This window comes from Pristiophorus japonicus, chromosome 6 (genome assembly GCF_044704955.1).
Source record: "Pristiophorus japonicus isolate sPriJap1 chromosome 6, sPriJap1.hap1, whole genome shotgun sequence".
NCBI lineage: Eukaryota > Metazoa > Chordata > Chondrichthyes > Pristiophoridae > Pristiophorus > Pristiophorus japonicus.
Genome location: NC_091982.1, coordinates 36,317,838 through 36,558,947, shown reverse-complemented (window position 1 = coordinate 36,558,947; position 241,110 = coordinate 36,317,838). Strand labels below are relative to the sequence as shown.

At 43.7% G+C, this 241,110-nt stretch overlaps 2 protein-coding genes across 4 annotated transcripts in view; one reads left to right on the top strand and one right to left on the bottom strand.

The window, feature by feature from the left end:
• Positions 1-2,372: 2,372 nt before the first annotated feature.
• LOC139265618 (transmembrane protein 164) lies at positions 2,373-165,394 on the top strand. Its single transcript, XM_070882773.1, has 6 exons — positions 2,373-3,002; positions 43,969-44,018; positions 64,473-64,539; positions 89,385-89,463; positions 134,265-134,365; positions 160,865-165,394. Exons 1-6 carry the CDS (start codon positions 2,580-2,582, stop codon positions 161,069-161,071), a joined length of 927 nt encoding a protein of 308 aa, XP_070738874.1. The 5' UTR covers positions 2,373-2,579; the 3' UTR covers positions 161,072-165,394.
• A 19,984-nt stretch (positions 165,395-185,378) lies between these two features.
• Positions 185,379-241,110, bottom strand: part of LOC139265615 (nuclear protein AMMECR1-like) — a 118,889-nt gene continuing 63,157 nt past the window's right edge. Inside the window, exons 2-5 of one of the 3 annotated variants that reach the window (XM_070882760.1) lie at positions 234,837-234,951; positions 231,010-231,100; positions 230,665-230,761; positions 185,379-190,269 (exon numbers count right to left, since the gene is read on the bottom strand). In XM_070882760.1, the coding sequence (XP_070738861.1) occupies positions 190,155-190,269; positions 230,665-230,761; positions 231,010-231,100; positions 234,837-234,951 (418 nt within the window). In that variant the 3' untranslated portion in view covers positions 185,379-190,154. Of the gene's footprint in view, positions 190,270-230,660; positions 230,762-231,009; positions 231,101-234,836; positions 234,952-241,110 lie in introns of all 3 variants that reach the window. The other 2 variants (XM_070882762.1, XM_070882761.1) reach the window with 2 other exon arrangements.

Here is a 241,110-nt window from a genome sequence, read left to right as displayed (position 1 = left end):
TTTCCAGTTTCTCCTCCTTTTTCACAGCTGCCCTGATGATGCCACTTTCAAAACCAGAACTTCTGAAAGGTCCTCCTCTGTCCTCAGCTGAAGAGCTCACTCTGCCATGGTAGACAGGACCATCGACTGGGTCAGTCTCATTTCCTGTGCATCCCTCTGCCCCACAACCATGTCCTCATCAAATCCAGATTTACCAGGTCTGCCACTTCTAACACGATCCTACTAACAAACACATCTTTCTCTTCCCTCCCCTCCCTGCTTTCCGACGGAATCATTCTCTCTGTGACATCCTTGTCCACTTCTCCAATTCCACTACCTGCTGTCCTTCCTTGGCTTTTCTGTCCAAACACAAGAGATGCAATACTTGCCCATTCATCTCCTCAAAAATCTAGGACTGACACTCCAGTGTAGTGCTGTGGGAGTGCTGAATTGTCAGAGATGCCTCCTTTTGGATGAGAAGTTAAACCGAGGTCCCTTCTGCTTTCTCAGATGGATGTAGAAATTCCATGGCACTATTTCAAATAAGAGCAGGGAAGTTCTCCTGGTGTCGTGGCCAATATTTATTCCTCAATTAACACAACAAAAACAGATTATCTGGTCATCATCACATTGCTGTTTGTGGGAGCATGGCTGTGTGCAATTGGCTGCCACATTTCCTACATACAACAGTGACGACACTCCAAAAGTACTTCATTGGCTGTAAAGTGCTTTGAGATGTCCTGACATTATGAAAGGTGCTATATAAATGCAAGTCTTTCCTTTTTCTCTATCAGGACACCAAGATGGTGGGCAGTAGCAGTAGTAACACTCTCATCTCTGAGCCAGAAGGTTGTGGGTTGAAGCCCACCCCTGAGACTTGAGCACACAATCTAAGCTGACACTCCAGTGCAGTACTGAGGGAGTGCTGCACTGTCAGAAGTGCCATCTTTTGAATGAGACATTAAACCGAGGCCCAGTCGGCGCTCTCAGCTTGATGTAAAAGATCCCATGGCACGATTCGAAGAAGAGCAGGGGAGTTCTCCCTGGTGCCCTGGCTAATATTTATCCCTCAACCAACCAACAGATGATCTGGTCATATATTTCATGGCTGTTTGTGAGAGCTTTCTGTTTAGCATTTCCTAAAGTCACCAGTAACCACATTTCACAAGTACTTCATTTCATTGTAAAGCACTTTGGTACGTCCTGAGGTGGCGAAAGGCACTATATAAATGCAAGTTCTTTCTGTCTTTCTTCAATTTCTTTTGTATTTTTCTTTCTACTTAAATATCACTTCAGCTATTTACCCTTTTCATGCTTTCTTTTTGGGCACTTTGCAAGAAATTCAACTTCCTCCTTTGAATGTGTGTGTGTCTCTCTCTCCCCCTTCCCCTTCCTTTGTTCCTTCGCCTTCCTTTGTTCCTTCCGTTTAAATGGAGTTCCATCTGTATCTTATTCCCATTCTGACCAAGGATCTTCACCTGAAACGTTTACTTGTCTGTTCTCTCCACAGATACTGACTGACCTGTTGAATGTTTCCAGTATTTTCTGGGGTTTTTAGCTGTGTATTTCCAGGATTTTCTGCAGGTCATCAATGTATGTTGTCCATCTAACCTGAAGCTGTCTCATTGTGGCTTGTGGCAAATCGAACCTCTCACTTCGCAAACAAAAAAGCAGGTAATTTTTTTAAAGCCCTCAATGAAAATACAGCAAATCTTAATCCAGACCCTCTACTCCTTGTGAACACATTTCTACACAATATGCAGACTTAACAATCTATTTCTTCCTAGTGTTAACCAATCGAACCTACCCCCTCCTCTCAGATACATATCACATCATGATTGATGATTCTCCCTCATCATAAATGGAACAAAATAAAATAAATATTCCCCCTAAATGGAATATTTTCTATTTTAACGGTCCGTCCCTAAAATAAAAAACATAAAAAATAATTTTTTTTTGTGGGAGGAGTGTCATCGTTTAGTAAGTGGAAACACATCCAGCTTCTGGTAAAGTGACTGGTTCAGTTACATCTGAGTCTGAAAGGAAATGAGCACATTTTATCGAAACGAATGCATGAAAGACTACCCTGATACTCTCCACTCTCTCACTCTCCCCTCTCTGTATTTATTGTGTTAAAAAAACCACAAAACGTTACTTTACAAAGGCAGCCCCCAGTTTAAAAAAAAATACAATTTCCTTTCCCCCTTGTATTGTTCAGGCCAGGCGCCCAGTGAGCCGAACAAATGAATTCCTTTTTCGAAGGAAGAAAAGAGGCATTGCCTCTTTGACTGTGACTGGTCGAGGGAAATCTGTCAGTGTCCAAAAGGGGGTGGGTTTCGAGTCAGTTTCAGCCAATCCCATTTTAGCCGCTTCTCTTTTTCTGTGCAGGCAGATTGCTTTGCCAACTTTGTGACAAAGCGGCCAGTTAGACAGCGGTTCGCCTGGGATGCTTTGTTGCATAAGCAAGCAAGCGGAGCATTCGGGGAGAAGGCAGAGCGCTTGAAATTGCGCATCGCGTGCGAGCGCAGAAAAACCACCAGTGGCCGCTCTCCTGTTCCGCTCTGTGGACCTCAGAGCAGAAAGGCCCTCCTGCAAAGTTCATGTTCCGACTAGAAACGAATGTTTTAGTCCCTGCCCCGTCTTGTGCTTGCCCTGACCAAGACGAGAAGCGGAGCATGTACCGGTACGATGTGTGCATGTTGCTGGATTGGGCGTACGGAGGGGTGGACCCCAAATTCGCCGGTAACGGGGGACCCGAGTGCGCCGCTTTCCTGCCTCTCCGCCAGCGATGGGTGGAAAGCATCATCCTGGTCGCGATCTCCTTGCTGGAGATGGCCGTGGCGTACCGCAAGATTCGGCGGCAAGAGCTGGGCAAAGTGTTCCAGGATAAGCAGGACAGCGTGGGCAAGAACCTGCTCTTGGTCGCCTTGTGCCTCACCTTTGGCGTTGAAGTTGGCTTCAAATTTGCAACCAAGACCTTAATTTACCTGCTAAACCCGTGTCACGTTGTCACCATGATCCAGGTCAGTTGTCTCCTTCGCCTGTGGTGAGCGGTGTGTGTATATGTGGATTAAATGAAAGTTAACGTTTGAGCCCTGCGCTACAGAGCGGCCCATTCAAACCAACTCAAATTTGCCAAATGAGGTAGAAACAAACAACCAGAATATGAGCTGCATTTAAAGCTACAGTCCTGGACAAGCTTTTTAAAAAAAATAGTAACCAGATCTTATTGAAGCCGCTCTGGAACGGGTTTCTAAATGCTGTAGATTATTGACCAATATATGACGAGTTGTGGCTGAACTCCATTGGCATGGGATGAAAGTGTCAATGTCCGTTGATACAAAATATCATCATCATAGGCAGTCCCTCGAAATCGAGGAAGACTTGCTCCCACTCTCAAAGTGAGTTCTCGGGTGATTGAACAGTCCAATACAGGAATTACAGTCTCTGTCACAGGTGGGACAGGCAGTCGTTGAAGGAAAGGGTGGGTGGGACAGGTTTGCCACACGCTCCTTCTGCCTGCGCTTGATTTCTGTATGCTCTCACCGATGAGACTCGAGGTGCTCGGCGCCCTCTCGGATGCACTTCCTCACTGAGGGCAGTCTTTGGCCAGGGACTCCCAGGTGTCGGTGGGGATGTTGCATTTTATCAAGGAGGCTTTGAGGGTATCCTTGAAACGTTTCCTCCGCCCACCTTGGACTCCCTTGCCGTGTTGGAGTTCTGAATAGAATGCTTGCTTTGGGAGTTTTGTGTTGAGCATGTGAATAATGTGGCCCGCCCAGCAGATACAAAATAGACATGCATTTATATAGCGTCTTTCACAACCTCCGGATGTCCCAAAGCGCTTTACAGCCAATGAACACAGTAGGCCATTCAGCCCCTGGAGTCTGTTCTGCCATTCAGTTAAGTCATAGAATCATTAGAAAAATTACAACACAGAAAAAGGCCATTTTGGCCCATCGTGTCGATGCCAGTTGAAAAAGAGCTACCCAGCCTAATCCCACCTTCCAGCACGAGGTCCGTAGACCTGTAGGTCACTGCTCTTTTATTATTCATAATAACTTTTATTTATGTTGCGTCTTTAATGTAGTAAAACACCCCAAGGCACTTCACAGCAGTGTTACAAGACAAAACAGATAAATTTGACACCGAGCCGCAAAAGGAGAAATTAAGGCAGATGACCAAAAGCTTGGTTAAAGACATAGGTTTTAAGGAGCGTTTTAAAGGAGGTAGCGAGGCGGAGAAGTTTAGGGAGGGAGGGAGTTCCAGAGCTTGGGGCCCAAACAGCTGAAGGCACAGCCACCGATGATTGAGCAGTTATAATGAGGGATGTTCAAGAGGCCAGAATTTGAGGAGCACAGACATCTTGTGTGGTTGCAAGACTGAAAAAGATTAGAGAGATAGGGAGGGGCAAAGCCATGGAGTGAGTTGTAAACAAGGATGAGAATTTTGAAATCGATGCATTGTTTAATTGGGTCTCAATGTAGGTCAGAAAGCACAGGGGTGATGGGTGAGCGGGACTTGGTGCGAGTTAGGACATGGGCTCTTGAGCTTTGGATGACCTCAAGTTTGCGTAGTGTAGAATGTGGGAGGCCAGCCAGGAGTGTGTTGGAGTAGTCAAGTCTAGAGGTAACAGAGAGGCTGGATGAGGGGTTCAGCAGCAGAACAGCTGGGGTGGAGGCGAGCAATGTTACAGTGGAAAAAGGCGGCTTTAGTTATGCTGCAGATATGTGGCTGGAAACTCATTTCAAGGTCAAATATGATGCCTATGTCGCAAACAGTCTTGTTCACCCTCAGACAGTTGCCAGGGAGAGGGATGGAATCAGTGGTTAAGGAACACAGTTTGTGGCGGGGACAAAAGATAATGGCTTCGGTCTTCGCAATATTTAATTGGAGAAAATTGCTGCTCATCCTGTACTAGACATCTGACAAACAATCTGACAATTTAGATACCAAGCAGTGGTCGAGAGAGGTAGAACTGAGTGTTGTCTGCGTACATGTGGAAACTGACTCTGTGTTTTCAGATGATATCGCCAAGGGGCAGCATATAGATGAGAAATAAGAGGGGACAAGGACAGATCATTGAGGGACACCAGAGGTAACGATGCGGGAGTGGGAAGAGAAGCCATTGCAGGAGATTTTGTGGCTACGATTAGATAGATAAGAATGGAACCAGGCAAATGCAGTCCCATCCAGCTGGACGATGGTTGAGAGGCGTTGGAGGAGGATGGAGTGGTCAACCGTGTTGAGTTTACCTTTGTCAGACACTCAAAGGATGTCATTTGTGACTTTGATGAGAGCCGTTTCAGGGGCAAAAACCAGATTGTAGGGATTCCAACATTGAATTCATGGAAAGACGGTCACGGATTTGGGAAGCAACATTATGTTCAAGTACTTTGGACAGGAAAGGGAGGTTGGAGATGGGGCGATAGCTAGTAAGCAAAGTGTGGTCGAGGGTTGCTTTTTTGAGGAGAGGGGTGATGACAGCAGATTTGAAGGAGAAGGGAACAGTACCTGAGGAGAGAGAACTGTTAACAATGTTGGTTAACATGGGAGCTAAAGAAAAAGTTGAGCGGTCAGCAGTTTAGTGGGAATAGGGTCAAGGGAGCAGGAAGTTGGTCTCGTGCACGAGATGAGCGTGGAGAGGTCAAGAGGGGCGATCAAGGAGATACTCAAGAAAGATGTGAGTTTAGGGTTAGGGCAGGTGGAAGCCTCGGATGAAGTTTGGCCCGGTGGGCTAGGGGAAAGAAGGGAACTCGCAGAGGCAACTGATCAGTGTGCCCATTCAAGCACTTTTTAAATGTGATGAAGGTTTCTGCCTCTACCACTTTTTTTTTTTTAGGCAGTGAGTTCCAGACTCCCACCACCCTCTGGGTGAACACATTTATCATCATCTTGCCTCTAATCCTTCCACCAACTACTTTAAATCTTGGCTCCCTGGTTAAGGACCCTGCTGCTAAGGGAAATAGGTCCTCCTATCCACTGTAGGTCCCTCATAATTTTATACACCTGAATTAAATCTCCCTTCAGCCTCCTCGGTTCCAAAGAAAACAACCTCAGCCTATCCAATCTTTCCTCATAGCTAAAGTTTTCTAGTCCTGGCAACATCCTTGTAAATCTCCTCTGCACCCTTTTTTAGTGCAGTCACATCCTTCCTGTAATGTGGTGACCAGAACTGCACACAGTACTCAAGCTGTGGCCTAATTAGTGTTGTGAACACTTCCAGCATAACTTCCCTGCTCTTGTATTCTATGCCTCACCTAATAAAGGAAAGCAATCCATATGCTTTTTTAACTACCTTATTGACCTGTCCTGCTACCTTTTAAGCATCTGTGGACATATACTCCAAGGTCCCTCTGTTCCTCTACATCTCTCGGTATCCTCCCATTTATTGTGTATTCCCTTGCCTTGGCTAATCTGATTCTGAACTCCATCTAACCTTCATGCTTCCATAACCCTTAATATCCTTACTTAACAAAATCTATCAATCTCAGCTTTTGAATTTTCAATTGACCTAATCTCAAAAGCTTTTTGCGACGAGAGTTCCAGATTTCCACTATTCTTAGTGTGAAGAAGTGTTTTCTGAAATCACGCCACAACAGCCTGCCTCTAATTTTAAGGTTATGCCTCCTTGTTCAGGGCACTCCCACCGGAGGAAATAGCTTCTCTCTCTCTCAACGCCTTTGATTATCTTAAACACCTCCAATCAGATCATGCCATAATCTTCTATATTCCAGTGAATACAAGCCTAGTCTATGCAACCTGACCTCTCAATTTAACCCTTTTCACCCTGGTATCGTTCTGGTGAATCTGCACACCAACCTTTCCAAGACTAATATAATCCTTCCTGAGGTGAGGTGCCAGAACTGAATGCAGTATCCAGATGGGGTCTAACCAGAGCTCTGTACAGCTGTAAGATCATTTCCACCCTTTGTATTCCAGCCCCATTTGAGATAAAGGCCAACATTCCATTAACCTTTTCAATTATTTTTTGCACCTATCCACTATCTTTCAGTGATTTCTGTATTTGGATTCCTAAATCTCTGCTCATCCACAGTTCCCAGCTTCTCATTATTATTTTTATTGTGGGAAATGTGGCAGCCAATTTGCACAAAGCAAGGTACAGGTACCACAAACTTGATGATGACCAGATAATCTCTTTTTTTTTTTAAATGATTTTGGTTGAGGGATAGATATTGGCCAGGACTCCCCTGGTTGTCTTCAAAATAGTGCCATGAGATCTTTTACGTTCACCTGAGAGAGAAGACAGGGCCTCGGTTTAATGTCTCATCTAAAAGACGTCATCTCCAACAGTGCGGCACTCCCTCGGTATCTGGATATAGAAATTAACTTGGCCTATTCTGGAATATCTTCGGTATTCACTGAAGGTTTGTCCTGTCCACATAAAGCAGGACAAATCCAATCTGGCCAATTACCGCCCCATTAGTCTGCTCTCAATCATCAGCAAAGTGATGGAAAGCATTGTCAACGGTGCTATCAAGCGCACTTACTCACCAATAAATTGCTCACTGATATAAAAACAGAAAATGCTGGCAATCTCAGCAAGTCAGGCAGCATCTGTGGAGAGAAACCGAGTTAACGTTTTAGGTTGATGACCCTTGGGTCAGTTCTGACTCTTACCAGGCATAAGAGTTTCATGGGCATTCGCTGGGCAAATAGCCCAACCCTGTGCCGGCGGATGTCCGTCTCCCGGAGATGCGGAGGGTCGGTGAAGAAAATTCGCAAGTTCTGACATCACAAGTTTTGGTTTTCGTGCTGCGGAAACCCGGAACTTGTGGGGCACTTGCGGCCGTGTACACATCACATTCGTGGTCATACGCCCTGGAAAATCTGGGCCGATGTTTCAGGTCGATGATTGATTGTTCTGATAAAAGGTCAATTGCCTGAAAATGTTAATCCAATGTCTCTTTCCACAGATGCTGCCTGACCTGTTGAGCGTTTTCAGCATTTCCTGTTTTTAATTACGGTTTCCAGCAGCTGCATTATTATTATTTTTTATTTTTGTTTTATGGAAATAATTGAGTCTGGAGATGACAAGGGTATGGTTAAGGGTTTAATTGGCAGGAAGGGTGTTGGCAGGTCGTGTTGCAAAGGTGGCAATAAATAGTCTTGCTAGTGGCTAGAATGTGGCATTTTAAGCTTAGGCCATAGTCAAACAAGATATTGAGGTTGTACACTTGGCCCTAGCCTGAGCAAGCATCCAGGTACTGGAAACATTGATGTTTTTCACATTGTACCATACTGTGTGGTTATTGTGTGTCTCTTGTATATGCATGTTGTGAACTAGGTATAGCTATTACAGCAACATGACCATACTGAAAGCAAGCCAACTTGTAAAGTTAGAGGAATCAGTATTTCTATCTTGTACTAATTTTATCTTTGACCATCTTCCCCTATTCCTATCTTTTTGTAGGCAAGGACTCTTATTGTGGTAAATAAATAACATTGATATCTTGAGTATTGGGCTATTCACCCCAGAATTCAGCATAGCCATGCTGAATCCTGTCTTTACTTAATATTCACACTTTCCAACAGAGGGCCTATATAGCAATCGGGAATGGAAACCCAAACCATTTTTGCCCCCTTTTTTTCCTTCTAATTTGGGAACATTGGAGCCAACTGCAGAGTCTACCGAGAGAGTCGAGGGTTATGGGGAGTGGCAGGGAAGTGGAGTTGAGGCCAAGATCAGATCAGTCATGATTTTATTGAATGGTGGAGTAGGCTTGAGGGGCCAAATGGCCTACTCCTGCTCCTATTTCCTATGTTTTACATTGGTGTGTCAGCTCAGATAAGCTAACTCGGCACTGACCACTGATCATAGCTCACATCAAAGGACAGAGAGAGAAAACGGAACTATAGGCCAGTTAGCCTGACATCAGCAGTAGAGAAAATGCTAGAATCTATTATTAAGGATGTGGTAACAGGGCAGTTGGAAAATCAAAATTGTGATTAGTCAGAGTCAACACAGTTTTATGAAAGATAAATAATGTTTGACAAAACTATTAGTTTTTTTTGAGGGTGCAACTAACAGGGTAAATAAGGGGGAACCAGTGGATGTAGTATTTTTGTACTTTCAGAACAAATTCGATAAGGTGTTACACAAGATTAGGACTCATGGGATTGGGGGTAATATGATAGCATTGATTGAGGCTTGGTTAACAGACAGAAAACAGAGAGTAGGAATAAACTGGTTATTTTCAGGCTGGCAGAGTGTAACTAGTGGAGTGCCACAAGGATCAATGCTTGGGCCTCAGCTATTTACCATCTATATCAATGACTTAGATGAGGGGACCGAGTGCAATGTATCCAAGTTTGCTGATGATACAAAGCTAGGTGGGAAAGCAAGCTGTGAGGTGGATGCAAAGAGACTGAAAAGGGATATAGACCAGGTAAGTGATGGAGTATGATGTGGGGAAATGTGAGGTTATTCACTTTGGTTGGAAGAATGGAAAAGCAGAATATATTTTTTTTTAAAGTTGAGAGGCTAGCAAATGTTAGAGAGATTTGCTGTTCTTGAGCATAAATCACAAAGTTAACGTGCAAGTACAGCAAGCAATTAGGAAGGCAAATAGCATGTTGTCCTTTATTGCAAGTCGGTTGGAGTAAAAAAAGTAAGGATGCCTTGTTGCAATTATATAGGGCTTTGGTAAGTCAACACTTGGAGTACAGTGTACAGTTTTGGTCTCCTTACCTAATGAAAGATATAATTGCCTTGGAGGCGGTGCAACAAAGGTTCACTAGATTGATTCCTGGGATGAGCGGGCTGTCCTATGGAGAGATTGAGTAGAATGGGCCTATATTCTCTGGCGTTTGAAAGAATGAGAGGTGATATCATTGCAATGTATAAAATTCTTAGAGGACTTGACTTGGCTGGAGAGTCTCGTATTAGGGGTCACAGTCTCGGGATAAGGGGTCGGCCATTTAGGACTATGAGGAGAAATTTCTTCACTCGGAGGGTTGTGAATCTTTGAAATTCTCTACCCCAGAGGGCTGTGGATGCTCAGTCTCTGCGTATATTCACGGCTGAGATAGATAGAATTGTGGGCACTATGGGAATTGAGGGATATGAAGATCAGACGGAAAAATGGAGTTGATGTAGACGTTTAGGCATGATCTATTGAATGGCGGAGCAGGCTTGAGGGGCCGCATAGCCGACTCCTGCTCCTATTAAGTTTTTGTGTTCCTATCTTTTTCCTGGTCTGTATGCTACAACATCACATCACACAGTGCAGCTATGACTGTGTATCAGGTTTACAGTGTGTGCTGTGCCAATCATCTTAGATGATTACCAAAGGCAGAGTTTGGAGAAGTAATGAAGTGTTGATCCATATAAATGAGAATAGTTCCATTATGTGCACTTGTGTTCATCAGGGTCTATGCAAAGATATTAACTTGAGTTCTCCTTCCCATGCTGCCTCCCCCTGACAAAAGCCTTTTTTTTTTGGTAACATGGTATAAAGGTCATTATTGTATAATATAACTATGGCAAGGTCCCAGAAGATTTATTTTACTTAGTCCCCACTCCCACTGCCTATGGACAGGCAATGGCCCCCACTTTAAAAAAAAAAGTATGGAACTTTGGTTGGTTCTTTTTTTATAAAAAAAACTGTTGGTAATATTTTACTTTAAATCATAAATAAAGAAGCCGACACAAAATTCTACATTAAATCTTTTGAAGCTTTTTTTCATTTGAAGAAATTAAATGTGCATCTCCTCAACAAAATTTAGAGATTCAAGATCCAACTAACTATGACAGATTAAGCTGCGATCCCCAGACTACAATATAGTGATGTGGCCAGGTAAAACGAGGAACTCCATTGCAGTTAATGATGAACAATGTGAGTGATACGTAGGAAGAAGGAGAAACTGGATATCAGGGGTGTCTGGTGCGAGTGCTTTTCAATTAACTGGGCATATCCAGTTCACAACATGCAGACATACATCCACTATATAGTACCAGATATGAAAGAAGTATCAATATTATGTACATTTAATTTCTCCCCCATGCAGTTATGAACAATGTAGCCAATGGGGAATGTGAGACCTGCCTCATCGCACAACCTTGGTGTTTGTTCTGCCTGCTCTGGTATTTGTCCATGTATTTCACTGTAAATGACATAACTTAGAACATATATTATTAAAGACATAATTTATTTATGGTGTCTGCTGTGTTTTTTTTTATTTCCAATACATCGTAATTATTAAAGTGAGTTTTTCTTTCTGTTAAATATTAATGAGTACAGTAGCATAGTGGTTATGTTACTGGACTAGTAATCCAGAGGCTTGCACTAATCAGTTTCCTCTGTTCCAAGGAAAACAACCCCAGCCTATCCAATCTTTCCTCATAGCTTATGTTTTCCAGTCCCGGTAACATCCTCGTAAATCTCCTCTGTAGCCTTTCTAGTGCAATCACATCCTTCCTGTAATGTGGTGACCAGAACTGCACGCCGTACTCTAGCTGTGGCCTAACTAGTGTTGTATACAATCCTAGCATAACTTCCCTACTCTTGTATTCTATTCCTCAGCTAATAAAGGAAAACATTCCTTATGACTTTTTAACTACCGTATCGACCTGTCTTGCTACCTTTTTAAGGATCTGTGGACATATACTCCAAGGTCCTTCTGTTTCTCCACACCTCTCAGTATCCTCCCATTTATTGTGTATTCCCTTGCCTTGTTGCCCCTCCCCAAATGCATTACCTCACAATTCTCTGGATTGAATTCCATTTGCCACTCTTCTGACCAATTCGGCAAAATCTTCCTGTAGTCTAGAGCTTTCCTCCTCACTGTCAACCACATGGCCAATTTTTGTATCATATGGGACGGAGTGCTGAGACCTCACTGAAAACAGCCTTCCAGTCACAAAAACTCCCCTCAGCCATTACCCTTTGCTTCCTGGGGAAATTAGGGATGGGCAATAAATGCCAGCCTTGCCAGCAATGCCCAGAACCTGAGACTGAATAAAAAGAAAATAAGCGATTTCCATCATCCCCATGTGTATTTTTCATCTCCAATGTTGCTCTGATTTAAATAAAAAAATCTCTCTTCTCCTGAAGGCTGGGCTTAATTCCACAATTGCAGGCAGCCTTCCTCAAGTGACCGTTTTGCTTATTGGTTGGCAAGCTGTTTTACCATGTGAGTGGTTGCCGTCGAGCCCAATTCTGTCCTTGCCCAACAACCACATATGCACAGTTCCAGAAGAGGTGGGAAACTTATCTGATATTTCTTTCTCCTACCCAATGTGGGAGTGCTGAAGCTGATGGCACTGTCCACAGCCATCCTGGATGAAATCAGCTAATTTAGTACAGATCAGGGATTAAATGTGCAAAGTTAAAGCACATGGGATTGGGGGTAGTGTGCTGACGTGGATTGAGAACTGGTTGGCAGACAGGAAGCAAAGAGTAGGAGTAAATGGGGACTTTTCAGAATGGCAGGCAGTGACTAGTGGGGTACCGCTAGGTTCTGTGCTGGGGCCTCAGCTGTTTACATTGTACATTAATGATTTAGACGAGGGGATTAAATGTAGTATCTCCAAATTTGCGGATGACACTAAGTTGGGTGGCAGTGTGAGCTGCGAGGAGGATGCTATGAGGCTGCAGAGTGACTTGGATAGGTTAGGTGAGTGGGCAAATGCATGGCAGATGAAGTATAATGTGGATAAATGTGAGGTTATCCACTTTGGTGGTAAAAACAGAGAGACAGACTATTATCTGAATGGTGACAGATTAGGAAAAGGGGAGGTGCAACGAGACCTGGGTGTCATGGTACATCAGTCATTGAAGGTTGGCATGCAGGTACAGCAGGCGGTTAAGAAAGCAAATGGCATGTTGGCCTTCATAGCGAGGGGATTTGAGTACAGGGGCAGGGAGGTGTTGCTACAGTTGTACAGGGCCTTGATGAGGCCACACCTGGAGTATTGTGTACAGTTTTGGTCTCCTAACTTGAGGGACATTCTTGCTTTTGAGGGAGTGCAGCGAAGATTCACCAGACTGATTCCCGGGATGGTGGGACTGACCTATCAAGAAAGACTGGATCAACTGGGCTTGTATTCACTGGAGTTCAGAAGAATGAGAGGGGACCTCATAGAAACGTTTAAAATTCTGATGGGTTTAGACAGGTTAGATGCAGGAAGAATGTTCCCAATGTTGGGGAAGTCCAGAACCAGGGGTCACAGTCTAAGGATAAGGGGTAAGCCATTTAGGACTGAGATGAGGAGAAACTTCTTCACCCAGAGAGTGGTGAACCTGTGGAATTCTCTACCACAGAAAGTAGTTGAGGCCAATTCACTAAATATATTCAAAAGGGAGTTAGATGAGGTCCTTACTACTAGGGGGATCAAGGGGTATGGCGAGAAAGCAGGAAGGGGGTACTGAAGTTGCATGTTCAGCCATGAACTCATTGAATGGCGGTGCAGGCTAGAAGGGCTGAATGGCCTACTCCTGCACATATTTTCTATGTTTCTATGTAAATCTCAACCTTCCTAGTCATTATATCCTAAGCTGTTCCATGGTCTCAGTTTTTTAGCACCAATATCAGAAAATTTGGCCAATTTCTTTCCTCTGCCAAATCACTGTCACATTTATGCTGTGAACCAGCCTCTCTATAAAATCGTAAGTGGGCTTGAAATTAATTTTGGTATACTGGATGTTGATATGACTTTGGACATTCGTATATGTAAAATACTCCCTGCCTAATTTTGAGAGAAAACAGATTAGGGAACGGTTATGTTAATAGACTAGTAATCCAGAGGTCTGGACTAGTGATCCGGAGGCGTGAGTTCAAATCCCACAATGGCAGCTGGGGAATTTAAATTCAGTTAATTAAATAAAATCTGGAATAAAAAGCTAGTATCAGTAATGGTAATATGAAACTACCTGTCTGGTTCACTAATGTTCTTTTTAGGGAAGGAAATCTGCTGTCCTTACCTGGTTGACGATTAACTGCCCTCTGAAAGGGTCTAGCAAACCACTCCGTTGTACCAAACAGCTACACAGAACAATGGTTCAAGAAGGACGCCCACCATTAACTTCTCCAGGGCAGTTGGGGATGGGCAATATGGCGTCCCATGAACGAATAAATAAAAAAAGATCCTTCATCAGAATAATTCTGGTTCATTTCCTGTAATCACCCATTAAATGCAAGCTTTCAGCTTCTTCCTTGCTATACAATGACTGAGGAGTTTTGATGCTTCCTGCATGTAATGCCACTATCTAATTCATCTTATCTACTAACTTTTTGCTCTCTCTTGATCAGAGAGACTGTGTTCCCTTTGAGAGGGAGGGTGCCTTGGTGCTTGTTGGAGAGGGTTCCTGAAATAAGGGTTAATGTATCAAACCAAGTCTTTCTCGTTCCATGCGCGCACAAATTGGGAGACATTTTGAACACAGCATATCGTGAGTGTTCCCGTGGGCCTCTCAATCAGTAGCAATAACAATTAAGGCTACTTGGACAATGTGGGTTTAGGAAGAATATTTCGAGATACAGCTGCAAGTGGTGTTTGTAGTTTGTCTGCATCATCTGTTGCTCCTTTGCGTCTATGAGTGTGTGTGTCCATATGGAGGAAGTGGCCTATTGTGTCAGTCACCAGAAATGTGTAAATTACCCATTAAAGCGCATTGTCTCACATCTTAAATTATATTGTTGCTTCTAATTCAGTCTTGCAGAACAGGGATGTATGAGATTAAATCTTTTAAAAATCTAATTGTACAAGCCACATTAACGTAAAATACAGCAATGTGAAATTATCTTCTGGTGACACATAGCTGGTTTAATAAGTGGATATGCTCATTTCAGTAATGTCTGATTCAGGTCCAAAATGAGGATTTGTCAGGACTATGGAGCAAGAAAATTAGGTTGAAATGATCCGAGAGTCGACTGTTGAAGCTCTGATCGTACTTTGGAATGGAGGCAGTATGAGTACCAGAGAAGCGTGGTTTAAAAATTAATGAAAGCTACTTTCATTTATTTCCAAGCATTTGATGTGATAATGCAAATCAGGTCAAAATGCACCAGTGGGTATGATCAAAATGACTGTTTGTTTCTGTTCCTTCCAAAAACAATTACAAAAAAAAAAAATGAATACACTGGTCTTTTTACATTATCAGGCATAACATAAAAATATAAATTACATATTTTATAATGTGATTGAACGAATCTATAAAATTGTTTCTTATATCTTTGGTATATTCGTTAATGTTTTTACTCAAAAGATCTCAGCAGCTCTCCAAAGTGTGTGGAGAATGCAAAATCTTGCAGTGTGTCTTTCCTCAGTCTATAAGTTTTTTTTTCAAAACAAGTTGGAACATGAGTTTTAGAACCTTCCTTCTGCTAACATTTCACAGAAAATAAAGAACTTGCATTTAAATTGCCTGCCCTGGTGCAGGCACACATTGTGATAGAGATAATGTGGGAGGGGTCATTTCCAGCCTATCTGCTCCAAATTTCTCAATGTGCTTATCAGAGTTTTGGAACCCTCCAGAGTTTTGGAAGCAGGCAGTAAATTAATTTTTCTTACTCATCTGTCCTGCCCCATCCCTGCATGATATTTAGGTCTCCAGGCCTTCTGACTGCTGCTGGAGAGCAGGACCTGAGGCCAGTGGCCTTGTAAAGTCTTGCATCACTTCCATCACACTTCAAATTGTCACACTTTATTAGTGATGCAAAGCTATATTTTGGTTTAATGTTTTTTTAAAAAGAAAGCCCATCATTGGCCTGCCACTTGACGTTTACAAGCAGGTGCACTTGCCCTGTTTTGGCAATCATTGACATTTCTTTTTGATTTGTTTATTTAGAACAGTAGCCCACCAAGTTAGCAGCAAAACAATCATGCTATTGGCTCCAGATTACACATAAGCAGAACTATAGATGAGTACTAGTTTTTTTTAAATACAGTAAGATTTCCCCCTTTGAAACAGCACATCTGGAGGAACTTCCCCTTTTACCTCCAGCCAAGCCTCTGATTAATGTTGTAATCATTTAAGCACAAACAGCAGCAGATAATGGATTCGATGGAAGTTGAAAGTACTGGGCATGGGGAGCTGGGTTGTACACAATACTGGGATCATCTTAAATAAGAGATGTGTGTTTTATTGGTGCACTTTCAGGTCCTGGTGTTTTCCAATAAAATGCAACTTTGCATTTGACTGATGGTCCATCAATTTGAGACAGCTGTGTAGGTGGACTTTAAGTAAGAAAGATTGGCTACGAATTAAAACAAAAAAAAGAACTCTCTCTATGCTAGCTAACAAACAGGGATACCTCTGGCTGGTACTTTTCTAGCGTATAATATGATGCAACTCCGGTGTCTTAAACAGAGTGGTTTATTTGGGAATTTGGAGAAGAGGGGGAAGGACCTAATTGGAGGAGGTATCAGCGGTGGCGGAATCTTTGATGATTTCCCCCCAAAAATAAGGTGATTGGTTGGTGAGTATTACGAGTTTTTTCTCTTTTTTTTTAAAACTAGGTGCAGGAAATTATAAAGTACTGTATTAAACTTGGAGCTTAACTAGTTAAACTAATTAATATAACCAAATAATCATTGAATAATGACTTTAACTAATTAAATAAATAAAATAAGGCTAGACTAAGATATGGTAGAAAGCAAGTTGTGTGTTTGGACTGCAGTATGTGGGAGTTTGTGGACAGTGAGACTGTCCCGAGCAAACGTGTCTGCAGGAGATGTCTCCGGCTCAGCGTCATTGAGCTGGAGTGTGAGTTGGATGCACTCGAACATATAAAGGAGGGGGAGGAATTTCTGGACAGTTTTTATCAGAATACAGTCACACCCCAGAGGAAAGCACAGGTTCAGAAAAGGGAAGGTGTGACTGTTAGGGTGCCAGGTAGAGGGGATTTAGGAGAGGTTAAGAAAGTGGTCCCGTAGACACTGGTCCTGTCCAATAGGTGCGATGTACTCGCTACCTGTGAGGACAAACAGAAAGATTGCAGGGAGGACAGCCACAATGCAGACCAAGGCACCATGGCTCAGAAGGCTGTCCAAGAGGGTGGGGGAAAGAGCAGAATAGAAATATGGTAGTGACCGGGAACTCTATAATTAGGGGGTTAGATAGCGTCCTCTGCACGGTGGCTGGAGAAGAACTTGTAAAAGGAGAGGGTAAATCCAACTGTCGTATCCATGTTGGAACAAACTACATAGGTAGGAACAGAGAGGAGGTCTTGCTGAAAGAGTATCTAGAGTTGAGCTCTAAATTTAAAAATCAGGACTTTGCGGGTCATTATCACTGGATTATTGCCTGAGCCATGTGCAAATTGGCAACGATCAGGAAAATTAATACATAGCTAAAGGGCTAGTATGAGAAAGAGGGGTTCCTTTTCATGGGACATTGGCACCAGTTCTGGGACAGGAAGGAGCTGTACCGATGGGACGGGCTCCACCTGAACTGGGATGGGACCCATGTCCTAGCGGAAAGGGTAAATAGGGAAGTGGCAAAGGCTTTAAACTAGTTTTAGATGGGGGGAAGGATCTACAAGAAACGTAACCAGCTTCAATATAAACAAAACAGGAAAAGAGAGCATAGGAAAAAAATAACGTGAGAGAGGACGTTGATGGCAAGGGGATAAATAGTTATAGAACAGGAGTCTAAAATGATGATTAAACATAGTGAGAGAAAATCCTATTAAAAATTAGTTCAACTGTCTGTGCAGCAATACAGTGTCCGTAATAAAACAAGGGAGCTGGAGGCAATCATGCATTGCGAGGAGCCAGACATAGTAGGGATTACTGAAAGGTAGTTACAGAAAAATCAGGACTAGGAATGAAACATTGCAGGGTATAACATATTTAGAAAAGATAGAGAGGGGAAAAGGGGAGGTGGAGTAGCTGTACTTATTAGGGATAACCTAATGGCAGTGGAAACATGTGATGCAGCTATCAGCAAGACAAAAATACAATGCATATGGATAGAGATTAAAGGATCAATCACACCAATAGGTGTAGTCTACAGACCACCTAATAGTGGAAGGGAGGTAGAGGAAGAACTATGCAGACAAATTAGGGAAATGAGTAATAAACATAGAATAAGAATCATGAGGGATTAATTGGACAGAGTGGTAAGGAAATGGAGTTCATACAATGTTTACAGGACTCCTTACTAATCCAATATGTAAAAAGCCCAACAAGGGAGGATTTGCTATTGGCGCTAGAAATGGGGAATGAACCAGAGCAGATAAGAGAAGTAAAAGTAGGGCAACATCTAGGCAATAGTGACCATAATATATGCTTTAAGATGATAATTGAGAAGGACACGAGTATGACAAACCAGGTTAATAAATTGGAGAAAATCTAATTTTGAGAGGCTGAGAATAGAACTTAGGAAAATAAAATGAGCACCAATATTGGAAAAAATTATGTAGAACAGCATTGGGAAACATTTAAAACGGTGTTCAACAGTGCAGGAACAACATATTCCGCTAAAAGGAAAGAACAAATTAAACACCAATGAGACTCCTAGGGGCTAGTTTTTCGTTTTTTGTCGCAAACGATAGTTTTACGCCAAAATTACCGTTTTCGCTGAGCTACCATTTTTAGGCCTAACTTTCGGCATTTATGTCTCGGTAAAGTTGGCGTTGCACGAGGATTCGCGGTGCAAACCGTGAGTTTTGGCAACTTTAATCCGGGGCCGGTAGCGCTGCGAGAGAGTCCCTGGGGGGGAGGGGAGGGGATACCCTTACCTACTAAATCGATGAAAAATAAATAATTTAAAAATTTAAACTTTAACTTACCTTTTTGCAGGTCTGCATACTTACCGCTACTGGCAGGGCTGCACCAATAGGTTTGACCCTGTCGGTATTCTGGGCATGGCCTAAGGGTTGGTAAGTGCCGAAAGTGCGACGCAAACGCAATCTGCATCATTTCACGTTGGCGCTCCTCTCCCCGGCGGTACATGGAAGCGCCACGGCAAAGAGGTGCCCGAAGATCCTGCCGACTGGGTTTTTGCCGCAGAAGGTCAAATCGCGGCAAAAACCCAGTTACAAAGTCGTCGAAAATCTAGCCCCGTGGATGAATAAAGCCAAAAGGGAACAATTGAGGGTAAGGAAAGAAGTATACATTAAGTACATAGACAGCAGGGGAATGCATAAGAGAGAATATGAAGAGATCAGGAGAGAAATCAAAAAAGCAATTGGGAAGGCAAAGAGGAACTATGAAATGTAATTATCAAGGAACATAAAACAAAATACAGGTTGACCCTCCCTCATTCGAAAACCTTGGGACTTGGCCTGTTCCGAACGAGGGATATTTCCCGATAAGGGGAGATCATGTGTTTTCAGTGTGTGTCGTTCCAGCCAATCGGCGCATACAGTCAGTCAGTGGGGTGCCGTGGGGCCCCGAAGGTGTCTGCTCCGAAGTTGGGTAAATTAATTTTACGTTGATGTTTTTTGAGAATTTTGGATACATTTATTGTGGGTCTGTAAGTGTAAATGGGCAAGTTTATTTTCTCATTTTTTGAGGATTTTTACCGGCCGTGTTGTGCTCATGCGCCACCCGGTGGCCGGGAATGGTTCCGAACAAGGGGTGGTTCCGGATAAGGGAGTTCTGGATAAGGGAGGTTCAACCTGTCGTAAAATATTTTACAGGCATATCAATAAAAAAAGGAAGGTGGGGATGGGAATAGGGCCATTAAGGAATAATCCCACAGGTAATGACAGAGATAACAGAAATATTAAATAATTTATTTTGCTTCAGTATTTACCAGGGAGATAGAATAGATGGACATGACATTGGATGGCAAGATTAGTAATGAGATAAGTACATTTAAAATAAAAAGAGGGGATTATATTAAATAAACTGAGGATAAAACCCCTTTATCCAGACGGATTGCATCCACGCATTTTAAAACGATCTAGGGAAGAGATAGCAGAGGCATTACCACACATTTAATAATTCATTAGAAAAAGGTGTAGTGCCAGAGAACTGGCAGATAATGAACATAATACTTATATTTTTAAGAAGGGGGACAGAACATGTCCAGGGAATTATAGACCAGTCAACTTAACTTCAGTGGCAGGAAAAATAATGGAATCCCTACTAAAGGAGAAAATAGAACATCTAGAAACCAAAAATATAATAATAGTCAGCATGGATTTTAAAAAGGAAAGTCTTGCTTGACTAACCTCATTGAACTTTTTGAAGAGGTAATATATAGAGTAGACAATGGTAATGCAGTAAATATAATTTATCTAGATTTTCAAAAGGCCTTCGATAAGGTACCCCATAATAGACTGATGAACAAGGTCAGAGAATGTGGAGTCGGGACAAGCAGCAGAATGAATAGCTAGCCGGCTTCAAGACAGAAAGCAGAGAGTCTGGGTAAAGGGTAGCTATTCACAGCGGCAGAAGATGTTCCACAAGGATCAGTGCTGGGACCACTGTTGTCCACAATTTATATTAACGATTTAGACATTGGAATCAAAAATACAATTTCTAAATTTGTGGACGACACCAAATTGGGGGCGATAGTCAATACTGAGGAGGACTGCAACAATTACAGGAGGACATTAATAAACTTGCAGAATGGGCATATAATTGGCAAATGAAGTTCAACACCGATAAATGTGAGGTATTACATTTGGTAGGGAGATCACTTATTACTTGGGAGGGTACGAGTCTAGGTACGGTAGAGGAACAAAGGGATCTCCTGAGTATAAATGCACAAATCACTAAAAGTTGCGATGCAGGGTTAACAAGGCCGTAAAAAAGCAAACCAAACACTAGGGTTTATTTCTAGAGGTACAGAATTGAAAAGTAGGGAAGTTATGCTGAACCTGTGTCGAACCTTGGTTAGACCACACTTGGGTTATGGTGACGTCCAATCCAGTCGCCCTCCAAGACATCACTCTCCTGCACCAGCTCGCGCTGTTCCCTGGAGTGGCATGCTGCCACGCTGTCCAGGGGCTGCTCGACTTTTATGGCCCCGATCTGCTGCTCGGTGCTCCTGCTGTACCTGCCTTACGCAGGTCGGTGATCGGAGCCTGGGCAGGTACAGCAGGAGCAATGAGGTCTGGGCGAAGGAGTAGCGAGAGATTGCAGAGCGACATGGGACCCAGAAGAGGCGAGGGCCTTGGGGCAGCACGGGCCAGCCCACACTGCGATATGTGTGCGCACTAGGTCCGTGCAGCAGAGCTAGTCTCCAGTCGTCTTGGTTAATCCCTACCAATGTACCAAGACCTTGCTCTGTCAAGCCCGTGGTTAGCGTGCAACGGCCACCACACATTCAAAAATCCATGCACAGGTATCTTCCACCCTTCAACATATAGTTCGGGACCTGGAATATCGGGTCCTTCATTGAAACACCTGTGAACTCAACCCTTTTTGGTGCGGAAGATTTTGGGTCATCCTCTATACAAGGGACTACCTAAGAAGAAGGGACCACAATTGGAATACTGCGTACAGTCTGGTCGCCATTTTATAAAAAGGATATAAAAGCACTGGAGAGAGTGCAGAGAAGATTCACAGGATGCTACCAGAAATGCAAGGGTATACATCTCAGGAAAGGATGAACAAGCTGGGTCTCTTTTCTCTTGAAAAAAGGAAGGCTGAGGGGTGACCTGATGGAGGTCTTGAAAATTATGAAAGCTTTCGATAGAGTGGATACTGAGAATGTTTCCACGTGTGGGGAAGAGCATAACTAGAGGCCATCAATATAAGATAGTCACCAAGAAATCCAATAGGGAATTCAGGAGGAACTTCTTTACCCAATGAGTGGTGAGAATGTGAAACTCGCTACCACAGGGAGTGGTCGAAGCGAATAGTATAGATGCATTTCAGAGGAGGCTCGACAAGCATATGAGGGAGAAGAAAATAGAGGGTTATGCTGATAGATTTGGATGAGGAAAGACAGGGGGAGGTTCGAGTGGAGCATAAACTGTCATGTATGTACATTCTGTTTGTAGCCACCAGATGGTGTCATTGTTGGAAGCCACTGAGCAGCACACACATGGTGCTGTTCAGGTATAAAAGGCCAGCCATTTTGAGAGTCAAGCACTTTGGGCCTAAATAAAGCCGAGCTAAGGTTGTACCTTGCTTTGTTAAACAGTACTCATTTTGAACCTTTATTGCATCATTAACAAACGCAGGCATGGACTGGTTGGGCCGAATGGCCTGTTTCTGTGTCGTATATCCTATGTAACCAACAGTAATTACTGATATATTTCCTCCTTTTTATGACGTGAGACAATTAAAAAAAAAAAAAATTTAAAAAATTAAAAATAAATGAAGTAGAATTAGTATGTTGGTCAGCCAGTACCAGAACATAGAAACATAGAAAATAGGTGCAGGAGTAGGCCATTCGGTCCTTCTAGCCTGCACCGCCATTCAATGAGTTCATGGCTGAACATGCAACTTCAGTACCCCATTCCTACTTTCTCACCATACCCCTTGATTCCCCTAGTAGTAAGGACTTCATCTAACTCCTTTTTGAATATATTTAGTGAATTGGCCTCAACAACTTTCTGTGGTAGAGAATTCCACAGGTTCACCACTCTGGGTGAAGAAACTCCTCCTCATCTCGGTCCTAAATGGCTTACCCCTTATCCTTAGACTGTGTCCCCTGGTTCTGGACTTTCCCAACATTGGGAACATTCTTCCTGCATCTAACCTGTCTAACCCCGTCAGAATTTTAAACGTTTCTATGAGGTCCCCTCTCATTCTTCTGAACTCCAGTGAATACAAGCCCAGTTGATCCAGTCTTTCTTGATAGGTCAGTCCCGCCATCCCGGGAATCAGTCTGGTGAACCTTCGCTGCACTCCCTCAATAGCAAGAATGTCCTTCCTCAGGTTAGGATACCAAAACTGTACACAATACTCCAGGTGTGGCCTCACCAAGGCCCTGTACAACTGTAGCAACACCTCCCTGCCCCTGTACTCAAATCCCCTCGCTATGAAGGCCAACATGCCATTTGCTTTCTTAACCGCCTGCTGTACCTGCATGCCAACCTTCAATGACTGATGTACCATGACACCCAGGTCTCGTTGCACCTCCCCTTTTCCTAATCTGTCACCATTCAGATAATAGTCTGTCTCTCTGTTTTTACCACCAAAGTGGATAACCTCACATTTATCCACATTATACTTCATCTGCCATGCATTTGCCCACTCACCTAACCTATCCAAGTCACTCTGCAGCCTCATAGCATCCTCCTCGCAGCTCACACTGCCACCCAACTTAGTGTCATCCGCAAATTTGGAGATACTACATTTAATCCCCTCGTCTAAATCATTAATATACAGTGTAAACAGCTGGGGCCCCAGCACAGAACCTTGCGGTACCCCACTAGTCACTGCCTGCCATTCTGAAAAGTCCCCATTTACTCCTACTCTTTGCTTCCTGTCTGACAACCAGTTCTCAGTCCATGTCAGCACACTACCCCCAATCCCATGTGCTTTAACTTTGCACATTAATCTCTTGTGTGGGACCTTGTCGAAAGCCTTCTGAAAGCCAAAATATACCACATCAACTGGTTCTCCCTTGTCCACTCTACTGGAAACATCCTCAAAAAATTCCAGAAGATTTGTCAAGCATGATTTCCCTTTCACAAATCCATGCTGACTTGGACCTATCATATCACCTCTTTCCAAATGCACTGCTATGACATCCTTAATAATTGATTCCATCATTTTACCCACTACTGATGTCAGGCTGACCGGTCTATAATTCCCTGTTATCTCTCTCCCTCCTTTTTTTAAAAAGTGGCGTTACATTGGCTACCCTCCACTCCATAGGAACTGATCCAGAGTCAATGGAATGTTGGAAAATGACTGTCAATGCATCCACTATTTCCAAGGCCACCTCCTTAAGTACTCTGGGATGCAGTCCATCAGGCCCTGGGGATTTATCGGCCTTCAATCCCATCAATTTCCCCAACACAATTTCCCGACTAATAAGGATTTCCCTCAGTTCCTCCTCCTTACTAGACCCTCCGACCCCTTTTATATCCGGAAGGTTGTTTGTGTCCTCCTCAGTGAATACCGAACCAAAGTACTTGTTCAATTGGTCCGCCATTTCTTTGTTCCCCGTTATGACTTCCCCTGATTCTGACTGCAGGGGACCTACGTTTGTCTTTACTAACCTTTTTCTCTTTACATATCTATAGAAACTTTTGCAATCCGTCTTAATGTTCCCTGCAAGCTTCTTCTCGTACTCCATTTTCCCTGCCCTAATCAAACCCTTTGTCCTCCTCTGCTGAGTTCTAAATTTCTCCCAGTCCCCGGGTTCGCTACTATTTCTGGTCAATTTGTATGCCACTTCCTTGGCTTTAATACTATCCCTGATTTCCCTTGATAGCCACGGTTGAGCCACCTTCCCTTTTTTATTTTTACACCAGACAGGAATGTACAATTGTTGTAGTTCATCCATGCGGTCTCTAAATGTCTGCCATTGCCCATCCACAGTCAACCCCTTCAATATCATTCGCCAATCTATCCTAGCCAATTCACGCCTCATACCTTCAAAGTTACCCTTCTTTAAGTTCTGGACCATGGTCTCTGAATTAACTGTTTCATTCTCCATCCTAATGCAGAATTCCACCATATTATGGTCACTCTTCCCCAAGGGGTCTCGCACAACGAGATTGCTAATTAATCCTCTCTCATTACACAACACCCAGTCTAAGATGGCCTCCCCCCTAGTTGGTTCCTCGACATATTGGTCTAAAAAACCATCCCTTATGCACTCCAGGAAATCCTCCTCCACCGTATTGCTTCCAGTTTGGTTAACCCAATCTATGTGCATATTAAAGTCACCCATTATAACAGCTGCACCTTTATTGCACACACCCCTAATTTCATGTTTGATGCCCTCCCCAACATCACTACTACTGTTTGGAGGTCTGTACACAACTCCCACTAACGTTTTTTGCCCTTTGGTATTCTGCAGCTCTACCCATATAGATTCCACATCATCCAAGCTAATGTCCTTCCGAACTATTGCCTTAATTTCCTTCTTAACCAGCAATGCTACCCCACCTCCTTTTCCGTTTTATTCTATCTTTCCTGAATGTTGAATACCCCTGGATGTTGAGTTCCCAGCCCTGATCATCCTGGAGTCACGTCTCCATAATCCCAATCACATCATATTTGTTAACATCTATTTGCACAGTTAATTCATCCCCCTTATTGCGGATACTCCTTGCATTAAGACACAAAGCCTTCAGGCTTGTTTTTTTAACACCCTTTGTCCTTTTAGAATTTTGCTGTACAGTGGCCCTTTTTGTTCTTTGCCTTGGGTTTCTGTGCCCTCCACTTTTCCTCATCTCCTTTCTGTCTTTTGCTTTTGCCTCCTTTTTGTCTCCCTCTGTCTCCCTGCATTGGTTCCCATCCCCCTGCCATATTAGTTTAAATCCTCCCCAACAGCACTAGCAAACACTCCCCCTAGGACATTGGTTCCGGTCCTGCCCAGGTGCAGACCGTCTGGTTTGTACTGGTCCCACCTCCCCCAGAACCGGTTCCAATGCCCCAGGAATTTGAATCCCTCCCTGCTGCACCAGTGCTCAAGCCACGTATTCATCTGCGCTATCCTGCGATTCCTACTCTGACTATCATGTGGCACTGGTAGCAATCCTGAGATTACTACCTTTTGAGGTCCTAATTTTTAATTTAGCTCCTAGCTCCTTAAATTCGTTTCGTAGGACCTCATCCCTTTTTTTTACCTATGTCGTTGGTACCAATGTGCATCACGACAACTGGCTGATCTCCCTCCCTTTTTAGAATGTCCTGCACCCGCTCCGAGACATCCTTGACCCTTGCACCAGGGAGGCAACATACCATCCTGGAGTCTCGGTTGCGGCCGCAGAAACGCCTATCTATTCCCTTTACAATTGAATCCCCTATCACTATCGCTCTCCCACTCTTTTGTGTTGAGGTGATTAAAATGCAGTTCATCCATGTTGTGTTTATTCCTCGATTGTGGTTGCAAATTTGGGTCTGCTAAAGATGTCGTCTTAAGTTCAGTGGCATTAAGTGCTTTAATAAACAGTCTGAGTGTATAACTTTTACAAGAGTTTACTCGAGTTATCTATATTTACTAGAATGATGGCATAACCTGAGTGTGGTGTTAGCACTCACATGTGACTTGAACCAGATATTTGTGTCTTTTGCATGTCTATTTTTTCAATCTCTCCGAAAACGCATCAAACAAACACTTGAAGCAGGGAACATAAAAACTGACTGAAAAAGCTTCTATAGATATGTGAAGAGAAAAAGATTAGTGAAGACAAATGTAGGTCCCTTACAGTCAGAAACAGGTGAATTTATAATGGGGAACAAAGAAATGGCAGACCAATTGAACAAATATTTTGGTTCTGTCTTCATGAAGGAAGACACCTATAACCTTCCGGAAATACTAGGGGACCGAGGGTCTAGCGAGAAGGAGGAACTGAAGGAAATTGTGTTAGGGAAATTGATGGGATTGAAGGCCGATAAGTCCCTAGGGCCTGATACTCTGCATCTCAGAGTACTTAAGGAAGTGGCCCTAGAAATAGTGGATGCATTGGTGATCATTTTCCAACAGTCTATCGAATCTGAATCAGTTCTTATGGACTGGAGGGTAGCCAATGTACCACCACTTTTTAAAAAAAGGAGGGAGAGAGAAAACGGGGAATTATAGACTGGTTAGCCTGACATCAGTAGAAAATGTTAGAATCAATTATTAAAGATGAAATAGCACGCATTTGGAAAGCAGTGACAGGATCGATCCAAGACAGCATGGATTTATGAAGGGGAAATCATGCTTGACAAATCTAGAATTTTTTGAGGACGTAACTAGTACTGGACAAGGGAGAACCAGTGGATGTGATGTATTTGGACTTTCAAAAAGCTTTTGACAAGGTCCCACACAAGAGGTTAGTGTACAAAATTAAAGCACATGGTATTGGGGGTAATGTATTGACGTGGATAGAGAACTGGTTGGCAGACAGGAAGCAGAGAGTAGGGATAAACGGATCCTTCTCAGAATAGCAGGCAGTGATGGGGTGCCGCAGGGCTCAGTGCTGGGACCCCAGCTATTTACATTATACATCAATGATTTAGATGAAGTTAGATGTTGTCCTTACTACTAGGGGGATCAAGGGGTATGGCGAGAAAGCAGGAATGGGGTACTGAAGTTGCATGTTCAGCCATGAACTCATTGAATGGCGGTGCAGGCTCGAAGGACCGAATGGCCTACTCCTGCATCTATTTTCTATGTTTCTATGAAGGAATTGAGTGTAATATCCAAGTTTGCAGATGACACTAAGCTGGGTGGTGGTGTGAGCTGTGAGGAGGATGCTAGGAGGCTGCAGAGTGACTTGGACAGGTTAGGTGAGTAGGCAAATGCATGGCAGATGCAGTATAATGCGGATAAATGTGAGGTTATCCACTTTGGTAGCAAAAACATGAAGGCAGAATATTATCTGAATGGTGGCAGATTAGGAAAAGGGGAGGTGCAACGAGACCTGGGTGTCATGGTACATCAGTCATTGAAAGTTGGCATGGAGGTACAACAGGTGGTGAAGAAGGCAAATGGAATGTTGGCCTTCATAGCTAGGGGATTTGAGTATAGGAGCAGGGAGGTCTTAATGTAGTTGTACAGGGCCTTGGTGAGGCCTCACCTGGAATATTGTGTTTGGTTTTGGTCTCCTAATCTGAGGAAGGACGTTCTTGCTATTGAGGGAGTGCAGCGAAGGTTCACCAGACTGATTCCCAGGATGACGGGACTGACATGTGGAGAGATTGGATCGACTGGGCCTGTATTCACTGGAATTTAGAAAAATGAGAGAGGATCTCATAGAAACATATAAAATTCTAACGGGATTGGACAGGTTAGATGCAGGAAGAATGTTTCCGATGTTGGGGAAGTCCAGAACCAGGGATCACAGTCTAAGGATAAGGGGTAAGCCATTTAGGACCGAGATGAAGAGAAACCTCTTCACTCAGAGTTGTTAACCTCTGGAATTCTCTACCGCAGAGAGTTGTTGATGTCAATTCGATGGATATATTCAAGAGGGAGTTAGATGTGGCCCTTACGGCTAAAGGGATCAAGAGGTATGGAGTGAAAGCAGGAAAAGGGTACTGAGGTGAATGATCAGCCATGATCTTATTGAATGGTGGTGCAGGCTTGAAGGGCCGAATGGCCTACTCCACCTATTTCCTCTGTTTTCTATGTTTGATGAGATTTGGCTTGATAGAAATTGTTAAGCTGCTTTATTCCACAGTGAGGCAAACATTAAGAGCAATAATTGTGATCAGATTCATTTAGTTCAGTCAGTACAATCTGACTTAATGTAATAGACAAATAATGAACATGCTATGCATCCCCATGTCAGTGGGTCATCATACTTGACTTAAACAAACACATTTGTAACTCCTCTTGCATTGTATCCTTCTTGTAGCCTTTTGCTGGGCCTCACTTGTTTGCAGATTTCTGTTTCAAAAACCTCTCTGCCTGCATTTATCTCTATTTTATGTCTTGCTGCTCACATCACAGCCAGAAAAGGAAGGCCTGCCAGACATCCTGCTAAGTAGCTAGGACCAGTGAATCCTGAACACAGTGGGCGAGATGTTTTTCAACTCCTGAGACAAGCTACCAAATTGCTTTTTACTTACAGTTTATAAGGTAAAACATCAAATTGAGCTCATTAGCTTCTTAATTATCTATTGCTTCAAACTCCTTTTTTAACTTGTATCAATAAACCAATATTTATCCCTCAATCAGCATCACCTAAAACAGATTATTTGGTCATTATCACATTGCTGTTTGTGGGAGCTTGCTGTGCTCAAATTGGCTGTTGTGTTTCCTACATTACAACAGTGACTACACTTCAAAAAGTACTTCATTGTAAAGCGCTTTGGGATGTTTGGTGGTCGTGAAAGGTGCTATATATATGAAAATCCTTTCTTTCCCCAACATTTGAAGTAACACACTTTTTTTTTGATATCCTATCTGCAAAAAATGGTCCAAAAAAAATGCCAAAATGTGACCTTTCCCTGGACTTCGATTGGTTCTGCTCCCTCTGGATAGCAATGAATTTCAGGTGATGGTAATGTTATATATATATATAGACTGATCAGTTGGGGCTTTTTTTTTCCTATTTTAAGGAGCAGAGTCGTGGTGAGGCGGGGCTCTGACCTGCTCCTGACTACGCTCTAACACTGACCCCTTACCTGATAACATGGTTGGCTACTGGCAGGATTCCTGCCACCAAGACTGAGCCTCTATTGGTCCTAAGGCAAATGGTGAAAGTGATGCAGTAGGAAATGGAGTTAATGGGAAAGATCCGCCTAGACTGTAGGGCTTAAGACCATGGGTAAGTTGTTAGGGGACACATTCAAGGCAGAAGATCTTGTATTAATATTGCAGGGCCTCTTAAATGATAATCTACAGATAATGTAAAATCATTTTTGTGCTTAAAAAAAATCAAAATGATATGATTTGAATTAAAGTGGGATTTAAAAATTCAATTATCAGATAATCTGAAATAAGCAACTTTAAATTAAAAGGACTGGACTTTATGTACATATGCTCAATGTAATAAAAGGATTTCAATTTTGTGGTTTAAAAATAATTGAATTTTAACTCCATTGCCAAATGATAAACTACTCAAAGTAAATTAGAATTTGTCAGGAATTACTTTGCATCGTTTAGTAAATCTTAAATCAGTAAAATTGTAATTCAATGGATGCACAGTGTGTGCTTGAATCTAAAGCTTTATGATTTTACACAGCCATTTTTTTTTTGTTGAAAGCTTCATGTTTTATTTTGGGCAGGCTGGCGCCAGAAATCTTTTGCAAGCAGAATGTTTTCAAAGTCAATTATACTGTCATAGGTCAATAGCTTTTTTACAAGAAAAATAAGATTACAAGTGGCAGGAGAACAATGCTGTCATCAACCTACCTACTGAAAAATCTCCCTTTCCTTTTTAAGGTCATCGCATGCGTTATTGCTAACCAACTCTGTGCCCACCACTCTTGTGTGTTTGAATTTCTCCAGCCTGGTTTCCACTCCAACCATAGAACTGAAACCGTCTGCTCAAAGTCGGTCATTGCATCCTACGTGACTGTGACCATGGTGCATTATTCCTGATGGATCTCTTCATAGCCTTTATTGTGGTTAGACATTCCATTGTCTCTCTTCCATCTACAAGACTAACCAGTGATTTATAGCAGTTTACCATAACCTCCTTGCTTTTGTACTTTATGCCTCTATTTATATAAATATATGGGAAATTTTTAAAGGGACCAAATTTGGTCAAACCAAAGTTCCGGCCGTTTTTCGGTGGTCCCCGGGTGGTGCGTGATTTTTTTTTTTACCGCCCAGTATCGCTGGGGCCGAGTGGGTGGGAGATTCATCCCGCTTTACTTAGCAGGAGCAGAATACAGCAGGCGGAGGAGGCCTTCCGACTCGGGAATCATTGGCTCCCGAGTTGTGCGCACACGGCTGTCAAGCTCCGCCCCCCCCCTCGAGAAGCACCGACGAGAGGCCAGACACTGCCGACCTGAGCTCGCGGTAGGGTGGGGTGGGACGGGGGCGGGTAGAGAGGAGAGGGATCGCTATGGTGCGGGTGCGGGGGGGGGAAAAGAGGAGAGACTGGGGGCTGTGAGACTGGGGTGCGAGTGAGACAAATAAAATTATTATAGTTCATTAATAAAGGAGTAAATAAGGCTTCATTAGACATTTATAAAATAAGATCACTAGTGAACACACAATTTCCAGACTCTGGCTATATTGCGATTCAAATTGCAGTATTGGCTAACACTAGAAAATACTACAATCCATTTAAAAATACATCAAACTGTGGAGAACTATAAAGATCTGTGCAATATCAAACATGCCACACTTCTGTAAAACAATTATACCTGTCAGCTCAGTGTCCATACTGCCCACTTACAGCATCTTCTCCAGGACGGTATGCAGTTCTGGCGGTGTGTCATGAAACTGGTACTTTTGGGCGGTTCTACGTGGGCGGGCAGTGTGCATACCACCCGCCGTTATGTCACTCATGAATCTTCCGCCAGACGGTATGTCGGAGGTATGTACCTATTTTTTTGACAAAACTTGTATTTTTCGGCGGTATGTCAATGAATTTCGAGGCCCTAGTGTGACTGTCTGCGTACTTGTGTACCACTGGGCAGGCCACATTTTCCGCTTGTCAGACACGAGACTCCCAAAGCAAGCGCTCTACTCAGAACTCATGGCAAATGAGCCAAGGGTGAACAGAGAAAACGTTACAAGGACACCCTCAAAGCCTCTCTGGTAAAGTGCAACATCCCCACTGACACCTGGGAGTCCCTGGCTAAAGACCATCCTGAGTGGAGGAAGTGCATCCGAGAGGGCGCTCAGCGCCTCGAGTCTCATCGCCGAGTGCATGCAGAAAACAAGCGCAGGCAGCGTCAGGAACGTGCGGCAAACCTGTCCCACCCTCCCTTACCCGCAACGACTGTCTGTCCCACCTGTGGCAGGGACTGTGGCTCTCGTATTGAACTGTTCAGCCACCTAAGGACTCATTCTAAGAGTGGAAGCAAGTCTTCCTTGATTTCGAGGGACTGCCTATGATGATGATGATGACATGTATTTCAGTACAAGATTAGATAGCGATAATTCTGTACCACTGAGTTATTGTTGCTGTACGAATGGGTCGCAGCAACAAGCAGAGGTATGATGTCTGTAAATCACAGGATTGGCATGCCCTTGGGCATTTCAGAATAGCCGGTTACAGATTGAGTTGGTAAAGACCTTTGCAGCAGCTTATGTGTGTGTGTGTGTGTCCTTTCCAATTGAAGGAATGGCATGTCGCGTGAGGAGGTGCACAGTGAGAAGAGGGAGATATACTGGGAGAAAGAGTTGGCAGGAGGGTGCATCCCGTCAGGAAGGATTTGGGGTTTGATCGGAAGTCGCACCCAGTGAGGGCGAAGGGGTGGCAGGCACGTGTGTCCAGTGGGAAAGGGGTTCTCTGTTTAACAGCAGATTGTTCCGACTTGGGGATTTGGCACATTGCTATTTCCACTGGCGTGGAGTGAGGGGGGTGGCGGGGGGAGGTGTGGGGCGTGGGAAGTGGCAGTTGCCAAGCAGTTGTGCCCGATGGAAGAAGGAGTTGGGGATTTGGCAGGAGGGTACACTTGGCAGGGAATTTGACAGGTGGTTCACCCCATCGGAGAGAAGGTCAGGGGTTTGGCAGGAGTGCACGCTGAGTGGAATTTGTGAAACAAACCACTTGACGTCAATTAATTAAAAAAAGGGAAAAAAAGCTGCAAATACTTAATGCCAGAACTAAGCTGGAAGTCTGATAGAAAAACTCGATTAACATTTTGAGCAAAGGCCCTTTTGTCTAAACTGTAGGTCTCGACCCAAAACAGCAGCCTGTGTTTTCAGATGCTGATGGAATTTCTGTGTGTTTCCAATATCTTCGGTTTTTACTCCGTACTCGCATTCAAGGCCTTGTGCCTTACTCTGCCTTCCCATTCTTGCTAGCTACAATCTCTAAAAGAGTCAAGATATACCTAAAAGTACAAGTTTGACTTAAAAAAATATATATTTCATTCTCTTTAATCATCCATGTTGCAGTTGGCAAAATGTTTTTAGTGGGATATTTAATGTTGAGGTGGTTGCCTGTCAGTGCAATGGTCAACCCTTTAAGGTGCACTTTGGGTTGTGGGGGAAACCAATGCAAATATAATAGTTAAGTTTTAACTACCATTTTTGGAAGTCCTATACCAATTGGTCGCTGACTGTTGAGTTGAGAGGTGACTGAATTTATGCACCCAGGGCTATCCGGTTCTGACATTTCAACAGCTCGATATCCACATTATCCATTTAGCAGTTAAATTGGTCTGTTCTTAGTGGGGCTTTCAAGGACTCGCAACTACAATCTGTCACCAAGACAGCTAACAGTTGGAATGTGCCACCTAATAAGAGTGAAATTTGATGAACTGCAGTCTGTCACAGAGCTTAACTCTGGGTTGAATTTCAGGCTACTTTAGTGCAGCATTAGCTCCATGTTGTCCTCGATTAGAATTTATGAAGCCTGCCCCCATCTCACTCCTTAGCAGTAGCCAAGTGTAAGAGTTTTTTTTGTAAACGTGTACAGTTTAAGATCTGGGGTGGCATATCTTGAAACACCAGCTTGAGCTGCAGCAGTTGATTTAATTCCTCTCCCAAGGGATGAGGCCGGAAATTTGCGACACTCCATTCACTGAGCACTTTCCTGATGAGTCCGGCTGCAGCTTGTACCTGACGCTGTTGCGTTCTGTGACATTATCCTGCTGAAAGTGGGAATTCCTGGTCTTGTGATAAATCAGGATATCTTCCTGCAGCTCAAGCTGACCCAAGAACAAAAGCAGCAATGTCACACAGGAGATGCAGCCAGCATCTGCAATGAGGGCAGTGAAGGGGATAAAGTGCTTCGGTGAATTGGAGGGAAGGATGACCGGGAGGATTGCGGGTCTTGCTAGACTGGGAAACCGCCTCCTATGAAGTGGGAGCGGGAAGATGGTTTGGGGAAAGGAGAGGGATATTACTTCTGCGTAGCACGTGGGCAGTTGGACAGTTAAAATGAAACTTTGAATTGGGAGAGGGAATTAGAGGACAGGCTAGTGGAAGGTTTAGAGTGGATTTGAGGGGGGGGCTTCTTTACGCAGAGGGTTGTGGGGATCTGGAACTCGCTGCCTGGAAGAGTTGTGATTACAGAAACCCTCACCACTTTTAAGAGATGGTTGGATGGGCACTTGAAGTGACGTAACCTGCAGGGTTACGGACTCAGAGCTGGTAATTGGGATTAGATTGGATGACCTTTTGTTGGTCGGCGCAGATATAATGGTAAGCACTGCAGGGAATCGAATACAGCCAGGGTGATCTCCTGGACTAGTTTCGATCACCTGGATGGGTTGGAGAGGAATTTTCCCAGATTTTTTTCTCCCAAAATTGACCTAGGTTTTTTTATCTGGTTTTTGCCTCTCCCAGGACATCACATGGCTCCGGTTGGGGTGGAGCGTAGAATGTTTCAGTATAAGGGATGTCGCAGTTGTGTGAGGCGGACTGGTTGGGCTGGGTGATCTTTGCCTTTCTGTCATTGTTCATAGTTATATGTAACCTTTAGGGCTGCTGACCAAGGGTCGTGCGGCTCTTTGTCAGCCGGCGTGGACATGATGGGCCGAAATGGCCTCCTCCTGCGCTGTAAATTTCTATGTTTCTCTATATATGGTCATGAGGTTTCCAGCCAGTGAATACTGTAAAAAGAATGCATGGGCAGATCCTAGGAAGCTATGTAAGACTAGAATTCCCTAATGAGATGATAGATATCTATTTAATTAGCTTGTGTTTTGACAAGAGCATCCAGTGTTTTTGTTTGATTAGAGTTTCCACTCATTATGATATCTGGTACCAAGGCTGCCATACATGCTCAGCTATGACAGAGTATACACCTGAGAGCAGTTACATCTGTATGCACAAGAAGCACTCTTTCTATAATTAGTAAGTGGTGCCTTCGAGTTGCTCTCCTGAAGTTTGAATTTGTTTTTAACTCCCAAGAAATGATAGCACTTGTATCTTGTCCTAAATCCCAGCGTTGCACTTAATAGCTCCTGTGCATAGTGACTGGTGAATTGATTCTGCAATCTTAAATTTAAATATGCGAAACTAATGATACAATGTAACCAGCACTGGAAGAAAACAAATCAATTTAGATTCTATTTATTTGGTGATTTGCCAAATCCTTCCTCCTCTTCGGCAGCTATTGCCTATAGCTGGGGTAGGGGTTGCCGCCCAGTATATCACTTCAGGTACAAGTCTAGTGAGTGAAGTTTGCCTTTTCCAGTTTGGTATGATTGACAGTGAAAGTGGGGCATGGGGAGGTCTGATTTCCTCCTCCCCCCCCTGCCCTACCCACTGTTATTCCCAGTGTTATAGGGCCAACCTTATCTGGATATCCTGACGTTATCTGATCGAGAGCTCACCTGTTTGAGGTTGAGCAATGGGGTGCCACAATACTGCCTGAAGTAGCTAAAGGGGTCAGGAGTCGTCGTCCTCCTCATCATCAGAAGACGTTTTTTTGGTAAAGCAGGATTGTGGGTCTTTTGCCAGATGCCTACCAAGGCATAGAATGCCCAGGTTTTTAGAGACTGCAATGGAAATGCTGTTGGCACATATAAGGAAGAAGAGAATGGGCATCGTTGTAGTGGCGTTCAGCTAGTGTCCCAGGAAAGCACATGTTTGTCATCAGCTATGGCAGCAGAGTGTAGCATTGCTCTTCCAGAATCCACCCAAATACTTCTCTTTCTGGATGAGAGCGCAGGCATGATGGAAAGCCTCACAATGAAGGTATTGTGACACCTGTCCAGAAAATGAACATTTACTTGCATGGTGCAGAGAGGCCGGCAGGTGACAAACTGGACATTGAGCAACTGGAATCCTTTCTGTTGTAGGTGATGGGATTGATCAATAAGGGGCAGAAATAACATTTTTTTGGACTTCACTCAAAAAGAACGTCATGGAAAGACAGATTCCATTGTAGTCTTTGAACATTGCACAGGGACTGCTGAGGAACAGATGGAACAATAGTTTGATAAAGTGATATGTTTAACTCCTATCAAAAAAAAGTACAGAAATATGAAATTGAAAACACAATGGCTCTGATATTTGCGGGAGAGTGTGGGGGGACCTGAAAAGAGTTGAATTGGGAGAGAGAGAGAGAGAGTCTGGGATTGGGGGGAGAGGGGCCATGATCCGGAGGGAGGAGAGATGTTTCGATTGGCGGGAGGGTGGAGAAAGATCTCGTGATCGGGAGGGGTGAGTGCGGCCATGATGGGGGTAGAGAGCTCACGGGGGCGGGGGTACGCCTAGAGGCTGTCCAACTCGTGAGGCGGGGGGCGTGGAGACCAAAGGCACCCTCGAGGGCCCTGGGGAGATCTGCTGTTGCTCTTGTCCCACACGGAGTGCTGAGAAAAGCACTTGCCTTGTGGAGACAGTGGTTCCTGCCTCGCTTTCACTGGGAACCCCGTGCGGCAACAGTCAGTTTTAAATTGAGCCCTCAATTGCACTGTAGGAGTCCATGTTAAAGAGCTTCATTAAATGTCTCGCGCCTCTCCACTCTGGCACCTTGATATCCGTCGGCGTAAAAAAGGTGGCGGGTGTTTAACTCTAACCCTCCACCCATTCCCGCCTGTCGAGGCCAATGAGTCAGACTGCAATAGAAACTTCTTCATGGGTGCACCCTGAAACATTCCTTTTACTGCATCAATTCTAATAAAGCTGAAAATCTATTCATTAAACCTGTGATGCAGAATATTTCACCTCGAATTCACGTCTGATTTGTGAACAGATCAGTGCGATGGAAAGTGCGTCAGTTTTTGCTGCTTTTCAAGCGATTTGCTCACCAATTGCAAGTACTCCTATTGTGGGCAAAGCATGGACTGGCTCAACTCCCAAGAACATTAGCCGACAAGTTTGAGTTGTGAGCTGTCCTTGTACGAGCAGGATTGTAACTATCAGGATTTGAAGTGAGACGGTTATTCCTCCTTTTGCCAGTGTGCTGAGCACGTCCCTGTTCTGGATGACTGACTTCTTTTGTGTCCGTTTGAACACAGGCCAGACCTGAGCTTTAAGCCAAATAGTGTGATGTATCCAATCCTTTCATAGATTATTTTAGTTTATTTCTCAAACCTAATTTGCAAAATATCTGAGACAGTAGGGCATTGTATCTGATTAACCCTTATCATACATGTCATTTTTTTATTTTATTTGCAAGAAATATTTTGAAGTCTCCTCTTTCCCTCCCACTCTGTGCCAGGCACTACAAAGGCACAGCATGTCCAAAGTGCCTGTCGAGGCCTCAATCTGCCTAGTTTTTTTGTGCTGGCCTATGGGACATGGGTATAGTGGGTATAATACTGAAACCAGGAGTGCAGAGTAAAGACTAGATCGAGGCCTGCAGCAGTGGTCAGCGCCTTCCAGCCAATGCTGGAGAGCAGCCACAGAAAGACCTTGAAGCTGAATATTGTTCTGGCGCTGTGATAATTGAAATTGAAACTGATGTTTTGAAAAGATGGACCCTGTTGGCTCTGAGTAGGTTAAAATTGCAGATGTTGCAATCATGGCGGCTTTCGGACAGGTAAGCACCAGGGTGATTTTTAACTGCCCACCCTCCAGATTTTGGCTGAGCGAGTAGGTTACAATTACCCTCTGTGTGCGAGCCCACATCTTGCTACTCCAGAGCAAAGCATGTCACTAACGGACAAAAGTACATTGCTTTTTGTGACTCTCTAATGTGAATGAACACCTCAAAATCCAACCATCCATGATGGTATTGGTGAGCCCATCTAGCCATTTCTATCAATATTTTCAGTTTTGTTATGTAATGAACTTGTTTCCCATCAGTAATTTAAGCTAGCAATCTGTTTTGGGTGCCGGCCACTGGCCCGGTCTAACGCATCCCTGGTAGTCCAGTGGCGGCCTGCAGAGTGCGCAGAGGCCCTCCCCTTTAATGGGAGGGGCATTGTAGAGCATCAGCATTTACTTAGCGCCGGCCTCCTCCGCCCGGCACTGGACCCAGCGCCTCACTACCGCCTTGGGAGTGCCCCTCAAAGGAAGCAATGCGCTGGAGACGACACGCTGCTTCCTTTTTGAGGGGCGTACAGCCCAATTTCTGCATTGGGGTTGGGACTTCAGGGCCAAGCGCAGGAGGTCCTGCCCACGAAGGTTACCGTTCCCAATCGGGGCGAAGGGCAATTTCCAGCCCAAGGTGTTTTAAATCTTAACACATCCAGGGAATTTAAGGGCCAGTTATTTCAGATTACAACTTGTACCATGACACTGAACCAAACCTTAATGTTCTATTAAAGATGAGAAAAGTAGATGTATTACTGCATTCTTGCAACAGAAGCAAACCCTAGAAAAAGCAATATTAAGTGAAGCTTTAAGCACATAATTTCTCCTTTTCTATTTTCGCCATTTTAAATTTATTAATTCTGAAACCTGAAACAATATTGTTCACAATTAGCCTGTTATTACTTGGGTAGCTTTTCCAACCAATTCAGGAACAGTTAGTTAAATTTACCTGTTTAATTTACCAGATCAATCTTTTGAGTGCAATTCTGATTGTTGGATGATGTACTTTATTTTGGTGCTGTCTGCTTGTGTGGGCTGCGAGCAAGTTGTCTTTGCAGCATTGTAAGGGTACAGCTCATGACTTTTTAGGCAAAATATGTTTCATTTCTCTGCAGAATCTTTTATCTGCCATCTGGAAACTCCCACTGCAGTGGGGGTGAATGACTGTTGGGAATCATGTGCACGAACAGCTGGCTCAGTGGGTAGCACTCTTGCCTGAGTCAGAAGGTAGTGGGTTCAAGTCCCACTCCTTGAGCACAAAAATCTAGGCTGACACTACAGTGCAGTATTGAGGGAGTTTGCACTGCTGTCTTTTGGATGAGACATTCAACCGAGGCCCCCTCTGCTCTCTCAAGTGGACATAAAAGATCCCATGACAGTATTTCGAAGAAGAGAAGGCAAGTTATCCCCGGTGTCCTGGCTGATATTTATGCTTCAATCAACATCATTAAATAAACAGATTACCTAATCATGATCACATTGCTGTTTGTGAGAACTTGCTGTGCGGAAATTAGCTGATGTGTTTCATACATTACAACAGTGACTACACTTCAAAAAGCGCTTTGATTCATCCTGAGGCCATGAAAGGCAATACATAAATCCAAGTCTTTCTTTCTTTCAATTATTTAGGTTTCTAGCTTCTAAATTTAGTGCTAATGCATTTATTCATGTTACAATAGTTAATCAGTGCTGTAACTTGCTAATCTCCTTTTTCCCTTCTTCCTTCAGGACTGACTATTTTGAATTATATTTATAGTTGTTGTATTAGTGAGTCACAGACCAAAACATTTGGTACTACAATAAATGCAAAATTATGCTTACTATTTTTCAGAGTATTCACTGAGGTAGTTCTGGTGACTCAATAGAGTAGAAATAATAGGCCTATGCCTCACAGCTGAACAAATTATGTAAAACACAATCATTGACACTCATTTATTTTGTTTTAACCCCCCTCACTTCCACCACTGATCTATTTTAAGTTGTTTGTTCCATAACATTTTAATGCAGGTAAAAGTATGAGTGTTGCCAAGTAGATTTCCAGAACTAGATACATAGATACATAGAAAATAGGTGCAGGAGCAGGCCATTCAGCCCTTCTAGCCTGCACCGCCATTCAATGAGTTCATGGCTGAACATGAAACTTCAGTACCCCCTTCCTGCTTTCTCGCCATAACCCTTGATCCCCCGAGTAGTAAGGACTTCATCTAACTCCCTTTTGAATATATTTAGTGAATTGGCCTCAACTACTTTCTGTGGTAGAGAATTCCACAGGTTCACCACTCTCTGGGTGAAGAAGTTTCTCCTCATCTCGGTCCTAAATGGCTTACCCCTTATCCTCAGACTGTGACCCCTGGTTCTGGACTTCCCCAACATTGGGAACATTCTTTCTGCATCTAACCTGTCTAAACCCGTCAGAATTTTAAACGTTTCTATGAGGTCCCCTCTCATTCTTCTGAACTCCAGTGAATACAATCCCAATTGATCCAATCTTTCTTGATAGGTCAGTCCCGCCATCCCGGGAATCAGTCTGGTGAACCTTCGCTGCACTCCCTCAATAGCAAGAATGTCCTTCCTCAAGTTAGGAGACCAAAACTGTACACAATACTCCAGGTGTGGCCTCACCAAGGCCCTGTACAACTGTAGCAACACCTCCCTGCCCCTGTATTCAAATCCCCTCGCTATGAAGGCCAACATGCCATTTGCTTTCTTAACCGCCTGCTGTACCTGCATGCCAACCTTCAATGACTGATGTACCATGACACCCAGGTCTCGTTGCACCTTCCCTTTTCCTAATCTGTCACCATTCAGATAATAGTCTGTCTCTCTGTTTTTACCACCAAAGTGGATAACCTCACATTTATCCACATTATACTTCATCTGCCATGCATTTGCCCACTCACCTAACCTATCCAAGTCACTCTGCAGCCTAATAGCATCCTCCTCGCAGCTCACACTGCCACCCAACTTAGTATCATCCGCAAATTTGGAGATACTGCATTTAATCCCCTCGTCTAAATCATTAATGTACAATGTAAACAGCTGGGGCCCCAGCACAGAACCTTGCGGCACTCCACTAGTCACTGCCTGCCATTCTGAAAAGTACCCGTTTACTCCTACTCTTTGCTTCCTGTCTGACAACCAGTTCTCAATCCACGTCAGCACACTACCCCCAATCCCATGTGCTTTAACTTTGCACATTAATCTCTTGTGTGGGACCTTGTCGAAAGCCTTCTGAAAGTCCAAATATACCACATCAACTGGTTCTCCCTTGTCCACTTTACTGGAAACATCCTCAAAAAATTCCAGAAGATTTGTCAAGCATGATTTCCCTTTCACAAATCCATGCTGACTTGGACCTATCATGTCACCATTTTCCAGATGCACTGCTATGACATCCTTAATAATTGATTCCATCACTTTACCCACAACTGTAAAATTTAGTTCCAAAGCTTTGTAGCATTTGGTATTAAACAATAATTCACTGTACCTCATCTAATTTCCTCTATTGGGGCGTGTTTTAAAAGCTTTAACAATTATCAGATGCCAAGGACCTAAACATCATGTTTTAAAACATTTCTGCTCTCAAAAGATGGATCTGAGAGCTAGACTACCTGAAGGAAGGTCATGAGTTTGAGTTCTGACTGATCAGTCAAACCTCCATCACCACTATCAAAGGTTACAAACCTTTTCTGCAGGAGATTACTGGAGTAATGATGTGGGTTTCTAATGCTGTAGATTTTCAAGGAGCAAAAATGCAGATAATTCCATGAGATCTAAGATGTACCCTTAGTTTCACAAAAAGCATTATTCAATCTATTTTTGAACAGTTTGCCAGCTGAAGACATGTCTTTTATTTTCATTCCAATACCTTGGTTGAGCAAGTTCTGTCCACTTTGTACTAAACACTGGATAGATTATTGTCTGTTCATTGATGTGGTGTTCGAGCTTTGTGATGTCTCACCAGTCTTGCTGTACGTCTGCCTAGCATTGCTATTTGGAGGAAGCAGGAAGAAGTTCCTTTCCCTGTTTGCTGTCTTTTCCTACGTTACAGCAGTAACTACACTTCAAAAGTACTTCATTGGCTGTAAAGCACTTTCAGATGTGGTGCGGTTTTGAAAAGCGCTATAGAAATACAAGCTGCTTTCTTTTTTCCCCCTTTTTTGTCTCTGTCTCTCTCTCTCTCTCTCTCTCTCTCTTTCTCTCTCTCTGGAATGTGTGCGTTTGTATATAGATGAGGACAAGATCGGATTTGACTGTGATATCCCCAACAGCTCAATATCCTGCCCGCACTATTCAAGTTCATATAGAATAAATGGAGCTGCTGGTGATATTGGATCCATACCTTCTCCTTCAGGAGATCAGGAAGGATGAGGGGAGGAGGAATTGGAATGAAAAACCTGTCTAGAAAGTTGATTAAACTGTTATAAAAGCAAATAGCATGGAAGTGTATAGGTATTTAATAGCTGTCTGCATGTGTGTATATATATGTATGTTTGTTTGTATATATGTTCCAATTCCAGAACCAGCTGAATAGTCCATATTACAATGACTGTAGGTGTACTATTGTTCACATTTTATATCTATAGCAGTATTCCAACTCACAAAGTACTGTTTCTTTTAGGAAAACCCTGCTGACAGTATTACAATCCTAATTTAGTTTTATAATTTTAACCAACTACTCCCTCTCTGTCACTTGGATGTGGAGCTGTGTGAGATGATTAAAGGCCGTTAAACAATGGGAAGACTGAAGCCATTGTCTTCAGCCCCCTACCACACACTCCGTACCCTTGCCATCAGCTCCACCCCCTCTGTTGCCTTTGCTACAGCCTGACCCAGATTGTTCACAATCTCAGCACCCTGTTTGACGCTAGGTTAAGGCTCCTGAACGATCACGATCAGCAAAGAGAACTGTTTTATATCAGAAAATCACAGACATCAACGAGATTTGATTGCAGCCGTTAAAGTAATGAAAGGATTAGACTTCATTCAAGTGGAAAGGCTAGTCAAGCTGGATAGGGTAGGAAGACGAGGAGGCACAAGTAGAAGTTACAAGCTTTAATTAGAAAATCTTAAGTAGAATGTTTAGAAAGGGGGTGTGGGGGAGAAGAGGTAAGATTTCTTAAAAGGATGTGATCCCATTTCAGTGCGTCGGTTCTGTTTTTAGACTGTTGTATCTTTATTCTGACAAATGAGGGCTTTGCCAGAATCTCTGAAGTGTGCAAGACTCTTGCCTAATCTGTCATTGCCGGTCTTCAAGAATGTCAATAGTTGGAAATGCTTTTACAGAACATTTACAAGATTAGCTCAGTTTACTGTGTATTAAGATCTTATCGCAGTAATGTAAAAAAAATAGATTCCTTATCTTATCTATGCTTCAAAGTGGAGCATAGGCTGGACGTGTGCAGAGACTGTTATGTAGGCAAACATGCAGCCAAGGTGTGTCTAATGCACCACACGGTAGAATGAGATGAATAACCAATTAATCTGATTCTTGGTGATACTGATGAGGGAGGAATGTTGGCCTGGAAACTAGGAGAACTCTCTACTCTTGAATCTTCAATGTTCAATTGACCTGCTGGAACAGATCAAAGGCACCTCCAAATATGCAGCGCTCTAAAGAGAGGGATCTTATCCCAATCATAAAATGTGCTTCAGCAATGTGAAAAGCATGTCTGTGTTTTGATTTTTATACAATGATGATATTTTACATCCAATCTCAGTCCTTGGGTAATTTGCCTCTCCGTTTAACAATTGGGTAGAGAACCGGTAGATGTAGTTAACAGCAGTAAATGGTGGCTGGCTAAAAGGTTGGCCCAGGACTCGAGGCTATAGCAGTCCTCTACTGCCTGAGTTACTGAGTTTTGGTCTTGTTTGTGTTGCTACACTGTTGATAACCAGTTTTATCACTGACCACTTCACAGTTCTTCAGCTGCCTACATTTTTAATAGATACATTCTATCATACAGTGCACGCAGCTTTCTATGTCAATAATGCGTGTCTCACAACTGCAATGAAAAGTAGAATATGAGTAATATTTTAAAATGTTCTCTTTTGGGGATATTTTAGAAACTTTCCAACTTTCTTTCAACAGTTTATTCCTTGCCTGGTATGCAGCTGAGCGGGCAAATAGACGGCCTGTCTGCAGGCCGTCACATAAGCCACAAGGATGCCTAGGGGATGGGGGCCTAATTGAAAAGTAAAAGCAACTCTACGATGTCGTCAGCGCCGTAATGCTATTTTATCCACAATACGAGGGGAGGCCCGAGTGGGCGCAAACCCACCAGAGACACCTGGCCTGGGGGTGGTGTGTGGGGGGCAACAGAGCAGTCAGAAGAGGATGAGGTAAATTTGATTGATCTTCAGGATTCCCATTCCTGCCCACCGGCCTTGACATACCTCCCACTGGCTTCGACCTGGAGATGAATGTTGAACACTGCAAAGATATGAGGGAGAAGGGAATAGAGGGTTCTGCTGATAGATTTAGATGAGGAAAGATGGGAGGAGGCGCGAATGGAGCATAAACGTCGGCATGGACTAAACATAAGAACAATAGAAATAAGAGCAGGAGTAGGCCATTTGGCCCCTTGAGCCTGCTCCTCCATTCAATAAGATCATGATTAGTTGGGCCGAATGGCCTATTTCTGTAACTGTAACTGCCGAGCCTCACTGTAATCAGCCGGATCCATACTCTGTTCTCTTCCGGGTGTGCCACCTACTTCGGGCTTCCTTCCCACTGCTCCTGCCCCGCGTTAGAATCAACTCCCCACAATCTATTCCAGTCAGGCCTTCTGTCCATGTGCATTCAAAAATGTATTGTTATAAAATGTATAGTAGTTTTTTTTAAAGGATTAAAAGAACGCTAATTATTTTAAACTTTTAATTACAGATCTTTCTCCTTGCATGTCCTCCCTGCAGAATTGCCCTGATCGTTTTCAGGTAAGAAGTGCAGTATGTATTTATTTTTACCTTTTTTAATCCTTCTGTAGTTCAGGGAGACTGACACATTTGTGCCAGCTCCCCTGTTTACATTGATAATATCGGTCTCTGTTACCCTGGCAGCAGAACTATAGGCCTGCGCTTAGCATGTTTTGAAATTCATCTCTTTATGGAAGAATTACTTTTGGAATTTAAACTAGTGAAATCACCGTTGTTAATCCCCCGTTTCTAGTACCCCAGTGTTGTGGAATTGTTTGTGCTTGGCATATGCTTGCACCTGACATCGGGGATGGGGCAAAATGAGATAAATGTAATAAGAATTCTTATCTCTGAATGCATGAGAGTGTTGGTTCTTTCATTGCACACTTGGAAAAATGCATTTGTGTATTTTGTGCTGAGAAATGGAATGCATTCCCATTCCAGGCACTCGGTGTCAGCATCGAGCATGTCCAGGCCATATATCTCTTTACCTTGCAGGCCAGGGCAAGTTCGTAGTGTCATTTGTTTCTGTATAAAGTTTTCTGCAAAATCCAAACATGTCATTTTAACAAAGCACTTCTAAACTAATCTAACTAACAAATGTCTTTGTTCATCGGCTGAACAAAACCCAAACAACTGGTTTGAGCCAAGGGAGCAGAATTTAATTTCCTCTGCCTAAGAAATTAAAAATGGCATACTTAAGCTGAATGAAGGTAATTTGCTTACACAGCCTCGAGCATCTTAGTCCCTGCTGCTGGCACAAGCCCCATGATTAATTGGATTAGGTACAAGATGAATGTGCTTGATTGACGCTGTAATTAAATAGACAGAAACATTCTAATTACTTTCAAGTCGACGTGTCTCTGTCCCTGAAGATAGTTGCTTGCATTTCTTTAAGATAAAATGTCAGAGTGCTTTTAATACTTGTGACCAAGTTCATTTTTAATGCAGCTTTTCTAAACCTTTTTTCTAACATTAAATAGAACAGCAGAAATCCATGGTGGGGGTGAGAGACATGGTCCTAAAGTGTATGATTTCCCACGAATAAACATTCTGTTCGATGAGAGAAATACGTGATATTCTAAATTGACAAAATACTAGTGTATATTCCTGCCCTGTATGATATTTTGAGACCAAATAGGTTGCTGAAATTTGACATGTACTGCATACTGTAATCTTTTATTCTATCAATTATATTAATCAAAATTAAAATGGCCTTTAATTTAAAAACAAAATGGGATCAGCCATTATATTGGGGCATTCCAGCCTTAAACAATTACATTCCAGTTCAGCAACAAACATTCTGGATTACAATCAAACCAACTAAGAGGCATTTGTATTTAGATTAAAATTTATTTCCACTGCATTTGTATTAAGATGCTTGACTAAACCACAGATCTCTTGACTTCCTTTACACTTTGTGGTAACTGGATGGATTTTCTTTCAACTTTAAAAATACTGTTATTTATCCTTTTTTAAACTGCTGCCAGATTCAGGGAATCCCTGTCTTGCTGAACTGACTGACTTTGTTTGTATTCAGCTCATGCACTGTAACGCTAATGATAAACGTTAATATTACTACATCAGAAATAGCTTTTTTATTGTAATTCCATAAACAACTAATAATATAAAGATCGAACACACAATCTTGTACAACAAAGTGAACTGTCTTGGCCTGTCATCCCTTCTTCTATTCTCTCTCTTTTTACTTTAACTTAAGTTTACTCTTTAACTAACTAGTACAAGTATTCTGTATTTTAAATCTCTCTCTTTTTTCTGCCTCTCATCTCTTACTGTGTATTTTTGAAGGGAAGAAAAAAATGATAGTAATTGCATCACTGCAGTTATTTGTTTGCTGTTACAGGTAGTCGAAAATTTGCCTCCAATCTCTGTTTAAGGGCTTTTGTTTTGTTTATTATCTTGAAAAATTATCTGGAGATAGGACACATGAGCAAATTGCCTAAATTTGCAGACGATGCAACGATAATGAAAGTGGTAGACACCATAAGCTGAACAGGACAAGCTTGATAAGGATTTGAATATTCTTGTGAATTGGACAGAAAGGTGGCAGATGAAATTCAATGTAGAGAAATGCAAAACGCTTCACGGGAGACAAAAAAAAATCCAGGAAAGGGACCATTACATGAATGGAAAGAAAATAATGTGAATGGAAAATGAACAAGGTCTGAGGGTCCTGATGGACAATAAACTGATGCTGTTGCAACAATGTTCGGCGGCGGTGAGTAAAGCAAATTGGACATCGGGATGACTTGAAAGGTCAAGATACTGAGCTAAACTAGTGAGGTAATCCTGACACTTTATAAATCATTGGTGCACTTAGCATTTAGAACAGCTCTGGCCACCACAGTACCAAAAAATATATAGTAGTTATTGAAAGGATACAGAAGAGTGCAAACAAAAATGATTATGGGAATGGAGGGATTGGATTATGATTACGTAAATTGGGCATGTTCTCACTAGAATTGAGGCCAAGATCAGATTAGCCATGATCTTATTGAATGGCGGAGCAGGCTCACGGGGCCAAATGGCCCACTCCTGCTCCTATTTGTTATGTTCTTATATTCTTAGAAAAGAGAAGGTTAAGCGGTGAAGGCCCTGAATTTGCGGTCGGATGCTTGCTACGGAGAAATGCCTCCAATCTGCAAATAAAATGCCTGCCTACTTGGTGGTCTGGAAGGTAGAGATTCGCGATCCTCTGCCTCTCCGCGTACCCGCGGGAGGAGGCCTACGTATCTCAGGGACATGCATTCGCAAGCGCCCCTGGGATCAAGTGGGCTGGCCCAACGAATGACAGAAGGGGATTCCGTATGTGCAGAAACCCCGTAAGCAGAAATGGGAATACCCTAAAAAAAATACATTTACACATCAAAAACAATTTTTTTTTGCATATTTAAGATTAATTATAATGCTATTTAATTAAATACTTAAAACAAAAATTTATTATTTGAAACAAATTTAAATGTTTGAAATGTTTTTTAAAATCCTTATTGCATAGGGTTTTTAATGTTTAAATGATTGAAAATAATATATTTTTATGTTCATTTAAACTCTTGTGCTGGTGAAGGCAGGCCTTACGCACATAGCCCAACTCTCCGCCTGTGGATGTCCTTTTTGTGGGAATGCAAATGATTTGTCAAGAAGATTCTTGACAGATCGCAAGTTCTAGGTATTGGTACATGCGCTTTGCGCGTTAAAAACCCAGAACTTGTGTGCCCATCAATTATGGGCCAATAGGATTGCTGTTTTTAGGATTCTAAAGGGACTGGATAATGTAGACCATGACCAGTTATTTCACCTTGTGAAGAACAGTAGAATCAGAGGAATCGGCCTGCGATTGAAAATTCAAAACTAATCTGTGGGAACAATATTTCAGTGAGTGAGTGGTCCATCTCTGGAACAGGCCCCCTGGAAGTCATTCATATTGATTCATTTAAATTCAAATGAGCTAGATTTCTTTCAGAAAATAACATTTTGGGATTTAGCTAATGAGTAATTTGAAACATGACGTATGGTAAGTGCAGCATGAATGGGAGGAACAAGTGACTTTGGACCTATGGTTCCCAAAGCTCTCCACCACTGGGGTTTCCCTTGTGTCAGTTCTGGGTTTGTTGAAGACTAATTGATGTAGAGATTGATTGCCAACAGCTCCATTACCTTTGTATCATGTGACTACCAGGATAGTAGAAGGTGAATTAGATGGACCTTGGTCTTTCTTTGTCCAGCAAATCTTATGTTCCTGATACTGTTTCTCTTCAACATGCTAGTGATTCGTTCATTCATACTGAGATTAGTTCCATAGATGCTGGGTCCCTTCATCCCTTACCCAATTGGGCATTTTTCATTGTATCATCTAGACAGTGAGCGGTGGAACATGATTCATCCAAAGGAGACATCACAGCTCCATCCTGTCTGCACTTGACGCCCAACTGATCATTCTTAATCATGTTGTCGAGACAGCGAGTTGTGGAAGCCGATTTATCGGTGGGCGACAGTTCCGCTCCATCCTGTCCGCACCCATTGACCAATTCCCAGTTGGAATTATTGGACAGCAATCCGGAGTGAGAGCCTTGGCTGACTTTTTTATTTTCCCCCTCCCTAGCCCAATGTTGCTGAGGTCGACGGTAGCATCTGACCTTGCCCAGCTGTGAACAGGGATCAAATCTGGTCACCTTGTCTGCATGCCTCACCACCAGGGATGGCTGGACTGACATATGAGGAGAGACTGGATCAACTGGGCCTTTATTCACTGGAGTTTAGAAGGATGAGAGAGGATCTCATAGAAACGTATAAGATTCTGACGGGACGGGACAGGTTAGATGCGGAAAGAATGTTCCCGATGTTGGGGAAGTCCAGAACCAGGGGACACAGTCTTAGGATAAGGGGTAGGCCATTTAGGACTGAGATGAAGAGAAACTTCTTCAGAGAGTTGTTAACCTGTGGAACTCCCGACCGCAGAGAGTCATTGATGCCAGTTCATTGGATATATTCAAGAGGGAGTTAGATGTGGCCCTTACGGCTAAAGGGATCAAGGGGTATGGAGAGAAAGCGGGAAAGGGGTACTGAGGTGAATGATCAGCCATGATCTTATTGAATAGTGGTGCAGGCTCGAAGGGCCGAATGGCCTACTCCTGCACCTATTTTCTATGTTTCTATGTTTCTATACCAGGAGGTGCAATAACCCATTGAGTCATTGAGACAGCTAGCAATTTAAATTTTAAACTTGCACGATTTAATATAAAAGCTACTGTGCTATTCTGATATGATATAATAATTGGAAAATCTCAAGAACAACTGAATACTGGAGATGTCTGAAACGGAAAATACCATCATTTGAAAATCAAAAGTAAAAGGAGGAACTTGCATTTTCTTAACACTTTTTTTTTCTATTGAGTTCCCAACAAGGTCAATTTTGCATTTTGATGAAGCCATTGCACGTATAGGTGTGCATTCACATACATTGTAAAGCCATTATACAATTAAAGGCACATTGATATAGAACTTTGAGATTATTGTACATTTAGGTGTACTATCACACACACTTTGAGTGTAGCTTCCCTTGCAGAACTTGTATTTATATAAGACATCCCAAAGCACTTTACTCCAGAAGAGTTACTTTTTGATGTGTGGTTACTGGTCCCACACAACAACAAATAAGACAAATTGACCAGTGAAATTAGTTTTGGTGATTGTGTTGGCTGATGGAGTTGGCCAGGACACTGGAGGAACGGTGCATGTGATTGTGATTGTTTGTTTATATTTAGCTGAACAGGCTGATAGGACCCCGGTTTAATATCTCATCGGAAAAGACAGCTTTTCCAACAATGCAGCACTCCTTCTCCTGAAAAAGTCAACCTAGATTATGGGCCCCAAAATCCTTGGTCCCGCTGCACTGGTGTAAATGTGGTAGAGTGGAACTGCTGCTGACATCCGTTCCTAATCCCACTGATGTATCTGGGGTCAGGGTGGGGGGGGTCACGTTCTTTAAGTATTTTTGGTAGGAGCCTGAGCCAGCGCCTCTGTGGGTCTATCTTTATCATCTGCTACTGGAAACAGGGGGATGGAGTGTTGATGGCTGCTGGAGAGCCCTCCCAAAGTTCCTGAGAGTTGCGAAACCAGCTATCTTTGTAAGATGGCTTAAGTTAACAAATTGTAAAACTCGCTTCTAGGATCGGCCAAGACATGCTATGGAGACTCCATTGGCCCCACTTCTGATATGAATAATACTGATGCTGTATTTTTCCCCCCAGTGCCCATATTGCTGGTTGGCAAGGAAGTGGGTACCACAGGAATTTGGGTGAGGGAGGGCATCTTATTGACAGTAGACATCATGGGCCATGTTTGGGGCAGATGGTACTTGGTTCCACCTCAGGCCCCATTGGAAATTGACTATGGATGATCTTCTGGCTGGAGAGCGAGCGTTTTAAGGACCTGCCCAATTTTCCCCACTCCATTGCACTTCAGGCCTCAAGGAAAATAAGGGCCAGTGTGCTCAAGCCCCCTGAAGTGGGGCTTGAAACACCGACCTGTTGACTTTGAGATGAGTGCTACCAACTGAGTGAAGTGTGACATCTTGTAACAATTGAAGAATGATCACAGCAAAGTTCTTGGCTTGGTTCGGGGATTGGGTTAAGTAGTGCATGATTAGTTGTAGTCTGCTTTCAGGTCTTTTTTTGCTTTGTGTATTTACTTCATCTGATTGCGGATGGTACTGGGGCTTAAAGGGTTATATTACGAGGATGTTGCGTAAGCTAGGCTTGTATTTCCTTGAAGATTGAGGGGTGATCAAATCGAGGTTTATAAAATGTTAAAAGGACTCGATAGGGTAGATGCAGAGAAACTATTTCCGTTAGTGGGGGAATCCAGAGCAAGAGACATGGGGTTAAAAATTTGAGTGCTTTACGCCATCCGTTACCGTCAGTATTTAGTGAAAAGTTGCCGGCATTTTCCAAGGCCCGCAACACTGCTGGTAAAAGCGATGGCTCTGCAAATTTAAATTAGGGAGAGGTGATTTGCACGCTGACTTAACGTCACCTCGGCGAACTTGGACTTTATAGAACATAGAATATAGAAAATAGGTGCAGGAGTAGGCCATTCGGCCCTTCGAGCCTGCACCGCCATTCCATAAGATCATGGCTGATCATTCCCTCAGTACCACTTTCCTGCTTTCTCTCCATACCCCTTGATCCCCTTAGCCGTAAGGGCCATATCTAACTCCCTCTTGAATATATCCAATGAACTGGCATCAACAATTCTCTGCGGCAGGGAATTCCACAGGTTAACAACTCTTGAGTGAAGAAGTTTCTCCTCATCTCAGTCCTAAATGACCTACCCCTTATCTCTGGACTTCCCCAACATCGGGAACGTTCTTCCTGCATCTAACTTGTCCAGTCCCGTCAGAATCTTGTATGTTTCTATGAGATCCCCTCTCATCCTTCTAAACTCCATTGTATAAATTCCCAGTTGATCCAGTCTCTCATGTCAGTCCAGCCATCCCGGGAATCAGTCTGGTGCAGATTCAATAGTAACTTTCAAAAGGGAATTGGATGTATAATTGAAATGGAAAAAATTGCAAGGCGATGGGGGGAAAGGGCAGGGTCGTGGGACTAATTTGGACAGCTCTTTCAAAGAGCCGGCACATGATGGGCTGAATGGCCTCCTTCTGTGCTGTAAAATTTGTGCTGAGTCCTAAGCTCACCATGAAAACCTAGCGTTCAGCAGACTCCGAGGCACTGTTCGCACCTCTTAAAGAGAAACGCACATCTTTCAGGTAAGTTTGCATTTAAGAATTTGGACTGGATGTTTTTGATTTTATTGAAGCAGCGGCTTGTTGCAATGCATGGTAAAAGATTATTAAGTGTGCAGCAAGTGCTGCTGGATGCTTTCAAGGCCTAGGATGGTAAAGGAAGGCTTCTGAGAACATAGAAAATGCTACAAATACTCATCAGGTCACTCAACATCTGTGGAGAGAGAAACCGAATTCACGTGTCTGGTCTAGGTGCTGCCTGACCTGCTGAGTATTTCCAGCATCTTGTGCTTTTACTTCAGTTTACAGCATCTGCTCGCAGAGGGAAGAGGAAGGTGCAGAAGAGGAAGACTCTCTCCTCTCCTTCTGCATTTCTTGGGTGTGTGAAATGGGGAAGGCACAAGGGTGGAGTTGTGGTGAGGTGAGGGTGGGAAAGCACGAGCTGTATGCCAGAAGGAGGATAATGTATGAGGAATGCCAACAGCTTGTATCCTTTCAGCCCCGTCACTAGCCAAGGGCTCAGTCATGCCCCTGCCAAGAATGGCCAGCACCGTCTCCTGCAGGGGGTGGGGAGGTGAAGCTAGGAATTGGAGGTGTGCCTTGTGATTGGTACAGATTGTTGGTAGGTGAGTGATTTTGTGGGCGGGGGGGGGGGGGGGGGGGCGACACTGCTGGCAGTGATGGCCTCGGTGATCCGGTCCCACATCAGTTTTTCTGGAGGGCCCACTGGCCCCTGTGGGTAGAGGACCTCTCTTCCAGTGTTGAGCCCTCTGCACAAAGCTGGAGTGCTGCGAGCAAGACCCTGGGAGCCCTTTCCCTGGCTTGCTAAGCTATTTGTGTTCGTGTTGACACACTTTTCCCATTTTTTGAGATGCAGAAGGGAATTTGACTTTAAGAGCTGAGGGCTCCCAGTTGGGAATTTTTTTCAAATATCAATTTTTTTTTTAAAAGGCAGTAGCGCTGTAAGAGCTGAAATTTGCATTATTTTACTTCATTTTTATTTTTAATCAGTTCAGAAGACATTGCAATTTTGAGCAAATGACAACGCATTGCCCTTTTTAATATCCCACAATGCCTAGCAAAATCATAGCCTCATTTTCTAAGGCTGTTGGAAGTTTCAACGCCGCTTCTGGACGCCATATTCGGGACTCAGGCCGGGACTAACACCACAAGGAGGGTGTTACACAGTCAGTTTAGCGCTGGGCGAATAATCTTTAGTCCCCAGTGCGAATTTTTATTTCCTACCGGAGCAACCATTTTCGCTGGCCGTTAACTTCAGGCCGAGGCGATACCGGCAACCTCTGTGTCGCTGTCGAATTTCTAGGCCATTACCTTTAAAATTACAGCTAGTCCATTTAGGAGGGAAACCAGGAAGTGCTTTTTCATACAAAGGGTAGTAGAAATCTGGAATTCTCCTCCAAAAGGTTACAGATGCTGGGAAAGTTGGAGTTTTAAGACTGTGCTCGCTTATTTTTTGCTAGGCAAGGGTATCGAGGTATCTGGCTCAAAGGTGGGTAAATGGAGTTGAGGTAGCGATCAACCATGGAGGCTCGAGGGAATGAATGGCCTACCTCTGTTCCTATGTTTCCAGATGTGAGCAAAAGACTGGATGCGAAATTTGAGCCCAGTGATGCTACTGAATATCAGGCGTGGCCTCTAACGGTCAGCTGAACTGATACTGCTGATTGCGCTGTGGCCCAGGGCACATTTCTAGGCTTGTTACAGCAATCCATTCCAGAATGGTCTTGTGTGTCAGAATGAATCGGATAGCTAAAGCTAATCGCAGTCACTCGCTCACTTGGTGAAGACCTCGTCCTGTTTTGATATTGTGCTACTGTACACTTCAAACACTTCATGTGCAAAGAGTTGGCTCATGGACTGAAATATTTATTAAACCAAATTCAAGGGGCTAATGGGAGCAGACATTAAGTTGTGATCTACATAACAAAAGCCATTAATGGCCTTGATTTGTTTACAAATGGGATAGCTGGTTCAATTTTTATAATGCTGTGAAGACAAATCAATTGAATTTTTGCCTGACTAGATCAGTAGATACAGATAGCTAAATAAATCGGTGTGGGGTGGGTGGGTGTGGGGGAGGTGGTGTGTGTGTGTGTGTGTGTGTGTGTGTGTGTGGGGGTGGGGTGGGGTGGGTGGGGTGGGTGGGGGTGGGGGTGGGGTGGGTGGGGGGGGGGGGGTGTGGGGTGGGGGGGGGTGGGGGGGGGTGGGGGTGGTGTGTGGGGTGTGGTGGGGTGGGGGGGGGTGGGGGTGGGGGGTGGGGGTGGGGTGTGGGGTGTGTGGGGGTGGGGGGGGGGGTGGGGTGTGGGGTGTGTGGGGGGGGGGGGTGGGGTGTGGGGGGGGGGTGGGGTGTGTGTGGGGGGGGGGGGGGTGGGGTGTGTGGGTGGGGTGTGGGGTGTGGGGGGGGGGGGGGGTGGGGTGTGGGGGGGGGTGGGGTGTGTGTGGGGGGGGGTGGGGTGTGTGTGGGGGGGGGGGGGGGTGGGGTGTGTGGGGGGGGGGGGGTGGGGTGTGTGGGGGGGGGGGGGTGGGGTGTGGGGGGGGGGGGGGGTGTGGGGGGGGGTGGGGTGTGGGGGGGGGTGGGGGGGGGGGTGGGGTGTGGTGTGTGTGGGGGGGGGGGGTGGGGTGTGGTGTGTGTGGGGGGGGGGGGGTGTGTGTGGGGGGTGTGTGTGTGTGGGGGGGGGTGTGTGTGTGGGGGGGGTGTGTGTGTGGGGGGGGGGGTGTGTGTGTGTGGGGGGGGGTGTGTGTGGGGGGGGGGGGGTGTGTGGGGGGGGGGGGGGTGTGTGGGGGGGGGGGTGGGGTGTGGGGGGTGGGGGGGGGGTGGGGTGTGGTGTGTGTGGGGGGGGGGGGGGGTGGGGGGTGGGGTGTGGTGTGTGTGGGGGGGGGGTGTGTGTGGTGGGGGGGGGGGTGTGTGTGTGTGGGGGAGGGGTGTGTGTGTGTGTGGGGGGGGGTGTGTGTGTGTGGGCGGGGGGGGTTGGGGTGTGTGTGTGTGTGTGGGGGGGGGGGGTTGGGTGGGGGGGTGCGTGTGTGGGGGGTGCGTGTGTGGGGGGGGGGTGTGTGCGTGTGGGTGGGGGGGGTGGTGTGTGTGTGCATGGGGGGGGGTGGTGTGTGTGTGCATGGGGGGGGGTGGTGTGTGTGTGCATGGGGGGGTGGTGTGTGTGTGGTGGGGGGGTGGTGTGGGTGTGTGTGTGGTGGGGGGGGTGGTGTGGGTGTGTGTGTGGTGGGGGGGGTGGTGTGGGTGTGTGTGTGGTGGGGGGTGGTGTGGGTGTGTGTGTGGTGGGGGGGTGGTGTGTGTGTGTGGTGGGGGGGGTGGTGTGGGTGTGTGTGTGGTGGGGGGGGGGGGGTGGTGTGGGTGTGTGTGTGGTGGGGGGGGGGGGTGGTGTGTGTGTGTGTGTGTGTGTGGGGGGGGGTGGTGTGTGTGTGGGGGGGGAGTGGTGGTGGGGGTGTGGGGTGGGGTGTGTGGGGGGGGAGTGGTGGTGGGGGTGTGGGGTGGGGTGTGTGGGGGGGGAGTGGTGGTGGGGGTGTGGGGTGGGGTGTGTGGGGGGGGAGTGGTGGTGGGGGTGTGGGGTGGGGTATGTGGGGTGGGGTACCCTCGGGAGAAAGGAATAATTGACTTGGGGAGTTCTGTTAGAGATGAACGTTTTGCCCTGCAGTACTGACTAATAATGCTTTTGTCTTTCTGCATATATTCATTGATGTGCATGTTCTATCTATCCTGGACTGCTGAACAACATTGTCTGATTTGTTTAATGAAGGAATTAGAGGCCCAAGTCTAGTATTGCTAAGTTAGTGAGCATTAGATTCTGGGGAGAATGCCAGATGTCTAATCCACAGGCAGCTGCCAACGCCCCACTCCCCACCACTCCCAAGCTCTCACGGGGACTACACATTGCCCAAACCCAGTGCCCAGCATGCACCCCGATTCACAGCCTCCATTGAACATAAAGAAAAGGAGGCTTTCATTGTTATACCACCAATCATGTCTTTCAAAGCGTTTAGCATATAACAAATTACTTGTTATGCAGCAACTGTAGGCAAATGGTTGAGAAACATGATGGGTGTTATAACAATGAAAGCCTCCTTTTCTTTATGTTGGGGGTGGTGGGGGATGGGCTGTTGGGACCTGCGAGCAAGATCTTACTAATCTGTTTTTGGTGATGTTGGTTAAGGAATGTTTTGGGCTGACCACTGGAAGAACTCCCACCCTTTTTTTTTCCCCCAAAAAAGTGCAGTGGAATATATAATGTCCATCTGAGCCAATGCACCAGGCAGATGGGAGTATCAGTTTAACATCTCACCTGAAAGATGGCATCTTCAACAATGGACCATGGCCTTACGACTGCACTGGTGTGTCCACCCAGATTTTGTTCAAAGCCTGAAGTGTAGCTTGAATCTACAACTTTTTAATTCAGATGTTGCAGTGCTGGCAAGTGAGGCACGCTGATACATGAACGGAAGTGTACTGGTTATGTTCATGGACAAGTAAACTAGAGGATGTGAGTTTGAATCCCATCATGGCAGTTTGACAATTTGAATTCGGTTTCTAAAAAAATCGGGAAATAAAAAAAAACTGGAATGAGTAAAAGTAACCATGAGTTGTAAAAAGTCAACAGATTCACTAATATCCTTTGTGACTTCACTTCCACATCAATGTGGATGACTTTTAAGTGTTATGTCAGAATGTTCAGGGCAACTAGGGGTGGGCAACAAATGTTGGTCTTGCCAGTGATGCCCACATCCTGAGAATCAATTAATTAAAAAAAAAATTAAACATAAACATAGAAAATAGGTGCAGGAGTAGGCCATTCGGCCCTTCAAGTCTGCACCACCATTCAATGAGATCATGGCTAATCACTCCCTCAGTACCCCTTTCCTGCTTTCTCTCCATACCCCCTTGATCCCTTTAGCCATAAGGGCCACATCTAACTCCCTCTTGAATATATCCAATAAACTGGCATCAACAACTCTCTGCGGTAGGGAATTCCACAGATTAACAACTCTGAGTGAAGAAGTTTCTCCTCCTCTCAGTCCTAAATGGCTTATCCTTCGACTGTGTCTCCTGGTTCTGGACTTCCCCAACGTCGGGAACATTCTTCCTGCATCTAACCTGCCCAGTCCCATCAGAATTTTATATGTTTCTATGAGATCCCCTCTCATCCTTCTAAACTCCAGTGAATACAGGCCCAGTCGATCCAGTCTCTCCTCATATGTCAGTCCTGCCATCCCGGGAATCAATCTGGTGAACCTTCGCTGCACTCCCTCAATAGCAAGAACGTCCTTCCTCAGATTAGGCCAAAAGTGAACACAATATTCAACATGTGGCCTCACCAATGCCCTGTACAACTGCAGTAAGATCTCCCTGCTCCTATACTCAAATCCCCTAGCTATGAAGGCCAACATACCATTTGCTGCCTTCACTGCCTGCTGTACCTGCATGTCAACTTTCAATGACTGACGTACCATGACACCCAGGTCTCGTTGCACCTCCCCGTTTCCTAATCTGCCACCATTCAGATAATCTGCCCCCATAGTGGATAACCTCACATTTATCCACATTATACTGCATCTGCCATGCATTTGCCCACTCACCTAGCCTGTCCAAATCACCCTTGGGCCTCTTGGCATCCTCCTCACAGCTCATACTGCCACCCAGCTTAGTGTCATCTACAAACTTGGAGATATTACACTCAATTCCTTAATCTAAATCATTAATGTATATGGTAAATAGCTGGGGTCCCAGCACTGAACCCTGCACCCGTCAAGGAGTGATCTTGGCTTTGACCATTTAAAATACCACCCTGAATTTCAATATCCGTATCTACAAGTACTGTACGACCTATAATATAACATGAACTCTGTATTGTACCTTGGTCTGAGAAAGTTTTGTAGAACTCTGTTAAGTTTCCTACAGTGTAACAGCAACCCTTATGGTAACTGTCAATGGCCTCTTCAGACAAAAGCATGCAAAAGCATGCAAAACCATTCCTGGCTGTGAGCAACCTCGCAGGCTCTCTTTTACCAGTTTTCCCAAAAAATACAGTTCATGTATAGATGTCAAATGCTACTTCTACAACATAGTTTCTTTACCAATCCATGTTTGCAAGATCAATCCTGTGATTGTAGCAGTGGGATTAAAGTAGGCGAAAGCAAAACTCCCAAGTGTAGAAACTCTTTGATTTTTGGGGGTGGCAGAGGTGAGGAGCCGGGGGGGTGGGGGGAGGGTATTGAATAATCCCTTAAAATGATTTTCTTTTAATATTGTAAAGCTGCTCTTGCACATCCTTGATTTTTAATTCTTTCACCATTGACGGCCATGCCTTCAGTTGCCTAGGCCCTATGCTCCGGAATTCCCTTCCTAAACCCCTCTGCCTCACTACCTTTCCTTCTTTAAGATGCTCCTTAAAACCTACCTCTTTCTGCCATAATATGGCCTTATGTGGCTCCGTGTCAAATTTTGTTTAACGCTCTTGTGAATCGACTTTGGGAGTTTTACCACATTAAAGGTGCTATATAAATGCAAGTTGTTGTTGTAAATTCTAATGACCTGTAGGGTAGCTTTTCTTTTTCTTCTATCAACCAGGTGACCACACTTTCTCTCCGGAGTCACTGGGATGTGATCAGGACTAGGAACTGATGTTTCCTCCCCATAGCCAATAACATTGAGACCAATTTTAGCTCCAATACTGTTGCCCCAGCTGAGATGCGCTTAGCCTGATGTGCGTGGCTCTGGACTATACCGTGCTGTGATTTACCCGCTAAACCACAAGAAGAGCTGCTGTTGCAGGTCTAACCAGAGATTGCTGTTGCAACTATTTCAATTCAGGTTTGTGAATTGAATTCCTTTGACAGAAGCCTTGTTTTCTCCAACCCCAATTGCCACTGCTGCCGTCCTCTGATGGGGCTGTCTGTTTTTCATGGAGGACTTTCTTTTTTGCCAAGTCTATGAAGTTCCACCATTAGAGAGACCTGATGTATTTCATGGAGTAGTTTTACAGTCCGTTTCCATGTCTTCTCAGAGTGTCAGATACTCTGAAAAATGCTCTGATGGACTGACCGACCTTCCTGAAGGTACTAACTTGTCTCCCTGAATCTACCTTTTAGAAATACCAGCAGATACAGTGGGAGGGAGGAATATATATTTGTGTGTGTGCTTTTCTCCTTTTTATATCTTGTACTCGAGGATTTAAAAAAAAAACACTTGTGGTACGGACCTTGAATTTGCCTCCGTGTTTCTAAAGAGTACAGATGTTTTGTATTAAATATCTTGAGTCTAGACTGTTATGTCAATGATAAGTGAGACGGAAATCCCTCTGCAAAAGTAGGCATGGGCAGGAAAACTATGGGGAAAGAGCAGGGGAGTGGTATTCATTAGATAGCTCCACCAAAGAGCTGGCACAGGCACAATGGGCCAAATGGCTGTCTTCTGTGCTGTATGATTGTAAGAAAGGGAGACATTTTTCTTGGGTGGTAATTCAGAACAGGTGATGGAGAATTAGCAGTCCATTATGCACTCCACCCGATTTAGAGTAATGGAAAAGAACATTGGGTGGTGTGTACAACAGGCCTCTGGTTCTCTATCGCCTGTTTGTGTTACTGCCCAAACAGGCTTCACCCCAATAGTGATTCTGTCTGCAGCCTGTTTCTCAACTGTGCTGTTACCCTTGTGCTACTGTACAATGTGATTTACAAGTGTAACTGGTCTATTACTGTATCTGTATCGCTGGGCTGCTGACCATATACCAGACTACTGTGGAACTCTTATTAGGTGTGCTTTGGTTGATAATGACTTCCCTTTATTGCTATGAATATTTATTGAGCAAAGTGAACCCTAAACCTTTATGTTGAGAAACTGTAAAACAGGCAATTTTCCAAACCATTAACCTGCAGCCTCTGCTCCTGTGGGGTGAACAATGTCTCTCTTTTTTTTTTTAAGTTCACCTTGACCTTTTATGCAGAATTGAAGTGCAGTCATGATGAATGATGCAACCTTGTGCCTAGGTAGTATTTTGCCTCTTTGGAAGGAAACCACTGATTTGAATTGGGGGATTGCATGCAAGGCCCCACCAGTTGCAAGGTGTCTCACTAAATTTGCCTCATAGAGCTTTGAGTCTAGCCCAGACTCTGATAGGATGAACATCTCCTTTGCCTCAATGTTCAATGGCCAATGAATTTGATTCAGGCTGGACCCAATTCTCAATTAATGCTAACCCTAATTCTAGAATGCATTGCCTGAAATGGTGATGGAAACTGATTCAATAATAAAGTTCAAAAGGGAATTGGATCAATACTTGAAGGATTAAAATGGGAAAGAGGACTAATTGGATAGCTCTTTCAAAGGGCCGCCACAGGCACGAGGGGCCGAATGGCCTGCTATGCTGTATCATTCTGTGATTCTGGTCCACAGCACAAGATTGGTTGTAATTTGGCACTAATTGGGAATAAATTTGCAATCTCTAATCAAAAAGGCCATTTTAAGATGACTGGTGGTAGAATATGCTCCTCTGAGAATAAGTCTGTCAATTGTTACGAAACAATAGCTTTATTCTGAATCACACCAATGCAGTATGTCGGGGATTTCCAAACTGACCTATGGGCCTTTCCTAAGCAAGACATGATCACGACCTGTTCAACAATTTTTGTCCTTCCCTCAGATTTTTCTTTCATCGTTGCTGACCTGATCTGATTGGATGTCATTTACTGTTCATTTACATTGCTGAGTCTGGGCTGCAGTAGGACCTGTGTGTTTGTCTCATTTGTGTGCATTTCACCCAGAAGATCGTACAATAGCAAGGTGGCATTTGGAGCTCTAGGCCTCGTGAGGAAGTAGCGGGGTTTCATCTCTGTTCCACGTCACTGGGGCGGAGTAATTGAACTCAGTTGCCTAATTAACTTTCTATAGTCATCTCCGTTAAAAAAATCAATGATTGGGCGGAAGGCTTTCCTGGCTCATAATTAGCCGATCTGTGTAACTATATTCAGAGAGGTTGTGTAATTTAGTAGCTGTTTATTTTCTTCTAGATCTGACTTGTGTAACAGTGAGTCCACAGGGTTAACTTTCAATGTTGCAGGCATATTTAGTCAAACGTGACCTTCCACTAGCAATACTTTGCCCGTGTATTGACGACAAAGCAACCCTAAATAGAAAAGCCACGCACAACTAAGAAGCAATTCACACAGCCAGTGTTGTGTCTGATATGCCAGAGAGTATTTTTATACTCTCCTCTTTTAGCAAGTGGGCAGAAATCAAGATTCTTGCCGGTGGGTCAGTGAAAGCACACTCTTAAACATTTTTAAGAGCCCCTGTTCTGTCTGACCTAGAGCCGCAACATTAAGTCTTGTTTTTTAACAATTTAGAATAATTTTGCAGTTATTGTGCTCTGATGCTGCTGAAAAAGCTTCAGTTGAGCCCTTCCGCAAATAGTGACACATTTATGATGCAGTAATTTCCACAGGTATCTGGAAGTTGGTTAGAGACTTATTAAATGGGCCATAATTTGCTGTGGCAGTGTCCGCCGTTAGTTAGACTTGCCCTTGTATGTTTAATCGCGATGATATGTTGCGCTGAAAGTGCGAGCTGATAACGTCCCAGCGAGGGCATCTGGGACCCGAATGAACAGGGAAAGCAACAGCATATCTCCTTAACCAATCAGATTGAAGGGTTGTGAAATAAACAGCGCAAGGACTGAGAAGGAAATGTAAATTAGAGTGGGTGAATTCACTGCCAAATCAGAGAGAAATAGTGAGGGAAAGAAAGATTAGATTGAGAGAATGATGCAAGGAAAAATTTAACAACTAAAACTTGAAGGAATGAGACTCCACACTTGTTATAGTTACGTTTCAGTGACAGAAGTTCATTGGCAGTAATTAACACTTAGCACATTAATACAAGAATTAACACATTAATAAGAGTCCCTGACAACTAATCCAGACTTAATTAAATATGCATGGACCTAAAAAGACAGGCTCATTGCATCACTCAGACCAGCTCTAATCTTCTGTGACGAGTTTAGTTCGTATCTACCATGCAAATTCAGCAACTTCACACCATTCCGTGCATTTCACTGGTGAGTCAGATGACGAGATGCTGTTTTCGCAAATCTAATGGTGGTGTGGCACATCTCGAACAGCAAATTTGGATGCCTGAAGTTGACATAGCATTTGCGCATAAATAACGGTGAGCTCCTTTAGCCTCATGTTATTTTGACAGAAAATTATGGCTCATTGATTCTCTTTTTTTCCCCCCACCCTCCCCTCAAGTGCCTTTATGTTGAATGATTGATTGAATTATTTAGACAGATCAATACGTGGGTGGAAGTGCGTCTCTGACATGATGCAACAAATTAGCTGACCGTGTTCTTGCTTGGTCTACCATTCTCTCTCTCGTTTTCGTGCATGTGCATTTTCAATCAACTTAAACTTTTATTTTTCACTTCAGTGCCAAATCTGGAACGAGCAATAAATAATCTGTAGTCAATCGGAGTGCTGTGTGTTTTAAGGTTTAATTACAGACTTCAAAATACACTTCATTTCCTTGGGCAGCTGAATAGTTTGCAACCAGAACAAACCTGTTGGTAGGAATCTTGCTTTGAAAAGCATGCACAGTGCTGCAGGTATTACTGGAGGAGAGACTTGCAGTGTGAAGTGAAACATTTTGGTAGAAAGAATGAGGAGAGGAAATATAAATTAAAGGGTACAATCCTAAAGCGAGTGCATGAACAGAGAGATCGAGGGTTATATGTGCACAAATCGTTGAAGGTGGCAGGGCAGGTTGAGAAAGCAGTTAAAAAAGCATACGGAATCCTAGGCTTCTTAAATAGAGGCAGAGAGTACAAAAGCGTGAACTTATATAAAACACTGGTTTGGCCTCAACTGAAGTATTGTGTCCAATTCTGGTCACTGCACTTTAGGATGTGAAGGCCTTCGAGAGGGTGCAGAAAAGATTTGAGAATGATTCCAAGGATGAAGGGACTTCAGTTACATTGATAGACTGTAGAATCTGGGGTGGTTCTCCTCGGTGCAGAGAAGATTGAGATGAGATTTATTAGAGATGTTCAAATTCATGAGGAGTCGAGACAGAGTAGATAGAGAGAAACTGTTCCCATTGGCAGAAGGGTCGAGAACCAGAGGACACAGATTCAAGGTGATTAGCAAAAGAACCAAAGGTGACATGAGGATAAACTTTTTTACACAGCGAGTGGTTAGGATCTGGAATGCATTGCCTGAAAGGGTAGTGGAGGCAGACTCAATCACTGCTTTCAAGAGGGAGTTGGATAAGTATCTGAAAGAAAAACATTTGCAGGGCTACGGGAAAAGGTTGGGGGAGTGGGACTAGCTGAAGTGCTCTTGCAGAGAGCTGGCACGGACTTGATGGGTCATTGAAAGTAGGTGTGCAGGTACAGCAGGTGTTGACGAAGGCAAATGGCATGTTGGTCTTCATAGCGAGAGGATTTGAGTATAGGAGCAGGGAGGTCTTACTGCAGTTGTACAGGGCCTTGGTGAGGCCTCACCTTGAATATTGTGTACCGTTTTAGTCTCCTAATCTGAGGAAGGACATTCTTGCTATTGAGGGAGTGCAGCGAAGGTTCACCAGACTGATTCCAGGGATGGCAGGACTGACATATGAAGAAAGACTGGATCGACTAGGCTTATATTCACTGGAATTTAGAAGAATGAGAGGGGATCTCATAGAAACATATAAAATTCTGATGGGATTGGACAGGTTAGATGCAGGGAGAATGTTCCCGATGTTGGGGAAGTCCAGAACCAGAGGACACAGTCTAAGGAAAAGGGGCAAGCCATTTAGGACTGAGATGAGGAGAAATTTCTTCACTCAGAGAATTGTGAACCTCTGGAATTCTCTACCACAGAAAGTTGTTGAGGCCAGTTTGTTGGATATATTCAAAAGGGAGTTAGATGTGGCCCTTACAGCTAAAGGGATCAAGGGTTATAGAGAGAAAGCAGGAATGGGTTACTGAAGTGCATGATCAGCCATGATCATATTGAATGGTGGTGCAGGCTCGAAGGGCCGAATGGCCTACTCCTGCACCTTGTTCTATGAATGGCCACCTTCCATGTTGTAACCTTTCTATGATTCTATGACACTGGGCATCAATAAACAAGAGGGTCTAGGTGTTACAATAGATTAGTTCAAAATCTTTTCACCTCCGCGACTTGGACTTTACATCCAGCCTGATTGTCTTTCCTTCACTGTCCACCTGTAAGTTGTCCAAGAGAATTTATTTTGAATAGTTTTATCCCAGTATCTAATGAGTGCTGGTTCACAGCCCATAAAGCAGCCGCAATTGACAATCTTGCATGAAGCAACATGTGTGTATGGCAGAGAAATATCCCAAGGTTCTTCGCGGAGGCATAACCAGAAATAAATGTACACTGAGCCAAAGAATGAGATATTGGGCGGGATGACCAAAACTGTGGCCTTAAGGAGGTCATAAAGGAGGCAAGGGAGGTGGAGAAACGGAGCAGCGAAGCCTCGAGTGTGGGGCCAGTCTCCACCCACTTGATGAATTTTGCTCGAGGTCCTAAATTAGGCATTAGAACCCCGATTTGTATTATCAAGGCGCCTAATGCCTGTTTCAGGTGGGCACCCTGAACAGTTAAAAGTAGCTGGCTTCTAACTTTGCCATTTGCAAGGTAGATTGGATTGCGATCGCTCATGCCCGATCAGTCATTTTTTTTTTGTCCACAAAGCGGGCATATCCAGGTCCATTTTCTCCCCCTCTGTATATTGATCTAAATAAGATTGCAATTATATATGGTTTTTCTCCCTTCCTTCCCAAACCAAAACGAAACTTATGTTTGCAAAGGTATTTTTTATAAAAACAAAGCTCCTTTTAAACTCCTCCAATTCTGATGCAGCATTGTCAGAATCAGCACAACAACTGAAGTCCAAACATTCTGTTTGCTTGTGAACTCCAACATTTTTATAAGGAACAGAATTCTAACAGGAAGGAGGTGGGTTAGTGGCATCTAGCCAAGACTAACGCTTACTGAATAACAACTACAGTACTGAAGGAAATTTAAATATCACAGTAGCAAACCTTGTATGCAGCAAACCCTGCACGTAGCAGTACTAAACCCATTCACACCGTTCGTATTTAGCTGAATAATTATTGTAACTAGATTCTGTTGCTTGGCAAAAAACAAATAACTTTCCTTTTCTGTTGAACTGTTGGCAGGCTTCAGATGCACATGTTGAATGGAGCATTACTGGCATTGCTATTTCCTGTGGTTAATACCAGGCTGGTGAGTATGCCACTTTATGTCTGTTGCACTCATAACTGGATGAACCTTTTGGTCCTCGTTCCCGCGTCACTTTGGTAAAATTACAGTTCTGTCATTCCTTTTAGTTTCTGCTTTTTGTGTTTGGAATTTTTTTCTCGAAACATAAATTCAAACCATCACGATGAACTGTGATTTTTCTTTTAAATCTTGCTTGACATTTTCTCTTTGCAAATTGACAGCATATTTGATCCCTTGACTTCGACCGATTTATTTTTGGTCAGGCTGATAAAGAACTCTCTTGCTGGTTCTTGTGATGTGTCCCAAATGTCTAGTCGTTCCTTATGGCAGGTACTCTGGCAGTCAGGCCACTGCTCCTGTCTATATCATGGGCATTTTTCCACAGGTATGCATGTATCAATGCTTGCATTTTATATGGTGCCATATCATGTTGAGATGTCTCCAGTCATTTCAAACAATGATTGCTGTTGTAGTGTAGTGACTGTTATGTAGGCAAATCAACAGCCATTCTCCACCAGTGTCTGATTAACACCAATGAATTGAATGTTTACTCGGTCTGTTTTTTTAATGGTTTTAATTGAAATAGGAATATTAGATGTGACACTGGGGAATTTCCTGCTCTCCTTCCAAAAATATAATCTTTAGTCTTCCTCTCTACTATCAGAAGAGGTAGATGGGGCCTTGGTTATTATCTTTTATTTAAGGGAAGGCAGCTCCAGCAGTGCACTGATGTGTCAGTTTAGATTGTGAGCCCAAATCTTTTGGTATAGGAACAGGAATAGGCCATTTAGCCTCTCGAGGCTGTGATCGAGCCCCATACCTTTGCCCATATCCCTTAATATCTTTGGTTAACAAAAATCGATCGATCTCTGATTTAAAATTAACAATTGACCTAGCATCAACTGCCATTCAATAAGATCATGGCTGATCTGATCATGAACTCGGCTCCATTATACCTGCCCGCTTCCCATAACCTTTTGCTGCTTTATCGCTCAAAAATCTGTCTATCTCCGCCTTAAATATATTCAAAGACCCAGCCTCTACAGCTCTCTGGGGCAGAGAATTCCATAGATTTACAACCCTCAGAGAATAAATTTCTCCTCATCTCAGTTTTAAATGGGCAGCTCCTTTATTCTAAGACTATGTCCCTTCATTTTAGTTTCCCCTATGAGTGGAAATATTCTCTCTGCATCCACCTTGTCGAGCCCCTTCATTATCTTTATCTGTTTCAATAAGATCACCTCTCATTTTTCTGAACTCCAATGTGTAAAGGCCCAAATTACTCAACCTATCCTCATAAGTCAACCCTCTAACTCCAGAATCAACCTAGTGAACATTCTCTGAACAGCCTCCAATGCAAGTATATCCTTCCTTTAAATACAGAGACCAAAACTGTATGCAGTACTCCAAGTGTGGCCTCACCAATGCCCTGTACAATTGTAGCAGGACTTCTTTGCTTTTATACTCGATCCCCCTTGCAATGAAGGCCAACACTCCATTTGCCTTCCTGATTACTTGCTGTAACTGCATACTAACTTTTTGTGTTTCATGCACAAGGACCCCCAGGTCTCTCTGTACTGCAGTACTTTTCAATTTTTCTCCATTTAAATTATAATTTGCTTTTCTATTATTTCTGCCAAAGTGGATAACTTCACATTTTCCTACATTATACTCCATCTGCCAAATTTTTGCTCATTCTCTTAGCCTGTCTATATCCCTTTGCAGATTTTTTGTGTCCTCCTCACAATTTGCTTTCCCACCCATCTTTGTATCATCAGCAAACTTGGCTACATTACACTTGGTCCCTTCATCCAAGTCATTAATATAGATTGTAAATAGTTGAGGACCCAGCATCAAACCCTACGGCACCCCAATAGTCACTGTTTGCTAACTGGAAAATGATCCATTTATCCCGACTCTCTGTTGTCTGTTAGCCAATCCTCTATCCATGCTAATATATTACCCCCAATCCCGTGAGCTTTTATCTTGTGTGGTAACTTTTTATGTGGCATTTTAGCGAATGCCTTCTGGAAATCCAAATACACCACATCCACTGGTTCCCCCTTATCCACCCTGCCTGTTACATCCTCAAAGAACTGCAGCAAATTTGTCAAACATGATTTCTCTTTCATAAAACCATGTTGACTCTGCTTGATTGAATTATGCTTTTCCAAATGTTCCGCTATTGCTTTCTTAATAATGGACTCCAACATTTTCCCAATGACAGCTGTTAGGCTAACTGGTTTATAATTTCCTGCTTTTTGTCTGCCTCCTTTTTTAAATAGGGATGTTACATTTATGGTTTTACAATCTGCTGGGACCGCCCCAGAATCCAGGGAATTTTGGTAGATTACAACCAATGCATCCACTATCTCTGCAGCCATTTCTCTTAAGGCCCTAGGATGTAAAGTACCAGGTTCAGGGGACTTGTGCGCCTTTAGTCCCATTATTTTACCGAGTACTACTTCTTCAGTGATGGTGATTGTATTAAGTTCCTCCCTCCCTATAGCCTCTTGATGATCCACTATTGGGATGTTTTTAGTGTCTTCTACCGATACAAAATATTTGTTCAACGTCTCTGCCATTTCCCTGTTCTCCATTATTAATTCCCCAGTCTCATCCTCCAGGGGACTGACATTTACTTTAGCCACTCTTTTCCTTTTTATGTACCTGTTGAAACTCTTACTATCTGTTTTTTATTTCGTGCTAGTTTATTTTCATAATTTATCTTCCCCCTCTCAATCATTTTTTTAGTCGTTCCCTGCTGGCTTTTAAGTTTCCCAATCCTCTGGCCTCCCACTAGTTTTAGTCACATTGTATGCCTTTGTTTTCAATTTGATACCCTCCCTTATTTCCTAAGTTAGCCACAGATGGTTATCCCTTCTCTTAGTCTATCCTTCTCATTGGGATATATTTTTGTTGCGAGTTATGAAATATCTCCTTAAATGTCTGCCACTGCTCATCAACTGTCCCAATCTTTAGTCTATTTTCCCAGTCCATTTTAGCCAACTCTGCCCTCCTACCTTTTGTAGTCTTCTTTATTTAAGCTTTGGACCCTGGTTTGAGAACCAACTTTCTCACCCTCCAACTGAATTTGAAATTCAACCATGTTATGGTCACTCATTCCTTGAGGATCTTTTACTAAGAGATCATTTATTAATCCTGCCTCATTACACAGTACTAGATCTAAGATAGCCTAAGATAGTTTTTTGGAAGGGAATTTCAAACTTTTGCCACCCTTTGTGTGTAGAAGTGTTTCCTAACTTGATACCTGAAAGGTCTGACTCTCATTTTTAGACTAAGGGCTCAAATTTCTCCAGGAGTTACACCGTTTTTTTTTTGGAGCAACTAGATTTTTTTGCAGAAAATCGCAATTCTCCCCATTTAAATTGCTCCAGTATAAGTGAGTGAGTTAGGTTTTTTTTTAGTTCAGTATTTCTTTTCAAACGGGGGCGTTACCAGCCACTTAAGCCTGTTTTGGCCATTTACGCAAGTTTAGCCTGCTAAAACTTACTCCAAACTAAGTTAGGCCAGAGTAAGTGGCCATTTATGTACGTTCTGAAAAACCCTGCGGTGAGATCAGCGCAGGTAGCCTCCAATTGACAGTGTTATGATAGGAATGCTAGATTTAAAAAAAAAATCCCAAGCAGTGCGACTGGACAGGGTGTAGGTGCTATCAGCTACGTATATTTTTACTAAAGATAGCTAGATATTAAAGATTCTTTTCTACCCACTCCCTCCCCACCAGATCAAAACTCTTCCTCCTCTCCCCCCTCCCCCCCCCATCAAAACTCTTCCCATCCCTTCCCCCACAAAAAAAACCTCTTCACCTTCCTTCCGCCCCCCCATCAAACCTCTTCTCCTCCATCCCCAAAAAAACCTCTTTCCCTCCATCCCCCCAAAAAACCTCTTTCCTCCCCTCCCCAACCCCAAAACTCTTCCCCCTCCTGCCCACCCACCTCAAAACTCTTCCCCCTCCTCCTCCGCCCCCCCGCCCACAACCTGTTTCTTGTAGCCCTCAGTGTGGGAAGGCAACAGCAGGCCACTGGGCCCGGGATAGGGGCGGCGAACATCACGTCGTCCCTTCGGCCAGGGATAGGGTCGCCTGGAGCCAGGACGCGCTGGGAGGGTCAGGAGTTACTGCACACATGCACAGCTGCCGGCACTCTTTTCGGTGCAGGGCTGTAGCTCCGCCCACCACGCATTCTGATGCGCTGCGCCACAGGCCTGGAACCAACGGGGAGAATACGGAGGTAAGAAATCGGCGCCGTTTCTGTACTACAAAGTCCGCGCGCCTCATGGAAGTGCGCCATTCTAGCAGAGGAGGCAAACTTGGGCCCTATATCCCCAACCAGCGGAAATAGTTTCTATCTACCCTATCAGTTCTCCTTAATAACTTGAAAGCTTCACTCAAAATACCCCTTAACCGTCTAAATTCTAGCGACTACAACCCTGGTTTGTGTAATCACTCCTTGTAAGTTAACTCTTAGAGTCCAGGTATCATTCTGGTAAATCTACGCTGCACTCTTTCCAAGGCCAATATATCCTTCCTAAGTTGTGGTGCCCAGAACTGCTCACGGTGCTCCAGTATAGCTGTCATCCATCATCATAGGCAGTTGCTCGAAATCGAAGAAGACTTGCTTCCACTCCAAAAATGAGTTCTCAGGTGACTGTACAGTCCAATACGGGAATTACAGTCTCTGTTGCAGGTGGGACAGACAGTCGTTGAAGGAAAGGGGGAAAGGGTGTGTGGGGAGTCTGGTTTGCTGCACGCTCCTTCCACCGCTCGCGCTTGTTTTCTGCGTGCTCTCGGCGACGAACCTCGAGGTGCTCAACGTCCTCCCAGATGCTCTTCCTCCATTTAGGGCGGTCTTTGGCCAGAGACTCCCAGGTGTTGGGGGTGTTGCACGTTATCAAGGAGGCCTTGAGGGTGTCCTTGGAACTTATTTTGTATAGCTGTAACCTAACTTCAACCCCCTTGTACTCCAAATATAAAGGCCAGCATTCCATTAACTTTTTTGAAGATTTTTGTACCTGTCCATGACATTTTAGTGATCTGTGCAGATGGACCCCCAACTCTCTTTGGACTTTGGGCTCGAGCCTGCAACTTTCTGATTCAGAGATGAGAGTGCTATCAAATGAGCCAAGCTGGCAAAACTTTTAAATACCAGACCCTACAATTAAATATGTTGTAGCTGGATGGATCTTATTTCAATGTCATGTCACACACAGCAGGATCTACGTGGTCTGTTTATACATTGAGGAAGTTATTTTAGTGTTGTTCATTTTGAAGTTGCTGCCACCCTGTTGACACTGAATTCAGCAAGTTAAAATCAGCACCAGTAAGTGTAGTGTCCCTCTTTGAATTACAAGTATTGTGAATAGTGTCCATTTATAGCTGAATGGAGTCTTCTCCGAAACATTTAAACACAGCGATGGTTGAGTGAAGACTCCAGTTGCTGTCATTGTTTTCTCATTCAGTGGGAATAATTTCATCTTGTTCACAATGAAAGCTTGTGACACTTGATGACTAGTGGAATGAGCACAGAACAACGCACTATGGTGGCTTTTGAATGTTCATTTAAGAAGGTTTCTCTAATGCTGCAGATCTTATTAATACTCTTTTGAGGACCATGAGATGAAATCATCCTACATAAGAGTGTGGCACGCCTATGTGTGTTCTCTCCTACACGGATTACATATTGCTAAAGATGTTAAAGCACATTTGTTGCTGGAGAAATTTGGGACGCAAAAGAATTTTTGATATCTATCTACACGCTTACTTAATGTCCTTTTTATTCTGTAATAACCATTTATTTCTTGTTGGTAACTCTGCTCATTTGGTAAATTGATTATTTTAAGAAAGAAACACTTGCATTTATATAGCGCCTTTCATGACCACCCGATGTCCCAAAGCGTTTCACAGTCAATTAAGTACCTTTTGAAGTGCAGTCACTGTTGTAATGAAGGAAGCACTGTTGATGGAGAATATAGAGTGTTCATTAGCTGCTTCAGGTAAGTATCTATCTAATGCTTTAAATTAAAAAAAATTTCAACTCATAAGCTGGAAAGACTGAGCCACCTTTAAAATCCACTGAGTAATTATTAATTGCTTAAATTCTGGCTTCCTCAGCTGGTTGGGGATAGCACAATGCTTTGAGGCAGCTCCTATCTCGACATGCTGAGCTCCCTCTCTCAGTCCCCCTGTCTGAGGCAGTTGGCCCGGGAAGATGAGGTGCTTATCCTTGCATGGCAGGTGAGGGAATTTGGAGGATAACTAATCCCAGTGCTGCTGTCTTGCATCTCCTGTCAGCCAGTTGTGACTGACACCAACTTTGGGAACAGAGGAGAAAACATTGTTTGGCACAGGTGGACTTGAGGCACCTGCAGAAAATCTGGGACAATGAAGGGGACAAAAGAATGCCAAGTGTGGAATATGAGGCACTTTGTGCAGGAGTTGAGGTTACTCGAGGCATTGCTGTTTCCTCACCATCTGCTCCTATTGAGTGATGTGGAATAAATGGTTGCGTTATCGGCAAGGTTGCAAGATTTGCATTAATCAGAAATGTTTTGATACCACACAAGCAAGAATGGGTAACCAACATGATTTAAAAAAAAAAACAAAAAGCCACAGTAAATAGCTTATCTAACACTTGGTTGATTTAAAACTTAAAATTGCAGTCATCCTTTTCCTGTTCCTTAGCCTTATCATGCAGCCTCCATCAATTTGCTTTCAGCAAGTAAACTGCACTCTGAGTGATCTGTTAGCATCTCTCACTTTGACCATGAAAGAAGCCTGCTCTGATCTGGTAGTTTGCTTGTCTTCAGAGGCAACTCAAAAGAGAACTATATGAAGCAATGATCACTAAAGCTGTTGAGTGGAATCAATTTTCTCTCCCACCACCAATTAGCCTGGGACAAAAATGAGCCACCTAAAAAAATTAATACCTTAAAACTGGTAGGAAAATTTTCCCAACAGATAGAGAACAATATTTTTTTTCTTGCGTGGTCCCTTTAACTGGCTGCATGGCCCATTCAAATTTTCGTACATGCGCAGTTTCTTCCATATAAAAGCCGGTGTGCAGCCTGCGCCGGACTGCTGCATGGCCTCTCAGCTTTGCAGCAACGTTGGTAGTGAACCCTGCCAATCGAGGCTTAATTCACACCTGGTAGGCGAAGTTGCCAAAGGAACTTGGCGTATAAAATGATGAGGGGCCCAGATAGTGGATAGGAAGGACCTATTTCCCTTAGCAGAGGGGTCAACCAGGGGGTATAGATTTAAAGTAATTGGTAGGGGATTTAAGGAGACTTTTTTTTCACCCGGAAGGTGGTGGGGGTGTGGAACTTACTGCCTGAAAGGGTGGTAGAGGCAGAAAGCCTCACCATAATTAAAAAGTACTTGGATGTGCACTTGATGTGCCATAACCTACAAGGCTACGGACCAAAAGCTGGAAAGTGGGATTATGCTGGATAGCTCTTTATTGGCCGGCGCGGACACGATGGGCTGAAATGGCCTCCTTCCGTGCTATAAATTTCTATGATTCTATGAAATGGTTTGAGCAGCAAATCTGCTTTTCTGAATTTCCCCACCCGTAATGATGATCCAAAATAATGGACCAACAAAAAAAGACATGTTTCACCAGCAGGAATGTTTCTTTAATAGGCTAACCTGGCCCCTGGATTTGTTGCAGAGCCTTTTAAAAGTGCAATACTGTTCAGTGTAAAAACAAAGATAAAGCTATGTATAGTAATTCTATGATTATACTAACTATGCCATAAGGCAGAGAGAGACGATGGAAACAACCAAAGAAACTTGACACATTTAACATTAAATGCCTGCCTGGTGGTGTTCGCATTCATTCGTATCACCAATGCGGAAATAAGGCTGGTCTCTGGACACATGTCCAAATGACGACTGCGCTGCTCAGGAAATCAGATCCAAGAGGCTTCAGAGCTGTTGTCAATCACGTCTCAAGAGATGGAAAACATAGTTGAAGCACATCGTAGGAATAGACTGTAGAACCTAACCATATTTCTATGCACGTATCTAGAGACACAAGGGGACATAAAATCTGCTGTCATTAGAAACATAGAAACATAGAAAATAGGTGCAGGAGTAGGCCATTCAGCCCTTCTAGCCTACACCGCCATTCAATGAGTTCATTGCTGAACATGAAACTTCAGTACCCTCTTCCTGCTTTCTCGCCATACCCCTTGATCCCCCGAGTAGTAAGGACTTCATCTAACTCCCTTTTGAATATATTTAGTGAATTGGCCTCAACTACTTTCTGTGGTAGAGAATTCCACAGGTTCACCACTCTCTGGGTGAAGAAGTCTCTCCTCATCTCGGTCCTAAATGGCTTACCCCTTATCCTTAGACTGTGACCCCTGGTTCTGGACTTCCCAACATTGGGAACATTCTTCCTGCATCTAACCTGTCTAAACCCGGCAGGATTTTAAACGTTTCTATGAGGTCCCCTCTCATTCTTCTGAACTCCAGTGAATACAAGCCCAGTTGATCCAGTCTTTCTTGATAGGTCAGTCCTACCATCCCGGGAATCAGTCTGGTGAATCGTCGCTGCACTCTCTCAATAGCAAGAATGTCCTTCCTCAAGTTAGGAGACCAAAATTGTACACAATACTCCAGGTGTGGCCTCACCAAGGCCCTGTACAACTGTAGCAACACCTCCCTGCCCCTGTACTCAAATCCCCTCGCTATGAAGGCCAACATGCCATTTGCTTTCTTAACCGCCTGCTGTACCTGCATGCCAACCTTCAATGACTGATGTACCATGACACCCAGGTCTCGTTGCACCTTCTCTTTTCCTAATCTGTCACCATTCAGATAATAGTCTGTCTCTCTGTTTTTACCACCAAAGTGGATAACCTCACATTTATCCACATTATACTTCATCTGCCATGCATTTGCCCACTCACCTAACCTATCCAAGTCACTCTGCAGCCTCATAGCATCCTCCTCGCAGCTCACACTGCCACCCAACTTAGTGTCATCCGCAAATTTGGAGATACTACATTTAATCCCCTCGTCTAAATCATTAATGTACAATGTAAACAGCTGGGACCCCAGCACAGAACCTTGCCGTACCCCACTAGTCACTGCCTGCCATTCTGAAAAGTCCCCATTTACTCCTACTCTTTGCTTCCTGTCTGACAACCAGTTCTCAATCCACGTCAGCACACTACCCCCAATCCCATGTGCTTTAACTTTGCACATTAATATCTTGTGTGGGACCTTGTCGAAAGCCTTCTGAAAGTCCAAATATACCACATCAACTGGTTCTCCTTTGTCCACTTTACTGGAAACATCCTCAAAAAATTCCAGAAGATTTGTCAAACATGATTTCCTCTTCACAAATCCATGCTGACTTGGACCTATCATGTCACCATTTTCCAAATGCGCTGCTATGACATCCTTAATAATTGATTCCATCATTTTACCCACTACTGAGGTCAGGCTGACCGGTCTATAATTCCCTGTTTTCTCTCTCCCTCCTTTTTTAAAAAGTGGGGTTACATTGACTACCCTCCACTCGATAGGAACTGATCCAGGGTCAATGGAATGTTGGAAAATGACTGTCAATGCATCCGCTATTTCCAAGGCCACCTCCTTAAGTATTCTGGGATGCAGTCCATCAGGCCCTGGGGATTTATCGGCCTTCAATCCCATCAATTTCCCCAACACAATTTCCCGACTAATAAGGATTTCCCTCAGTTCCTCCTCCTTACGAGACCCTCTGACCCCTTTTATATCCGGAAGGTTGTTTGTGTCCTCCTTAGTGAATACTGAACCAAAGTACTTGTTCAATTGGTCTGCCATTTCTTTGTTCCCCGTTATGACTTCCCCTGATTCTGACTGCAGGGGACCTACGTTTGTCTTTACTAACCTTTTTCTCTTTACGTACCTATAGAAACTTTTGCAATCCGCCTTAATGTTCCCTGCAAGCTTCTTCTCGTACTCCATTTTCCCTGCCCTAATCAAACCCTTTGTCCTCCTCTGCTGAGTTCTAAATTTCTCCCAGTCCCCAGGTTCGCTGCTATTTCTGGCCAATTTGTATGCCACTTCCTTGGCTTTAGGCTTTAATACTATCCCTGATTTCCCTAGACAGCCACGGTTGAGCCACCTTCCCTTTTTTATTTTTACGCCAGACAGGAATGTACAATTGTTGTAATTCATCCATGCAGTCTCTAAATGTCTGCCATTGCCCATCCACAGTCAACCCCTTAAGTATCATTCGCCAATCTATCCTAGCCAATTCACGCCTCATACCTTCAAAGTTATCCTTCTTTAAGTTCTGGACCATGGTCTCTGAATTAACTGTTTCATTCTCCATCCTAATGCAGAATTCCACCATATTATGGTCACTCTTCCCCAAGGGGCCTCGCACAATGAGATTGCTAATTAGTCCTCTCTCATTACACAACACCCAGTCTAAGATGGCCTCCCCCCTAGTTGGTTCCTCGACATATTGGTCTAGAAAACCATCCCTTATGCACTCCAGGAAATCCTCCTCCACTGTATTGCTTCCAGTTTGGCTAGCCCAATCTATGTGCATATTAAAGTCACCCATTATAACTGCTGCACCTTTATTGCATGCACCCCAAATTTCCTGTTTGATGCCCTCCCCAACATCACTACTACTGTTTGGAGGTCTGTACACAACTCCCACTAACGTTTTTTGCCCTTTGGTGTTCTGCAGCTCTACCCATATAGATTCCACATCATCCAAGCTGATGTCTTTCCTAACGATTGCATTAATCTCCTCTTTAACCAGAAATGCTACCCCACCTCCTTTTCCTTTTATTCTATCCTTCCTGAATGTTGAATAAGCCTGGATGTTGAGTTCCCAGCCCTGATCATCCTGGAGCCACGTCTCCGTAATCCCAATCACATCATATTTGTTAACATCTATTTGCACAGTTAATTCATCCACCTTATTGCGGATACTCCTTGCATTAAGACACAAAGCCTTCAGGCTTGTCTTTTTAACACCCTTTGTCCTTTTAGAATTCTGCCACACAGTGGCCCTTCCTGTTCCCCGCCCTGGGCCTCTCCGCCCCCCACCCCCCTCCCATCTCCCCTCCGTCTCCTGCCTCTGCCTCCCTTTTGTCTCCCTCTGTCTCCCTGCATTGGTTCCCATCCCCCTGCCATATTAGTTTAACTCCTCCCCAACAGCACTAGCAAACACTCCCCCTAGGACATTGGTTCCGGTCCTGCCCAGGTGCAGACCGTCCGGTTTGTACTGGTCCCACCTCCCCCAGAACCGGTTCCAATGCCCCAGGAATTTGAATCCCTCCCTGCTGCACCACTGCTCAAGCCACGTATTCATCTGCGCTATCCTGCAATTCCTACTCTGACTAGCACGTGGCACTGGTAGCAATCCCGAGATTACTACTTTTGAGGTCCTACTTTTTAATTTAGCTCCTAGCTCCTTAAATTCGTTTCGTAGAACCTCATCCCTTTTTTTTTTTACCTATGTCGTTGGTACCAATGTGCACCACGACAACTGGCTGTTCTCCCTCCCATTTCAGAATGTCCTGCACCCGCTCCGAGACATCCTTGACCCTTGCACCAGGGAGGCAACATACCATCCTGGAGTCGCGGTTGCGGCCGCAGAAACGCCTATCTATTCCCATCACAATTGAATCCCCTATCACTATCGAGCTGCCACTCTTTTTCTTGCCCTCCTATGCAGCGGCGCCAGCAATGGTGCCATGAACTTGTCTGCTGCTGCCCTCCCCCGATGAGTCATCCCCCCCAACAGTACTCAAAACGGTGTATCTGTTTTGCAGGGGGATGACCACAGGGGACCCCTGCACTACCTTCCTTGCACTGCTCTTCCTGCTGGTCTTCCATTCCCTATCTGGCTGTGGACCCTTCTCCTGCGGTAAGACCAACTCACTACACGTGATACTCACGTCATTCTCAGCATCGTGGATGCTCCAGAGTGAATCCACCCTCGGCTCCAATTCCGTAACGCGGACCGTCAGGAGCTCGAGGTGGACACACTTCTCACACACTTAGTCGTCGGGGACACCCGAAGTGTCCCTGAGTTCCCACATGGCACAGGAGGAGCATATCACGTGACCGATCTCTCCTGCCATGCCTTAACCCTTAGATACCCTTAAATTGGTAATAACAATGTTACAGTTCACTTAGTGATATAAAAAACAAAAATAAAGCTACTCACCAATCACTTACCCCATTGGCTGTGACGTCACCTTTTGATTCCTTTCTACTTCTATTTTGCTTTCTCTCCCGCTGTAGCTGCACAAGTACGCCCTTATAGGCCGCTCCGACACCACGCTGCTCCCACCTCTCGCCAACTGCTGCTGGTACTCGAGCTCCCGCTGGGCCTTTATAGGCTGCTCCCACCTCTCGCCAACTGCCGCCATTCTGATGATCTCCCTCATAACTTTGTCGGGAATCAGCCGGAAGCTAGGCAGGACCTGTTTATGCCAGGTCCCAACTCACTGCAGGAATTTCTGGAATGACCTTGTTGGGGAAGCATAAGCGATTGACATGATGGCACATACTGTGTGCTTGCACATTTATAATTTAAATAGAAGATACTGAATAACCCACCATCATGTGTGATTCTGGGTCGCATGACACTACATTGATCAAGCCAATTACTGTGGAGGTGGGGACCCAATTTTCTTTTCAGAGTTTTATAGCAGCCTCTTTTTGAAGCCCTGTACACTTTCCATTTCAACAGCCTTACCTGGTAACTTATTTAATTCATCTCTTACCTTCTGGGTGGGAAATAAAATTCCATCTGGCTTCAGTTAGTTCAAACTTCCCAATTGCATCTCTCGCTATTTGAACCCCTCACCATTGTAAACATTTTGCTTCCATCTGTTTCTCAATCCACCTACAGGCTCTTGAATTTAAATTGGGTAATTAGTTAGAATACCTTTTTTTCCCCAAATGAGCATGTTTTCAATGGCAATAACTCTTGAGGCCTGATGGTGAGAGAGATTGTTTGCAGTCAAGAATTTAATCGAGAGCAGAATGGCAGTTATTTGACATGCTCATAAATCCACTTTTCACTCGCCCCTTTTAGTCAAATGTCACTTTGTTTGGCTCTCTGTACCTTTTGGAGTCAGCCACTTGTCACTGCTATTCATGTTTGCTTCTACCATAACCTGGGTGTTGTAGTAAATATTGGCTGAGCCAGTAAGATTAAAAATCATTTATTTACAGTTGGTACAAACTGCCTGTTGAATCGTACAGGCATTAACATACCCAGGGGCTATTACTGGTTTGTGCTGAGTTTGCTTTTCTGGGGTGGTGGTGGTGGTGTGGGGGGGTTGGTGGGTTGGGGGAGGGTTGGGGGGTGGTGGTGGGTTGGGGGAGGGTTGGGGGGTGGTGGTGGGTTGGGGGAGGGTTGGGGGGTGGTGGTGGGTTGGGGAGTGGGTGGGGGGGTTGTGGGGGGGAGTGGGTGGGGGGGGAGTGGGTGGGGGGGGTGGGGGGGTGGTGTGGTGCGGGGGGGGTGGGGTGGGGGGGGTGTGGTGCGGGTGGGGTGGGGGGGGTGTGGTGCGGGGGGGTGGGGTGGGGGGGTGTGGTGGGGTGGGGGGGGTGTGGTGCGGGGGGGGTGGGGGGGGTGTGGTGCGGGGGGGGTGGGGGGGGTGTGGTGCGGGGGGGGTGTGGTGGTGTGGGGGGGTGTGGTGTGTGGTGCGGGGGGGGTGGGGTGGTGCGGGGGGGGTGTGGTGGTGGTGGGGGTTTGGGGTGAGGGGGGTGTGGTGGTGGTGGGGGTTTGGGGTGAGGGGGGTGGGGTGTGGTGGGGGGGTTGGTGGGGTTGGGGGGGGTGGTGGGGTTGGGGGGGGGGTGGTGGTGGGGGTTGGCGGGGGTGTGGTTGTGGTGGGGGGGTGTGGTTTGGGGGGGGTGGTGGTGGGAGTTTGGGGGGGGGTGGTGGTGGGAGTTTGGGGGGGGGTGGTGGTGGGAGTTTGGGGGGGGTGGTGGTGGGAGTTGGGGGGGTGGTGGTGGTTGGGGGGGTGGTGGTTGGGGGGGGTGGTGGGGGTTTGGGGGGGTGGTGGTGGGGGTTGGGGGGGTGGTGGGGTTGGTGTGTGGGGGGTGGGTGTGGGCTGGGGGGGGTGGGGTTGGTGTGTGGGGTTGTGGGGGGGGGGGGTGACGGGGGCAATAGGAGGTGTGCCATAATTGGCTCCTGCTCCTGATCACTATTTGCTGAACCCTGTCAAATAGCGCATCTGGCCCTGTTTGAGGCCACGCCTCCCTCCTCATGGTTAAACAGCCTGCTTGACAAGTCATTTTTGAGGGAATTGCATGGATGATGGGCACTGAATAAGGTAGTGGAGGGTGTGTGGTGTTTACACAGCTATAATCCTTGTGCCCCCTCAGCACAGGTTAGCGTCTTCACAAAAAGAGGGTTTTAAAAATAATACAAAGACAATACCCTGGAATTGAAGACACTTGGGAGCAGAAATTGTACCTCATTGTGTCCGTTTTACCTGGCCAACATCTCGTGCCCAAAGTATGCCTGAAAGATGTCCAATATCAGGACATTTATCAGGGGTTTCTGGCAGCTGCCTAAAATGGGCTAATGCCTGTTTTAAACCCCCTCTGGAAAATTGGATGATCAATGGAGCAGGACCCCCCCCCCCCCCCAATGTTGCTGGTCCGTGCCTTCATCCCGGGATTTGCCTTCAGGCCCCTGCCGGCAAGGCAAGTGGGCCAACATCATCTTAAAATAGGTGAGCTGCCTGTGGAGGTGCGACAGGCAACCGGCAGCTCGTCCAAATCAAATTAACGAGGCCTCGGGCCTACCAGTCTATGAGAGACATCTATTCAGGCCCAAAAATGGGCCTAAAGGATTTTCCACCCCTGTAATTTCCCAGCTCAGTGAAAGTACAGTTACGTGGGAGTGGGGATGCAGGGATAGGCTAGCAGCTGCCAAAGCACAGTCTGTGCTGTGGTTATTAGTCATAAAGCCTTTCCATCCTGCATCACAGTCTATGCTCTGTGTCTTCTGATCTTGTAAACTGTGCTATAGCTCACTGCTGTTCCACTGGAATTCACCGGTTTCAACCATTCCCAACCACCCACTCCTGCTACTGCCATAGGTCTGTGCCCTGATGGTATTTACTTAAAGCAATCTACTGAAATTTATATTTGTTTTGCCTCATGTGGGACCACCATAACAATTTTGTACACAAATCCCTCTACAACTTGCATTTCTATAGCACCATTAATGTAATTAAATGCCGCAAAGTGCTCCACAGCGATTATCAAACAAAATTTGACCCAGAGCCACATGAGATATTGGGACAAGATAACAAAAGTTTGGTCATAGAGGTAGGTTTTAAGGCGCATCTTAAAGGAGTGGAGGTTTAGGATGGGAAATCCAGAGCTTGTGGCCGAGGCAGCTGTAGGCACGACCACCAATGGTGGAGCGATTAAAATCGGGGATGACCAAAAGGCCAGAATTGGAGGAGCACAGAGATCTTGGAGGGATGTAGGGCTGATGGAGGGATTTGAGAACAAGGATGAGAATTTTAAAATTGAGGCGTGAAGGACCAGGAGCCAATATAGTTCAATGAGCATATGGATTAACAGGCCTTGGTGTGAGTTTTGGATGAGGTCAAGTTTATGGAAGGTGGAAGATGGGAGGCTGGCTACGAGACCATTGGAATAGTCACGTCTAGATGTAACAAAGACAAGGATGAGGGTTTCAGCAGCAGATGAGCTGAGGCAGGGCAGAGACGGGCGATGGATGTAGTTTGGTGATGGAGTGGATATGTGGTCGGAAGCTCATCTGGCGGTTAAATATGACACCAAGGTTACGAACGATCTGGTTCAGCCTTAGACTGTGAGGGGGCTGAAGTCAATGGCTCGGGAATGGAGTTTGTGGCGAGGACTGAATACAATGGGTTCGGTCTTCCCAATATTTAGTTGGAAGAGATTTCTGCTCATTCAGTACTGGATATCGGACAAGCAGTCTGCCAATTTAGAAACAGTGGAGGGGTTGAGAGAAGAGGTGGTGAGCTAGAGCTGGATGTCATCAGCATACATGTGAAACCTGACGCTGTGTTTGTGGATGATGTTGCCGAGGGGCAGTATGTAGATGAGAAATAGGAGGTGAACAAGGATAGATCCTTAGGAGACTCCAGAGGTAACAGTGTGGGAGAGGGAAGAGAAGCCATTGCAGGTAATTCTGTTAGCTGATGATGTTCCCTCTCCTCGGGAACTGCCCCCCTTCACTTCAAATCTGCCGTCATCACCCCTCGCCTCATAAAATCCCACCCTTGACCCCTCTGTCCCTGCAAACTAATTTCAGAGGAGATTTCTCACCCATATGTGAATTTGGGAATAGAGGAGAGGATATCCAAATTTGAAGATGACTCTAAGCCAGGAGGTATAGTGAATTCTTGGGAAGAGAGCAGAAAATTGCAAAAAGTTCAGATACATTTGAGGGAGTGGAGGAGCAATAGCAGAGAAAGTTTAATTTAACAAAGCATGTGCAGTACATTTTCAATGTAAAATGGCAGGTGGGATGTGGTGGGTGCTCGGAGAGTGAACTAGAGAATACACTGGGAGAGCAGACACGGGTGCTGGTGGCAGAGGAGGTACCTGATATCCAGAGGGCCAACCCACAATTCAGCTGATGAACTAGGGATTGAATCTCATGGGCCCTGTTTTGGATGTTTTGTCAGCATCCAGCCTTAATGCATGTTTTGCAGGCTGTTCCAAACAGATGATGGCTTGGATGGAGGAGGCCATTAGCCACATGTTCCATGCTGGGCAGCTTTGCAGCACTGCAAGCCAACAGGCTGCTCCTAGGGATGCTTAGACTGCTGCCATAGAGGCTTGGCTTGCTAGAATGGAGTCTCTCAGCTTAAACAGGCTCGGCAATTTGTTTGGAGAGGACCTTGTGGCAGGGCTTCACTGAACTGATTGGGTCTGCTATCACGTTGATTAGTGGTCACACTGACGGAGTGCCCAACACAGCTGAAGAGGTCATGGATAATCGTGCTGTTCAGATCACCCTGCCAACTGCCTCCCATTCTTGCCCAACTTCCGTCAACCATGCAGGTTCAGGCTGCCCACAGCATAGCGCAAGTTTCACATCCCTCTGCCGTGGGTCACCTCAACCCTAGGTCATATTGACACACAGCCCTAGGTCATATTGACACACAGCAGTCATGCTGCTCAAACACTCCTGCCATTGAGTTGGCACATGGACAAAGTATGAGATCAAAGTTGAGAGGTCATATTGTACACAATATCAGCAAGGTGAGGCACTACTGCAGAAACAAGGCACACACAGTGTTTGAAGATTAAAAATATGACTGCTGTTCATTCAGAGTATTCTTGGCAAGGTTTCTGAGTAGCTTTCATTAGATGGCATGGCAGACACTGGAAGGGGAAGGTAAACAGGCAGCGGGAATGGAGAAGTAAGGTGGTTCATACAGTAGACATACTTGCAAGTTATAATAGGGTCGCCTGTAGAAAAGCTGCACACATTTCACTTCTAGTGCCTCTTTTGTTCTGCTCCAGCTACTCTTCCTTATCTCCTTTCAGCACTGGGATTCTCTCTCCTCCATGATGATGCCTATTTTCAGGGCACAGTTGTGCAGCAAACCTCAGCAATGCTGGAATCTCTCGCAGGGCTGCATTAGAGGGCGCCCTTGGATTGAAACTCATGGCACCAAGGCAACTGGCAAAAGGCTGTGGAAACGGGGTTAAAACAAAAAGACCGAAGCTTCAGCAATTGTCTGACCATTTTAATTTCACTATTGGCCTCTCCACTTGTAATTCGGTGCCCAAGTACCCGAATGGCCAGTTCAGGCTTGTTGAGTGTTAAGTGAAAGGGTATGTGGGAAAATCCAGTGTATGCATTAGTTTACATACAAATTCCTACAAACTGGTTTGTTCTCCATGCACATGTTAAAACAGGATCTGAGATTTAGCATTCTGAATTGCAACCTAATTTTCCAATTGTCAACAACCACTTTATTCCTGGAGCGTTCCTGATCAGAGTCTGGATTCAAATTTCCATTGAATAAACGTGTTACTTTTCACCAGTACAATGCTTCTCCAATGTAGTTCTTTCAGTTTGATGCATAACATCCCGTTGATTTAGCAATGAACTGTCCTATCTTTTGCAACAGATGAAAAATAACTTTGATGTTGTCAGTCGTTTTCATCTTGTGTAACAACACTGGCCATAAAGAGGAAGGAATGGTCTTTAATCATACTGTGGAAAAGAACCTCAAAAACTAACTCTGTTTCCTGTTCAAGAAAGTTACAACATTTATTTTTGACAACAAATCTTTTGCACACTGTGTTCTTGGTACTCTTGTACTCTTAAAACCATAGGGCCTGAAATTGATGGCCTTACCGCCCACTGCCACCGACATTCCTTTTTGAAGTTGCGCCCAGTGCCAATTTCCATTTGGCCTGGAGCGGGCGGGAGGGGAGAACCGCCGGGAAGCGCCCGCTGACGTCAGCGGACGGCCGAGTGGCGCAAGTGACCTCCTGCCCGCCGAGATGATGTATTGATGTGGGCGGGAGTCGGCGCCAGAATGGGGAAGGACAGCTGGCTGGAGGCTGTTCTGTCCCCGACAGTGAGTATGAAGAGCTGAAAAAAGTTAGTAAACATTTTAAAATGTTTTCTTTACAGTGACTTACTGATGGGGTCCCCTGAAGGTGTTCCAATGGCTTTTTTTTGATGATTTTCCTTTTCAGGTCTTCGACCCTCTATGGGCCCGACTGCATCCTCAGCGGCTCTTGGGTAGAAATTGCCTTTGTTGCCTGCCGAGGTTGAGAGCTCCTGCCTGATGCCGCCCAGATAGGCGGCATAAGTCCCTCTTGGGGGACCTTTTTGACGGAAACCTCGCCCAAAGTACTGTCTAGTACCTCGCTGGTCCTTTGGGTGGGCAGGGGCATTCACCAATTTCAGCCCCAAAGTGTTTGTTTACAAATGATTTAAAATGTCACAATGCTTCTGCTCTGTTGTGGCCTGGGGCCATGTTTTAAAGCCCCATTATTGTGAAATTGCCAATCGCCTCCTCTCTTCTGACTGCTATCAGTCCTTTGTCTCTTCTTCCTCTTATCAATTTTCTCCTCTCCAAGCAGCATTAACCTCTTCTTGGGGTAGGGTTCCATTGAGGTGCCTTTGTCCAAGAGGCTGTTCTTTATGTGCAAGTCTAGACTGTCTGTATCGACAGGCTGTTCAACCATGCTTACCTTGCAGCTCAGCCTGATCCTACTTTTGCCTGATGTCCACACTCATGCACTTCCAGCAGGCAACACTGGCTAGCCTGGAGCAGTGAGGACCATGGGCAATTTTGCACTCTCTAGCTCAGGGTTGTTCTGTCCAATTGAAGTGTCCTTGCTGAGATCAGTTAACTGGGTACAGACTAGGATTGAATGTGAGATGTTCCTGCCTTTTTTTAAGCAGTTGAACAAACACTGAAGCCCAAACATTCGTTTTAAAATTGTTACCTTCATTTTTTTTTAAAAAGCCTTTTCATACGAATAGGGCATAATTCCATTCCTCTTGTTTTTCCATCTCTTCTTCTTTCCTGAAAATGATGGCTAATGTTGAAGTATGGTTTCATTAGTGTTAAAAGATCTCTGGTAACTCGCACAACAACCAACTGGAGGAGCTTTGATATTGGAGCAAAATGGTGCATCTGAGAGCCAGACCGTGGCTTCTCCAGGAAGGTGGTGACATCGAGATAATCAGCCTTCATATGGCAGAAGTTTTTATTACTTTCCAATATGCAATGGATTACTTAATAACTAGTCATTCTCGCTCCAGCATATAATCTAGGCTGACTCTCCAATGCACTATTGAGGGAGTGCTACATTGTCAGAGGTGCTGTCGCAGGACAGAGAGTGGAGAGCACCAGTTCCAATTGGAATTGGGAGAGACTTCTTCACTCGGGGAGTTGTTGGCCTGTGGGGTTCCCTGTCGCGGAGAGTTGTTGATGCCAGTTCATTGGATGTGTTCGGGAGGTAGTTGGATGTGGTCCTTACATCTGGGGGGGTATGGAGGGGGCGTGTGGTGAGGGGGGGGGAGGTGCTGGGGTGGGTGATCAGCCATGATCTTGTTGAATGGCGGTGCAGGCTCGAAGGGCCGAATGGCCTACTACTGCACCTATTTTCTATGTTTCTATGTCATTTGGATAAACTGAGACGCCATTGATCTGCTCAAGTTAGCATAGAGCCTTTCACGAACTCGGCGTCCCCAAGTGCTTTACAGCCAATGAAGTACTTTTGAAGTGTAGTCACTGTCAGGGCTGTAATGTAGGAAACGCGGCAGTCAATTTACGCACAGCAAGGTCCCAGAAACAGCAATTGATGCAAGACTATCCTATGGCACTATTTGAAGAAGAGCAGCAAGTTGTTTTGACCAGCATTCTTCTCTCAACCAACCCTGGGAAAAACGATTATCCAGTTCATCATTCATTTGCCACTTTTAGAATCTTGCTGTGCAGGTTGTCTGCTGTTTGTCTATTCAACAGTGTATGCTTCAGAAGTAAATTCAGTGGCTGTACAATGCTTTGGGATGTCTTGTTCTTTCTTTCCTACCCTTTCTTTCTCTAATCCCTGGTTTGCGTTAATTAAACTAAATGTCCATGAAAGGCAAGAGAGGAAACAATGGAAACGGCCGCTCATTGAATTCCAGAGTGTCTTCACCAGCGTCACTATAAAAAGGAGCAGGTGTTCTGTGGCAATGTAGTGTAGCATTGGTTCTGGCTTTTTGTGAGCAAATACTGGGCTTGTATAGGTATTTATTTTGGCTGTTTAAACCTGTGCTGCTATCTCACCGAAAACATTAATGCTATCGATTTCAATTTCCTGTTCATCTGTTCAAATTAAAGGTTACAGTTTAAACATATGTGGAACTATAATCGGGACCTCGTGAGTGGAGAGAATCCAATTAGCATCCCAGTTCTAGTCTGTGGTGCTCCATTATGCCAGTGTGTAAAGTGACTGTTTTTATGTTCTAAATATGACCGCAGAATAAATTTTCAAGCAAATTTAATCTGCTGTAAAGCATTTTTGAATGAATTACCAACCAAATACAATTTAAGTCTGGAGCGGAGTTGGCCTTTGCTGTGCTGCTGTCTGCGGCACTCTGTTAACATGCTGTTGCGATTACTCTGAAGATGCTTCAGTAGCGTGGTTGTCCCCTTAGAATAAGATGAGTGTCCTGACAAGGGGACCTACTTTGGCTTCTGGTTAAGCAACGCCTCGATTTGAAAATTCTCATCTTTGTTTTCAAATCGCTCCATAGCCTCGCCCCTCCCTACCTCTGTAATCTCCTCCAGCCCCACAACCCCCTCCCCCGAGATGTCTGCACTCCTCTAATTTTGCTCCCTTTAGCTTCCCTGATTATAATCACTCAACCATTGGTGTCGTGCCTTCAGCTGCCTAGGCCCCAAGCTCTGGAATTCCCTGCTTAAACCTCCCTGCGCCTCTCTCTCTCTTTCCTCCTTCAAGATGCTCCTTAAAACCTACCACTTTGACCAAGCCTGCGCTAATTTCTCCTTATGTTGCTCGGTGTTAAATTTTTATCTCAATACTTTTGTGAAGCGCCTTGAGACATTTCACTACGTTAAAGGCACTATATAAATACACTTTGTTGTTCCTTTGGACGTGCACACTGTGTGCTGAACTAGTAAAGCTCGGCCCCAGTGTAAATGGCAAGGATGTGATTGCTTTTGTATCTGTTACTGGACTCTAATCTGAAAGGCAGCACCTCAGACAGTGCAGCACTCCATCAGTACTGTGCTGAAGTATCAGTCTAGATTATGGGCTCAAGTCTCTGGAGTGGGACTTGAACTCATGGCCTTCTGATTCGGCGGTGGGGGTGCTACCCACTGAGCTATGGCAAATGAATAAACATCAGAGAAGCAGCGATACAGTAGATCAATATAATAGTGCTGTGACAGAGAGGGACTGGAAATGAGAGAAAGACCACTTCTCAAGTGAGAAGCTGCTTCTTGTATCATACCCAGGAGTTTAAGAAATACTAGATTTATAACACTTTCTCCCATTCCTAACCAGACATTCTCCCTCTTTAAAGCTGTTAATCAACACAGTATTAACTGTTTGATTTGGGAGTTCATTTCACAGATCCACAATCCAGAGAGACAATGCTTTTTCTAATCTCTAGCGTTATTTAGGATTACATCACCACGCTCACAGTGAAACACCAATAAGATCATTGAGACTAGTTTTGTGGGGCACCTGTCAGTGATATCTGAACACTTAATTTGGGTTCTGATCCCAATCGTGACTGGTAAATTTAAAACTTTCTATCAAAGCACACGTAAACCTGACGGCCAAATCCCTGGATAATAATCCTGACAGCAGTACACACTGGAAATTAAACCTGACCGCAAATTATTTGGACAATGATCCTGACAGCATTAAGCGACGCAACATCAGCATTGAAAGATTCAGAAGCAGTTGATTTTTGGAATGCTCATTGTCCACTCTCTGGGCGACAGAAAGCCAGGATGGTGAAACGAGGATGGGGTAAAAGAAGGCCGAGAATATAGCAGGTCTGCTAATACTGTATGCAGATCAGTACAAGCTCTGCTTTTAACATGTAAAATGTATAAGCATGTCAATCTCTGGTTTGATTCTATAAGATCTCATTTTACTAGTCTGTTCTTAATTTGAAGTTTGATAATTCGAATTTCTGGACTGATTTTGCACTTTAAGATTGCCATTTTAATTACATCAATTCATGTGATTGCGTAAGTTTTTTTTGTACAAAGTAAACTTTTGAATGATCAGATGCAGACTGCACTTAATGTTCAGTGAGTGAATCTATATTTGAATAAATTGGAACTCCACGGGATTTGGTATTTAGTGTCTTGCTGCCAGTACACTTTAGGGAACATTATACTTTAATGTGTCAGTATGCTTCTCATGTGATGCCTTTAATTCATCATCACACATTACTCTGGCCACGATCACCCTGTCACCCGGTTTGGATTTCACTCCAGTGTCAGTTGCTCCAAATGCTCTCTGTGGATACAGTTGTACAGCTGGGTGTTTGTCACGATTTTAGTGGACATATGGATATTTAACATGCCCACTAGTGCACTGTATTGAAATCATTATGATACTGAGTTAACACAAAAGCAGATGGTTTAAACATTGACATGTCAGCCAGTGGCTCGCACCCTCGCCTCTGAGTCAGAAGGTTGTGGGTTCAAGTCCCACTCCAGAGATTTGAGCACAAAATCTAGGCTGACACTCCAGTGCGGTGCTGAGGGAGCCCCGCACTGTCAAAAGTGTCGTCTTTCGGATGAGACATTAAACCGAGGCCCCGTCTGCTCTCTCAGGTGGACATAAGATCCCATGGCACTATTTCAAAGAAGAGCAGGGGAGTTATCCCCGGTATCCTGGCCAATATTTGTCCCTCAATCAACATAACAAAAAATTATCTGGTCATTATCACATTGCTGTTTGTGGGACCATGCTGAGCACAAATTGGCTACATTATACACTTTATGTATAAAAAAAGTACTTCATTGGCTGTAACATGCTTTGGGACGTCCAGTGGTCATGAAAGGCACTATATAAATGCAAGCCTTTACTTTCTTTCAGACATATTTCTCAGTTCCACCTTTCAGTGTAGAGTTTCTCCTATACAAATGAGTGTGTGGAGAGCTACAGAATAAGCTACAGGATGTGTAGTTTGATTTAAAAGGCCTTTGTGGTTTTAGGAACAGGAGTAGGCCATGTTCTGCCATTCAGTGAGATCTTGGTTGATTTTGAAAGCTGGAGCCCATATTATGGAGTAAATAGTGTTGGACTCCAGATTGACCTCCATAGAGTACAGTCTACCAACTCTCCTGTCATCAGTGGGAGACTTGTGCATAAAGTTCACCTCCTGCCTCCCATTGTCGTCTTGTACATGTATATGACGTGGACTGGAAACTCCTGGCATTTCTCTTCCTTTACTGAAAGAAAACAAGAGACTGTTTCGGAGGCAGGACTATTCCATAGCTGTAATAAAAGGTCTTTCTAAAAAAAATGTTTTAATAGAGGATTTTGACAATTAATGTGGCTTCTAAAGATAATCCTGCTTCCATTCCTGCAAGAGGAGGCAAATTCCATTGCTGGGTGGACTTCAAAAAGAAAAAGAGGAGATACAGCAGATCAACCTGAGTGCAAATGCAGTAATGTAGCCCAGATTGCTGCTGTTACCCTATTTATGTTTTAGGTGCAAGGATTGAGGATTTAAGCCACGTTGATGGCTGTCATAGTGTAATTGCTTCACCTTGGAATGATATGGCACAGAAACTCCTCTTAACGATGGTACCTTAAGCCTTTGGAGTCACGAGCGTCTGAGGTTTTGATGGAAGTCGCAGTTTATTTTTCAGTCTCAAACCATTGGTTTCTAGAATAGATCAAAAGTATCTTTGTCTATCGACATTTCAACTGTGAAATGTTGTGGAGTAAAATTAAGAAATATGTTCATCTATGAACCTTTTTATACATTTGTTGTGCTAATTTTATGGGTTCACTGATGGAAACCCTTAAATATTACCCCCACCCCTCCCTGACACCACAATGCCAATTTAATCCTCTACAAAAGCTCTAAGACTAACCCCGATAAAGTGATTGGGAGGGGCCCAACCATTTGGGTTACAGTGACCTGATAAGGGCTTGATATCTTGTCTGTATTGGACCATTTCAAAATGGCTGGCCTTACTAAACAGTGTTTTAACAAAGCCACTTCAGTCAGATGTAAAAGTTGATAACTGAGAGAGGGTGTAAGTGATTGGGGAGTTGCATGTTTGTTTGACGAGTCTTTCTATATTTTTCTGCCCAGCTCCCCTTCGAGATGGAGGTCTACTATATCCAGCACATCGCGCTGTATATTGTTCCAATCTACCTGCTGCAGAAAGGGGGTAAGCTACTGCAATATTTTATGGATTTTTAAATGTTCTGGATTGCAAAAGTTGTTCTGGCTTTAAATATTTGATTAATTATATAGTGTACTATGTTTGCACCGTCTGTGGTTTGCTGAGTAAAGCACAGGCTGGTGTGGAAATGCAACACATAGACCAGAAAAATCCCATGTTCGATCCCTGGTTTGTGCTAAGTTAGTTGATCGTAAACAATGTAGCATTGATATAATCAGCTTCAGTGTTCCAACGCTAGGGAGAGAAAATCGGTAAGGAATTCTGATCACTATCCAATAACTCCTGCTGGCAAGGTGTACATGGATGTCTGGTGGGGAGAGAAGCGGGTTCATCTGTGATGATCCTTATAGCTGAATAGCTGGTTGATAGTCGAGATGTACACGTGAAGAATGAACTCTTGGGCAAGGTACTGGAGGGCTGTTGGTATACTCCAGCAAAAGTTGGTACCTTCAGAAGAGGAAGGAGTCATTCTTGGGGTATTCCTTTTATAATTCCTTTTTTTAAATTAGGTACCGCATTGTGTTAAAATCTGGCCTTCCACCTGTGGGGAAAATGGGTTCAAATACAGGCCAGGCTGATTAAATAGAAGCCTGCTCTGTCTGTTAGCATTACGTTAGTCATCTACCACCACAGGATAGTGGTTGTTAGGAATGGGAAAATGTCATACTGGAGCAGTGGAGTTGGTCCTCTGAGGCATATTATTGGAGTGACGACTGCATCCAACATGAGTTAGCATCCTCAGGATCGAAGGGGAGAAAGTTTGATGGGAAGTGATTGGGGGAGGGGGTGGTAATGAAAGGACACAACTAAATATTTCTCAGAACCTTGGCACTGTGTATTTTAAGTTCCATCACGCAGGACTGCCATGCAGTAATCTATTTTTAAATCCATCTAACTGCTAGTGAGCTGGAGCCATCTACTGGTAATTTGGCAGATGCTGACATGAACGTGCTGTTTTTTAATTATTTTCCAGACTGAAGCTGTTCTTTGTAGAAGTTGTTTTCCTGCAGATGTTTGGCTATTTTAGATTTGAATATTTTAAATTCTACCCAATTTCCTCATTTGGACAATTATCTTTGTAGACATACCAGGCTTGAAGAAGTTTACAGGGGGCATTCTTTAGAAATAACTTTTAATAACCGAGACCCCAAAAACAAATTGGCAGTTTGATTTATTCATCCAAAGCTGTTTTTTTTTTTACCAAGGGTCATTTTAGCAAAAGCAGAGAAATGCTATTTATGTGCAGATCGAACTATTTGATATCTTGATAAATAATGGGTTTTTAAAAAAGTATAGTGTCGTAAAAGTCGAATAAAGTTTGATTTGGCTGCTTCAAAGATAACTTCTTTAACAAGTCATATGTCTCCTTATTTGCAAATTACCGTCTGCACTGTGGCTGATTGCAATTCACCTCAAAGATCGGCACTCGACGGACTAATAACAATACTGGAACAAAAGCAAGGTACTGGGAGTCTGAAATAAAAACAGACCATGCTGGAAATACTGAGCAGGCCACATTACTGGTTGATTTGTAAATAAAATAGTGGCTTTCAAGAAATATGTCGGAAAGTAAATGGTGCTGAACTCTACCCGGGTGATGTAATTGCTGGCAAGTGCTGTTGATGTCTGCATGCTGGACTAACTCTCATGCCTAGCTCTGCCAGCCACGACACTGCATCAGTTTTATAGTTAAAATGTTTGTCCAACTCCACTGTGCTGAATGAGCTCACTTATACCGGGGTACAAGTGACTAGGCGCCAGCTACCCTCTGCTGCCTCGAGGCCATTCCTCATATGTGAGCCCTGACATGAACTGTTGGGAAACTATCCAGTTATAATGAAGCCAGGCTCTGCAGCCAGACCTGAGTTCCACACATTTTCCAGTAGCAGTCTCTGGATAGCTATCAGGAATGGAATCCATGCCTGCTTGCCCACTGCCCTCTCACACTGATTGAGGTGAGTCTTCGGTCTCCAACTGCTGGCCAGGTTGAGAGCAGCTCCTCGGCCAGTCATTTATGAAGAATATTTTCCCTCCGTCCTTTTCTAAACCCATTTAATGGGATCTGTGCTTCGTAGTCTAACATGGCCGTTTTTTTAAGCAAAATGATCTTTTAAAGGCTACTTGTCTCGTTATCTACAAATGGCAGGATGTGTAGTGACATGACTCTCTCTCGTGCGACAGTTTGAACTGGTGCTCTCTGCTCTCCCGTCCCGTGACAGTTGGAGCTGGTGCTCTCCAGTCTCCCGTCCTGCGACAGTTGGAGCTGGTGCTCTCCACTCTCTGTCCTGTGACAGTTTGAACTGGTGCTCTCTGCTCTCCCGTCCTGTGACAGTTTGAACTGGTGCTCTCTGCTCTCCCGTCCTGCGACAGTTGGAGCTGGTGCTCTCCACTCTCCCGTCCTGTGACAGTTGGAACTGGTGCTCTCTGCTCTCCCGTCCCGTGACAGTTTGAACTGGTGCTCTCCACTCTCTGTCCTGTGACAGCTGGAACTGGTGCTCTCCACTCTCTCTCCTGTGACAGTTGGAGCTGGTGCTCTCCACTCTCTGTCCTGTGACAGCTGGAACTGGTGCTCTCCACTCTCCCATCCTGTGACAGTTGGAGCTGGTGCTCTCCACTCTCCCATCCTGTGACAGTTTGAACTGGTGCTCTCTGCTCTCCCGTCCTGCGACAGTTGGAGCTGGTGCTCTCCACTCTCCCGTCCTGTGACAGTTGGAACTGGTGCTCTCCACTCTCTGTCCTGTGACAGCTGGAACTGGTGCTCTCCACTCTCCCGTCCTGTGACAGTTGGAACTGGTGCTCTCCACTCTCTGTCCTGTGACAGCTGGAGCTGGTGCTCTCCACTCTCCCGTCCTGTGACAGTTGGAACTGGTGCTCTCCACTCTCTGTCCTGTGACAGCTGGAACTGGTGCTCTCCACTCTCCCATCCTGTGACAGTTGGAGCTGGTGCTCTCCACTCTCCCATCCTGTGACAGTTTGAACTGGTGCTCTCTGCTCTCCCGTCCTGTGACAGTTGGAGCTGGTGCTCTCCACTCTCTGTCCTGTGACAGTTTGAACTGGTGCTCTCTGCTCTCCCGTCCTGCGACAGTTGGAGCTGGTGCTCTCTGCTCTCCCGTCCTGTGACAGTTGGAACTGGTGCTCTCCACTCTCCCGTCCTGTGACAGTTGGAGCTGGTGCTCTCCACTCTCCCATCCTGTGACAGTTGGAACTGGTGCTCTCTGCTCTCCCGTCCTGTGACAGTTTGAACTGGTGCTCTCTGCTCTCCCGTCCTGTGACAGTTTGAACTGGTGCTCTCTGCTCTCCCGTCCTGCGACAGTTTGAACTGGTGCCCTCCACTCTCTCGTCCTGCGACAGTTGGAGCTGGTGCTCTCCACTCTCCCGTTCTGTGACAGTTGGAACTGGTGCTCTCCACTCTCCCGTTGGTGTAGGAGGGAGCGCTTCAGTTTCCTGAACAATTGGAACCGCTTCTGGGGAAGGTGGGACCTGTACAAGTCGGACAGGTTACACCTCAACAGAGATGGGACCAATGTTCTCGCGGGTGGTTTTGATAGTACGGTTGGGAGGGCTTTAAACTAGCTTGGCAGGGGGATGGGAACCCAGGAGAGGGCTCTGAGCTAGTTAGAGTGGGTGAGAGCTCAGATGAACAGAACCCCAAGAAAGAATGCAAAAGTCAGGAGGCAACAGATCAGAGTAGCACTGGGGTAAGTGTAAACCACAAGGTGATAGGAAGGGACAATATGTATGAATATAAAGGGGCTGCAGGAGAGGTCAAAACTAAAAATCATGGTTTAAAAACTTATATTAAAACACTCTGCCTAAACGCACGCAGCATTCGAAATAAAGTAAATGAGTTGACGGCACCAATCATTACAAATGGGTATGATTTGGTGGCCATTACAGAAAAGTGGTTGCCGGGTGGCCAAGACTGGGAATTAAACATACAGGGGTATCTGATAATTTGGAAAGTTAGACAAGAAGGGAAAGGAGATGGGGTAGCTCTGTTAATAAAGGATGACATCAGGGCAGTTGTGAGAGACAATATTGGCTCTAATGAACAAAATGTTGAATCATTGTGGGTGGAGATTAGAGATAGTAAGGGGAAAAAGTCACTGGTGGGCGTAGTTTTTCGGCCCCCAAATAATAACTTCAAGGTGGGGCGGGCAATAATCAAGGGAATAATGGAGGCATGTGAAAAAGGAACGGCAGTAATCATGGGGATTTTAACCTACATATCGATTGGTCAAATCAAATCGCACGGGGAAGCATTGAGGAGGAATTCATAGAATACATATGGGATTGTTTCTTAGAACAGTGTGTTACAGAACCTACAAGGGAGCAAACTATCTTAGATCTGGTCCTGTGTAATGAGACAGGAATAATAAACGATCGAGTAAAAGATTCTCTCGGAATGAGTGATCACAGTATGGTTGAATTTGTAATACAGATTGAGGGTGAGGAAGTAGTGTCTCAAACGAGCATACTATGCTTAAACAAAGGGGACTACAATGGGATGAGGGCAGAGTTGGCTAAAGTAGACTGGGAACACAGTCTAAACGGTGGCACAATTGAGGAACAGTGGAGGACTTTTAAGGAGCTCTTTCATAGTGCTCAACAAAAATATATTCCAGTGGAAAAAGAAGGGCGGTAAGAGAAGGGATAACCAGCCGTGGATAACCAAGGAAATAAAGGAGAGTATCAAATTAAAAACCAATGCGTATAAGGTGGCCAAGGTGATTGGGAAAATTTTAAACGACAGCAAAGAATGACTAAGAAAGCAATAAAGAAGGGGAAGATAGATTACGAAAGTAAACTTGCGCAAAACATAAAAACAGATGGTAAAAGCTTTTACCGATTATATAAAACGGAAAAGAATGACAAAAGTAAATGTTGGTCCCTGAGAAGATGAGAAAGGGGATTTAATAATGGGAAATGTGGAAATGAGAGCTTAAACAATTATTTTGCTTCGGTCTTCACAGTAGAAGACACAAAAACCATGCCAAAAATTGCTGGTCACGGGAATGTGGGAAGGGAGGACCTTGAGACAATCACTATCACTAGGGGGGTAGTGCTGGACAGGCTAATGGGACTCAAGGTAGACAAGTCCCCTGGTCCTGATGAAATGCATCCCAGGGTATTAAAAGAGATGGCGGAAGTTATAGCAGATGCATTCGTTATAATCTACCAAAATTCTCTGGACTCTGGGGAGGTGCCATCGGATTGGAAAGCAGCTAATGTAACACCTCTGTTTTTAAAAAAAAAAGGGGGCAGACAAAAGGCAGGTAACTATAGGCCGGTTAGTTTAACATCTGTAGTGGGGAAAATGCTTGAAGCTATCATTAAAGAAGAAATAGCGGGACATCTAGATAGGAATAGTGCAAGCAAGCAGACGCAACATAGATTCATGAAGGGGAAATCATGTTTAACTAATTTACTGGAATTCTTTGAGGATATAACGAGCATGGTGGATAGAGGTGTACCGATGGATGTGGTGTATTTAGATTTCCAAAAGGCATTCGATAAGGTGCCACACAAAAGGTTACTGCAGAAGATAAAGGTACGCGGAGTCAGAGGAAATGTATTAGCATGGATTGAGAATTGGCTGGCTAACAGAAAGCAGAGAGTCGGGATAAATGGGTCCCTTTCGGGTTGGAAATCGGTGGTTAGTGTTGTGCCACAGGGATCGGTGCGGGGACCACAACTGTTTACAATATACATTGATGACCTGGAAGAGGGGACAGAGTGTAGTATAACAAAATTTGCAGATGACACAAAGATTAGTGGCAAAGCAGGTTGTGTAGAGGACACAGAGAGGCTGCAAAGAGATTTAGATAGGTTAAGTGAATGGGCTCAGGTTTGGCAGATGGAATACAATGTGAGGTCATCCACCTTGGGGGGAAAAAAAAAACAGTAAAAGGGACTATTATTTGAATGGGGAGAAATTACGACATGCTGCAGTGCAGAGGGACCTGGGGGTACTTGTGCATGAATCCCAAAAAGTTAGTTTGCAGGTGCAGCAGGTAATCAGGAAGGCAAATGGAATGTTGGCCTTCATTGCGAGAGGGATGGAGTACAAAAGCAGGGAGGTCCTGCTGCAACTGTACAGGGTGTTGGTGAGGCCGCACCTGGAGTACTGCGTGCAGTTTTGGTCACCTTACTTAAGGAAGGATATACTAGCTTTGGAGGGGGTACAGAGACGATTCACTAGGCTGATTCCGGAGATGAGGGGGTTACCTTGTGATGATAGATTGAGTAGACTGGGTCTTTACTCGTTGGAGTTCAGAAGGATGAGGGGTGATCTTATTGAAACATTTAAAATAATGAAGGGGATAGACAGGATAGAGGCAGGGAAGTTGTTTCCACTGGTCGGGGAGACTAGAACTAGGGGGCACAGCCTCAAAATACGGGGGAGCCAATTTAAAATCGAGTTGAGAAGGAATTTCTTCTCCCAGAGGGTTGTGAATTTGTGGAATTCTCTGCCCAAGGAAGCAGTTGAGGCTAGCTCATTGAATATATTCAAATCACAGATAGATAGATTTTTAACCAATAAGGGAATTGAGGGTTATGGGGGGCGGGCGGGTAAGTGGAGCCGAGTCCACGGCCAGATCAGCCGTGATCTTGTTGGGTGGCGGAGCAGGCTCGAGGGGCTAGATGGCCTACTCCTGTTCCTAATTCTTATGTTCTTATTAATGTTGGGGAGGTCCAGAGCCAGGGGTCGCAGTCTAAGGATGAGGGTGGGCCATTTGGGACCGGGATGGGGAGAGACTTCTTCACCCAGAGAGTGGTGGGCCTGTGGAATTCTCTGCCACGGAGAGTTGTTGAGACCAGTTCACTCGGTGTATTCAAGAAGGAGTTAGATGTACCCTTACTATTAGGGGGATCAAGGGGTATGGCGAGAAAGCAGGAATGGGGTACTGAAGTTCTATGTTCAGCCATGAACTCATTGAATGGCGGTGCAGGCTCGAAGGGCCTAATGGCCTACTCCTGCACCTATTTTCTATGTTTCTATGATTAGAACATGTGCTTCCCCCATAATGGTATTCTTTTAAAGCAGGAAATTAAAGTAATTGCTGGATAAAACTGAGAGTCATAAATACACACTTTAAAAAAAAAAAATAATTGACTCTGGGCCAGTTGACAGGGACATTGCAGACTTGTTTTAGTGATGTGAGTGTGGTCAGGGAACCAGGGCGAATACTGCAGCAAAATACTGCGGATGCTGGAAATCTGAAATAAAAGCAGAAAATGCTGGGAATACAGCAGCAGGAAATGCTCAAGTACGGCATCAGGGCCAATCCTTCCTGTCTTCTGTGTTTTGTGCTTGTTCATCTCTCGGTTAAATGTTGACTGTGGGCACATTTGCTCGTGTTGAATTGGGCCTAGTTAAGCTGCTTGCACTTGGAAGCCTTCCAAATGCTGTACGCCGCCTTCAATCAAGCATTGATCTGGTGTCGATGTTTTAAAGAAAGGGACACACCGGCACCGGTTTCAGAAGATACACTGGTGGTGATATGGATTGTTTCCAACACTCCGTCTGAGATGAGTGGTCTTGGAGATGACCTTTGGGCTTTTCCACTCTACTTCACCCTGCGACCCCAGATAACTCGCCATCAGCATAAAACTACAGTGCTGTGGTTTTTGATTTTCGAATTGTCCCACTCTTCCCTTGGAACGAATAGTGCAAGGATTCGCAGTCCGATTGACAGGCTGATAGGCTGCAACATGAACACCAGCACAAGAAATAGGAGCAGGAGTAGGCCATTTGGCCCTTCGTGCCTGCTCCGCCATTCAATAAGATCATGGCTGATATTCTACCTCAATTCCACCTTCCCGCACTATCCCCATCTCTCTTGATTCCCTTTGTATTCAAAAATCTGTCGATCTGTCTTTCAATGTACTCAACGACTGAGCATTCACAGCTCTCGGTAGAGAATTCCAAAGATTTGCAATCCTTTGAGTGAGAAAATTTCTCCTCATCTCTGTCCTAAATGGCTGACCCCTTATCCTGGTTCTGGTTCTAGACACTCCAGCCAGGGGAAACAGCCTCTCAGCATCTACCCTGTCAAGCCCTCTAAGAATTTTACATGTTTCAATGAGATCATCTCTCATTCTTCTAAATTCCAGGAAATATAGGCCTAGTCTACTCAATCTCTCCTCATAGGACAATCCCTGCAACCCCCCCCCCCCCCCCCCCCCCCATCCCATGAATCAGTCCAGTGAACCTTTGTTGCACTTGAACATTCCGTCCAGGGCCGTAACCATTTTTATACCAACCGACAGAGTGGATAGTCCCACCTGATACGGTGGGAGGATTTTCTGGTCTCCCACAACAGATACTATAGAATGATACAGCACACAAGGAGGCCATTCAGCCCATTGCACCTGTGCTGGCTCTTTGAAAGAGCTATCCAATTAGTCCCACAACCCACTCTTTCCCCACTCAGTGCTGTGGTAAAAAGGAAATGCCAATAAAACAATAGATTATAAGCAGACAGATGGTGTATAATATAAGGTTGTACTCCTAGTTAATCTCCAAGTTCCTTTGATTTTGTTCAAACTCACAGGAACATTTGTGTGGGAAGCAGTACTTGATGTGTGTACAGATGACCATGGATGGGTATGTTTAAGACAGACTCATCATCGGCACCCAAACTTTACAAATTAAATTAAATTATTATTCATTTTAACATCAACTTGTTTTTCTTTTCTTGGCCTGTTATTATTTTTGGATGGGGGGAAATATCTTTGGAAAGTGCTGATGACCTAATCGTAAGAAGTACTGAGACTAGTATTGTGAGGAAATGGATTTGACAATATTTAATTAAGTTAGGATGTCACAGCGATCATTATCCTACCTGTGTGTTAATTCAGCTGCTTCACACTGCTGTGTTCAGTAAATCTTCCAGTTTTCCCCAGTGATAAGATCAAAAAACAACATTTAAAGAGTATTGAAGCAAAAGACAGAAGAAAGTAAAAGTTGTGAAGTCAATCATAATCCTTTAATATTTTTTTTAAGAGTTACTTATAAATTGAATCCTCATTAAACTCCAGTGACCTGCTTTAATTGAGGTGATTGATTTATATTGTAAGCTAGTTTTTGTAGTAAGTCTGGTCAGGGAGTCAGGACTAATGCTTCACTATCTTATAACTTCCCCGTTTTGTTTTATTGTGTGTGTGTGTGAGCTGATGTTAAAGGGCCGGATGGGGCTTGGTGAAGTCCCGAGAGCAGCACTTGGCTGCTGTCATGAGTTTGTAGAGGTGCCAACTTGTGCTGCCACCTGTTGGTGTGCTGATCAGACTCTGTTACTGTAAATTTAACCTACACTCTCCTCCCAAGACTGGATGACAAAGGCATAACTCACTGCATTTTTATTTGAAAATCAAATGTTAAATATTTCTCTGTTTTATTAAGAGAAATGTTTACCTCTTCTGAATGTGGTAAACTTAGAAGAAGCAGCAACTTGTATTTCTCCGAGAGAAATTTAATTACATGTATTAGTAATTGTTGTGTGACTTCCTGCCAAAATTTCAAGGGTCACAGTTTGCCTTTATGAACAGATTTCCTCTCCTGCTTAATTTTCTCCCCTTCACTCCTAAAGACAGTGACTCATGCTGGAATATGGTTTCAAGTGTGAAAATGGCTGTCTCCCAAGTGGACATTCTTCATCTCTGAGCCTAGACAGTGAGAGTTGGTAGGCTATTTGACTATTGAGGAATCACAGCCAAGCTTGACTTGACATATGTGGTAAGGGTAAAAAGTACAAAAGTGTGGACATTATGATGAACCGGTATAAAACACTGGTTCGGCCCCAACTGGAGTATTGTGTCCAATTTTGGGCACTGCAGTCTAGGAAGGATGTGAAGGTCACATAGAAGGTGCAGAAAAGATTTATGAGAATGATTCCAGGAATGAGGGACTTCAGTTACGTGGATAGACTGGAGAAGCTGGGGTTGTTCTCCTGGGGGCAGAGAAGATTGAGATGAGATTGAATAGAGGTGTTCAAAATCATGGGGGATCTGGACAGGGTAGACAGAGGGAAACTGTTCCCATTGACACACTGGTCGAGAACCAGAGGAAACAGATTGAAGGTGATTGGCAAAAGAACCAAAGGTGTTGCAAGAAAAAGCTTTTTTATGCAGCGAGTGGTTAGGATCTGGAATGCACTGCCTGAAAGGGTGATGGAGGCAGACTCAATGTTATCATTCAAAAGGGAGTTGAATATGTATCTGAAGGGAAAAAAATTGCAGGGCTACGAGGAAATGGCACGGGGGTGGGACTAGCAAAGAGTTGGCATGGGCTCGACAGGCCGAATGGCCTCCTTCTGTGCTGTAACCATTCTATGATCAGGATTGACAGTGAAGCCTCATATCCGTTCCAGCAGTGGGCTACAGGATAGTAATCAGGAAAAGGTACCCTGGTTGAAGTTTCTTTTCCCACTCTTCCCATCACACTGATGCGGATGTCAGTGGTAGCACTCCAACAGTTACGGTAGCCAAGATGAGCAAACTCTGCACTAACCTTCCCAGTCTGTATGGCTCAACACCATCACAATTATTGCATTTACAGCCTTCGGGGGAAGCTCCAGATAAATAGCTTGAATTTAATTTAAGAACCCCCCCACGCACATTTCAGATCAGTCCTCTTCACCTTGACTCCTTTCATTTCTTTTAAAATAAACAAGACAGAGGTGTTCACAGAGCTGCACTGAGCTACAATCTTATAAAAACAGTCCACATTACTGCTGGCTGGCTACAGTTCTCTTCAAACTTTAAATACATTCCACTGAAAATAACATTTTTAAAGCATCAAGGATTTCCTTTATCCAATAATTGTAAACCTTTTCTAATTTAACCCAAGTTATTAATAGAACAGTCTGAGGCAGTTGTTTCTTTCATCTTCCCCAGTTCTGGTTGTAGAACATTGGACAGCAGCAGTATATTTTAGATTTGGAAGTTATAGAGTGGGTAATCAGGTTTGATCATTTGGGGAGGGGGAAGAGAGGTTGCCCAGGGAGGCAGTAAACCAGGATTGAACAGTCCACATGTGAGGGTGCATTAATATTTTGGAGTTTTTCTCTCTTGTTTGAGGGATCAGGGAGTTTAAGGCAGGACTTTGTTTCAGGAGATTAAATGGGTGGTGCAGAGTCTACGACAAGGTAGATTGTCTGATTTGTGGGAGGGACAGGCCGAGTAGGCTGAAAGGCCTGGTCTCATTTTGTGCTTTCTTGTGTTGTTGCATTTAACAAAGTTCTTTAGATGAACCTGTGTTCAATTTGTTTTGTTAACTAGCTCTGCATAGCTATTGTACTTTGGTGAAATACCATCTTAAGACGATTTGACAATATACACATGAATGGGAAGAAAAGTAATGGTGCAGAAATTGCAGTCGGAGGCTTCTGACCTGAAAAAAAATCTACGAACTGACCTGGTGGTCCAGGGGATTTGGGAGACTTGCGCTCCTGAATCTCTGCGCGAAGGTCTGCGTAGAGCCCCACGTATCCCAGGGATTTAGCGATTCAAAAGCTTCCCTGGGAACATGTGGGCCGGCTCAACCAATCAAAGTATGGATATTCAAAGTCATACTTGTGGTGAGTTCCATATATACAGAATCACCAGAGGTATGAATGGGACTATCCCAAAAAATACACGAACACTTAAAAATAAATTTACAAAGAACATTGCATATTTAAAATTAATCAAAATGGAATTTAATTAATTATTTAAAACAAAAATTTGATTTTTTGAAATAAGTTAACATTTTAAAAGCTCTTTTTTAAAAAAAAAAATTACCTTATTTCACAAGTTTTTAAGTATTTAAATGATTGAAAAACATTTATTTTTCTGTCCTTTTAAAAGTCTTGCGCTGATGAAGCAGGCCTTGCACCTGTTTTTATCAGACGTAAGAATTTCATGGGTCTTCGCTGGGCAGATAACCCAACTCTCCGCCCACGGAGGCCCATTTCTGTTAGTTTAGTCCGATCTGTCATGAAGATTCTTGACAGATCACAAGTTCCGGGTTTAGGCACATGCTCAGTGCATGCCTTAACCCGGAAATTGGGGGACCCCTCCGTGCACATGCACACCTTGTACATGCCACAAATTCAGTCCCAATGTCAGTCTCAATTCCTTCTTGAAGTTAAATCCCCAGAGTTCCTCCACTGAGGACAGGTGACTATGCCAGTTGGGACTGGGATTTAAACCTGTGACTCAGAGACCAGGGCTGCAACTTCTCTGGGATTTTTCTTTCCTTCACCACCCCTTCCTGCTGCCCCCCTGCCCTTCCCAAAGGCACCTTCTCGCGTGTAATTCCATGGGTGGTGCTTGGGGGATGGAGGGGGGCAGTTAAAATGAAGATAGTTGCTCACCCCCTATGTTCCTACTGCCTTCCTGCCATGTCCTGATCTTGACCTGTTTTGAATAGGCGAGTGGGACATTTGGAGGAAGGCAGTGGGGATCCTTTTAAATATTCGCGTTCGATGATGTCCTCTGTCCTCACAGGAGATTCTGGGTTCAACTCATGCTCTTTTATCAGATCAGCCATGATGTTACTGCATGGCGGAGCAGGCCCAAGGGGCCAAATGGCCTACTCCTGCTTCTATTTCTTATGTTCTTATGATGAAGTGATTGGGATCAGGGGCCAATGATGATTTTCACCAGGAGACCTAGCTAATTTATTTTCCCCATTCCACCTCTGTTCCCAGCTGAGATCGGCAAACTCACCACAAACCAGTGATTGAAGCTGGGGCTTTCGACTTCAGAATGTAGTTCCTTTATTGTCCTTTTATTTTAGTTAAGTTTGAATTTAGAAAATACTGCAGCAGCCAACAGGTGATCAAAGGCCATCATAAGGCCTGTAAACCGAGCACATTAGGGTCTTTACAGGAAGTGTGCTACAGACTTATTAGGGTAGGCTTTTCAAATATGAGTGCATTTTACACCTGAATGATTAGGAATGGTGTTAAAGTGCTTTACAGCCAATGAAGTAGTTTTGGAGTGTAGTCACTGTTGTAATGTAGGAAATGCAGCAGCCAATTTGCGCACAGCAAGCTCCCACAAACAGCAATGTGATAATGACCAATAATCTGTTTTTGTTATGTTGATTGAGGGATAAATATTGGCCAGGACACCGGGGATAACTCCCCTGCTCCTCTTTGAAATAGTACCATGGGATCTTTTACATCCACGTGAGAGAGCAGACAGGGCCTTGGTTTAACGTCTCATCCAAAAGACGGCACCTCCGACAGTGCAGCACTCCCTCAGCACTGCACTGGAGTGTCAGCCTAGATTTATGTGCTCAAGCTGCTAGAGTGGGATTTGAACCCACAACCTTCTGACTCAGAGGCGAGAGTGCTACCCACTGAGCTTATGCAGTTTTCTGTGGTCAGTTCATTATCACCATTATGCAATGCTTCACAAGCAGATTTGGGCATGCGTAAGGATCACACTCGTGGGACAGAGCAGAAAATTGTGTGTAAATTAAATTTAAAAGATTGGGGACAATAAAAAGAAAATGTGCGAATAGGGGAGCCAAAATCTTTGCAGGTCTTGGAACGGCTCTAAAGACATTTTAACAAATTTTCAGGGTTTGCCAAGGCCGAAAGGGAATATAAGAAGTGACGACGAAAAATGAAGTGAAAGGCACACTTGAGTTTGCAGACAAGTTCCCTGGGTGGGGGACCTCAATGTCCATCACCAAGAGTGGCTCGATAGGACGAGTACTGACCAAGCTGGCCGAGTCCTGAAGGACACAGCTGCCAGACTGGGCCTGCGGCAGGTGGTGAGAGAACCAACACGAGGGAAAAACCTACTTGACCTCGTCCTTGTCAATCTACCTGTCGCAGATGACAGCATTGGTAGCAGTGATCATTGCACAGTCATTGTGGAGACAAGTCACACTGAGGATACCCTCCATCGTGTTGTATGGCACTACCACCATGCTAAATGGGATAGATTTAGAACAGATCTAGTAGCTCAAAACTGGGCATCCATGAGATGCTGTGGACCATTAGCAGCAGCAGAATTGTATTCCACCACCATCTGTAACCTCATGACCCAGCATATTCCTCATTCTACCATTACCATCAACCCAGGGGAGCAACCCTGGTTCAATGAAGAGTGTAGAAGAGCATGCCAGGAGCAGCACCAGGCATACATAAAAATAAGGTACCAACCTGGGGAAGCTGCAACACAGGAATACATGCATGCTAAGCAGCGGAAGCAGCATGCTATAAAAAAAAGCTATGCAATCCCACAATCAGTAGGTCAGATCAAAGCTCTGCAGTCCTGCCACATTCAGTTCTGAATGGTGGAGGACAATTAAACAACTAACAGGATGAGGAGGCGCCATGAATATCCCATCCTCAATGATAGCGGTGGCCAGCACGTGAGTGCAAAAGACAAGGCTGAGTCGCAACCATCTTCAGCCAGAAGTGCCGAGTGGATGATCCATCTTGGATGCCTCCTGAGGCCCGCACCATCACCGAAGCCAGTCTTCAGCCAATTCGATTCACTCCACATGATATCAAGAAACAGCTGAGTGCACTGGATGCAGCAAAGGCTATGGGCCTTGACAACATCCTGGCTGTCGTGCTGAAGACTTGTGGTCCAGATCTAGCCGTGCCTCTAGCCAAGCTGTTCCAGTACAGCTACAACACTGGTATCTACCCAACAATGTAGAAAACTGCCTGGGTATGTCCTGTCCACAAAAAGCAGGACAAATCCAATCTGGCCAATTACTGCCTCATCAATCTAATCTCAGTCATCAGCAATGTGATGGAAGGTGTCATTGACAGTGCTATCAAATGGCACATACTCACCAATACATAATTCGAAGATCTCCTCAATCGAGACTCTGCCTTTGACACGAGTGTCCTCGACTCCATCCTGCAGCATGCTACCTGCCACCATTTCAGCAAAACCGCAGCCCTGCATATGAGGTAGAAAAGGCCATCCGTCTGCCCAAGAGGCACTAAAGTATGGCGGAGAAGCACTATTGGCACGAATGCATGACCTCATCTCTCTTATCTGGAAGGAGGAGAACATGCCGGGAGATCTGAGATGCCGTAATCGTGACCATCTTCAAAAAGGGGGACAAGTCCGACTGCGGCAACTACAGAGGAAACTCCCTGCTGTCGGCCACTGGGAAAGTCATCGCTAGAATCCTCCTCAACCATCTTCTCCCTGTGGCTTAAGAGCTCCTTCCGGAGTCACAATGCGGATTCCATCCACTAAGGAGTACAACGGACATGATTTTCACTGTGCGACAACTACAAGAGAAATGCAGGGAACAGTACCAATCCTGGTACATGGCCTTCTTTGACCTCACAAAGGCCTTTGACACTGTTAACCGCGAGGGACTATGCAGCGCCCTCCTCTGTTTCAGCTGCCCTCAAAAGTTTGTCACTATCATTTGCCTGCTCCATGACGACATGCAAGCCGTGATCCTGACCAACGGATCCACCAGAGACCCAATCCACGTCCGGACTGGGCTCAAGCAGGGCTGCGTCATTGCACCAACGCTCTTCTCGATCTTGCTGCAATGCTCCATCTCACTCTTGACAAACTCGCCGCTCGAGTGGAACTAAACTACAGAACCAGTAGGCACCTATGCAACCTTCGTCATCCCATCCTCTCATCGGACGACACTTGCGTCTGCGCACATTGAGGCCGAACTCCAAGCCATCGTCATCATCTTCACTGAGGCGTACGAAAGCATGGGCCTTATACTAAACATCCATAAGACAAAGGTCCTCCATCAACTTGACCCTGCCACCAGCCCAGCCTCCTGCAAATCCACTGGGAGGATAGACACCCCAATGTCAGTGTTCTCGCTTGGGTTGCATAGGTTTAAAAAAAGGAGGGAGAGAGAAAACCAGTAATTATAGACCGGTTAGCCTGATGTCAGTAGTGGGAAAAATGTTGGAATCAATCATTAAGGATGAAATAGCAGCGCATTTGGAAAGCAGTGACAGGATCGGACCAAGTCAGCATGGATTTATGAAAGGGAAATCATGCTTGACAAATCTTCTGGAATTTTTTGAGGATGTGACCAGCAGAGTGCACAAGGGAGAACCAGTGGATGTGGTGCATTTGGACTTTCAAAAGGCTTTTGACAAGGTCCCGCACAAGAGATTGGTGTGCAAAATCAAAGCGCATGGTATTGGGGGTAATGTACTGATATTGATAGAGAACTGGTTGGCAGACAGGAAGCAGAGAGTCTGGATAAACGGGTCCTTTTCAGAATGGCAGGCAGTGACTAGTGGAGTGCCGCAGGGCTCAGTGCTGGTACCCCAGCTCTTTACAATATACATTAACGATTCAGATGAAGGAATTGAGTGTAATATCTCCAAGTTTGCGGATGACACTAAACTGGGTGGCATTGTGAGCTGTGAGGAGGATGCTAAGAGGCTGCAGGGTGACTTGGACAGGTTAGGTGAGTGGGCAAATGCATGGCAGATGCAGTATAATGTGAATAAATGTGAGGTTATCCATTTTGGGGGCAAAAACGCAAAGGCAGAATATTATCTGGATGGCGGCAGATTAGGAAAAGGGGAGGTGCAACGAGACCTGGATGGCATGGTTCATCAGTCACTGAAAGTGGGCATGCAGGTACAGCAGGTGGTGAAGAAGGCAAATGGTATGTTGGCCTTCATAGCTAGGGGATTTGAGTATAGGAGCAGGGAGGTCTTACTGCAGTTGTACAGGGCCTTAGTGAGGCCTCACCTGGAATATTGTGTTCAGTTTTGGTCTCCTAATCTTGAGGAAGGATGTTCTTGCTATTGAGGGAGTGCAGCGAAGGTTTACCAGACTGATTCCTGGGATGGCAGGACTGACATATGAGGAGAGACTGGACCCACTGGGCCTTTATTCACTGGAGTTGAGAAGGATGAGAGGGGATCTCATAGAAACGTATAAGATTCTGATGGGACTGGACAGGTTAGATGCGGGAAGAATGTTCCCGATGTTGGGGAAGTCCAGAACCAGGAGACATAGTCTTAGGATAAGGGATAGGCCATTTAGAACTGAGATGAGGAGAAACTTCTTCACTGAGTTGTTAACCTATGGAATTCCCTGCCGCAGAGAGTTGTTGATGCCAGTTCATTGGATATATTCAAGAGGGAGTTAGATATGGCCCTTACGGCTAAGGGGATCAAGGGGTATGGAGAGAAAGCAGGAAAGGGGTACTGAGGGAATGATCAGCTATGATCTTATTGAATGGCGGTGAAGGGTTGAATGGCCTACTCCTGCACCTATTTTCTATATTTCTATGTGACCCCTGGTTCTGGAACTCCCCAGCAACGGGAACATTCTTCCTGTGCCAAACCTGCCCAATCCCGTCAGAATTTTATGTGTTTCTATGAGATCTCCTCTCATTCTTCTAAACTCCAGTGGATACAAGCCCAGTTGATCCAGTCTCTCCTCGTGTGTCAGTCCTGCCATCCCGGGAATCAGTCTGGTGAACCTTTGCTGTACTCCAATAGCAAGAACGGCCTTCCTCAGATTAGGAGACCAAAACTGAACACAATATTCCAGGTGTGACCTCACCAAGGCTCTATACAATTGCAGTAAGACCTCCCTGCTCCTATACTCAAATCCTCTATCTATGAAGGCCAACATGCCAGTTGTCTTTTTCACCGTCTGCTATACCTGCATGCCAAACTTCAATGACTGATGTACTATGACACCCAGGTCTCATTGCACCACCTCTTTTCCTAATCTGTCACCATTCACATAATCTGTCTTCCTGTTTTTGCCACCAAACCTCACATTTATCCACATTATACTGCATCTGCCATGCATTTGCTCACTCACCTAACCTGTCCAAGTCACCCTGCAGCCTCTTGGCATCCTCCTCACAGCGCACACCGCCACCCAGCTTAGTGGCATCTGCAAACTTGGAGATATCACATTCAATTCCTTCATCTAAATCTTGATGTATATTGTAAAGAGCTGGGGTCCCAGCACTGAACCCTGCGGCACCCCACTGGTCACTGCCTGCCATTCTGAAAAGGACCCGTTTATTCCGACTCTCTGCTTCCTGTCTGCCAACCAGTTCTCTATCCACGTCAGTACATTACCCCCAATACATGTGCTTTAATTTTGCACACTAATCTCTTGTGTGGGACCTTGTCAAAAGCCTTTTGAAAGTCCAAATACATCACATCCACTGGTTCTCCCTTGTCTACTCTACTAGTTACATCCTCAAAAAATTCCAGAAGATTTGTCAAGCATGATTTCCCTTTTATAAATCCATGCTGACTAGGACCGATCCTGTCACTGCTTTCCAAATGCGCTGCTATTTCATCTTTTAATAATTGATTCCAACATTTTCCCCATCACCGATGTCAGGCCAACCGGTCTATAATTCCCTGTTTTCTCTCTCCCTCCTTTTTTAAAAAGTGGTGTTACATTAGCTACCTTCCAGTCCATAGGAACTGATCCAGAATCTATAGAATGTTGGAAAATGATCACCAATGCATCCACTATTTCTAGGGCCACTTCCTTAAGTACTCTGGGATGCAGCCTATCAGGCTCTGGGGATTTATCAGCCTTCAATCCCATCAATTTCCCTAACACAATTTCCTGACGAAGAAGGATTTCCTTCAGTTCCTTCTTTTTGCTAGACCCTCGAACCCCTCGTATTTCCAGAAGGTTATTTGTGTCTTCCTTAGTGAAGACAGATCCAAAGTATTTGTTCAATTGGTCTGCCATTTCTTTGTTCCCCATTATAAATTCACCTGATTCTGACTGCAAAGGACCTGTGTTGGTCTTCACTAATCTTTTCCTCTTCACATATGTATAGAAGCTTTTGCAGTCAGTTTTTATGGTCCCTGCAAGCTTCCTCTCATCCTCTCTTTTTCCCCTCTTAATTAAACCCTTTGTCCTCCTCTCTGCTGAATTCTAAGTTTCTCCCAGTCTTCAGGTTTGCTGCTTTTTCTGCCAATTTATATGCCTCTTCCTTGTATTTAACACTATCTCTAATTTCCCTTGTTAGCCACAGTTGAGCTACCTTCCCCGTTTTTATTTTTACTCCAGATAGGGATGTACAATTGTTAAAGTTCATCCATGTAATCTATAAATGTCTGCCATTGCCTATCCACTGTCAACCCTTTAAGTATCATTTGCCAGTCTATCCTAGCTAATTCATGTCTCATACCATCGAAGTTACCTTTCCTTACGTTCAGGACCTTAGTCTTTGAATTAACACCGTCACTCTCCATCTTAATAAAGAATTCTACCATATTATGGTCGCTCTTCCCCAGGGGGCCTCGCACAACAAGATTGCTAATCTGTCCCCTCTCATTACACAACATCCAGTCTAGGATGGCCAGCTCTCTAGTTGGTTCCTTGACATATTGGTCTGGAAAGCCATCCCTAATACACTCCAGGAAATCCTCCTCCACTGCATTGCTACCAGCTTGGTTAGCCTAATCAATATGTAGATTAAAGTCTCCCATGATAACTGCTGTACCTTTTTATTGCACGCATCCCTAATTTCCTGTTTGATGCCATCCCCAACCTCACTACTACTGTTTGGTGGTCTGTACACAACTCCCACTAGCGTTTTCTGCCCTTTGGTATTCTGCAGCTCTACCCATACAGATTCCACATCATCCGAGCCAATGTCCTTTCTTACTATTGCGTTAATTTCCTCTTTAACCAGCAATGCTACCCCACCTCCTTTCCCTTTCTGTCTATCCTTCCTGAATATTGAATACCCCTGGATGTTGAGTTCCCAGTCTTGGTCACCCTGGAGCCATGTCTCCGTAATCCCAATCGTATCATAATCGTTGATAGCTGCCTGCGCAGTTAATTCATCCACCTTATTATGAATACTCCTCACATTGAGGCACAGAGCCTTCAGGCTTGTCTTTTTAGCACACTTTGTCCCTTTAGAATTTTGCTGTAATGTGGCCCTTTTTGATTTTTGCCTTGGGTTTCTCTGCCCTCCACTTTTACTATTCTCCTTTCTATCTTTTGCTTCTGCCCCCATTTTATTTCCCACATCGTCCGCATGCCCGACATGAGACTCCCCTAAGCAAGCCCTCTACTCGGAACTCCTACACGGCAAGCGAGCCCCAGGTGGGCAGAGGAAACGTTTCAAGGACACCCTCAAAGCCTCCTTGATAAAGTGCAACATCCCCACCGGCAGCTGGGAATCCCTGGCCCAAGACTGCCCCAAGTGGAGGAAGAGCATCCGGGAGGGCGCTGAGCACTTCGAGTCTCGAAGCCGAGAGCATGCAGAAAACAAGCGCAGTCAGCGGCAGGAGCGTGCAGCAAACCTGTCCCACCTACCCTTTCCTTCAATGACTGTCTGTCCCACCTGTGACAGAGACTGTAATTCCTGTATTGGACTGTACAGTTACCTGAGAACTCACTTTTAGAATGGAAGCAATTCTTCCTCGATTTCGAGATTTTGCCTTTGATAATGACTCACCAATAACCTGCTCACCGATGCTCAGTTTGGGTTTCGCCAGGACCATTTGGCTCCAGATCTCATCACAGCCTTGGTCGAAACATGGATCGAAGAGCTAAATTCCAAAGGTGAGGTGAGAGTGTTCGCTCTTGACATCATGGCAGCATTTGACAGAGTGTGGTACTTGATGAAGTAGCCCTCGTAAAATTGAAGTCAATGGGTCATCAATGGCCTTCCCTCCATCATAAGTTCAGAAGTGGGGATGTTCTCTGATGATTGTATGGTGTTCAGTTCCATTTGCAATTTCTCTGAAAATGAAGCAGTCAGTGCCAGCATGCAGCAATACCTGGACAACATCCAGGCTTGGGCTGATGAGTGGTAAGTAACATTTGCGATAAAAGGCAAAAATCAAGAGTGCCAGGCATTGACGAAATCCAACAAGCAAGAGTCTAACCGTCACTCCTTGATATTCAATGGTATTATCGCTGAATCCCCCACCATCAACAGCTTGGGGTCTGTGTGTGGGGGGTGGGGGTAAAAGAGGGGCACTCACCATTCACTAGAAACCTACCTGGACCAGCCACATAAATACTGTGACTACAAGAGCAGGTCAGAGACTAGGTATTCTGCGGTGAGTGTCTCACCTCCTGACTCCCCAAAGCCTTTCCACCATCTACAAGGCACTAGTCAGGAGTGTGATGGAATACCCTCCACTTTTCTGGATGAGTGCAGCTCCAACAACATTCAAGAAGCTTGACACTGCCCAGGACAAAGCAGTTCACTTGATTGGCACCCCATCCACCACCTTAAACATTCACTCCCTCTGCCACTGGCTGCAATGTGTACCATCTACAAGATGTACTGCAGCAACTCGCTAAGGCTTCTTTGACAGCATTTCCCAAACCTGTATCGCCTAGAAGGACAAGGACAGCAGGTGCATAGGAACACCATCACCTCCAAGTCACACACCACCCTGACTTGGAAATATATCGGCGTTCCTTCATTGGCACTGGTTCAAAATCCTGGAACTCCCTTCCCAACAGCACTGAGAGTGTACCTTCAGCACACAGACTGCAGCGGTTCAAGAAGGTGGCTCACGATCACCTTCTCAAGGGCAATTGGGGATGGGCAATAAATGTTGGCCTTGCCAGTGCTGCCCATGAATGAAAACAAAGTGACTATGAATTCCAGCATCTGACCCCTGTTTGATTGCCGCTGAGCTGAAAATGATATTGCACAAAGTGTCTGTGAAGGGGTTGGCTCTGTTGCTGCTCCAAGCCCACAGGTCACTATTGTAGGATGTCTGAAAAGTGGTGAGGGCAGGTTGGAAGCTGTCGCTGACCAGTACTGTCACTCACTGCGATGGACCTATACTTGCATGTTGGCTACAAGTGGTGTCCTAGCAGTAGATGACGTAGCTCTGTATCACGCTCTCTGCTGACTGTGTAGGTAATACCCCAAGCTTGTTTCCTGGCAGCTGCAATAATACTTGCAGCATGGTTAGTGGTGTGTGCAGCCAGTCAGAGGGAGAAATTTAGAACTCAGCAGAGGAGGACAAAGGGTTTGATTAGGGCAGGGAAAATGGAGTATGAGAAGAAGCTTGCAGGGAACATTAAGACGGATTGCAAAAGTTTCTATAGATATGTAAAGAGAAAAAGGTTAGTAAAGACAAACGTAGGTCCCCTGCAGTCAGAATCAGGGGAAGTCATAACGGGGAACAAAGAAATGGCAGACCAATTGAACAAGTACTTTGGTTCGGTATTCACGAAGGAGGACACGAACAACCTTCCGGTTATAAAAGGGGTCGGGGGGTCTAGTAAGGAGGAGGAACTGAGGGAAATCCTTATTAGCCGGGAAATTGTGTTGGGGAAATTGATGGGATTGAAGGCCGATAAATCCCCAGGGCCTGATGGACTGCATCCCAGAGTACTTAAGGAGGTGGCCTCGGAAATAGTGGATGCGTTGACAGTCATTTTCCAACATTCCATTGACTCTGGATCAGTTCCTATGGAGTGGAGGGTAGCCAATGTAACCCCACTTTTTAAAAAAGGAGGGAGAGAGAAAACAGGGAATTATAGACCGGTCAGCCTGACATCGGTAGTGGGTAAAATGATGGAATCAATTATTAAGGATGTCATAGCAGTGCATTTGGAAAGAGGTGACATGATAGGTCCAAGTCAGCATGGATTTGTGAAAGGGAAATCATGCTTGACAAATCTTCTGGAATTTTTTGAGGATGTTTCCAGTAGAGTGGATAAGGGAGAACCAGTTGATGTGGTATATTTGGACTTTCAGAAGGCGTTCGACAAGGTCCCACACAAGAGATTGATGTGCAAAGTTAGAGCACATGGGATTGGGGGTAGTGTACTGACATGGATTGAGAACTGGTCAGACAGGAAGCAAAGAGTAGGAGTAAATGGGTACTTTTCAGAATGGCAGGCAGTGACTAGTGGGGTACCGCAAGGTTCTGTGCTGGGGCCCCAGCTGTTTACACTGTACATTAATGATTTAGATGAGGGGATTAAATGTAGTATCTCCAAATTTGCGGATGACACTAAGTTGGGTGGCAGTGTGAGCTGTGAGGAGGATGCTGTGAGGCTGCAGAGCGACTTGGATAGGTTAGGTGAGTGGGCAAATCCATGGCAGATGAAGTACAATGTGGATAAATGTGAGGTTATCCACTTTGGTGGTAAAAACAGAGAGACAGACTATTATCTGAATGGTGACAGATTAGGAAAAGGGGAGGTGCAAAGAGACCTGGGTATCATGGTACATCAGTCATTGAAGGTTGGCATGCAGGTGCAGCAGGCGGTTAAGAAAGCAAATGGCATGTTGGCCTTCATAGCAAGGGGATTTGAGTACAGGGGCAGGGAGGTGTTGCTACAGTTGTACAGGGCATTGGTGAGGCCACACCTGGAGTATTGTGTACAGTTTTGGTCTCCTAACCTGAGGAAGGACATTCTTGCTATTGAGGGAGTGCAGCGAAGGTTCACCAGACTGATTCCCGGGATGGCGGGACTGACCTATCAAGAAAGACTGGATCAACTGGGCTTGTATTCACTGGAGTTCAGAAGAATGAGAGGGGACTTCATAGAAACGTTTAAAATTCTGACGGGGTTAGACAGGTTAGATGCAGGAAGAATGTTCCCAATGTTGGGGAAGTCCAGAACCAGAGGTCACAGTCTAAGGATAAGGGGTAAGCCATTTAGGACCGAGATGCGGAGGAACTTCTTCACCCAGAGAGTGGTGAACCTGTGGAATTCTCTACCACAGAAAGTTGTTGAGGCCAATTCACTAAATATATTCAAAAAGGAGTTAGATGAGGTCCTTATTACTAGGGGGATCAAGGGGTATGGCGAGAAAGCAGGAATGGGGTACTGAAGTTGAATGTTCAGCCATGAACTCATTGAATGGCGGTGCAGGCTAGAAGGGCCGAATGGCCTACTCCTGCACCTATTTTCTATGTTTCTATGTTTCTATGCTGGCTATTGAAGCATGATCGGGATGCTTCTGAGGGAGTATCTGTTGCTACGGATTAATGAAGCATTCAGGTATTTTATGTATACTGCCCGATCTGTTCTCCGACATCTTTTGGGACGAGGAGTGTCCACTTGCACTAATTCTCTGCGGAAGCAGTTGTGTGCACTTCTGTGTGTGGGTGTGACTGTAAGGATAGCGGTGGGTGGACACACAACACCTCTGGTGCAATCTGACCATTCTGACATCCCTCCATTGGTTCTGTTTCAGGTGGCATTTCCACTGCCAGTGTTCCTCCTTCCCAGGAATTTACCTATGATAAAGTGGACAGAGATTCAGTGTGACTGCTCTCTGCCCCATGTTCCAATTGGATTTGCCAATTTGTGGCCATAAAATCAGGTGACCTTCATAGGAAAAGCTATCCCGTTTTCTAGTTTGCAAACTCTTGTGGCGCTTGTTATGTATCTGGACTTGTATACTCTGTACGCCACCAGAGGGCTTATTCCCCGGAGTCCCAAGAGATCTCAATCCCTTGAGAGCATAGGTACTTAAGAGTGCTTCACAGGTTGGAGCTGCAATAAAAGACTAAGGTCACATTTTACTTTGAGCTCAGTGTTCAGTCTGACTCTTTCTCCATACACTACAACTGGCGACGAGATACAGATAGCGAAACCAAAGATGCAGAGAACAGTGGGCATCCTGGAGAAATTCTCGGAGGGAGATGATTGGGAAACTTTTGTGGAACGACTCGACCAATACTTCGTGGCCAATGAGCTAGATGGGGAAGAGTGCACTGCCAAACGTAGAGCGATCCTCCTCACTGTCTGTGGGGCACCAACGTATGGCCTCATGAAGAATCTGCTCACTCCAGCGAAACCCACGGAGAAATCGTACGATGATTTGTGCACACTGGTCCAAGAGCATTTGAACCTGAAGGAAAGCGTTCTGATGGCGAGGTACCGGTTCTATACCTACAAAAGACTGAAGGCCAGGAAGTGGCGAGTTATGTCGCCAAGTTAAGACGCCTTGCAGGACATTGCGAATTTGAAGGACATTTGGAGCACATGCTCAGAGACATTTTCGTACTTGGCATTGGCCACGAAACAATACTTCACAAACTTTTGACTGTAGAGACCCCAATCTTAAGTAAGACCATAGCGATAGCCCAGGTGTTCATTGCCACCAGTGACAATACTAAGCAAATCTCTCAGCACACGAGTGCTGCTACAAGTACTGTGAACAAAGTGATGTTGTTTTTGATTCTTAACGGACAGGACAGGTCACACATACCTGCAACTACACATCTGCAGATGTCTGAGTCCACCTTCAAGGGTGATGAATGCAAGGCCATTAACACCTTGATGTTGGCGCTGTGGAGGTGATCATCGTTTCCATTCATGCCGATTCAAAGGATACATTTGCAAGGGCTGTGGAACAATGGGACACCTCCAACAAGCGTGCAGGCAAGCTGCTAAACCTGCAAACCACCATGTTGCAGAGGAGGACAGATCCACGGAGGATCACGACGAAACAGAACCTCTGATAAAGGAGGCAGAGATACATGGGGTGCACACACTCACCATGAATTGTCCCCCGATAATGCTGAAGGTTGAACTAAATGGACTCCCGGTATCAATGGAGCTGGATACGGGTGCGAGCCAGTCCATCATGGGCAAAAAGACTTTCGAAAGGTTGTGGTGCAACAAGGCCTCAAGGCCAGTCTTAACTCCAATTCGCACGAAACTAAGAACTTACACGAAAGAACTGATTCCTGTAATCGGCAGTGCTATCGTAAAGGTCTCCACTTTGGGTGGTACCAGGCGATGGTCCCACGCTGCTTGGCAGGAGCTGGCTGGGAAAAATGCGTTGGAACTGGGACGATATCCGAGCGCTATCGCCTGTTGACAATGCTTTGTGTGCGCAGGTCTTAAACAAATTTCCTTCGCTGTTCAAACCAGGCATCAGGCAATTCCAAGGGGCAAAAGTGCAGATCCACCTAATTCCGGGGGCACAAACCATCCATCACAAGTTGAGAGCAGTATCGTACATGATGAGATGGTAGAAATCGAGCTCGACCGGCTACAAAGAGAGGGCATCAGCTCACCGATCAAGTTCAGCGAGTGGGCCAGTCCTATTGTCCCAGTCCTCAAGGGAGAGGACACCGTCAGAATCTATGGCGATTACGAAGTAACTATCAATCGTTTTTCCCTGCAGGACCAATACCCACTTCCAACAGCCGACGACCTCTTTGCAACGCTGGCGGGAGGAAAGACGTTCACGAAGCTGGATCTGACCTCAGCCTACATGAAGCAGGAACTGGAGGAATCATAGAAGGCCCTCACCTGCATCAACACGCACAAAGGTCTTTACGTTTATAACACATGCCCATTTGGAATCCGATCAGCGCTGGCGATAGTTCAGAGAAACATGGAAAGTTTACTGAAGTCGGTCCCGCACACTGGTCTTCCAGGACGACATCTTGGTCACAGGTTGGAACATAGTCGAGCATCTGCAGAACCTGAAGGAGGTTCTTATTCGGCTCAACCACATGGGGCTCAGGTTAAAACGCTTGAAGTGCATTTTCCTGGCGCCTGAAGTGGAGGTCTTGGGAAGGAGAATTGCGGTGGACGGCATCAGGCCCACAAACGCGAAGACAGAGGCAATCGAGAACGCACCGAGACCACAGAACGTGACGGAGCTGCGGTCGTTCCTGGGACACTCGAACTACTTTGATAACTTCTTACTGAGTCTCAGCACCCTGCTAGAACCACTCCATGTCTTACTACGAAAAGGGGGCGAATGGGTTTGGGGCAAAAGCCAAGAAAATGCCTTTGTAAAAGTGAGAAAATTGTTATGCTCAAACAAATTGCTTCAGTTGTATGATCCATGTAAGCGTTTGGTACTAGCATGTGATGCATCGTCATATGGCGTTGGGTGTGTATTACAACAAGCCAATGATTTCGGGAAACTGCAACCGGTTGCTTATGCATCCAGGAGTCTGTCTAAGGCAAGAGAGCCTACAGCATGATTGAAAAAGAAGCGTTAGCGTGTGTCTATGGGGTAAAGAAAATGCATCAATATCTGTTTGGGCTAAAAATTGAATTGGAGATGGACCGTAAGCCACTTATATCCCTGTTTTCCGAGAGAAAAGGGATAAATAGTAATGCATCGACCTGCATCCAGAGATGGGTGTTCATGTTGTCCGCCTACAACTACGCCATCAGCCCCAGGCTAGGCACAGAAAACTGCGCCGATGCTCTCACCGGGGGTGGAAATGGCACAGCCCGCAGATCTAGCCATGGTTATGGAAGCATTTGAGAATGAGCAATCACCGGTCACTGCCCGGCAGATCAAAACCTGGACAAGCCAGGACCCCTTCTTATCTCTAGTCAAAAGCTGCATGCTTCACGGGAGCTGGTCCAGTGTCCCAGTGGAAATGCAGGAAAAGATAAAGCCATTCCAGCCGCGCAAAGATAAAATGTCTATACAGGCAGACTGCCTTCTGTGGACCAATCGAGTAGTGGTCCCCAAGAAGGGCAGAGACACCTTCATCAATGACCTCCACAGTACCCACCCAGGCATCGTAATGATGAAAGCGGTAGCCAGATCCCATGTGTGGTGGCTTGGCATCGATGCGGACTTAGAGTCCTGCGTTCACAGATGCAATACATGCTCGCAGTTAAGCAATGTACCCAGGGAGGCGCCGCTAAATTTATGGTCTTGGCCCTCCAAACCGTGGTCTAGGGTACACGTCGACTATGCAGGCCCGTTCTTAGGTAAAATGTACCTTGTGGTTGTAGACGCATACTCCAAGTGGATTGAATGTGAGATAATGTCGGCTAGCACGTCCGCTGCCACCACTGAAAGCCTGCGGGCCATGTTTGCCACACATGGCTTACCCGATGTCCTGGTGAGCGACAACGGGCCATGTTTTACCAGTGCTGAGTTCAAAGAATTTATGAGCCGTAAAGGGATCAAACATGTCAAATCTGCCCCGTTTAAACCAGCGTGCAATGGTCAGGCAGAGAGAGCAGTGTAAATCATCAAGCAAGGCTTAAAGAGGGTAACTGAAGGCTCACTGCAGACTTGCCTATCCAGAGTCCTGTTTAGCTACCGCACGAGACCCCACTCACTCACTGTGATCCCACCTGCTGAACTGCTCATGAAAAGAGTACTTAAGACAAGGCTCTCGTTCGTTCACCCTGATCTGCATGAACAGGTAGAGAGCAGGCAGCTTCAACAAAGTGCATACCATGATAGCGCCAATGTGTCACGCGAGATTGAAGTCAATGATCCTGTATTTGTTTTAAATAATGGGCAAGGTCCCAAGTGGCTTCCCGGCTCTGTCATGGCCAAAGAGGGGAGCAGGATATTTTGGGTCAAACTTTCAAATGGACTCATTCACCAGAAACACTTGGACCAAATCAAACTCGGATTCATGGACTACCCTGAACAACCCACCTTTGGACCCTATCTTTTTTGATCCCCCAACACACACACCAGTGGCAACCGACACCACGGTTGACCACGAAGTAGAACCCATCATCCACAGCAGCCCTGCAGGGCCCAACACCAGGCAGCCCAGCAAAGCCAGCTGCAGAGCAGGCCTGCGAGGGCCCAACAAATGATTCAACAACACCAGCCTTCACACCGAGACGATCAACCAGGGCAAGAAGGGCCCCAGATCGACTCACATTGTAAATAATTAATTATACTATTGAATTTAGGAGGGAACGTTATGTATCTGGACTTGTGTATATACTCTGTACAGCCACCAGAGGGCTCATTCCCCGGATTCCTAAGGGATCTCATAATCCCTTGGCAGCACAGGTATTTAAGAGTGCTTCAAAGGTTGGAGAGGCACTCTGGAGACCTGCAATAAAAGACTAAGGTCACACATTACTTTGAGCTCCGTGTTCAGTCTGACTCTTTCTCCATACACTATAGCGCTGACCCAAAAAAAACAATTCTTAAGCACCAAAATGACCTTGTTGCGAGAAATATACAGGTCATTTAAAAGATTCATTTACCAGGATTGAGTACAGTGAATAATACAGATTGTGAATTCTGTTTGTTCTCTTAAAACAAATTTTACACAAAATGCATCCATTTTTCCACATAAGCGGTTACTACAGGAGAAATACATTTGTTAAAGCTAGATCTGCTAGCTCCATTAAGGTCATTTCTCATGATTCCGAGCACTGAACCTGGCTTCGAGAAGAAATAAATTTAAAGATTGTATTGAATCTTAAAATACTGAAAAAAGATCAGCCAGATTTCTTGAACAGTTTATTGCAGATGTTGTCACCCGCTGAGGTTGCAAGATACTTTATTTTTACAAAGAACAGCTCCCCTGCTGAATCCTGGCCCCAACATTATACCACCGTAACCACGACAGGGGTACACCAGAACAACCAGCAACTAGGCCATGACTCCCATAATCTAGGTCCCTGTCTTGTGCCAAAGTTTGCTGAATGGTCTGTTGGAATCGGAGCCTCCTTCCATCCCAAGCATGACCATTGCAATAGGGGGACGGGGGCTCTTAAAGTCCTGGAGTTCCTGCGTAATGGACCTTCATTGGGACTTGGCACATGGTCGTCAACACCAATAACAACAACTTGCATTTATATCGTGCCTTTAGCGTAGTAAAACATCCCAAGGCGCTTCAGAGGAGAGTTATCAAACAAAATTTGACATCGAGCCATATAAGGAGATATTAGAACAGGTTGAAGAAACAGGTTTTAAGGAGCATCCTCAAGGAGGAAAGAGAGGTGGCGAGGTTTAGCGGGAGAAATACAGAGCTTAAGGCCTCGGCAGGCCCGCCAATGGGGGAGCGATTCAAATCCGGGATGTGCAGGAGGCCAGGATTGGAGGAGCGCAGATATCCGAGGGTTGCAGGGCTGGAGGAGGTTACAAAGATGGGGCGGGGTAAGGACATAGAGGGATTTGAAAACAAAGATGAGAATTTTAAAATTTAGGCATTGCTTACTGGGAGCCAATGTAGTTCATCGAGTGCCGGGATGATGGGTGAGCAGTAATTGGTGCGAGTTAGGATACGGGCAGCAGAATTTTGGATGAGCTTAGTTTATGGAGGGTGGAAGATGGGAGGCTGGCCAGGAATGCATAGTTAAGTCTGGAAGTAACAAAGGCATGGATGAGGGTTTCAGCAGCTGAGTTGGGCCATGTTATGGAGGTGGAAATAGGCGGTCTTAGTGATGCCGCAGATATGTGGTCAGAAGTTCATTTCTGGGACAAATACGATACCAAGGTTTTGAGCAGTCTGGTTCAGAACCAAACAGTTGCCAAGGTGAGGGATGGAATTGGTGGCTAGGGAATGGAGTTTGTGGCGGGGACCAAAGACAATAGCTTCGGTCTTGCCAATATTTAGTTGGAGGAAATGTCTGCTCATCCTGTACTGAATGTCGGACAAGCAATCTGACAATTTAGAGATAGTGGAGGGGTCGAGAGAGGTGGCGTGAGGTAAAGCTGGGTGTCGTCAGCGTACATGTTTTCTGATGCAGTGTCTACAGATGATGTCACCAAGGGGCACTTGTAGATGAGAAATTGGAGGGGGGGTGGCGTGGTCAAGGATAGATACTTGGGGGACCAGAGATAACAGTGTGAGAGCGAGAGGAGAAGCCATTGCAAGTGATTCTCTGGCTATGACTGGATAGATGAGAATGGAAGCAGGCGAGTGCAGTCCCACCCAGCTGAGTGACTGAACAGGCAGCGGAGAACAGGCAGATCTTGCTGTTGGGAGAAAGTGGGGCCCATGTGATGGTTCAGGTTAGACAGAGGCCTGGACCCCTGAAAATGTCGTCCTCATGCCAATTGAGCTGCTGGGGCGACATTATGTTGTCTCTGAGGAAGCCTCCTTGGTCCAGACATGCCCCTATGCTGGATTCTCCGGCTTGTTTTATATGGGGGTACCCTAGATGAACTATTTGTGATGTGGGTGCCCATCATTCACCGGGTAATTGAGGAAACTTCCCCCTGACCCCAGAAAGTTCATTGGGACCGGTCGTGAAGGCGCCCAGCGGGTCATGATCCTAGTGTAAGTACTTGGGATCACTGGCCAGTGGAATTTTGAGATCCTTGACTTTTGGCCTGCACAATAACAAAGATTTTATACACTATGTGCTCTACCCTTTCTATATAGCTTCTGTAAGTTTATAATCAGACATTTCAAATTGTCAATATTAATTAAGGCTTCCTAAGGTCGGATGCCTCTGACCAAAATGATTTTTCTGAAAGTACCGAGTGGTCCCGCAGGAACGTAGACTTGCAGTCCAAGGCTTAGATGCGCAGCCCAGCGTATGGGCTCATGCATCCCCAGAACGCAAGCACAACCTGGGATGACGTGAGCCTGGACCACCAATCACAGTATAATATTCTCATTGATAATAATGGGAGCTTCGTTTGTACGAGCTGCCATTACTATCGATGAGAATACCCCCAAAACACAGAAACACAACACAATAAATTAAAAAAAAAAACACCTCACATATTTAAAATTAATTGAAATTGAATTTAATGAAATGTTTTGGAAAAAAAAATATTTTTTTGAATTTCTTTAAATATGTTGTAATCGGGTTCAAAATAAACTTACCTTATGAATAGGGTTTTTAACATAGAAAAATTAAATGTTACGACTAATATTTATGTTTTAAAACTCTTACGCTTGTAAAAGTAGGCTATACACCTGCTTTTACCAGGTGTAAGAGTTTGAAGAACATTTGCTGGGCAAGAGTTAGGTAAATAGCCCAAATCTCCGCACGCGAAGACCTTGACAGATTGCAAAAGCCGAGAACCGGCATTTGTAGGCCTCTTTAGGCGTGTGCACATCGTATGCACCCGAGAGGCTGCAATTTTCGGGCTATGGGGAAATCACCATAAATATGAATGGGAATACCCCCCATAATACAACACAAACACTAAAAAAAACACACTTCAAATGAATAAAAATGGAATTTAATTGATGATTTAAAACAAAAATGTAATTTTTTTGAAAAATAAATTTACATATTTTAACAGGTCTAAAAATAAACTTACCTTAACAGGATTTTAAATGTTTGAATTATTTTTCTTTATTTATATTTTTGCACTGTAAAAGTCTTGCGCTGATGAAAGCAAGCCTTACGCCTGCCTTTATCAGTCATAAGAATTTGAGGGACATTCATTGGGAAAATAGCCCAACTCTCTGCCTGCGGAGGCCCTTTAGTTTTCAATGGGTGCGATTTGACAGATCAAGTGCCGGGTTTAGGCGCATGTGCTTCGCATGCCTAAACCCGGAACTTGCGGGGACCCCACGGGCGCAGTGTGCACCTTGTATGTGCCCATGGGGAGCACATACACACGTTCAGCAAAAAAAAATGCATTCATTCTTTTTCTTTAAAGAAATGTCAGCAATGACCTGTAAATGTGCAGTGTGTGCTCGGAGGAGGGATGTGTTCCAGTTTGTTTTTGACATAACAATAGGGAAGCTGTCTGATCCTCCTGTGCATTGAGGAAACTCGTGGTTGCTATTGGGAAAATCAGGACTGGTGAATTTGTGCTGGGCTGATGGAGGGTAAATCAAGGAGCCTTCCATCATCTAATAACTGACCATGCTGGTTCAGCAAATGCTGCTTAATCATCAGGCAGCCATTTTACTTTTTTTTAAGCTACCACTTATACTGGGTTCAAATTGCACACAGTATTTTACACATTTGTTACCTTAAGTGTGCACATTGAGTACGCTGCTAGGTTGTATTTGGCTTTCATTACAAGGAGAGGTTGCTGGTTGTGACTGTGTAGAGTGTGCAAGCAGGCATTATTCTATATCCGCAGTTACAACAGAATTGGGTGTCAGTGAACAGGTGCTGTATTTTAGTTTTGTTTTTCTTGGGTACTTCACACTTGCATGGAAACATCTACGTGGCGAGCCAGCGATTCAACTTGATTTTATTAAATCTTGAAATGGTACATTTTTAGTTGGGGGCGGAAGAGAAAGAGGAAACCATATTCTGTGAGGTTCAGTGGATGGGCCCTACACAGTAGGATCAAACATCTTCCTGGTTAGATTACGTCAGAATTTCACATTCTCTTCCCTACATGGAAAGTTTACAATCTTGTGCCACCTATTAGAGTAATGAATGGAGGCCAATGCTTACACAGAGGGTAGGAGAAAGGGAGAAGCAATTCTTGGGCGAGTCAAACCAGAATTGTGTATCACCCACCTGAAATGCCATAACCTATCTTGTCTCTCTGCAGCTGTTAATTAACTTCTTGTGTATCTCCCTCATTTTTTTGTTTTAATTTCAAAATGCTGGCAGATGCTTCCGACCAGTCAGATTGATAATAGCATTAGTCAGGGAGCATTGCACGTGGCAATCCACTCATCACGAATAATTTATGGTGTTTTAAGGTTTAAATGTACTGGGCAGAAGCAAACTGGAGTAGATATTTTGCAAGGAATCCTTCCTTTGGTAACTTCAGAGTGGAGACAATATATTTTAGGTATTCCTGTCAATTTATGACATCACTGGAATGAGGATTCAATAAAAATGTCTGCTGTGTAGGTGCCTCTAATCAGTCATTGAAAACACAGGAGAAAGGGAGGATTGAGAGTATGAGTATAGATCTTGGTGCATACAGCATTATGAGGCAGTTTGGGAGACTGTTCCCATTTAAATTCACATCTATCGTCAGCATGTAAAATTGGGAAAATCATCTTGGTAGAGATACAATTCTATATTTTATATCCAATATTATGTGCTTGCTTTTGTGTACTAGTGTCTTGAATGGCACTTTGCATGGCCACCACTAGGCCACCAGGACAGCGTGGGATCGGGCCTGCAGCCGGGCACCTAAAATGGAGTGCCAGGCTGCACGATGGCGGCTCGGACCACACTAGGGCCTCCACCCTAGAGCCCACCCGAGAATTTGCATAGTTTTAGGATGTGCTTATTTGTACTGCAAAAATAGCCACTATGCTCCACCCTTTGTCTATGATTGCTCCCCTTGGAGGATAAGCCACACCCTGAAGTTTCACAAGAATATGTAACTGGAACTGCCCATCTCAAGGTCTCACTGACTTTGCAAATTGTAACTCAATCGACTTTGATTTCCTGAAGTGACAGAGGACAGAGTTCCCCAGAAGACAGCAAGGGCCAGCCAAAGTGCCTTACTCCAGTCCAAGTGCATGGCTCCCCCAGTCGAAGTGCCTTACCCCAGTACAAATGCATCCTTTTCCCCCCCCCCCTCCCACCCTCCCCCAAACATAGATGGAGCAGGCATTGTGTACGTATTGTTAACAGGTTTATTGGGTATGAAGTGAATAGTGACCGTGTCGTGACTTCTGGATATCATCCACTCCAGCAATGTCCCTTGTCGGAGATTGGAAGAACGTGATCCGTCTTCCCTGAGTTCCCTCTCTCTCCTCCCACTCCATATATATATATATATATATATATATATATAGCTGACTCTCTCCCTCCCTCTCTCTCTCTCTCTCTCTCTCTCTCTCTCTCTCTCTCTCTCCCACTCTCCCACTCTGGCCAGGAGCTAGAGTCGGGCCTGAGCGGACAAAGAGAGTCAGAGCCTCATGTGCATGGAATGATTCGGGCTGGGGTGGGGGCCTGCGGGGCTTGTCGCATGTATGTCAAAAAAGTGCAGTTGGGGGGGGGGGGGGGCTGGATAGATGCCTATCTGTCAAAAAAAAGTGCAGTACAAATAGTTACATCGATAGTTTTATGTTGGAAACTGCCTATGTAAATTTCACACTGTAATTACACCCTCTCACCAGAGATGGCACAATCGCTCCTCCACCCGTACTGCAGAGTAGCTCGTATGATCTAATCAACTCAACTTCTCTGCTTCCAAAATGCCAAACTTTCATTAGAAATAATAGAAAATCAATATATATTATTAAAATAAGGACAGAATGTGTGATTTCAAAATGAGTGCTGAATTAAATTTATGTGCCTGGTATGATTATCCCCAACCCTCTAACCACACTTCACCTTCAGACGACATTTGGTCTTGACTCTCAGTTTGCAAGGCCACAGCTGGTCAACTTGTAACATATCAAAAGTCACAGACGTTCCCGTGAACGAGGATGACTTGCTTCCACAAGTTCACAGATGTTTCAATGAAGGACCTGATGTTCCAGTCCTGAACTCCAATTGAGGGGGTGGAAGATGCCTGTGTGTGAATTTTTTTAACGTGTGGTGACCGTTGCACATCAGCCACCACACAGGCTTGACCGAGCTAGGCCTTTATCTAGTGGCAAGGGTTAACCAGGACAACTGGAGACCTGTTCTGCTGCATGGACCTAGCACACGCACACATCGCAGGCCTGTGCTACCCCTGGGCCCTCGGCTCTTCTGGGCCCCGTATCCTCATTTGCCGCACCTCTGCCATGATCTCTCGCCATTCATCCAGCCCGACCTTCCCGCTCCTCTGCTGTACCTGGGCCCCGCCGATGTTCCTGCCCACGCTCCAAAGCGGAGACCAGGGTTGTGATGATGTCACCCAGTCGCCCATCTCAAAATCGGTGCACACTCGGAGCAGCTCACGCTGGAGGTTGAAGTGGTATGCCGCTCCAGCACTTTTATAGCCCGACCTGCGGAGCTGTTCTCTCGCAGGTCGGGGGGCCACGATGTCCCAGGCCCGCCGCTCCAGCACTTTTATAGCCCGACCTGCGGAGCTATTCTCTTGCAGATCTGGGGGCACACCACCCTGTATCACACTTACTGCCTGTAAAATTTTCCCTGTTGCACTTTATGAAAGAACAAAATTTGAGTTATTCAGGTCACTGTAAACCAATGGGGCCTAAATACATTCTGCATTACATGGAATAACACCCCCAGTTTTATAAAATGTCAAATCCTCCAACTCGTCTTGAGCAAAGCAGAGTCACAGAAGGTCTGATGGTCTAGTCTAAATAAATTCAACAGAAGCTGCTTCAGAAAGAACAGCCTGCAAACATTGCTCACATAACCTGACTGTGACTAGAAGATCGCACAATAAGATTTGTACTTGTGTTGTCTCCGAGAGTGTTGCATGTGTGCCGACCTTGAATACAAGCAAAACTGACCAACACATTCAGAAAAGCTGACATAGCCCCGGAAAAGCTGACCATGCAAGAATAGCCCTGAATGTGAAAACGAGTAGTTGATGAACTCTGGAATTTACTCAACAGGTATACACAGCATCCTTTGCTTGAAGAAAAAAGACACATACATAAAATTCAAATTTTGAAGGTGCCAAATTCTTGCTGGTCTTGGGGACATGATCCCATGGAACATTTTTTTTATATAGAGTGATAATTCTGGTTGCTTTGAAAGACTTTCAGAATTAAGAGTTTTTCTATATTGGGGGGGGGGGTGGGGGGGAAGGAAAGGAATTAAGTGATGTTTGGATTTTCAACAGACCTACCAGACCATCACTTCGCAGAAAGATACCCCTCCAGTCACACTCCCAAATCCAATGCCGCACTTGTCTAGTTGAGAAAACACTCCACCCCCTCTTGACGGAGACAGTGTGCAACCCATCCCAACTATCCAACCTTCCACAGAGAGGCTTTCCTTTCCTCCAGTTAGTCGTGACAATTGTCTTCCTCTTTGCCCCTTCCCCCCCCCCCCCCGCCCCCCCCAATCCAATCTCCTCTTTCAAGAGCTTGTACTCTTAATAACTCTAGGCTACTCCTTACTGAGAAGGAGAGTGAATTGGCAGAGTGGAAGAGCTTGTACTCTTCTTCCACTCTGCAAATTCACTCTCCTCTGCCTCAGCGTACTCCTGAGCTTATGCCCAGTTCCCTGTCCCATTCATTATCATTCATTTCTGCCTTCCCTATTGTCATCCAGCTGCCTTCCCTTCATTGCCTTCCTGTTCCTTTCCCTTTCGCTGACATCCATCTCCCTCCCTTCATTTTCATCCATTTCCCAGATTGCTTCCCTTCATCATCCCTGGTATCCTTGCCAATATTTATCTTTCAACCAACATCACTAAAAAGCAGATTACGTGGTCATTACCACATTGCTGTTTGTGGGAGTTTGCTGTGCACAAATTGGCTTCCTACATTACAACCATGACGACACTTCAAAAGAAGATCATTGGTTGTAAAAGCACTTTGGGACAGCCTGAGGTTGTGAAAGGTGCTATATAAATGCAAATCCTTTTTTTTTGCCATCCACCTGCTCCGTCCTGCTAATGCACCAGACCAGATCTTCCTTCCCTCTAGTTCCACTCTAGGCACATCAGGAATGTAATGGAATACTCTCCACTTGCCTGGATGGGAGCAGGTGCAACAACAGTCAGAAGCTCAACACCATCCTGGACAAAGCAGCCCAATTCATCGCCACTCCATCCACCAACTTAAACGCCCACTCCCTCCACCGCCGGCATACCATGGCCACAGTGTGTACCATCTACAGTGTACACTGCAGCAAGTCACCTAGGTATCATGGGCAGCACCTCCTAAACCTGTGACTTCCACCACCTAGAAAGACAAAAGTAGCGGGTGCATGGGAACACCATCAACTTCAAGTCACAGACCATCCCGACTTGGACATGTATTGCCATTCCTTCATCGTTGCTAGGTCAAAATTCTGGAATTTCCTACCTAACAGCACTGTGGGAGCATCTTCATGGACTGCAGCAGTTCAAGAAAAAGCCCTACCACCACCATCTCGATGGGCAATAAATACCTGCCTTGCCAGTGATTCCTTCCTCTCAAGAATGGATAATTGAAAAAAAATTCCCAGTGCTGGTGGCAGGGATTGTGGTCTCTAAACTGCAGGCAAGAAGTTTCTGCTTGGAGTACACAGCAATCCTAGCCGTTCGCACTGGGACTGAGGGACCCAATCGGGTGTGTCAGCAGCCACACTCTGGGAGGAGTGGGACTTTGCGTCAAGGCACCCAATCGGCACTGAGTTTCGTCAGCAAATTCTAACTAGTTGACTAGGCTCCAAAAGGTTAATGGTTGGCATTAAGGAATAGCTTAAAGTTATTATATCTTACTTTTTTTCCTAAATTAAAAAATAATCATGAGGCTCTCTAATGCTACACTCTGGAGAATTCCAGGTGCGAGCACAGTTGCTGTTTTCTGTGTCGTAGGGAGAGGGATGGAACCCCAATGTAGCACTGCGTTGGATTCAGATTTTTTGACATGGCTATGTCTCTTTATTTAAAATATCTCCTACCTGCACTTCCAATATGTGAAAAGCACTGAGTGATTGAATTAAACAGCTGCAATGCTTTCACTCGACATGCACTGATGCATTCCGCTGAGACATTGCTTCCGTGTTCTAAAGAAGCACAGCGGCAAGCTGATGTAAATTGGAATAGCTCGACAGAACTGTGCACTGAGGCAGTGCGTCATGGATTTTTTGCTGGGGGTTGGATCCTGACCTCTGGCAGTTACAGCTGGATGGTGAATTCTGTAAAGTTATCTTGTGGGAGAGAGAGAGAGTTGGGCAAAAAAGCAGTCTTTCAAAATTAATTTCAAATAAAAATAGAAATCAACCAAATGACATTTCCGCTGGCAGTTGCAAAGCGCGTCCATCATCTCGAACCAGCAAGGTTTACCCTGCACATATTTATGTGTGCACTCGCATAACTCGTAGTTCCTGGTGCATCTGCCATTGAATGCAGCTTTGAGCAGATGGCCATCAGCTTAAATCTTAAAATAAACAGCTAGGCATGAATTCTACAAGCCAATGCCATTCTTGTCCAATCCTCCGGCTCTTGATAGTAACAGAATAACAAAGTCATAAGACTTGTTTTGTATTGAGGAAAGGGGAATGGGCTGTAAGGTTTGCTTATCTTAGAATTAGCAGATCTGCAAGTATTGGAACATTGGCCATGGCTATAAATTGAATGAGAGGAATAGAATAAGTGCGAAATGTTGAACTTGAAAAGGAATATTAACCAATTCAGTCCAACAGCATGTTGCACATCTCTAAAATGGTGCTGTTGAAAACTTTGGTGAATCATCTGCTGTGCTTTGGACATCCCTAATTTTTTTGACAGGATCTGGCAAAGTGTTCTTCTAAGTAAGTTAGCGACATGTAGCTTCCCACCAAAGCTACACTAATGACTATCTATTTCCCTCACAAGTTGCTCTATCTGTAGTAGTTGATGGCTCATACTCTTGATTCATGCTGTTAACTCAATGGTTCCCAAGGCCTAGTCTTCTCTCTCTCATGCTGTCCTTCATATCAGTGGCTTCCTCCGCTCACCATTCAACTCAATTGACTCTCTTTCTGATGATTCCACTCCAGAATTCTTGCAGACCTCATTTCTCAATCTTCAGTCCTATTGAAGAGTGATCACTGAATCAGAACCTCTGATCTGAATCAGAACCTCTGATCTCCTCCCTGTCATTCATTGAAGCAATACAAATCTTGTTTATTTCATATCTTAAAAAGCACAGTTTGGTCATGTCTCTCTCAAGTTTAAACAACAGCTGCCATTCATCCTTTTGACTTTATCAGAACCATTATGCTCTCGACCTCATCACAGCCTTCATTTAGACATGGAAACAAGAGTTGAATGTCCGAGGAGGTGAGAGAAACCACCCTTGACATCAAGGTGGCATTTGATCGCGTATATCACTAAGTGGTCAAGGGGTAAACATTCCAGTGACAGTCAGATCTGATGTACAGAAAGATGGTCATGATTTTTGAAAGCCATTCACCAGATCCCCAAGACATCACTGCAGGTGTTCCTCAGGGTAGGGCTGCAACTCAACCATCTTCACCCACTTCATCAATTCCCTCTTATCATAAGGTTAGGAGTGGGGCTGTTTGCTGCTTATTTGACAATATTCCATTTCATTCACACCTCCACTAATAATAAGCAACCCATGTAGCCTACAAGACCTGGACTACATTCAAGTTTCAGCTGACAAGTGGCATAAGCATTTTTGTCACAAATGTCAGGCAATGACCATCTCCAACAAGAAAAAGCCCAAACACCGCCCCTTGACTGTCACTACCATCCCTGAATCCCACATCAACAACATCTTGCGGGTCACCAGCGACCAGCCTTCTAAACACTGTGGCTACAAGACCACGTGCTGGGTACTCTGTGATGAGTGGCTTACCTCCCGACCCCTCAAAGCCTCTCCACCATGCAGAAGGCTCGCAGCAACAACAAAATTCCAATCTCGCCACCATTCAGCACAGAGCAAGCCACTTGACTGATGCCCCTGACATTACAACAATAACAACTTGCATGTATATACTACCTTTTAATGTATTAAAAAGTCCCAAGGCGCTTGACACCAAGCCACATAAGGAGAAATTAGCACAGATGACCAAAAGCTTGGTTAAAGAGGTAACATAGAAACAAAGAAAATAGGTGCAAGAGTAGGCCATTCGGCCCTTCGAGCCTGCACCACCATTTGATAAGATCATGGCTGATCATTCCCTCAGTACCCCTTTCCTGCTTTCTCTCCATATCCCTTGATCCCTTTAGCCATAAGGGCCATATCTAACTCCCTCTTGAATATATCCAATGAACTGGCATCAACAACTGTCTGCGGCAGGGAATTCCACAGGTTAACAACTCTCTGAGTGAAGAGGTTTCTCCTCATCTCAGTCCTAAATGGCCTACCGCTTATCTTAAGACTGTGTCCCCTGGTTCTGGACTTCCCCTACATCGGGAACAATCTACCGTCATCTAACCTGTCCCATCCCGTCAGAATCTTATATGTTTCTATTAGATCCCCTCTCATCCTTCTAAACTCCAATATATAAATGCCCAGTTGATCCAGTCTCTCCTCATATGTTAGTCCGGCCATCCCGGGAATCAGTCTGGTGAACCTTCGCTGCACTCCCTCAATAGCAAGAACATCCTTCCTCAGATTAGGAGACCAAAATTGAACACACTATTCCAGGTGAGGCCTCACCAAGGCCCTGTACAACTGCAGTAAGACCTCCCTGCTCCTATACTCAAATCCCCTAGCTATAAAGGCCAACATACCATTTGCCTTCTTTACCGCCTGCTGTACCTGCATGCCAACTTTCAATGACTGATGAACCATGACACCCAGGTCTCGTTACACCTCCCCTTTTCCTAATCTGTCACCATTCAGATAATATTCTGTCTTCGCGTTTTTGCCCCAAAATGGATAACCTCACATTTATCCACATTATACTGCATCTGCCATGCATTTGCCCACTCGCATATCCTGTCCAAGTCACCCTGCAGCCTCTTTGCATCCTCCTCACAGCTCACACCGCCACCCAGTTTAGTGTCATCTGCAAACTTGGAGATATTACACTCAATTCCTTCATCCAAATCATTGGTGTATATTGTAAAGAGCTGGGGTCCCAGTACTGAGTCCTGCGGCACCCCACTAGTCACTGCCTGCCATTCTGAAAAGGACCCGTTTATCCCGACTCTCTGCTTCCTGTCTGCCAACCAGTTCTCTATCCACATCAGTATATTACTCCCAATACCATGTGCTTTGATTTTGCACACCAATCTCTTGTGTGGGACCTTGTCAAAAGCCTTTTGAAAGTCCAAATACACCACATCCATTGGTGGTTCTCCCTTGTCCACTCTACTAGTTACATCCTCAAAAAATTCCAGAAGATTTGTCAAGCATGATTTCCCTTTCATAAATCCATGCTGACTTGGGACCAATCCTGTCACTGCTTTCCAAATGCACTGCTATTTCATCCTTAATAATTGATTCCAACATTTTCCCCACTACTGATGTCAGACTAACGGGTCTATAATTACCCGTTTTCTCTCTCCCTCCCTTTTTTAAAAAGTGGTGTTACATTAGCTACCCTCCAGTCCATAGGAACTGATCCCGAGTCGATAGACTGTTGGAAAATGATCACCAATGCATCCACTATTTCTAGGGCCACTTCCAAAAGTCTGCATCCCAGAGTACATCAGGCCCCGGGGATTTATTGGCTTTCAATCCTATCAATTTCCTTAACACAATTTCCTGCCTAATAAGGATACCCTTCAGTTCCTCCTTCCCACTAGACCCTCTGTCCCCTAGTACTTTCGAAAGGTTATATGTGTCTTCCTTCGTGAAGACAGAACCAAAGTATTTGTTCAGTTGGTTTGTCATTTCTTTGTTCCCCATTATAAAGTCACCTGAATCCGACTGCAAGGGACCTACGTTTGTCTTCACTAATCTTTTTCTCTTCACATATCTATAGAAACCTTTGCAGTCAGTTTTTGTGTTCCCGGCAAGCTTCTTCTCGTACTCTATTTTCCCCCTCTTAATTAAATCCTTTGTCCTCCTCTGCTGAATTCTAAATTTCTCCCAGTCCTCAGGTTTGCTGCTTTTTCTGGCCAATTTATATGCCTCTATCCTTAATATCCCTTGTTAGCCACGATTGAGCCACCTTCCCAGTTTTATTTTTACTCCAGACAGGGATGTACAATTGCTGAAGTTCATCCATGTGATCTTTAATGTTTGCCACTGCCTATCCACCATCAACCCTTTAAGTATCATTTGCCAGTCTATTCTCGCCAATTCATGCCTCAAACCATAGAAGTTACCTTTCCTTAAGTTCAGGACCCTAGTTTCTGAATTAACTGCGTCACTCTCCATCTTAATAAAGAATTCTACAATGGTATGGTCGCTCTTCCCCAAGGGGTCTCTCAACAAGATTGCTAATTAGTCCTTTCTCATTACACATCACCCAGTCGAGGATGGCCAGCTCCCAGTTGGTTCCTCGACATATTGGTCTAGAAAACCATCCCTAATACACTCCAGGAAATCCTCCTCCACTGCGTTGCTACCAGTTTGGTTAGCCCTATCAATATGTAGATTAAAGTCACCCATGATAACTGCCGTACCTTTATTGCACGCATCCCTTATTTCTTGTTTGATGCTGTCCCCAACCTTACTACTACTGTTTGGTGGTCCGTATACAACTCCCACTTGCGTTTTCTGCCCCTTGGTATTCCGCAGCTCCACCCATACAGATTCCACATCATCCAAGCTAATGTCCTTTCTTACTATTGCATTAATTTCCTCTTCAACCAGCAATGCCACCCGGCCTCCTTTTCCTTTCTGTCTATCCTTCCTGAATGTTGAATACCCCTGGATGTTGAGTTCCCAGTCTTGGTCACCCTGGAGCCATGTCTCCATGATGCCAATTACATCATGCCCGTTAACTGCTATCTGCGCAGTTAATTCGTCCACCTTATTCGAATACTCCTCGCATTGAGACACAGAGCCTTCAGGCTTGTCTTTCTAACACACTTTGCCTCTTTAGAATTTTGTTGTAATGTGGCCCTTTTTGCTTTTTGCCTTAGGTTTCTCTGCCCTCCACTTTTACTTTTCTTCTTTCTATCTTTTGCTTCTGCCCCCATTCTACTTCCCTTCGGTTCCCATTCCCCTGCCATATTAGTTTAACAGCACTAGCAAACACTCCCCCTAGGACATTGGTTCCGGTCCTGCCCAGGTGCAAACCGTCCGGTTTGTACTGGTCTCACCTCCCCCAGAACCGGTTCCAATGTCCCAGGAATTTGAATCCCTCCCTGTTGCACCACTCCTCAAGCCACGTATTCATCCGAGCTATCCTGCGATTTCTGCTCTGACTAGCACGTGGCACTGTAGGTTTTAAGGAGCGTCTTAAAGGAGGAAAGAGAGGCGGAGTGGTTTAAGGAGAGAATTCCAGAGCTTAGGGCCTAGGCAACAGAAGGCACGGCCACCAATGGTTGAGCGATTTATAATCAAGGATGCTCAAGAGGGCAGAATTAGAGGAGCGCAGATATCTCGGAGTGGGGAGTGGCGGGCTGGTTGCAGGGCTTGAGGGGATTACAGACATGGGGAGGGACGCTGCCATGGAGGGATTTGAAAATAAGGATGAGAATTTTGAAATCGAGGCGTTGCTTAACCAGGAGCCAATGTAGGTCAGCGAGCACAGGGGTGATGGGTGAGTGGGACTTGCTGCGAGATATGGGCAGCCGAGTTTTAGATGACAAGTTTACGCAGGGTAGAATGTGGGAGGCCAGCCAGGAGTGCATTGGAATAGTCAAGTCTCGAGGTAACAAAGGCATGGATGAGTGATTAGACTTAATATCCATGCCCTTCACTACTGGCACATTGCAGTATTGCTATCTACAGGATGCACGACATAAACTTGGCCAATTTACTTGATGGCACCTCTCAGTTCTACAATTACTACCACTGAAAAAGACCAGAGCAGCAATATAATGGGAATACCCATTGCTGTTCCTTCATCACTGCTTGATCAAAGTCCTGAACTTTACTACCTAACATTACCACAAGCGCTGCAGCAGTTCAAGGAGAAAGCCTATCACCTCCTTATTACGGAAACCAGGGATGGGCAATAAATAGTCTTGCCAGTGCCACCCACCTCGCAAGAATAATTAAGAAATAAGGGTATTGCAATCCTGCAGCAGTACATTATTTCCCGCAGCCCAAAATAGTGAGCTCATAATGAAAGGCAATTCAAAAGCGTGAAGTGTGCCCTCATTATTCAAATTATGTTGATTCCAGAAACTACAATTATGATATTGGGCAGGCGAAAATACACTTTTGGCAAGGATTGTGTCCCAATGGAAATTCTAGCTTTTTGTCATTTACTTGGGTAGTGTCTGAAGAGTGTTTTGACTGATATAACAGTCTGCAGAAGTACTGATCGTAACAGGTCTGTCAGTGGGGTAGAAATACTTTGAGGTGATGAATTAAGTATATAATATTGTATTAAGTACAATTTTTCTCTCCATGTATTGATGCCAATATGCTGAATAAGCCTAATGTGAATACTTTGGATAACTTCAAACTGCTGACCTGATCACTGTGATCAGCATTACAGTGAGAAACGTAATGGTGATCAGTGAATGATAAAATTATGAGACATTTTCATGAAATGACTGAATTTTCTTTTAAAGATGATATTTTTTTTAGGTGTGTACAAGCCTGAACCACTGGGTGATTTCTGGTGGGCAATTCTTGCGACTGGGCTTCTGTTCTTCTATCATTTTACCTTTCTGCAGATCCTTGGATTGGTGAGTACAGCAAAAAACATTTTTCTCCATCACAACGGTGTAATATCAAGAAGTTTTGATATTGTTTTTTTACATTTAAATATTTACATATGTATGTGTGTGTGTAACACGTTCTTGTATCATAATAACTGTGCAGTAAACAATAGTTCCACTGGGGACAAGAGACAAGAAAGAAGAGAAAAAAAAATTTATAATTATGTTTTTTTTTTAATTATAACTACGCATTGTCCAAATTTCCTTCCAAAAACTAATAAGCAAGGGTTATTGCCCTGCTCAGACGCTCTCGCATCTGTGTCAGAAGGTTGTGGGTTCAAGCCCCACTCCAGAGACTTGAGCAAATAATCTAGGCTGACACTGCAGTCCAGTTACTGAGGGAGTGCTGTACTGTTGGAACTACAATCTGTCAGATGAGATGATAAACCGAGGTCCCATCTGGCCTTTCAGGTGGCTGTAAAAGATCCTGTGGCACGATTCGAAGAAGAGCAGGGGAGTTCTCTCAGTATCTTGGCCAATAGTTATCACTCAACCAACATCACTGAAATAGATTATCTAGTCATTATCTCATTATTATTTGTGGAACCTGGTTGTGAGCAAATTGGCTGTGTAATTTCCTGCATTACAACAGCTATATTTCAACAATACTTCATTGGTTGGAAAGTGCTTTGGGTTGTCCTGAGGTCCCTGCACCCACATGGAGATGGTGGGTGGCTGGGGAGTGAGGGAAAAGAAGAATCTGAGAGGATGTGAACACTCTATGTTCTGTTCTCCCATCGTTGCATTCAAATGTCTATGAATGCTATTAGGAAGCAGGATATGAAATGACACTTGGAATACAGCTATTAGTCCTACCGTTTCCCCCCCCATCTTGACGAATTGCCTAGCCTTCATTTGGCAAGAGCCTGCACTGTCATAAATGAAAAGCAGAGCTTATTGTGTGGGTAATTGCAGTTGCAGATATTCAGTAGCGCAGTGTATTGCAGCATATCTGAGAGTAATTCTCCAGTAAGACATTGTTTGGGATTGTGACCTTTTGACAAAATGCTCCTGAGTAATGCTGTCATAATAAAAGCAAAGCATATATTATGTCATTTGTGTTTGAACATTTCGAGACCTGATTAAACCTCCTGTTGTCAGTACAAGCAAATTCTTTGCTTGATGGAGAAGATATTCCCTACACTCCCAGTGCCGATATAAAGTCCAATGAACAGTTTTGCTTTCCTCTCTTTTTCTTGCTTTCCTCTCTTTTTGCTTTCCTCTCTCTTGCTCTCCTGTCTTTTTTTTGCTCTCCTCTCAAGGTGTAGACCTTTGCTGGAGCGCAGTCACATGATGTTAGATGCCCTTGCATATTCTCTTCAATGGGGCCACGGGTGTAGACTGAGCCTTCACTGAGTGTTAGCAGGCTATTCAATCAGAGAGGACATCAAAGCCAAGTCCATTCCACTCTTCACTGCCATCCACGTGTGATTTCAGACAGGAGTTACTGGAAGGCAATTAAGAGCGGAATTAAAGAATAGGATCGCAAGGGTTATAATCTCTGGATTATTACCTGAGCCATGTGCAAATTGGCATAGGGATAAGCTGATTAGGGTGGTAAACACGAAGTTAAAGGAGTGGTGTGGGAAAGAGGGGTTCCATTTCATGGGACACTGGCACCAGTACTGGGATAGAAAGGAACTGTACCGATGGGACCGGCTCCACCTGAACCAGGCTGAGACCAGGATCCTAGTGGAAAGGATAAATAGGGCGGTCACATGGACTTTAAACTAGTAAATGGAGTGGGTGGGGGGGGGGGAACTCAGGTGGAAAAGATAGCATAAATAATTGTTCAAAAATAAATTAAAGTAGATTAACAGTCAGAAATTGTGATTTAGGCACTACAGATAAAGGGAAAACTATAAGATGTAAAATGATTAAACCAGGAGAGAGAAATAAGAAACATGCGAGTAAAACATTATAGCTGAAAGATAGGTTAGGGAGTGTGGCCCAAATAAGCATTCTTTATACAAATGCGCAGAGTATGAGGAATAAATTAAATGAACTGCAGGCGCAAATTCAAATTGGAGGCTATGACTTGATCGCCATTACTGAGATATGGCTGCAAGATGGTCAGGACTGGGAACTAAATTTACCAGGTTACAAGGTCTACAGGAAAGATAGGGAAAATGGCAGAGGGGGGAGGAATAGCTTAAGTGATTAAGGATGAAATCATTTCAATGGTGAGAGGATATAAAGAGAGGTAAGCAGGCACTGGAGACTTTATGGGTAGAATTAAGAAATAGGAAAGGATTTAAGACTAGTCTGAGTTGTGTATAGGCCCCTGGTAACAGCTGTGAAGTGCTAGATTGTATAAATGCAGAGAGTAGACAAGGCAGAATGGTTTTAATGAGGGATTTAAAATTTTGTGCAGATTTGGATAAGCAGACTCGCACCTGTCAGAAAGGTAGTGAATTTCTTGAATGTGTTCAGGATAGTTTTCTGCAACAATATGTCCTAGAGGCAACAAGGCGGAAAGCCATATTAGATTTAGTAATGAGCCAGATTTAGTTAACAGGCTAACTGTGCGTGAATATTTATACAAACGGCGATCATAACATGATCGAGTTCAACGTAACGTTTGAAATGGAGAAATGTGAAACAGCTAAGATTCTAGATTTGGGAAAGGCCGACTTCCAACAGGATGAGGCAAAGACTGTCCACAGTAAACTGGGCAAATCTGTTCATTGGTAAAACAACAGAAGATCAGTGGGAAATGTGTAAAAATAATTTAATGTGACACAGAACTAGTTTATAGCGCTAAGGGGCAAGAGCTCTACTTGCCAAAAAGAAAACAGCCATAGATGACTAAAGAGGTAAGGGACAACATAAAACTAAAAGAAAGGGCATACAAAAGTGCAAAAAATAGCACAGATCCTGGCGAATGGGAGATGTACAAAGAACAGCAAAGGGTCACAAAACAGACAGAACTACAAAAAGAGAGTATGAAAATAAACTTGCAAGGGATATCAATCAACACAAAGAATTTTTTTAATTACATAAGGAAAAAGAGGGTGGTCAGGAGCAGTGTTGGCCCCTTAAAAACTGAAAGTGGTGATATTGTCAATGATGAGGAAATGGCGGAGATGTTGAATGATTACTTTCCGTCAGTATTTACAGTAGAAGACGACAATAGCATCCAGAAATGCCAAGGACACTAATATTGAATCTGGGACAGGGATTAAATAAAACTAACATAAGTAAAACAACAGTAATGAAGAAAATAATGGCACTAAAGAGTGACAATTCCCCAGGGCTATATATGGTTTCCATCCCAGGGTTTTAAAGGAAGAAGGTGAGCACATTGCAGATGCCTTAACTATAATCTTCCAAAGTTCTCTCGATTCAGGAACCGTTCCTTTAGATTGGAAAATTGCGCAAGTCACTCTGCTATTTAAAATGGCGAGAGAGGGAAACCAGGGAATTATAGACTAGTTATCCTGTTGTGGGGAAATTGCTAAAGTGTATAATTAAGGATAGGGTGACTGAACACAACGGAAATTTTCAGTTGATTAGAGAGAGCCAGCATGGATTTGTGAAAGGTAGGTCATATCTGACAAACCTGATTGAATTTTTCGAAGAGGTGACTAAACTAGTGGACAGGGGAATGTCCATGGATGTTATTTATATGGACTTCCAGAAGGCATTCGATAAAGTCCCACATAAGAGACTGTTAACTAAGGTAGAAGTCCACGGAATTGAGGACAAATTATTGACCGAGTTAGGAAATTGGCTGAGCGGCAGGAGACAGAGTAGGGATAATGGGAAGGTACTCAACTTGGCAGGAGGTGACTAGTGGTGTCCCACAGTGATCTGTGTTGGGCCCTCAACTATTCACAATATTTATTAATGACTTCGATGATGGCATAGAAGTCATATATCCAAATTTGCCGATGACACAAAGATAGGCGGCATTGTAGGCAGTGTACGTGAAAGCATAAAATTACAAAGGGATATCGACAGATTAAGTGAATGGGCAAAACTGAGTCAAATGGATATCAATGTAGGCAAATGTGAGGTAATCCACTTTGGACCTAAAATGGATAGAACAGGGTACTTTCTAAATGGTTAAAAGCTAAGAGACTTGGGGGTCCAGGTACATAGATCATTAAAATGCCATGAACAGGTACAGAAAATAATCAAAAAGGCTAATGGAATGCTGGCCATTATATCTAGAGGACTAGAATACAAGGGGTTAAATGTTATGCTGCAGCTATACCAAACCTGCTCAGTCCACACCTGGAGTACTGTGAGCAGTTCTGGGTAGAACACCTTTGGAAGGATATGGTTGTTGTGGAGGGAGTGCAGTGTAAGTTCACCATAATGATACCCGGACTTCAAGGGTTACATTAAGAGGAGAGATTACACAAATTAGGGTTGTATTCCCTAGCATTTAGAAGGTTAAGGGAAGATCTGATTGAAGTTTTCAAGATATTAAGGGGAAGAGATAGAGTAGATGGAGAGAAACTATTTCCGCTGGTTGGAGATTCTAGGATTAGGGGCAGAGTCTAAAATTTAGAGCCAGACCTTTCGGGAGTGAAATTAGGAAACACTTCTACACACAAAGGGCCCAATTTTGACCGTGCCGTTTTTTTGGCGCACTGACCCGTTGTGCGCTGACTTTGTGTGCTATAAACTGCCTTGAAAAAAAAATGGCCCCATCCTGACTGCTCTGCAGAGCCGCCAGTGTTCTAGCGCAGCACAGATATATCAGTGGGGGGTCGGAGCTACAGGCCTGCGCCAAAACGAGTGCCGGCAGCATCACGCATGTGCAGTGGTGTCGGCCCTGATGATTGCACATGCGCAGTAGCCACCGAAACTTGGCACTTGCCCATTTTTGAAGTGCATCGCTGTGTAGCCACGTTCGAGTTTAAAAATTCTGGCTGCTTGCTGCCAGAACTCTACCCGATTCGATTTTTGAGCAGCCCTAGAAATAGACAGCCAGTGCTCTTGCTTGAAATAGGTGTGAGCCTTAATAAAATATCTCCTCTCCCATCTGCCCCCGCCCCCCCCCGATGCTGTCGAGCCCAGCCTTTCCTCTCCCTCCATCTCTTCCCCCCCCCCCCCCTCCCACCCCCCAACCCTCCCCCAGCTTCCCGATGCGTCCTTGCCGGCTGCCCCTATCCCACGCCGAATGGCCTCCCGTACAGGCTGGCCCACTGCCTTCCCTGGCCCAAGGTAGGATTTACTTCAAATATTTAATTGCTAATCAATTGTTTACCTCAGTTCTTTATTTTTATTTAGTTATTTGAAGTTTTATTTGTAATATTTGCTACTTGGTGCTTGGATGCAAGTCCTTGCTTACTTACCGGCGCCAATTTCTTAACTGCCCGCAACGTTTTTCAGAGCTGGCCACATATGCTAACCTAAGTCGATTTGGTGTAAGTGGTAACTGGCCAAAATGACATAAATGGCCAAAACTGGAGTAAGTGTCTGGAACGCCCCCTTCTGGAAAAAAAACTGAACAAAAAAAAATCATACCTGAGCAAGTTTATTGGGGAAAATGGGGTTTTTTGACTTGCGCCAGAAAAACCAACTTACTCCAAAAAAAATTGGAGGAAGTCATCGCCAAAATTGGGCCCAAAGGGTGGTAGAAGTTTGGAACACTCTTCCGCAAATGATGCTAGATCAGTTGTTAATTTTGAATCGGAGATTGATAGATTTTTGTTACCCAAAGATATTGAGGGATATGGGGCAAAGACAGGTATATGGAGTTAGATCGCAGATCAGCCATGATCTAATTGAATGGCGGAGCAGGCTCGAGGGGCTATATGGCCTACTCCTGTTCCTATGTTCCTGTGACCTATAACCTTGGTTGATATTCTTTCCCTGCTCCAGGATGCTGAAGCAAATTTTTTATATCGCTATTCCAGCATTGCATTGGTTTGAGAAAAATATTTCATAATAACAGCAGACTTAAAATAACTTTACAAAATTTTACTCCTGGTAATATTTTTAATGCACAACTGTCCTTGAAGATTTAGCTAAATTTATACCCCTAAATTTATAATCCAGACATGAGCAATGTTTTGCTTAATTAATATTTCTGATGATGGAATCACTATGGTGTAGCTCTACCACCAGAAATCAAATAATTAAAAATTTATAATTAAAAAGCATCGATTTCCTGAGGAGCAGCCCAACTCCTCCTGGGCTGACATTTACAATCAGGGCAGGCTAAGCAGATTGTTTTCATGGGCAGCCCGTGATGTAGTGACAAATGCAGCTGATCTAGAGGGTCAGCAATGTGCAAAGTTAAAGCACATGGGATTGGGGGTAGTGTGCTGACGTGGATTGAGAACTGGTTGTCAGACAGGAAGCAAAGAGTGGGAGTAAATTGGTACTTTTCAGAATGGCAGGCAGTGACTAGTGGGGTACTGCAAGGTTCTGTGCTGGGGCCCCAGCTGTTTACACTGTACATTAATGATTTAGACGAGGGGATTAAATGTTGTATCTCCAAATTTGCAGATGACACTAAGTTGGGTGGCAGTGTGAGCTGCGAGGAGGATGCTATGAGGCTGCAGAGTGACTTGGTTAGGTGAGTGGGCAAATGCATGGCAGATGAAGTATAATGTGGATAAATGTAAGGTTATCCACTTTGGTGGTTAAAACAGAGAGACAGACTATTATCTGAATGGTGACAAATTAGGAAAAGGGGAGGTGCAACGAGACCTGGGTGTCATGGTACATCAGTCATTGAAGGTTGGCATGCAGGTACAGCAGGCGGTTAAGAAAGCAAATGGCATGTTGGCTTTCATAGCAAGGGGATTTGAGTACAGGGGCAGGGAGGTGTTGCTACAGTTGTACAGAGCCTTGGTGAGGCCACACCTGGAGTATTGTGTACAGTCTTGGTCTCCTAACTTGAGGAAGGACATTCTTGCTATTGAGGGAGTGCAGCGAAGGTTCACCAGACTGATTCCTGGGATGGCGGGAATGACATATCAAGAAAGACTGGATCAACTGGGCTTGTATTCACTGGAGTTCAGAAGAATGAGAGGGGATCTCATAGAAACATTTAAAATTCTGAGGGGTTTAGACAGGTTAGATGCAGGAAGAATGTTCCCAATGTTGGGGAAGTCCAGAACCAGGGGTCACAGTCTAAGGATAAAGGGTAAGCCATTTAGGACCGAGATGAGGAGAAACTTCTTCATCCAGAGAGTGGTGAACCTGTGGAATTCTCTACCGCAGAAAGTTGTTGAGGCCAATTCACTAAATATATTCAAAAAGGAGTTAGATGTAGTCCTTACTACTAGGGGGATCAAGGGGTATGGCGAGAAAGCAGGAATGGGGTACTGAGGTTGCATGTTCAGCCATGAACTCATTGAATGGCAGTGCAGGCTCGAAGGGCCGAATGGCCTACTCCTGCACCTATTTTCTATGTTTCTATGTTTCTATGTAGTATAACCAGCCACGTAAGGAGCACAAGAAAATCACAGAGAAAAAGGCATACAGGAAGCTCGAGTAAGAGGCATGAGAGTAAGAAAGGTAATAGGGCATTACTGACTAAGGTGACATCAGGGAAAAACAGAAAAAAGTCAAAACTGAAGGCACTATATCTGCGCGAAGCATTTGCAACAAAATAGATGAATTAATAGCGCAGATAGAAATTAATAGGTTTGATCCAATAGCCATTACGGAGACGTGGTTGCAAAGTGACCAAGGTTGGGAACTAAATATTCCAGGATACTTCTCTTTTAGAAGAGATAGGCAAAATGGAAAAGGAGGAAGAGTAGCCCTGATAAAGGATGGGATAAAGACAGTGGAACGAAAGGATCTTAGCTCAGAAAATCGAGAAGTAGAATCAGTTTGGATGGAGCTAAGGAGCAGAAAACATTGGGAATAGTTTATAGGCCCCAAACAGTAATGGTAATATAGGGCACAGTATAAATCAGGAGATTATGACAAATGAGCATGTAACAAAGGTAATACAATAATCATGGGGGACTTTAATCTACATATAAACTGGGCAAACCAAATTTGCAGTAATAGAGTGGAAGACAAATTCATGGAATATATATAAGATGGTTTTCTAGATCAGTATGCTGAGGAACTAACTAGAGAACAGGCTATTTTAGATCTAGTATTGTGCAATGAGAAAGGGTTGATTAATGACCTTGCAGTAAAGGGGCCCTTGGGGAAGAGTGACCATAATATGATAGAATTTTACATTAAGTTTGAACATGATTTACTTAAACCCGAAACTAGGGTCTTAAATCTAAATGAAGCAAACTACGTAGGTATAAGGAGAGTTGGCTAAGGTAGATTGGGAAACTACATTAAAAGGTATGATGGTTGACGAGCAATGGCTAGCATTTAAAGAATTAATACATAATTTACAACAAACATGCATTACTTTAAGGCACAAAAACCCCAAAAGAAAAGTGGCCCAACCATGGCTAACGAGGGAAATTAAATATAGTATTAGATCAGAGGAAGAGGTTTATAATGTTGCCAAAAAGAGCAGTAAGCCTGAGGATTTTAGAATTCAGCAGAGGACCAAGAAATTGATAAAGAAAGGGAAAATAGAATATGAGAGTAAACTAGCGAGAGGCATAAAAACAGACTGTAAAAGCTTCTATAGGTATGTAAAAAGGAAAAGATTAGCGAAAGTAAATGTGGATCCTTTATAGGCCAAGACAGGAGAAATTATAATTGGGAATAAGGAAATGGCGGAGAAATTAATCAAATACTTTGTGTCTGTCTTCATGGAAAAAGACACGATAACTCTCCCAGAAATAGTGGAGAACCAAGGGACTGGGGAATGAGGAATTGAAAGAAATTAGTATTAGTAAAAAAATAGTACTGGAGAAATCTGGGACTGAAAGCCGATAAATTCCCTGGACCTGATGGCCTACATCCTAGGGTTTTGAAAGAGGTGGCTATAGAGATAGTAGATGCATTGGTTGTCATCTTCCAAAATTCCATAGATTCTAGAACAGTTCCCGCAGATTGGAAAGTAGCTAATATAACCGCACTATTTAAGAAAGGAGGAAGAGAGAAAAAGGGGAACTACAGACCAGTTAGCCTGATGACAGTAGTAGGGAAAATGTTAGAATCTATTATTAAGGACGTAGTGAAAGGCATTTAGTAAATAATAACATGATTGGGCAGAGTCAACACGGATTTATGAAAGGGAAATCATGTTTGACAAATCGAGGTTGTAACTAGTAGAACAGATAAGGGGGGAACCAGTGGATGTGATGTATCTAGATTTTCAAAAGGCATTCGATAAAGTGCCACACAAGAGGTTATTGAACAAAATTAGGCTCATGTGATTGAGGGTAATATACTATTATGGATTGAGGATTGGTTAATGGACAGAAAACAGAGAGTAGGAATAAACTGGTCATTTTCGGGTTGGCAGTCTGTAACCAGTGTGGTGCCACAAGGATCGGTGCTTGGGCCCCAGCCATTCACAATTTATATCAATGATTTGGATGAGGGGACCAAATGTAATATATCCAAGTTTGCTGATGATACAAAGCTAGGTGGGAATGTAAGTTGTGAAGAGGATGCAGAGAGACTTCAAGGGGATATAGACAGGCTAAGTGAGTGGACAAGAACATGGCAAATGGAATATAATGTGGAGAAATGTGAAGTTATCCACTTTAGTAGGGAAATAGAAAAGCAGAGTATTTTTTAAATGATGAGAGATTGGGAAATGTTGGTTTTCAGAGGGACCCGAGTATCCTTGTACACAAATCACTGAAAGTTAACATGCAGGTACAGCAAGCAATTAAGAAAGCAAGTGGAATGTTGGCCTTTATTACAAGAGAATTTGAGTACAAAAGTAAAGACGTCTTACTGCAATTATGTAGGGCCCTGGTGAGTCCGCAGCTGGAGTATTGTGTACAGTTTTGGTCTCCTTACCTAAGGAAGGATATACTTGCCATTGAGAAAGGTTCACCAGACTGATTCCTGGGATGGGAGGATTGTCCTATGAGGAGAGATTGAGTAGACCAGGCCTATTGATCTCATTGAAACATACAAAATTCTTACAGGGCAGATGCAGGGAGGATGGTTCCCCTGGCTGGGGAGTCGAGAACCAGGGGGTCACAGTCTCAGAATAAGGGGTCGGCCATTTAGGACTGATATAAAAGAAACTTCTTCATTCAGAAGGTGGTGAATCTTTGGAATTCTCTATCCCACCGGGCTGTAGAGGCTCAGTCTTTGAGTATATTCAAGACAGAGATCGACAGATTTTTGGATATTAAGGGAATCAAGGGATATGGGGAAAGTGCAGGAAAGTGGAGTTGAGGTAGAAGATCAGCCATGATCTCATTGAATGAATGATGGAGCAGGCTCAAAAGGCCGAATGGCCTGCTCCTGCTCCTAATTCTTGTGTTTTATACAGAGAGAGAGAGAGAACGAGGCATACACCGAGAGAGTAAGAGACCAAGAAGGAAAGTTACACAAGGGAGGGAGAGTGAGAAACCGAGTCAGACACACAGTTTGAGATACAGAGGTGACATCAAATGTGTGTGTCTGTACGACAGAGGGAGAAGTGGGGGTGGAGAACGGGACCAAAAGAATGGATGACAATGACAGAAAGTGAGAATAGATTGAAATAATCTGAGATAGACCCATTACAGGAAGAAACAGAACAAGAGAATTCTTCTAAATTTGTCTGAGCCATGCTGTATTGTATAATAATCCATTGCCCATTGCATGATATAATGCCACTGTTGCATCGATGTGGGAGATCTTCCATAACATTAAAAGCATATAAAACCACGCTGTAAAAGAATGAGATCTCACTCCAGATATTATACTCCATTCAGTTGTGATTTTTGATGTTTTATACAAGCTTTAAAAAAATATATATACAAAAAGGAGAAAGCCAGTTATTGACTGCCATGAGAAAGCTGTAATGGTCACTGAGACAACGAGGAGAGGAGCCAAGTAGTTGCCAATCTAGAGAAACTTCCACCGGTAATTAGCCTCTAACAAGGGAAATTAGGGATAGTGTTAAATCCAAGGAAGAGGCATATAAATTGGCCAGAAAAAGCAGCAAACCTGAGGACTGGGAGAAATTTAGAATCCAGCAGAGAAGGATTAAGGGTTTAATTAGGAGGGGGAAATAAAGTACAAGAGTAAGCTTGCAGGGAACATAAAAATTGACTGCAAAAGCTTCTCTATCGATATGTGAAGAGAAAAAGATTTGTGAAAACTAATGTAGGTCCCTTGCAGTCAGAATCAAGTGAATTCATAATGGGGAACAAGGAAATAGCAGACCAATTGAACAAATACTTTGGTTCTGTTTTCACTAAGGAAGACACGAATAACCTCCCGAAAATAATAGGGGACCGAGAGTCTGGCGAGAAGGAGAAACTGAAGGAAATCCTTATTAGTCAGGAAATTGTGTTAGGGAAATTGATGGGATTGAAGGCCGAAAAATCCCCAGGGTCTGATAGTCTGCATCCCAGAGTACTTAAGAAAGTGGCCCTAGAAATAGTGGATGCATTGGTGGTCATTTTCCAACATTCTATAGACTCTGGATCAGTTCCTATGGATTGGAAGGTAGCTAATGTAACCCCACTTTTTTAAAAAAGGAGGGAGGGAGAGAGAAAACGGAATTATAGACTGGTTAGCCTGACATCGGTAGTGGGGAAAATGTTGGAATCAATTATTAAAGATGAAATAGCAGCGCATTTGGAAAGCAGTGACAGGATCAGTCCAAGTCAGCATGGATTTATGAAAGGGAAATCATGCTTGACAAACCTTCTAGAATTTTTTGAGGATGTAACTAGTAGAGTGGACAAGGGAGAACCAGTGGGTATGGTGTATTTGGACTTTCAAAAGGCTTTTGACAAGGTCCCACACAAGAGATTAGTGTGCAAAATTAAAGCACATGGTATTGGGGATAATGTATTGACGTGGATAGAGAACTGATTGGCAGAGAGGAAGCAAAGGTTAGGAATAAACAGGTCCTTTTCAGAATGGCAGGCAGTGACTAGTGGGGTACCGCAAGGTTCAGTGCTGGGACCCCAGCTACTTACATTCAATTCCTTTGTCTAAATCATTAATGTATATTGTAATATCTCCAAGTTTGCAGATGACACTAAACTGGGTGGCAGTGAGAGTTGTGAGGAAGATGCTAAGAGGCTGCAGGGTGACTTGGGACAGGTTAGGTGAGTGGGCAAATGCATGGCAGATGCAGTATAATGTAGATAAATGTGAGGTTATCCACTTTGGTGGCAAAAACAGGAAGGCAGAATATTATCTGAATGGTGATAGATTAGTAAAATGGGAGGTGCAACGAGACCTGGTTATCATGGTACATCAGTCATTGAAAGTTGGCATGCAGGTACAGCAGATGGTGAAGAAGGCAAATGACATGTTGGCCTTCATAGCGAGAGGATTTGAGTATAGGAGCAAGAAGGTCTTACTGCAGTTGTACAGGGCCTTTGTGAGGCCACACCTTGAGTATTGTGTACAGTTTTGATCTCCTAATCTGAGAAAGGACATTCTTGCTATTGAGGGAGTGCAGCGAAGGTTCACCAGACTGATTCCCAGGATGGCAGGACTGACATATAAAAGACTGGATTGACCAGGCTTATATTCACTGGAATTTAGAAGAATGAGAGGAGATCTCATAGAAACATAGAAAATTCTGATGGGATTGGACAGGTTAGATGCAGGAAGAATGTTCCTGATGTTGGGGAAGTCCAGAACCAGGGATCACAGTCTAAGGATAAGGGATAAGCCATTTAGGATCGAGATGAGGAGAAACCTCTTCACTCAGAGAATTGTGAACCTGTGGAATTCTCTACCACAGCAAGTTGTTGAGGCCAGTTCGTTGGATATATTCAGAAGGGAGTTAGATGTGACCCTTACGACTAACGGGAACAAGAGGTATGGAGAGAAAGCAGAAGTGGGGTACTGAAGTTGCATGATCAGCCATGATCATATTGAATGGTGATGCAGGTTCGAAGGGCCGAATGGCCTACTCCTGCACCTATTTTCTTTGTAACTGACCTCACGGCCTATTTAGACCACTTGCCCTTGCACAATACTTGAGCAGTAACCTTAAATACACAGGCCTGTTAGCAAGATATTATAACCATACTCCAGAGTCATCGGTGAGCAATATAAGAAGAGATAATATGTATAATTAATGCGTGTATATCTGCATAAATATTATATATTTATTATAATCACTGTAGCCAGTACATGGGCCTAGGTAAATATTTGCATGCTGATGTTTAAAGTGTACTTGCTGACAAAACATATTTATTTGTTTAGTATTAAATGCTACTTTACAGTTATTATGCTTGTTAAAAGTTAGATTGTAAAAGAAGGTATGCAAAAGTTAAATTGTAAAAAAATTTTTGCAAAATCCTTTTTGAACTACGGAAGAAAATGTAGCTCTTTAAGGTAGGCTGTCCAAACAGTCTGCACACTTCGACCCCGTCATTTTCAAATGTCATTGCTGTCGGGCACTACGTGATTTAAAATGTGTCCAGGATTTTCCGTAGAGGCAAACACGTAGGCAAACCATTCAATTCAGGAGGTCACGTAATCTCCTAATTTATTTAGTATCTCGCATTTATCTGTATTCTTGTGCTTTTTAATTTGACAGAAAATTGCAGGATTTGTTTTTCCTCCACTAAACATGACTCTCTGAGGCAGGCCTTGGTCTGGACTGGAATTTAAGATCTAGTTGGCCATTCTGCCTGATATTCAGGATAGCGTAGCATAGTTTTCTTGTTTTATATTTCTATAAAAATAATTAAAGTCTGGAAATAATACCTTGTTTAGTCACGTGTGTTCTGCAAAATTAACCACCCTCTTCATTTTACACTCATCTCGTCTCAACAAAGTGTTTGTAAGTTCCACAAAACAGAAAATTGGAGAAATGCACAAGGACACACGTGAAAGACACAATGTTCAGTTCTTATGACATGGGGATGTACTGTTGTAACCCCCCTCCCCCCCACCCCCGAGTTACACTATTGTATATGTAGTTTTAATATGCAATGCGAGTTAACTCTGGAATGCAAGAGACGCGGGGTCCACTTATAGGAGTGAGCAGTGGCACTGAACCCAAGACGCTATCTACAGCTGTCTAGACATTTGTAACACCTACCTCTATTCTTCAATTAGTTTTTATCTTCATTTTAAAGGAAGTAGGTGAGAACATTGTAATGCCATAACTATATTCTTCCAAAGTTTACTCAATTCAGAAACCATTCCTTTAGATTGGAAAATTGCACACAGCACTTGCACCATGATGAGCTAAATAATTTTGATACTGTGACCAGAAAGGTTGGCGAGGGAAACCAGGTAATTAGCCTTTAGCCTAACACCTGTTGTCAGGAAATTGCAAGAGTCTATAATTAAGGACTGAACACCTTGAAAATGTTCAGGTGATTGGAGAGAACCAGCATGGATTTGTGAAGAGTAGATCATGACCGAAGAACCAAATTGAATTTTTTAAAGAGTGACTAAAGTAGTGGATGGGGGAATGTCTATAGATGTTATTTATTTGGACTTCCAGAAGGCGTTTGATAAAGTCCCAATAAGAGACTGTTGGCTAAAGTTGAAGCCCATGGCATTGAAGGCAAATTATTGACCTGGTTAGGAAATTGGCTGTGTGGCAGTGGACAGAGTAGGGAAAATGGGTAGGTACTCTAATTGGCAGGATGTGATTAGTGGTGTCTCAGTGTGTGGAGCCTCAATTATTCACAGTATTTATTAATGAGATCCACATATCCAACTTTGTTGATGACACAAAGATAGACCTTATTGTAAGCAGTGCAGATGGAAGCATAAAATTACAAAGAGATATTATCATCATCATCATAAGCAGTCCCTCAGAATCGAGGAAGACTTGCTTCAACTTTTAACATGAGTTCTTAGGTGGCTGTACAGTCCAATAAGAGAACCACAGTCTCCGTCACAGGTGAGACATATAGTCATTGTGGGAAGGGGTGGGTGGGACTGGTTTGCTGCACGCTCTTTCCGCAGCCTGCGCTTGATTTCTGTATGCTCTCGGCGACGAGACTCGAGGAGCTCAGCGCCCTCCCGGATGCACTTCCTCTACTTCGGGCGGTCTTTGGCCAGGGCCTCCCAGGTTTCAGTGGGGATGTTGCACTTTATCAGGGAGGCTTTGAGGGTGTCCTTGTAACGTTTCCGCTGCCCACCTTTGGCTCGTTTGCCGTGAAGGAGTTCCGAGTAGAGCGCTTGCTTTGGGAGTCTCGTGTCTGGCATGCGAACAATGTGGCCTGCCCAGTGGAGCTGATCAAGTGTGGTCAGTGCTTCAATGCTGGGGATATTGGCTTGGTCTAGGAGGCTAACGTTGATGTGCCTGTCTTCCCAGGGGATTTGTAGGATCTGGCGGACACATCGTTGCTGGCATTTCTCCGATATTCAAAACTGTGGCAAATGGATTTCAATGTAGGCAAGTATGAGGTCATCCATTTTTGACTTAAAAAGGATAGATCAGAGTACTTTCTAAGTAGTGAAAAGCTAGAAACAGTGGACGTCCAAAGAGACCACACTTGGAGTATTGTGTTCAGTTTTGGGCACCACACCTTAGGAAGAATATATTGGCCTTGGAGGGAATGCAGCGTAGGTTTACCAGAAAGATACTCGGACTCCAAAAGTTAAATTACGAGGAGAGATTATACAAACTATGGTTGTATTCCCTGGAATTTAGAAGGTTAAGAGGTGATTTGATTGAAGTTTTCAAGATATTAATGGGAACTGATCGGGTAGATAGAGAAATTATTTCCGCTGGTTGGGGATTTTAGGATTAGGGGGCAGAGTCTAAAAATTAGAGCCAGACCTTTCAGGAGCAAAGTTAGGAAACACATCTATATATAAAAGATGGTAGAAGTATGGAACTCTTTTGCAAACGGCAGTTGATGCTCGGTCAATGGTTAATTTTAAATCTGATTGATTTTTGTTAACCTAAGGTAGTAAGCGATATGAGTGGCAAAACTGGCTTGAGGGGCTAAATGGCCTACTCCTGTTCTGATTTTCCTATCTCTTGATCTATTTTCTCCCTACCTATCTAATTTAAATAATTCTCTATCTACCTGAATGTTCCACACAAGGTTTATAGCACCTGCTTTGTTTTGTTGCAGTCCTTTTCTCCTGTACCAGTCCTTACTGTCCTAAAAATATTCCATTATTTATGAAAGTGGCATTCTTTTCACGTCAGATTGTCAGCCACCTGTTTAGATGCTCAGTTTTCTTGGTGAACTTCTCTCCTTTACCAAATACCAGAAGTAAACAATAGAATATTACTTTGCACCCCCTATCTTCTGAGTTTTGAGGTGACCCTTTCATGACTTTTTTAGACCCCTAAATTATTTATTTCAATGTCGTTCACCTGCTTCCTTGAATATTTAGTGATCTTATATTTAGCTCAAACCCCGATGAGCTAAATCATTTTGAAACTGTGAAGGCTGTGTAGCATTTTCCAGCTACTCCTGTACATCATATAACTTTGATTCTAGTTAACACTTCAGATAATAGGTGAAAAATCAATGATACTGTTGAATGAATCAAACACAATAAAATCGGAATTGTTTCCACCTGCAACCATTATAGTACTTTAAAATATTTTTTTGCCCAGATTGGCAATGTACTGTATTAATACGGTAAATGGAATGTAAATTTTGGTTGCATGATGCCCATTAGTGCAACGATCTATAAAATCACAGCAAATTGCAATAACTGCCTGAAATATAAAGTGTTTCAGGCAATCTTCCAGTAAGAAAGAAACTGCCTTTTTTTATAGAACTTTATCACAATTGTCAAATATTCTAAAGCACCTCACATAAAATGAATCACTTCCAAGTTACTGTTGTATGGATAAATATGGCAGCCATCTTTCACTGAGCAAGGTCTCACAAACAGCAATGATATGAATGTCCGGTTAATGGTGGTGGTGTCTGAGGGAGGAATGATGGCCATGTTGTAACTATTTTTACGATAATGGCATGGAGTCTTTAAAATTCACCAGAAAAGGTAAGACGGCGTCTTTGCCCAGCATCTCATCCGAAGCATTTCTTCAGTTCTGCATTGAAGTGTCAGCCTAGATTTATTGTTAAAGTCCCAAAGTGGGTCTTAAACCCACAACCTTTTGACTCAGAAAAAGAATGCTACCGATCGAGCCAAGCTTTAACTATTCCAATTAAAAGTAATTAAAAGCAAATGTGAATTTAGCCAACATAATTCCTTAATGATATTTCACTGAGAGCGCCTGAGAAATAAATAAGAGGTTGTAGAGAGCAGGTAGTTCACTAAACTGAAATGAATTTTGCTTGACAATCTGGAGAGATATCCCTGAAGACATTGAAGATTCAAAATTAATATAGGAACTGGAATAAGAATGTCTTGGGGCAAAGATTGAATGTATTGATTTAAGAGACTGCAAGATCACGAAATAGGTTTGGATAAAAGAAGCCTTTTAGCCCTTTGGATCTCACCTATCCCGGTTATTACCCTCATTCCCATGAATGCATTTAGTTTTTTTCTGAATGAGTCCTGGCCTCAAGCACCCTTCTTAATAATTTGCTCCAGCTCTTAAATTACCCTTTGTGCAAATGTTATGTGGCATGATGTTGATCTTAAACTTTCCCTTGTAATAATTATAAAATGTGTTTTATGATTATGCCACATAGCTCACATATATCTTTATTGGTGTCAAATCAGCTCTGCTCTCTCCTCTGCCCTACCAGTCCAGTATGAAGTGCACAGCCAGGGGTTCCTTTGGTGTCTGTCTGTGTCCTATACTACCTGAGGGGCAGCACCAGTCTCTTCCGCTTCACCCTGGTTTTGGCTAGTTGCCAAATCTCTTTCTTGGTGTTGGCTTCTTGGAGGTTCTTCAGTGCAGTGTTTTGCCCAGATGTTCTTGGCCTTCCATGTATCCTTTGCCATTTGGCTACCATTTTGTTGGCCTGGAGCACGTGACCTAGCCAACTGAGATACTCTTGCTTTGCTAGAGTCTAATGAAAGTCCTAACAGGTCAACAGAAGCAAAACTGCATCACTAGACCATAGTTTACTTCTAAGCATTTCTGAGCCACCCAGCCCCTGTGGCCTAAAAGCATGATTGCCTCTGATGGCATGTACTGAGGCACATGCCACATTATCTGCTATTTTGGTTGTGCTCTTCACTTTGTTTACTGTGCTACTTTCTTGCTGACTTCAGAGGTGCTGTTGGCAGCAAACATAGAAACATAGAAAATAGGTGCAGGAATAGGCCATTCGAGCCTGCACCACCATTCAATAAGATCATGGCTGATCATTCACCTCAGTACCCCTTTCCTGCTTTCTCTCCATACCCCTTGATCCCTTTAGCCATAAGGGCCATATCTAATTCCCTCTTGACTATATCCATCAAATTGACATCAACAACTCTCTGCGGAAGGGAATTCCACAGGTTAACAACTCTCTGAGTGAAGAAGTTTCTCCTTATCTCAGTCCTAATTGGCTTACCACTTATCCTTAGACTGTGTCCCCTGGTTCTGGACTTCCGCAACATCGGGAACATTCTTCCTGCATCTAACCTGTCCAGTCCTGTCAGAATTTTATGTTTCTATGAGATCCCCTCTCATCCTTCTAAACTCCAGTGAATAAAGGCTCAGTCCAGCCATCCTGGGAATCAGTCTGGTGAACCTTCGCTGCACTCCCTCAATAGCAAGAACGTCCTTCCTCAGATTAGGAGACCAAAACTGAACACAATATTCCAGGTGAGGCCTCACCAAGGCCGTGTACAACTGCAGTAAGACCTCCCTGCTCCTATACTCAAAACCTCTAGCTATGAAGGCCAACATGCCATTTGCCGCCTTCACCGCCTGCTGTACCTGCATGCCAACTTTCAATGACTGATGTACCATGACACCCAGGTCTCATTGCACTTCCCCTTTTCCTAATCTGCCACCATTCAGATAATATTCTGCCTTCGTGGTTTTGCCCTCAAAGTGGATAACCTCACATTTATCCACATTATACTGCATCTGCCATGCATTTACCCACTCACCTAACCTGTCCAAGTCACCCTGCAGCCTCTTAGAGCCTCTTCACAGCTCACACCGCCACCCAGTTTAGTGTCATCTGCAAACTTGGAGATATTACACTCAATTCCTTCATCCAAATCATTAATGTATATTGTAAATAGCTGGGGTCCCAGCGGCACCCCACTAGTCACTGCCTGCCATTATGAAAAGGAAGCCTACAAAGTTAAAAGCGTACAAGATGTGCACAATCCCTCGCTGTCATGGAGCTTTTCTCTCTACTTGTGTAGTGCTACTTGTAAACATTCTGTCACAAAGTCAGCTTAGGACCACATCTACATTTGTAGTGCATGCACTCACTGATCTGTTGTTATATACAGCAAATTAAGTATAGAGAGATATATTTGTATGTATGATGCATGTCTGAAAACCCAAATCAGTGGTTTCATTCTGTTCTGGAGCATCTCAATAAATGTGAATCTAGGTTCACTCAACATAACTCATTAATGCACCAGCTTTTAGCTATGATTCACTGTAAATTAGTAGCATCTTTATATTTTTAAGGCTTCTAAATGCCAGCTGGAATAATAGCAGCAGAAATTAAGTACTAGCACTGAAAACAGTCTAAAGAGCATGGAACTATTTCTGACCGAGTAGGTGCAAGGCCATATAGCAATGATACTCACCAACTTCATGTTAAGAGCCACAATCCCAATCAATATTTTGTGCAAAGGCCACTTAATGTTGTAATGTATTGCACTATAGCATGGTGGGCTGCAAGTCTGCAACTGTGATTCTCCAAAGGGAACTCCTGATTTCATATGGAGTTCAGGTATTTCCACACAAGAAGATGAGGATAAAACCCTTTAAGACCAAGTTCTATTCTGGTTGGACCCATTCACTTGTGGGATGGATGCTAGATTAACTCTGTGCCAATACAATTATCTTGTCGTCTTTTGCTGGAGTATAAGAACAAGAAAAAATGGACAATGAACCCTAGGTTAGTCAACATCCCACAGCCAAATAGGATATGAATGGAGGGTCAGACACAAATGGTAACAGGAATGTTCAAAAAGGGAGATGGAACAAATGCAGGAACTGTAGATCAGTTAGCAGAACATCGGTGGTAGGAATGACCTAGAGAACATATAGAAACTGAAAATATAGTAAAGAATAGTCAGCATGGATTTCAAAAAGGAAGGTCACGCTTGACCAACCTTACTTCTTCAAAGAATTCAATAATAGAAAGAGTAGACGTGGGTAATGCAGTGGATGTAATGTACATGGACTTTCAAAAGGCCTTTGATAAGGTATCACATGGTAGATCAGAGCATATGGAGTCAGGGTACAAGTAGCAGAATGGATAACAAACTAGCTACAAAACAGAAAATGGAGAGTAGAGGTTAAAGGTAGTTATTCAGACTGGCAGAAGGTAGGAAGTGGTCGTCCACAGAGATCGGTGCAGGGACCACTTTTGTTTACCATTTACATAAATTATTTGGACTCTGGAATCTGAAGTACAATATTAAAATTTGAGTATTATGCCAATTTGAGGGTATAGTTAATACTCAGGAAGACTGTGACAAAATACAAGGCGGCATTAATAAACTTGCAGAATGGATGTGTAAATGACAAAATGAATTTCAATATAGATAAATGTGAGGTATTGCATTTTAGTAGGAGGAATAAGGAGGCCACATTTTCCTTGTAAATTAAGAATCTAAATGACTAAAGGCGCAATGGGATCTCGGAGTACTCGCTAACAAATTCGTTAAAGTAGCAACACAGGTTAACAAAGCCATAAGAATGCAAACAAACCATGGGTTCATTTCTAGAGGAATAGAATTCAAAAGCAGAGAAGTTATTTTGAACTTGTACAGAATCTTGGTTAGACCACACTTGGGGTGCTGTGCACAGTTCTGGTCTCCATATACAAAAAACTATATAGGAGCACTGGAGAAAGCATCCATGCAAAGCTTTTTTTGCACTATCAGAACCAAGAGGGTACAACTATCAGGTAAAACTGGAGAAGCTAATACTCTTTTTCAGAAAGAAGGCTGAGAGGTGACCTGATAGAGGTCATTAAAATTATGACAGGGTTTGATTGGGTAGATATTTCGGCTTGTGGGTGAGTCCAAGATTAGGGGCCATAAATACAATATATAGTTACTAATAAATCCATTAAGAAATTCAGGAGAAACTTCTTTACCCAGAGACTGAATTTGGAACTTGAATATGGAGTAGTTGAGGCGAAAAGCACAGATGCATTTAAGGGGAAACTGGATAAGTACATGAGGGAGAAAGGAGAAGGATAGGGTGAGATGAAGCAATTTGGAGGAGGCTCGTGAGGAGCATAAACACCAGCATAGACTTGGGCCTAATGGCTTGTTTCTGTGCTGTCAAATTCTATGATATCTGCACCACTGTAGATTATGGATGTGAGCATATATTGGTCACATTATGAGCATCAAGTTGTGGATGAGTTGCAGTTTCCTCCAGTTAAACACTGGGAAGACTGAAGCCATTGTCTTCGTACTCTTACCACTGATTCCATTTCCCTCCCCAATTATTGTCTCGGGCCGAACTATACTTTTGACAATCTCAGCATCTTATTCAACCTTAAGCTGAGCTTCTGTCTTTCAATCATAAGACCTCCTAGTTCACCTCCATACATCGGCCGCCTCTGCCGCCGCATCAGCCTAGTTGACTCTGAAACCCTCCTCCATGCCTTTTGTTTCTGAGCTATACAGGAGGGCAGGTGTTACTATAGCCCTGTAGACCATGAACTTGGTGGCAATTTTGAGGGCCTGGTCTTCAAACATACTTTTCCTCAGGTGGCCGAAGGCTGCACTGGAGGCGGTGTTGGATCTCGTCGTCAATGCCTGCTCTTGTTGATAGGAGGCTCCCGAGATATGGGAAGTGGTCCATGTTGTCCAGGGCCGTGCCGTGGATCTCGATGACTGGGGGACAGTGCTGTGCATTAAGGACAGACTGCTGGAGGACCTGTGTCTTGCTGATGTTTAGCTTAAGGCCCATGCTTTCGTGCGCCTCAGTAAATACGTCGACTATGTCCTGGAGTTCAGCCTCTCTATGTGCGCAGGCATCGTCCATGTACAGTAGACACCTCAAGTTGCTGGAGAAGTACCACCAACGATGTCTCCGCAAGATCCTACAAATCCCCTGGGAGGACAGATGCATCAACATTAGCGTCCTCGACCAGGCCAACATCCCCAGTATTGAAGCACTGATCACACTTGATCAGCTCCACTGGGCAGGCCGCATAGTTCGCATGCCAGACACGAGACTCCCAAAGCAAGCGCTCTACTCGGCAAACGAGCCAAAGATGGGCAGTGGAAACGTCACCCTGAAAGCCTCCCTGATAAAGTGCAACATCCCCACTGACACCTGGGAGACCCTGGGCAAAGAATGCCCCAAGTGGAAGAAGCGTATCCGGGAGGGCGCTGAGCACTTCGAGTCTCGTCGCCGAGAGCATGCAGAAAGCAAGCGCAGGCAGCGGAAAGAGCGTGTGGCAAACCAGTCCCACCCACCCCGTCCCTCAACGACTATCTGCCCCAGCTGTGACAGAAATTCGTATTGGACTGTACAGCCACCTAAGAACTCATGTTAAGAGTGAAAGCAAGTCTTCCTCGATTCCGAGGGACTGCCTATGATGATGATGATGATGCCTTTGTCCAACAGACTCAACTATTCCAATTTTCCTGACCAGCCTCCCATCCTCCATACTCTGTAAATTTCAGCTCATCAAAACTCTGCTGCCTATATCCAATTCCGCACCAGGTCCCATTAATCTATCGCCCTCGTCGATACTGACCGACGACGTTTCCAGGAACCAGGACCCCAATACCTCCACTTTAAAATCCTCATGCTTTTCTTTAAATTCCTTCATGGCCTCGCCCCTCCTTATCTCCGTAGCCTCCTCCAGCTTTGCAACCCCAGCTCCATTTCTCTGAACTTAGCCTTTTGTGCATGACTTCACCCTACCATTGGTGGCTGAACCTTCAGCCATCTGGGCACCAGCCTCTGAAATTCTCCTCGGCTCTCCATCCTACTCTCCTCCTTAAAACCCACCTATTTGACCAAGCTTTGTCACTTCACCTGTCTTAATATCTCCTTCTTTTGCTTGGTCTTTTTTCCTGATTATGGTTGTGAAGCACCTTGGGACCTTTTTACTAGGTATAAGGCGCTATGTACATGGTTCTTGTAGTGTCATTGCCATGGTGTAAGGAAAATTAAGTGTGCATTTCAGCTGTGGCTATTTTTCATTGTATGATATTTTATTTAAATTCATCGACATTGATTGGATATTCTTGAATTGTGGTTTCTGTTGGCATCGAGAGTAAGCATAGCCATCTGCACGGAATAGAACGTTTGGTGGGGATTCTGTTGTCAGGGCAGTAACTATATCCATATTTTTGTTTTCTTAAAAATAAATGATTTGTAAACCTATTTTGAGTAGGCCTTAATTTAACAAAGACTTGCATTTATATAGTGCTTTTCATGACCATGGGATGTCCCAAACCATTTACTACCAATTAAGTACTTTTGAAGTGTAGTCACTGTTATATTAAGGCCTTGCTGCCACACTCCACCTCACAGTCAACAAGCTCCCCGCTGGAGTGGAACTAAACTACAGAACCAGTGGGAAGCTGTTCAACCTTTGCCGTCTCCAGGCCAGGTCCAAGACCACCCTAACCTCTGTCGTCGGCGCCTGCGTTTGCGCACATTCAGAGGCTGAACTCCAGGACATAGTCGACGTATTTACTGAGGTGTATGAAAGCATGGGCCTTACTCTAAACATCCGTAAGACAAAGTTCCTCTACCAGCCTGTCCTTGCCGCACAGCATTGCCCCCCAGTCATCAAGATCCACGGCGCGGCCCTGGACAACGTGGCCCATTTCCCATACCTCGGGAGCCTCTTAACAACAAAAGCAGACATTGATGAGGAGATTCAACACCGCCTCCAGTGCACCAGCACAGCCTTCGGCCACCTGAGGAAAAGAGTGTTCGAGGACCAGGCCCTCAAATCTACCACCAAGCTCATGGTCTACAGGACTCGAAGACATGGACCATGTATGGTAGACACATCGAATCGCTGGAGAAATACCACCAACGATGCCGCCGCAATATCCTACAAATCCCCTGGGAGGACAGACGCACAAACATTAGCGTCCTTGACCAGGCCAACATCCCCAGCATTGAAGCATTGACCACACTTGATCAGCTCTGCTGGGCAGGCCACATTGTCCACAGGCCAGACACGAGACTCCCAAAGCAAGCGCTCTACTCGGAACTCCTTCATGGCAAACGAGCCAAAGGTGGACAGAGGAATTTTTACAGGGACACCCTCAAAGCTTCCCTGATAAAGTGCAACATCCCCACGGATAACTTGCCAAAGACCGCTCGAATTGGAGGAAGTACATCCGGAAGGGTGCTGAGCGCCTCGAGTCTCCTCGCCGAGTGCATGCAGAAAACAAGCGCAGGCAGCGGAAAGAACGTGCAGCAAACCTGTCCCACCTTCCCTTACCCTCAACGACTGTCTGTCCCCCCTGTGGCAGGGACTGTGGCTCTGGTATTGGACTGTTCAGCCACCTAAGGACTCATTCTAAAAGTGGAAGCAAGTCATCCTCGATTCTGAGGGACTGCCTAAGATGATGATGATGGCAGCCAATATGCACACACCAAACACCCACAAACAGCACTGAAATGAATGACCAGATAATCTGTTTTGAATGGTGTTGGTTGAGGGATAAATGTTGGCCAGGACACTGGGAGAACTCCCCTGCTCTTCTTGGAAAAGTGTTGAGATCTTTAAGTTCATCTGAGGGCAAATCGTCCAACGATGGTTTAGCAACCCATCTGAAAAATGCCACCTCTGACAGTGTAGCCCTCCCTCAGTACTGCACTCTAGTGTTAGCCTAGATTCCGTGCTTAGATCCCTGGAGTTGGACTTTAGCCCACAAGTGAGAATGCTATCACCGAAAACAAGGCTGATACTTAATGTCCCTGTGTCTTAGTCTGGAAAATTGAGTGCGGAAAACTATTAATGTGCTGTCGATTTACAGAAATAGCAAAGAGCATTAAATAAATAAAGAAAAAGACTTGCATTTATATAGCGCCTTTCATGACCTCTGATGTTCCAAAGCACTTTATAGCCACACAATTACTTTTGAAGTGTAGGAAACGCAGCAGCCAATTTGTGCACAGCAAGCTCTCTCAAACAGCAATGAGATAATGACCAGATAATTTGTTTTAGTGATGTTGGTTGACTGATCAATATTGGCCAGGACACTGGGGATAACTCCCCTGCTCTTCTTCGAAATAGTGCCATGGGATCTTTTAGTCCACCTGAGAAACTGAGGTCCCATCTGTCCTAAGGTCTCATCTAAAAGACGGCATCTCCAACAGTGCAGCACTCCCTCAGCACTTATGTTCTCGAGTCTCTGGAGTGGGGCATGAACCCTCAACTTCCGGACTCCGATGTGAGGGTGGTACTAAATGACCCATGGCAGACACTAAAGAGGAAGGAAAAAAAATTCCCCGTGGGTATTGATGCACCTCCAGCTTGTCAAAAAGTTTCCTGAATCAAGGTGTTCTAGCTCCCAGCTCAATCTAAAGTGCTTGACCCTTTTGAAGTCAATAGAGCCAACTGAGTACACAGGACATTCCGTCTCTGTAACTGGAGTCATTGGAGTGACGGGACACACAATTAATATTACTGTAGTATTGGTAATACTGATGTTTGTGCTGCCAGCTGAAAAAAATGATCCAGATTTTTTTCTCTGCACTCATCTCAACAGGGGGTCTCCTCCTAGAATAGGATCTCTCCCTCTCAACACAGGGTCTCCTTCTCTTCCCTTCCTCCGAAACAGGCTCGCGCTCTCTCTCCTGCCCACCACCCCATCAACAGTGCTTATCTCACTCTAACTCGTTTTCTGCCCCACTCAACAAGCTCTCTCCCATCTTTTTCGACAGGGTCTCTCCTCCTGCCCCATAGGACAATGGTTTACTCACTTCACTGTAGTCCATAGACCCCAATACATCAAACTAAGGACATCATATCCTAGCTGTAAAATAAACACTCCCAAGTTGACAGGAGAGTAAAGAAAAAAGGCTATCATTTTAAAAAAAACATCATTCATATATTACATATTCCAGATATAGAGGAAGAATTCTGTAAACAGAAGCTACACTCCCTAGACTTGCTGCTCCTGTAAGTGCCCCAGTCAAAACTGTTGACCATGAAGAAATCCTTCAAGCAGAAAGCTGCTACTGTGCAAGTTATTTGCACACGATATTGTTAAGAATAACTCAGCTTAAGGATGTAACACAGGAGTCTTTTCTCCTCCCTCCCCCATACACACAATGTTTCACTAAACTGTTTTTCTGTTCTCGCTTGCAGCCCACAACCTGATCCACAGTCCCTCCGTGGGTATTTCCCCGCAAATGTAGTTTTGACTATTTGTTTTATTTTCAAGGTCACGGAAGTTAACCTGAACAACATGCTGTGTCCCGCGATATCTGACCCTTTCTACAGCTCCTGGTATCGGATCTGGGCGTCAGGACATCAAACATTGATGACGGTGACGCATGGCAAGCTGGTCACTCTCCTGTTCTATGCCGCTGCTCCTGCTTGCAAGTACCTGGTGGATATGGTCAAGCTCCCGCTGAAGAAATTTGTTTGAAATGTTGCAGCTGATCTTGCCTGGCAAAGTAAATTGTTTAGATCAATTTTTATCAACTGAGATGCCCGTCCTTGATGGCAGAAGAGTTAGAAGGGTAGATGGAAAAAAAAACGATTTAGTTTATTGGCTGCAACCAGTGGCAAAATGGTGGCCTTAAGGGATCTTTATCTGAAATGGATTTGTACATATTTTCCAATACATAGTGAAACCACTTTACACTGAGGTTTAAAATTTCAGATGAAATGAACAGGCTCACAAAGGATAATTATCATCATCCAAAGTGAGCTGTAGAGAAAGGTACAGGAAAGAGTTGGGGCAGCTTCTTCACTCTCTTCCCCCCTTCCCATATGTGTTTGTCTCAGTGAAGTGTGCTGTTATCCAATACGTTCCCACCCAAATACTTTTGAGTATTCATTTGAAATAAGGTGATAAATTAGATGGATCATGTACCTCCATCCAAAATTGGGTTCAAAAAGACTAATGGAAATTGATTCTATTTATAGGTAATTTTTTCTCACCCAGTTAAATGGATGAAGCTAGTTTATTTAAGTAGTCTTATCAAAATGCTACAGAAATGTTGCAAGATTACAGGATGGGTCTGACTGTGCAAGAATGTTGTATTTGAGGTCAACCTGCATTAATTCTCTGTCCCATCATTGAGGTTTACTACTTTTAGGGGTGTGATGTGTCGACCATATTCTAGTCAGGAGACTGGACAAACAACTTGTTCCCAGGCCTCAACCAACAGTGCTCTTGACGTAGCTACTGCTTGGGCTGGCTTTTCCTTCCTGTAGAGAATTGTCTGGTTCCACTTGGCATCTCCTCCAGATGGCAGGCCTAAGACCAAAACCTTGGTCTACAGAACTTGCACCATGGGTACATAATGCCCATTTGAAGCCCAATTTACTGTCCTTAATCACTCAGTTTTTAATTCCCTTAAGTTAGATTTGCTCAATTCCAAAGGTTTTGAGAGACAACAAAGGCATTGTCTCCTATTACCACCGTACTTCTATTTCCCAGACTGTTCATTTTAAATGTATGCTGCAAACTGGGTTTAGGTATTTTGCAGTGGGAATACGGCCATATATAAAGAACACCTGAGGTGTTTACAATGATTTTCATATATATATATATATAATTAGATGCCATGGAGCTATTCAAAGATCAAAACTTGTAATTATTACTACAATTAATTCCCTACTGTAAAATGTGAAATGTGAATAATTCAGTAAATCTTGGCTTAAAAAACTTCTAATAATTACTTATGCTTTAATGTGTTGTTTATATAATCAAAGATTTAAATTGCATTATAATGTGGCATGTACCTAGTTGGCCAGTAACACTATCCTGGTTATAGAAGTAAAAGTTGGCGTAGTATGTATAAGAGTTAGGCAACCTTATTCCAAAAATACAATACAAGGAAGTCAAAAATCGTAAACCTATTTCCAACTCTGTTAAATATCCTGAAAAAATGTTTTTCCTGATTAATAAGTCTGAAAAAAACAGTCTTATACATAACTTAAAGGTATTTAATGTTGTACTGATGTAAAGAAGAATGTTCACCTTGACTATGGGGATATTTGTTTTTCTCCTCTGATTTACTATTTTATATTCCTGTGAGACACACAAACAAAAGACACTGGAAAAAATGAGATTGAGTAATAATCAGTATTTGACTGACTTCTTGGGTCAGCTGCATTCCTTGTCCCAACTATCATTTCCCCTTGGTCTTTCATCCTCCATTCCACTTGTTGCAAATTATTTCCATGCTCCATTGCAAGGCTTTCATGTAGGTTTCTTTCAGGGTCTATCATTTTGTCTGTGGAAATCCCATTTCCTTGATCTTGTCACTTCCCACACTGGACAAGTGCAATTGTACAAGAACCAACTTCACTTCCAATGTGAAAGCAAGAATTATCCACTGAGCATTAGAGAGGTCCAGTGTTGGAAATAGTTTGATGCTAGATGGGTTCAAGTTAACCTGTACCTCTCTTCAATTTCAACTGTGTATCATGATTCCTAATGAGAGTAATTTAGAATTTCTTGTCATCTAGGCAAAATTTAACATAAAATTGTTGCAATATTCAAAAAATGGATGCAGTTGGAAGTAATTTTGTTGGGATGTACACAAATATTTTTGTACTGTTGTAATGATCAAAGTCCATTATTCATTGGTATTTACTGTATATTGTTCTGTTGTAACCATTTTGTCTTTTGGGCATAGAAATTGGATTTAAAATGTATGAAACAAGTCTACACAAATTAAGTCTCTCTTTGTAGTGTACTAATATTTTCTGCCCTTCCCTCTATTCAACCTTGGACATTCCAGTCCAGAAATATTTCTATGCTTGGTCAATGCTGCTTCTCGGGTAATACAGTGGAAAGCACACAGAATGTGGGATCATGTTTTTCCTCTTCCTTCTAGGTAGGTTTCCTGCCCCACTAATCACCTCACTCAGATTACTGAAAAAGCAGCTCACGTGAAACCTATTGTGGTACCTCAAGAGGGACTTCGTCTATTGAAAGTTTAATGCTCTAACATTGTAGCTGCCCATCAGTATAACATTTCTAAAAATAATTATATCAAACTTCCCCCAATGGCCGAGTGGATGAATGCACTATTTGGTGTCTTACAGAACAAAAGATCCCAGGTCTGATACCTGGACTGTGCTGTGTTTGTTGATTTCCAGAGCATACTGGGATTCTCTCCTCCCCCCTGGCCAAGCCTGTACTCGGTAGAGAAAGAAAAAGAGCCATGATTCTCATTCATCACGATTCATTGATTTTACTAGAAAGTGTACACACACAGATATCAGATAAGAGCAAGATTGGTCTAGGCAGTGATGCCCTCTATAGTTAAAATTGCTTGGTCACATTCGCTGGACTGATATTTCCTAAAAGCAAAAATGAAGAGGAGGAGGCCACCCAGCCTATTAATTGGGGAATGGTGTTTGCACCATTCAGATTTAAGAAGGGAAGGGTGGAAACAAAATGAAACCATTTTAAGTCCTGGCATGACTGTACATTTGCTAGTCACTAATGTCACTATTCACTAACATCACATTGAGAAAATCATGGGATTAGGGTACAAAAATATTACACTCCAGAACCTACTCCTTATTAGAGGTTGTATTTATTAAGCAGTTTACCAGCATAAACATAAATTCAGGTTTGAATAGAGTCAACTGAGTATCAAGAACACAATGATAATATTTAAAGCTATTAGTCGCAAAGTAAGGCTCAATTAGAAATTGACCAGCCATATCTGGTGCCATAACGGTAAAGACTTTTGTATATGTAATAGGTTGGTTGAAGAGTCAAAAGTCATAAAGGGAATGTCTTTATTGTAATAACCAATAATTTATGGGGGCAACAGATTAGAGGAGGGAAGTAGTTCCCATTTTGGAAATTATTTTTGAATGGACATGTGCCTTTGGGGTACATTTTGTAAAATGGCTTCCTTTCCCTTGCATTTAAACATGGCATCTGAAGAAAAGGGAATCTGAAGACAATCCAAATGCACAAGATCTCTGCCTAATATTAGGGGTGCAACTAAGCTGCAACTTTTAACGGGCCTTATTGCTGATGGCTACTGAAGCAGAGATGAGGTTGTGACAAAAATGAGAAAACCGCAAGCTGTACAAACTAAGCTTTGACGCTGAATTTTCCCAAGTTTTGACGAAAGTTTTTGTAGAAATTGTCCGATATCTTCAAGATCATGTGGCCTTTTAAAAAATATCTGCAAACCTTTCAGCGGTATTGATATTCCAACTCAGGGAGCTGAAGAACTGCCTGGAGTCACCTGGTCAGTTATACTGAAAATGAGACGAATGTAAAGATACTTTTTGTTCTATTATTTATTTTCTGGTCACTCCATTTTGCTGCTTTTTAGCTAGGTAATTTGCATTGTGCTACATTTTTTAAATATTTCAAATGGAATTATTGTATCAATTCATGACTTAAGACTTTTGTAACTGCTCAAAGTTTGGGTGTCTCAGCTGAATGTTTGGGTACATCAGGTATCCTATACCTCTGATGGGATGTAGGGACTTCCAAATGTAAGTTTTCAAACAGCAAAAAATAACAAAACCAATTCCCAGAAGTTCTGGTGAATGCCACATATTTTAAGTGAGGTGTGCCACTTGTGTAGTTTTTTTAAAATTATCGCTTCAAGCTGCATTTTTTAAAAAAAATTCTAAACTGTTCTGTCTGTGTAATGAAGTTACAAAGTTACTATCGGAAGCATATTTTATCACAAACTGCACATTTGTGGTTTGCTTTGTTTATATAATGTTTGTAGAAAATTGTTTAATAAAAGGATAAAGTGTGTATACTTCATACAAAAGTATGTTCAGTTATTAGTTGTGTCATCAAACATCCAGCAAATAGTCTGCAGCCCTAGTGGCAAATGGTAAAGATTCTTGCAGTTACTTTCAATATTGTCAGGCATGAAACATTTTCCAGAGTTTTTTTGTGGAACTCCCTGCACATGGACATTTTAAGGGGCCCTCTGACCTAATTGCTGGAAAAGCATCAGCTACTTAAGAAAAACAGATAATGGCAAAAAAATATTTTGGGAAACGTAAGACATTTTCAATTATTCTCAACCAAAATGCTATATATTTTTGATGGGACTGTATGTTTTGAAGTCCCTGAGACTCCATAAAGCTGAGAATTGGGTGGAGAACCTGGTTTATTTTAAGGTTTCTGCTGTCTCTGTGTAACACCTTTATGTAATACATTATTCCGACTTCATACAGCTTTGTGACTCCGAGAAAATATAATGAAAAAGTGCTCACCACCGTGCAAGAAAAAGTGAGGGAATTTTTTTTTTAATTGCGCAACTTCCACATGTGCGCTTTATGGCAAAGTGATGATGTAAATCATTCTGACCAAAATTAATTGTTCCATCTATAGTGGTTCACTAATGATTCAAAATCCATAAAAATACATCTATGTTGTCTCCCTCTTTTTTCATATTTTGAGGAGATAACAACAATAGAGACACAACTCCTGCATTAACCTCAACATGATTGACCTGCAAAACACGACTGTTTAATTCTTGCATGACTACTCACTTTAACAGAAACTTCTGATTAGGCTTGTATCCCTGATGGCTTCAGAGCTGAGTGCAGGCTGCCAAGTATAAATGTGCAATCTGTAGCTCTTGGCTATAGAATTATCCATCAAAATTTACAAAGGATCGTGGCCCTGCCCCCTCATAAATCTGACAAGTCTTTAACATAGCGATCATTCAAACCCATCACTTTAAAAAGATCCCTAAGATGTCAAATGCAGAGGATGGAATGATTTCTTTCTGAGAAACCCATTGATCTGTTTCAACCACTGATCAACCTGTAATTGCAGGAAATGACCACACCATCATCATCAGAGGCAGCCCCTCAGAATCGAGGAAGACTTTCTTCCACTCTTAACATGAGTCTTTAGGTGACTGAACAGTCCAATACGAGAACCACAGTCCCGGTCACAGGTGGGACTGATAGTCGTTGAGGGAAGGGGTGGGTGGGACAGGTTTGCCGCACGCTCTGTCCGCTGTCTGCGCTTGATTTCTGCATGCTCTCGGCGATGCGACTCGAGGTGCTCAGCGCCCTCCCAGATGCACTTCCTCCACTTAGGGCGGTCTTTGGTTAGGGACTCCCAGGTGTCAGTGGGGATGTTGCACTTTATCAGGGAGGCTTTGAGGGTGTCCTTGTAACATTTCCTCTGCCCACCTTTGGCTCGTTTGCCATGAAGGAGTTCCGAGTAGAGCGCTTGCTTTGGGAGTCTCATGCCTGGCATGCTGACAATGTGGCCTGCCCAGCGGAGCTGATCAAGTGTGGTCAGTGCTTCAATGCTGGGGATGTTGGCCTGGTCGAGGACGCTAATGTTGGTGCATCTGTCCTCCCAGGGGATTTGTTGGATCTTGCGGAGACATCGTTGGTGGTATTTCTCCAGCGACTTGAGGTGTCTGCTGTACCTGGCCTATGTCTCTGAGCCATAAAGGAAGGTGGGTATTACTACAGCCCTGTAGACCATGAGCTTGGTGGCAGATTTGAGGGCCTGGTCTTTAAACACTCTTTTCCGAAGGCTGCAGTGGCGCACTGGAGGCGGTGTTGAATCTCGTCAATGTCTGCTCTTTTGCCAGCCAGTAATCAGGCACACTGTTGGACAGAATTACACTAATACCTCTGCACTCAACAGATATATTTACCTCCGCTGCTCCACAGAAACAAGATACAGGCGCATATTAATGAGTTGACATACCAGACTAAAATGTTTATTCTTCGTAGCTTGGAGAAACTGGTAGCATGTGACCAACAAGAAAGGAGTGAATTTTAATCCAAAACTGGGGCTGGGTGAAATGTTAAAATTGTAAAATCTCAAACTTGACACCAACCCATTTGACCCTGGCCCAAAATGGCTATGCATGTAGAATCTCTGAGTATATTCACGGCTGCGATGGCTAGATGAAGATCGGGCAAGAAAGTGGAGTTGAGGTCGAAGATCAGCCATGATCTTATTGAAAGGTGGAGCAGACTTGAAGGGCCGTATAATCTACTTATGCTTCTAATCCTTATGTTATGTTTAACCTGGGTCCTGCTCGCCATCACTTTATAGCACTGCTTCCCTTGGATTGGAACCACGCATGCACCCGAAGCTGTTGCCATCCTACCTGGTGCTGCAGCCTGCTCCGGAGTGCTCCCTGCCCGACTGGAAGCCAAGCCTGCCAATTGGGCTGACCATCCATCACCAGATATGGCTAGATCCTACAAAGCATTATTGGATCCTGCTCTCCATCACTAAAACTTCCCACTATTCTAAGATCATCAATGAAGGCAAAGATAACACCAGCTTTCTCTTCACCACGACTGACTTCTCAGACTTCCCCCTCCCGTGGCATCCTCCTGCCTCACCAACAATAAATGCAAGGAGCCCATGGACATTTTTGCTAAAAAGATCAAAAACTTCTATTCAACTGCCTCTGGTACTTCCCTCGTCGAAACTAGTCCAGATCACTCTTGCCATTAAATTCCCTGCAGTATCTACCTTCTATAAAAGGTGATCTCTGCTGCAGCCTGAAACAAATCCAGCTTTTGCTTGAAGGAACTCAGTGAGTCTTCATCCACCACATGAGAGGGCAGCTTGTTCCAGAGATCTACTATTCTCTGAGAAAAGAACCATCTCCTGACATCTAACCTATTTAATTAAAATAAACTGTCAGCTGGAACACTGTCTATTCCCTTCATGATCTAATAAACCTCAATCATATCCCCCCTATGTCTACACTTCTCAAAGGTAAAGAGTCCCAACTCTTTTAACCTACCTTTATACCTATGATGCTTTAGACTTGTAATTAGTCTAGTGGCTCTCTTCTGCACCCTTTCCAGAGTCTCAATATCACCCACCATGTGAGGAGACTAAAATTGGACACAGTATTCCAAGTGCGGTCTGACTAAGGTCTTTGTACAAGGACAAAACAGTACGCCTCGTCTTCATAGCGAGAGGGATGGAGTACAAAAGCAGGGAGGTCCTGTTGCAACTGTACAGGGTATTGGTGAGGCCGCAACTGGAGTACTGCGTGCAGTTTTGGTTACCTTACTTAAGGAAGGATATACTAGCTTTGGAGGGGTATAGAGACGATTCACTAGGCTGATTCCGGAGATGAGAGAGTTACCTTATGATGATAGATTGAGTAGACTGGGTCTTTACTCGTTAGAGTTCAGAAGGATGAGGGGTGATCTTATAGAAATATTTAAAATAATGAAAGGGATAGACAAGATAGAGGCAGAGAGGTTGTTTCCACTGGTCGGGGAGACTAGAACTAGGGGGCACAGACTCAAAATACGGGGGAGCCAATTTAAAACCGAGTTGAAAAGGAATTTCTTCTCCCAGAGGGTTGTGAATCTGTGGATTTCTCTGCCCAAAGAAGCAGTTGAGGCTAGCTCATTGAATGTATTCAAATCACAGATAGATAGATTTTTAACCAACAAGGGAATTAAGGGTTACGGGGAGCGAGCGGGTAAGTGGAGCTGAGTCCACGGCCAGATCAGCCATGATCTTATTGAATGGCGGAGCAGGCTCGAGGGGCTAGCTGGCCTACTCCTGTTCCTAATTCTTATGTTCTTATGTTCTTTATTGTACTCAATTGTCCTATGGATACACCACACACCCTATTTGCTCTAGCTATCGTTGCGTGGCATTGCTCATGTACTTTAAGGATATATGCACTAGAATGCCCAAATCTCGTTCTGCCTAAATCTCTTTCTATCTCCACCATCTTTAATGCCTTTCCCTGGAGGGTGTGTGAATGTTGAGCATTTGCCCTGCCCACATGCATAACACTGCACTTATCTAAGTTATACATAATTTTCCAGTCTTGAGCCCAGTTTCCCAACATATTAAGATCTGCCTGAAGCAGTCGAGCCTCTTCTATAGTTTTAGCACTTGCACAGATCTTGGTACCATCTGCAAATTTGCAAATTGTGCTGTCAATCCCTGAATCCAGATTATTAATAAAAATAGTAAAAAGCAATGGTCCCAACACTGATCCCTGTGGGACACCACTGGTGACCCGTCTCCAAACAGATCCAAATCCATCTATAACTACTCTTTGCCTGTGACCTGCCACCCAGTTCTGAATCCAGCTCAATATATTTCCACTAATACCAGAGACTCTGATCTTATAGAGAAGCCTCTTGTGCGGCACCTTGTCAAAAGCTTTTTTGGAAATCTAAGTAGACAATATCTACTGGGCTTCCTTCATCCACCAACTTTGTAACTTTTTCAAAAAATATAATTAGATTTGTGAGACACGACCTCTTTTTTTTTTGAAGCCATGTTAGGTGTCCCCAATATGTCCCTCCCTATCCAAGTATTCATATATTGCATTCCTTATGATTCTTTCAAGCATCTGACCTATTACTGATGTTAACCTGATCAGCCTATAGTTACCCGAGTCTGCCTTGTCAGCTTTTTTAAAAATGGGAACTACATTCACCTCTTTCCAATCTGCAAGAACCAATCCAGAGAGCAGTTATCTATTAAAAATACAGGTAAGGGCTTGCACAGCACATGTCCCATCGCCCGGAGGACCCTTGGGTGGATATCATCTGGTCCTGCTGCTCTAGTTCTTAATTTTTCTAAAACAATATGGTTATCTATGTTAATGTTACTGCTAAAACTAGTATTCTAATATTCGATTATCATCTTCAAGGATGAAGACTGATGCAAAGTCATAGAAACATAGAAAATAGGTGCAGGAGTAGGCCATTCGGCCCTTCGAGCCTGCACCACCATTCAATAAGATCATGGCTGATCATTCACCTCAGTACCCCTTTCCTGCTTTCTCTCCATACCCCTTGATCCCTTTAGCCGTAAGGGCCATATCTAACTCCCTCTTGAATATATCCAATGAACTAGCATCAACAACTCTCTGCGGTAGAGAATGCCACAGGTTAACAACTCTCTGAGTGAAGAAGTTTCTCCGCGTCTCAGTCCTTACTCCTTATCCTTAGACTGTGTCCCCTGATTCTGGACTTTCGCAACATCGGAACATTCTTCCTGCATCTAACCTGTCCAGTCCCGTCAGAATTTTATATGTTTCTATGAGATCCCCTCTCATCCTTCTAAACACCAGTTAATACAGGCCCAGTCGATCCAGTCTCTCCTCATATGTCAGTCTTGCCATCCCGGGAATCAATCTGGTGAACCTTCGCTGCACACCCTCAATAGGAAGAACATCCTTCCTCAGATTAGGAGACCAAAACTGAACACAATATTCTAGGTGAGGCTTCACCAAGGCCCTGTACAACTGCAGTAAGACCTCCCTGCTCCTATACTCAAATCCCCTAGCTATGAAGGCCAACATGCCATTTGCCTTCTTTGCCACCTGCTGTATCTGCATGCCAGCTTTCAATGACTGATGTTCCATGACACCCAGGTCTCATTACACCTCCCCTTTTCCTAATCTGCCGCCATTTAGATAATATTCTGCCTTCGTGTTTTTGCCACTAAAGTGGATAACCTCACATTTATCCACATTATACTGCATCTGCCATGCATTTGCCCAGTCACCAAACCTGTCCAAGTCACCCTGCAGCCTCTTTGCATCTTCCTCACAGCTCACACCGCCACCCAGCTTAGTGTCATCTGCAAACTTGGGAGATATTACACTCAATTCCTTCATCCAAATCATTGATGTATATTGTAAATAGCTGGGGTCCCAGCACTGAGCCCTGCGGCACCCCACTAGTCACTGCCTGCCATTCTGAAAAGGACCCGTTTCTCCCGACTCTCTGCTTCCTGTCTGCCAACCAGTTCTCTATCCACGTCAATACATTACCCCCAATACCATGTGCTTTAATTTTGCACACCAATCTCTTGTGTGGGACCTTATCAAAAGCATTTTGAAAGTCCAAATACACCACATCCACCGGTTCTCCCTTGTCCACTCTACTAGTTACATTCTCAAAAAATTCCAGAAGATTTGTCAAGCAGGATTTCCCTTTCATAAATCCATGCTGACTTGGACTGATCCTGTCACTGCTTTCCAAATGCGCTGCTATTACATCTTTAATAATTGATTCCAACATTTACCCCACTCATCATTTAATATTTCTGCCATACTCTGAGTCATTTGTGACCTGTCCTTGAACATCCTTCAGTGGCCCAATAGAGTCTTAGTTTTCTGACTCTTCACATAACTGAAAAAGCTCTTCCTATTACTGCCACAATCCTTTTTTCCATTAGCCTTTTTGCTGATCTCATAGTTTTCTTTAGTTCTTTGTATTCAACCCTATTTATTTGAGTGTTAAATTTCTTTCATTTATAGAAACATTTATGTTTACATCTTATTTGTCTTTTTGTACATAGTCAGCAACCGTGGCTTTTTCTTACCACGTTTCCTTCTTTTGATTTTGGGTTTTCCACATTTTAAATCTTATTCTTAAAAACGTTCTATTTATATTCAACATCGAAGGAGAGTTAGCCAATTTACCCATTCCAAAGGCATTTTGGAGAAGTTTGCTCTTCTGAAATCCGGTATGAGTTGCAGATTCTGAGTACCTTTAGTACTAGCCAATTGGAACCATATAATGTTGTGATCACTGTTGCCCAGATGTTCCCCCACATGGAGGCCTGATACGAGGTCAGGCTCACTACTGAACACCACATCCAATATATGATTTTCCCTAGTTACTTCGTTAACATTTTGAAACATAGAAACATAGAAAATAGGTGCAGGAGTAGGCCATTCGGCCCTTCGAGCCTGCATCACCATTCAATATGATCATGGCTTGAGTCAGGAAACAGTCTTATAAACCATCATGCCACTGAATGCCAGGAAAATTAAAATCGCTCACCAAACAAAGGTGGCATTTTATAGTAAAAACATCAGTGATCTGTTTCCATAATAACTCATCATGTTCAAGTGTCTGACCCGGGGCCTATAACAATTACCGATAATTAATTCCTGCCCGTGAGTTTGGTCCACTTGACCCCAGATAGCTTCAGCTGAGCCTGATGAGGCAATATCAAGTCTCCCTCTAGCTGTTAGATTCTTACTGCTGAAAATAGCAACTTCACCTCCCCTTTGACCTGCCCTATCCTTTCCAAAACCCTTGTAGCCCTTCAGATGAATTACTGTGCCATTATTGTCAACTAGCCATGTCTCAGAAATACACAATACATCTAAATTCTCCAGCACAGCATTGGATTGGAATTCTAACAATTTGCTTCTAACACTCCTTGCATTTACATAAAAGCAATTTAAAGGTCTCGCATTTAATTTCTTAAAGTTAATCATTCTTAAGAACATAAGAGATAGGAACAGGAGTAGGCCATCCGGCCCTTCGAGCCTGCTCCGCCATTCAATAAGATCATGGCTGATCTGATCATGGACTCAGCTCCACTTTCCCGCTCGCTCCCCATAACCCCTTATCGTTTAAGAAACTGTCTATTTCTGTCTTAAATTTATTCAATGTCCCAGCTTCCACAGCTCTCTAAGGCAGCAAATTCCACAGATTTACAACCTTCTGAGAGAAGAAATCTGTCCTCATCTGTTTTAAATGGGCGGCCCTTTATTCTAAGATTGTGCCCTCTAGTTCTAGTCTCCCCCATCAGTGGAAACATCCTCTCTGCATCCACCTTGTCAAGCCGCCTCATAATCTTATACGTTTCGATAAGATCACCTCTCATTCTTCTGAATTCCAATGAGTAGAGGCCCAACCTACTCAACCTTTCCTCATAAGTCAACCCCCCTCATCCCAGGAATCAACCTAGTGAACCTTCTCTGAATTGCCTCCAAAGTAAGTATACCCTTTCGTAAATATGGAAACCAAAACTGCACACTGTATTCCAGGTGTGGCCTCACCAATACCTTATATAGCTGTAGCAAGACTCCTCTGCTTTTATACTCCGTCCCCTTTGCAATAAAGGCCAAGATACTATTGGCCTTCCTGAACACTTGTATTTCATGCACAAGTACCCCCAGGTCCCGCAGTACTGCTGCACTTTGCAATCTTTCTACATTTAAATAATAACTTGCTCTTTGATTTTTTTCTGCCAAAGTGCATGACCTCACACTTTCCAACATTATACTCCATCTGCCAATTTTTTTCCCACTCACTTAGCCTGTCTTTGTCCTTTTGCAGATTTTTTATGTCCTCACACAATGCTTTTCCTCCCATCTTTGCATCGTCAGCAAACTTGGCTACGTTACACTCAATCCCTTCTTCCAAGTCGTTAATATAGATTGTAAGTAGTTGGGATCCCAGCACTGATCCCTGCGGCACCCCACTAGTTACTGGTTGCCAACCAGAGAATGAACCATTTATCCTGATTCTCTATTCTCTGTTAGTTAGCCAATCCTCTATCCATACTAATATATTAGCCTCAACCCCCTGAACTTTTATCTTCTTGTTTGCTTCCTACCTGGTTCATCTTCATGTTTAGCATCTATGTAGTTATCATATGCAGTTAGCCTAACTTTGAACTGATCTGCACTATTCCTCTCAATTTCCCCTCTGCCCCATCTGTAAAATTGCATATTTCTCTAGCTTCTCTCCCATCTCCCCTCTTGCCCTTTCAAAACTCATCTTGCCGATGAGACTGACCTCCTGCTCTCTCGACCCTATTCCTACTAAATTGCTGCCCACCTAACTTCCCTTCCTTGCTCCCATGTTAGCGGATATTATTAACGGCTCTCTCTTAGGTATTGTCCCCCCCTCTCCTTCAAATCTGCTGTCATCACCTCTCTCCTCAAAAAATAAAACCCTTGACCCTCTGTCTTTGCAAACTATAGCCATCATCAACTTCCATTCTCCAACCTCCATTCTGCAAAGTATTCGAATGTGTTATCGCCTCCTAAATCCGTGCCCATCTTTCCTAGAACTCCTTATTTAAATCCCTCTAATCAGGCTTCTGCCCCGATCACAGTACCTGAAACAGCTCTTACCAAAGTTACAAATTACATCCTAATTGACTGCAAAAAAAAGTATCCTAGCCCTTCACTTCCTTCTCGACCTGTCTGCATCTTTTGATACAGTTTACCACAAAATTCTTCTCCAATGCCTCTTCAGCGTCGTTCAGCGGGATGGGAGTGCATTTGCCTGGTTCCATTCTTGTCTTTCCAGCCATTGCCTTAGAATTACCTGCATTGGCTTCTCTTCCCGTTCCCGCAGGTGTCACCTTCGATGTTCCCCAAGGATCTATACTTGGTCCCCTCCTATTTCTCATCTACATGCTGCCCCTTGGTGACACAGCGTGAGTTTTCACATGTACGCTGATAATGTACCCAACTCTACCTCACTTCCGCTGTCTTTATACTGTCAACTTGCTTCACTGACATCCAGCACTGGATGAGTAGAAACTACCTCCAGTTCATTATTGGGAAGACCGAAGCCATTGCCTTCAGTTAACACTACAAACTCCGTTCCCTTGCTACTGATTTGATCCCTCTCCCTGGCAATTGTCTGAGGTGACCAAGTCTGTTTGCAACATTGGTTTGTCATATTTGATCAGAAATTGAGCTTCCTACCTCATATCCGTTCCATCGCTAAGACTGCCCATTTCCACCTTCGTAACATTGCCCGTCTCCATCCTTGCCATGACTCATCTGCTGCCGAAACCCTCATCCGTGCCTTTATTGGGCAATAAATGCTGGCCTTACCAGCAACGCCCATATTCCGGAACAAAAGAAAAAGTTAGGTTTTTGAGGAGCATTTTAAAGGAGGAGAGGCAGAGAGGTTTATGGAGGAAATTCCATAGCTCAGGACCTAGGCAGCTGAAGGCACAGCTGCCAATGGTAGAGCAAAGAAAATCAAGGCTTGACTATTCTAATGCACTCCTGGCTGGCCTCCCTAGATCTACCCTCTATCAACTTGAGGTCATCCAGAACTCTGCTGCCCGTGTCCGAACTCGCACCAAGTCCCACTCACCCATCTCCCTGTGCTCGCTGACCAACGATAGCTCCCAGTAAAGCCTCAATTTGAAAATACTCATCCTTGTTTTCAAATCCCTCCATCTCCTTGCCCCTTCTTACTCTGTAATCTTCTCCAACCCTACAACCCACTGAGATCTCTGCACTCCTCCAATTCTTGTCCCTTGTGTAGCCTTGATTTTCTTTGTCTATCATTGCTAGTAGTGATCACCGCACAGTCTTTCTGGAGACGAAGTTCCGTCTTCACACTGAAGACACCCTCCATCGTGTTGTGTGGCATTTCCACCGTTCTAAATGGGATAGATTCAGAACAGATCTAGCTGCTCAAAACTTGCTCACCAATATCCTGCACTCCGATGATGCTCAGTTTGGGTTCTGCCATGACTGCAGTATGTACCATCTATAAGATGCACTGCAGCAATTCGCAGGCAAGGTCAGAATTTATTGCCTATCCCTAATTGCCCTTGAGAATCCTCAAGTATGAGTATTGCGATCACCTGCCCAACAGCACTGTCTATTGCTCACGTTTTTATTTTTAATAATGCAATTAGCTGCATCTGGATTCCCAGTTAGTCACATGGCCCAGTGAGTAATGTATTGGACAACACTGTTCTACAGTGCCCACTGATCCCTGTGACACCAGGAAGAAGTGTACAAGTAATAATAGACGTGCAAGTGCCAGGGAAAAATATCAAAAATCAAAAGCTTTAACTTTTTTCAACATTTTAAACTATTAGAATTTTTGAGCAAAGGCTTTTTTGAATGACGTTTTTATTTTATTACTGAGGGATAATCTCCCCAACAAAAAAAAAAGTCCCAAAGTGCTTCACAGACACATAATCAGAAACAAAATTACTGCGAGCCAAAAATAAGATGCTAGGACGAGTGACCAAAAACTTGGTCAAAGAGGTAAGTTTTAAGGAGGGTCTTAAAGATGGTGAGAGAGAGTGTTAGGGAAGGAATTCCAAAGCTTGGGGTCTAGCCGGCTGAAGGTTTGTCCGCCAATGGTGAGGCGAAGGAGTGGGGGATGCACAAGAGTGCAGATTTGGAGAAATTCAGAATTCATGGAGCGTTATAGGGTTAGAGAAGGTTACAGAGATAGGAAGGGGTGAGGCCATTAAAGGATTTGAACATGATGAGAATTTTAAAATCAAGGCGTTGCTGGAGCCAATGAAGATCAGCGAGTACACAGGGGTTATGGGCGAAAGGAACTTGGTGCAGGTTAGAATATAGGCAGAAGTGTTCTGGATGAGCTTAAGTTTATGGAGTGTGGAAGATGCGAGGCTGGCCAGGAGAACATTGGAATAGTCAAGTCTGGAGGTAACAAAACATAATAAGAACATAAGAATTAGGAACAGGAGTAGGCCATCTAGCCCCTCGAGCCTGCTCCGCCATTCAATAAGATCATGGCTGATCTGGCTGTGGACTCAGCTCCACTTACCCGCCCACTCCCCATAACCCTTAATTCCCTTATTGGTTAAAAATCTATCTATCTGTGATTTGAATACATTCAATGAGCTAGCCTCAACTGCTTCCTTGGGCAGAGAATTCCACAGATTCACAACCCTCTGGGAGAAGAAATTACTTCTCAACTCGGTTTTAAATTGGCTCCCCCGTATTTTGAGGCTATGCCCCCTAGTTCTAGTCTCCCCAACCAGTGGAAACAACCTCTCTGCCTCTATCTTGTCTATCCCTTTCATTATTTTAAATGTTTCTATAAGATTACCCCTCATCCTTCTGAACTCCAACGAGTAAAGACCCAGTCTACTCAATCTATCATTATAAGATAACCCTCTCATCTCCGGAATCAGCCTAGTGAATCGTCTCTGTACCCCCTCCAAAGCTAGTATATTCTTCCTTAAGAAAGGTGACCAAAACTGCACGCAGTACTCCAGGTGCGGCCTCACCAATACCCTATACAGTTGCAGCAGGACCTCCCTGCTTTTGTACTCCATCCCTCTCGCAATGAAGGCCAACATTGCATTCGCCTTCCTGATTACCTGCTGCACCTGCAAACTAACTTTTTGGGATTCATGCACAAGGACCCCCAGGTCCCTCTGCACCACAGCATGTTGTAATTTCTCCCCATTCAAATAATATTCCCTTTTACTGTTTTTTTTGTCCAAGGTGGATGAACTCACATTTTCCAACATTGTATTCCATCTGCCAAACCTTAGCCCATTCACTTAACCTATCTAAATCTCTTTGCAGCCTCTCTGTGTCCTCTATACAACCCGCTTTCCCACTAATCTTTGTGTCATCTGCAAATTTTGTTACACTACACTCTGTCCCCTCTTCCAGGTCATCTATGTATATTATAAACAGTTGTGGTCCCAGCACCGATCCCTGTGGCATACCACTAACCACTGATTTCCAACCCGAAAATAACCCATTTATCCTGACTCTCAGCTTTCTGTTAGCGAGCCAATTCTCTATCCATGCTAATACATTTCCTCTGACTCCGCATACCGTTATCTTCTGCAGTAAACTTTTATGTGGCACCTTATCGAATGCCTTTTGGAAATCTAAATACACCACATCCATCGGTACACCTCTATCCACCATGCTTGTTATATCCTCAAAGAATTCGAGTAAATTAGTTAAACATGATTTCCCCTTCATGAATCCATGTTGCGTCTATTTGATTGCACTATTCCTATCTAATGTCCCGCTATTTCTTCCTTAATGATAGCTTCAAGCATTTTCCCCACTACAGACGTTAAACTAACCGGCCTATAGTTACCTGCCTTTTGTCTGCCCCCTTACAGAGGCGTTACATTAGCTGCTTTCCAATCCACTGGTACCTCCCCAGAGTCCAGAGAATTTTGGTAGATTATAACGAATGGATCTGCTATAACTTCCACCATCTCTTTTAATACTCTGGGATGCATTTCGTCAGGACCAGGGGACTTGTCTACCTTGAGTCCCATTAGCCTGTCCAGCACTACCCCCCTAGTGATAGTGATTTTCTCAAGGTCCTCCCTTCCCACATTCCCGTGACCAGCAATTTTTGGCATGGTTTTTATGTCTTCCACTGTGAAGACCGAAGCAAAATAATTGTTTAAGGTCTCAGCCATTTCCACATTTCCCATTATTAAATCCTCCTTCTCATCTTCTAAGGGACCAACATTTACTTTACTCACTCTTTTCCGTTTTATATATCGGTAAAAGCTTTTACTATCTGTTTTTATATTTTGCGCAAGTTTACTTTCGTAATCTATCTTTCCTTTCTTTATTGCTTTCTTAGTCATTCTTTGCTGTCGTTTAAAATTTTCCCAATCTGCTCGTTTTCGACTAACCTTGGCCACCTTATACGCATTGGTTTTTAATTTGATACTCTCCTTTATTTCCTTGGTTATCCATGGCTGGTTATCCCTTCTCTTACCGCCCTTCTTTTTAACTGGAATATATTTTTGTTGAGCACTATGAAAGAGCTCCTTAAAAGTGCTCCACTGTTCCTCAATTATGCCACCGTTTAGTCTGTGTTTCTAGTCTACTTTAGTCAACTCTGCCCTCATCCCACTGTAGTTCCCTTTGTTTAAGCATACTTGTTTGAGACACTACTTCCTCACCCTCAATCTGTATTACAAATTCAACCATACTGTGATCACTCATTCAGAGAGGATCTTTTACTAGGAGATCGTTTATTATTCCTGTCTCATTACACAGGACCAGATCTAAGATAGCTTGCTCCCTTGTAGGTTCTGTAACATACTGTTCGAAGAAACAATCCCGTATGCATTCTATGAATTTCTCCTCAAGGCTATCCCGTGCGATTTGGTTTGACCAATTGATATGTAGGTTAAAATCCCCCATGATTACTGCCGTTCCTTTTTCACATGCCTCCATTATTCCCTTGATTATTGCCCGCCCCACCGTGAAGTTATTTGGGGGTCTATAAACTACGCCACCAGTGACTTTTTCCCCTTACTATCTCTAATCTCCACCCACAATGATTCAACATTTTGTTCATTAGAGCCAATATCGTCTCTCACAATTGCCCTGATATCATCCTTTATTAACAGAGCTACCCCACCTCCTTTCCCTTCTTGTCTATCTTTCCGAATTGCATGAATGAGGTTTTCAGCAGCAGATAAGCTGAGGCAGGGGCGGAAACAGACAATGTCACAGAGGTGGAAGTAGCTATTTTTAGTGATGGAGATGATATAGGGTCAGAAATTCAACTTGATCAAATAGGACGTTGACGATGGAAAAGTTTGAGATTGTGGCAGGCGATAATGGCTTCAGACTTCCCAATGTTAAATTGGAGGAAATTGTGTATCATCCAGGAATGTATGTTGGACAGCACAAGGGTAGTGGAAGGGTTGAGAGAGGTGGTGACGAGGTAGAGCTGGATGCCATCAGCATACATGTGAAACCTATAGTCACGTCTTCAGATATTGTCATCAAGGAGCAGCATGTAGATGAGAAATAAGGGGCCAAGTATAGATCCTTAAGGGACTCCAAAGGTAATGGTGCGGGGATGAGAGCAGACATTACGGGATATTGTCTAGCGCAATAGGCAAGAGTGGAACCAGGTCGAGGGCAGCTCATTTAGCTAAGCAACAAAAGAGTCGTTGGAGAAGGATGGTGTGGTCAACTGTGCGAAACACCAACAACTTGTATTTATATAGTGCCTTTAATGTAAAGAAACATCCCATAGTGCTTCACAGGAGCATTAAAAAAAAAGCTAAATTTGACACCAAGCCATATGAGATGCAAGGCCAAATGACCAAAAGCTTGGTCAAAGTGGTAAGTTTTAAGGAGCATCTTAAAAGGAGGAAAAAGTGGCGAGGCGGAGAGATTTAGAGAGAATTCCAGAACGTGGGACCTATGTAGCTGAAGGCATGACCACCAATGGTGGAACAAAGAAAATCAGGGTGCACAGGTGGCCAGAATTGGAAGAGTACAGAGATCTTGGAGGTTTGTAGAGCTGGTGCAGGTTACAGAGATAGGGAGGGGCACGGCCACAGAGGGATTTGTAAACAAGGGTGAGAATTTTTGAGGTGTTGCTGGACCAGGAGCCAATGTAGATCAGCAAGCACAGAGGTGCTGTGTGAATGGGACTTGGTGCGAGTTAGGATATGGACAGTAGCTTTGGATGAGCTCAAGTTTTACAGAGGGTGAAAGGTGGGAGACCGACCAGAGAAGTATTGGAGTAGTTGAGACTAGAGGTAATAAAGGCATGGATGAGGGTTTCAGCAGATGAGCTGAAGCAGGGTCAGAGACGGGCAATATTACGGAGGTAAAAGTAGGTGGTCTAGTTGAAGAAGATATGTGGTCGGAAGCTCAGCTCAGGATCAAATAGGACACAAGGTTGCAAACAGTGGCCAGGGAGAGGGATGGTGTTGGTAGCTAGGGAACGGAGTTTGTGTCAGGGATCGAAGACAATGGCTTCAGTCTTCCCAATATTTAATTGGAGGAAGTTTCTGCTCATCCAATACTGCACATCAGATAAGCAGCATTGTAAATCAAAGAAATTGGAGAAGTTGACAGAGGTGGTGGTGAGATAGAGCTGGGTGTCGTCAGCAAACATGTGGAACCTGATGTGTTTACGGATGATGTCGCTGAGGGGCAGTATATATGAGAAATAGGAGGGGCCAAAGATAGCTCCTTGGAGGAATCTAGTGGCAACAATATTACAGTGGGAAGAGAAATTATTGCAGGTGATTCTCTGACTGGATAGGAATAAAACCAAGTGAGGGTAGTACCACTCAGCTGGACAGCAATGGCGAGGCACTGGAGGAGGATGGTGGAAAAGCGATTGGAGGGGTTCAAACAAGGACTTGCAGGAATGATGGGCGTGGATTTGGATGCAACAACACCTTCAAGGACTTTGGAGAGTAAAGGCAGGTTGGAGATGGGGACGGTAGTTTGGGGTCAAGACAGAGGCATCAAAAATGGATTTGCAGAGGCGGGTGATGACGGTAGATTTGATGGGAAGAGGACAATATCCGAGGAGAGGAAACCGTTAACAGTATCAGTGAACATGGGGGTCAGGAAGGGAAGTTAGGTGGTCAGCAGTTTGGTGGGAATTGGGTCGAGGGAGCAGGAGGTGGGTCTCATGGATAAGGTAACCTTGGAGAGCACGAGGGGAACAAGGAGTCTAGAGTAGGATGGGAGTTCAGGGCTAGGGGAAGGGAGGGGAGCGGCAGAGGTAGCGGAACAGATGGTCTCAATCTTAGTGACAAAGTCAGTGAGCTCCACACACTTGTTGGAAGAGAGGGTGGAGGGGGCAGGGAGTGGTTTGTAGTGAAGAGAAAGCAAGGGTTATCTTTGCATTCCAGGATCATCCTGGAATAGTGAGCAGTTTTGGCAGAAGAGAGGACCTGATGGTGCTTTATGTGGTCGAGTCAGATCTGGCGATGAATGGCTCAGCCAGTTGTTCACCATAAACGATCAGTCTGCGTCCCTTGGACTTAGACATAGAAAATAGGTGCAGGAGTAGGCCATTCAGCCCCTCCGCCATTCAATGAGTTCATGGCTGAACATGCACTTCAGTACCCCCTTCCTGCTTTCTCGCCATACTCCTTGATCCCCCGAGTAGTAAGAACTTCATCTAACTCCCTTTTGAATATATTTAGTGAATTGGCCTCAACTACTTTCTGTGGTAGAGAATTCCACAGGTTCACCACTCTCTGGGTGAAGAAGTTTCTCCTCATCTCGGTCCTAAATGGCTTACCCCTTATCCTTAGACTGTGATCCCTGGTTCTGGACTTCCCCAACATTGGGAACATTCTTCCTGCATCTAACCTGTCTAAACCCGTCAGAATTTTAAATGTTTCTATGAGGTCCCCTCTCATTCTTCTGAACTCCAGTGAATACAAGCCCAGTTGATCCAGTCTTTCTTGATAGGTCAGTCCCACCATCCCAGGAATCAGTCTGGTGAATCTTCGCTGCACTCCCTCAATAGCAAGAATGTCCTTCCTCAAGTTAGGAGACCAAAACTGTACTCCAGGTGTGGCCTCACCAAGGCCCTGTACAACTGTAGCAACACCTCCCTGCCCCTGTACTCAAATCCCCTCGCTATGAAGGCCAACATGCCATTTGCTTTCTTAACCGCCTGCTGTACCTACATGCCAACCTTCAATGACTGATGTACCATGACACCCAGGTCTCGTTGCACCTCCCCTTTTCCTAATCTGTCACCATTCAGATAATAGTCTGTCTCTGTTTTTACCACCAAAGTGGATAACCTCACATTTATCCACATTATACTTCATCTGCCATGCATTTGCCCACTCACCTAACCTATCCAAGTCACTCTGCAGCTTCATAGCATCCTCCTCGCAGCTCACACTGCCACCCAACTTAGTGTCATCCGCAAATTTGGAGATACTACATTTAATCCCCTCGTCTAAATCATTAATGTACAATGTAAACTGCTGGGGCCCCAGCACAGAACCTTGCGGTACCCCACTAGTCACTGCCTGCCATTCTGAAAAGTACCCATTTACTCCGGCTCTTTGCTTCCTGTCGGACAACCAGTTCTCAATCCACATCAGCACACTACCCCCAATCTCATGTGCTTTAACTTTGCACATTAATCTCTTGTGTGGGACCTTGTCGAAAGCCTTCTGAAAGTCCAAATATACCACATCAACTGGTTCTCCCTTGTCCACTTTACTGGAAACATCCTCAAAAAATTCCAGAAGATTTGTCAAGCATGATTTCCCTTTCACAAATCCATGCTGACTTGGACCTATCATGTCACCATTTTCCAAAATGCACTGCTATGACATCCTTAATAATTGATTCCATCATTTTACCCACTACTGAGGTCAGGCTGACCGGTCTATAATTCCGTTTTCTCTCTCCCTCCTTTTTTAAAAAGTGGGGTTACATTGGCTACCCTCCACTCAATAGGAACTGATCCAGAGTCAATGGAATGTTGGAAAATGACTGTCAATGCATCCATTATTTCCAAGGCCACCTCCTTAAGTACTCTGGGATGCAGTCCATCAGGCCCTGGGGATTTATCGGCCTTCAATCCCATCAATTTCCCCAACACAATTTCCCGACTAATAAAGATTTCCCTCAGTTCCTCCTCCTTACTGGACCCGCTGACCACTTTTATATCCGGAAGGTTGTTGGTGTCCTCCTTAGTGAATACCGAACCAAACTACTTGTTCAATTGGTCTGCCATTTCTTTGTTCCCAGTTATGACTTCCCCTGATTCTGACTGCAGGGGACCTACGTTTGTCTTTACTAACCTTTTTCTCTTTACATACCTATAGAAACTTTTGCAATCCGCCTTAATGTTCCCTGCAAGCTTCTTCTCATACTCCATTTTCCCTGCCCTAATCAAACCCTTTGTCCTCCTCTGCTGAGTTCTAAATTTCTCCCAGTCCCCTGGTACACTGCTATTTCTGGCCAATTTGTATGCCACTTCCTTGGCTTTAATACTAACCTTGGTTTCCCCTCGATAGCCACGGTTGAGCCACCTTCCCTTTTTTATTTTTACGCCAGACAGGAATGTACAATTGTTGTAGTGGAGCGGAGATGAGCGCTATAATGGGGTAATGACCAGGGTGAGAGTAATCATTTTAATAGGGACAAGGGCATCAAAGGTGGAGCTGAGGGTATGACTGAGCAGATGTTGTGCCGAATGTCGGGGCAATGGCTCGACAGTTGGAAATTTGAAAGTGCCATTGTCAGAGGTGGGTCCTGCACACGTCATTGTCAGAGTGATTGCTGAGAACGTTGACACTTACAAAGTCGAAGTACTGCTCGTAAGTGGAAAAAAAAACTAAACGTCACAATGATGTGCTGTATCTGAGAAATTCATTGGTGAAAGAGAGTGAAGTTTCACACGGAATGGTGGTAGATGAGTATGGAAAGCGTTTTCTACCAAAATTAGTGCCAGTGACGAACACACGCCTGGGGCTGGTCAGATTGTGCTTTGAGATCTAAGCCCCAGAGGAAGGGCACACCTATACTTCTTAGAAGGATTTCTAAATGTCATTGGCTAATTTTATAGGTAAGGTTATTGCAAGTTAATATATTCTGGTATAACTTCAACATTTACTTTTACCTTTTGGACCGTGAGGAAGCATCATCAAAAGGGCAATGAAAATTTGATGGTTCAGTTTTGATGTGGAGGATTAAGCAGTGCAGGAGTAACTATGTTGTTGCTAAAAGTCATTAATTTACATTATAGAACTTACAAGATATATTAAGGTGCAGAAAGGCACACCACATTTTATTAAGGCGCAGTGAAGCTAGGAAATTACAAGTAAAAAAAAATACAATGTTTGTATTAACATCTCAAACTTGTGTCTTGTCTGCTGTGTTGCTAAAAGCATACTGCAGCAGTCTATTTGACTTTGATGTAAATAACTGAATAAGCAGCCACAAGCATATCACACTTCCAAACCATCTACCTCAAATAGATGGTAGAATTAATAAAAAGCCTATGCTCAACCAAGACTCATCATTGCAGCCGACTTTGTTGAGAGCATGGTTTCATTTACTTTTTAAAAAGGTCATCACCAGAAGGTTGCAGATTTGATCCCTGGTTAGTTTAAAAAAAAACTGATCTTAGTTTAGACAGTAATGGTTTCGGTGTGGCCCAGGCTAACTGGGGAGAAAAACAAAAATCAGACATTTATTTTTCTTGATCAATACCCAATTAAAAAGTGTTTAGTGATACAAGATAATGGCAGGGCAGAGCATCCCACAAACTCTCAACACTCAAAAATGACAGTGAGAACCGATCAATTGAAATATACTCCACCACAAATCAATACAGTGGTACTGAAGGTGTGAATATATTTTTAGAGGCAGTGTGAGTTCCTGAAAAAAGTTTTGAATGAATACATGTAAATTTAATAGTTTATGTAACTGTTCAATAAAAGGAGTCATTTGTTTCAACACTTGCATGTGCTTTTATTGGCATTTTATTGATAAAAAACATTGTGGGGAAAATGCCCCACGTATTTCACTAAATATCCTTATAGATTTTCCCCCCTCCAATAATCTCAGAAGAGTTTAGAAAAATTCACTAGATTTCTGCAGATTCTGGAATTTGCGTTGTTCTGATTGTAGGTGGACTCCCTTCACAGAGCATTGTAGGTGGACTCCCTTTGCTGAAAGTTCATTTAGATCCACTGGTACTGTTCATACTTTGTGAAGTGGTATCTCTCCCAACTTGAGTGGAAATACTTTGAGTGCCTGCTACCTCCACCGTCACCTATTGTACAACATTTAAAAATAAAGTCCATTCCATCAAACAAACTGCTTTTCTAACTCACTAAATCCACAATATTTAGCCAGTGAGATTTTTCGTGAATCTGTTCATAACTAGTATAATATACATAGGCACATGAAACACTCATTTCATCCTGTGTACCAACATAGAGACCAATTAAGTATTAATCTTAATATTTTATTGGGTAAATGCTTTAAAATGTAACAATAGTGTTAAACTACTACATCGTTCCACAATCCATGTCTCACAGACCCACTGATCATTTTTTTTTATTATAAAGTCCCCCCCCCACACTTTTTTTTGACTTACGACCATACTATAAATGCCCATTTCAACAATCATCACACTAATAGTAATTGTAAAATTTTAAATGTGGAAGGAAGATCTAGTCATAATGGAAGGGGGTTCTTCACATATACTGTGGTGCCATTATTCAACAGTTACTAACAAGGAAAACACATTTTTTGGGCACAAGCTACACCAGGTAGCCGTCAACCCAGCATCACTGTAGCATCAGTAGGTAAATCAGTCTGCTGGTGACAGTGTTAACTCATTTCATCTTTAACATATAAAAAAACCACTAAAATAACTTAGAAACTAGATCCAAAAATTCTGAAAAGAATCGACTTCAATGTACAAAAACCGTCATACATGTGTTGTTACAAAAGTTTGAAACACAACTCTCTCGCTCTCTCAGTGCGATTGACAACCAGTGCAGTTACTGGGTCTAGAGTAAAATTAAGAAACAAGAGTTCAAACAACAATGGTAAAAATAATTAAACACATCTTTGTATAAAGATTTCCTGCTGGTCTCTAAGATACAGATTAAAGAAACCCTTAGGTCTGAGAGGCACACTAGGGGGCTTCTTCGATACAGCCACTGCATGGCAAAGTTACCAGTCATAATGTTCAACAGTGCTCATTGAGAATCTTCAAATTAAACTTAATTGAATCAATGCTACTAGCAAAGCCAGTTAGAAATTGTACAAAAATAAAAAACAAATTGTTAAAACCTCCTGCAGTAGCCTTGAAGGACTGGAAAGCAGGCTTAATTCACAGCAGCATTAGATCATGGCTGGAGGCATCTTTGGTTCAGTCTGAACGACAACGTGATGTAACCTCTACTGCACAACAGTATATAAAAATTGAACATGTTCAAGAGGTGGCAGGTAATGTAACAGCCCCATAAAAAATATTAAATATCTAATGCTTCAGTTTAACTTTTTCTCAAAGGAAAAAAATGACCAGCATGGACACACTGTCATGCTCCTATAGCTACACACGACGAGATATGTCCCGTTCCACCACGCCATGCAGGGAAGTATTGCTGACCTCGTCCTTGCAAGGCTGCAGGATTTTATTTATTTGTTTTCATCATTATTACACTGGTAGTAAAGTTTTGTATAATATCTGCATATATCAAGATTATTCCGATATGATCTCGGAGTCAGCATGACCAGTCACGTGACCCATTCAGAGTCGTATAGCACCATTTTTTTCCAACTAGTGGTGAGCTCAGGGAAAGGATGAGCATGCCGAGATGATGGACATGATGTTTAGAGAAATTCAGTAAACTAAGTTCCACTTGGCAGCCTATAAGATTGTTCAGTTTGTGCTATTTGTGTCAAAATTAAGGCAACACAAGTGAAATATAAATCAATTCTTTTGGACAATTACTGTGGATGCAAAACTCTTTCTTTCAATGCGAATAATGGAAGGAGTCATCTTAAACTGCAACTTCACACACTGAACTGGCTTTCACAGGAAGGAGAATAAAAACTGCTTTCACTATCTGAAAGTCTTACCAAGTCCCTTATCACTATTTCATCTACTCATTGAGGATATTCAAAAGCACAATTGGTATCAAATGTAAAAATCGGACTGTTTGAACATAGCCAATAAAGCAATCCCTTCATGGACCCTTGAAATTGTCATTGACAGTTTTTTTTACTATAGGGTCTCTAAACTTAGTCAATCCTCAATAATTAGCCAAACTTAAAAAAAATATGTCTTCAATATTCATTGGCTGTAAAGCGCTTTGAGATGTCCGGTGGTCATGAAAGGTGCTATAGAAATGCAAGTCTGTCTTTCTTTAATCAAGTATTTGAGCCTTAAGATCAGTTTTGACATGTTTACATTTGTAGTATAATTTCAAGGATCTTAAAAAAACAATTAGGTAGCCAAATCCACAGCTCAAATTTGAAAAGATTCACAAAGTCGATGAACTAATTAGGTTTGAGGAAATCCTTGAGGTATTGTCGCCAATTTAATTTATTTCAATTGTGCTTTAATGACTAGAGAATCTAAAACCGCTTAATCTGATCATTCAATCCAATACAAAGAAACACCTGTCCTTCAATATCGATTGTACAATAATCTCATGTATCCCTGATCTAAGCTCTTTCTTAATTTAGTCACCTGCACTGTGTTTCCTGATGCAATATAAATTTATTTTTTTTTATATAAAAAAAACAGCAGGCGAAAGTCGAGCTCAGCAAGTAACGCCATGTTGTTAAACTTCATATTTCTATTCTATTTTACTTCACTGGAATCAGAACTTGCTTGTCTGAAGCCTGTGGATGTTACAAGTTATGTGCTAGATTTGTGGTAACTGAGAACAGACATCAAAAATAACCCACATCTGATCATCTCCTGTTTTCCAAACAGTTCCTGTTAATAGGAAAATTTGCAATGTCATAATAAACTTTGCTAATTTAAATTTCCAACACTGACCATAAGTGTCTGAGCAAAATAAATTTTACACAAATGTGTTGGCAGCCTCAGGTTGCACAAAATACTGTGCATTAATGTTTCCTGAGTTATAGCACCATGCTTGCCCAGTCACCAAGTCTTAACTCCTCCTTTTCCAGTATAATTAACAATCCCTCATATTGACTAATGCAATCATATTGGAGTTCTAACCATAGAAAACAGAAAATTGTTAGTCAATCATCTATAAACTAAACAGCTCAACAAACGACATTTTTGTTTAACCACTCAAAGATTACATGTATATAAACAGGTGCTAGAACCAAAGAATCACAGCAGCCTGACTAGGTTTTCCTAGCAGCAAATCCACATCTGTACTGTTTTCTATACTAATTCAGTCAGAAATTGAGCTGGAACTATTTAAATCAGAAAAAAAGAAAATGTACTACTCTGCTGTACTGCCAAATGCCAAATGGCTGGTATACAACACTTCAAGGATGTGTGGTGTTGACTCAAAGATATATGCATTGGGTATACCTGTCTGTGTGAAAAGAAATTCAGAATCTGGTCATTATCTTCAATAATCCAAAACTCAATGGCCCCACTCCAAAGGGAGTACTGAGCACAGAATATGGTCTCATGAAAAAAAAATCATGTATACCAACAAGTCTTTCCCCTTATTCCTGGGGAAAACAGCAAGTGGCTCAGAGACTGGATGTACACAAATGTTATCACAATGCTGTACGTTCATGATCTACATAATCATATTCATAAATCAAATTACACTAAATTTATTTCCACTCCATGCAAGTTTTTGCAAAAAGAGAGACTTCATAGACAATTCTGTCCCCAGTCCCATAATGTATTAAGAAAAAACTCTTTCCCCACAAGGGAAAAAAATAAAACTGCATATACATATATACATATAATATACACTACTTAAAGGGTATGAGGCATCTTTTTGATTACTTTCCATCTGACAAGTATATCCAATAACTATTCTATTGTGGAAAGTTTTGAGAAACATCAGTCATGGGAGTCCTCTAAGTACATATTTGAGTACCACTCTTAACATAGGCATATGATACTTGAGTAATACAATTTAGCCCTTTTTATAAGCTATATCTTGGTTATCCTTTGAAGGTTGCACTTTAAAAACAAAAAAAGCTACATTTAAAAACAAAATGCATTTATACCAAAATGTTCAGTACAATAAAGGGATTGAATACAAATCAAAAGCAGCAGTGTTGCAATGATTTGTAACGCTTTTAGAGCATCTGAAACTACTTTGTAGTGTACTGACTTAAAGTTTATCTGATCATTGAAGAAATGTAGGTCCAATGTCTGCCCAAGAAAAAAGGTACTATTTGAAAAACCCTATTCTTGTAACTTAGAGTCCAGACTAGACTAGCCCACCTCATCTCAACTCTCCTTCCATTCATCCACAGATTTAAGAAATTTTGGGAATGCAAAAACAAAATGTGACAATTTCATTGGAAATAATTTTTTTAAAAAGGCATGCTGAAAGAAAATATATTGATTCATAATTATGAGGTGTTACCACCCGTTGCCAAATTGACATCAACTAAACAGCTGCATGTCACTATGGCAACGGAAACTATCATCATAAAATGGTACAGTAATAGAGATAGCTAGACCAGGAAGGGGAAGGGTCCCCTGGGAAGAGGTCCGCTGAAAGATCAAGTGACTGGTCATGCAAGTCATTGTCAGGAATAATGGTTGTACGGTGGTAGAGGGTGTGCAATGCCATTCTGGTAGTGGTGATGCTGGCGGTGAGCTAGATACTCTGAGTAACTCAGTGTCATCTTTTCACTATGGTACCTGCAGAGAACAGAAAAAGCTCTTTAATTACAGATTTTTTTTAAAAGCTTCATAAAAGCACTTCAATTGCCAATATGTTATGCATCCCCATTATATATATTTATGCAGCAAGACTATGCTGGGTCACCCTCATTCCACATCAATGGAGTCTAACTATTGAAATTAGTGATATCATGACCTACATCTAGGGTCTGGGTTCTTTGAAAGGAGATTCCAATAAAAACAAGCTTGGTTTTGAAACAAAAGCAAATAAGGGTTAGTATTTTAGATACTTACCTCAAATTCTTTATACCAAGATAACAATTACTAGCTCTATATTCCATCTACCATTTATTCCTAGTATTGTATCCATTTGCATACAAGCAATTTGATGCTCTTCTTTGCTCCCTCAGTACTACGTTGAAATGCCAACCAAAGAATCGGGCTAAATTATGTTCTTAAAGTCCACTCGAGGACTTGGAACATAATCTAGCCCAATTCTTTGTTGCAGTACAGAGTGAGTGCTACATTGTCACAGCTGCCAGCTTTTGGATGAAAAGGCCCTAGCTTCCTGTTCAGATGAGCAGAGGTGTTCTCTTATTGTCACAACATTTATCCCTCAACCACCACCACCAAAAACAGATTCATTGATCATTTATCATACTGTTATTTGTAGGACTTGCTGTGCGTTAATTTGCTGCCATACTTGTCTACATAACAGTGGCTACACCACAAGAGTAATTCATTGGCTGTGAACTGTTTGGGGGAATCCTGAGGCCATGAAAAGTGTTATAAAAAGGCAAGTTCTATTTATGGATGGCTGGAAGTGAACAGTGAAGCTGTAATTTAACTCCAAAGGTTGAATGATGTTTAAAATGGTGAATCCCCCGATCACATCCATATCTATTCTACTATACAATAACCATCCTGTGTGTAAATATTTGAACTCAGTAAAAATGAAAATGCTAAAGATTGTTAAAAGTAGCACCAAAATTACATTGAGGACCAAGAACTGGTATGAATTCAATACTACAAATTCATTACACAGCTCCTGTGTCATTCTGCAGCTGGAAAGGAAAATTACACAGTATAGATATTACTATAGCCATTTAGCGTTTGTGTCAACACTTTTAAAAGGCAGAAGCAAAGTACACAATGGTTAAATTACACTAAACTTCTACATTGCGGATAAGCAAAAGCTGCTCAGTGCTGTTTCAGATAATGGGGAAGACATGCAATCTCTTCAAACACAAGCTACAAATGCCAAAGCACCCATTTTACAAAAAAGCTGAAACTGTTTAATTTTAACACTCAGATTCATCACTCAACAGAAGTCAGCACACGACTTGTGTTTGCACGTCTTTCCAATTCAGCCATCTCCCACAATATGAATATTTTGTGGAGCCGAGACCCTCCACTGGTGTGAAATAGTCTTGATAACATTGTGATGTTTCTATACTGTGAAGTTCTACATTGGTAGAACAGCAGAATGAAATGTGCGTAGGCTGGAGTGACTTGCGGAGGCATGCAAACAAAAACAACAATTGATTTCTCTCTGGACACCTCCCCATGTCACCAATCTTTGCAGCCTACGAGTATTTCACTCAATTGTTCTAAAATAACTTAGCTAAAATAAAATCAATCAAAATGTTACTAAAATTCAGTATTAGTCATCCTGCCAAACTGAGGGACAAGATTTTGCCATCCCATTAAGTCAGTCGGTAGGAATGCATTAAGGGAAATTGGTTCCCAGAGAATTGCCCAATAAATTGTATGTACCACTTTATTCTGCTCGAGTCATTCCTATTATACTAACTTGATGTCCTAAACAGTCACCTCTCAACACCCACGGGAATTACCTCATCAAAAAAAAAATTCTTTACAATGCAGGAATTAGTTGCTATAATAATGTTATGCAGCAAAACAACCATGCTCTCAGTTTCTCTATATGTTGGTCATGACTCAGGCTGCATCGAATATTTTGCTCAAGTGGCTGTGTTTTATTTGAACTCAGTTAAGTGGCAACAAGCTATTCATTTGTGGTGGCATTATAGCTAAGCCCGCTACTTACCTCACAGACCTTCACATTACACCAGGAATTACAAAGTATCAGGAGTAGAATCCCATGCTAATATTTCCTTTTCCCTGCTCAAGAATGCAGAGGCCAATTGTCACAACTGTAATAGGACTACGGCTAAGATCAGTCAACTCAAGACAGATTAGGAATCAAACCTCTAAACTTTGATTTGCTCATTTTATACCTTTTGGGGAATGGGAGTGAGATAGTGAAGAACAGTTATGTTCCCAATAGAACCAATGTATGGACTGTAGACAATTAGTGTTACACACAACAGACTGAGTCAATCAAATGCCAGTTTAGAAAATTGCAATAAATTGTGTCACACATCAAGGATCGTGAGCAAAGAATTACCAACACAAAAACTGAAATCATGAAATAAATTCTTGTAAGAACCAGAATGAAACCACTAGAACTTTGCTTGCAGGTATCCATTAGTCATTTTTGTTTGAACATGATAGAAAATTCTATTTACTTCATTCTGATATATTTCAAAGAGTTGAGGAAGTTTTATTTGTCTACTCTGCAACCATTTTTATCACACGAGGCTGATTTCAGATCAATTTTATATTAAACACACGCTGAAAGGCATAGGTATAGCCATCTACCCTAGATCCAACCACAAATGTCAATCAAAATCACCTCGCTATATAGAAGTCCTGTCCAAAACATAAAATGCCAAGTTTTAAAATTATCTGAAGTCAATTTAAATATAGGAGCATATTAAAAGTATAATCATTTCACTTTTGTTACATTGATTTGCAAGCATGTCTGTTTTGTCTACACGAGTTCTGATCCAAGAATTGCATTTCTTGGCACTCATCTATCGAGGCAGTCTGTACTGTATCAGCACATGTTTTTTTAAACTACAAGTTGAAATGTTAAAGAATAAAGTCCAAAGGCAGATTGGTGTACAATCATAGACAAATACCAAGCAGTGCAATACCATTTAATCAGACCACAGTTAAAACACCTACATACAAGCTTTTGGAATAACAGATTTCTGCACATATAGTATGAAAGGAAACACAAAAGATTACGTATTTTTCAGGGTCTTGCCATTCTTTGGATTATAGCAGCCCTCATATAGAATAGCATCCAATCACTTCTTCATCACTGGGAACGACACCCATTGGTTTCCCTGCTCCTGCCAAATACAAAGGCTCAGGGCATGCACAATAGCTTTCTTTTTTTTTAAACCTACACTAGTCTACAAGTGATTTCCTTAAGAACTCCCCAAACATAAAACAACTACCACACAACCCCTGCTACCAAAATAGATCGGTCATAAACATTTTCCTAGGTGTTGGTTAAATTTAAACGACAATGCCTGGCAAACTTGCAAGAGGCACATCATGTAGCTGCTTTACAGACTGATTCCTAGAAACTGAAGAGGAGCCCAGAAAGTAGCCATGGAATGATAGAAAGGCCTTAAATGGAACTACGGGCTATTTACTGACTAAATAGCAAAGAAAAAAAACACTTGGCCAATTTGCTATGTTCTGTTTTATAGTTACCCAGGGTCTGCTCTCCACATGACAACAACTGGGACTTCCTGAAGTTTGTTGAACATCAAAAAAAAGTGCTCTGCATCCACCTACAGTTATCCAACTTAAAGGGAAGTGGATAAAAAGTGTACAACAATCTCCTGAACCAAAGGAACAGAGCCTACCATGGAGACATCCTGGCAAATTCAATCAATATATACCCTTGCCAAATCAACAAATTGATCTACAACCAAAGCTTGCAGCTCAATACTGCAAACTGAAACTACTGCTGTCTTCCAGCATTTGAAATCATACATTCAAAAAGAATTGATCAGCTTATAACGACTTCACTAAGGTCCCAGGTAGGAATTAAGAGGTCCATTTGGATGGAATATCCACACAGCTCACACAAACCAATACCCGATGTCAAATGTCAAATCCAAAGCTAGTGGCATGTGAAAGTCTCATGACAGCCAAGTATGCTCAAACAATACTTTAAACAGAGCTCAGTCAATACAGACATTCTAAAATATAATGGATCTCGCCATAGTAGGGGTATAAGCTGAATCCATTATAATTTCACAAACTTCCACTACTCAAAATCATGCTGGAAGTTTTCCTGGAGGTGGTGATCTCAACTACTTGTGAATAAAGATCTTGGTCTAGGAGCCAATGCCATTCAATAATCACACTGTTAAATGAAAATTATTTCAACTTTAGATGCAGAATTGGATCATCACTGTTCTTTTACCCCTCAGGTGGGTCTTACTCTCACACTCATCCTGTGCCAGTGTCACCAGAACTGGCTGACAGTTTTACCTAGAGCACATGCAATTTCTGCGTGCAGTTTTGGTTTCCATATTTACAAAAGGATATACTTGCTTTGGAGGCAGTTCAGAGAAGGTTCACTAGGTTGATTCCAGAGATGACTTATGAGGAAAGGTTGATTAGGTTGGTCCTCTACTCATTGGAATTCAGAAGAATGAGAGGTGATCTTATTGAAATGTATAAGATTATGAGGGGGCTTGACAAGGTGGATGCAGAGAGGATGTTTCCACTGATGGGGGAGACTAGAACTAGAGGGCATGTTCTTAGAAATAAGGGGCCACCCATTTAAAACAGAGATAAAGAGAAATTTCTTCTGAGGATTGTGGATCTGTGAAATTTGTTGCCTCGGAGTGTTGTGGAAGCCGGGACATTGAATAAATTTAAGACAGAAATAGACAGTTTCTTAAACGATAAGGGAATAAGGGGTTATGGGGAGCGGGCAGGGAAGTGGAGCTGAGTCCATTATCGGATCAGCCATGATCGTATTAAATGGCGGAGCAGGCTCGAGGGGCCGTATGGCCTACCCCTGCTCCTATTTCTTACGTTCTTATGTTCTGCTGCACCTAGGGAATTAGGCAAAAAGGGAAAAAATGCATCAACAACTACAAGTCCAGCAAAAGGAAAGGCTATCCTGAAGTAAAACAAAAGAAACTGATGCTTCTCTGGGCTATAAATTGCTGGATCTCTGACCATCTCCATTTGCAAAAAAGTCACCAGAGGATACTTCCACTAGTATGGATGGGCAGTAAAGCAATAAAGGGCATACATCTCGGTATTTTCAACTGCTGCCAGATGATGCGCCAAGAAAGCTGTTCCTTGGACCAGGGACCATACTGCCTGTCAGATTACAACCCATAGTACATAGGAATGAGTTCTTCCTCTGCCTCTTTTTGATACAATAGACTACCAAGGCCAAATGCAAATAACTTTTCCTTGAATAAAAGACAGAAAATACTACACTGGCAGCATACGGCCTGAAATTTAATGTGGACTGTATGAACATTCCCTTGCAAGACTCTCACCATCTGATAGCTATTAGTTCGTCACCACTGTTAATTGAGTGCGAGGTGCCTGAAGTGCAATTCCTAGAAGGGCAATCAAGACTTTATTAAATAGATATTTTTCTTAGAATCTCATCATCAAGGGATATTGGATCAGCCGGGAAAGTGGAGCTGAGCTCAAAGATCAGCTAGGATCTTACTGAACGCTCGAGGGGCCGTATGGCCTATTCCTGCTCCTATTTCTTATGCTATCATCCTGGCCTAGAGATTCTCTCTTAACATTAGGGAGGCTGTCTGATGCTTCCATGCACATAGGCACAAAGGATTAATTTAGAATACTTGCTAATTCTTGATCACTTGATATAATGTCCCCTTTCAAGTCTTTCAGGGACATCACAGCCTATTGCTATGAATATATTTCTAAAAGCCTTTCACATGATGTCTTGTGTTTATAACTATCCTGGTCATTAACATTTTGACTCTCCTGACCGGTTTATTAGCCGCCTTTTTTGACCTCACAAAGCTCTTTGACACGTTTAACTATGAGGGACTATGGAGCGTCCTCATCCGTTTCGGCTGCCCCCAAAAGTTTGTTGGCATCCTCTGCCTACTCCACGATGACATGCAAGCTGTGACCCTGACCAACGGATCCACCACAGACCCAATCCACGTCCAGACCAGGGTCAAGCAGGGCTGCGTCATCGCGCCAATCCTCTTCTCTATCTTCCTCGCTGCAATGCTCCATCTCACGCTCAACAAGCTGGAGTGGAACTAAACAATAGAACCAGTGGGAACCTGTTCAACCTTCGTTGCCTCCAGGCTAGATTCAAGATTGTCCCATCCTCTGTCGTCGAACTACAGTACGCAGACGACGCTTGCGTCTGCGCTCATTCAGAGGCTAAACTCAAAGCCATTGTCAACATGTTCACTGAGGTGTACAAAAGCATGGGCCTTATACTAAACATCTGTAAGACAAAGGTCCTCCATCAACCTGACCCCGCCACACAGTACTGCCGCCCGGTCATCAAAATTCACGGCGCAGCCTTGGTCAATGTGGTCCATACCTCAGGAGCCTACTATTGGCAAGGGCAGACATTGACGGCGAGGTCTAACACTGCCTCCAATGCGGCAGCGCAGACATCGGGTGCCTGAGGAAGAGAATGTTCGAGGATGAGGCCCTCAAATCTGGCACCATGTTTATGGTCTTCAGGGCTGTAGTAATACCCGCCTTCCTGTATGGGTCAGAGACGTGGACCATATACAGCAGACACCTCAAATCGCTGGAGAACCACCACCAACGATATCTCCGCAAGATCCTGCAGATCTCTCAGATCTCCTGGGAGGTTAGACGCACTAACGTTAGCGTCCTCGATCAGGCCAACATCGAAGCACTGACCACACTCGACCAGCTGTTGGGCAGGCCACATTGTCCGCATGCCCGACACAAGACTCCCAAAGCAAGCACTCTACTCGGAACTCCTGCATGGCAAGCGAGCGCCAGGCGGGCAGAAGAAATTTTTCAAGGACACCCTTAAAGCCTCCTTGATAAAGTGCAACATCCCCACCGACACCTGGGAATCCATGGCCAAAGACCGCCCTAAATGGAGCAAGAGCATCCGGGAGGGCGCTGAGCATCTCGAGTCTTGTTGCCAAGAGCATGCAGAAAACAAGCACAGGCAGCAGAAGGCGCGTGCGGCAAACCAGACTCCCCATCCTTCAACGACTGTTTGTCGCACCTGTGACATAGCCTGTAATTTCTGTATTGGACTGTACAGTCATCTGAGAACTCACTTTTAGAGTGAAAGCAGGTCTTCCTCATTTTCGAGGGACTGCCTATGATGATGAGGCACAAAGAATTAATTTAGAATACTTACTAATCCTTGGTCACTTGATATAATGTCCCCTTTCAAGTCTTTCTGGGGCCTCACAGCCTTTTTCTATGAATATATTTCTAAAAGCCTTTCACATGATGTCTTGTGTTTATTAGTGTCCTGGTCATTTACTTTTTGGCTCTCCTGACAGTTTATTAGCCTCCCTAATCTTACACAAATTTCTGTCCCCTAGTCTACATATAGCTTTACAGTTTAGGAAAGCAATTTTTGTGCCCTTACACCCTACAGTAATTATAATGTTGCCCACCATGTGCCTTTTTTCATACTGCACTTCTTAACAGTTTGCTTTGTATTGACAACAGTGTATTCCCCAAAATGTTCCACTTTGCCTCTGTGCTCCTCCCGTCTTGAGATCTGGGCCAATCTAAACCCCTCAGCTTGCTCTCATTCCTTCAAAATGGGATTTACAAAAATAGAGTAGCTTTCTCTCCTTCTCTAGTGCAAGCCTGACAGTAAACTCCACCATACTGTGATTTCTGTTTCCAAGGTGTTATCCCTGTAACCTGCTCCTGCCTGGTTATCACGCAGTATCAAGTCTAATGTCTCCCTCGTTACTACCCACTGCTACTCACGTAGTAAAACGTTCCAAGGTGCTTCACTGGAGCATAATCAGACAAAATTGAATGCTGAGCCACACAAGGAGATATTCAAACAGGTGACCAAAAGAGGTAGGATTTAAGCAGCATCTTAAAAGGTTCGAGAGCGAGGTAGCGAGGCCAAGAGGTTTAGGGAGGGAATTTCAGAGCTTGGGTCAAGACAGCTGAAGGCACGGGCAACAACGGTGTGGCAAAGGAAATCGGGGATGAACGAGAGCCCAGAATTGGAAGAATGCAGAGTTCTCAGTTGTAGGGCTAGAGGAGGTTACAGAGATAGGGAGGGATGAGGCCTTGAAAGATTTGAACACAAGATTGAGAATTTTAAATTTGAGGCATTACTGGACTGTCCAATGTAGGTCAGCAAGCACAGATGATGGGCGAACAGGACTTGGTGCAAAATAGGATTCAGACAGCAGAGCTTTGGAGGAATTCAAGTTTACAAAGGGTGGAAGATGAGAGGTCAGCCACTAGAGTATGGGAGTAGTCGACTCTGGAGATAATGGGCTCAAAATTGGCCCACCCCTTTTTTCAGTGCACTCACCAGAGATGCGCCGCTTTTCTCTGTTGAACATAAGAACATAAGAATTAGGAACAGCCCCTCGAGTCCGCTCCGCCACTCAACAAGACCATGGCCGATCTGGCCGTGGACTCAGCTCCACTTGCCCGCCCGCTCCCCATAACCCTTAATTCCCTTATTGGTTAAAAATCTATCTATCTGTGATTTGAATACATTCAATGAGCTAGCCTCAACTGCTTCCTTGGGCAGAGAATTCCACAGATTCACAACCCTATGGGAGAATTCCTTCTCAACTCGGTTTTAAATTGGCTCCCCCGTATTTTGAGGCTGTGCCCCCTAGTTCTAGTCTCCCCGACCAGTGGAAACAACCTCTCTGCCTCTATCTTGTCTATCTCTTTCATTATTTTAAATGTTTCTATAAGATCACCCCTCATCCTTCTGAACTCCAATGAGTAAAGACCCAGTCTACTCAATCTATCATAAGGTAACCCCCTCATCTCTGAAATCAGCCTAGTGAATTGTCTCTGTACCCCCTCCAAAGCTAGTATATCCTTCCTTAAGTAAGGTGACCAAACCTGCACGCAGTACTCCAGGTGCGGCCTCACCAATACCCTGTACAGTTGCAGCAGGAACTCCCTGCTTTTGTATTCCATCCCTCTCGCAATGAAGGCCAACATTCCATTCGCCTTCCTGATTACCTGCTGCACCTGCAAACTAACTTTTTGGGATTCATGCACAAGGATCCCCAGGTCCCTTTGCACCGCAGCATTTTGTATTTTCTTCCCATTCAAATAATATTTCCTTTTACTGTTCCCCCCCCCCCCCCCCCCCCGCAAGGTGGATGACCTCACATTTTCCAACATTGTATTCCATCTGCCAAACCTTAGCCCATTCGCTTAACCTATCTAAATCTCTTTGCAGCCTCTCTGTGTCCTCTACACAACCCGCTTTCCCACTAATCTTAGTGTCATCTGCAAATTTTGTTACACTACACTCTGTCCCCTCTTCCAGGTCATCTATGTATATTGTAAACAGTTGTGGTCCCAAGCACCGATCCCTGTGGCACAGCACTAAACACCGATTTCCAACCCAAAAAGGACCCATTTATCCCGACTCTCTACTTTCTGTTAGTTAGCCAATTCTCGATCCATTTTAATACATTTCCTCTGACTCCACGTACCTTTATCTTCTGCAGTAACCTTTTGTGTGGCACCTTATCGAATGCCTTTTGGAAATCCAAATACACCACATCCATCGGTACACCTCTATCCACCATGCTCGTTATATCCTCAAAGAATTCCAGTAAATTAGTTAAACATGATTTCCCCTTCATGAATCCATGTTGCGTCTGCTTGATTGCACTATTCCTATCTAGATGTCCTGCTATTTCTTCCTTAATGATAGCTTCAAGCATTTTCCCCACTACAGATGTTAAACTAACCGGCCTATAGTTACCTGCCTTTTGTCTGCCCCCTTTTTTAAACAGAGGCGTTACATTAGCTGCTTTCCAATCCGATGGTACCTTCCCAGATTCCAGAGAATTTTGGTAGATTATAACGAATGCATCTGCTATAACTTCCGCCATCTCTTTTAATACTCTGGGATGCATTCCATCAGGACCAGGGGACTTGTCTACCTTGAGTCCCATTAGCCTGTCCAGCACAACCTCCCTAGTGATAGTCTCAAGGTCCTCCCTTCCCACATTCCCGTGACCAGCAATTTTTGGCATGGTTTTTGTGTCTTCCACGGTGAAGACCGAAGCAAAATAATTGTTTAAGGTCTCAGCCATTTCCACATTTCCCATTATTAAATCCCCCTTCTCATCTTCTAAGGGACCAACATTTACTTTAGTCACTCTTTTCCATTTTATATATCGGTAAAAGCTTTTACTATCTGTTTTTATGTTTTGCGCAAGTTTACTTTTGTAATCTATCTTTCATTTCTTTATTGCTTGCTTAGTCATTCTTTGCTGTCGTTTAAAATTTTCCCAATCTTCTAGTTTCCCACTAACCTTGGCCACCTTATACGCATTGGTTTTTAATTTGATAGTCTCCTTTATTTCCTTGGTTATCCACGGCTGGTTATCCCTTCTCTTACCACCCTTCTTTTTCACTGGAATATATTTTTGTTGAGCACTATGAAAGAGCTCCTTAAAAGTCCTCCACTGTTCCTCAATTGTGCCACCGTTTAGTCTGTGTTCCCAGTCTACTTTAGCCAACTCTGCCCTCATCCCACTGTAGTCCCTTTGTTTAAGCATAGTACGCTCGTTTGAGATGCTACTTCCTCACCCTCAATCTGTATTACAAATTCAACCATACTGTGATCATTCATTCCGAGAGGATCTTTTACTAGATCATTTATTATTCCTGTCTCATTACACAGGACCAGATCTAAGATAGCTTGCTCCCTTGTAGGTTCTGTAACATACTGTTCTAAGAAATAATTCTGTATGCATTCTATGAATTCCTCCTCAAGGCTACCCCGTGCGATTTGATTTGACCAATCGATATGTAGGTTAAAATCCCCCATGATTACAGCCGTTCCTTTTTCACATGCCTCTATTATTCCCTTGATTATTGTCCGCCCCACCGTGAAGTTATTATTTGGGGGCCTATAAACTTCGCCCACCAGTGACTTTTTCCCCTTACTATTTCTAATCTCCACCCGCAATGATTCAACATTTTGATCATTAGAGCCAATATCGTCTCTCACAACTGCCCTGATATCATCCTTTATTAACAGAGCTACCCCACCTCCTTTCCCTTCTTGTCTATCTTTCCGAATTGTCAGATACCCCTGCATGTTTAATTCCTAGTCTTGGCCACCCTGCAACCACGTTTCTGTAATGGCCACCAAATCATACCCATTTGTAATGATTTGTTTCGAATGCTGCGTGCATTTCGGTAAAGTGTTTTAATACTAGTTTTTAAACCATGATTTTTAGTTTTGACCCCTCCTGCAGCCCCTTTATATTCATACATATTGTCCCTTCCTATCACGTTGTGGTTTACACTTACCCCAGCGCTACTCTGCTCTGTTGCCTCCTGCCTTTTGCATTCTTACTTGTTGGAGTTCTGTTCATCTGAGCTCTCACCCACTCTAACTAGCTCAGAGCCCTCTCCTAGGTTCCCATCCCCCTGCCAAGCTAGTTTAAAGCCGTCCCGAACGCACAATCAAAACCACCTGCGAGAACATTGGTCCCGTCTCTGTTGAGGTGTAACCTGTCCGACTTGTACAGGTCCCACCTACCCCAGAAGTGGTCCCAATTGTTCAGGAAACTAAAGCCCTCCCTCCTACACCAATGCCCCAGCCACGTATTTATCTGACTAGCCTTCCTATTTCTACCCTCACTAGTATGTGGCACTGGCAGTAATTCCGAGATTACCACCTTTGAGGTCCTGGCTTTCAATCTTACTCCTAGCTCCCTAAACTCCGCTTTCAGGACCTCACCCCTCTTTCTATCTATGTCGTTGGTACCAATGTGGACCACAACCAATGGCTGTTCCCCTTCCCTCCCCAGAATGCCCTGCAGTCGCTCAGTGACATCACTGACTCTTGCACGAGGGAGGCAACACACCATCCTGATGTCACTTTTGCTGCCGCAGAAGCGCCTATCTGCTCCCCTAACTATTGAATCTCCTATCACTATAGCCCTTCCCATCTTTTTCCTCTCCCCCTGTGCAGCTGAGCCACCCACGGTGCTGTGGACTTGGCCCTGGCTGCACTCCCCAGAGGCATCACCGCCCTCACCAGTAGTCAGAATAGAGTACCGGTTGGAGAGCAGGGTAGCCTCAGGGGACTCCTGCACTACCTGCCTCGCCATACTGAAAAGTGCTCCGAAAAAAATCGGTTCCCACTTTGGCCGCTGTCCGGCCTCTTCCGGGTCTTCGTGCAGCGTGACCAGTCGGGTCGGGGACGGAGCCAGCATGCTGCGCTGGAAACAGTGCCAGGACGTCTGCACGTGCGTTGGAGTGTGCGCGCATACGCAGTAGCTCCTCGCCCCCAGCCTCTCAGTGTCTTGCTGCAGCGTGGGACCCGATCATCGTCATCATCATCATCATCATCATCATCAAACCGGCTACTGGTGCGTCCTGCCCCTATCCCAGGCCAAGTGGCCCACCGCACAGACCAGCCCGCTGCCTTCCCAGGCTGAAGATGAAGGTAGGGTGGGACTGACTTTTTTTATTTGGATATTTTGCAAAAATTATGTAAATATGTTTTGTCTCTTGTGAATAGTGGTGACCATTTGTCAAGCCTATTCACCTGGTGTTATTGTGAAAGAAGAACATAAGTGATGGAGGAACACAGGAGAATATCTTATTTATTCGAAATAGACTTAATTTAGATAATATGGGCTTAATTTTGGCCCATTATAATCATTGCAAACAAATAGTTGTTAAAATTAGTTGCGAGATTAGGCAATTTAATTCAACTATCTTTTACTTCTTTTATTTTTGTAGTTTAAGCTTCCATGAATGCTTCTGTTGTACAATAAATTAACTTTGCGAAGTTTGTCATATGATGTCCTGTATAGCTGTTTGATCCTATTCACATTCTTTAGTCAAGTTATTAAGTTCTGCTGGCTTCCGATGTACTTACCTGCGCTGATTTCTTAACTCTCCGCAAGGGTTTTATGAAGTGGCCACATACGCTGGCCTAAGTAGATTGGGAGTAACTATTAGCTGGCCAAAGTGGCCTAAATGGCCAAAACTGGCATAGGTGGCTGGTAATGCCCCCTTTTGAGAAAAACTAAACTAAAAAAATCGTAACTAACTCACTTACACTGGCACAAATTGAATGTGCAAAATGGGGATTTTTAAGATACTCCAGTAAAACCAAGTTGCCCCCAAAAAAACAGAGCAACTCCTGGCCAATTTCAAGCCCCTTAAAGGCATGGGTGAGTGTTTCAGCAGCAGTTAGGTTGAGGGTTTTAGTATGTGGGTTGAGGCAGACTCCTAAATCAGTTGGGTCATGTTAACAGTCCATTATCATGTGCAGAAAAGTATTTTCTCTCCTGCTACTCCTATTCTAATCCTCAGTTTATGCTTGGTTAGTAGTCTGAACAGTGTGTTCAATTCACCATATACATTCTTTGAGCGAGAGAGCTTCAGTGCTAATGTCCCTTATTGAGCCTGTAACAAATCCAAATCATTAGTTGCTTCACCTCAATATCATTTAACTTGATCCGATTACAATTATAAGAACATAGGAACACGTAGGCCATTTAGCCCCTTGAACCTATTCCACCATTCAATGAGATCATGGGTGATGTGTGATCTAACTCCATATACCCGTCTTTGGCTCATATCCCTCAATATCTTTGATTAACAAAAATGTATCAATCTCAGATTTAAAATTTAACAACTGACCGAGCATCAATTGCCGTTTGTGAAAGAGTTCCAAACTTCTACCATCCTTTGCGTGTAGAAGTGTTTCCTAACTTCACTCCTGAAAGGCCTGGCTCTCATTTTTAGATAATGCCCTCTGGTCCTAGAATCCCCCCCTTCCCAAGTCCCTGACACTCCAACTGGCAGAAATTGTTTCTCTCTATCTACCCTATCTGTTCCCCTTAATATCTTGAAAATTTTGATCAAATCACCCCTTAACCTTTTAAATTCAAGAAATATAACTCTAGTTTATGTAATCTCTCCTCGTAATTTAACCCTTGGGAGTTCAGGTATCATTCTGGTAAATCTGTGCTGCATTCCCTCCAAGGCCAATACATGCTTCCTAAGGTGTGGTGCCCAGAACTGCTCCAGGTGTGGTCTAACCAGGGCTTTGTATAGCTGTAGCATAACTTATTACCTCCCTTGTATTCCAGTCTTCTAGACAGAAAACCTTTTTGATTATTTTCTGTACCTGTCCATGGCATTTTAATGATCTATGTACATGAACCCCAAGTCTCTTTCGACCTCTACTGTTTCTCGTTTTTCACCATTTAGAATAAACTGTGTCCTATCCTTTTTACATAAAAAGTGGATGAACTCTCATTTGCCTGCATTGAAATCCATTTGCTAAAGTTTTGCCCATTCACTTAATCTATTGTTATCTTTGTAATTTTTATGCTTCCATCTGCACTGCTTACAATGCCGCCCGTCTTTGCCTCATCAGCAAACTTGGATATGTGGCTGTCTATCCCATCAGCTAAGTCATTAATAAATACAGTGATAGTTGAGAGCCCTACACCGATCCTTGTGGGACACCATTAGTCACATCCTGCCAATTAGAGTACCTGCCCATTATCACTACTCTCTGCCTCCTGCCAATTTCCCAACCAGGTCAATAATTTGCCTTCAACCCCACTTTTAGTGTGTCCCTGTCCCCAATATTAGTTTCCTTGGGATGCCCAACTGTAAAATACTGACGCAAAACAATTATTCAACATGTCCACCATTTCTTTTTTTATTGACAATATCACAGCTTCAACTTTAGCTAACAGTCCCTTATAAGGGACTTTATTGAATATATTCTGGAAGCCCATATAAATTACATTCATAGACATTCCCCATGCCACTATTTTAGTCGCCCCTTCACAAAATTCAATCAGGTTCGTCAGGCGTGACCTACCCTTTACAAATTCATGCTGGCTCTCTCTGATCAGCTGAAAGTTTTCAACATGTTCAGTCACTCTATCCTTAATTATAGACTAGTAATTTCCTGACAACAGATGTTGGGCTAACTGGTCTATAATTCCCTGGTTTCCCTCTCTCTCCTTTCTTAAATAGGAGTGTGACATGTGCAATTTTCCAATCTAAAAGAATGGTTCCTGAATCAAGGTAACTTTGGAAGTTTATAGTTAGGGCATCTGCAGTGTTCTCACCTACTTCCTTTAAACCCTAGGATGGAAACCCATCTGGTCCTGGGGATTTGTCACTCTTCAGTGCCATTATTTTCTTCATTACTGTTACTTTATTTAAGCTAATTTTAGTGCATCCCCATCCCCAATTCAATATTAGTTTCCTTGGGATGCTCAACTGGAAATACGGATGCAAAGTAATGATTCAACATGTCCATTTATTTTTTTTATTTATTTACAATATCACAGTCAACAGTTTTCAAGGAGCCCACATTGCTCCTGACCAATGTTTCCGTTAAGCTGTGTGGCTGTGCAGTGGTCTGGAGGCCTCGCGCAGGCTGTGCAGCGACTTTTAAATTAAAAAAACGCATATGTGCAGAAATTTGAATGGGTTGCGTTGCCAGTTAAAGGGGCCGCACGCCCCCCAAAAATTAGAGTGAACATTGCTTCTGACCACCCTCTTTTTCCCCCAATATAATTGTGTATTGATTTTGGTATCCCTATAAATATGTCCTCGAGCTACCCCTCCTCTTCCTTTATTCTTCATCCCTGCAAAGCAATCTATATCCCTGGGTATCCTAACAGATTTAAATTTACAAAGACAGAAAAAATGGAAAAAGGATTAGGGCAGCCTTGATAATAAAAGATGGTATAAGGGCAGTAACGTAGCAGGATCTTGGCTCGGAAAAGCAGGAAGTAGAATCAGTATGGGTGGAAATAAGAACCAACACAGACAGAAAACACTGGCAGAAGTTTATAGGCTCCCCAACAGTTGTTATACTGTTGGACAGAGCATTAATCAAGAACTGAGAGCTTGTAACAAAAGTAATGCAATAATTGTGGCAGACTTTAAATCTTTATATAGACTGGACAAATCAAATTGGCAATAGTGGAAGACTTCATGGCATGAATTCGAGACACTTTCCTAGAACAATACATCATGGAGCCAACCAGGGAAGGGCAATTTTAGATCTTGTATGTGTAATGAGACAAGGTTTATTAGTAATCTCATTGTAAGGGATTCTCTCAGGAAGAGTGATCAAAATAATAGAAATACACATCGAGTTTGAGTGTGATGTACTCAAAAATGAAACTAGAACAATAAACTAATTACATCATTACATAAACTAAAAACATAAAGCTAATTACAAAGGTATGAGGGGTGAGTTGGCTACGGTAAATTGGGAAATTAGATTAAAATGTACAACAGTAGATAAGCAATGGCAAACATCTTTCATAATTCTCAACGAACATACATTCCATTGAGAAATAACATTTCCACGGGAAAAATGATTCATCTGTGTTTAATTAAAGATAGTATTAGATTAAGAGAGGCTTATAATGTTGCCAACAGTAGTAAACCAGGGGCTTGGGAGAGTTTTAGAAACCGGCAAAGGATGACCAAATAATTGATAGAGAGAGAAAATAGCTGAGTAAACTAGCAAGAAATATAAACACAGATTCCGGGAGCTTCTACAAGTATGTAAAAAGGAAGAGAGCAGCGGAAGTAAACATGGGTCCTTTAGAGGCTAAGACAGGAGAAATTATAATGAGGAATAAGGAAAAGGCAGAGGTTAATATTCTGTATCGGTCTTCACAGTAAAAGACACAAAAACATATTAGAAATAGTGGGTCTGATGAAAGTGAGGAACTTAAAAGTAATTAATATCAGTAGAGATAAAGTATTGGAGAAATTAAGAGGACTAAAAGCTGACAAATCCATTGGACATGATAGCCTACATCCTAAGGTTCTGAAAGAGGTGGCTGCAGAAATAGTGGGATGCATTGATTGTGATCTTCCGAAATTCCCTAGATTCTGGAAAGGTTTCAGTGGATTGGAAAGTAGCAAATGTAACCCTGTTATTCAAGAAAGGAGGAAGTGAGAAAGCAGGGAACCACAGTCCAGTTAGCCGACATCAGTTGTTGGGAAAATGTTGGAATCCATTATTAAGTGGTAACAGGGCACTTAGAAAATCATAATACGATTAGGCAGAGTCAACATATGGCTTTATGAAAGGGAAATCATGTTTGACAAACCTATTACGAGTTTTGTGAGGATGTAACTAGCAGGGTAGATAAAGGGAAACCAGTGGATGTAGTATATTTGGACTTTCAAAAGGTGCCACATGAAAGGCTGTTACACAAGATAAGGGCTCATGAGGTTGGGGCAATATATTAGCATGAATAAAAGAATGATTAAAAGGACAGAAAACAGTAGGAATAAATGGGTTGACAAGCTGTCACTAGTGGGGTGCCACAAGGATCAGTGCTGAAGTCTCAGCTATTTACAATCTTTACATTATTGAGTTAGATGAAGAGAACAAGTCAAATGTATCCAAGCTGCTGATGATACAAAGCTAGGTGAGAAAGTGAGCTGTGAGGAGGACAGAGTCTGCAAATAGATATAGACAGGTTAAGTGAGTGGGCAAGAAGCTGGCAGATGGAGTATAATGTGGGGAAATGTGAGGTTATTCACTTTGGTAAAAAGAATAGAAAAAATGGATAATTTTTTTAAATGTCGAGAGACTATTAAATGTTGGTGTTCAGAGGGAATTGGGTGTCCTACATAAAACACAAAGTTAATATGCAGGTACAGCAGGCAATTAGGAAGGCAAATGGTATGCTCACCTTTATTGCAAGGGGGTTGGAGTACAAGAGTAAGGAAGTCTTGTTACATTTGTACAGGGCTTTGGTGAGACCATACCGGGAGTACGGTGTACAGTTTTGGTCTCCGTACCCAAGGAATGATGTACTTATCTTAGAGGGAGATGCAACGAAGGTTCACTAGATTGATTCCTGGGATGAGAGGGCTGTCCTATGAGGAAAAATTGAGTAGAGTGGGCCTATAACTGTTTGGCATTTAGAAGAATGAGAAGCGATCTCATTGAAAGATATAAGATTCGAAGAGGGCTTGACATGGAAGTTGCTGAGAAGCGGTTTCCTCTGGCTGGAGAGTCTAGAACTGGGGGCATTGTCTCAGGATAATGGGTTGGTATTTAGGACTGAGATGAGGAGGAATTTCTTCCCTCACGGCTATGAATCTTTGGAATTATCTAACCCAGAGGGCTGTGGATCATTGAGTCGTTGAGTATAATCAAGGCTGAGATCGATAGATTTTTGGAATCGATTCATATGATGATCGGGCGAGAAAGTAGATTTGAGGTCGAAGATCAGACATAATTTCATTGAATGACTGAGCAGGCTCGAAAGGCCAAAATGGCCTGCTCCTGCTCCTAATTCTCTCTCTGTAGAACACACAAGAAAGAAGCATAGAGAGAGAGCAAGAGCAAGAAGGAAAGTTACACAAGAGAGGGAGAGTGAGAAACCGAGTCAGACACAAAGTCTGAGATACAGAACTGAGAACAAATGTGTGTGTCTGTACGACAGAGGGAGAAGTGGGGGTGGAGAACGGGACCAAAAGAATGGATGACAATGACAGAAAGTGAGAATAGATTGAAATCATCTGAGATAGACCCATTACAGGAAGAAACAGAACAAGAGAATTCTTCTAAATTTGTCTGAGCCATGCTGTGGGAAACCAACTATATTGTATAATAATCAAGGCTGAGATCGATAGATTTTTGGAATCGAGGGATATGGTGATCGGGCAGGAAAGTAGATTTGAGGTCGAAGATCAGCAATGATCTTACTGAATAGCTCAAAGGACTGTATGGCCTACTCCTATCTATAATAATAGCCAGTTTTTTTTCTGTCCTTTGTCCTGGGGCGGGGCTATGAGCACGCAGTCCAGACTGAATGCCAGTTGCACTGACCAATGGGTAATCAAAGCCCGCCTGGTTTCACAACCAGTCAGGGCGGGGTGCAATGGGTCTGCTTCAATGAGGTGGTGACAGTGGATGCGGCAGGGCCAATGGGCGCGGGCACAGGGGGGGTGGGGCCTCCCCGGGCATTGCAGCTGAGCCGAGGGCGGGGGGGGGGTGGGGGCGGGCGGTGCGAGAGGGAGGGAGGGGCGGGCGGGGAGAGAAAGAGAGAGAGAGAGAGAGAGAGAGAGAGAGAGAGAGAGAGAGAGAGAGATTTCTATAGACGATAACAGTCTAAACAAGTACTGTTGCAATAAACAATTAATTTGACCGCAAATGTTTTGCACATCTCTGCTAGTTTCTTATATTCTTATGTCAAAATGAGGTGGACTGCGCCTGAAAAAACCACAACCTGCAGTACTGTGCAAAGCCAGTGACGCAGGATGAGAAAATATTTAGCTCTTCCATAATTCAAGAATTTCACATGGCTGATATTAATTAATCATTACAGCACCAGATGGCTGCTGAGTAAGATGTATTTAGATTTTGTCATTCTGTAAATCATGATTGTAGAACTAAGGAATGAAAGGTGGGAAAGTTCCTGTCAAACGACAGATTTCCCTTTTTATGCAATTAACCATACTGCCATTTCCTGAATTACATTTAATTAATCTATAGCAATATCACTGCAAGGAATTCTCTAACAAAGTTTAAACCTGTTGTCTTCATCCATTACCAGACTGTTGAAGCATGATTATACAATGCAAGGCAGCAGTTTTCTCAAAAATAGTTTTCTAAGTTTGAATAGTTCCTCTGCTTTGCCCCCGAGGTACCTGTACACCTATTTCCTGGTTGCAAAGCAGAGGGAAAAATAAATGGAAACTCATTACATGTGCCTTTCACTCACACTCCCAGGGTACCTCCAGAATGTACACGGAATGCTCCCATCTGAAACAGGTGGGCATGTATAAATGGTGCAAGTGTAATATTAGAACACTTCCAGAGTTACCTTGCTGGGTCTCCATTGGAGACACAAATGCTACAGGACCTACTGAATGTGGGCCTTGGAGATTAAACTCAGTCTCCTCCTTGCATACCAATGACCTAAAGCAAGAAATATAATGGGCTCAGGTTCAGTCACAGCACAGTTTGGGTCCGCTGTGTGCTGGGGCAGGGTGGGGGGGGGGGGGCGGGAGAGAGAGAATTGGCCCCATTAAGTTGGCAAATTCAACTCCCCTCAAATAAACTGAGCTCAAATCATCCAGATCATTTCTTCTCCCTCCAGTTTCTCTTCCATCCTCACTGGAAGTCACAAATTCAGACTAGGGTATCTCACCCAAGTGATCATTCTTTACACAAGCATAGACATTAATTGTTGACAGGCTATTATATATCTTTCCTGATATCTCCCTCTGTTGTTCAGTGTCAACAATGTTATTATTGCTATCGCTCTGGATAACTGCCGTGGGACATTTTGCTACGTTAAATGCAAGTTGTTCTAGTGTTAGATTGTGGGGTGTTTGAGGGGCAAAGTAGACTGGCAGAACTAATCCTGCTCCAATTAAAAGTTCTGCATATGTATGGATTTATATATGAGTAATGTTTTTTATGTCTACATTTAGTCTTGAAATTGTTTATATTTGTTCTTGTTTTTACTGCCCTATTTGTTCTGTGGCCTCCATGGCAGTCCACGGAGTTTCATTTCAGCATGTCCACTTCCCTCTGGCTGTAGATTCCAACGACAGTACACAATGGGGCACACTTCTGCTCTACTAAGTCAGTTTATTTTCCCTGCTGCTATATTCCCCAACCTGGGTCTCCTTTGCTTCGCTTTGCTTTCTGTAGCCTCCTATTCCTCTCATTGTCCAATCTTACCAGATCACACAAACACACCTCCCCACTTAAACTCAGTCTCTTCCTTGTCCCAAACTGCACTTCAGCCCCAAATTTCATATGCTCCCTGCTGCCATTTTCCTCCCATTTCATTACCACTTACCTTGCTTCAAAACTTGCATTCATAGTGACAATGCCATAATGAAGGCCTATAACAGTTGGGATACCACATAATATATACATATGTATAAACATATGGATGTGTATATACACAAACTATATCCTCCAGTCATACGTAAAGAAAGCAAGTATGAAAGGAAATATATATTGTATATTCCTATTTTGAGTGCCTCAATTGGAGTTCCGGATGATATTTTCCTCTCTTACTGCTGAGGAAAATTGTAATGCCTCAACTGAGATCAATTCAACAGGACTTAGATCAGTCGAGAATAAAAGATTCAGGTTCCAATTATAATGCTGGTGCAATGGATTATTTCTGAACTGCATGCCCATCAATGCAAACAATTTAATCATGAAGATCTTTTGAGATTTGGGTTTGAGAATTCACCAGGCGAACTTCTAAACATGTGCATATATCAAAACTACTTTACCAATTACTCGCATACTTCAAATAACAATGTAGTTATCATTAAGTCCCAGGCTCCAATGCATGACATATGTAAACCATATACTATGCTATTAAAAGTCTGGGCCAGATTTTCAGCGAAAACAGTAGCGATGTGTGAATCTTACCGTTTTTGTTGCGCTACCATTTTTAGGCCGAACTTTCGGGTTTTATGTTTGCGCCAGGGGAAATCGCAGTGCAAAAACGTGAGTTTCGGCAAATTTAGTCCGGAGTCAGGAGCGCTATGAGAGAGTCCTTGGGGGGGGGGGGGGGGGGGGGAAATCCCCAAAACATTTACAAGACATTTGCCTATTGAGTCGCTGAAAAAAAAGTTAAAAAATAAAAACTTTAACTTGCCTTTTTTGCAGCTTTTCATATTTACCGGTGCTGGCAGGGTTGCATCGACAGGTTTGACCAGACGGTATTTTGGGCGTGGCATACGGGTCGGGAGAGAGCCAAAAGTCTGACGGTAATGCAATCCATGGTGTTGCACATCGGCGCACTTCTCCCCGGCGGTACATCCCAGTGCCACCGCAAACAACGAGCCGAGGATCCTGCCTGGGCTTTGCGACCGGGTTTTTGCCGTGGAGGGTCAAATTGCGACGAAAACCCGGTCGCAAACTTCTCACAAATCCAGCCCATCATGCTTTCACTGAAATTCTCCCCTCCATTCTTATCCATTTTGTCTCATCTTGTTGGTTGGACTACTGATTTTTCCATGGCTTTTATAAATATCAGAAAACCCACAGGGCACTAATTCTGGATAAAGTTTTGCTTTCATCCACCTGTCCAAACACATCCACTAAACATCCCCATCAAGATGGCATAAGCTACAATTCCACTAGTGCTGACCAAACATACCAAACAAGGACAGGCAAACAAATCACTGCTGTAACTGGAATTTGAATTTGCACCTGTCTGGATTGAGATCAAATTCTCCACTAATAGAACAATAAGAACAATTAGAATAAAGAGACACAAATGTCAAAATCTTCTATTTATGTGCTGGCTTTAACATTCACATTAAAAGTTTAATTAAATGTTTAACAACATTTTAAGAGTGGTTACAGTACTCATTCTTCAACACAATCTTTACTGAGCACATCATTGTTTTGGATATGGCAGTAAGTTTAAACTAGTCTTCCTTGAGTTCAAAAGGAATTTGCTTTCCAGCGGGTGTGATGGAACCTTATATGTTTCTATGAGATCCCCTCCCTTCCTTCTAAACTCCAGCGTATAAAGGCCCAGTTGATCCAGTCTCTCCTCATATGTCAGTCCAGCCATCCCAGGAATCAGTCTGGTGAACCTTCGCTGCACTCCCTCAATAGCAAGAACGTCCTTCCTCTGATTACGAGACCAAACTGAACACACTATTATTCCAGGTCAGACCTCACCAAGGCTCTGTACAACTGCAGTAAGACCTCCCTGCTCCTATACTCAAATCGCCTAGCTATGAAGGCCAACATACTATTTGCCTTCTTCACCACCTGCTGTACCTTCATGCCAACTTTCAAATGACTGATGAACCATGACACCCAGGTCTCGTTGCACTTCCCCTTTTCCTAATCTGCCACCATTCAGATAACATTCTGCCTTCGTGTTTTTGCACCCAAAGTGGATAACCTCACATTTATCCACATTATATTGCATCTGCCATGTATTTGCCCATTCACCTAACCTGTCCAAGTCACCCTGCAACCTCTTAGCATCCTCCTCATAGCTCACACCACCACCCAGTTTAGTGTCATCTGCAAACTTGGAAATATTACACTCAATTCCTTCATCCAAATCATTAATGTATATTGTAAAGAGCTGGGGTCCCAGCACTGAGCCCTGCGGCACTCCACTAGTCACTGTCTGCCATTCTGAAAAGGACCCGTTTATCACGACTCTCTGCTTCCTGTCTGCCAACCAGTTCTCTATCCACGTCAGTACATTACCCCCAATACCATGTGCTTTGATTTTGCACACCAATCTCTTGTGTGGGACCTTGTCAAAAGCCTTTTGAAAGTCCAAATACACCACATCCACTGGTTCTCTCCTGTCCACTCTACTAGTTACATCCTCAAAAAATTCTAGAAGATTTGTCAAGCATGATTTCCCTTTTATAAATCCATGCTGACTTGGACTGATCCTGTCACTGCTTTCCAAATGCGCTGCTATTTCATCTTTAATAATTGATTCCAACATTTTCCCCACCACCGATGTCAGGCTAACCGGTCTATAATTACCTGTTTTCTCCCTCCTTCCTTTTTAAAAAAGTGGCGTTACATTAGCTACCCTCCAGTCCATAGGAACTGATCCAGAGTCGATAGACTGTTGGAAAATGATCACCAATGCATCCACTATTTCTATGTCCACTTCCTTAGGTAATCTGGGATGCCGACGATCAGGCCCCGGGGATTTATCGGCCTTCAATCCCATCAATTTCTCTAACACAATTTCCCGCCTAATAAGGATATCCTTCAGTTGCTCCTTCTCACTAGAACCTCGGTCCTCTAGTACTTCCGGAAGGTTATTTGTGTATGGAACACCAATCTGCTGCAACATGGCGTGATGGGGCAGGTATTATTCATTCTCAAATAGCCACTTTTACACACCTTAACTTCAGAGTCATAAGTGTGCTGCTATGGCAGTGTGTGCGCGCGCTAAGTGGGAAAAATGAAGTTTGAAATCCAAGGGAGAGGTATCACAAGGCTACTATGCTACATTTCCTAGCAGTCATCTCAGATTACCATAGGTAGATGTCTAAAAAGTACATCCATTTACTCTCTTGATTGCAGATAGTGAAAGACCTATTCAAGGAGGGGGTAGAGGAAAGGAAACTTTGATCACATGATAAATTCAGATGAAGGCCCTTCAGTGCATTTGATCTAAGCCAGAATACCAATCCTACCATCTTCCCATTACAGCATATTTCCTAAACAGGTCCACTGTCATAGTTTTAATCAACCTTTCTGGCATTCCTTCCCAGTTGTTGGATCACCATCTGTGCAAAGAATCATTTGACATCTATTCTAAATGTATCTTTCACAACCTTCGAACCGCTGCTCTAGTCCTGCTGTTCCAGTATATCTGAAAGTATTGATTTTGGTTTACTTTCTCTACCTTGCTCGTGGGGCTTGTATCCTAAACTGACAACAGTGTTCTGTAATGGCACATACCACAGGATATGGAGCTAGGACTAACAAGTGCGCAGTTAGCTAACCTGATTACTACAGTCTATTTTAAAATAAGCAGAATTTTACATGGCAGTTTTTGTATTCAACAAAAGAGACAATACACAAGCTTCCAATAGTCTGCTGTTACTTGTACAATTTTATGCTCCACTGAACTAAATTGTGTTTTGTACAAGAAGATTAATACTGCTTAGGTCATGTTTACTTCATTTGGGATTTGTGTGAAAAAGAGGATTTTCTTAGCAAAACAGCAATTTAACAAAAAACAAAGCATGGTTGTGAATTTCTTTAAACTGTGGAAGTAAATAGCGTAGTACTAAATGGAAATTTGCAAATCGTAGTGTGGTCATGAGGCATTGACTAAAGGCAGACAAGTCCCCTGTACTTGATGGATTACATCCGGTGGTCTTAAGAGAAGTGGCTGCAGAGATAGTGGATGCATTGGTTGTAATCTACCAAAATTCCCTGGATTCTGGGGTGGTCCCAGTGGATTGCAAAACCGCAAATGTAACGCCCCTATTTAAAAAAGAAGGGAGACAAAAAGCAGGAAACTATAGACCAGTTAGCCTAACATCTGTCGTTGGGAAAAGGACGAAATAGCAGACATTTGGAAAAGCATAATTCAATCAAGCAGTCAGCATGGTTTTATGAAAGGGAAATCATGTTTGACAAATTTGCTGGAGTTCTTCAAGGATGCAACAAGCAGGGTGGATAAGGGGGTACCAGTGGATGTGGTGTATTTGGATTTCCAGGAGGCATTCGATAAGGTGCCACTTAAAAGGTTACTGCACAAGATAAAAGCTCATGGGGTTGGGGGTAATATATTAGCATGGATATAGGATTGGCTAACTAACAGAAACAGAGAGTCAGGATAAATGGGTAATTTTCCGGTTGGCAAACAGTAACTAGTGGGGTGCTACAGGGATCGGTGCTGGGTCCTCAACTATTTACAATCTATATTTAATGACTTGGATGAAGGGACCAAGTGCACAGCCAAGTTTGCTGATGATACAAAGATGGGTGGGAAAGCAAATTGTGAGGAGGACACAAAAAATCTGCAAAGGGAATATAGACAGGCTAAGTGAGTGGGCAAAAATTTGGCAGATGGAGTATAATGTGGGAAAATGCGAGGTTATCCACTTTGGCAGAAAAAAAATAGAAAAGCAAATTGTAATTTAAATGGAGAAAAATTGCAAGTGCTGCAGTACAGAGGGACTTGGGAGTCCTTGTGCATGAAACACAATGTTAGCATGTAGGTACAGCAAGTAATCATGAAGGCAAATGGAATGTTGGCCTTTATTGCAAGGGGGATAGAGTATAAAAGCAGAGAAGTCCTGCTACAACTATACAGGGTATTGGTTAGGCCACACCTAGAGTACAGTTTTGGTCTCTATTTAAGGAAGCATATACTTGCATTGGAGGCTGTTCAGAAAAGGTTCATTAGGTTGATTCCGGAGATGAGAGGGTTGACTTATGAAGATAGGTTGAGCCTACGCTCATTGGAGTTCAGAAGAATGAGAGGTGACCTTATCAAAACACAAGATACTGAGGGAGCTCGACAAGGTGGATGCAGAGAGGATATTTCCACTCATAGGGGAAACTAAAACTAGGGGACATAGACTCAGAATAAGGGGCCGCCCATCTAAAACTAAGATGAGGAAGAATTTCTTCTCTCAGAGGGTTGTAAATCTATGGAATTCTCTGTCCCAGAGAGCTGTGAAGGCTGGGTCATTGAATATATTTAAGGCAGAGATGGACAGATCTTTGAGCGATAAGGGAATAAAGGGTTATGGGGAGTGGGCAGGGAAGTGGAGCTGAGTCCATGATCAGATCAGCCATGATCTTATTAAATGGCAGAGCAGGCTTTGGGGCCAAATGGCCTACTCCTGCTCATATTTCTTATGTTCTTATGTCATGCCTGATATGCAATAGTGAAGGCAATGGGTAGTTTGATGAGGTTTTAAGCATAACTTGTATGTGGGTTTACTATGGAACATGCTAAACTTACCACAGCTGCTAACAGAGTGGATTTAACAGAATGGATGGGGGTGGGGAGGACACAGAAGAGAGAAAGGCAACAATATATCAAACACAATATTGCAAGCATCAGAAGTTAGAAACAAATGTCTTCATTGTAACTGGACTTCAATTTCCAAATAGACCCAAAATGTCAATTAGTGTTAATATTAATAGATGAATTAATCAATTAAATAGGAAAATAAACAATTTTATTGGGAATGTAACAGAGGGATGTGTTTTAGTGATCGAAGTTGAAGAGAAAGTTGTTGCAGCAAGTATAGTAGATTGTCACGAGAATGTGTAATGGCTGGTTAAACTAAACATCACAAAATGACCATTATCTACATCAGCAGATTGCTGTACCATCGAGAGACTGACCATCAGTTTTTGCCAAGAAACAAGAGAGTCAGAGTGGGCTGGCATCTGAAAACCATGAAGGTAACAGAGAATTAGTTCCAAATTAATTAAAATCCAGGACAGCATAGAATTTATGAGTATAAGAATGATAGGCGAGTGATTATATGCATCATGCTTGATGTTAGGGGGGCGGGGGGGAAGATCATTTTCCGGCGATGTTCCAGCCTGAATTTCCACTTTTTGGTCAAAATGGGTGATAGCAGGCCGTTTTGGGCGATATTCCAGCGATGTGAAGTGGAAAGTCTAGCCCACAGAATCTACAATATACCCAGGGGTATATATGGATTAAGTTGTATTGGTTAAGCAGATGAATGCTAAGCTTAAAGACCAACAGGCAACACACTGCAACAAATATTGGGAAGAAATGTTTGTACAAGATCTGTTTCAGAATGTGGTCATCCAACAGATGAAGTGAAACAGAGGGAGGAGGAGGAGGACAGTGTGGTCAAGGAGAGAGAATGAGTGGAAGGAAAGAGGAAGGGCGGGGAGGAAGAGTGATAGGAAGATGACAAAAGCGATGACTGGACCAAACCCACAGGGATTTCCTAACACATTGCTCAACATCTGTTATGAGGACAAAGACAAAAGCAACGGAAAGGGCAATCAAAAAAAAGTCTTGCATTTATATAGCGCCTTTCACGGCCCAAGATGTTCCAAAGCGCTTTATAGCCAATGAAGTACTTTTGTAGTGTAGGAAGAGCAATACCATTGCACCATGGATTATGGGGTGACCAGAGAAATAAAAAAGGACACTAGTTGTGAGAGTGGTAGGTGTGGAAGATTCTATAATTAAGGGTATGACAGCCAGTTTTGCAGCTGTGATTGAGAGTCCCAAATTATGTATTACCTTCCTGATGCCAAGGTAAGGGACACAAGGGCACAAATATATCTGAAATTGGAGGGAAAATAGCCAAGAGTTGTGGTTCATATAGAAATCAATGACACAGCAGACAGAATGATGGAGCTCTTAAAGAGAATTTAAAGAAAGATAGATTCTAGATTCTAGATAAAATGCTGAACCTCAGGGGAAATTTCATGATTACTCTCAATGCCATGTGCTGGAGTAGCAGATTAGTCAAGTCAATGTGCGGCTAGAATTAATGGTGTAGGAGAGGGTTTAATTTCTTAGGACATTGGGACAAATTCTGGGGCAGAGGAAACTATACAGACTGGATGGGCTTTACTAGAATTGGACTGATATTAATGTCCTTGCAGAGAGGGTAAATACTGCAGTGGAACAGCAAAGTGAGCAGACTGATAAATAAGGAAAACAGAGTGATGGAGGTAGAAAATATATTTAAGCCAGATGTTATGGTACAGAGCAGGATCTGATAGATCACAGCTGAAGTGCAGGCATTTATACAGCAGGTAATTGTGCAGAGTATAATGATATGAACAAGCAGGGAGTGGAAGTACTGGATGCTTCAAAGCTCTATACACAAGCCAAAAGACCTTAAGATACAATGGAGACCTGGAAGTCCTTGCTGGAGAGAAAGGCTATTCTTCTTTTATATGACATTAAATTTCAACATCCAAGTTAGTCATCCATTCGATGGCCTCTGGTGATGTGGAGTGAATAGAAGTTATTCCTCCAGGGAAAGATCTTAGCGAGCAATAGCTCACAAGATGCTCAGATAGCATCCTGACAGCTGCACATCAGCTATCCTTCATCTTCTACTTATGTAGCAGGTAGTTGGAGTACCCATGTAATGTTCTGATGCGGTTCATAGAGAGACTATGATATCATTGGCATCAGAAACTTGGTTCAACAATAACAAACGGTTGTGATGAATTGCAGGGATATACATTACTTTGCAGAGGCAGAAAAGACAAACTGTGAGGTGGCATTGACTTTCCTATGATTTGATTATAATGGAAATGGACCTCTCTGTTATGGGTGCAGATATTTCCTAAACACTAGGACCTGTGATTCCTACACATCCTTATGTTTCGTTGTAAGGAACCCACCATGCAAGTAGGGACATTATGTAACAATTAGATGATGGTAGAGTAGGTCAGAACCAGGAAATAGTTACCCCAATAAAGTGGAGATGAAGTTTAGGTTTATGCTGGAAGAAAATGAGTACAATGAAAGCATTTAGAAAGGTAGCGGAGAGTTTCAGGAAACCGGACTGGACAGCACTGTTAAAAGAAAAAAGCATAGATGATAATTTTACTATACAGAATACAAAACCGACTCGCATCTGAGGGAAGAAGGGCAACAAAGGAAAACACCAATGTGGGGAACAATGGAAACAAACAGGACAGGAGAGCAAAAATAAATTACTAAAGATTAATGTTACAAATAGCATGGTATAAAAACAAAAAAAGATAAAGGAGGTCAAGAAACTGTTAAGGACAGCTAAAATATAAAATGAATTTAGGACAATGGGGAAAAGTAGAAGAAATCACCATTTCTAAAAATATATTTGCAACAAGTAAATGGTGTGGCCATTAACAGTCACATGGTATCATGACCCAGGGATAGAAATGATACATAATGGCCCAGAGCTTGCAGCAAGCAGCGAAGCGAAGGTGTTCGCTGCTATCCCGAAGTACGCTCCGCACAGGGATCTCGCAATCCGTGTCGAGAACTTCGGGTTTTCCGACCTTGAATTCATTTCAATGGAACTCAATGGGGATCTCCTTCTGCGAAGTGCTGTGACATCAACAGGTAGTCTAAGCAGCCAATCAAAATGCAGAATACTCATACAGCGAGAATAAGAAAGTGGGTAAGCCCGTAAAATCCTAACTTTTAAAACTATTTAGAGAGAGCAAAAGAAAGATTGGAGCTCTCACATGGGGAAAAGGCAAACCTAAAATAAAGATGCACGAACTTAAAAAATAAATAAATTTTTTTTTGTGAAAAGTTCCATAAAATATTTATTAAAATGGACAAATTTCACTGCACAAAGTAAAAATTAGTTTTCCAGGCCCTTAACATTTGTTTAGCAGTCAATATGCTGTTAAAATCCCAGTTACACCTAAATCCCTTTGGGTCTAACTTTTACTGGGGAATTTAACAGTGGACTTACTGTGGAAGAGCCAAAGTTTTCGTCACTTTCAATGATTTGAGATTTCACTGATTGCCGGCTGTGTGGGTGGTCCGGCACAATGCAGCCAGTTTTGGAGGAATTCTGCCTCCGCCCCAAATCCCGAAGTTGCTGTCATTTTCAAGGCAAATTTAGGGCTAATGAATTATTTTTAGTGCAAAACCAAATTATGTCCTTGATACTATCTTTTGGGAATCATTAGAAATGGGGACTTAAATGGAAAGTAACTAATGTAATGCAATCTTTAAAAAGAGGAGTAGGGACATCCGAGGAATTTACAGAGCAGTGAGCTAAGTATTAAAAGGCATCCTGAAAAGGGGATAACAAAACAACTAAATACAATGTGGTAAAAAGGAAATCAGCATGGATTTATGGGAGGGGAGTTTTGCTTAAAAAATTTACCGGATTTATTTTTGAGGAAATGACTGACCTTCCTGACAATGGAAACTCTGTGGAAGTAAGGTATTTAGATTTCAGCAAGACTTTTGATACCATGCCAAGAAATTAGTCCACAAGCTAGGAAGGCAAGGAATAAAAGGCAAACTTCTGAGGTGGATTGAAAATTGGCTAAACCAGCGAAAACAAAGGGAGGTTGTGACTAGAGCTTCAATGAGAGATCAAGGGGTCACCAGCAAGTCATCCATTCGATGTGCTGGGGTCATTCTGGAATAAAAAGTTAGTATCAGTAATGGTGACCATGAAACTACCGGATTGTCGTAAAAACCCATCTGGTTCACTAATGTCCGTAAGGGAGGGAAATCTGCCGTCCTTACCCGGTCTGGCCTACACGTGACTCTAGACCCACAGCATATGTGATTGGCTTTTAACCCTGAAATGGCCTAGCAAACCACAAAGTTTTATAAAGTGGCTCACCACCACCTTCTCAAGGGCAATCAGGGATGGGCAATAAATGCTTGCTTTGCCAGCGATGCTCACATCCAGTGAATTAATTTTTAAAAATATACAAATAATTGGGAGCTGGCAAAACTGTTAAAAATTTAAAGACATCAAATTTGGTGGTTGTAGGGGGGCGGGGGGAAAAAGAGAAAAAGTTGTTCAAATAATTAACAAGCAAATCAAATAGATCTGGATTGTAAAAGCAGGATGGTGAGTAGCAAATGGAATTTATGCATGGTAATAGTCCTAAGGAAATGAAATAAACAGTGGGAATATGGTTCGGGGTAGAGTACACAACACAGGAAAAATTTGGAGGCATTGATATATTGTGCAATGGAACCAGCAGCAGAAGTAAGGAAAACCGACTGGATTTGTAAGGGAATAGTTTTGTTGAACCCTGATAATATGTTTGAGATTGGCCCAAACATTAGAAGCAGGGAACATAGGCTCAAGCTTAGAAGTGCACAGATGGTTTAGATTTAACTACATTACTCAAATGGTCGTGCTCATGTGGAATGGACTGTCGAAGACATAGTACGGGGAAACAATTTACAGAGAATTGGATAGATATTTGAAGGAGTCGCCAATTGAGGGGTAGTTTTCGGGACTGGCTGCATGGGCTATACATTTTTTTGACTGTCCTCTACTTTCCTGATTATCTATTTCAGGCCATATTTGTAGAAAGATCATTTGGATATAGAACTGACCAAGATACAAATGTTCTCATTTTTGAAAGTCATGCTGCTCAGCAAGTGTATTAATTGGAGTAGTTGAGCTACACAGACCAGAAAGGTCCCAGATTCAATCCCTGGTCTTTGATAAATTAGTTGGGTGTATTAGAATTGGCCCCAATATTCCAAGGTTAGGCAGGGTAACTTTGATAGGAGAAGCAATGCAACTTAATTACATTCAAAATTTAGGAACCTTTGTTGGAAATGTGCATGTGCATGGCCATCGGATAAGGACAGGTTCAAGCTCAGCTGGAACGGCTCTTGCAGTCAAATAGCTTGCTGACATTCATGAATAATGACCACGAGTGTCTGTCACTTGTGGAACTGTACGACACAGGAAGCAAATGCCTTCCATGGAGGAGATGGGAGAAAATTAGCAAGGGTGTTAAAACCAAATCTTGGCAACAGATCTGATTGGCACGAAATTCAACTACACTCGTGCAAACATTTCTCAATATTGTGCACTTGATCAGAGTTTTGGCCAATTATTTTGAGAAAGAAACTAGAAAAGAATGCCTTCAGGAGGGTTCAACTTCGATATCTGGCAAGTTAATTTGCAGGTATAGTGGTTATGTTACTGGACTAGTAATCGAGTAATCCTGGACGAATGATCCAGAGAACAGAGTTCAAATCCCACCATGGCAGCAGGGGATCATAAATTCAGTTAATTAAATAAATCTGGAATTAAAAAAAAGGTAGCACGAAACTACCGGATTGTCATAAAAACAATTATCTGGTTCACCAACGCCCTTCAGGGAAGGAAATCTGCCGCCCTTACCTGGTCTGGCCTATAGGTGACTCCAAATCCACAGCAATGTGGTTGACTCTTAAATGCTGTCTGAAATGGCCTTGTTTTACCAAACTGCTACAAAAAGCAATGATATGAATAAAACCAGACAGACCACCCGGCATCAACCTAGGCACTGGACAGGACAACAGCACACCCAGCCGACCCTGGAAGTCCTCCTCAACGGTATCTGGGGACTTGTGCCAAAATTGGGAGAGCTGTCCCGCAGATTAGTCAAAACAACAGCCTAACGTTGGCTGAAAGGCATACTCACAGAATCATGCCAATGTCTCAGACTCCTCCATCACCATTCCTGGGTATGTCCTATCTCACCGACAGGACAGTCTCACCAGAGGTGGCGCACAGTGGTACACAAACGGGGAGTGACCCTGGGAGTCTTCAACATTGAGTTCAGACCCCATGAAGTCTTACGGCTTCAGGTCAAGAACAGGCAAGGGAATCTACTGCTGATTACCACCTACCACTCACAGTCAGCTGATGAATCAGTACTTTTCCATGTTGAACACCACTTGGAAGTGAAGAAATGTACTCTGGGTGGGGGATTTCAATGTCCATCACCAAGAGTGGCTTGATAGCACCACTACTGACCCAGCTGGCCAAGACCTGAAGGGTAGTTGCCAGACTGGGCCTGCGACAGGTGGCAGAGAACCAACACGAAGGAAAAACCTACTTGCCCTTGTTCTCACCAATCTGCCAATAATGATAGTATTGGTAGCAGTGACCACCACACAGTCATTGTGGGGACGAAGTCCTGTCTTGACGCTGAGGACACCCTCCATCGTGTTGTGTGGCACTGGACTAAAATGGGAGAGATTCAAAACAGATTGAGCAGCTCAAAACTGGGCATCCGAGGCGTTATAGGCAGTCAGCAGCAGCAGAATTGTATTCCTTCACAATCGTTAACCTCTTGGCCCAGCATATCCCTCACTCTATTACTAATATCAAGCAAGGGGACCAACTCTGGTTCAATGAGGAATGTAGAAGAGCATGCCAGCAGCAGCGTACCTAAAATTGAGGTGCCAACCTGGGGAAGCTGCAACACAGAACTACATGCAGTGCACAGGATTGCATACATTCAGATCCCATGAAGACATACGGCTTCAGGTCAAGAATAGGCAAGGAAATCTACTGATGATTACCACCAACCGCACTGTCGGAGACTCCATGAACATCCCCATCCTCAATGATGGTGGAACCCAGCACACAAGTGGGAAAACAACAGGCTGAAGCATTCGCAACCATCTTCAGCCAGAAGTGTTGATGATCTATCTCGGCCTCCTCCCGAGGTTCCCACCGTCACAGAAGTCAGTCTTCAGTCAATTCGATTGGGACATCAAGAAACTATGGACCCAGACAACATCCTGGCTGTCGTACTGAAAATTTGTGCTCCAGAACCAGCCGAGCCTCTAGCCAAGCTGTTGCAGTACAGCTGCAACACTGGCATCTACCCAACAATGTGGAAAATTGCCCAGGTATGTCCTGTCCACAAAAAACAGGACGAATGCAAGCCGGCCAATTACCGCCCATCAATCTACTCTCAAATCATCAGCAAAGTGATGGAAGATGTTGTCGACAGTGCTATCAAGCGGCACTTACTCACTAATAACCTGCTGACCGATACTCATTTTGGGTTCTGCCAGGACCACTCTGCTCCAGATCTCATTACAGCCTTGGTCCCAACATGGACAAAGAGCTGAATTTCAGAGGTGAGAGTGACTGCCCTTGACATTTGACCAAGGAGCCCGAGTAAAATTGAAGCCAGTGTCAATCAGGGGGAAAGCTCTCCACTGGCTGGAGTCATATCTAGCACAAAGGACTACATTCAGCCTTGGGCTTTTAAGTGGCAAGTAACCTTTGTGTCACACAAGTGACAGGCAATGATTATTGCCAACGAGAGTTTAACCACTGCCCCATGACGCTCAACGGCATTACCATCACCAAATTCTCCACCGTCAACATCCTCGGTCATCATTCACCAGAAACTTAACTGTACCAGCCATATAAATTCTATGGTGACAAGAGCAAGTCAGAGGCTGGGTATTCTGCAGCAAGTGTCTCACCTCCCGACTCCCCAAAGCCGTTCCGCCATCTACAAGGTACAAGTCAGGAATGTGATGGAATACTCTCCACTTGCCTGTATGAGTGTAGCTCCAACAACCCAAGAAGCTCGACACCATCCAGGACAAAGCAAGCCGCTTGATTGGCACCCCATCCACCACCTTCAACGTACACTCCCTCCACCACCGGCGTACTGCGGCTGCAGTGTGTACCATCTACAAGATGCACTGCAGCAACTCGCCAAGGCTTCTTCAAAAGCACCTCCCAAACCCACAACCTCCACCATGTAGAAGGAACACCATCACCTCTAAGTCACACACCATCCTCATTGTTGCTGGGTCAAAATCCTGGATCTCCCTCCCAAACAGCACTGTGGGAGTACCTTCACCACAATGACTTCAGCGGTTCAAGAAGGCAGCTCACCACCACCTTCTCAAGGGCAATTAGAGATGGGCAATAAATGCTGGCCTTGCCAGCAACACCCACATCCCAGGAATGAATAAAAAAAACTTGCAAGTAAATTTATCCAGTTAGTAAATTGAGAACACAAAGATATATTACTGACTGCATATGGTAATTCAAGTTATTAATTTTCTTAAAGATAAATTTAAAAAAACATAAAATTGGGGTATTGCAAATATGCTGCAACAGTCAATGTGACAACACTTTTTGGTGTGGCCCTACCCAAACTTTCTACATTCAGCCAACTACACTTCCCTTTTAAAAGTCTCCATATGAATGTGCATTATAGAAGAGATTATGGAAATACTTGAAAAAGCAGTCTAAATATGACATATAAATTGAAATATTGTATGTAAAATTTAACTTAGTAATTTTTAAATTAAAATCCAAGAACAAGAGAAAAGGCTTTGATAGGGAATTGAAGCCACAATATGTAGAGACCATGTTTGCTGAGAAATAAAATGATTTACTGCCATGCCAACAAGAACAAGCGAACAAAGTTCATAATGGTACTTGCACTTCAACAGCAAGGTCACTCCTTTCATTACACAGCTTATTCGGCACTAGTTACTGTGAACATTTCACCAGTTTCTATTTTTCTGATCAGAGTTCTCCAAACCCAAGTTGCTGTGACATTTCACTTGTACAAAAATCATGCACTTGAGTGCCACTGTGAAGCTTGCTTTCATGCAGGCGTGAGAATGTTTAAACAACCAGTAGATCTCCTGTGATGCATGGGCAGTCAGGTGAAAATGGAACACTGGAGAAGATTGGAATACTCAGACGGGGAATGCAACAAGGTGTCAGAGTGCTTTAGTTAGATGAACAGCAAACAAGATACAAAAATCAAGTCCTGGTGTGCTTTCTGAATGGCCAGCGTTGGCGGCAATCTAAAAAAATCTAATGTTGTACACCGTGACCTACTATCCAAAATATTGTGATGTTCATTAGATTGTGAGAGGGGATCTCTTAAATTACATTGAGAGTTATACTGCACAAAGTGACACTAGTGCATTCTTGCAGTGGCAGTCTGCTATCTTCATTCAAGGTAGCTGATAATTGATAGTGGCATCTGTGGCAAGTACCACATACTACAACAAGTAGTATTTATATAGCATCTTTAACGTAGTAAAATCCCCCAAGGCGCTTCATGAGTATTACAAGACATAAATTTGACACCGAGCTGCACAAGGAGAAATTAGGGCAGGTGACCAAAAAGCTTGGTCAAAGAGCAAGGTTTTAAGGAGCATCTTAAAGGAGGAAAGAGAGGTAGCGAGGCGGAGAGGTTTAGGGAGGGAATTCCAGAGCCTAAGCAGCTGAAAGCATGGCCACCAATGGCTACCTGAAAGAAGAGCAGGCTCCCATAGGTAAGGGGAGAGATTTTAAAAACATAAAAGGTTCATTAAACTATGAACAAGTTTACTGATTTTGCAACCAATTGGTACTTTTTGTACGTTTATGTTCCAAACTTTAGTTTTAGTATAACGTCTTGGATTATGAACAAAACAATCCAGAAGGGTTTTAAAAAAGTTATTTAATTGGCTTCCCTTATTGGAAGAGATAGGAGATGCACAAAAGGCCAGCGAGGGGATTTGTTTTTTTTGGGGGGGATTATTGTAGGACTGGAGAAGGTTACAGAAATAGGGAGGGGCAAGGCCATGAAGGGATTTAAACACAAGGACAAGAATTTTTAATTGGAGGCACTCGGGTGTGTGTGTTGGGGTGGGATGAGGGGGTGGGGGAAGAAAGAGAAGGGGCTTGGAACCAATGTAGGTCACAAAGAACAGGGTTGGTAGGAGAGTGGCACCAGGTGCAGAATAAGATTTGGCAGCAGAGATTTTGATGAACGGATGTTTACAGAGGGTGGAATAATCGAAGCCGGAAGTGATAAAGGCATGAATGAGGGTTTCAGCAGCGGACGTTGATGATGTTTAAGAAGATAAATGGTAGAATTTAAGGCGTGGCTGTACAGAAACATTAGGAAAGGCAGATTGAGAATTACAAATAGCATAGTAATGTTGTTGGTGGTCAGGGTCAGGCAAAGCCACCTTGACTTCTATGCCAAGCAAAAGGTCGCCTTATGAATATTTTTAGAAGCAACACATTATATGGCAGCAAGAGAAGTATATTTTAGCATTCCATTCAGTTCTGCTCCAGCAAACCTAGAGATACAGTCTTCCTCCTCTTTTCTTCTCTTAAGAGCCAGGGTGGACAAGGCACATGAAGTTTCTAAAATAAGGATGAACAACACAAATTCCAAATGTGAAGTACTAAATTAGTACTAAGTTATATGAGATGTGGACAAGCATTCACTATAAACAGGGAGTAGGCATACCCCATCCAGCAGAGTATCGAAAAATTGGATGAGGAATTGTGCAATGTTCATGACAATAGCTGATGATGAAGCTGGAATAAGATTGCAGAAATTGGACATAACCTGTGCAGCTAAGAAAGTGTGTGTGTGCGCGCGCGCGTGCGGTGGTGGTGGTGGTGGGGGGGGGAGGGGGGAGTGGGGTGCATGGAGGGTGGTGTTGGAGCATATATCCACCACGAGTAATCATTCCTCCCAGGATCCAATGACTTGTATGATAGGGACACCACAATTTTGTTATGGATATGGTGTATTTAATCTTGGACGATGTCTTTGAGCCTTTAACTTCAACTTCTCAAACAAACTAATCAAGTGACTGTCAGGATTGTTGTTCTAATATTTTTTAAGCACCTGGACAAGAGTATCTATACATATGTTTCTATTAAATCCAAGACTGGAAGTTAAAAATCAGATTAACTTCTCTACAGTTTGCCGAGATCTCACTGAATGAACTGCTAAATTTTGCAACGATTTCAAGTGAAATCATCCATGTGTACAGTTGGTCCAGTTGCATCTAAAGCCATGTATGAAGATAATTAACTAGGAGAAGGGTACTCTTGCAAAGCTCCAATAAGAACAGGAGCTTCTCTCTTCGCCGTCACTCAATGTACTTGAAAAGTAGGTTTATGGCAGCCAATTATTGGGCCCAAAGGACTGCCAATGGTCTCCGAGGTACCTGACGGTTCTTTTGGCGGGATATTCCTCAACAAGGTCCCTCGAAGGTCGGCGGGCGGCAACTGAGCTCCCTCCCGCCTAGCTCCCATATACATGAGGGCAGCGCCACAACGGGGGTGGACCCCAATCTGGGCGGCAGCCAGTGGGAGTTCCCAATCTCGGCGGCAAAGGCACTTGCTGCCCAAGTGCCACCGAGGATGGAGACGGGCCCATGGAGGGACGAAGCCCTGCAAAGAAAAATCATCAGAAAAAAACAAACCATCAGAAGACCTTCGGGGGACCATTGAGATAAGTCGCTGTGCAAAATGTTTACTAACCTTTTTTTCAGGATCTTCATACTTACCATCAGGGACAGACCAGCCTCCAGCCAGCGATCCACCCCCGTTCTGGCGCTGCCCGCATGAATATGGAACCTCGGCGGGAGGGAGCTCAGTTGCGCCACTCGGCTGTCCGCTGACGTCAGCGGGCACTTCCCGTCGGCTTTCCCCTCACGCCCACCTCAAAAGTGGCACTGGGCGGATCTTTCAGAGGAATGTCAGCGGCAGTGGGCGGCGAGTTCATCAATTTCGGGCCCATTTAATTTTTGGCCAGTTTGTTCCTAGAGCAGGTGGCTTATTTTGTCTGTTTTCCGAGATCACACAAAATCCCAGCGATCCCAAATGACTAACCTTTACTACATACCCGAGTTTTGCCTGCTTGAAATCCTGCGCATAAGTTGATCAGGGATAAAATGCCTACTTGATTCTATCTACAGTCAGTCTTCATTCCCAATTCTGTGGAAACAGCTATTTGCAGCCATTAGCCTTTATCTGAGCGCTTTACTATATTGTGCATTCTGGTATAGGAATAGGGGAGAGTAACCTCTATCTACTACTTTTTCCTTTAGATTGCAGACTAGATGAACCAGTATGGAAGTTCAAGATCAGATTAGCTTCAGGTGTCAGATTAAAAAAAAAATGAACATTATGCTTCCAACTCTTTCAACACGCAGGCCATCAGCAAGAGTCTACTTTTCATCCAGTTTTCATGGCCATAATGTTTCAGTGATAACTTAGGAGCATCTTTCCAATCTACCAAAATGGGTACATTAAGAGGAATGTGATAGAAGCAAGTCAAGATTACATGCATGGAAATCAAGGCATGCTGGTGCATATAGCATGCAAATCACTGATTCAGCACTTCGTTTTATGGCAGAATTTATGCCATGCAGTTACTTACATAAAATCTATTTTTCTACAAATCAAAAAGCACTTCTGCAGGTACCCAATAGGAAAGTCAACTCCCATGATTTTTGCAGTGACCTCACACTCCACGGTCTAAAGGCTTGTGTGGAAGCAGAGCCTGTGCCTCGGGTAACTCACCTCTTAAAAATATATATATATATATTAAATAAGCTGCCTTACTGTCACAATGAGCTTTTCTACCATATGTAGTTATGTCCAAAGTGGCTAATGAGACTATTTCTTTATGGGAGGTTTTCTCAGGCACCAATCCTTTTGTTTCACTATGTTAAAGGTGCTATATAAGTACAAGTTGTTGTTGTTATGTATATTTAAATAACCACCCATGAGGTTATGCTTAAAAGGCAGAACTTAAAAATTTGATTTTTTTAAAAATTCGTAACTGCAAAAGCATAAATATTCCCATTTATTTTGATACCATATGTTGCTGGAAATCATTTTACGCCCGAGATCCTATTCTTGAACCCTATCTTCTGTCTAGTTTTTGATTAGTGAAAATATGGCACTGTGGGCAGGCTTTACACCAGAGATGCAAAACAAACATGACCCAACTTACCAAGAATTTAATAAAAGAAGATGCAGCAGCAACTTATGTGGTTTAACTGAGCTTAAAGTATGCTGACCAGAGAAATAAGGCAGCTCAGAAGTATTATTGGCATGACAAGGTTGGATATTTAGGACAGTCCAAAAATTTCAACTACACAAAGTTTTAGACATGATACTTTGGCGCATCTTTATCACGTGAACAAATAGCACTAATCTAGAAGTACCAAAACATATATTTACTGTTACATATTTCTACAGCAAGAAATTTGCAAAAGCGCATTCATACTGATCTTAAACTACATATTTTCTAGGACTCCTTCTGTCGAACTCCAGTTCGACAGACTGAATCACAGCATGGATGCTCAAATGCTATCAGTTTGGGAATTGTTTAAATGAGGATATAAGCAGGCAAGACTAATGTGTGAGTAAAATAATCAGCTTTCTGAAATATGTACAGCATATTACAATTGTTCTGTAGTTAGTAAACTAACAATTCTGTGTTCTACATTTAAGAGTTGATGCATTTAAATGCAAGTGCGTACTTGCCTGGTCAGTTTAATGGTCTTCCTGAAGTCATTAGTGATGGGAGCTTTGTAGCCTCCCTTTCGTAACAAGGAATCTATGGTTTGAATGTGGTCCCAACCTGTAGAAAAGTACAAGTAAGGCCAGATCTTAAACCAGGGGAGAAAGAGTCACCGTTAGAACATACAAATTGAACAGGCATAGGAGCATCAGGCCACAGGTTGCAACCCAATCACCTTATTCTTAAAATAAGCATATTGAGTACAGCAGCATGGTTAAATGCAGAAAAGCAGCTACTAAAAATGTTATTTTAAAATTGGGAAAGAGGGAAATCTGTGTGTTATACTGTACATAAAGTGCAACATTGACCTTGCTCCTTCGCAACCTCCGGCAGGTATGTGGCGGTACGTTTTGATCCTTTTTCATTGATGAATTCTATTCTAATGCCATGTACACCCACCTGGAAGAAATCGGCAGCTTCATTAGAATATGAGATATGTAAAAATTAAACTACGAAGTTTTAGTACTTTATTTAGACTTGACCTTCCCCCAGGGTACTTTTTTTTCTGCAAAGAGACTATATGGTTTTGCTCAATACAAATGATACCTCCACTGCAGGAACAATGAGCAATACAACACTGTACCAGGAAAAGGAATTCAAAAGTGAAGTATAAAAGCAAGTCAAATCCTGATGGAGGAAATTCAATAAAGATTTGAAGAAAAATACCAAAGGGTGTGAGAAAGAGCAGGGAAATGAAATTAGAGTAGAACGCACAGCTGTGGAACTAGGGCTGGCACAATAGTGTAGAACAATGCCATTGGTAAATTGAAATAAGTACCATTAATACTTTAGCATTTCAGTTGATGGATGTAGTAAAGTGATTGAATGGAGATGTAAAAAAAGAGCAAGAATCCTCACTTGGATATTAAGGGATATGGGGATAGTGCAGGAAAGTGGAGTTGAGGTAGAAGATCAGTCATGATCTTATTGAATTGCGGAGCAGGCTGGAGGGGCCGAATGGCCTACTCCTGCACCTAATTCTTGTTATGTTCTCACTGAGCCACTGCAAAATAATATCCACTAATGATGCTTGTTCAAAATAGATGGATATTTAATCCTAGCTTATTTGTATGCTATAGCAGTAAATTGATCCAAAAAAGTTACAAAAGTGCGAACAGTTTTCAGATTTTGCCAAAATCTCAACTGGATATTATCGCAACTACCAAATTATTCTATTAACAGAAACAGCTGGCATCTTTTGACATGTTTTTAAATATATGAGAATATTTTCTGACCAGAATTTATGATAGTAGACACTCTTAAGGGTTAGAAAAACAATGCCAGAGAGGATTACAAGCCAGTAAATGATTGGGGTCCAGATAAGCTTCATTCTCATTGCTTCAAACTCATCTGAATCAACAAATGAAATTATAAACTTACTCACTCTAGACATCTTTTCTAATAGCATTCAGAGGTCATTTTATTTTTCAGTGTTAATCATAGGATAATTAAAGATGATGTATTCATTGCATTTTAAGAGTGGACAAAAGTTGATTGCTATTTCGTTTAAGGGCAAAAAAGTCCAATTTCATCAAGATGGTAAAAAAATTACATTTATATAGCACTTTACATGTAAAAAAATCTTTCGAAGTGCTTTAAAGGCAGCAGCAAGGACACAGAGCAAGAAGGAGGGGAAAGGTTATGGGATGTGATTGAAAATGTGGACGAAGAGATAAGTTTTGAGGCACAGAGGCTGCAAGGCAAAGGGGGTTTATAGGGAGAGAGTTCCAGAGTGCTGGAGCATGATGCCAAAGGCTTGGGCACCAATGATGCAGTGGGATTGGAAGGAGAGGGTGGATGCACAGTAGACCGTAGTTGGATGAACAAAGGCTGTGTTGAGACTCCGGGCTGGAGAAGGTAACACAAGTAAAAAGGAGTGAGGTAATGAACAAATTTGAAGATCGGGATTTTGAAGTTAAGACTATGGGACAGCCAATCAGCGGAGGCTGGTTACGATGGAGGATGATCTGGGACAGGGCACAGTTGCAGAGTTCTATGATGATCTGCAGTTGTTATTTTTGTACTCTATGCCCCTAATTATAAAACCCAAATTCTGATTTGCCTTTATGACTTTATCAGCCTACACAAACACATTCAAGAAATTATATATTTGAAACCCTAAGTGTCTGTTACTTTACCTCTTTCAGCATCTTTCCATTGGGTGCAGGTTTGTATTCCTTTTATCCTTCCATAAGGTATCAGCTTACACTTCTCCATTAAATTGCATCTGCACCAACGTTCTCCAATTTTTTTGGGGGGTGCGCGGCCCCTTTAACAGGCTGCGCAGCCTATTCAAATTTCCGTGCATGCTTGGTTTTTCCTTTTTAAACCCGGTGAGCGGCCTGTGCAGGACTTCCAGACTGCTGCGCAGCTTAATGGGAACATTGTCTTCCACCTGTCCATTCTCCTAACTTTTATGTCCTTCTGAGGTCTTTTGCAGCCCAATAGGACTGACCTTGCATCGTTCTATTTCTACCTATCTGGACACTGTCAACACACCTCCAGCAATGGTTTCTCTTACCTCTCTCAAAATCATTTTCAGCATTCCCCAAGGATCTACCTGTGGTACCCTTCCTTACCCACATGCTGCCCTTTGGGGGCATCATCTGCAGGCACGGGATGAAATTTTGCAAGGTACACAAAAGAGATCCAGCTCTACCTCTACAATTCTCGTGATCCCTTAACTGCTTATGTACTTCAGACTGGCTTGACAGACAAGAAGTCCATGGATGAGTCACAAATTTGTACAGCTGCTCAACATCGGGAAGTGTGAAGCAATTGGTTTTGGCCCTTGCCACAAACCCTGCCCCATTGCCACTGACCCCCATTCTGTTCGCAATCTTGGTGCTTGGTTCAATCCTAATCTGAGATTTAAAGCCATCACTTACGCCCACCTACAAAACACTGCCCGCCTCAGTCTCTACCTCAACCCCTCCATAACTAAAACTCCTTATACAAGCATTTGTCACCTCCAGATTCTACTATTCTTGCTGAGCTCCCATTGTCCATCCTTCATAAACTCTAATTCGTCCAAACTTCCATGGTGTGGAATCCATTCCGCACCAAGTGCCTCTTGTGCATCACCTTCCATCTTCATTTAACTACAATGGCTCCCTGTCCCACAATGAATTGAATTCAAAAATCTTGTATATAAATCCCACCATGGTTCGCCCACATCTCTGCAATTTCCTCCAACCCAATCTTCCTCTTGTACACTCCATACCGCTGACTCCAAGCTTTTAGTCACACATCCTAATAATTATTTCTTTGTCAATTGTTGTCCTTTTACACTCCTCTGAAGTGCCTTGGAACGTTTTCCTACATTAAAGACACTAAACAAATGTAAGCTGCAGTTGTACATGAGGCTAACCAATCAGTATGGTTTCAAGATTCTTGGAATTTGATAATCTTAAAATTAGTGCTAACTCAGTTTGGAGTGAAATCAGGAAGCACTTTTTCCACACAAAGATAATGGAAATCTGGAACTCTCCTCCAAAAGGCTGTGCATGCTGGATCATTTGAAATGTTCAAGATTGAGTTCGATAGATTATTAGATAAGGGTATCAAGGGATATGGAAAAACGGTGGATTACTCAGCCATGATCCAAATAGAATGGCAGAACAGGCACAAGGGACTGACTGGCTTACTCCTGTTCCTACCTTCCTATGGCATACTTTTTCAATCTTTATTGTAATAAGTCACACGATGCAAAGCTGAGATAGCAATAGGGGTTATTGAGAGCAAGGCACTAAGACAGTGCTGTACAAAATCTACTGTACTCAGGAGTACGCAATGAATGCTAACCAGACAAAAAGCACTAGACACTAGATGAAATGCTGTATATTGTGCACGAAGACAGGAAGGTCATGTGACATGCCAAGTGCTCTTAAAGGAATAGGTACCCAGCATTTCACGTGACCATTCCCCTTTTTCCCCCTGCCCAGGTGGGCTACAGTGGCTTCAAATTATTGACAAAAACCAAAATTTCCATTGTACCTGTTAAATTAACTAATTACTTTTTGAAATTGTTGCCACAACCTCAGGAGAATGCAATTCTAAACTTATTTTGGACTACATTAGTGCAAATTTGTAGTCAGTGTTTCCAGGATAGAGAGATTCAGTAAACATTACTTACCTCCCAATCTAAGTAATCCCCAACATCTTCAAAATTGGTAAGAAGAGACACAGAGCAGAAAAGCCGTGGCAGTTCTTCCCTCGTCATTGGAGGAAAGCGACTGTCTTTAAGGGCACTGCAAGAGACAGAAAAAGTACTTATTGAAACTGAAATCTAGACCATTACAAAATCGTGCATTAAGATAAGCGTTTATAGCATAATAGACAAACCGATCGATGTGGGAAATACAATCCATACTAGAACTATCAAGTTTGGACAATAAACTCTGCTTTTACAGTATAGAGATATATGATATATTATATAGAGATATAAATAAATGACTGGGCTACACAAGCAGCATAAAACACTTTGCCCACACAACGTTCACACGGATATTTTTTATTGCTCCGAAAGGATCTAATTGACAGCCTTCTGCAAAAATTCTGCATTCAACCTTGAGTAATAAAATCTATATTGTTTAAAATGTTTTTCCTACTTTACTTTCCTGGAATTGTGTTAGTTTTTTTTTAAAAAAAAGCTGATTTGTAATGTTTCAAACTTCCTATACAATCTTTGATAACTTGCACTTAAAAGCCAAAACAGTACATGTAGAATCATACGGCAGTATCACAGCTAAGGGGTAATGTGGATTTGCTGACTTCTTACCTGGCAGGTGAAGAATGAGTGAGCGAGTGAGTGAGAGAGTCAGTTTGTTTTGGGTGAGCCAGTTTTAGAGTGCAGAAAAGTTACAATTGTTATTATTTTGAAGATTTCTCTGGGTTTTATATAAAAGTTTTTTTTTAAATCAAGAAAATCAATAATTTGATTGAAACAGGAAAACTGACTAAATATTTAACAATTAATCATCACAGCAAAATTCAAGAGAAAAATTGTATACTGATTTTCACACCGACAGCTTGAGTATATATTCTCAACACAGCATGTATAGCAAGGAACATTGATGGCATAGCTCTGCATATTTGTACAGTAATGTAGTGTGATGTTGGAGGCTACAGGCGTGGCATAGCTGGTCATGGGATCACAATGGCTGCTGCACTTTTTCTATGGGAGTTTAAGACTGTCATTCTTCCTGTATAGCTGGAGGTCAGTATGCTCTCTGTTTAGCATCAATCAGGCCCTCCCTTTGCAGGGATTGTTGTAGGGCTGATAGATGGACCTTGCTTCATTGGCCTTAAGGAAGTCACCCAGGCTAAATAGTAGTTATATTACAGCTCTAGTTGAAGGTTGCACATCATGTACCCTCACTAACTGCCATATGTCAGACAGATGCTCATTCCACATATTTTTGGTGGAAGGAGTAAGAGTTTAGCCATGGTAGGTCAATGCACCTTCTTGAGAGTTGTACATTTTAGGTGAACTTTGCACCCCAAGGACAGATCCAGCAGATAGGGAAGTGTTATTTTTGTCTAGAATTTACAGCAATTCAGCACCTTGCCAAATTAGTATCAGGATTAGTTTCAAGTCAGAATGCTGATGTCAAACAGATCATAATTAGCCTAAACATTAGGACAAAAACTGGTTATTCCAAAACAGCAGCATTTTTTGATTAAATTCAGAATGTCACTTGTAACATTCCAGTGATCCACAAATGGAGGATTCTCTTGATGTCCAATACAAAGTCACAACATAGTAGTCCTTACAATGCACAAGCTACATTAGAATTATGATTGGCAAGTCACTGGATTAAATCGATTTGCTTTTCTGGTCATCTACCATAAGACACACTTTAGATTTTCTGTTCCATGCTTCACTTCCATCGCTAATTAGGAGTCCTTTTCCTTCCCTTCTTTAATCTAATCTAATGATCCTGTAAATAACAGCGATACAATATATGCCAGAGTCCAGTTGAACCATTTTTCAGTTTTCTATCATTTGGAATGACAAGTAACCGTAGATCACACAATAAAAAGGCCAGCAGCCTAATTAAATGCCTGAAAATTTCTTGCTGAGGCAGTTCAAATTCTTGAAGATAATTAAATCCAGAAATATTCTACAGCTTCCCTTCCACACAGTACAAAAGTATTGCTCAATATTGCTTTAGAACGTTTGCACAATATGAAGTTAATTTGCAAGTCATGAATGCTGCTATCCGAGTTCCGAGGTACCTCATCCCTTTCTCCAAGATCTGCTGTGGTGCAGTGCCTCCTATTTAGCAATGTTTTGTAGCCAGAAGTCACCAAATCCATTTAGGACACAACATATGAATTGCACAATTAATACAGCTGCATGTAAAAGTTCTTTACTCCTTTTCAACCCCTTTGATATAATGCACACAACATACTAGAACACGGTTTTAGTACAGGAACAAAGTCTTTACCCAACTGATAAAACTATGTCCAAACCCAATACCAATGAATGTGTAAAGCTGGTACTGACATTCCATACAACCAGCTTCCAAGAAGGGTACTCGATCTATCAATCTTAGTCGCATACAAAAACAGATTGCCTGCAGATCAACCAAATAACATATTTTGAGGAGTTGTTCTTGGTATAGATATACCAGCAGGAGGGGCGACAGCTGCGAAGCCAGGTCGCTGACTGCAGTGCGGGCAGGCACAGCAGGAGGGGTGAAGGAGCGGCAAGCATTTGTAGATGGAAGTGACCGAGCATGAGTTTGGGTTCAGAAGAGGCGAGGGCCCTGGGACAGCACGGGCTAGCTCACACTGCGAAATGTGTGCGCACTAGGTCCGTGCACCAGAGCTGGTCTCCAGTCGTCTTGGGTAATCCTTGCCACCGACCTAGCTCTGTCAAGCCCGCGTGGTGGCTGGTGTGCAATGGCCACCACACGTTAACAAAATCCATGCACAGGCATCTTCCACCCTTCAAAATGTAGTTCGGTATCTGGGACATTGGAAGACCTGTGCACTCATCCTTTTTTGTTGTGGAAGCAAGTCATCCTCGCTTCGAGAGGTGGCCTATGATGATGATGATAATACCAGGATGCCCATTATCATTGTATTTAAGACATTAAACATCATAAAGTTGGTACTAAAAGATATTTGAGCACAGTAATGGATTCCTGGGATGAGGGATCGTTCTAAGAGAAGAAACTGAGTAGACTAGGTCTATATTCCCGAGAGTTTAAAAGAATGAGAGGTGATCTCATTGAAACATACAACATTTTTACAGGGCTTGACAGGGTAAATGCTGGAAGGATGTTTCCCCTGGCTAGGGAGTCTAGAACAAGGGGTCGGCCATTTAAAACTGAGATGAGGAGACATGTATTCACTCGAAGGGTTGTGAATCTTTGGAATTCTCTACCCGAGAGAGCTGTGGATGCCCAGTCTTTGAGTATATTCAAAGCCAGAGATCGAGAGAGTTATGGATACTAAGGGACTTGAGGGCAGGAAAATGGAGATGAGGCAGATCATCTATGATCTTAATGAATGACGGAGCAGGCTTGAAAGGCCTACAACTAGTCCTGTTTCCTATGTCCTTTTCTGGTTTGAGAATCATTGGGCTCAAGTTTTGGCTTGAATTGCTCCTATTTTTTGGAGCAATTAATTTAGAATGGAGTATGTTAGAAATTGCAATTCTCAGCATTTAGTTTGCTCCAGTTCCAGTGAGTTAGAATAGTTTCATTTCAGAACAGATTTTTTTTTCCAAAAGGGAACGTATCTAGCCACTTACGCCTGTTTTGCAAGTTTAGGCAGCAAAAACTTACTCCAAACTAACTTAGAATGGAGTAAGTGTGGATTTTTGTACGCTCAGAAAAACCTTGCCTGCACTAATAAATCAGGCGTAGGGAACGAGAGATTTGGGGGGTGGGGGGGGGGGGGGGAAGTTTACAAACATTAAACACTTCAGTTTTACAAATAAAGTGCCATCATCAACAATAAATAAATCAATAAATTAACCAATAAACCAAAAAAATATATAAAATAGTAAAAATCACAATTAAGTAAAAAATTATTTCTACTCGCCTACTCTATTGCAGCACCGGGAACCCTCCAACAGCATACTGGGACAGCGCCCCCCCCCCCGCCCCCCACACTCCAGGGTCTCTCTCTCTGTCTGGGTTTCTGACAGTGAGAGGTGGGGGAGGTAGGGAGGGGAGGGAGGGGTCGAGGGAGGGGGGAGTGAGGGAGGGGAGAGGAGAGGAGGGGGCGGGCGGCAGAGGAGGGGGCGGGCGGCGGAGGAGGGGGGTGGGAGGGGAGGAGGAGAGGGGGAGAGAAGGGGAGGAGAAGGGGAGGGGAGGAGAAGGGGGAGGGAGGGGGGGGAGAGGGAGGGAGGGAGGGGGGGAGAGGGAGGGAGGGAGGGGGGGAGAGGGAGGGAGGGAGGGGGGGAGAGGGAGGGAGGGAGGGGGGGAGAGGGAGGGAGGGAGGGGGAGAGGGAGGGAGGGGGGGAGGAGGAGAGGGGGAGGGCGGGAGGAGGAGAGGGGGAGGGCGGGAGGAGGAGAGGGGGAGGGCGGGAGGAGGAGAGGGGGAGGGCGGGAGGAGGAGAGGGGGAGGGCGGGAGGAGGAGAGGGGGAGGGCGGGAGGAGGAGAGGGGGAGGGCGGGAGGAGGAGAGGGGGAGGGCGGGAGGAGGAGAGGGGGAGGGCGGGAGGAGGAGAGGGGGAGGGCGGGAGGAGGAGAGGGGGAGGGCGGGAGGAGGAGAGGGGAGGGCGGGAGGAGGAGAGGGGGAGGGCGGGAGGAGGAGGGCGGGAGGAGGAGAGGGGGAGGGGGGAAGAGGAGAGGGGGGAGGAGGAGAGGGGGGAGGGGGAGGAGGAGAGGGGGGAGGAGGAGAGGGGGGAAGGGGGAGGAGGAGAGGGGGAGGGGGGAGGAGGAGAGGGAGGGGGGAGGAGGAGAGGAGAGGAGGGGGAGGAGAGGAGAGAGGGGGAGGAGAGGAGAGGAGGGGGGAGGAGAGAAGAGGAGAGGGGAGGAGAGAAGAGGAGAGGGGAGGAGGGGAGGGGGGAGGAGGGGGGAGGAGGAGGGGAGAGGAGCGGGGAGGAGAGGGGAGGAGAGGAGAGGAGAGGGGAGGAGAGGAGAGGATGGGGGGAGGGCGGGAGGAGGAGAGTGGGTGGGGGGAGGAGGAGAGTGGGAGGGGGGGAGGAGGAGAGGGAGAGGGAGGAGGAGAGGGGGAGGGAGGGGGGAGGGGGAGGAGGAGGGAGGGAGGGGGGAGGAGGAGGGAGGGAGGGGGGAGGAGGAGGGAGGGGGGAGGAGGAGAGGAGGAGGAGGGAGGGAGGGGGGAGGAGGAGAGGGGGAGGGAGGGAGGGAGGGGGGAGGAGGAGAGGGGGAGGGGGAGGAGGAGAGGGGGAGGGGGAGGAGGGAAGGGAGGAGGGGGGAGGAGAGGAGGGGGGAGGAGGGGGAGGAGAGGAAGGGAGGGGGAGGAGAGGAAGGGGAGGGGGAGGAGAGGAGAGGAAGGGAGGGGGAGGAGAGGAGAGGAAGGGAGGGGGAGGAGAAGGAGAGGGAAGGGAGGGGGAGGAGAGGAGAGGAAGGGAGGAGGAGAGGAGAGGAGAGGAAGGGAGGGGGAGGAGAGGAGAGGAAGGGAAGGGGGAGGAGAGGAGAGGAAGGGAGGGGGAGGAGAGGAGAGGAAGGGAGGGGAGGAGAGGAGAGGAAGGGAGGGGGAGGAGAGGAGAGGAAGGGAGGGGGAGGAGAGGAGAGGAAGGGAGGGGGAGGAGAGGAGAGGAGAGGAAGGGAGGGGGAGGAGAGGAGAGGAAGGGAGGGGGAGGAGAGGAGAGGAAGGGAGGGGGAGGAGAGGAGAGGAGGGGGGGAGGAGAGGAGAGGAGGGGGGGAGGGAGGAGTGGAGGGGAGAGGAGAAGAGGGGGGAGGAGAGGGAGAGGAGAGGAGGGGGGGTAGTAGGGGAGAGGAGGGGGGAAGGAGAGGAGAGGAGGGGGGAAGGAAGAGAGAGGAGGAAGGAGAGGAGAGAGGGGGAAGGAGAGGAGAGGAGGGGGAAGGAGAGGAGAGGAGGGGGGAAGGAGAGGAGAGGAGGGGGAAGGAGAGGAGAGGAGGGGGGAGGAGGGAGAAAGGGGGGGGAGGAGGAGAGGAAGGGGGGGAGGAGGAGAGGAGGGGGGGAGAGGAGGAGAGGAGGGGGAGGAGGAGAGGAGGGGGGGAGGAGGAGAGGAGGGGGGGAGGAGGAGAGGAGGGGGGGGGGAGGAGAGGAGAGGGGGGAGGAGGAGAGGAGAGGGGGGGGGAAGGAGGAAAGGGGGGAGAGGTGGGGGGGAAGAGGCTGAACGGGACGGGCCGCCGCTGTCACTTCGGGCGGGGACCGCCCCCCCCAGTGAGATAGACATCGAAACATATGATAATAGGTGCAGGAGTTGGCCATTCGGCCCTTCTAGCCGGCACCGACCTT

Excerpts from the sequence above, each read along its gene's own strand:
- LOC139265618 (XM_070882773.1), top strand. The coding sequence starts at position 2,580 with ATGTTCCGACTAGAAACGAATGTTTTAGTCCCTGCCCCGTCTTGTGCT. Across the intron at positions 44,019-64,472 it reads ATTGCCCTGATCGTTTTCAG|GCTTCAGATGCACATGTTGA; the intron begins GTAAGAAGTGCA and ends AACTGTTGGCAG. Across the intron at positions 134,366-160,864 it reads TTCTGCAGATCCTTGGATTG|GTCACGGAAGTTAACCTGAA; the intron begins GTGAGTACAGCA and ends TTTATTTTCAAG.